Source organism: Dromiciops gliroides, chromosome 3 (genome assembly GCF_019393635.1).
Source record: "Dromiciops gliroides isolate mDroGli1 chromosome 3, mDroGli1.pri, whole genome shotgun sequence".
NCBI lineage: Eukaryota > Metazoa > Chordata > Mammalia > Microbiotheria > Microbiotheriidae > Dromiciops > Dromiciops gliroides.
In genome coordinates, this window is record NC_057863.1 from 417,695,809 (window position 1) to 417,944,839 (window position 249,031).

A 249,031-nucleotide genomic window follows, 5' to 3' on the forward strand; every position below is an offset into this window, starting at 1 on the left:
CTCAGACGTTTGACACTTACTAGCTGTGTGACCCTGGGCAAGTCATTTAACCCCAATTGCCTCACACACACACACACACACACACACACACACACACAAAATCAAATAAAAATCTATTTACTCCCAAATTGATTCTGTGGTGTTATTTTAAAGTTGTTTGGAGGGAAATTTGAAAGAACTTAGGAGAGCCCCTGCCTTTACTCTGCCATCTTGGTTCTACCTCCAATAAAACTCTATTTACATCCTCTTTCAGATTATGTCTCAGTGGAATCAAGTCCAACAACTGGAAATCAAGTTTTTGGAGCAAATAGATCAATTCTATGATGACACTTTTCCCATGGAAGTTCGACATCTCCTGGCCCAGTGGATTGAAGGCCAGGATTGGTAGGTTCAAGCATTTTTTTGTTGTTCTTGGAGATTAGCATATCAAGGCTTTATTTTCTATCTCTATGGGTTTCTGGTATGGTCTGCTCATGAACTCTGAAGATGTAGTTTGTTCCAAGTAAAGCATCTTTTAAAGCTTTTAAAAAATACTTATTCAGAATGTGGTATATTGTCTATTGACAGTTTATACAATGTGTACAGAAAATTAATAATAACAAGATTCTAAGTGCTTTAATTTTCAAGGCATAATTGAATAATTGCCTAAGGGGTTGCTAAAAAACTGGGGAAAAATTGGTTTTTTATTGTTGACTACAAATGTCATTTAAGAAAAAAATCACAAGCTTTCTAATAAAAGTACCTGATTTTCCTAAAGCTTGATGCCTTATTGGGGCCAGATAGGGGATTCTGAAGAGCAACTTACACACAACTATAGTTCTTGTTGTTGTTCAATTGTTCTCAGTAGTGTCCAACTCTCCACTATGCCATTTAGGGTTTTCTTAGCAAAGATTCTGGAGGGGTTTGCAATTTCCTTCTTCAACTCATTTTATAAATGAAGAAACTGAGGCAAACAGGGTTAAGTGATTTGCCCAGAGTCACACAGCTAGTTAGTGTCTGAGGCCAGATTTGAACTTGGGTCTTCCTGACTCCATGCCCAGTGCTCAATCCACTGAACACCCTAGCTGCCCCAACTATAGTTAGTTGCAAAATACAAATTCTTCATCTCATTTTTAAAGAGTAATTCTGAAAAGGCAAAAATAGACCTTTCTTCATCAAAAGAAAGAAAAGATGGATAGAGCACCAATCCTGGAGTCAGGAGGACCTAAGTTCAAATCCAATCTTAGACACTTGACATGTGTGACCCTGGGCAAGTCACTTAACCCCAATTGCCTCACCAAACCAAACCAAACAAAACTCTATTTATAAAATAAAGAAAAGAAAAAAAAAATCTTTGGAAAAAAATATCAATGGCCTGACATGGTTTTCCCCTCAAAATTACTTGAGATTCTTAATATTCATTCATTGATTGTTTTTTATTTGCTGGGGGAAAGAATTATTTAAGACTCTATGATTGTTATCCAACTTACTGCATTATTATGCTAATAGGGCTTATATCACTTTCTTGATGTCAGGTGCTGCAATAATTTATACAAGAGTCCCATCATCTGCTTCTTTTTTCCTTGTGGCACTGATGGTCTGTCGTAGGGTTAACATAAACAAGAGAGGACCAAATATAGTTAAACCTTTATTCCACCTGACATGAAATTTAAAATTCCAAGAAAGGCAAACAGCTAAGCAAATGAATTTTTCAAAAACAGTTGATGTTTCTTGTTGTGCCAAGTGGCCCATGCAAACTCAATCATGGCTAAATAATATCTAATAATAGCTATCATTTTAACAGGGAAGCTGCTTCAAACAATGAGAACATGGCAACAATTCTCCTACAAAACCTGCTAGTGCAACTGAATGAGCAGTTGGGTCGAGTTGCCCAAGAGAAGAATCTACTCCTGATACATAATTTAAAAAGAATCAGGAAACTACTTCAGGTAAGAGCATCTGCCCTACTTCTTCTGATGGGTATTTGGATTCAATGTTGTTGTGAGTTTAAACGTCAGAGATCTTTTTTTTGAATGGAATTTTACTGGGATCCCACATATATAACACACATATGGTTTTGCATTTGGCTTTTTAAAAAATATATATTTTATTGGCTTAATTTTTGTTTTAATGAACTTAATTGTTGGCATGTGGCTATAGCTAGCTAGATAGGACTAACCTGAGGCAGAACAAGACCTAGGATAAAATAAAGTTGATGTTTTATATATTTCCAGAGAGAGCTGATATGTGCCAGGGAAGGTAGAATATTGTTATTATACATTTATATGGCACTTGTATAACACTTGAAAATTTACAAAACTCTTTAGAAATATTATCTCCTCATTTGATGTTTGCAACCACCCTGGGAGGTAGGTGCTATTATCATCTTTACTTTACAGATGAAGAAACTGAGGCAGACAGAGGTTAAGTAACTTACCCAGGGTCTCACAGCTAGGAAGTATTTGAGGCCAGAGATCGACAAAGATTTTTACTCCCAATTCCTATCATTGTCAAGGAGAGGGGAGTCCCTAAACTTTGACTCTAATATCAAACCTAGAAAAGGCAGCTAGACAATCTTTGAAGGAAACTAAGGCTTCTATGAGGTATAGTTGAGAAGGGTGTTCCAGGCATGGGGGACAGCCTGGACAAAGCCACAGGGGAGAGAGATGGATGTCCTGTACGTGGAACAGAAAATAGACCAGTTTGGCTAAAATAGCGACAACAACTAGCATTTACATAGTGCCCACTGTGTGCCAGGCATTGTGTTAGCCCTTTACAAATATTATGTCATTTGATCCTCACAACAACCCTGGGGGGAGGTGCTATTATTATCGCCATTTTACAGTTGGAGAAACTGAGGTAAACAGAGGTTAAGTGACTTGGCCAAAGTGACACAGGAATGTAGACTGCATGAGGAAGAGTAATGTACAGTGAGCCTGGAAAGGTAAGCTAGAGTCAGATCATGAAAAGCTTTAAAACCCAGAGGAATATGGGCTCTATTCAAGAGTAAAGAAGGAACTACTAAAGTTTCTTGTCACTCAAGGGGGTAACATGGTCAGATCTGTACTTTAGGATCAATTGGATGGAGAGATAAAGTTACTAATGTGATAGATATTGAGTAGGTAGAATGAACATTTTCCAACTTTTGATTTGATATTTGAGAAAAGAGAGAGGAGGGTGACTCTGAGGTGGTGGGCCCAGGTGACTGGAGGGGTGATGGTACCCTCAAAAGAAAGAGGGAAGTTAGAAAGAGGGGATGGTTGGGGAGGAAAAGAGTTAGGTTTTGGACATGTTGAGATGATTCCTAAGCCCCTTCTAGTTCTAAATGATGTCATGGTCATACTTTCTTCTTCAACACATGATGTTCTGATGTGTCCAAGCTAATTTTCCTGGAACACTGCTACCAACATATTATGCCAATCAGTTAACAATAACTTTTTAAGTTCTTTTTTTTGTGAGGCAATTGGAGTTAAGTGACTTGCCCAGGGTCACACAGCCAGTAAGTGTTAAGTGTCTGAGGCCAGATTTGAACTCAGGTCCTCCTGACTCCAGGGCCAGTGCTCTATCCACTGTGCCACCTAGCTGTCCCTAACTTTTTAAGTTCTTAATAATAACAGCTAGGTGGTAAAGGAGATAGAGAACAGGGCCTCAAGTCAGGAAGGCCTTAGTTCAAATCCGGACTCAGACATTTATTATCTGTGTGACCCTGAGTAAGTCACTTAACCCTATTTACCTCAATTTTCTTATCCATAAAATGAGCCGGAGAAGGAAATGGCAAACCACTCTAGTATCTTTGTCAAGAAAACCTCCAAAAAAAAAAAAGTCACGAAGAGTCAGACATGGCTGACTCAGCAAAAATAAAATTAATAGCTGATGTTTACATGATACTTTATGCAAGTCATTTCATTTTATCTTCACAACAATGCTGAAAGATAAGTGCTATTATTATTCCTATTTTATAGATACATTAACAGAGTGACAGGAGAGAAGGGACTTGCCCATTTCATACAGCTAGAAAAGGTCTAAAGTAGGATTTGCACTGAGGGCTTTCTGATTCCCAAGCCTGTGCTCTACATACCTCCTAGCTTAGTATACACTGTGCTGGTGCTCAAGAATTTGGACTGGTTTCCTTTTAGCTCCCCAATCAACTCCCCTGCTTGGCATTTATCACCTTCTCTAATCTAATTTCAACCTTATTTCCCCCTACTTAACATTATTACTGCTCTATTCCGGTAGGTCTGGTCACTGTTCTCTAAACACTGTGCCATCCATCATTGCTATCTTTGACTCTCCTGTTGTCCCCAGTCTGAAATGTCCTACTTCCTTCTTCCTGCCTATACAACCTAAGCATCATTCAAAACTCAACTCAACTCTTGTGTTACCTCATCCATGAAATTTTTCCTGGCTCCAGTGACAAGAATGGGTTTCCAGAGCTGTCACAAATTATACCTCAAGTAAGTGGCATAAAAGACATCTTATCGGGGCAGCTAGATGGCTCAGTGGTTAAAGCACTGACCCTGGATTCAGGAGTACCTGAGTTCAAATCCGGCCTCAGACACTTGACACTTACTAGCTGTGTGACCCTGGGCAAGTCACTTAATCCCCATTGCCTGCAAAAAGAAAAAAAAAGACATCTTATGTTGATTGTGATGTTAGTGGGGCGGGGGACACTTCCTCTTGGTGAGAGACATGGACCCCAAGATACTAACTAAGAGGCTGACTATGAGAAACATTTCTCTTCTCTCTCCAGAGAAATTGGGCTATTTGGTAGATACCTATTTAAGTTAATTCTTCTAAACCATAATAACATAGCTAGCATTTACATAGCTTGTTAAACTTTACAAGGAAAAGGCAGTGGCAAACCATTCCAGTATCTTTGCCAAGAAAACCCCAAATGGGGTCATGAAGAGTCATACATGACTGAACGACCAAACAACAAAAAACTTGCAAAACATTTTAGATGTTATCTCATTTGCTTCCCATGACAACCTTGAGAAGTACTTATTATTATCCTCATTTTAGAGATAAGGAAACTGAGGTTGGAAGAAGTTAAATGACTTGTCCAGGATCACATAGTTATTAAGTGTCTGAGATAGGATTTGAACTCAGGTCTTTCTGGCTTCAAGTCCAACACTTAGCTAACCCAACACCTAGATGGCTAGGTCCTAAGCTAGTTGTTTCTTTACATTGAGCATCCAAGAAGCCCTCATTCTTGATAGGGTAGGACTGGAGGGGTAACCCTCAAAACAATCAGATCCACATTTTGTGAGAGGGGGCTTAAAGAGGGTTTGTGTCATCTTAGAGCTGGAAAGGCCCTTAGAGATGCCCAGTAAGGTTGCCTTAATTTTACAGATGAGGAAAGTAAGGCCCTAGAGAGAAGTGACTTTCTCAAGTTCACAGTTTCTCATTCAACTCAATGAAATTGAGTCTGAGTTAATCAAATGGAGCCTGACTTTCAAAAGCTGACATGACTAGTAGATTCAGAAGGGACTTTACAAGCCATCTTTTCCAACTCCCTTATTTTACACTGGAGAAAAAAGGCCCAGAGTTGGTGTCAAAAGAGGAGTTAGAACTGAGTCCTCCAGACTTTCACCCGGGGTTCTTTTAGTTTGTTAAAACTTGCTAACTGGGGGCAGCTAGGTGGCACAGTGGAAAAAGCACTGGCCCTGGATTCAGAAGGACCTGAGTTCAAATCTGGCCTCAGACACTTGACACTAGTTGTGTGACCCTGGGCAAATCACAACCCCAATTGCCCCACAAAAATAAAAATTTAAAAATAAAAAAAACACTTGCCAACTGTCTCCACCCCATTCTGGGAGAATGGGGTATGTTCTAAATCTGTTCTTGTGTAAAGTCCCTTGTCTCTTGACTTAGGAAAAGAGGCTAAACAGGAATAAGGGCCTGTGGTAAATCTTGACCTCCATGCTTATCTCTACCCTCTCTTCTCTGCCCTTTGGCGAAATTGACACAATTATCAAAGTACTACATTTTCATGGCTGGAACAATTCCAGGGACAAAGAAGACAGAAGCATTCTCACAAAGACAGGTCGCTGACCTAATGCTCAGGGGATGGATCCTATCCGTACTTTGCCCCACTGGACCATAAATACTGAGGTGGTAGGAAATTCGAGGCCTGAGGATTTCCCCTTACCTGCATTCCTCTGCAAGGACAACGGATTCCATTCTAGGGGTGACCCATTACACTTTCACCTAGGCCCTTATTTCTGCCCCCATTCTGACAAGGTGGAGAAGCCAGGGAAACAAAACAAAGAGAGACTGACACAATCACCTAGATTGGAAATGCAAAGCTTTCTGGTGGGTCAGAGGCACTTTCTCTATTCCCTTGCCTCCCCTCTCACCCCATTTCTTGCAGGCCTGTCTTAGGTGGATGAGGTAAAGGAAGGTGGGGTGGGGCGGGGTGGGGTGCTAGTTCCTTGCTGGTCCGTGGGTTTCCTCCTCTCCGCAGACAGGGAGAAGTTCTATAAAGTAGCCATTAGCAGACCACTTTCTCACTAAGGGGCCAGGCCTCCTGGGACCCAAAGTGGAGCCCCTCCCTACCTCAAGGCTGAGTCAGAGTTTGGGTCCATCCAGTGGATGCTGTCTGAGGCACCAACTCCCTGAAACAGCTCCACCTCCATCCCAGCATCAATCAGTCTCTGCCCCACCCAACAAAGCCACACCACACCACCAGGTTCTACCCTGCCTTCTCAGAGGAATACACTGTCTTGTCTGTGGTCCTTCAAATCTCCCACACTGGGGCAAATTTCTCACCCTGGGGCCAGGCCCTGTGCCCTAGTTATAATTTTGTTCTTCAGACAACTTTCTTTGAACTCCAATTTCATTTATGTCCAGTGCCACAAGGCTTAGCATTTAATTGTCTACTGGCTATTAATTGCTTCTCTAACTAGACCATAAATTTCTCAAGGGTAGGACTATAGATAGGGACACATTTCTTTTTCTTTTTTTTTTTTGTTTTGTTTTGTTTTTGCGGGGCAATGGGGGTTAAGTGATTTGCCCAGGGTCACACAGCTAGTAAGTGTCAAGTGTCTGAGACTGGATTTGAACTCAGGTACTCCTGAATCCAGGGCCAGTGCTTTATCCACTGCGCCACCTAGCTGCCCCCACATTTCTTTTTCTTGAGGGCTCTTTAGTTGGCAGGAGACTTGCATGTCCTCTGGTGCTTCTGAAGATTTTATATCATAAAAGACAATTTTAAAATTAGCACAGTACCTGGCACAAAGTTTGATAAATGTTTATTGCCTGACAAATTAATTTATATGAATAAATATGATTTTCCCATATCAATATATATATATATATATATATATATATTTTTTTTTTTAGTGAGGCAATTGGGGTTAAGTGACTTGCCCAGGGTCACACAGTAAGTGTTAAGTGTCTGAGGCCGGATTTGAACTCAGGTACTCCTGACTCCAGGGCCGGTGCTCTATCCACTGCGCCACCTAGCTGCCCCCATATCAAAATATTAATGAACTTTTACTTCTCTAATTTGTACTTTTTTAATCACCTGGGATTTTAAGCACAGTGTTAACTACTACCAGCAAAAAAAAAAGCCATATAATATGGTTTTCAGGGATTGAAAATAAACAAATCTAGGGTGTATTTATTTTGCTTCTTAAGAGGGTGATGCATTTTTCTCATTATTACTAAGTCACTGAGTAGTTCACCAAAAGTTGCATGGTTTAATGCCATATAGATTCACGTGTTCTTCTTTGAATGGATTCGGATGAGGTTCCATGTGTAGAATACATGTATTTTGAGGAGCCAACTATTAGACAATGAATTTTTTATAAAAGTGATGTTGCAAATATTAGTCTAACTACAATGACCTCAATTCTGACCTTTAACATAAAAAAATCTACCTTTAAAATAAAGAGGTTATGTCTTGTTAATATCAAAGCAGATGGTCAATTACTATTTTTTTTAATAAAAAGCTTATAATAGAAATGCTATTGATGATTTCAATGGGACTTTCATTGTTCAAGTTGACTGCTGACCACAGTTCCCATTTCAGTTTTTATACAGTGCTGTCCCAAATACCTTCATCTTGTACTCACTTTCTGTTTCCTATGCATACTTAGCCCTGGCTGTCCTTCAACATGAATACTGTAGGTCTAAACCACTGTGGCTGGCTTTTTTCCTCCCATGTAAAAAAAAATCTAATGACACCTATCTTAACTTCTAGAAGGAAGGGATTCAGAATTGATCCTCAGCAAAATTTTAAAGTAAGCAAAATTAGTTTTTGGCCTCCTCCCATTCCTTTCTTTTATATTTCCATATTAATCCTTTTGTAAAAGAAGACTCAAATAAAAGAAAAAAATGAAAGTAAAAAATAGCATGCTTTACTTAGTCTGTATTCAATTAATATCAGTTCTTTTTCTGAAGGTGGATAGTATGCTTTATCGTTAGTCCTATGGGATTGTCTTGGATCGTTGTATTGCTGAGAGTAGCTAAGTCATGCTCAGTTCTTCATTGAACCATATTGTTGTTACTGTGTATAACATTCTCCTGGTTCTGTTCACTTCCCTATACGTCACTTCATGTAATTCTTTCCAGGTTTTTCTGAAATCATCCTGCTTAACATTTTTTATAGCACAATAATATTCCATTATAATCATATATCACAGCTTGTTTAGACATTCCCCAAATGGACATCCCTTTGATTTCCAATTCCTAGCCAACACAAAAAGAGCTGCTATAGATCCTTTTTTTGTTTTTTTGTTTTTTGTTTTGTTTTTGTGGGGCAATGAGGGTTAAGTGACTTGCCCAGGGTCACATAGCTAGTAAGTGTCAAGTGTCTGAGGCTGGATTCGAACTCAGGTCCTCCTGAATCCAGGGCCAGTGCTTTATCCACTGTGCCACCTAGCTGCCCCAGCTATAGATACTTTTGTGCAAATAGGTCCTTTTCTCTTCTTTTGGATGTCTTGCTTCCATTCCTTTCTGAGTCCCTCTCTCCCTCTTGCTTCTCCCTCTATTCTTCCCAACCTACCCCTGCAATAATCAACCTTTCTCCAAGGGACTCAGTGGCCTCATGCTGCCATATAAGTGCCTCACTCTAGAACTTTACTAATATGAAAGATTCATCCTAGGCCGTGGATCCTCAAACTTCAGCTTTCTAAAGAATCATCTCTTTCTGTGAACTGATTTTTTTTTTTGGTGAGGCAATTGGGGTTAAGTGACTTGCCAAGGGTCACACAGCTAGTAAGTGTCAAGTGTCTGAGGTCAAATTTGAACTCGGGTCTTCCTGACTCCAGGGCTGGTTCTCTATCCAGTGCAATCACCTAACTGCCCCTTGAACTGATTTTATTAAGAGAGGTACTAATAGGTGCCTATCAGGGCCTCATACTTTTGGTAGATGGGGATGTTCTAGAAAGAATTATGGATAACTGAAATTCAAATGCCAGATGACTTTCAATTGTTTGGGAAGTCTAGTCCCGCTGGGAGGTATGAATTCTGATGTTATCAATATGACAAAACAACAAAGAGCTATTTTCCTCTTGAGATCTTTTATAACAAAGGACACACGATCTTATTTTCTGAAGTGGGAAACCAATCAGGTCTAGTTCCATAGTTTTTTGCAGATGGACTCTTGCAATAATAAAAAAAAAATGAGTGAAGAGTTTGTTTTGTAAGTACTCTGATAAATCTGTATAGAGGGCAGCTAGATGGTGCAGTGGATAGAGCACCGGCCCTGGATTCAGGAGGTCCTGAGTTCAAATACAGCCTCAGACACTTGACACTTACTAGCTGTGTGACCCTGGGCAAGTCACTTAACCCCAATTGCCTCACCAAAAAAAAAAATCTGTATAGAGATGGTTAAGAATTGAGATATGAAGTAATTCAGGGGTACTGACATTAAAAATGAAGTATCATCAAGTAATGAGAAGATTAACAAATCTTGTTGGTTCTATCATGTGTGATATTACCTTAAAGTGATTTCAGCATCAGAATCAATTCTGGATTGCCAAATGTAGCTTGCCAGGAATGCTTTTTTACTTAGGCATTTCTCAGATGACCCGAATATAGTAGAAACCAACTAACCAAAGAAACAAACAAAACAAAAAACATGAAGAACTATTTTCAGGAATAAAAAGGCAAATTCTTCATAAAAGTATTCTTCATATTTTATTTATATCTTATGGATCATGAAATAAATTTAGGATTAGAAGCAAAGATAGGCCTTTTATAATTTATAATGAATTATTCAGGCATTTTCTCTTCTGTAAATCTCCTCCACATCTAATCCCAGATACAAATCAAATTGTGAAGTTTGACGAACCTCAAGAGGCTGCCCCTCATGCGTGGGATATTCTCCCTCCTCTACTCTAACATCTGATTTCCCTGGTTTCTTTTCTTTTCTTTTTTTTTTAGTGAGGCAATTGGGGTTAAGTGACTTGCCCAGGGTCACACAGCTAGTAAGTATTAAGTGTCTGAGGCTGGATTTGAAATCAGGTACTCCTGACTCCAGGGCTGGTGCTCTATCTACTGCACCATCTAGATGCCCCCCCTGGTTTCTTTTTAAGTCCCAACTAAAGTCCTACCATCTACAGGCAACCCTCTTAATTCTAGTACCTTCCCTCTCTTGATTATTCCCTATTCATCCTGCATATAGCTTGATTTTTATATATTTGTTTGCATGCTGTCTTCTCTATTAGATTATAAACTCCTTGAGGGCAGGGACCATCTTATGCCTTTTTTGTATCTCCAACACTTAGCACAGTGCCTGATGCATAGTAAGTGCTGAATAAATTTTTATTGATTGATTGACTGATTGATTAGGAAGGTATTAATACATGAGAATTTGGAGTGAAAGTGACAAAACATAATATGGAATCATTTGTGGCAGAGTTCTCAGAACACTCATATTCTCTAGTGATTTTTTTAGGCTTCTGATATTAACAACAATAATATCAGGTACTTCCTTAGCACTTTGAGATTTACAATATATTGGAGGTAGAGATGATTTTTCATCTTGGGTGAAGTCATTTCTACAGATGATATTATCTTTATTGTACAGGTGAGGAGACTGAAGCTCAGGTTCTTTCTCATGCTCACATAACCAGTCAGAAGTCAGAAGTGGTGTTCAAGCCAAAATCTCCCCTGAATCCAAGTAGAGCAATTTTTTTTTACACCATACATGCTGTTTCTCATAGACCATTGTGAAGTCTTAAATCTGGTAAGCTATAAGTCCAACAGAATTAAAACACCTTGAGAGCAGGGACCTTTTTAAAAATAACCATTCTTTGTATCACCAATACTTAATACAATAGCTGTTCAATAAATACTAGTTGGATTGGTTTGGATAAACACTTACAGTCAGTCAACAAGCATTTATTAAGTGCTTACTATATGCTAGCCACTGAACTAATCACTGGGGATATGAATAAGGATTTTTAAAATGGTCCTTGGCCTTGAGGAGCCCATTTTAATGGGGAAGAAAATGTGAAAATAACTAAATACATACGAGATATATAAAAAGAGTAAATGAGAGACTTCTAAGTCATATGAGCAACAAGATGGTGGACTAGACCTTTTCTACAATCCCCATGACCTCTTAAACCTGCCCAAAACAGAAAGTAGGAGCCAAAGATAAAGCAACTTCAGCTGTTTCCCTGGTCTGGGACACCAAGAATCCAAAAGAAGGCTTAAAAAAACAAAACAAAACAAAAACAGGAATCAATGCTCACTGACCCTGAGCTCACTCAGCACCCCTTTCCTATCTCACACACTCCCTGCAAAGCTGCACTAACGGATGCAAGGACACAACACAGGCTTGCATCAAAACCTACCCCTCTATTGTTATCCCCTCTTTCAAGCCATAGAGACCCAAGCTCCAGGCTGTTTCCTCGGGCCTTAAAAGCCAGTTTGTTCATTACCCTTCAGGAATAAAAGCCTACCAGAAGTTGCAACCTGGAAGCACCGACACTGTGAAGCTCCAAACTGCTAGTGCTGGGGAAAGTGGGTTATGAACTGCTAGTGCTGGGTCAGAGAACTAGGAAACCAAAGGAGCGGGCCAGCTCACTATGCATGGAGTAGCTGTGCAGTACTCTACAAAGCCTGAGGGAAGAGCACAGCACCTAACTGGGGTCATTTCTGACTAACCAAAGACCTAGGCTGGCAAACTGTGAATTATTCAGTGTGGGAGGAAACTAGGATGCTTTGAGATGCAGTCTCCAAGGGAAATCACAATAATAGCGAAAAGAATCAGAAGTGAATGATAAGGAAAAGAAGGGAGAAAAAAGAGTGAAAGTACCGAAGACCTCAGGAAGAAGAAATGTCAAAGACCTAGAACATAAATAGATAAATCAACAGGAGAAACAGTAACAACAGAAGGAAACATGGCCTCCAGATTAAGTCAACAAGTTCAAGCATCTATGAATAAATGCTACAAAACAAGGAATTCAATCCTTGATGAGATAGAGCCTGTGGAATCTGAGGAGAGGGTGGGACCACAACCACAGCAAAAATAATGAGCAGAACAGAAAACTTCAATCAGCAAATAGCAAGCCTCACCAGAGGAAAAAAAGAGAGAATAGTAGATTGGGAATGCAAATAAACAGAAGTAAAAGACTATCTAGAAGAAGAGAAGTAGAAAATAAGAATATTAAAAGAAAATATGTTCACTATGCAAGAAAAACATACAGGAGGCATAGAGACAATCTAAGGATCATAAGTTTCCCAGAAGTACACGACAGGTCAAAAAACCTTAATACCATAATGAAGGAAATAATAGATGAGAACTGCCCAGAACTTCTGGACATAGAAAATGAAATTCCACTGGAAAGAGTTCACAGATTGCCTCCAGAAAGTAAATGGAATTTAAGTTCAGAGGGAAGGCATTAGTAAGTAGTAGGTGGGATTGAGAAAGGTCTCCTGCAGAAGGTGAGATTTGAACAGAGATGTCAAGAAAGCCAGAGAATTCAGAAGGTAGAGGTGAGGAGGGAAAACATTCCAGGCATGGGGACAGCCAGTGAAAATGCATAGAGTCAGGAGATGGAATGTTCCATGAAGGAGTAAAGTATAAGAAGATTGTAAAGGTAAGGAGCTAACTTGTGACAGGCTTTAAAAGCCAGAGGATTTTATATTTGATCCTAGAGATAATAGAGGGCCCTTGGAGTTTATTTATCAAGGTGACATGGCATTTTTTCAGCTGAGTAGATGATAGACTGAAGTGGAGAGAGACTTGACAAGGAAAAGTCACCCAAGTCCATTATAATGGGAGCAGCTAGGTGGTTCAGTGGGTAAAAGCACCAGCCCTGGATTCAGGAGGACCTGAGTTCAAATCCAGCTTCAGACACTTGACATTTACTAGCTGTGTGACCCTGGGCAGGTCACTTAACCCTCATTGCCCCTCCAAAACTACTACAACAACAAAAGTCCAGTACAATCAATAGTTAAAGTGTGAGATCATGAGGACCTGTACCAGCATGGGGGCTGTGAAAGAAGGGAACCTATTGTAAGGGTCTAAAATCCTAGCTATGATGTCTAAAATCTAATGAGTGGTTGCCTTAAATTAGAAGCTTTAGCAAGAGTTTAGACTTTTAAGTATTTGTTAAAGTGCAATCAGAAGTTGGTGAGGAGAAAGAGAGAGGTAAAAGGCAAACTTCCTCTAACTATCTAAATAGACCCCAGCATCCAACCCCCCTAAGCCGGGGTCAGGCACCCAAGAGGGCAACGCTTAAATGGCTTCTCCCAAAACCTCTTGTGAAATAGGAAAAAGGGCTGGCCACAAACACATAGCTCCAAGCTATATATGTAGGCTGGTAACCCTGATTGACAGGACTCATGAGCAAACATCACTTCCTGATGCCAAACTGACCTTTGAAACCCCAGAAAAGGTCACTTCCAGATGCTAAAATCACATGGTTTCTTCTCATGGCCAGAGCTCACAATCTCCCAGCAGGGGGTGTCATTCCAATTTTCACAATATATAAAAGTTGCAGTGAAGAAATAAGCCATAAGACTTGACTACAGATTGTATATGGGGGTGGGAGGGGTGAGTGTGAGTGAGGGGTTGAGGAAGACACTGAGATCTTGAGCCTGGGTGACTGGGAGGATGGTGATTACTGCAATAGTAAGAGGGGAATTCAGAAGAAAGGAGAATTTAGGGTGAAAGCTTAATGAGTTCTGTGTTGGATAGGTTCAGTTGGAGATGCCTATCCATCCAATTCAAGATATCCAAAAGGTAGTTGGTAATGCAAGACTGGAGCTCAAGTATTTTTGTGTGTGTGTGTGAGGCAATTGGGGTTAAGTGACTTGCCCAGGGTCACACAGGGAAAAATTTTTAAAAGGAAATTCAGAATTAATGATACGGAAGGGGAACACATGTGGTTGATGGCAAGATCATTGATATTTATCTGTAGCTGAATGGAAAATTGAATAGAATAATAAACTAGAAAATTAGGATACTTGAGGGAACCTCAATATGTATGTTGAAGTTTCCTCCTATGAGTACAAAAAATGGGGTAAGGAGTAGCCAGGCAATGATCTGACTGAGGAAAGAAGGCCAATATCCTGGTAGCTGATTTTTTTAAAAGCCACCAAGTTAATAATGAATATATTGCATTTACAGTGTGCTAAAGAACTTTACATTTGAATCTCACAATAACCCTGTGAAGTAAGTGCTATTATTAAAGCAAATATAAGAGGGGTACCTGTAGGTGGTAGGACTTTACTTGGGAAGTGCAAACTGAGGCACAGAGAGGTTAAGTGATTTACCCAGTTTCTGAGTCAGGATTTGAACTCAAGTCTTAGCGACTCCAAGTCCTATCCTCTATCAACTGCAGCACTTAGCTGCCTCAGTATCTGTATTAGTCGATAAAATTAAATGGCATTGGGGCAGCTAGGTGGCGCAGTGGATAGAGCACCGGCCCTGGATTCAGGAGTACCTGAGTTCAAATCCGACCTCAGACACTTAACACTTACTAGCTGTGTGACCCTGGGCAAGTCACTTAACCCCAACTGCCTCACTTAAAAAAAAATTAAATGGCATTTACCTCAAAGGAGGAAAGGTTGCTAAGCTATGGTGATATAGGGAGAATCTGGAAGTAGCAATAGAGAGTCGAATGTATTCCAGTTGCCCCAATGTGACTAGTCAGTTGGGGCATGAGTAAAAGAGCAGCTAGCACTGGAAAGTGTGGCCAGGTATGTAGTCTCAACAGGAAGGAGCCAGGTCTCAATGAGTGTCAGAAGATGGAAGGAGGAAGGAAGAGAAAAGAAGGAGAGAGGAAGAGGTTTACAATGAAAGCCAATTTGTTAATGATGGAGCAGGCATTCCAGAGAGCACTGTGGAAGAAATGGGTAGATCCGGAATGGGACTTTTGGGGGGGGGTTCATGGGGATGGAAATAAGGAAGACAGCAGGTGGGGATGGAAAATGGGGTTCATGTATAGGGGCAGAATAAAGATGTATTTCTTTAAGAGGTCAACAAGCTGTACAAATTATAAAAACACGAGCATTGGAATAGTTGCATAACTCCTGTGTTGAGTGCAAAGATTTATTTGTCAGCTTATAAGAAGTTCCATTCCATGGATGACATTGTTCTTGGTTGGTGAAAAAATGGTACCTCAGGACCCTCTGGCCTTTGTAGTGAAGCATAGCTCTGGCACTGCAAAATGAAGAGTTTGTTATAAGAAATGGGAATCAGTTTTATCATAATGTTCTGGCTCAGACTCAGAAGTCAGCAACTGCTTATCTGGAAAGTATTTTATGCATTTGCATCCATCATCATGGAAGACCTTATTTTTACTTTCTTTCTTTCTTTCTTTTTTTTTTTGTGGGGCAATAAGGGTTAAGTGACTTGCCCAGGGTCACACAGCTAGTGTCAAGTGTCTGAGACTGGATTTGAACTCAGGTTCTCCTGAATTCAGGGCCAATGCTTTAGCCACTGAGCCACCACCTAGCTGCCCCCAAGACCTTATTTTTAAATAAGTAATGAAAGGATTGACTTTTGTGGAAGAGACAAATGAGCTTCAGAAGACCTGAAGTTCTGATTTTTTGTTTTGTTTTGGAGAGATATGTATCCTGGGATGGAATAAATACTGGTTGAGTTGACATGGTAAGGGACATTGTAGTATAGAGGTTTGAGCTGGACACAAAATGAAGAAAACCTGTGTTCAAGCCCTGCCTCTGACACATTGGAGAAGCATCACTCAGGTTGAATTGTAGATAAACTTGAGCAAAGTCAACTGTTCCAAAGCCCATAATAAGGAACTGATTGATTGTAAGTACTGGAGACTCATATATTACTGACTGCTTAAGTACCATATTAATAATGTATTTGTAGGGGCAGCTAGGTGGCACAGTGGATAGAGTACTGGTCCTGGATTCAGGAGGACCTGAGTTCAAATCCAGCCTCAGACACTTAACACTTACTGGCTGTGTGACCCTGGGCAAGTCACTTAACCCCAATTGCCTCACCCAAATAATAATAAATAAATTTAAAAAAAAAATAATGTATTTGTAGTTAACACAGTGTATTGTAGGCAATAGGGACACAATAGCTTAGGAAAGTAGCATAAAGTATTGAATTCATATTTCTCTTCTCATACTTTTCTCATTATATTGAAATTATGTAGTTCTTCAAAAGGAAGGAAAAATGGATTCTTTAAACTTGATTAAGCCCTGGGAAAGCAAAAGAATAGTAAATTTAAAAGATGGTTTGTTAGCAAGTAGGAAAGAAAGCAGTTATTGGGAGTCACTAACTTGGCATGTGATGTTGAGTAAGTGATCTCGCCTCCATGAGACTTAATTTTCTTGTATATAAAATAAAAAGATTGGATTAAGTGATTTCTAAGGTCACTTACAATGCATCACAAAAATAAGGTGCTGGATTAATTTTGTTTCATTTTATTCCTAGACCTAACTTTGTTCACATATGCTTTAGATCTTCATAGTTTATTGCTTATGCAGCATTGTCATGAGTTCATAACTTAAATTTAGAGAAAAGCTTTAACTTTAAAGGCTTCAGTCATTTTTATTTTTTATTTATAATTGTACTTTAACATTCTTCTTTTTTTAATTTTAAAATTTTCTTTCTCCCTCTGGTACCTCTCCCACCCATTGAGAAAGCAAACAACATGATATAAATTATTCATGTGAAGTCAAGTAAAACATCTTTCCATATTAATCATGTTGCAAAAAAAGCAAGAAAAATGAAGTAAATGAAAAAAATATGTTTCAGTCTGCACTCAGAGTTCATCAGTTCTTCCTCTAGATGTAGATAGCATTTTTTCATTATAAGTTCTTTGGAATTGTCTTGGATCACTGTATTCATTAGAGTAGCTTTCTTTCCCAGTTTATTACAATATTGCTATTACTGTGTACAATGTTTTCCTGGTTCTGCTCACTTCACTTTGTATCACTTCCTGGATTTTTCTGAAATCATCCCTCTTATCATTTCTTATAGTACAACAATTCTATCATAATCCTATATAACAACTTGTTCAGCCATACCCATACTGAGAGGATGGGCATCCCCTCAATTTCCAATTCTTGTACCACAAAAAAGAGTTGCTATAAATATTCTTGTACATATAAGTCTTTTCCTTTTTCTTTGATTTCTTTAGAATATAGACCTGGTAGAGGTATTTCTGGGTCAAAAGGAATGTACTATAGAGCTTTGGACATAGTTCTAAATTGTTCTTTTGAATGGGTGCACCAGTTCATAACTCCATCTTCAGAGTATTTTTCCACATCCTCTCTAGCATTTGTCATTTTTCTTTCCTGTTATGTTAGCTAATCTGATAGCTATGAAGTGGTACCTCACAGTTGTTTTAGTTTGCATTTGTCTAATCAATAGTAATTTAGAGCATTTTTATATGACTACTGATAGCTTTGATTTCTACTGAAAACTGCTTGTTTATATCCTTTAACCATTTATCGATTGGGAAATGGCCCTTATTCTTATATATTTGGCTCAATTCCATATGTATTTGAGAAATGAGGCCTTTGTAAAAAAAATACTTACTGTAATTCCCCCCCCCCCCCCATTCCAGTTTCCTACATTCTTTCTTGTTTTCGCTGCACTGGTTTTGTTTGTACAAAACCTCTTTAATTTCATGTAATTAAATTATCCATTTTATTTTTTGTGATATTCTCTATCTCTTGTTTGGTCATAAACTCTTATCTACAGATCTGACAGTACATTTTCGGTGCTCCTCTAATTTGCTTCTGATATCCCCCTTTATGGCTAAATCATGTAGCAATTTTGACCTTATCTTGCTATATACAGTGAGAGATATTGGTCTCTGCCTAGTTTCCACCAAACCAATTTCTAATTTTCCCAGCAATTTTTGTCCAAATAGTGAGTTCTTGCCCCCAAATTTTGGATCTTTGAGTTTATTAAACAATAGATGACTATGGTCATTTACAACAGTGTACTGTGTACCTAATTGAATGGATCAGTGAAATCCATCACCCTATTCTTTAGCCAGCTCCAGATTGTTTTGATGATTACCATTTTGTAATAGAGTTCAAAATCTGGTAATGCCAGGCTGCCTTCCTTCATATATTTATTAATTCCCTTGGTATTCTTGACTTTGACCTTCCAGATGAATTTTGTTATTATTTTTTTAGCTCTATAAAATAATTATTTGGTAGTTTGGTATGGCACTGAATAAGTAAATTAATTTGGGTAGGATTGTCATTTTTATTACATTGACTTGACCTGCCCATGAGTAATTCCAATTGTGTACATCTGTATTTTTGTGAAAAATGTTTTGCAATTATATTCATATAGTTCCTGGTTTGTCCTGGAAGGTAGACTCCTGAATATTTTATGTTATCTACACTTATTTAAATGAAATTTCTCTTTCTAGATCTTCTTACAGGGTTTTGTTAGTAATATATAGAAATGCTGATGATTTATGTGGGTTTATTTTCTATCTTGCAACTTTGCTAAAGGTGTTAGTTGTTTTAACTAGTTTTTTTTTACATGATTTTCCAGGGTTCTCTAAGTATACCATCATTTTGTTTGCAAAATGTGATAATTTTGTTTCCTTGTTGCCTATTCTTATTCCTTCAGTTGCTTCTTTTTTTCTTATTGCTATAGATAGCATTTCTAGTACAATACTGAATAATGGTGGTGATAATGGACATCCTTTCTTTACTTTTGATCTTGTTGGGAAGGCTTCTAGTTTATCTCCATTACAGATATTGTGTGCTCTTGGTTTTAGATAAATATTATTCAACATTTTAAGAAAGGCTCTCTTTATTCCTATGCTTCTGGCAATTTTTAAAAATAGGAATGGGTCTTGTATTTTGTCAAAAACTTTTTATTCATCTACTGATATAATCATGATTTTTGTTGTTTTTGTTATTAATACCTTCAGTCATTTTTAAAAAGATAATATAGAATTGCTATCTTCTGGAATTCTACTTTGTGAATGACAAGTTGTAATCACTTTTAGGCATAGAACATAAAAGCAAAAGGGACCCTGAAAACTCTAGTATTATATCTTAAATCTACAACATAAGGGTTCCTGATTAATTTTAAATGCTTGAATTGGAAATAAATGGATACCCTACAGTTGCTGATGCCTATATAATGATTAGGTTCAAATTTCAGTTTAGAAATAAAAACAAGGTGACTGAAAAGTAATCCAGCAGTTTTTAAAATATCTCAACTTTTAAATATTTTTTCTAGGGAGCAATGCACTTAGTCACAGGATTTAGAGCCGGAAGTGACTATAGAGGTCATTTAGTACAACCTCCTCAATTTATAAATGAGGAAAATGAGGCCTGGACCCCAGCTTCTCTCATACAACATCCAATGCTCGTGGCACTGTACCATAGAGTTTCTTACCTTACCATCTCAAACTCTTCAGCATGTAGTCAAGCCCCTCCCTCCTCTGACCCTACCTTTCCTATACAACCTTTTCAACCTATCTTCCCCAATGCAAACCTTCTCTTAGCCAGAGAGAAGGTTAATCTCTTATTAATAATCTCCTCTAATTAATAATGTCCTCTAATGTACTTTAATGCCCTCTTTAATATCCTTTCAATGCGCTTTATTCAGCTAATTTGTATATCTTTTGTATCTGCTGTTCTCCCTCACTTATAACGCCTTTCTCTTCTTTCTACCTGTCCAATTCTACCCATCTGGTAAATGACCAACTCAAATCTCACCTTCACCACAAAGACTTCAAAAATGCCTCAGGGCCTCATCTCTATTTCCTTTCTTTGAACTCTTTTTAGCATTTATGAGAACTATACCATTTGGCCCATGATCATATAATGCTAAATCATAAATTTTTAGATTATAAAGTGATATTCCTAAAGTACAGGTCTGATCATATTATTCCCCTGTTCAATAAACTCCTGTGGCTTTCTGAGGCTTTTCTAGGCTCAAATACAAACTCCTCTGCTTGGCATTTAAAGCCCTTCACCGTTTGGCTCCGGCCTACCTTTCCAGTTTTATTACACATTATTCCCTTCATTCAATGCTATCCAAACTGACCTCCATGCCTATTTCTCACGCACAACATAACCTTTCTTGTATCTTTGCCTTTGACTCTTCCTTATGCCCGTGTGACAGCAACTTCAATAGTCTCACTGAAGGAGGTATCACACAAGTAATGCATTAACTCCTCACTTTGGTTTCTGAAAATCCCCCGCTGTCTTCATAATTAAGTCAAGTGTCACCTCTTACATAAGACCTTTCCTGATTTACTTACTACCCCCCAAGATATTAACACCTCCTCCTACTGAGTCTACAAAGAAAATTACCAAAATTAAGTAAGCTAGTAGGTTCTGAGCATCATGGCTCCTTACCTTTAACTCAGATAATTAAAATGTGTCTGTTTGGGGCAGCTAGGTGGCACAATGGATAGAGCACCGGCCCTGGATTCAGGAGTACCTGAATTCAAATCTGACCTCAGACACTTAACACTTACTAGCTGTGTGACCCTGGGCAAGTCACTTAACCCCAATTGCCTCACTAAAAAAAAAAATGTGTCTGTTTATCATTATAGGCTGTTTTATTAAATCTGATGGTCATATTATATTACATTTGACAGTCAGACATTACTGTTTGACATAATATGGCATACAAAAACTTGTGCTACATAATAAAAAAACATAAAAGGACTGTATCGGTGAATGTTTAACAACTAGCTTTCCAAAAACACATGACACACTTTTAAGATTAATCAGTATTATTAACATTTTCTCTATCACCTTCTTAAGTTAAGAAAACAATCCACAAAACACTAAACCAAGCCTTGATTTATAGTGTTTGCCAATTTCCAAGGTGCAAAGGCTTACACTGAAAATTTAAGAACCACTGAGTCAAGAACATCCCTGATATACATGTACATGCATGCACATGGATATATACAGATACATATATGCATACATACATGGCATTAAAAACCCCTTTCCTCAAGTTATTTTGGGGGGCGGGTGATAGTATCTTTTGTCTGTAACTTCCCCCTTCTCCCAAGCTAGAAGTCTTAGACTTCAATATGATATTTAAAGCTAAGGGGAGCTGTGCTATAATCCTGCATGCATACGACACATAATAAATTTTCGATTTATAAGTAATTGGAGCTTAATCATGCCTCAGAAGACCTTTAAACAAGATGTGTTTTTGAGTGTATGGGTGATGAGAGGTTGTAGCTTGGGTAGTGGTCTTTCGATAGTCATTAACAACCTCATCTTTAAAAAAAAAAAAGGAGAAAAAAAGGCAAACCCTCCATTCATTAGAACACGTGATTTATGGAGCTGAGTGTTAGCTCTGTGGTTAGTAACCACAAGTGAAGGTCAAATCAAGAAGATCAGGGAAAACTTAAAAGGAAGGGAGAAGCAAGAGTAAAAAGGATCTTTCTCTTAATACCTTAGCTTCTTTATCTAAAAACTTTGTTTTTTGATTGACTGAAAATAAGAGCTAAAGCAGAAATCTGTGATGATTTGAAGGTTGAAATGTTTTGCTTTTGGTCAAGCCTGCAACTCTCCAGCTGATATTGAACTCATCAGCTATCATAGAATATTTACTATATTAAGCTACAGTGCTGAACGTTTAATGAAGTTGAGAATTTTTAAATGTATTATTGCCTTCACAATTTTGCATTGTTTTTTAAAGGTAAGATAGGAGAGGGGAAGTTGGTCTGAGTAAGTCTGACTTATTAAGACAGTACATCTAACAATTAGCTTCTCACTCAAGCAACTTTCTCAGTTCACTCCTCTTCCTTCCCTTCTGCACACCACACACAAAAAAGAATTATGGGGCCTGACCTCAACATAAGACCTAAATATTATTTCATTTAGCTGCTCTATATTAACCCTCAGAGAGCACTGAGTTGAAGGCTCACTTGAATTCTAGTTTATTAGAAAGTACATGGGTGGCAACCACAGAAAAACCAATCTTTTACCATAAGTCCCCCTAAACCTCAAACAATTTTCTTTATGATGATAGATTTATACTTGTACCAATAATGTGTCACATCTCTACTTTTTGTTCTGTGTACAGTTTCTTCTCCTTATCACACTTAATTTTGATCAAGTAGTTCTTTATTTCCAGAAAGAATATCTATGATATAAGAACCATTTGAAAGCATTTCTCCCAGGAAAATCTCCTTATTTCTGTACCCAAAAAGTGATTATAATAAATTTCATTACTATGTTAATTTCTACCTGGGAAGCAAATTCCTCAAATTTTTAAAAAGTTTCTTTTATTTGTACTGAATCCAATCCATCTAAGTGGAGAGCTTCTATTCTCTGCCCCAGAACACAGTGAGCCCCCTTGATGGAAAATGCACCCAACATTCCTGTTGATTTGAAAGTTTAAGTTTGGGAAAATGTCATCCATTGTCCCATTGCCCCATTGCCCCATTGCCCCAGAGGATTACTAACTAGCTGCATTGGGCTTGTTACTCTACCTTCAAGAGTTTTCCAGGAAACAGTGATAATGACATCTTTCAGAAAATAAGGTCCTGCACTTTTTCAAGAAAAAGAGAAAACAATACAACTAGAAAGGTCCTTTTAGCTCTGTGGTCATGAGACCACATGGCAGCTCTCACCTGTGTCCTCCAGGTGGCTCCTGACTTTACTGACTAGAGCTCCTACCTCTGACTTCCGTTCCATGACACCCATTGACAAAACCTAAAAGGTCTTTTCACTTTCACTGCTGCAGCCATGGTAGGCATTGGCGCAACCGCTGAACCGGTACCATTTTAACCTGGTGGCCCGGGAGTTTGGCCCTTCTGATCTGGGTGACCCTGAACAAGTTCCTAATATCTCTGGGTTTGCTTTTTTTTTTTTTTTTTTTGCAGGGCAATGAGGGTTAAGTGACTTGCTCGGGGTCACACAGCTAGTTAAGTGTTAAGTGTCTGAGGATGGATTTGAACTCAGGTTGTCCTGAATCCAAGGCCAGTGCTTTATACACTGCACCACCCAGCTGCCCCTGGGTTTGCTTTTTTCATTGGGAAAATGAGGGAGTTTGCTTAGATGATAGTTATGGTTCCCTCATTCCTAATTTAGCACCACATTTTAATTAGACTGCTTTTCTTAACATCAGCACTTTAGATTGTCAGTTAGGTGAGGAATTGGGGGGGGGGTACTGAAGGAGTAGTCAAGCATAGAAAGCCCTGAAACAGAGAGCATAGGGGATTGGGGCAGGCAAAGGGCAAGACAGGGGGACCAGGAGATGGGAAAGGAGTAGGGAGGAGGGTGTCAAAGGCAGACTTCTTGGGACCAATCTTGACTCTATCACCATAGAAGGGTCTTTCTGGACTTCTACCATTCTCTTCTGAGAGGCATCCTGGTGTTAGTTTGAATTCCATTTCTAATTCCTATTAGTTGTGTGATCTTTAACTTCTCAGAGTATGAATCCTCATTTATAAATTGGCAATTATATTGGTAATACTTATGTCACATGGTTGCTATGAGGAAAGTGCTTGGCATACCTTCAAGTCCAATATAAATTGGAATTATTAGCATTATTACCACTAGTGAATCAGTTTAACTCTACATTTCAGTCTGTGATTTATAATAAACAAGAAATTCCAGGTTGGTTTGAAGTTTACTGAGTTGTTCTTTTTATCCCAGTGTCAAAAGAAAATGCAGAAAGCTCAAGTCTCCCAAACTTTCCCATGGGGAAGAAGTACAGATTAAAGTCTACCATTGCTTAAGATATAGTAGAACTAGTTTAGGAAAAGCACCAGGCTGCTACTTAGTTGTTGTTGTTCAGTTATTTCAGTTATATCTGACTCTTCTTGACCCATTTGGGGTTCTCTTGGCAAAGATACTAGAGAGTGGTTTGCCATTTCCTTCTCCAGCTCATTTTACAGGTAAGGGAACTGAGGCAAACAGGGTTAAGTGATTTGCCCAGGGTCACACAGCTAGTAAGTTTCTTAAGCCGGATTTGAACTCAGGAAGATAAGTCTTCCTGGTTCTAGGCCACCTTTCCACTATGCCACCTATCATATCATCTCTCTGTGCCTCATTTCTAAAATGAGGTACATCATCTTAGGTAGTTGACATCCCTTAGAACACTAATTTTGTCTTCTAATTACGCTTTAGTCACTGGACCATCAAATACACTATGTATACCAATGCCAAATTACAATCATCTTAATACAAAGCTCTGATTATGTCATCCCATTTCTCAAACACTTTTGAGAGAAATTATTATTATACTATTATATTAATAACCAATTATTAAATTGGGATTTACTATTTCCTCATTAGGGCCTAACTCTTGTTAAAGTCAGTCTCTAAAAGATTACTCCTGGCCCTCAAGGAATATGTTCTTCAATCTTGGATGGGACTCCACCTAACTAGGAGATCTAACTTCTCTTTGGCATATAAATGAAATCTGGTCTGGGCAAGTCCTTACAAGGTGAGGGGGGCGAGGGGAGGAAGGAGCCCCTGTTCTAGAACCCCTCCATTAGGTGACCCAGCTCATGAAGGAGAAAACCACCCAGAGAGGTCTGGTTGGAGATGGATTCCCCTGTCCAGATTGCTGGAGGCAGCTGAATCTCATGATCAAGTCATGTTCTCAGCAAAAGTAGCCAAAGACTTCTAGCCTACATCTTCATTAAATGTCCATTAAATGTCCACCAATCAGGGCTGATTGCCACTTGTCAGGATCATTCCCTTTCAGAAAGGTATTTAAAGCTCTTAGGATCTTCACTTGGGGTCTTTAGTTACCAAGAGAAACCACTGACTATCAATTTATTGATTGCCACCTAGACTAATAAATTGATTGTTAATTACCCATAAACTGTCTCTCAAGGTTTTTCATTTATAACACTTTTCTTTTTTGGTGAGGCAATTGGGGTTAAGTGACTTGCCCAGGGTCACACAGCTAGTAAGTGTCAAGTGTCTGAGGCTGGATTTGAACTCAGGTACTCCTGAATCCAGAACTGGTGCTCTATCCACTGTGCCACCTAGCTGCCCCCATTTATAACACTTTCAATAACTCCCCATTGCTTATAGAATAAAGTACAAACTTCTTAGCCTGGATGTCAAAGTCCACAATCTACATCCATCCTAATCTTCCACTTATCTCTCACTCCTTCCCCTCCCCCACCCCATGTACTTTATACTCCAGCCATTCCCCAAATAGGATATCTGTGTTTTCCTGCATCCTTGCCTGTTCTCACATTGTTCCCTATACTTGGCATAAGCTACTTCCTGTAGTCCTTGGATTTTGCCTATACACATATTCCTCATTCTTCAAAACCCAGACAAATGCCACCTTCTATATGAAGCTTCCTCTGTTGAAAAGCAATCTCTTCCTTATCTGGTCTCATAAGACTGTTTTACTCCTCTTATACTAATTTGGTTTTTTATATCTGCTCCTGGATTATATGTTATTTGAGGGAAAGGATTGTCTCATTTACCTTTTTATCTATCTCTATGCCTAGTATAACACATTATACATTGCAGGTGATTTGATAAATATTTATTGAATAAATGAGTGAATGACTGAGATCTATTAAGTATACCTGATAGCTTCATGTAATGTACAAAATTGATAATACTATGATATTGTGGATATAACCCTCTACAAGTAGTAAGGTTGGTTGTGGAAGGATGGGAAGGTTGACCAACACTAATGTGTAGCCTTCCTGGAATGGACCACCCTCTCAGCACTAACTTGTTACCACACTTGTTCTCACCAACTGAAGCTGAAAGGTAATTGAAGGTATGGCTACTGAAGAAAAGGTCAGGTCTAGGTAAAGCCTGAAGTGGGGGTCCAGCGAGTTAGGATATATTGGGAGTATATTTGGATATTTTCTTATTATGACCTTTTTCTATTAATCAATTAGCTGAGTCCTTCCCCAGATTACTATTTATTATTTAATAATCGGGAGAAAGCTCTCATCTCATAAGCAATTGCTCATCTCTCTATGTATATATCTAACATAGTGATAGATAGATAGATAGATAGATAGATAGATAGATAGATAGATAGATAGATAGATAGATAGATAGATAGATGGATAGATGATAGAAAGATAGATAGATGATAGATAGATAGATAGATAGATAGATAGATAGATAGATAGATAGATAGATAGATAGATAGATAGATGGGTCAATGATAGGTAGATAGATTTGAAAACTACTAACCTCCTAGGCTTGAGTAAACATCAGAGTTACTAGCTATACAATCTATTAACAAGACAAAAGTTAAAAATACAGGCATAAATAATTATTTACAGTACTTTAATTGGGAGGAAAATCACAGCCAGAGTCACCTCTCATCATCACCTCTACTCTTGATTTCTTTGCACTTTGAAAGCACAATCCTATTGTTCAGGTTCCACAGATATTGGCCAGTTTTTCCAGAATCCTCTTAATTATTCACAATATAGAGGTTTTTATTCAGCCCTTCAGGAAATGAGTTCTTTCTGCTCTCTCACAGTCTCTCTCCAACCATGAAAGTCTCTTCATAGATAACAACTAAAACTAAACCTTTTTACCAAATAATTAAAACTCCATTTCTTTAGAGATAGCAGTTAAAACTCATCTCCTCAGAGTCTCCTCAAAGATCACAGTTAAAATTCATTTTCTCTCCAGAATCCTTAGGAAACAGCAGTTAAATTTTCACTGTTCAAGACGCCAAAGATTGTTAAAGAGACAGTAATAGTTTGTATTGTCTCTATAGGAGAGGCTATTGAAACTGGATTTGCCAATGTCTTCAGCTGAGTTTTTTATTTTAAAAAATGTTGGCAAGAACAAGGATTATGATAGAGCTAAAAAAAAATCTCCTTCTAGAGAAGGAAAGCTCCATTTCCTTGATATGGCAGAGAGTGTTTTTTACCTTTCTTTGTATCCCAGTGGCACATAGTAGGCACTTAAATTGCTTGTTGACTTGATATTAATTGACTATCATTTGGAATTGTTGTTCATACAGATACGATATCACCCAATTGTATTATCATCCTGCCCTCATATCTTTGCTTTGTCTACAAAGACATCATGAGACTTTGTCAAATGTTTTCTGTCTTCTCTTCTTCAATTTAACATTGTCTTGCATAGAACCTATCATGTGCAATCATTTTCCTAAGTAGTAGGGATACAAGGATGAAAAATAACACAATGTCTCTCTTCAAGCAGTTTGCAATCTAATAGGGAGAATATAATATAAACACACCAAAAAAGTATAAGCTTTCATACCTCTTTAGAGAAGAGCAAAGGTAAGGTATAGGCATGGAGCTATTAAAAAAAAAATTCTAGGGATGAGAAATTGCTTTCAGCTGAGCATGCAGGGACAGAACAAAGAAAGCTTCAGGGAAGAGGTGGCACTAAAACAGGACCTTGAAGGAAGAGGATTTCAACAGGTAAAGAAATAAAGTACATTCCATGCATAAGAGACAGCTTGCATGAATTCATAGAGATGTTCAGGACCAGATCAGGGGAAATCTATTGATTCAATTTGATTGGAACATATAGTTCAAGAAAGAGATTAGATAGATAGAAGGCAAGGTAGAAGCAACTAAGAAATTTGTATTTCATTCTATCACCAATAAGGAACCACTGAAAGTTTTTGAACAAGGGAATGCCATAAATAGGTTACTTTGGCAGTTACATAAAGGATGAATTTCACAGAAAGAAAGAAGAAATTCCAGGTAGGAGCCTATAACAGTAGATTGAGTGAGAAGCAAATGAGTAAACAGAGAAGGCATGGATGAAATAAATTGTGGAGGATCAGCAGGACTTGGCAAATGACTGGACATGGGGGATGAGGAAATGGAAGAGTCAAAATGATTCTAATCTTCGTGATAGGAGGAAGTGGCGCCATCAATAGAAATAAGAACATTGGGAATAGATGCCTTTTTGAATGAGGGAAAGAATGAATTTAGTTTGAGACGTGTTTCATGAGGTGCTGGAAGGACTTTAGGGCAGAGATGCCTCAGATTGAGTTGGAAATGCAGCTCTGGAGTCACAGGGGAGAAATCAAGGCTGAATTTATAGATTTGATAGATGTTAGCATGGGAATAATAACTGAATCCAAGGGAATAGATGCAATCAAGTAGAACACAGTATATAAAAGGAAAGGAAGGGCCAAGGCCAGAAATGAAATTAGTAAGTTGTGATTTGTTCTAGGAACTATTTCAAGAGCCTCCTCTTTGGGAGCCCTGCCTCAAGCTTTTGTACCCCATCCTCCACACAGCTGCCAAATTCATATTCCTGAAGCATAAATCTGATCATCTCACTTCCCCTGCTCAGTAAACTCAACCAGATCCCTGTTACCTCTAGGATTCAATACAAGCTCCTCCATTTGGTTTTTAAAACTTTTCCCCCCATCCTGGCTCCAACCTATGTTTCCAGGATTATTTTACATTGCCATCATACTGTGAGATCCTTGAGAACAGGAACTTGTATTTTTCCTTTCTGGCTAAGCACTTAATAAATACTAACTCATTAATTCTCACATCAAGCCTTTCCTGTTTTCCCTCCCCCCAAAGCTAGTGATTCCCCCTACAAATTAAAAGTGTGTTTTCGGGGCAGCTAGGTGGTGCAGTGGATAGAGCACCGGCCCTGGATTCAGGAGTACCTGAGTTCAAATCTGACCTCAGACACTTGACACTTACTAGCTATGTGACCCTGGGCAAGTCACTTAACCCCAATTGCCCTCCAAAAAAAAAAAGTGTGGTTTTCATTTTGTTTGTTTTGCCTATGCTTATCTAGCTACATGATATCGTTCCCTATAGAATATAAACTTCTTGAGGGTTGGGACTATTTCATCTTTGTCATTATATTCCCAGGACCTAGCAGAGTGCCTGGCCTGTAATGTATACTTAAATGCTTGCTGATTGATTGGTAGTGATTCCAGGTGTATCCCAGGAATCCCTTCTTCCCATCCTTCTATGCTCACCAGCTACTGACTTGATAATCCATTTAAAAATTTCACCAAAGATCACTTTTTCTTTTTCTGAAAACTGAAAAAAAAGTTGGCCATCTCTAGTTTTCTAGAGATTCTCTCCACAAACCTTCAAACTTTACTGACAGCAATTGAACGAGCAATCTGAGATTCAGTATGCCAATTGGTGATTCACCCAGACCTAGAATTTATTTTAGGATTCCCTTATTAGGTACTTTCACTATCACCTGACTTATTTGTAGCTTTAAATTCTTAAATTTAGTTTTAAATTCTTAAGGGATGGGGGCAGCTAGATGGCTCAGTGGATAAAGCACTGGCCCTGGATTCAGGAGTGTGCCACCTAGCTGCCTTCCTCCCATTCCCTCTTAAGACATCTAACATCTGGAGGGGGATTGGACTGGACGACCTCTAAGGTAGCATTCAGTTCTAAATCTATTTTCTCATGATTTTGTAATCTCAGGACATCCTATCATTTTTTTGAACTCTTTGAAAACTATTTAGGGTATAAATCAGACTATGTATAGCATTCCCCCTTCCTGACAATTACAAACTGTAAGATAATATGGTCACTTTTCCTAAAACTTACTACTTTCTCTCCACCAATCATTTCTTCCTCATCTAAATTTAATCCAAAGTCATGTCCTCTTCATTGCTTCTACTTTTTGAAAGATGACATTGTTCAATAGGAACTTGTTGAGCAGATGTTCTATTTGAAGTAGAATGAGATATACTATTGGTTAGAAGTACCTTATCAGGGGCAGCTAGGTGGTGCAGTGGATAAAGTACCACCCCTGGATTCAGGAGGACCTGAGTTCAAATCTGACCTCAGACACTTGACACTTACTAGCTGTGTGACCCTTGGCAAGTCACTTAATCCTCATGGCCCTGCCAAAAAAAAAAAAGTACCTTATCAGTATAATGCCTTGCCTTTCTGTCAGTTTCACAAAAGAATGGGGGAAAAAAATCCATATTCTACAACTGGCTAGGCAATCTATAATATACTACTTTCTCTCTTTTAATTCTTAACCAAATACACTTTTCTGGGTCCCTTGCCTTAGGTTAGTAGAGTAGCATACAAGCATATATCTTGTTGACATATAATCCTACTTTGATGTCCATCCTATCATATCTGTTTATTTTGAACAAGATATACATTTCCTTGCTATATTCTTTTTTTTTTTTTAGTGAGGCAATTGGGGTTAAGTGACTTGCCCAGGGTCACACAGCTAGTAAGTGTTAAATGTCTGAGGCCGGATTTGAACTCAGGTACTCCTGACTCCAGGGCCGGTGCTCTATCCACTGCGCCACCTAGCTGCCCCTCCTTGCTATATTCTAAGCACAGTTCCTCCCACATCTCAGTGATGCTATCGAGATCATATTTCCCTCCTTGTGTTAAACTTTGGAGTTCACTTTGTCTCTTACCTATACTTTCTGCATTGATTTATAGAAGTTTTTGGTCATAAGTGTCATCCCTGCCTTACCAGTTCATTCTCCCTGGAATTAGAGGTTGCCTCCTCTCTTGCTACTCTTCTTTCTGTGTCATACCTAATATTCCCCATATTATCTGGTTTTGTAGTTTTAACTGGTCTTTTCCCTCCTACCCTCTTACTTTCTTTAAAACTCTTGAATGATCACATCTCAAATCAATTCAGTTCTACTTGGTCTTCATGGGATGGACTCCATTCTAGCCAGTAGCTCATCAATTTAGTACTTGAAATCATGGTTCAAAAAAATCAGATCTTGTATTTAGGCACTTCCCATCACTTTTTCCCCTCTTGGAAAGCTGCATATCCCATAGGAAGAAGAGATGAATGCTGCATGCCCTGAGGGATACAGCTCTCCAAGCCTTTGAAGACACTAGAAATGCTTTGCATGTTTCTTCTGGCAATCTCATCTTCACTTGAGTCAATACTGGTAGATTATCATGTTCATTCTTGTGTAATCTCTGGTGCTTTGTCAAACTGCAGATACACATTTCATGGGCAGCTAGGTGGTGCAGTGGATAGAGTGCCAGACTTATTTTCCTGAGTTCAAATCTGGCCTCAGACACTTCCTAGCTGTGCGACCCTGGGCAAGTCACATAATTGAGGCAAATAGTGTCCTCAGTTTCCTCATCTGTAAAATGAACTAGAAAAGAAAATGGCAAACCACTCCAGTATCTTTGCCAAGAAAACCCCAAATGGGGTCACAAAAAGTCAGACATGAATGAAATGACTGAATAACAGCAAAGATGAAAAATCACATACCTCTTAGAAACAGCAGCAGGTTTGTTTACACTTTTTTATGCCTCCTTATCATCATGGGGTTGATCTTGTCATACTGCTTCCTTAGAAAGTACAGATTATCTTTATATGGGAAGCATCTCATACCTATCTTGAAGCTCTGGTGATTCATAATTTGTTCTCTTTCCTTTTGTGTCAAATTTTGTCACCTCCTAACTTCCTCGATTGGGATTTTTTTCTTTCTCTTGCCTCCTTCAAAAGTTTTGTTGTTGCTGTTGTTGCTGATGATAACAGTGACAGTGATGGTGATGATGGCTTCTCTATTTCTTCTGTTTGGTCTAGGATTTTTTTATCCTGTTTACTAAAGCAGAGTCTAGAGCAGAGGTGCTTAACCTGGGATCTGCAAACTTGTTCTTTTAATATTTTTTTTTTTTTGCGGGGCAATGGGGGTTAAGTGAGTTGCCCAGGGTCACACAGCTAGTAAGTGTCAAGTGTCTGAGGCCAGATTTGAACTCAGGTACTCCTGAATCCAAGGCCGGTGCTTAATCCACTGTGCTATCTAGCTGCCCCCAATATTTTTATAATTATATTTAAAAATAATTGCTTTCCTTTGTGATTATGTGTTTTGTTTTATTTTATGCATTTAAAAGCATTACTCTAAAGAGGGGTCCATAGGTTTCAGCAGGCTGTCAAATAGATCTGTGATACAAAAAAAGGTTAAGAACAGTGAGTCCAAAGAGTTATTTCTCTAATCTTTTCAAGCCTCCTCAAGCCAAAAGATGATCTTCCACTTAACATACATACACTCAACAGGTGCCTACTGAAGGAATACAGCCCTAGTATAAACCCAAGGAAGTTACTGAAACAGTTGTGACTCTTGACTATCCCTTACCACCCCATATCCAATCTGTTGCCAAAACCTTTGCACATCTCTGGAATACATCCCCTTCTCTCCTCTAATACTGCCACCACTCTAGCGCAGATCCTCGTCGCCTCATGCCTGGACTATTATAATAGTCTGTCAGTGGGTCTGCCTGCTCAGGTCTCTCCCTTCTCCAATCCATCCACCATTTAACAACCAAAGTAATTTTCCTAAACTTCAGGTCACATCATATTCCCCCCTTCCCGCCCCAGCCAACCTACTCAATAAACTATGGTTGTTTCCTATTGTCTCCAGGATCAAATACAAAATGTTCTGCTTGTTGTATGAAGGGTTATCAAAGCCCTTTGTGACCTAGCTCACTCCTACCTTTCCAATCTTCTACCTTACTCCCCAACATTTACTCTTCAGTTCAATGACATTGGCCTCCTGGCTGTTTCACAAACAAGACACTCCACCTCTCAGCTCAGGGGTTTTTCTCTGGCTGTCCCTCATGTCTGGAAGGCTCTCTTAACTCTATTCTGACTACTGACCTCCCTGGTTTCCTTGAAGTTTGAATCAAAATTCCACCTTCCTCAACTCCTCTTAATTCTCATGCCTTCCCTCCATTAATTACTTTCTATTCATCCTAAATATAGCTTTCTTTTTAGATATTTTTTCTCTCCCATTAGACTGTAAATTCCTTAAGAGCAAGCACTGTCTTTTTCTTCTTTTTATATCCCTACTGCTTAGCACTTGGTAGGTGCTTAATAAATGTTTATTGATTGACTCTTGGGGATGCATTATGTTAGAGTGCTCATATGGAATCCCTTGTGGTTCCCCTTGGAAATGTATATCATTAGCTACCATACTTTTATCACAAGTTTATATTGTTAGCAACCTGTATATTTTCACAGGTTCCTATATACCACTTTAAATTTTTTTAAATTTTAATACACTTTTATTTTGTTAAATATTTCCCAATTATGTTTAACATTTTTTTAACATTCATTTTTTAAAAATTTTAAGTCTGAAATTCTCTTTTTACCTCCCACCCGTCTTCCACCCATTTAGAAAGCGAGCAACAGGATATCGATTAGACATGTGAAGTCATGCAAAATATATTTCCATATTAGCCTTGTTGCAAAAGAAAACACACACATACACACAAAGAAAAACAAAGAAAGTGAACAAAGTAAAAACAATCTGCACTCAGAGTTCATCCGTTCTCTCTCTGGAGGTGGGTAGTATTTTTTTTCTTTTTTTTCCTTTTTCTTTTCTTTTTTTTTTTTTGTGGGGCAATGAGGGTTAAGTGACTTGCACAGGGTCACACAGCTAGTAAGTGTCAAGTGTCTGAGGTCAGATTTGAACTCAGATCCTCCTGAATCCAGGGCCAGTGCTTTATCCACTGTGCCACCTTACTGCCCCGGTGGCTTGTATTTTTCACCATGGGTCCTTTGGTCTTGGATCATCTTGATCGGAGCAGCTGTTTTTCATGGTTAGCTATCATTATAACAATATGTCACTTTTAATCTGACTTTTTTTTATTATTGTTCCCAGTTTTTCTGGTGTGTCCTTATCTTCAAAGGATTGATTATGTCATACTGCTTCTTTCTTAGAATGTCCAGGCTCTTTTTCTTTTCTTTTTTCTTTTTTTTTTTTTTCAGTGAGGCAATTGGGGTTAAGTGACTTGCCCAGGGTCACACAGCTAGTAAGTGTTAAGTGTCTGAGGCCAGATTTGAACTCAGGTACTCCTGACTCCAGGGCTGGTGCTCTATCCACTGCCACCTAGTTGCCCCCAGGCTCTTTTTCTATGAGAAGAGTCTCATTTCTATTTTGATGCTCAGAGCTATTGAGAAGTCACAATTTATTCTCCTCAACTTTTTTCCTGTGTCATATTTTTCTACCTATTAACTCCTTGATCTTTATTATGATTCCTATTTTTCTTCTGATTTCCTCAGGCACAAGTGATTAGCAATTAGCATGAGAATGCTAATTTCTTAGCTAAGCAATCACCGGATATACTTTGTTGATTGCAGAAACTTACTAGAATATGAATCCCAACTTTTCTGTTTTAGAATTGGTTTGCTATGTATTCACTCTGCCACAATTCTCCTATTGTGGTTTAAGCCCTTCTTTCTATTGGTTATTTTTCTTTTTTTTTTTTTTTTTTTTTAGTGAGGCAATTGGGGTTAAGTGACTTGCCCAGGGTCACAAAGCTAGTAAGTGTTAAGTGTCTAAGGCCGGATTTGAACTCAGGTCCTCCTGACTCCAGGGCCGGTGCTCTATCCACTGAGCCACCCAGCTGCCCCTATTAGTTATTTTTCAATGGAATTGAAGAATATTCAGTCTCCAGTCCATGTAAAATACTCCTCCATGTAATGGAATATTACTTCTATATTCGAGTGATTAAATGATGGGGGTTTTTAATCCTTTACTCATAGCAGTTTGGGCTTTTACATGTGCCCTGTAGGCAAGCCAATAGAAACTTCATGGTACAGTTGAAAGAAGGCTGGATTTGGAATTGGGAGGCCTAATTTTGAATTCAAGTTTTGTCATCTACAAGCTCTATGACCTTGGGCAAGTCATTTAATTTCTCTGGGACTCAGTTTCCTCATTTCTAAAATGGGGTGGTTGAAGCAAATGACTTCTTAGGTCCCTTCTAGTTCTAAATCTATGATGCTATGACCTGTTACATACATACAGGTTATGAAAATAAAGGCATTAGAGCAGGATTTCTTTACCTTTTTTGGTGTCCTACATTACTTTGGCACTTTGAAACCTATGATTCACCAAAAGGTTTTTAGTTCTAAGAAGAATATTTTTCTTAGAAATATTTTAATTGCATAAAATAAAATGCATAGGATTGCAAAAGAAATGATAAGAGAAATAAAGTTATCAAAAATTATAAGAACAAGTTTATGCACTTGAGGTTAAGAACCCAGGGATTAGAGGTTTTTCTTCTGAGGAATCAACCAGTTAAGGAATGAAACAACTAGATTTGACCATATGTTATGTTCAGAGAATTTAAACCACTGAAATGATGCTTATCACAAGAGAATCATAGTGAAATTATTAAAAAATGTATATCAGCAAAGCCTCCAAGCAACTATTTAATAGTGAGTGAAGGAAGAATGATTAATGCCAAAGAAGCACCAAGTCCATCCTCAGTGTGGCATAAATAAGTATGGCTAGGAAATTGCCATCCCAAACAATCCTGTAGCTCTAAGAAATGGATTTGGTTTTTGGGAAAAGAAGTTTCCGGTTGTTAGGTCTGACAAGGTATGGTTGCCAACAATGATCAGCACTTCTTTTCTTTTCTTTTTTTTTTTTTTATTTTTGCAGGGCAATGGGGGTTAAGTGACTTGCCCAGGGTCACACAGCTAGTTAAGTGTCAAGTGTCTGAGGCTGGATTTGAACTCAGGTACTCCTGAATCCAAGGCCAGTGCTTTATCCACTGCGCCACCTAGCTGCCCCACTGACCAGCACTTCTGATGGTGGTTTGAGTCACTAATCAAAGGGCAGCAGATTTCCTGAGTGCTCAGAATGGAAAGAACTTTTTGTTCAAATTAATCTTTTCAGATTCACCATCACAGGGAATATTGTGATGGGGATTCATACTACAACTAAGAATTGGACCAGATAACCGTCAGGATGGTTAATGTTTAATAATTATCTCTCCAAGAAGACATGACATACTTTTAAGTAATCTTCATTATTAGCATTTTATTCATCACTTTTTTTTTAAGTTTAGACAATCAACAAAACAATACGTAAAGCTCTGGTTTGTTGAGTTGAGTTGAATTGAATTATATTTGTACAAGAGCAGCTATGTGGAAAGTAGCATCATGTGGCATGTTGTAGGCTACAGTGCTGGTTCCCATTAAGATTTACTTTGGATTTCTAATAAATGCTCTGATGAAAAATATGTGGGTTATGGAAACAAAAGTCATTCAACTGAGAATAAGTTGTTACTTCCTGTTAAACTTTATGGAGGAGGTGAGACCAGAACAATAAGAGAGAAACTGTTCTGAAACAATAAAATGTTTCCTTTTTTGTTTTACTGATAGATCGCCTTTCAGTTTTACAAATATCCTATTGTGTACATCTGTGAATACACTGTACATATACATGGATCGTAGATGGAGTACTTGTGTGGGCAATATGACACATAATAGAAGTAAAAGTATTTTCTAAACTGAAACTACGTATTAATACAGAGACACTACTGCATGTAAACAAATAGAGATATATAGATATAGATTAAGATATATAAATGATATAGTATCTAAGCAACTACTGAACAATGCGCTACATGTGTGTTTATGTATGTGTGTATATAAATTTTTTTGTAGAAAACACCAACAAAATCTCCATCTATTTTTGGGAAGAAATGACATAAGTATATCTTTGCCCTGTAGGCATTATTTATTTTCCGAAGGCATTAGGGCATAAATGTTTTGAATGGTATGTTCAGTTCTGTTAAAAAACATATAAGCAATTTAGAGAGGTAGAGTATTGACCCTTGAAGGTAAAGGATTTTCTTTATAGCTACTATGATATAGTTGGAGAAACTGAGGCAGAAAAGCCTCCTTAGCCATGAAAAGATTCTGTCTCAGACTTATTTAGAACAACAGTTTCCCAAGCACTGCACCTCAGCTTATATCATGGCTTTCAACAGAAGCTATACATTTAGCCCACAAAGAGAACAGTTGTCATCTTTGGGAGTGCTTCCTATCTAAACAGGTAGAAAGGAGAAGGAGAAGTGTTATCAACAATAGGGTGGCTAAAAATATTGTCTAGATAGGCGCCCTTTCACTCTATTTTAAAAGCTTTTTATGTGGCCAATACTCTTAGAGCCAATTGACCTTTTCCAAGTCAGGCCAATGGCCAGTCACTGATTGGAAAGGAAGAACGTGGGGAATTTGCTTTTTTAAGAAGAAAGAAAACTGCAAATCAGATAAACAGCACAGGGCATGCATTGTGTACTTGTATAATTCCTTTTCAAGATGTGAAGGGGAAAAAGTCAAATCTAAAAGTGGAGCTGATGGCACCTAATCACGTCTCCACATCTGGCTATGCTGTTATCAGCTTCATGTTTGTTTTTAAGCCAGTTTTCGATCTACATGACTGTAGTTCTAAAAATAAACATTTTAAGCATTCTATCAGTCTTGAATATAGTGGCTCAACTGCATTCTCTTCTCTCTAGGTTTTTTTTTCCTGGTTTTGTTTTTAAAGGCTCTGAAATTTATGTGCCATTAAATACTTTTAATAGATTTCATTACACTCAGCTGATCTGAATGCATTTTCTTTATTTTTGAAAATATTCTCTCAATATGCATCACTTTAGCAATTGTTTTCAATAAGATTCACCAGCCAGTTATTCCTTAGATAACTACTCATTTCTTGTAAATTACTTTAATTCTCTCTGCCACACTATTGACTTTTTCATGTCCTCAGTTTCTATAATCATAGTTTCAAATGATGGATTTTTTTGGCTAAAACTTTCTATTATTTAAACATACAAAAAGGAAAACTAATTTAAAAAATTGAAAAGAGATTCTAATAGATGGTAGCTATCAATGAATTAATTTGTTTTGAAATTAACCACAAACTCATTCTCAAACACAGCATCCTCAGAAATTCAGTAAAAGCCTAAATGGGAAAGTATAGGCTAGTAAAAGCCAAACACAAGGAGAAGAAGATCAGGCATCTATTTTCCCACAAAAGTTGGACTTTACCATCTGTAAATTCCATGAATTAATTCTGTTATCCAACCTTTGTTCGTGCTTATCAGATATTTAAAACAGAATTAATTCAGTATTAAGTGTGTACTAAAAGTTCTCTTTTAAAAGCCTGACCAATGGTGAAATTATTTTGAAAATTATTTTAGTGCTCAAAGTTGTCTTCTTCTTATGACAAAGACCATCTATAAACCTGCCTCCCTGAAGCCCATCATCATTTTACAAGGCTTCATTATTAATATAACTTTGTAAAATCTCAATTGATTTTGCCATACCAGCAACATACTCTCAAATGATGCACCAACAAATAAGATAAATACCTTGTCAAGAAAAGCAACAAATCTTTTTAAAGGCTAACAGATTCTGAATAAATACATCATGAAGCTCTAGACAACTACAGAAAAGAGTTTCATGATTGTCATCAATATAAACGCAGTTATCCATATGGTGTTAACATGGTTTTGTTTCTGTGTTCAGAAATCTTCTAGGCTTCCATATTGCCTAAAAAGCAATGTTCAAACTACTTTCCCCAGCATTTAATGCCCTCCACAGACAGGTGCCATTCTACCTTTCCAATTCTATTTTTTGGTTTTCTTTTCAAGTATTTTATTATGTTCCAGTTACATATAAGGATGGTTTTCAACATTTGTTTTCACAGGATTTTTAGTCCCAAATTTTTCTCCCACCCTCTCTTCCCTCCCTCTTCACCAAGATGGAAAGCAGTCCTGATATACATTGTATATGTACAATCACATTAAACATATTTCTACATTAGTCATCTTGTGAAAAAAGAATCAGAACACAAGGGGAAAACCTCAAAAAACAAAGAAAAAAACCAATCCAAAAGTAAAAACAGTATGGTTCAATCTGCATTCATAATTCACAGTTCTTTTTTCTGGATGTTGAGAACATTTTCTATCATGAGTTCTTTGAAACTCCAATTATGTTTCGTATTAATTTCTTTGATTCACTTTATACTCCAGCTGATTTGAACTATTCTCTTTTCCAGGACATACCCAGTACCTTTGCTACCTCTGTGACTTTGCTCATAGTGTTCCCTGTGCCTGGAATGTCCTTTCTCTTCCTAAATTAATGTTCTTTATGTTGTTGTTGTTCAGTCATTTTTTCAGTTGTATTTGACTCTGTGACTCCATTTGGATTTTCTTGACAAAGATACTGGAATGGTTTGCCCCTTTTTTTCTCCAGTTCATTTTATAGATAAAGAACTGAAGCAAACAGGGTTAAGTGACTTGCCCAGGGTCACACAGCTAGTAAGTGTCTGAGACTAGATTTGAATTCATGAAGAAGAGTCTTCCTGACTGCAGGCCTGGTTCTCTATCCACTGTCCTTTATAGGCCATCTTAAATACCAATTCTTTCCTTGTCAGTAACAACCTTCTAGGAATTCACATAGGACTTTGTGCTTCATCTTTGCAATGCATTTATGATATAGTGTTATACATTATAATTATCTGTATATGTATCTTATCTTAGACTAGACTACAAACTCTATGAGAACAGAGATCTTGTTAAGACATGATTATATAAGGCATTATCATAATGGTACATTGTTATAATTTTATATAAATACATGTAATATATGATTATATATTATATTACTATAGGACATGATTATAGTTAAGCTTTATATCTCTTCTAGTGCCTAGATACAACTGAAGTTGTTGAACTGAAGTGTTCAGACTAAGAAAGAGAGATACATTTTCAGCTCCTGCTTCCATTCTTCTTGAGTAATATCAAAATTCTGCCCATCATTAGCTTAGGCTAGTATACATAAGGGTCCTCCATGAAGGAGTTTCAAGGTCATTGTGGTGACCAGTAGAGCAGCAAGGTTTTGTTTGACAATGACAACATGAGCTATAGGTTACATGTGATATATATTACACACACACACACACACACACACACACACACCTATGTTTATATAAAGGTATATATAAATACGTGTTTTATGTAAACATAACATATAATATAAACATGTTTTATATGTGTACACATATACATATACATATATATATATATATTCACTTGGAAAGCCAGTCTTTTTATATGAAAGGGTCATGTGTAGTGTCATTCAGGATGAATAAAATGTCAGCACACTTTAACAGAGAGTGATGACAGATAGAAATGTGGAGTTATCCTCATTTGTGGTGAGCTCATTAAATACCATAACGAACTCAGACATTATACAGTCAGGCTTTGAGATCCTGGCTTAAATGACTTAGAAAAATTTAAAACAAAACAGCAGAAACATTTCACCTTTAGATGAGAATTATTTTTTTTAATTGTTATTTATCCTGTTTTTTAAAAATCAGAGCCAACAATCCTCACAGATTATGTTTATCCATCCATGGGCCAGTTTCTGTATATGGGCTCTAAAATAGCCAAGAGATTCAGCAAACATTTATTACATATCTATTATGTGCAAGGCACTAAGGATACATTGCAAAGAATTAAATGGTCCTTGACCTCAAGAAGCTTACATTCTATCTACTTTCTAAAATACATTTACTTCAGTATATGGCCTTTCTTTCTCCTAGACCCCCTTCCTTTTGTCCTCTCAGCCTGAAAGATGATGTTAAGAAGAAAAAAATTTAAAGAATTCTGAACCAATGATGGCAATATTAAAAAAACAGCTATATTTACCTACTCCCCTCCTTTTTGAAGTATTATGGCTGTAGGGGAGGTTGCAGGAAAAAAAAGTTTGAGAAACACTAGAGGAGAAGGAATTACTGGAGGAAGGAAGGACAACATAATTAAAGCTCTTACAGTTTTCCCTTCCTTTCCCTATTTGTTCCAGTAAGTATTATTTATATATCTATATTTTTGTTGACTTTCTGTGATGGAAAATTGAATGTATTTTCATGAAATGGATAAAAACTCCTTTGTATTTTCTTTTGGGAGCACTTATAGTCTTAGTAAATTGACATTAATATTTTTCACTGTGTGAGCACCCCTCTAGATAGTGTTTTACTTTTTTGATTAAGACAAAAAAAAATGGCTAATCTTTGATGATTTTCCATTGGAAACCAAGTTGTTTCTCTGGTGGAAAAAAGATATTTGTGATAGAAAAAAAACAGTTTTATTTTTCAGAAGTGGAAAATAAAAAGAAATTGAGCTGCCAAGGAACTTTTACTAAAATTTTAAGGAAATGTTCTTAAAGTATTAAAAATTTAGGGGGGTTTCCATTAGTGAATAATTATTGTTTTTATTGTGACCTTTTAGTCGATACTAACCTGTATTGCAGTCAACCACATAATTTTAATGTGACTTTTTCTCACAGTTTTCTTTGCTTGTTTTCTCCCTTCTACCCCATTGGTCTGCTCATATTGCTGATCAACATGTTTTCTTTTTCTTAAATAATTTTTTACAAACATTGATTATATCTCCTTTCCACTGCTCCCTTCCAATTGAAAAATTAAAAAGAAAACTAAAAATAAAAAAAATTAAAAAAGCAAATTCCCACATTGGCCACATTCGAAAATATATATCTCATGCATTTTCAATCAATCCCCTCTGGCAGAGGTCAGTAACAGGTGTCATCTTCAGCCTTTCAGACTGGTGGGTTATCATTCACTGACCAGGGTTCTAAAGTGTTTCAAAATTGTTTTTCTTTATAATGTTATCACTATACAGGTAGTTCTAGTTTTGATCATTTGACTCTGCCTCAGTTCTTAGAGGTTGTCTCAATTTCCTCTGAAATTGTCCATTTCATCATTTCTTATAGCACAATAATATTCCTTTAATTCATCTATCATAATTCGTTTAGCCATTCTCTAATAGAAGGGAACCTACATTTTCTTTTCTGAAGTAAAAGAAATGGCATCTATCTGGGGATGAAAGACACAACCCTATTTTCTTCCCTTTCATGATTTCCCTACTCCCACATCCACCCCATCACCTGAACTTGATTTCTTCATATCTTTGAGTTTTGAATCTGTTAGTTTGCCAGTCCTAAGGGTGAATGAATTCATCAGAAAGTTTCTGAACCTCCCTCTAAAAAAAGTCATCAACAATTAAGTGCAAAAATGTCAGTATATGTTTCCTAAGGTATTTACATTAATCCCCAAAGGGAGAGAGACTATACCTGTGATTTTATTGGTATACAGAAGTCCCAAGTCAGGAAATTCCTTCAACCAATGCAGGTTAACACTTTTGCTGCAATTTATAGTTAAAGAGTTCTCTAGAGTGCTAGAATTTAAGTAATTTGTTCACGTCATATAGCCATTACGTGTCAGACTCAGAACTTGAACCCAGGTCTTTTTGGTTCCAGGGCCAGTTCTCTATCCACTAGACAATATTGTCTCTCTTCATCTGCATCTGAAAAGTCAATTCAGTTCAATAGCATCTACCAGGTATATGGTAGGCAAAGAAGAGATAAGAAATAATCCCTGCCTACATGGAGCTCACATTCTAATCTATGGCATAAATATCAGTAACAAATACAAAATGATACATAATAGGTACATCAGATTTAGAGTTGAACTGGATGCAAAAGATCATACCAACATGTTAATTTAAAAAATATTGTTGGTATCTCTTTTTTATATCATCTTCATTTCCAAATATATTCCCTCACCTTCCTAAAGAAACATACCTTGAAGAAAGAAAGAAACTAAAAAAGAAAAAGAAAGAAAAGCAGTGTAAGGGCCAAATTTATTGTGGGAGAGTTAATTGGGTGGCTCCCCGTAATATCGGAGTTCAGAAAATAATAAGGAACCTCTAGGTCCAAAGTTTCCTCTCTTCCAAACTGCTTTTTTAAGTTATTTCTCCCAGGCTAATAAGAAAGGAGATTAACAGCCTCTTTTCCACCAACAAACCAGGTTTTATTAATGGAGATAAAATATACAACAAAGGTGAAGTAAATAAAACTAGGGACAAGGGAATAGGGAAAGAAAAAAATGAATAAGCTCCCTGGCTCTAGCAAAGATTGACTCAAGCCCCAAACATGCTTCCAGCCCCGCTAATTTGAAGAGCTGGCCTCATTTCTATTAACTCACCACCTGCAGTCTGTAGTTTCCATGGGAGTCAGTTGTGCAATCCCTCTCTAGTCTGCTCTCAGAAGCTCAACAACAGGAAAAAAACGCTCCTCTCAGCAAGGGTTCCCTTTTTCTACTTTTTCTCTCCCTCCCCCAAAAGGGAAGTCCTTCAAGTTACATGGCTGAGAGCGGTCCCCTAGTGATGTCAGTAGTACACTAACACATCACTCAGGGCAGGCCAGGTGTGGCTTATATTTAATTATCCCCAAGTAGGTACTTAGTCGGTTTCTCATTCTCACCCAATTCAAATAATATTAAATCAATCAGGTGGGGCCCCCCTGGGCATCTGCCAAATTCCATTATTTTATCACAGCAGTTTGACAAAACTAACACATCAACAGAGTCTGACATTAAAAACAACATGCTGAGGGGCAGCTAGGTGGCGTAGTGGATAGAGCGCTGGCCCTGGAGTCAGGAGGACGTGAGTTCAAATCCGGCCTCAGACACTTTACACTTACAGCGAGATCACTGTGCTAAAGGGTATGAATATTTTAGTCATTTTCTTAATATAATTTCAATTTTTTTCTAGAATGGCAAAATTGAGTCACAAATATGCCAGCATATTATTATTTCTGCCTTTCTATAGCTCCTCCAAAACTGACTATTCCCATCTTTGCCAATTGGTTGGTGAGATGAAATCTCAGAATTTTGATTTATATTTCTTCTATTAGTGATCTGGAGAAATATTACTATTATTGTCATTAGTTTATAATTCTATTGAAAGCAATTTATTCATATTCATCGATCACTTATCCATTGAGAAATGGTCTTGGGTTTTACATTTGTGCTAGTAAATTATATATTTTGGATAACAGACTCTTATTGGAAAGATTTCATGTAGAGCTTTTCCCCAATTAACAGCTTCCTTCCATATAACTGCATTAAATTTGTGAGGTGATGTTTTAAATTCCATATCATCAAAATTATCCATTTTATGTTTTGTGATCATACCTAATCCTTATTTGCCAACCCCCTAATTTTGGTGATGAAACTAAGGCCCGGAAAGGTTAAGTGGATTATGCATATCTTTGTTTGGGTGAAGCAATTGGGTTTAAGTGACTTGCCCAGGGTCACACAGCTAGTAAGTGTCAAGTGTCTGAGGCTGGATTTGAACTCAGGTCCTCCTAACTCCAGAGCCAGCACTCTATCCACTGTGCCACCTAGCTGCCTCAGATTATACATATTTTAAGTAGCAAAGCCAGGATTTCAAATGGAGGTGTGCTCTGACTTCAGATCTGGCATAATCTCTATTGTTCCACATTGCCTCCCATGCTGCCTTAGAGAGGTTCAAAACACTGTGAAATCTGAGGAGCTATGGAGTTATGCAGTGATGGTAGTTACTAACTGGGGGATCAATGAAGGGTTCATAGACTCTTTCCCGTGGTAGATTTGAAGTGAATGACTATTCAAAGAAGAATTTCAGTATCTCTTTTCTAGGCACTAGCTGCCAGGAATTCATTGAAATAGGTAGTAAGTGAAAACTATGGACCTTTTATGAGAAACTGATCAATAGTCACTAAAATGTCTGCTGATGCTCTAGATGAAAAATGGAATATTTATATAGTCCTGTGATGAAATAATGGGACCACAATTTAGATTTTAAACATCACAGTCCATATTAGTGGTGCAAATGAAAAACAAATTTCCCATGAAACAGGGTATCCTGATTCATGAACATGTCTACCTACTACTCTGTAAGGGCTATTCTTGTTATTGCCCTAGGAGAACTGGAGAAAGAAAAACATAAATCTGGTAGGGGCTGTATTGTAGATGCCTATCTGAGGGACCTTAATTGGGTTATTGTAAATTAAGATGAGAAAGATTTAACAGAACCGGCAAATACTTCTGTGTCTCCTCTCCTAGGCCCCCAAAGAGTCAGTAGAATCTGCAGACTTTTCAACTAGTCTATGGAAAAATGATGTCCTGAAGTATGCTGTGAGAAAGCCCATTAGAAAGGAGGGTCAGAAACCCAGGAAAAAGGCTCCTAAAATTCAGTAACTGGTAACTCCCCATGTTTTACAGCATAAGTATAGATGCATTACTTTGAAGAGGCAGTGGAAAATGCCACGCTTTTTTTTTTTTTGGAAATTTAATATTTCAGTGATTTATTGCAATCAAATTACTGCATTTTGATCATACATACTGCATGGAAGTACACAGATAACTGGTTCAAACAATTACTTCACTGGAAATTTTTGTGTGCAGGCAATGACTGCTAGTTGATTTGTGACTTTTACAGAGCAAACCAAATTTTCTGTGTACCTAAGTGCTCAGAGTTGCAAGCTTTGTTCTCTTCAGTTTTTCTTAAAATAAATTCCATGATCAGGAGCTAATATACATATTATTTCAGATTAAAACCATCATCGAGACCATTAAATTAGTTGCATAATTTGAACTACTCTTTAAAAAGAGAAAATATGTTATTTTAGGGACTCTCAGCTCTTTCTAAAGAAATAAGTCTGGCTAATGAAAAGATGCTGTATGTCTTCCTTAGCAAGACCATGTGTGATGGAATCTGTGTCTCAGCTGTGGCTGAAAATGCTGTCCCTGAAACAAGGTACAACCCCCCTCCCATTGTTATGCAGAGGCTTTTTTAGTCATCTGGTGTTTGATGAGGCGTCCACCCTGGATGAGCTGGGCTACTTCTTTCGTGGCGTGGCATGCAAAGAGAAGCCAGTTCCGAGGCTGTTCCTTGTAGGCGAATCTCATGAATGTCAAAGAATAACAACAAAGGGCAAATGTCATTCTTCCACTAATGATCTCTGGAGATTTCTTCATATCATTGATGGCTGCAATTGGGAGTCCCCAGTTGGCTACTGGTCCCCAAAAGTACGTACTCATCAAGTAGTCCCGGAAATCCTTGCTCCGGAGATAGTCGGCCGCTTTCCGCACCAGCGCCCCTGCCATGGCTGCTGCTGCCGCCGCTTGGGCTCAACCTCAATGACAACCCTGTCAAGCCGCCCCGGGCGGGCAGCAAGCTCCTCCAATGCCAAGCTTTTGACTAAGAGAAAGAAGGAGGGCAAACTAAAATGACAGGAACAAATCACTAAGCGATGCAGTGTGTCTTCCCTGGGATCTTCTATCTCTACAATTCAATCCAGTCAAAAATAAAATTTCTAAATGTATTAGAAATAAATCAATTTGGTCAATTTTTTTTTAAAAGGAAAGGTTCATGGGATAGGTGGCCTTTGAGTTGAGTTAAAGAGAGTAGGTGAGAGGCAGAATCATAGGTCAGGCTTGATGTAATAAAGGCCTAGATGTAATTCCTGCCTCTGACAACTACTAGGTCTGTGATCACTGACGAATCATTTAACCTCTAATTGTCCCAGACAATTCTCTAAGACTAAGTTATAGACTGGTAGTGATATGCTTTGGTGGAGGGAATCTCCACACTGGCAGTCCCCCCATTGATAAAATTACAGGAACCAGAATAAACAAATAAATTTGAAATATGTGCAGGATTTCAAGAAAGATGAGGAAACAAAGACATTCCAGGCACAAGGAATAACTTGAGCAAGGGTAGAGATGGGAAAGTATAGTGCATATGTACCAGATGGGCCAAAAGTCACAAATATTCAATAACTCCTTTATTTTTAAAATTTATAATACCATAGCATCATATACAGTAAACATAGGAAATGTATTTACATTATGTGTGAAAAATCAAATCTTATAAATGGTGAAAAATAAAGAAAAAATAATTTCAAAAAGTTATTAAAACATCAGACCCTTTCATGACTTTTGGCCCATCCTATATATGTATATATGTGAGTATGGTACATTTTTTGAATAATATTTATTTTTCCCAATTACATGTAAAGATAATTTTAACATTCATTTTTTTAAAATTTGAGTTCCAAATTACCACCCTGCCTTCTTTTCCTCCCCCTCCTTGAGATGGTATATGTGCAATCATGCCAAACATTTCCATATTGACCATGTTGTGAAAGAAAACAGAGATATGATGCATTTTTATGTATTTAATTTTGCCTTGTGTTTTCCTGATATTTCCTACTGTTTCTAAGAAGAAGTTGTGTCTTTTATTTTATCCCTAGTATTATGTGTGCTTAATGAACAATAATAATAGATTTATGAGGTCATGGAAATTACCCTTTTTATATGTGGGCATTCATCAAGAAAAATAATGTCTAAAGAAATTCTGGGACTTCCCCATGTAATAAATATTTCCTGAAAAAGTAGGGTTGTTGTTTCCCTTCCTGTGTCTATTCCTAAGAGCAGAGGAAAGGAGGAGGAGAGATAACAATCTAAGATAAAAAAATAGCAAATCAGTTATGATATGATTACCTCCTCTTGCCCTACATAAGCACTAGTCTGTCCTATGGAATGGCCCATTGGTAACTCAATTGTAAAAGCCATGAGAAAAAGCAAATACTTTTGATAGAAACTCCCAGATGGTAGGAATTTAAAAAAATAATATTACTCCTTAATAATATTGGTTTTATTGTAAGGACTCACTTCTGAGAGGGGCTAAACTAGACAGAGTGAGAAAAACACTTAGAGATCATCTAGTCTAACATAATTTTACACACGAGGAAATGAGGCCTAGAGAGATGCCCTAAGTTTGCCATAATTTGGTGAAGCACCAGGATTTATATTTTAGTTTTCTGATTCCTAGTATTTTTTTTTAGAGTCTCTCATCAAATTCCATTGCCAAACCATCCCCTGTCAGTTTTCCAGATGGAGTTTACCTAGAAATTTATGTTCAGGTGCTACCACGCTCCTCCCCCTATGGATAATTAAGAGTTGTGTGTAGTGGGGCACCTAGGTGGCACAGTGGATAGAGCACCAGCTCTGGATTCAGGAGGACCTGAGTTCAAATCTGAACTCAGACACTTACTAGCTGTGTGACCCTGGGCAAGTCATTTAACCCCAATTGCCTCACCAAAAAAAAAGGGGGGGGGAAGAGTTGCCTGTAGTATCCTTAGACAGTATCTCAAAGTACTTTACCAACATCCACAAACACCTCACAGAGGTGTAACTATGAGGGGCAACCTCATGCACATGGCAAAACATGAAAGTACAGAAGTCTTAAACACTATGGCTGTGGTCACAGGTCAAGTGAATAGCCAAATGAGAATCAGGATGGGAATCTCTGACCTCATTCCAGGATCTTTTCTGAGACATAAAGGAATTTTACTATCCTCAGAAATCTTAACTAAGACCATCCTCCCCCTTCTCTGGATGTCAGTCTCCAGGAGGGTTGTTAAGATTCATTTATTCCATCATAGCTTCAGAGCTGAAAAAATCCTAAAGATCTTCTTGTCTAACTCCCTTACTTTATAGATGAGGAAACTGAGGCCCAAGAGGTTAGGTGACTTGTCCAAAGTCTCTCAGGTATTAAAAAGTGGAGCTAAGATTTGAACCTAAGCTAAGGTTCTTTATGGGGCAGCTAAGTGATGCAGTGGGTAGAACACTGGTCCTGGAGTCAGGAGGACCTGAGTTCAAATCTCACTGCAGACACTTACAAGCTGTGTGACCCTGGGAAAGTCACTCAACTCTAATTACCTTAAAACATCCAGGGCGATCACCAGTCATCCCGACGTATATCTTTACACTGGACCCAAATGGCTCTGGAGGAGAGAGTGATGTTGGTGACCTTACATAGGCCTCCTTCATTTAAATCCAATTCACTGCAAGTCATGACATCGACCCAGTGTCCTGGCCCTCTTCAAGAAAAGAAGGACAAACAAGGCTTCTTCCACTGTACTTCATACTTCTTAATTTGATAGGAATTTTTAAGTGCCTACTATGTGCTAAGCACTGAAATACAAAACCAAAAACGAAATAGTTCCTGGCCTCAAGGAGCCATTCTAGTGGATACATTCTAGTGGATAAACAAAGCTTTACTCACTCAGTTTTTAAGATGGGATTTAACCAGAGCGATTAAGACCCATGTCGGAGAAACTGCCAGTAGGCCAGGGTAGCTGGATTATAGAGTGAGATGTCATAAAACTGTAAAGGTAGGGAGTGACCCAGTTTTTTAAAAGTTTGAATGCCCAATAGAAGGTTTTCTATTTGATCCTGAAGGTAATAGAGAAGCACTGAGGCTCATCGAAGAGGAGTGGGGTGGGCATGGTCAGACCTACATATAGAGAGACCAGTGAGTTGACTATTACCATAGTCAATGTGAGAGGTAATAAGAACCTGAACTAAGGTAACAGCAGCATGAATGGAGAGAAAGCAATGGATGGAAAGAAGTTGTGGAGACAGAACTGATAAGACCTGAAAACTGACTGGATATAAGGATAACCTTCAGGTTGTGAACCTGGGTGAACAGGAAGATAGTACTTCTCTGTTAAATAGTGCAGTGGACGGAGTGCCAGGCCTGGAGTCAAGAAGACTCATCTTCCTGAGTTCAAACCTGGCCTCAGACACTTATTAGCTGTGTAACCTTGGGCAAGTCACTTAACCCTACTTGCCTCAGTTTCCTTATCTGTAAAATGAGCTGGAGAAGGAAATGGCAAACCATCTTTGCCAAGAAAACCCCAAATGGGGTGATGAAGAGTTGGACAGGACTGAAAATGACTGAACAACAGTCACAAGTTCTCTGTTTCAAAAGAAATAAGGGAAATATAGGAGGAAAGATATTCCATTTTTGACATGTTAAGCTTGCAATGTTAATGGAAAGTCCATATGCAGAGATGTCTAGCAGGCAGCTGAGAGCAGAATTCAGGAGAGAATTTAAGGTATGATATCCAGATTTGGAAGTCACCTCTATAGAGAGGATAATTGAACCCAGGAGAGTTAAAGATATGACCAAGAAAAAAGAAAAGGACCCTGGACAGAGCCTTTGAGGACTCCTTTTAGTAGGTCAGAACTAGATGATAATGTAGAGGAAGTGACTCAAGTGATAGAATGGATGAAAAAACCAAGAGAGAAGAATGGTACATAAATCAAGAGAGGAAAGAGTATTCATGAGGAAGAGGTAATCAAATGTGTCAAACACTGCAGATCTGGCAATCAAGAGAGCAATGGTAACCTTGGAGAGAGACATTACAGTAGAGTTGTAGAAGCTAAACTAGATTACAAGGGGTTGAGGAGTGGGAGGTGGGAAAATGGAGGCAATAAATACACTTTCTAAGAGTTTGGCTGAGAAACGGAGAAGAAATAAAAAACAATAACTTGAATGAATAGCAGGGGCAAAGGAAGGTTTCTTAAAGAGAGAGTAGACCTGAGTATATTTATAGGTAGTAGGGAAAGAGCCAGTGGATCAGAATGTTGTTCATCCTTTGTTTTTCAAAGCGGAGCAACGATATTGTGGGGTCAGAATAGAGTGAAGATGATCGGTAGAGAAGAGTGATCAGTGAGACAAACTCCCTAAGGAATGGAAAGGGATAAAAGAAGAAAAAATGCCCAAGGGGAGGGATTGACCTTAGCAAAGAGAAGGGTCATCTTTTACTTAAAGACTGAGCAAAGGAAAAGAGAAAGGCAAAAGATGGAGGGGAGTTTTGATATGTAGAGAAGGGAAGAAGAAGGAACTCACAGCCTCTATTTTCTTATTAAAACAGGAAGTGGGGCAGCTAGGTGGCACAGTGGATAAAGCACTGGCCCTGGGTTCAGGATGACCTGAGTTCAAATCCAGCCTCAGACATTTGACAGTTACTAGTTTGTGTGACTCTGGGCAAGTCACTTAACCCTCATTGCTCTGCCCAAAAAGATAAAAATAAAATAAAAAGATCTAAGGGTTTCATTGGGCTGCAAGCTCTATTTGACTTGGGATTGTGACATAACAAACAAAAAGACTAAAATAAACCTTAGACCCCTTGAAGACAGGTAGAGTGACCAGAAAAAGCAAGATGATAATTCCACTGTGTTCTGCCCTAGATACAGAGAGAATTTGGTGTTTAGTTTGGGTCACCATATTTTTGGAAAGACAGGCTAGACTGCTTCCACAGGAGTGGAGCCTGAATAGAAAGGGACCTAGAAACTATACTATAAAATGATCAGTTGAAAAAATTGGGTTTTGTGTGTTTATTTGTGGGACAATCTGGGTTAAGTGACTTGCCCAGGGTCACACAGCTAGTAAGTGTCAAGTGTCTGTGGCCGGATTTGAACTCAGGTCCTTCTGAATCCAGGGCTGGTGCTTTATCCACTGCACCACCGCACTACCTTATTGATGTTTAACTTGGAGAAGAGAAGGCTTTCAGGGAACAGAGTAGATACCTTCAACTACTTGAAAAAGGATACCATGTGGGGCGGCTAGGTGGCGCAGTGGATAAAGCACCAGCCCTAGATTCAGGAGTACCTGAGTTCAAATCTGGCCTCAGACATTTGACACTTACTAGCTGTGTGGCCCTGGGCAAGCCACTTAACTCCCATTGCCCTGCCCAAAAAAAAAAAAAAAAAAAAAAAAAAAAAAAGGATACCATGTGAAAGAAGTGCAGAGAGACATGATTAGGCTTCAAGTCAGAAACTCTTAACAACCAGAGCTGCCCAGAAGTAGAAGAATTTTCCTTGGGAGGTAGTTGGTTCCCTTTTATTACCTTTCCAGATCTAAAAGTCAGTGTTTCTATGGAAATATTTCTAAAATTTCCTATACCTTTTATTTCCTTCTCAAAAAGAACATTCTCAGCATAGCATAACCTTTTCTTGATTTAGGATTACTAAGCCATCCCAAAATCTTATTAAGTAAGTCTTTAAGGAAACCAGGAATTCTAAGATGCAGAGGTAAGAAGGGAGTGGAATTCAGGCATGGGGGTCATCCTATACTGAGGCAGATGATGGAATGCTATATCCCTGAAACGGTAAGCAGGCCAGTTTGGCTGAAAAGCTGAGTGCTTGATGGAGAGTTATGTGAACTAAATCTGGAAAGTTAAACTTGTACAAATGTGGAGTGTCTGAAGTTACTAGCTGAGGACTCCATGTTTTAACCTATAGCCTAAAAGGGGCCACTGGATCTTTTTGAGGAGAGGAGTGACGCAGTTTGACTTGTGCTTTAGAAAGAAATATGTGAAATATGGATTTGAGAAAGGAGACACTGGAAGTGGAAGTCCAAATAAGAGGCTGGAGCAATAGTTTGGATGAAAGGTTATAAGGACTTATATAAGGGTCCTATCCATGTAAATGGAGAGGATGGAGATGGATATGGACTGTGTTATGGGGGTAGAAAGAATGCCACCCAGATTGGAAATCTAAGGAAGGATTGTCGTGTCCTCAACAAAAATAGATTTTGGGGAAATTATAATAAGTTCAATTTTGGATATGCTTTAAGAAACTTTAAGAAACCTGTGGGACATTTTGTTGTAGATTTTCCACAGGAAATTAGTGGTAATATATTGGATTTTAGGAGCTATATTAGGGCTAGGTATAAAGATATATGGGTCATTTGCATAGAGATGACATTTTAACACATGGGAACAGATGAGATCATCAGAGGGAGTATAGAAGAAGAGAGAGAACCTTAAGGGACACCCACAAGTACAAGTGAGGACATGGATGATGATCTAGCAAAGGAAAATGAAAAGATTCTGTCAGGCAAGTACAAGGAAAACTGGGAAAAAGCTGTCACACAAACTTATGGAGATGAGTTTATCTAGGAAAAGAAGAACGGGGGTTGGGGAGCCATTGAATTTAATAAATTAAGAGATCATTGATAATCTTGGCAAAAGCAGATCCAGTTGACTGGTGAGATAAGAAAGCAATATATTGGGGCAGCTAGATGGTGCAGTAGATAAAGCACTGGCCCTGGATTCAGGAGGATCTGAGTTCAAATGACTAGCTGTGTGACCCTGGGCAAGTCACTTAACCCTCATTGCCCTGCAGAAGAAGAAGAAGAAGAAGAAGAAGAAGAAGAAGAAGAAGAAGAAGAAGAAGAAGAAGAAGAAGAAGAAGAAGAAGAAAGCAATATATTATGCCCTCAGGGTCACTCTTTACCACTACATTAATGGTCCCATATGGCTATGGTGATTTTTTTAATTTTTGTATCTTCTTTTTATAATTTTGTAGTCTCCCTTGTGACTATCAACTGCTATCAGTGTATTTTCTAACTTAAAATTTCTTATGTGGCATTGGTCTGGAATCTAGGTAACCAAGCTACAAAAATTATATTTAATATTAGTGTAAATAAGCTCTGAATGAAGAGATTTCTTATGAGTAAGTTGCAGGAGCTTGAGTGCATAAATTTTGAGGCATCTATTTTAGCCACTTAGTGGCCTTTATTTTTCATGTCTTTGTTCTCAGTTATGTTTATAGTATGCTGTTTTACAATTCATTTCCTTTGGCCAAAGCAACAGACTTGTGACTTGATTAGTGAGAGGCCCTATAATAAATGGATCAAGAAGCAAATTTGTTTATTTGGGAGGAAAAAAAGTGTTATTTTACAGATGAGCCATCCAAGAGGAGGAAAGAATAAACTTTTCATCTGGCTTTAGATCAAATAATGTTTCAAAATTTGACAGGTTTTAAGCTGTTTGTTTGGTTTGGTTTGGTTTTGGTTTTTTGGTTTTGTTTTGGTTTTTGGTTTTTGGTTTTGTTTTTTGGGTTGTTTTTTTTTTTTTTTTTGGTGGGAGGAGGGAAGGAAACCTGTGTCATGGCTGCAGAAAGTTACCATGACTTTGAGTGACAATGCATAAAATGTGAAATAAAAACTACAGCTTTGGGGGGGGGGGAAGTGTTCTACAAATTGTGGAGATTTTAAAGATATCATTATGAGCTCTTCTCTAATAATGCTTTTTTTCTCATTGACCATATCTTTGAGTTATCCTATCGCAACAGTGGAAGTAATGTGCAGGATCAACCTGGTTGCCATGCTTGAAACTATTATTGAAGGGACTCCTGTGTTTAGCAATCCATAAAAGAACCTCCCCTGCCTCAAACTCCTCTAGTACATGAATATATAGAGAATGATAATCTGAGGGAGGGTATGCTTTGAAATTTTTGCTTGAGGGCTCAGAATTTAAATCTATACCACTGGCCAATGATGCTGAGGACCTAAGTTCTAGACTTTGGAAGTAATTATGAAGAATCTAAAAACCTGCCTTCCATTATTATAGCTTGTGCTTTGGACTCGTAATGGCATTTGACTAAAAGTCATAAAATTCTCACCTGACCTTGAGATCTGATTTTTTTTGCCAAAACATGTTATTATCTTTCCAATCTTATTATACATTAGTCCCCTCTATGTACTCCAGCCAACTGGCCTAGTTATCGTTGCTCACATATGACACTCCATCTCTTTGTGCCATTGGACTGGCTATTACCCTCTGCCTAGAATACTCCCCCTGCCTCCTCACTTGTACTTGAGAATCTCTTCTAGATCCAATACAAAAGTTGCTTTCTGCAGGAGGCCTTTCCTGAGTTCCTGAGTGGCTAGTATCTTCCCTGCAAAGGTGACCTACCATCTTCTCTGCATGTATCTTGTACTTACCTATAGAACCTAAGTTCTATTCCCCATTAGACCATAAGCTCCTTTAAAAGAAGGACAGTTTTTTTTTCTTTCTATCCCGAGTTTAGTACACCCCCCCAAAAAATGCTTAATAGGTACTTTTTGATTGAATATAGCGTCTGGGAGGCTAGGTTTTTGTTATTGACAACAATTACATATCCTTTTGCATCAAATATCAATGTATTATTTTATATCAAATTATTCTATCATCTTATACCAAAAGATTGCCCAATAAACAAAATATTGAACTTTTATTTTTATTATTTATTTTATTATATTATTTTTATTCTAATTATTTAGTTACTTTAGTTATTTTCAATGACTTTACTGATATATTTTGTTTTATTTTACCTACATTTCTATTGAATCTGTCTTCATCACAGAGACCCATCCTTCTATCAAATCAAATATACCAAAAAAAAAAAACTTCAGCAAAATTAGCCAGCACATCAAAGAAGTCTGACTTTAGATGCCTTGATACATACTTTTACCCAGCTCTACAAAGAAGGCAGACAAGGCACCTTTTCATATCTTTTTTGGGCGGGGGGTCAATTTTGGTCATTTCAATTTCATAGCATCCAGTTTTGTTGATTTTATTGTTGTCCTTTTAATTTACATTGTTGCTGTCATTGAGTGTGTTGTTTTCCTGTATTTTTAATCATGTTGTATCAGTTCATATAAGTTTTTTTAAGCTTCCTTGAATTCCTCATGTTCATTGTTCTTATAAATATTAATATTCCATTACACAGGGGGCAGCTAGGTGGTGCAGTGGATAAAGCACCGGCCCTGGATTCAGGAGTACCTGAGTTCAAATCCGGCCTCAGACACTTGACACTTACTAGCTGTGTGACCCTGGTCAAGTCGCTTAACCTTCATTGCCCTGCCAAATCTATCTGTGTGTGTGTGTGTGTGTGTGTGTGTGTGTGTATGTATGTATGTATATATATTCCATTACACCAATGTAAATAATTTATTTAGCTAATTTGGAATTGATGGGCATTTACTTTATTTCCAGTTCTTTGAGGCCACAAAAAGGACTGCAATAAATGTTCTAGTGTAAAGAGGACCTTTATTTTTCATCATTGACCTATTTGGGATATATGTCTAGCAAGACCCAGTGGGATCTTTGATTCTGAGTATATAGACATTTTAACTGCTTTCTTAGTATAATTTCAAATTGTTTTTCGGGATAGTTGACTATGCCCATATTTTGTCACCTTTGCCAAGTTCTTGAATGAAAAGTAAACTTCAGAGTTGGTTTGATTTTCATTTCTCTTATTAATAATTTGAAGCATCCTTTCATATAGTTGTTACTCATTTGAATTCTTCTTTTGAGAATTTGTTCATTTGGCCATACATTTATCTATTGGGGAATGATTTTTGGTCTTATATACAGGTTGTTTCTAAAGTCTTAGAATTAAGGCTTACTATTAAGACTTTTGGGTCATCTTTTATTTCTGTTAGTTGTCTATATATCTTAGATACCACAGCTTTGTCAGATGTCTTTACCAATCAATTGCTTTTCTTTTTTCACCTACTTGTACTAATTTTATTCATGAAAGAGCTTTTCAATAATATGTAATTAAAATGATCCATTTTACCTTTTGCGATCACCTCTAACCTTTGTTTGATTAAGAATTCATCCATTAGCCATAGTTGTAAAAAGCATATGATATCATTCTTTTCTCATTTTCTTATGGTTTGACCTTAAATATTCAGGTCACTTATGGGATCACATTTTTAAAATAACTTCTAGTAAACAGATTCTCTGAGGAAGCACCAGAATTCCATATAAGTACACCTTGGTAATTGCATAAGGTATTCCTCTACCCACAGTAAAAATCATAACTTTGAAAAGATTTTTCAAAAATTATTTGGTCCACCTAAATTCTATCTGGCCTATAAAGTTAGGATTTTGACCCTTTTCACTTTTTTATTCCAAGTAACCCCAATCCCTCTTAGCCACCTACCCTCATTCTACTGTACCCTCCCCCTTCCCCCAAGCATTTAGGATATAGAAAAAATATAATTCTCAATTACCTATCACAATATGAGGCATGAAAATTTTTAGTTATTTTAGTTGTTCTCACCTTTGTCCACCATAAAAAAACACTTCTTACTATAGACAACAAAATACTTCAATTCACCTGTGACCTCATCAGTATGGTTCTTTTTTTTCCCTGTGCAGATCACAACTCATTCGCACATTATCCTGTGCAGTTCTTGTCCATTGTCCATGCTTTGCTCAAAATTCTTCATAGAGAATCTCCCCAGTGTACTGGATGACTTCTTCTGGTTCTTTTTACTATGCTGTGGTGAATATGAGTATAATACTTAGGCCATTCTTCTGCCATCCTTCACCCTCACATCACCCAGGGCTCTCGGTGAGGAAGGAAGCATTGATAGGAACTCAGTACAGTCAGCATAACATCATTTGCAAACAGGAACATATAAGGAACTTTACCATCTATAGGGAATTCATGCATAAGATAGCCATGACACAGAAAAACACTTGACAAAAACAATAAAAATAACTAGACATATAGTACTTTAAGGTTTGTATTTTGCAAATATTAACTCATGTCTTCTAGTTTCTCTTAAAAAAATTTTGTGTTCAGGCAGCTAGGTGGCTCAGTGGATAAAGCACCGGCCCTGGATTCAGGAAGACCTGAGTTCAAATCCAGCCTCAGACACTTGATACTTACTAGCTGTGTGACCCTGGGCAAGTCACTTAACCCTCATTGCCCTGCAAAAAAATTATGTTAAAAATACTCTTTGTGATCTCTTCCATCTGGGATAAATCTTCCCTTCTTTGAAGCATTATGAAAAATAATGAAAAAGGTATGTGTACCTTTAAAATTGTATCAGTGTTGGCATGAGTTTCTTCTCTTTTTGGTCAGATCCAGCCATACTTTCTAATTTCATCTTCTTAAATGTTATTTCAACCTTTTACAACCCTGAGATAGTAGGAATCCAAGTATTGTTGTCCCACAGTATTATAATGATGAGAATAGATCATCCTAGAAATTCAATTGGGGGCAGCTAGGTGGCGCAGTGGCTAGAGCACCAGCCTTAAAGTCAGGAGTACCTGAGTTCAAATCCGGCCTCAGACACTTAACACTTACTAGCTGTGTGACCCTGGGCAAGTCATTTAACCCCAGTTGCCTCACTAAAATATATATATATATATATATATATATATATATATATATATATATATATATATATATATATATATATGTATGTATGTATGTATGTATGTATGTATGTATATTTGATTGGACAAGCCTGTATATTCAGCTTGTGCTATAGCCAAGAGACTGCAATAGGTGACAGGAAGACAGGCATGCACAGACAAAAATAAAACAGCACCTATCCTCAGGGAACTTTCATTCTACCCATGGACGGAGATAAGATAATATAAAAATATACAAAATAAATACAAAGTAACTTTAAGAAATGAGTATACGGGGCGGCTAGGTGGCGCAGTGGATAAAGCACCGGCCCTAGATTCAGGAGTACCTGAGTTCACATCCGGTCTCAGACACTTGACACTTCCTAGCTGTGTGACCCTGGGCAAGTCACTTAACCCCTATTGCCCCACCAAAAAAAAAAAAAAAAGAAAAGAAAAGAAATGAGTATACACTATCACCATATAAAAAGAAGAGTGAATGAGAAGGAATAGATAAAAAATCCTAAAGAGAATTTAGCCTAAGGTAGGGTGGTGTTAACATTTTTTGTGTGTCTTGGACCCTTTTGGCAGTGTGGTGACACCTATAGATCCCTTCTCAGAATAATGTTTTTAAATGTTATTTAAAATTATATTTTTATGTTAGTAAAATAATGTTTTTAAATAAAAACAAAATGCATAGGATTACAAAGGAACCAAATTATAGTGAAATAAAGATGCATTTTTTCCCATCCAAGTTCATACCTTCCCCCCCCCCCCCCCCCCCCCCCCCCCGCGAAGGGATCTGTAGATCCTAGATTAAAAATCTCATGTTTGGTGATAGCCCTCCTGGAAAGACATAGGATTCCCCTATTTCTATAAAAGGGCCCTAATTCCCAGGGCAGGTGCAGCCATCAATAGGTTAAGTATTTGTCTGGGTACCCAGTTTATGTCTAAGGAAAGGGCTATGGGAAAAACAACCTCCTAAAGGGTGCTAAGAGGAGCATGTAAAACAAGGAGAGTCCGTTCAAAGCAAAGCTTTCCTACAAGCAATGGGGAAGAGAGACAAGGAGAGAGGGGAAAAGGAGACCCAATCTACAACGCTGGCATACACACTAACAAAGAGTCTAACTCCGGCAAGGGCAGCACTGCACTGGGGAGACACATGCCCATTCAGCAGGAAGGTGTGCTCCTACTGGGGGAGGAGTATGCTCCAAAGTACCCTTCCAAGAGGGGAGTTCTTAGACTCTTATTTTGGGTGCCCTCCTCTGAGCTGGCTGATTTTCATAGGAGGTGGTACTGAAATGGATCTATGAAGACAGCTAGGGATTGATTTCTGTGTGGAGGATGTGAAGGAAGAGAGGACATCAGCCATGAGAGACAGCCTGGGCAAAGGTATGGAGAACAGAAATGGAATGTGGGGAACAAGGACTAACAAGTACGATATTTTAGCTAGATCATAAAGTAAGTACAGATTATGCTGCTCCTCAGAAGATGAAGTTCTCTGTGTGACACGTCATAGCCCAAGTGAACTTCATTGCATGTTCTATATTACTTAAACTTGTCACACTCCTTGTCTTTGACCTTGTAGGTATTCCAAATCTCATTAGGAAGGGCATGCTTGTGAGCATACTCCCACCCAAGAAGGTCATTCCTCAATTCACAGACCCATCATTACCACATTCAATCATCTGTTGCACAGATAAGGATGCAGATGGCCATAGTGCCTTCTTCTTGAAGTTTATTCAATCAACCAAGGGCCATAGTACTAACTGATGTGCTGGAACTAAGTAATGCTGATATAGAACCCAATAATTCAATCTTGGATAAACCCCAAAACATATATTATCCAGGAAAAAAGTTCCAATTTGATAATTGCAGGGAAATAAAAAAGCAGTCTGGCAGAAATTAGGATTAGACCAACATCTTGCACTATATTTGATAATAAATTTAAAATAGAGCACTCGCCCTGGATTCAGGAGGACCTGAGTTCAAATCCAGCCTCAGACACTTGACACTTACTAGCTGTGTGACCCTGGGCAAGTCACTTAACCTCGATTGCCTCACCAAAAAAAAATTAAAATAAATAAAGAACCTAAATATTAAATATTATGTCATTAAAATGTAGAAGAAAAGTATATTATATGTGTATCTTTCACAGCTGTTAGTAGAACAAAAGTGGCTAAAAGGGAGTAAATGATCAGACTGTATCTGGTTGCCCTGGATGAATCCAAGTCTCCTGACCCAGATGAACCATAACCTGGTGCTGAAAGAAATGTGATTCAGCAAATGTGATTGCTTAATCACTATCAGTGATATTTGAAAAATTGTGAACAGCAGAAGAGATACTCTGGAGGTTTTGTTGTTGTTGTTAAGTTCTGTCCAACTCTTTGTGACCCCATTTGGGGTTTTCCTGGCAAAGATACTGAAGTGGTTTGCCATTTCCTTCTCCAGCTCATTTTACAGATTGAGAAAACTGAGGTGAATAGGATTAAGTGACTTGCCCAAGTTCACACAGCTGGTAAGTATCTAAGGTCACATTTGAACTCAAGAAGATGAGTCTTCCTGACTCCAGGCACAGCATTCTATCCATTGTACCACCTAGTTGCCCCAGACTATGGAGACAGAAAAGGACAAATATTGTACCAATTTTCAAAAGAATAAATTCTACAGATGATAGAGCAATAAGCATGACTTCAAGTCCTTGCAAATATGTAGACAATATCATTAAAGAGAAGGTTAATAAACATATAAAAGGCTAGTGGTGATTTCACAGAGTCAGTTAAAGAATAGTTGTTAAAGGTTCAATATCCATTTTTTTTTTTGGCCTTTGTGTTATTTTACATTTTTATTAGCAATTTGGATAAAAGTATATCGGGCAAGTTTATCAAAATTTCAGGTTATATTAAGTGGAGAGCATTAGCCAAAACACTGGATAACAGAGGCAGGAATTTAAAAGAAAACCGCTGACAGGCTCAGAATTGGGCCAAATTAAATAAGATGAAACTCAAAAGGGAGAATTGGAAAGTCTTATGCTTGAGCTTAAAAAAAAATCAGTAGGGTCAGCTAGATGGTGCAGTGGTTAAAGCACCGGCCCTGGATTCAGGAGTACCTGAGTTCAAATCCGGCCTCAGACACTTGACACTTACTAGCTGTGTGACCCTGGGCAAGTCACTTAACCCCCATTGCCTGCAAAAAAAAAATTCAGTTTCACAAATACAAGATGGGACAGGCATGACTAGATAGAAGTTTATCTGAAAAATATCTTAAGGTCTTAGTGGATTGCAAGGTCTATGAAGCAACAACATGATATAGCAGCCATAAAACTAGTGTGCTCTTAGGCTGCACTGAAAGGCATTAACTTTATTCCCAGGAATAAGGAAGCGATAATATTTTTGTACTCTGCCTTGGTTAGCCCATATCTGGAGTCCTTAGTTTAGTTCTAGGCACCTAATTTTCGGAACAACATTGAAAAACTGAAGCATATTGAAAAGATAGCAACCAGGATAACAAAGGTTCTTACATTCATGCCCTGTGAAGATCAGCTAAGGGAACCACAAATGTTTAGCTTGAAGAAACTTGGGTCAGCAATAGATAAGATATCTATCTTCAGGTATATAAAAGACTGTCATGTGGAAGATTGATAATACAGAATAAGGAGCAATGTATGGAGTCACAAAGAGGAGGAAGGGAGGATCAGGGAAAGGAATAAGCCTTTATGTATTTTGGATCAGGCTCTGTGCCAAGCGTATTATCTCATTTGATCCTCACAACAACCCCACGAAGTAGGTGCTATTATTATCCCTATTTTACAAATGAGGAAAATGAGGCAAATAGAGCTCTAACTTGCTCAAGATCCCACAACAAGTAAACATTTTAATAATAATAATTACTAATGCCTAACATTTATATAGTGCCTTTTATGTGCCAGGCACTGTGCTTAGCTACAAATATTATCTCATTTGATCCTTACAATAATTCTGGGGAGATAAGTGCTATTATTTTCATCCCCATGTCAAGGAAACTGAATCAAACAGAAGTTAAGCAACTTGCCCAAGGTCACACAGCTAGTAAGAGTGTCTGAGGCTAGATTTGAACTCAGGTCTTCTAGACTCCTGGCCCAGCAATCTAACCTTTGGATCACCTGCTACCTCTAAGAAGGAGGAAAATTCAGTCTTAATATAAGGAAGATTTCCCTAAAATGTGAACTATCCAAAAGTGGCATGGCTGTCTTGGGAATTGGTAGGTTCTCTTTCATTGCAAGTCTTTAAACAACAGTAGAATGGCCAGTTATTTGGAGATTCAGGGATATTATAAAGGGAATTTTTTATGTATGGATTGGATTAGATGGCCACTGGAATCAGTTCTAATTCTAAAGTTCTGTGATCCTATGCTCTTCTCCTATTTATCCTTCTTGGTGTTAATGTTGACCTTTTTTCTAAATAGTCAATGATCTTACTACATATTGAAAACTGATTCTGAAATGACACCCATATCTGTAACTAGTCATTTCCTATCAAGGTTGAATCAATTTCCTTTTTTTTTTGTATCTTTTTTCAGTCCTTGTATCAGTCACTTTCTGAATCTCATCTTGAATAAAACATTGAAGATATATAGGAATTAAATCTCTTCTCTCACTTTTTAATCATGAACCATTCCCCCACCCCAGTATCTAAAGAGAACCAATATAAATGAATCTGAGGAAGATTTACCCCCAAACCAAATTGTGGAAGTGGGTAGAATTTATCTTCAGGACTCTCACTTTTGGTTTTTCATTAAACCTACTGCCACTAATATTAGGAGATTTGTCGGCTCTCATTTCTCAGGATGGCAATTCAACTTTTTTCTCTATACAGAACTTTGAGAGGGAGTCTCATGAGACAGGCTCCTGCTTGTTATGAAGAAAAGAGGAAATACTCTGCATCTGAAACAGTTGTATTTTCTCCTCTCAACAATCTAAACATCTTGTGTGTACCTGTCCTGTGCCTTACCATGTTTCATTTGATATTATCGCTATTCGTGAATATGTCACCTGCCCCTTCTTGACGGTAAGAACCGTCTTACCTCTCTCAAGAGCCCCTGCAGTGTATAGCACAGTGCCTTGAACCTAGTAGGTGCTCAATATGTGTTTATTTAACCCTACTTAAACACTTCCTGTCACAAGGAAGCCCCAATCTTGTAAAGATGACCCTTTCATTTATGTACGGCTCTAATTATTGGGAAATTTTTCTGATATAGATTGTCTTAGAAGCAGTTATTCAAAGACAACATAATGGCTTTTTGATGAACTTTCTAAATCCATTCCTGGTTTCTTTAATAAAATTTTGTGGAGTTCCCCTCTCCTCTCTCATGTAACTATAATGGTCTAAAAATATTTATTTAGCATCTATTATGTGCAAGGTACTAGGGAGACAAAGATGAAATATTGACATAACTCCTCTCAAAATTTACAGCTTATAAGGAAGGGTACAACCTGTGCACAGTGATAGGGCAAAAGAGACATTGATAATAAAGTGCTATAAAAATTGGATGAGACAGAACATTTTCATCTGAGCTAAGCCTTGAAGAAAGAGAAGGATTTTTATGAACTCATATGAAGAAAGGGCTTGTTCCAGACATGGGGGATGGCTTGAGCTAATGCATAGAGATGCAATGTGGCACATCAAGTTTGGGAAACAACTGTTTCATCAAGGTTGGGTAGATTGGATTGAAAGGAATAATATGAAATTAGATTGGATGGGTAAGTTAGAATTAGGCTCTGGAGGGCTTTAAATTCCTGGATAAAGACATTATGATTACATTTTTATGGTCTTGTTTTTGTTCTTTTTAATATAGCTCTTCAGATAGGCAATTTAAGGAGGTGTGAATTGAAGGGCATTGCAGGGTCAGTTTGCTATGTAGTACCTGAATTTCCTACCATTAGTTTCAAAGTTTGTGACTTCTAACACAAAGTTACCTGAAACAATAGGGGTAGGTTGAGAAGATATTATAAAAAACACTATTGTTATTGACCCTGTAATACTAAGTTGCCACTACCACCAAAACACTCTACTGTTCTCTGTGCCCAAGACTCTGAGTATCTAGAAGCATGTTCTGGCTCATAAGACTTTACCAGGGAATCATGGAACACAGGGTAATAGAGAACAAAACAAGGAAACTGTCCAATTGCCACTGCAATGGATCACTCAGAGCCATAGGATTCAAACAAACAGTCCAGTCTTTTACTAAAAATATAATTCAGTGCCCTCAGGTAAAAGCAATTCCCCAGGTAGGTTAAAATAGTTCAGGAAAAATGAGTGTATATGGGGGCAGCTAGGTGGTGCAGTAGATAGAGCACCGGCCCTGGATTCAGGAGGACCTGAGTTCAAATCCGGCCTCAGACACTTAACACTTACTAGCTGTGTGACCCTGGGCAAGTCACTTAACCCCAATTGCCCTGCAAAAAAAAAAATGAGTGTATATGAAATGAGTGCCATAAGAAATGAGGAAGCGGGTGGTTTCCACAAAACCAAGGAAGACTTGTATGAATTGATACAGAATGAAGTGATTTAATCAGAAGAATAATTTATACATCACAATAATAACATGGCAAAAACAAACAACTTTGAAAGACTTGACTCTTATTAATTCAATGGTCAGCCTTGATTCCAGAGGACTATTGATAAAGAATGCTGTCCACCTACTACTAAGAGAGGGGTGATTGACTAAATATGCAAAATATGACACAGTTTTAGACAGCCAGTGTGGGGATTGTTTTGCATGACTACATATATTTGTTCCAAGGTTTTGTTTTAGCTTTACTTTTCCCCAGTAGATGGTAGGAGAAGGTTTAACAGAGAAAAAAAGTTTGATAATTAAATAAAATTTAGTTTGAAAAAAAGAAAAAAATTAAAGCAGCATAGAAAAATTGAAACACATAAAAACCATAGCAAGGAGATTAAAAACAATCAGTAGGGGGCAGCTAGGTGGCACAGTGGATAAAGCACTGGCCCTGGATTCAGGAGGATCTGAGTTCAAATCCAGCCTCAGATACTTGACACTTACTAGCTGTGTGACCCTGGGCAAGTCACTTAACCCTCATTGCCCCACAAAAAACAAACAAACAATAAGTAAAGAGGTTCCTGGTATCTCAGGAGCTCTGGCACATAGTTATCTCATCTAATACACCTCTCTCTCTCTCTCTCTCTCTCTCTTTCTCTCTCTCTCTCTCTCTCTCTCTCTCTCTCTCTCTCTCTCCTCTTTTTTCAACCATCTTTTCCCATAATAATTTTCAAATAAATACTCTAAATCAATGTCCCCATTGATTGCATACAGTAAATGGAATTTGATCTGGGCCTTGAAGAACAGATAGATTCTCAAAAGGAAGAGGTTCAGGAGAGAAGGCATTCCAGGCATGGGAACCAATATGAGCAAAGTCATAGCAGCAGGAAAACTTGTCCCCAGAAATCCCTTAAAAATCTAAATATGTAACCCAAGAAGTGTGACATAGTTGATCACTGGCACCAAATAACACATTGGCATGGATTGTTTCACCATTAGCTAGCTTTCAGTTACTGAGGCCTTGAGAGGATGAGACAAGTAAATTTCGATGGAAACCAGAAGAAACAAAAACATCGCAGATATAGACTGCTACAATAATGGATCCTGCACAGTAATGGGCCCTATAAGGATAAAGGGATCAAAGTGGGTTGCCAATGTTAAACTTCATTCAACACACAATTTTCATGAGACCAGTATTGGTTAAAACAAATATACTTCTTTCTTTCTTTCTTTCTTTTCTTTTGTGGGGCAATGAGGGTTAAGTGACTTGCCCAGGGTCACACAGCTAATATCAAGTGTCTGAGGGCAGATCTGAACTCAGGTCCTTCTGAATCTAGGGCTGGTGCTTTATGCACTGTGCCACCTAGCTGTCCCCTAAAACAAATGTACTTTTTTTTTTTTGGTGAGGCAACTGGGGTTAAGTGACTTGCCCAGGGTCACACAGCTAGTGTCAAGTGTCTGAGGCTGGATTTGAACTCAGATCCTCCTGAATGCAGGGCCGGTGCTCTATCCACTGCACCATCTAGCTACCCCAACAAATATACTTTTAAAAATAAATTCATTTTGGTGCGACTTGCATTAGGGCCCATCCATGTAGCTAACAGCCAACAACCTAGAGAATTACCTCATGTATCTGTGGGACCACATTTTGAGATTCACAGTTTTTTAGTCCTAACACATTTTTTAATATCAGTGTTTACTTTAATGATCAGAGATATGGGACACTTTGGGGTCAAATATGGAAAACTTCTTATCTTACCTAAAAATCCTGAACTCATTGAAATCCTCTTCAGTTTCCATTTCTTTGTGTATATAGATAATTTTGATTTGGCATATTTAATGGAAAAAATGTTTGGGGATGCTTTGGGGACTGCCTGCATAAATGCCAAGAACCCTCAGACCACACCTTTATTCTGATATTGAGATAGGGGTTTTTTTCTTTTTTCCATCTCTACTGTATGGCCTCCTATTTACTGACAGGATGAAAAGGAGTTAAGGAGTTTTATTGTCAAATTGAACTTTAATAAAATGTATTAGAAATTATACCTTTTGAATAATACACAAGGAAAAAGAAATATAAAGAATAATGTAGCTCTTTAATGCATTCTTTTAGAATTTATTTTATAATTACAATTCAGTCTACTGATTCATTTTGTTTTCAGGATATAAACTACTTAAGAATTAGTTTTCCATGTGCTATCATCTGTGAACACTTACAATATTAGTACCATTCATCAGGGTATGCTAGACCAGCTCAAAATGACTTGCCAATTGTTAAATTTCCAGGGTGAGCATTTACATCTTGGAAATAGGCAAATGCTACAGGCCAGGACTTCATTTACTATTTTGTTGATTGTCTAGACTTAAGAAGGTGATGGAGAAAATGTTAATAATGCAAATTAAATTTAAAAGGGTGTGTTGCAGTGTTTTTTTTTTTCAGAGAGCCTTGTTAAACATCTAACAACATACTACTTCCATTAAAACCATACCATGACACATAAAATAATGTATATTTTCTTAAATTCATTTAATGATAATGCACCTGAAGTAATACTCCTGCAAAACAGAAACAAAAACTCTAACAACTAGGATCAGTGATAGCTCCCTGCTCTTGTTAAAAGAACATTAAGGGGCAGCTAGGTGGCGCAGTGGATAAAGCACCGGCCCTGGATTCAGGAGTACCTGAGTTCAAATCTGGCTTCAGACACTTGACACTTACCAGCTGTGTGACCCTGGGCAAGTCACTTAACCCCCATTGCCCCGCAAAAAAAAAAGAAAAGAAAAGAAAAAAGAAAAAAAAAACATTAAACATGGGGCAGTTAGGTGGCACAGTGGATAAAAGCACCAGCCCTGGATTCAGGAGGACCTGAGTTCAAATCCAGCCTTAAATATTTTACACTTACTAGCTGTGTGACCCTGGGCAAGGCACTTAACCCTCATTGCCCCTTCAAAAAAACACACAAAAAAAAACCCATTAAACAACGACTCAGTGAGCCTGGGTTTTATTCCTAGTTATACCACTAACTCATTAGGTGATAATCATGTCTCTCCCATGCATCTTCCTAACTCACAGTGTAAGCTATACTGACAGAAAAGGTGATCTCCAGAAATATAAGGTACCCTTCAAGGATAGTAATACTCTTTACTATTTTCCTAGGGGTTTTCATGAAGCATTTAATGGGAGTTAAGAGCCACCATCAGAGGCAAAGGTTCCATTGTGATAGCAATTATTTATCTTCCACTGAAAGTTCTAGAACATCAGATGGAAGACAGATCTAACAGCTATTTTCTTGGTTCTTCTAGGATAGCAATTCCCAGTCTTGATTTTGTGATAACCCCTGGGTATTGCTAATTATCTTCATGAGATGTCCCAAGTTTTCATTGATGTTGAAATGTCTTTCTCTAAAAGCTAAGGGCCTTCACTTTACAAAATCTGTGGATTTGGATACACACACATATATATATATGCATATATGCATATATAATCTTTATTTCAGCAAGACTTTTGACAAACTCATAGTATCCTTATGGAAAAAGAAGGATGTGCAAAATGAGCTGGAGCAGGAAATAGCAAACCACTCCAGTACCTTTGTCAAGAAAACCCCAAATGTAGTCATGGAGAGTCAGACATGACTGAACAACAACAAAAGTGTTGGATAGAGGGGATTCACAATTGATTAACAGAGTGTTTGTTAATGCATTAGAGTCAACAGAGCTGGAGGTTACTAATGACATGCCCTGTCCATCCTGTTTAGTACCTTCATCGATGATTTGAGTGAAAACATGGAAGACACGTTATCAGTGGTGCAGATGATATGAACCTGGGGGAAGAGATAGATAGATTCAGGGTTTAAAAATATCTTAGGCACAAAAAATGATGTCTACTACTATATAGAGACAGCCATTTACTTGAAAAGTTATGTTGCTTTTAGTCCAGTGGCTATTCAACTACGACTAACTTAGATAAGTTTGGAAGATAGGTCTGGATTCTAATAGAATGCAAACTCCTTAAGGGTAAGGAATACTTCATTTTTGTCTTTGTGTCTCCATTACCTAGCACAGAGTAGGTATTTAATAAATGTTGATCGATCGATCGATTGATTGACAAAAACCTGTATAAAAATGATGGATATACCCCTCTGGCCCTGAATGCCCTGAACTATATAAACGCTTTGTGGAACACTTTGTGCATTGTTCCTAAGTCAGTAAGTTTTTAGTGTTTAGCAATAAGACCCAGATTAAGACATCTGAGAGCTAATGGATAGGTGAGACTGATAAAATTTATTTTGTTATTTATTATGTAAAACTTACACTGAACATTAACATTACATAGAACACAACCCCTCCATCCCTTAGTACATAGGTGCACGAGTCGTTGTGTCCAAGAATGATTCACTACTTGGTAGCCAAAATCATGACAATGAGGCTCTCCAAACTTAGTTTGAGAGGGAATGTGGCATGGTGGGTAGAATTATAGCATCAGGAGGACATGAGATTATATCCTATCTCTGACACCAATGACCCATGTGCCCTAAATGCTAATGTCTGTAACAATTATCTCAAAGGGTTGTTGTGAGATTCAAATTTTAAGGCACTATATGATTGCCAGTTGTTATTATTGGTTACCTTGATCCTCATAAAATAAACAGAATCCATCGGTGATCTCATATTCATATCTTTTCCAGCTAATTTGGACCCACAAAAGCCTCAATCCATAGATACCAGTGGAGACACAAGGAACCTATGGTCACCTTTTATTAACAGATTTTTGGATTGAATCAATAGTAGCATGGTATCTGGGTCATAGAAACTAGAATATTGTGTTCTTCCTGCGGGCCTAATTTTAAGAGGAATTGCTGCCCAAGTGTGTCTTCCAAGTGTTAGCTCTACATCTCATTCCAGCTGTGAGTCTACAATTCCATAATCTTTTCTTCCTATTTTCAGGACATACTTGGAGCATAGACCTATAACCCTTAGAGATCAGTCCAATTCCGTCATTTTACACATGTGGAAAATGAGACCCAGAGATGTTAGGTAACACCACATGGGTAATGAGGCAGAGCTGAGATTCCAACTGTGGCCCCAAGTGCTTTGCTCTTTTTATGGTAACATTCTGTATCAATGATAACAATGTTAGAAACTAAACACATCCCATAATTAAAGGTAGGGTTGCCAGCATCCTGAAAAGGGTAATTCCATAAGAAATACATGTGGGAAAAAAAAAGAAATACATGTGAATGTCTCTCTATGAGGTAAATTAAGAAGGAATCATTATTTGGTCATATATGTTCAAATTGTGTTCCCATTATTTATGTATGTAGCAAATTATGTTCAAAATGAGTCTATGTAGTTTTATTTACATGTCTATTTAGTAGATGGCTAACTTCATGGGCTTTTCCTTTAAAAAAAAAATGCAAGCTTATGTTTTATCTGTTGTTCATTGCCCGGGCAGGTAAATCATACTCACGTAAAATAATAAAGCCCAGGACCAACATGGGCCTTCCTTGGCTCTCTCTCTCTGAATTATTTATTTGCCAACTAAATAATATACTTTCTTGGGGGGGGGGCAATGAGGGTTAAGTGATTTGCCCAGGGTCACACAGCTAGTAAGTGTCAAGTATCTGAGGCCGAATTTGAACTCAGGTCCTCCTGAATCCAGGGCTGGTGCCTTATCTATCAACCGCGCTACCTAGCTTCCCCAGTGATACACTTTCATAGCAAATAGTCATGTCCTGCAAAATAAAAATCTATGATATAGTAAAAAGAAAAGGGAAAAATTTGAAAGGGATTGCTTAGGAAATTAACACTATTTTCTGACAAGTTCCTTATTTGAAGTAAGGAGCAGGCTACAGGATGATAGCATGATAGAGAGTGCAATAATGTGGTTGAAAGTAAGAAAAATATTTGAAAAACATTTTACTAGCAACAACTTTCAGCATTTTTTGTGTATGAACTTTTCTTGAAGAAATGTTGGGAAAGTCCCTGCCCTCTATTATTTTAAAATCCCCACATGCAGTCATCCACTTGTCAGGAGTTTCTTTTCATATTCTGTACAAATACATTTCCTGGCTATGACTCAATCTCATTCTTGTTGACTTTATAAACATCATTCACCATTTCTGCAAAATTGTCTGGTCTTTAGTTTTTTCCTAATTTGACCATCAACTAGCATGAATGTTGTTACGTGTCAACATGAAGCATTTTATGTTAGTTAATCGTTTGCCCAGCATTCTTATGTCCCACAATATGTTACAAGTAGGAAATCCAGAAGACTACCTTGAAATCCTCTTTCTTTAAAGGTTCTTCTTAGATATCACCTCCTCCTTAAAGCCTTTCTTGATACCACCAACTGAAATTGTTTAGAATTTTTATTTTCCAAATTACATATAAAAACAAATTTTGACATCAATTTTTTTTAAATTTGTGTTCCAATTTCTCTTCCTCCCTCCCTTCCCACCCCCCATCCCAAGAACTCAAGCAATTCAATATAAGTTATACATGAGTAGTCATGGAAAACATCTCCACATTAGCTAGGTTGTTATTTTTATTTTTATTTTATTTTTTTGTGGGGCAATGAGGGTTAAGTGACTTGCCCAGGGCCACACAGCTAGTAAGTGTCAAGTGTCTGAGGCCAGATTTGAACTCAAGTCCTCCTGAATCCAGGGCTGGTGCTTTATCTACTGTGCCACCTAGCTGCCCCCACACATTAGCTAGGTTGTGAGAGAAAACAGATAAAAACAAAAGTTCAGATTAAGGAATTGTCACACAAAAAAAATGTGTTTCAATCTGTTTTCAGATACCATCAGTTCTTTCTCTGTAGATGGATTGCAGTACCTCCAACTGAAATTAATCTCTCCTTGCTCTTGTTTACTTACAGCACTTTAACTAGCTTACTCCCCTTTCACTTCTCACATTCTACCTCATATCATACTTATTTGTGCACATTCTGTATTCTTTCTAGTGGACTCTAAGCTAAAAGATGTCCCAGGATTTTTCTTGTTTCATATTTTTTATCTCTAGTGACTTGCATATATCGGGTATTTATTGCTTTTTGAATTGAATTCTGATAGAAAGGGCAAGTGAAAGCAGACATGATTCTAGAAACTATTTCTGTTTTCTGTTGGTTTTTGCAGTATGGTATGTTCCCATGGTGTGGTGGGGTGGACAACTAGAGGGTATAGTGCTCTTCCTGGACTCAGAAGGACCTGGCTGCAGACAAATCTGGCCTCAGACGCTTACTAACTGTGTGACCCAAGGCAAGTCAGTAAACCCTGTTTGCCTCAGTTCCTCATCTGTAAAATGAACTAGAGAAGCAAATTGCAAACCACTCTAGTATGTTTGCCAAGAAAACCTCAAATGGAGTTACAGAGATTCAGACACAACTGAAACAACTCATCATCAACAACAACATGTCCCCATTTAATGGAGGAAACCAATGTAAAGAATTTGCTGTTGATAGATAGGAAGCACGTACCTTTCTAAACATGAAAGAATTTATTCCAAGCCAAGAGCTTGGCCCAAGAAAGCTGTGATTACTGAACCCATAATTCTTCTGCCAGCTTGGGGTATCCCCAGCCTTTTAAAAAAGATGGCACAAGTTGTCAAGACTGATGCTTTTACCATTTCTATAAATCTTTCATTAGGAATTCAAGTGTAAGGGATGAAATAAAGAGAATTAAGAATAACCACTGACCTTGAGCTAACAGAAGTGTGTAAATAGAAGCAGACCAAGATGTGTAATTTTAGCTCAATGTCAAGGTTCATAAAGAGCCACTAATAGGTAGTATTTGAAATGGAGAAAAAGGATGTCAACCACAGTGCTTTCAACTGACTAAAGGGGTAAATATACATAGAGATATGGAGTTTGACCAAGAAAAAGTCACAGTAATCCAGCAAGAGTGATGGCTGTGGGGAGTAGCTAAGTGGCACAGTGAATAAAGCACTGGCCCTGGATTCAGGAGGACCTGAGTTCAAATCCAGCCTCAGACACTTGACACTTACTAGCTGTGTGACCCTGGGCAAGTCACTTAACCCCCATTGCTCTGAAAAAAAAAAGTGATGGTAATGGAGGGAGAAAATACACACACACACAAAACATACACATTATATCTGATGGATTTGTGGTAGAAGAAGGAGAAGCATAAGGAACAGTTGGATCTTAGAAAATAAACTAGCAAGTTGAAAATTTCCCAGGAGTGTGTCTAGGAGCAGGATTGGCTCTTGGAAAGATTGCAGAGTAGTGTAATGATTGGAATGATGCCACCTACTGGAGACTTGCTGTGGGAAAGCTCCACCATGAGGAAAATGCCTCAGAGACATTGTGGCTTTTCCTTGGCATCAGGAAATGACGTTTGCTCATGGGGGCTGTCTATCAAGGCTACCAGCCAATCAACTTGAGGAGCCTCCTATGGTCTGGGAGGAGACAGGAAGGAGGAAAGGGAGCCTGTGCAGAGAGCTCTTGGGGCTTTTTGGGTTCCTGACTGGATGGTGGTGGTGGCAGAGGACTTCACAGGAAATTTGAGGAAAGATAGGAATGCCAGGCTGTTGGAATTCTGTTCTCAATCTTTTTCTTTCTATTTTCCAATAAACCCTTAAAAATCTAAACTTGTTTTATCAGTGATTTTAGTCAGTTTCCCCCAAAACTGGGGGGACAGATTAGAATCCACATTTAGAATCTTAAATTACACTGTAGGTAACATTATTCTTTAAAATCCTACACCCACTATTTCTGTGCCCTTTCCCTATTATTCTGCAGTTGCCAGCTCATTCAATCATTAGATTCTAGAAGGAAACTCAGTTGAAAAATAACCAACAACTTAAGTGTGAATCATCTCTTTAGATCATGCCTCTCCCAGGACTATCTGCATGATGGTTTAAAAAAAGTCCAGCCTCAGACACTTGACACTTACTAGCTGTGTGATCCTGGGCAAGTCACTTAACCCCCATTGCCCCACCAAAAAAAACCCAAAACCAAAACAAAACAAAAAAGACTGCAGGGAAAGGAACCTAAAAGAACATATTTTTTAATTAATTTTATTGATATCGTTAGATTTTTTCTTTTTGTTCAGTTGTGTCTAACATTTTGTGACCCCCACCTGGGGGTTCCTGGAAAGATATTAAAGTGGTTTGCCATTTCCTTCTCCAGCTCATTTTTACAGATGAGGAACTGAAGCAAATTGGCTTAAGTGACTTGCCCAGGGTCACACAACCAGTAAGTGTCTGAGGCCAGATTTGAACTTATGAAGATGAGTCTTCTTGATTATAAGCTACTTGTTCTCTGCACTGCCTAGCTACCCCTTTACTTTTTACATCACCTAAATTTCTTCATTTAACCCCTTCCTCCAAGAAAGTTATTTCTTATTACAAAGAATTTAAAAATTAGGAAGGGATGGGGGAAATCACTAAAGCTGATTCACATATTTTAAAAAATTGACATACACATTTATACTTAGAGTATTCATCATCCCTCTCTCCCACCTCTACCTCTGCAAAAGAATGAGTAGAAATGTCTTCTAATATCTCTTCTTTGGGACCAAGACTATTCTTAGTAATTTTGGAATAAGAATGCAGTGGTAGTGGAGCAGCTAGGTGGCACAGTGAATAAAGCACCAGCCCTGGATTCAGGAGGACCTGAGTTCAAATCCCACCTCAGACACTTGACACTTACTAGCTGTGTGACCCTGGGCCAGTCACTGAACCTCAATTGCCTCACCAAAAACAAAAACAACAACAAAAAAAACAAACAATAATGCAATGGTGGAATTTCTGACATCTAATACCAGGTGTGAGTGAGGCCTTTCCCCTGAAATTACAATCATACCATTAGCTGACATCTATTATACAACCAGTCCTTGTTGAGAGAGAAGTGAGTAGGTGAGATATTGCTTGCTCCTTTACTGCCAGTAAAACTTAGAGTTGTATATGAAAGTGGAGGTCAAGGAAAAGACTGTTTAAAGGAAAGGCAAGGAGGAACTTGGTTTGTGGCAGAAATACATAAAAATAGGAATACATTAGAAAAAGTGAGAGAGGTAGCCTGTGTAAAAATATGACCTCAGTAATCTCTGACACATGGCGACTGTACAACCTACAAGCAAGTAGAAGACCTTCCTGGAAGCAGGAAGGCCTCAGTTCAAATTTGGCCTGAGATATTTGGCCTGGGCAAATCACTTAACTTCTCTGCCTTAGTTTCCTTATCTATAAGTGGGGAATAATAATATCTACCTCCCAGGGTTGTTGTGAGGAAAAAAAAGAAGTAATGTTCATAAAGTGCTTTGCAAAACTTATAGCACTGTATAAATGCTGTTGTCTAGTCATATCTGACTCTTTGTTACCTAGTGAACCATAGCATGCCAATACTCTCCATAAGGCTTTCTTGGAAAAGAGATTGGAGAGGTTTACAATTTCCTTCTCCAGTGAATTAAGGTAAACAGAGGTTAATTGACTTTTCCAGGGCCATATAGCTAGTAAGTGTCTGAGGTGGGATTTGAACTCATCCTCCTAACTCTCTATTCACTGACTCTATTCAACACTGTTCACTGAGCCACGTAGCTGCCTCCCTATAAATGCTAGTTACTACTACCACCATTACTACTACTACTACTACTACTACTACTACTACTACTACTACTACTACTACTACTACTACTACTACTACTACTACTACTACTACTACTACTACTATTACTGCTACTGCTACTGCTACTGCTGCTACCACTACCACCACCACCACCACTATAGCACCTCTTCACTTGCCCCCAAGAACTCTACAAGACTATAAATTGCCAAGCAGCTGTGGAGCTGCTTTGTTAAGAAAGGGTTACCTCACCAGGAGCTCCCCATAACAGAAATCACAGGTGCAAACTAGCCCTCTCTTTCAAAGAGATACAGATGTGCTCTAAAGCAATCCAGGCAAAGGTTCCTATTCTTATCTCACTTAGACAAGAAATTATAACAAAACAGTGTGAATTAGAATTGCTAGTTCCTACTCCTTTCCTCAGAAATTTGTTCTAATTTTTAGAAGCTTTTAATGCCCTTCTTATAGAACATTTTGCCCTTTAGGATTTCCAAGACCTAATTTCTATATATCTCAAAACAAAATAAACAGTGCCCATTATTTCTATAGCTGGATGGGAGCATTATATATTATATAACATGTAGCAGGGTTGACCTCAAAAATGGAAATTATTATAATTTTTAAAAATATTTTTATAGAAGTCATGTCCCAGACTCCCTCTCATCATAAAGGTTTCAGGGTGAATTGGGGGGATTTTTATTCTCTCTTGACTCATAGTCATCCCATTCAGGAAGCCAGGGGAGAAAAAATATGTATGTATGTATGTATGTATGTATATATGTGTGTGTGCATATGTGTGTACATACAGATGTATATAAATTATATATACACATGTGTATGTGTATACACACAGTACCCTCTAGTATAGCAAAATCAACTATCTGCTGGCAAGCATTCAAATGATATGTGTGAAACACTCTATAAACCATAAAGAGCTATATAAATGTTAGTTATTATTATTACAGAAAAATATTTTTAAACAGAAATCATTGAATGCACAACCTCACAGATATCTGTAAATTCCCAGCATTACTTACCATTCTGAGTATGGAAATTCCTCTGGTGGAGGCCTCCTACTCCACAATTCCTGTCTGGGGGTGGAGGATACTGTATAGAGGGACATTTTCAAAATTTCTTTGTTTCTTTCCCAACTTCTAGCCTTCTCATGGGAATTCTGCCTCTATAGTATTGTTAGCCAGTCCATAAGTTTCTGGTGAGACTAGATTTTATCTTTTTATATCATCTTTCTATCTCTCCTATGCAAGACTAAAGAAAAGTCATTTCCCTAACTCGTCCTCCCTTTTTCCCCAGGTGCCATTGTTCTCTCAACAATGTTGTCCTTCCCGCTCCTCATCCTACCCCTCACAGTTCTACTCCCCCCGCTCCACTTTTCTTCCTCCTATCTGCCTGTCCCCATCACATTCACCTTCCCCAGAGAGAGGCAAACAGAGACAGCCTCTCCCAAGAGAAGAGCCCACCTGGCTACAAAGTCCATGCATCCCCATATTGTGGTGCACACATTTTGTTTTTCTCCGTTTTTCAAACAGGGGAGAGAGGGAGGGCAGTATCATTTACCTCGAAGATGATACTTCATTGGCTTTGAGTAGATTGCAACCTCTCTGTTCTTAGATGTCTTGGGGAATTGTAATAGCTTAGGAATTTCATTCTCTGGCAAACTTCTTGTGATGGGCCCCTTTCAGACTTAGCTGGGCAGCTCTTTGGAAGGCATACAGACTGGGCTGGGTGCTTGTGCTCTGGACTACTTTCACTTCACACCCTGAGTGAGACATCAGAGCAGGGCTTGAGTTTTATTTGGTTTGGACCATGTGTGCAACTCCCTCTACTTACACAAATCAACAACTCATCTATAACTTATGGTCTGAGAGAGTTTTACAGAAGCACTGATCAGTTAATTGATTTACTGAGGGTCTCACAATTGGTGTGAGTCACAGTCAGGATTAGACCTGACCCTAATGACAGCAACCTACATGCTATTCTAGGTTTCCTCTCATATTTAATATAAATAATTTAATAATAATGGTACATTGAGATATGTAAAATAATAAAATATTGACGTGTGGGTTTTAAATATAATTAAAAGGACAACAGAATCTCAGATTTGGGAGAAGCTACTCTTCCAACCTGCACCTGAAATGATAAACTCATTAATAATCCTAAGTCTTTCTGAGTCTCTTTATGACATTCAAGTAGTTTAGACAGTTTCTCAAAGACTGCCTTCAAGATGGAAGATTCTAGATCTATAGGTGTCAGAATTTATGAGGATTTAACCCTAGGTCCTGTCCACTCTGTGTGGTATTGAATGGGCCCTACAGAAAACATTTATTCAGGTAAAATTAGTTTAAAGGATAAACTTAGAGCAGTCTTGAAAAGAAAAAAAAAATTCATAAAAGAGTATCATGGGACCTGAGAGGTGAGAGAGCAGTCCCACCTACTCTTTGCCTCGGTGCTAGTAAAGGTTAGGAGTTATTATTGCTGGGTCATTTCAGTTGTGTCTGACTCTTTGTGACCACATTTTGGGATTTTCTTGGCATAGGAAGAGTAAACTCATCCCTTCTATATACAAAAGGGTACTTACTCTATTGATGCTTAACCATTTATAAGTTCTCCAGAGCTATAATCTGGAGTAAGGTAGTAGACTGCCAGGTAATATGGTACAGTGGAAGGTCTGCTAGATTTGGGGTCAGAGTATATGTAGGTCCAAATCCCCGCTCTACAACCCGGTAAGTAGCACAGTAGATATGGAGCTGCATCCAGAGTCAGGAAGACCTGAGTTCAAATCTAGTCTCAGACCCTGGGCAAGTCATTTAACTTTTCCTCAGTTGTCAAATGAGGATGATAATAATAGCACAGGACTTCTCCAAGTCCTTAAAGAATCAATCAATAGGCATTAATGAAGTATTTATGTGCCAGGCACTTCAATAAGTACTACGGCGACAAAGACAAAAAAAAATTAGGTCCTGATGTCAAGATTATATTCTATCAGAGAAGAGAACATGATTTTGTATACAAGCATATTCATATAATAAAGTATGTATATGTACACACATATTACATATTTGTCTTTGTGTATTTACATGTGAATAAATAGAAAAATGAAAAATAAATATGTACAGGATAAATGCAAAATAAACACAAAGTAGTTAAATATTGTTAAATGAGGCTTCATGTAGAAAGAAGTGCTTCAGCTGAGTCTTGAAGGAAGTGAAGAATTCATTCTTTCACTGTGGAGGAGAGAACTGGGTGCTTTTCAGGCATAGGGGAACCCAGGGCAGAGGCACTGAGATAGGAGATAGAGTTTTGTGTTTGAGAAATGGAGGAAAAGCCAGTTTGGCTGGACCACAAAGTATGGGAGGGGGAATAATTTTCCAGTCATTTTTCAATAATGAGGTTGAAAAGATATATTTGGTCAAATGGTGCTGCTAATTTTGGATTAATTACCATTGATCCACTGGGTAAATTATTTCTATGCTTTATTTTTTTATCCTGGTCTTGTTCTTTTGGTCATTTCAGTGCCACTTTATATTGCCCCCAGAGGGGAGGGGAGAACATGATGAATGATTTGGATCTTGAGTGTGTACTATTCACTAGCAAAAATGTCCACAACATATCCATCTCCCTCAGACATTTTGTCATCTGCTCTGCCTCTTGTCCCCCTCTCTCCATCTAGAATAGCTCCTTCCTAAAGACAATGAGGCCCCCATTGGGAAGTTAATCTACTTAGTTTTGGAGCTCTACTCTGTCACTGAGCTGTCCTGTTTGGTGAATGAAAACTTCCCCCTCTATCCACTATAGGTGGCCAATCACAGATCATTTTTCACACCCTTTTTCTGAGTCATCTTTCCATGTGCCTGCCTCAGCAGGCCTTAGCCCTGGCTCCCAAGTTATGGTTCCATTCATAATTCCCATGGTTCCACAGACCCAAATTCTCTCCCCTGACTACCACTCCACCATATGCATTGTTTCCCTCAAATTAGAATATAAGCTCCTGGGGCAGCTAGGTGGTGCAGTAGATAGAGCACCGGCCCTGGAGTCAGGAGTACCTGAGTTCAAATCCAGCCTCAGACACTTAACACTTACTAGCTGTGTGACCCTGGGCAAGTCACTTAACCCCAATTGCCTCACTTAAAAAAAAAAAAAGAATATAAGCTCCTTGAGGTCAGGGACTATCTTGCTTTTATATTTGTGTCCCCAGAAATTTAGCACAGTGTCTGACACATAATAGGTGCCTAATAAATGTTTTTATTCATTCATAACAATGACATTATTAATAACAATTTATAACAATAACATTAATGATATTTTATTGCAATTTTATAATATATTAATGTTAATATAGATAATTTTAATATACTGGAGTATGATAGGAGCATGGCTAAGTCAAATAGGGAAACTAGGCAAGATCCAAAAGAAGTGCCTTAAAACACCTTGAAGCACAGATTTAGACAGTGAATAGATAGCAGCAAATAGGCTAGACGTGTTTGCCGTCATGAAGACTGGGGCAACTATTTGTTTTTTTTTTTTAATTAATTAATTAATTTATTTTTTAAATGTATGAGGTATTTTATTTTTTCCATTACATGTAAAGATAGTTCTCAACTTTTGTTTATACATGCTTTACAATCAACTATTTGTTTTTAATTCAACCTTATTTTATTTTCAGTTCTTACTTCTCTCTCTCCCTTCTCCCTTAAATTGAGTGGGGAATCTATTTTAAAGCCAAGACTTTAGGCTGACTTCAAATCCAGTAGATGGGGGAGAAACCAGGCAATGCAGTTAACACTTCAAAAAATTTTTGCTATGGTTTTGCAGTGATAAAAACAAAGGCAGGGTGGCAAAGAATTGGAAATTAACGGGATGCCCATCAACTGGGAAATGACTAAATAATTGTGGTATATGATTATGATGGAATACAACTGTGCTGTAAGAAATGATGAGCTGATCTATAGTCATATGAAAAAATGCTCTAAATCACTACTGATTAAAGAAATGCAAATTAAAACAACTCTGAGCTACTACCTCACTCCTATCAGATTGGTTAACATGACAGAAAAGGAAAATGAGAAATGTTAGAAGGCATGGGGGAAAAGTGTAACACTAATGCACTTTTGGTGAAGTGGCATGCTGATTCAACCATTCTTTAGAGCAATTTGGAACTATGCCAAAAGGTCTATAAAACCATGAATACCTATTGACAAAGCAATGTCACTACTAGTTCTATATCCCAAAGAGATAAAAAGGCAAAAAGGAAAAGGACCTAGACATGCAAAATATTTATAGCTGCTCTTTTGGTGGTATAAAAGAATTGGCAATTGAGAGGATGTCTATCAACTGGGGAATGGCTGAACAAGTTGTTGTATAAGATTGGGACAGAATACTATTGTGATATAAGAAATGACAACCAGAAAATGTGGATGTGAGATAAGAAATGACAAACAGCTTTCAGAAAAACCTGGAAAGACTTACATGAACTGATGCAAAGTGAAATGAGCAGAACCAGAAGAACATTGTATATATACAGTGCCAGCAATGTTATTTGAAGAATAACTGTGAACTACTATTATTCTGAGTATTATAAATACTAAAATCAACTACAAAGGACCTATGAAGATGCAATCTACCTCTAGAGAAAGAACTGATAAATAGAAGTATGCATAGTATAGTTTTACATATGTGTATGTGTATGTGTGTGAGAGAAATGGTGGCCTCTCTAGTACATGGTGGGAAAGAAGAGAGAAAGACAATTCAGAACTTAAAAAGTAACAAAGTAACAAAAAATTTTCAGTTAAAAAAAACAAACAAAAGCAGGGGACACATGCACAAATAGTAAACATCTTGGGTTTTACCTCTTCCCTATGGGCTTTCTTTATCACCCCAGCCCTTAATGATCGCTCCTTGGATTTCATGGAGTCTTATTGTTTATACCATTCCTTTGGTACTTGGTTTAGGCTAAGTAGTGTTGTTATTAATCCTTTAAACTTATAGCATGTTGGCTTCCCAACTTAATTGTAAGCCCCTCAAAGACAATGGATGTGGTCATATATTTCTTCTTGTTATTTTAATTCAGGGCCTAGCATATTGTTCATCTCCATGACCAATCATAGGTACAGATACTCAAAGGGTTACCAATCCTACATTGTGTCATTATAAATTCATCAATATGGCATAATAGATAGTATTCTAGACTTGGAATCAGATAGACCCGAGTTCAACTCCCACCTAAAAAATTCACTAGCTCTGTGAGCCTGAGTAAATCATTTAACCTTTTAAGCCCCAATTTCCTCATCTGTAAACCCTCACTGGTTTATCTATAGGGATCAAATTAAATAATATATGTAAAACGGTCAAAACAACAAGAGTGTTACATGTTTACTATGTGCCAAGCACTGTGCTAAGTTCCAGGAATACAAGCAAAAATGAAAACAGTCCCTGCTAATGTAGGAAGACAATAGGAGGTACCTATGTGGGGCAGCATGCTAGAAACAATCTGGAGAATTAGGGGTGGGGCCTGGAGAGCAACCAATTCATGGCTAGCCTGGGTGCTTTCCTTAAAATGTGTGTTCTGGGCAGCTAGGTGGCGCAGTGGATAGAGCACCAACCCTGGATTCAGGAGGACCTGAGTTCAAATCCAGCCTCAGACACTTAACACTTAACTAGCTGTGTGACCCTGGGCAAGTCACTTAACCCCAATTGCCTCAAAAAAAAAAAATGTGTGTTCTGAGGGGAAATAGACAATCAGAGGGCAGCTAAATGGCACAATGGATAGAATGTCAGGCCTGGAATAAGGAAGACTCATTCTCATGAGTTCAAATTCTGCCTCAGACCCTTATTAGCTGTGTGATCCTGGGCAAATCACTCAACCTGTTGGCCTTAGTTTCCTCATCTGAAAAATGAGCTGGAAAAGGAAATGGAAAACCACTCCAATATCTTTGCCAAGAAAACTCCAAATGGGATCATGAAGAGTTGAACATAACTTAAAAATGTCTGACCAACAACAGAACCTATCAAAGGAAGGGGCCACAGAGATGGAGTATGCTTCCAATTTGAGAAGTCTGGTGTAAAGTGCTCTTTTATGGGGAGGAGGGCTTTTATGGCATGGTAGAAAAGAATCCAGAGAATCAGGAGTGGAGCCTAAAAAGGAATGAAGTCCTTGTTGACTCGTTGTATAAGATTATGATGTAATACTATTGTGATGTAAAAAATAATATACAGAAAAAATGGATGTGTAATGGTGATGGTCATGGTGATAGTGAAGGTGAAGGTGAAGAGAAGGAGAAGGAGGAGGAGGAGGAGAAGAAGAAGTTTTGAGTTCCAAATTCTAGCCCTTTCTCATTCCTTCCCTTCCTACCCTCCCCCCTCCTTGAGACAGCAAGCAACCAGATATAGGTTATATATGTGCAATTATGTAAAACATTACCATATTAGTCATTTTATACAAGAAGACACAAGAAAGAAAGAAAGAAAGAAAGAAAGAAAGAAAGAAAGAAAGAAAGAAAGAAAGAAAGAAAGAAAGAAAGAAAGAAAGAAAGGAAGGAAGGAAGAAAGAAAGAAAGAAAGTACAAAACAGCATGCTTCAGTCTGTGCTCAATCAACATCAGTTCTTTCTCTGAAATCGTATAGTATGCTTCATCATTAGTCCTTTGGGATTGTCTTGGGTCATTGTATTGCTGAGAGTAGTTAAGTCATTCACAATTGCTCATAGAACAATATTGCTGTCTCTGTGCACAATGTTCTTCTGGTTCTGCTTACTTGACATCAGTTCATATGAGTCTTTCCAGGTTTTTCTGAAATCATCCTGCTCATCATTTCTTATAGCACAATAATATTCTATTACAATCATATACCACAGCTTGTTTAGTCATTCACCAATTGATGGGCATTCCTTCGATTTCCAATTCTTAGCCACCACAAAGAGTTGCTTCCAGGTCAAGGAGAAAATATTGCAAGCAGCCAAAAAGAAACAATTCAAGTACTGTGGAGCCACAGTCAGAATAGCACAAGATCTAGCATCTACATTAAAGGACTGGAAGGCATGGAATATAATATTCCAGAGGGTAAAGGAATTGGGATTACAACCAAAAATCACCTACCCAGCAAAACTGAATATAATCTTTCAGGGGCCGAAATATGGGACTTCAATGAAAAAGAGGACTTTCAGGTATTCATGATGAAAAGACCTGAACTGAATAGAAAATTTGACTTTCAAATACAAGACCCTAGAGAACCATAAAAAGATAAAGAGGAAAAAAAAATTAAGAGGGATGTTAAAAGGTTAAACTGCTTACATTCCTACATGCAAAGATGATATGTCTAACTCATAAGAAATTTCTCAGTATTAGGGCAGATGATAGAAATAAATTTAGACAGAGGGCACAATTTTTTTGTGAGGCAATTGGGGTTAAGTGACTTGCCCAGGGTCACACAGCTAGTAAGTGTCAAGTGTCTGATGCTGGATTTGAACTCAGGTCCTCCTGACTCCAGGTCCACTGCGCCACCTAGCTGCCCCTTTGTTTATCTTTTTTTTGTGGGGTGGTCAGGGTTGGGTCACATGCCTGGGGTCAAGCAGTGGGTGAGTGTCTTGTGACTGTGGCCAGATTTAGGTTTGGGTCCTCCTGGGTCCAGGGTGGGTGCTTTGTCCACTGTGTCACCGAGCTGCTCCTGTGTGGATTTTTTTTAAGTTATTTTTTTTAAATTTCTTTATTTTTAAGTGAGGCAATTGGGGTTAAGTGATTTGCCCAAGGTCACACAGCTAGTAAGTGTTAAATGTCTGAGGCTGAATTTGAACTCAGGTACTCCTGAATTCAGGACCGGTGCTCTATCCACTGCGCCACCTAGCTGCCCCTCCTGTGTGGATTTTTGCCATAGGCTGATCTCTTTTAAGTATTGATGTATTTATCACTGAGGAAGTCCTATAGTATTCTGCTGTTTGATAAAATTAGCACACCTGTACACTGGGGTATCTAGAAAACCTTATCATCAATAGAGAATCCTTCTTCTACTCAAATATTTATTGGTAGTGATGGTAATATTTAAATACAAGTGTAGCAATATAATATAAAAAACCAAATTCATATTAAGTGCATTCTTTCTAATTAATATTAGACAAAATTGTTAAAGCATGGGCAAGAATAAAATGTACTTTGAATCAGAAAACCTGGGTCCAAGTCCCAGCTAGCTCCACTACTTCCTATCTCTGTAGTCCTAGATATATCATTCCCCGTCTCTGAGAGCTGTTTCTTCATATGTACCATGAAGAGGTTGAATTAGAATACCTCTAATGGATTTCAGTTCTAAATTCCATGATCCCGATGTCACTTGCTATAAAGAAACAGTTGAATGAATTTATTGCTGACTTATCAGTAGAAAAGATTCTTTCTTATACATGTATTTTAATTTTTTGTTTTTTACTTTTTACATTATTTTTAATTAATTTATTTTTCTTCATTTTTTTCTTAGGGGAAATACCATGGAAATCCTATGCACATAGCAGTAGTTATTTCCAATTGTTTAAGAGAAGAAAGAAGAATATTGGCTACAGCCAACATGCCTGTACAGGTAATGTCATTGCCTTAAACTCAACTCTTTTAAAAAACTACTCAGCAATTCTCCTGAACAGACTGAAGTATGCTATTTTTTCACTTTCATTTTTTTTCTTTTAATCAAGTTTTCTTGTACAAAATGACAAATATGTTAATGTTTTACATAATCATACATATATAACCCATACCTGATTGCTTGCCATCTCAGGGAGGGGGGAAGAGAGGGAAGGAAGGAGTGGTAAAAATTGGAACCCCAAACTATAAATAAAAATGTTTATTACATTTTTTAAAAAAGAGCAGCCATTTTTGCTTTGTTCTTTGTGAGTTTAAGGTCCAATGTACTTTGAGGTTAGTGTATGTGTAAAAGGCAAATGTTTCTTTTATGATGACTATACTTACCATAGAAGAATGCTCGATAAATAAAATTTGCATTAAAAATTTAAAAAGGGGGGCAGCTAGGTGGTTCAGTGAATAGAGTACCAGCCCTGGATTCAGGAGGATGTGAGTTCAAATCCAGACTCAGACACTTGACACACTTAACCCTCATTGCCCCAGAAAAAAAAAATTAAAAAAACAACAACTATCCTCTCTTCTCCCTACCTTGCCATCGGACCTGCTTTCTTCTGTCAATGTTCATTCCTAGCCTAGACCTGGCCTTTCCTCACTCCGTAATAGACTCAAAGAATAATTGTTAGCAGGCAGCTAGGTGATGCAGTGGATAGAGCCCTGGGCCTGAAGTCCAAGTTCAAATCTGGCCTCAGACAATTATTAACTGTGTGATCCTGGGCAAGTCACTTAATGTTGTTTGCCTTAGTTTCCTCATCTGTAAAATGAGCTGGAGAAGGAAATAGCAAAGCATTCCAGTATCTTGGCCAAGAAAACCGCCAAATTGCGTCATGAAGAGTCAAAAATGACTGAAATGACTGAACAACAATACAGTGCCATTGTGGTAGGAGGTCTCTATTAGAGTATCCCCAAGAATCTGTGCTAGCTGACATTTTTATCAAAGACTTGGATGGAGGCATAGATTGCATGCTCATCAAATCTGTAAATAGAGTTTAAAGGTAAAAAAGGACAATATAACACATTAGATATGGATCCCAAAGGATCTTGACAGGCTAAAGCACAAAGCTAAATTTAATAAGACGAGATTTGATTGAGAAAGTCTAAATTCTTACACTTATTTCCCCCAAATCAGCTTCATGAGTATAAGATCAGGGAGGATTTGGTGTACAGTAGAGGTGTCAAACATGCAGCGCACAAGCCACATGAAATCCCTAACACTCCCAAGCACAGCCTGAATCAGATTAAAATGCAATTGGGAAATATTTAACAAAATAAATGCAATACAAACAAATAGAATATTAATGTGTGGTTTTCTCTGCCAGTATGAATTCTTGAGGATCCTTACATATGGTTTAATGACCGACCCCTGCTTCTATTTGAGTTTGACATCACTGGTATATAACAACTTACTCTGAAAAAGATCTGAGGATTTTAGCTCAATATGAATCAAAAGGGTGATAGGACAGCCCCAAAAGCTAAGACAATCTTGGCCTTTATTGAGAAGCATGGTTTCCAGGAAGTGTTGCTATTGTTTTGTCAATTAGTTGTGTCCAATCCTTTATGACCCCTTTTAGGTTTTTCTTTGCAAGAATACTAGAGTGGTTTGCCATTTCTTTCTCCAGCTCCTTTTAAAGATTAAGGAAATGAAGTCAAACAGGGTTAAGTACTTCCCCAGGGTCACATAGCTAGTCAGTGTCTGAGGCCAGATTTTAACCCAGGTGCTCTTGCCTATGTCATTACTGATTAATTAAATCATATGTCTGGGTCCCCCAAAAATGTCATTGAGCATTACAATTAATTATTACAATTAATAAATTTACTATTACAATTAATTATTACAATTAATAAATTTACTATTATAATTAATTATTGCAATTAATAAATGTTTACACAGTTCAAATCCATTTACAAGGACTAATTAACTCAATAAATATACCAAATATTTTAAAACCTTGGACAATTTGGGGTTTTAATGACTTTTGTGACAATGAAATTGTAACTATGAATAATTTAGTTTAGTTTAAGTTTAGGAAAAAATGTGTTCCTATAATATTCCTCTAGTAAAATTAAAATATATCTGAAATCTAGTTATATAGTACAGTAATAACTCATAGGCTGTTATAATTATCTAAATAATTCTGAATAAAGATTATTTCATTTTAATTATGATGATGTGGAAAGTGTGCCAGATTGAATCAAGAAGTTCTATATTCAAATATTTAATCTGTTGTTTATTACCTTTGGGATGTTAGGTCAATTATTTAACCTCTCTGGACCTCAGTTTTTTCTTCAAAGGGGTTGGACTAGATGGAAGGGAGAAGAGGAATAGGGAAAAGCATTTATTAAGTGCCTTCTTCATGGAAGACACTGTGTTAAACTCTTTATAAATATTATTTAAAACAAACAAAAAATTATTTAATTTTATCCTTGCAACAACTCTGTAAGGTAGGGGCTATTATAATCTTCATTTTACTGTTGAGAAAGCTAAGGTTAACAGAGGTCAAGTGACTTACCTAGGGTCATATAACTAGTAAATGCTTAAAGCTGTATTTGAACTCAGGTCTTTCTGACTCCTAAGGCAGCTAGGTGGCAAAATGGATAGAGTGCCTGACCTAAAGCTAGGAAGACTCCTCTTCCTGAGTTCAACTCCAGTCTCAGAAACTTATTAGCTGTGTGACTCTGGCCAAGTCACTTTTTTTTTTCATTCAACCATTTTATTTATACAGTTGTACCATGTTCTAACAAACATCTTTTCACATTTTGAAAAAGAATGGCATGCAAGAGTTTATTAAATGTTATTTCAAAAGCTAGGTAAATACTATCTAGAATATTTCCCTGATCTATCACTTTAGGAAACCTCTGAGAAAAGGAAAGTTGAATCTGTCATGACTTTGTCTTCCAGACACTACATTGACCTTCATCTGGGCAAGTCACTTAACCTTGTTTGCCTCAGTTTCCTCAATAACAAAATGAGCTGGAGAAGGAAATGGCAAACCACTCCAATATCTTTACCAAGAAAACCCCAAATGGGATATCCACTGCCCCATACTAGACACCGGAGGAACATACCATTCCCAGCTTTCAAGGATCTTGGTCTAGTAAGGGAGATGAGGTGTAGTCAACTAAACCATATGCAAAGCAGGCTGTGGTAAGCACCATAAATGTGGTACAAGAAAGGGATTTTAAGAATTCATGGAAAATAAAATAAGATTTGACATGCATATCCTGTGTTGGTAAACCTTTTCTCATTCCAACCTTAATAAATCTGTTATTCATCATATTCATTACCAGTATAGTAGATAAAATGCTGAACTTGGAGGAAGGGAGTCCTGAGTTCAAATCCTACCTCTCATTCTAGCTGTGGGATGCTGGGCAAATCACTTAACTTTTCTGAGCCTTAGTTTCCTTATTTGTAAAATGTCAATAAATGTATCGAAAATACCTATTTTTGCAGACTATTGTAAGGCTCAAAAAAAGATAATTTGTGTAAACAAATGTCAAAGAGCTATGGAAATATCAGTTGTAATTATTACCAAAGTCCTATACAAAATTTGTTGATACTATGTAATTATACTGTTCTTCCAGGGGCCCCTGGAAAAGTCCTTGCAGAGCTCTGTGGTTTCAGAAAGGCAAAGAAATGTAGAGCACAAAGTGGCTGCCATCAGAAACAGCGTACAAGTAAGTAAGACACCTTTCTTAGGTGGAAGATCTGAAATTCTCTATATATGGCCATATGTGTACTGCATGATAATTTTATGATAATTTTTGGCAAGATAAACCTCCCTCTACTATGTAAATATACTGAACAATACCAAATATATTTTCCAAGGTAAAAAAAAAAGGCACTGTCTTAAATTTCTTATTCAAAGTAGCATTTATTTGCTCCCTAAAGAAGTTATAATTTTCTGCAGTTGTAAGGCCATAATTAGAAGAGAGACCACCAATCAATCAATAAGCATTTATTAAGCACCTATTATGTGCCAGATACTGTGTTAAACACTGAGGATACAAAAAGAAGCAAAAGAAGTCCCTGCCTTCAAGTTTATAATCTAATGGTAAAGTTGCTTCTTCCCTGAAGTAGTTCTAAAATTGTTATTCTGATCTAAGTAGTGAGAGCATAAAGGCAGTGACTCACACAACTGCTCCCAAATTCCCCTCCAAAAAATGTTAAAATAATGCCTCAGAGTGAATTCTGGAGTGTCAGAACCAACAAAAGGACAGGGTGAAACAATTGTCCAGCCCAAAACAACTTACAAGGTTGGCAAGAAACTTCTGTTTCCGTGAGATATTAGTAGAGAGCAGTCCAGCACAGGCAATGCCCCAGCGAGCCAACAGTAGGCCTTAGCTACAACTGAATCATCAATAGAGCCTTCCAGAGCTTTCAGCCCACAGACCAGGAGTAGACAATAGGTCAGAAGATTACAGGGGGCCCTTTGCTAGTTCTAGGAGCAAGACCTGCAAACTCAGAAGACAATGAAATCAAAGCAGCTACATGAAAAGCCTCAAAAAAATAGGAATTAGTCTCAGGCCAAAAAGAGAATTCCTAGAAGAGCTCAAAAAGGATTTTAAAAATCAAATTGTGGAAGTAGAGGGGAAATTGGGGGGGGGGGGAGTGGGGAATGAAAGTGATACAATAAAATGATAAATAGAGACAATGGCTTGGTAAAAGAAGCACCAAAAAAATACTACGTAAAATAACACCTTAAAAATAGAATTGTGCAAATGGAAAAAGATGTACAAAAATTCACTGAAGGAAATAACTTAAAAACTAAAACTGGCCAAATGGAAAAGGAAGTACAAAAGCTCACTAAAGAAAATCATTCCTTAAAAATTAGAATTGGTCAAGTGGAAGCTAATGATTCTATGTAACATCAAGAATCAATAAAATAAAGTCAAACGAATGAAAAATGGAAGAAAATGTGAAATATCTCATCAGAAAAACAATTGGCTTGGAAAATAGATCAAGGAGAGATAATTTTAAAATTATAGTACTACCTGAGTGTCATAATTTTTAAAAAGAGCCTAGACATCATAGTTCAAGAAATTATCAAAGAAAATTGCCCTGATATCCTAGAACCAGAGGGTAAAAAAGATATTGTTAAAAGGAATAGAGAGCACAGGTATGAGTTGGCTATGATAGGATGACATAAAAAATTAAATTAAAGAATGAGTAAGAGGGATGAACTGGGAGAAGGTAGAATGGGGTAAATTATTTCACATAAAAGAGACATGATAAAGCTTTCATAGTGGAAGGGAAAAGGGGTGTGATAGACAATGCTTAAACCTTACTTTCATCAGAATTGACTTAAAAAGGGATCAATATATGCACTCAGTTGTGTATGGAAATCTATCTTACCCTATAGGGAAGTCAGAAGGGATGGGGAAAAGAGAAGGAGGGAAAGCTGATAGAAGGGAAGGCAGATTCAGGGAGGTGGTGGTCAGAAGCAAAACATTTTTAGGAGGGACAGAGTGAAAAGAGGGAGAGAGAGAGAGAGAGAGACAGAGAGACAGAGAGGCAGAGAGAGACAGAGAGACAGAGAGAGAAAGAGAGGATAAACAAGGGAGGAAATAGGACAAGGGGAAATACACAGTAATCATAATTGTGAATGTGAATGGGACGAACTCATCCATAAAATGGAAGTGGATAGCAGAGTAGATTACAAACCAGAATCCTACAATATGTTATTTACAAGAAACACCCTTGAAACAGAGAATAAAGGTTAGGTGCTGGAGCAGAATATATTATAATTCAGCTGAAGTTAAAAAAAAAAGTATGGGTAGCAATCATGATCTCAGACAAAACAAAAGCAAAAATATCTGATCAAAAGAGACGAGCAGGGAAACCATATTTTGTTCTAAACATATCTGCACCAAATGTTATAGCATCAAAATTCTTTTTTTGAAATTTTTTTTTTGGTGAGGTAATTGTAGTTAAGTGACTTGCCCAGGCTCACACAACTAGTAAGTGTTAAGTGTCTGAGGCCAGATTTGAACTCAGGTACTCCTGACTCCAGGGTCGGTGCTCTATCCACTGTGCCACCTAGCTGCCCCTATCATCAAAATTCTTAAAGGAAAAGTTAAATTAGTTATGGGAGGAAATTGATAGTAAAACTATACTAGTGAGGTACCTCAACTTTCCCCTCCTAGAACTAGATAAATCTAACAAAAAATAAGCAAGAAAGTTAAGGAGATGAATAGAATTTTAGAAAAATTAGATATGATAGATCTGTAGAGAAAATTAAATGGTAATAGAAAGGAATATACTTTTTTTTTCCCACAGTACATGTTACCTACACCAAAATAGATGATGTATTTTGTGATGATGTTTAAAATCTGATGTGTGTTCTCCTTTTTTCTGCCCCCAGAGTGGAGGGAAACTAGCTAGGGTTTACTTATAAGTTAGAAGCATTAACACCAGTTTTTGGCATTAAGTATTAAAGAGTAAAGAGAGAACACCTGGCTCAGAAAACCAAGAAAAAGCCTATCTCTCCTATAGGAGAGATAAGGGTTTAACCTGGCCTCCTTCTTCTCCCCAGTCCTCCACCACAAGGATGTTCTGGAATGAAATGAGAGAGGAAATAGCCCTTCCTCTTCCTTCCTGCCTCCCTCCCCCAGAAGAGGCCTTCTTTAAGCTGATTGGTCAGCATCGCCCAAATCCATTGGTTCACTGGACTTGAGGGTAGTCTTCTTGTTGAGTTCAAAATCCTTAGCTTCTGAAAACAATATCCTATTGAGGACTAGCCAGGTGTGGTTTCAATTTAATTAACTTTAAGTAGGTTAATCAGCAAAGTCATCACTCTCAATCAGTCTAACTTACTTCAATCAGTCTAGATTAATCTCCTCTGGTTGGGGCCTTTGGGCATTGACAAAAAGCCCATCATATCTTACTTTAGGGCATAAAAAACCTCACAAATACAGAAAAGCAGAAATATTATTCATTATTTTCAGATAGTAATGCAATAAAAATTCCATTCAATAAAGGACCATGGAAACATAGATTAAAAATGGAATTGGAAATTAAATAATCTCATCCTAAAGAATGAGTGGGTCAAAGAACAAATCATAGGTATAATCAATCATTTCATTAAGGAGAATGACAACAATGAGACAATATGCCAAAATTTATTGTGTGCAGCCAAAACAGTACTTGGGGAAATTTTATATGTCTAAAATTGCTATCTCATACAAACTGAGCTACTCAGTATGGTCCCACCCCTAGAGTTTCTTTGACAAGGCATCCCTGACTACTTCCCTTACCAACTTTTTTAGTAGGATAGGCTGGTTTCTCTTGGGACAATTATATCCATTTTTGGATTGTCATGTGCCACCACTGCACCTACCTCAAGTGAAAAATTTCCTAGTTCATTCATTCATTCCTAGTTATGGATCTATAAGCTTGTATATGAATTGTAAGAAATATTTAAGCCTATACTACACCCAATTCCATCCAGGATAAACTATGACCTATAGGCAAAATATTAAAGTAGGTGATAGTTCTAGATTTCCTTGATTCTCTACAAAAACAGTAAAAAAAAAAATGAGCCAGACATTCAGGCACCCTCAGGGTACAATGTTCTGACATATCATTATACAAAGCTAGTTTTGAAAGAACAAGTTCTACTTGGCCTGTCTCTACAGGTATTATAGAAGTGAAGAGAGAATTCTTCCATTACAGATAGAATGTTTAATCATATTTATCAGTCACAAGGATGGGACATGCCTCCTACACAAATTTAATCATTTTAGTAGCCTAAGAAGTTATATAAAATTGGTCCTTCTCTGATCTCCAACTAATTACACATCAATGCCAGAAACTTCTTCTAGTCCATGTCAGGTTTCTAAATGAAGCACTCTGCAAATTCCCAAGATTCTAAAGAAAGCTTTAATGAGGTTACATAATATCTCACCTTTGACTTTTCAATTATTTACCATACTATTAGAGGTTCCTTTTAATTACCATCCATGTCATTTTATGCATCTGCATGATATTTAGCTTTTAATTAGCTTTTTGTTTGGGTTCTATTAGGAAATACGCTCACATTGATGTCTCGAAACTTGTCTGTTCTATTTTAAATGTATTTTAAATTAAAGATTCTGGGAGGGAGGTGATAGTGAACAAAAGCATACACATTTCAAAAAGCAGTTTGGAGAGAGTTTAGGAATAGGTTTAAGATAATTTTTAGTAATTCAATGCCAAGGAGCTTTTATATAAGCATGAGCTCTAAGGGCCAGGGAAGAGAAGAGTCAGATGGAGGAAAAAATATCAGTCAGTAATTGTGGATATGCTTGTATGTGAATGGATGGAGTCATCTGGTCAGTTTTTCTCTTCTGGATCCATATGTAGTACAAAGAGAGAAAGAGAGAGGGAGAGGGGGAAGGAAGGAGAGAGAGAGAGAGAGAGAGAGAGAGAGAGAGAGAGAGAGAGAGAGAGAGAGAGAGAGAGACCCAAGAGGAATAGAGTGATTTCTGTCTTTTGAAAAAGGATAGAGAGGAGTTGATTAGTTAGAAAAACTCAGGAATGAAAATAAGGCAAAATAATGCCTTCATTCTAATAAATTGTAAGCAGATAATTAGAAACTAGAGGAAATCCATCTGTAACAGCTGAAAACCCAAAGTGTCAGAGCTGTACTTAAGTCCAAGAATGCTTTTGACTCTAAGAAAAAAAATCAAGGTAATTTATCTAGTTAGCTTTGATAATAAAATCCAGCATTTGATTTGTTGTTCAGCTCTCTCCAACTATTCATGACTGCATTTGGGGTTTTCTTGACAGCGATACTAGAGTGGCTTGTCATTTCCTTCTTCAGCTCATTTTACAGATGAGGTAATAGAGGCAAACAGGATTAAGTGGCTTGCCCAGGGCCACACAACTTATAAGTGTCTGAGGCCAGATTTGAACTCAGAAAGTTGAGTCTTCCTAACTTCAGGCCAGACAATCTATCTACTATACTATCTAGGTTCCTACAAGGTTAGGTTAGTCAATAATTAAAAACTTTTAAAGTTTAATGAAGGAAGGTACCGAATTATACTTAAGTATTTTAAATTTATCAATTTTCACACAATTAAGATAGGATAAAATGTATTTAAGAGATTGAAAGAAAAAATATGTGTTATGCAATTAATATCAAGCTAAATTAATACTTCAGTTTTTAGAGAATGGCATAATTTCTCAATCAATCAAAAAACATTTATTAAGGACTTACTGTATAGCACTAGGTACTGTGCTAAGACCTAAGGATACAAGAGACAAAAGATGGTCCTTGACTTCACAGATGACTTCAAACAACATATGTAAACAAGCTATATACCAGGTAAATAGGGAATAATTAAGAGAGGGAAGGCACTAGAAATAAGAGGTATTGAGAAAGGTTTCCTGTAGAAGATGAGATTTTTAGATTACTTAAGGGAATCCAGGGAAGTCAATAGGTAGAAATGAAGAGGAGAGAATTCTAGGTGTGGGATACAGCCAGAAAAAAAAAATATTGGGAGCTGAGAGATGCAGTATCTTGTTTGTAGGACAGCAAGGAGGCCACTAACACTGCACATATACTGAGCATAGCAGGGAGTAAGGCATTAAGAAGACTGGAAAGATAGGAAAGGGGCTGGCAGCTGGGGGCACAGTGGATAGAGTGCTGGGTCTGGAGTCAGGAAGACTCGTCTTCCCAAGTTCAAATCTGACCTTAGATACTTACTAGCTTTGTGACCCTGGGCAAGTCACATAACCCAGTTTGCCTCAGTTCCTCATCTGTTAAATGAGCTGGAGGAGGAGATGGCAAAATAGTCCAGTATCTTTGCCAAGAAAACCCCAAATGAGTCACAAAGAGTCCGACAGGACTGAACAGCAACAACAAAAGCAAAGTTATGATAGACTTTGAATGCCAAACAGAGGATTTTCTATTTGATCCTGGAGGCAGGTCTGACATGGTCAAATTTGAGCTTTAGGGAAATCTGTTTGGTAGCTGAATGGAAGATGAACTGGAGTGGGGAGAAATATGTGACAGGCAGAACCCCCAGCAGGCTATTGCAATAGTCTAGGCTGAGGTGATAAAGACCTGCACCAGTGTGATGGCAGTGTCGGGGGAGAGAATTGGGGCGGGGGTTGGTATTTGATAGATTTTGCAAAGGTGAAATCGATAGACTTTGTCAGCATATTGGATACGGGGTGTGAGAGAGAACAAGGCTTCAAGAACGAAACCTACATTACAGGACTGGGGGGATGGTGTTGTCCTCTGTAGTAATAGGAAAGGTCAGGGTGTAGGGGGAAAGATAGTGAGTTCTGTTTTAGACATGGTGAGTTTAAGATGTCTACTACACATCCAGTTTGACATGTCTGAAAGGAAGTTAGAGATGTGAGATTGGAAGTCAGCAGAGAGATTAGGGCAAGTTAAGTAGATCTGAGAATTGTCAGCATAAAGATGGGAATTAAATTAAATAATTTAAGATGTTATGTGCTAAGAGATTTTTGATTCAGTTTTTTTCATGGCTGGGCAAAACCCAGGAGTTTGGCCCATGTAACAGGACAAGTCAGAAATCACTCCACCTGGTGCTGCTCTTCACAATTTTGAATCCTAGGAGAAAATAGTTTCTAAAAGATCTCTAAAAGTATCTTTAAAAATCCAAACCTATAAAATGATGGCAAGAATTATAGGCATTACGATAACAAATCATCTGTGAAATTCTCAAAGTTATAAATATGTTCTATAGAGTGGAAAGGACAAAATGAGAATTGTATGAAATAAAATTGAAAAGGTTCTCTATCTTCAAGATTGTAAATTAAATGAAATCTCCTGTGTGTTGTGGTGGTGGGTACTCTACAGTCATTCAAAAGATACTTTCCCTGCCTTGCAGAAATTTACATTCAGAAAACATGACATAAGTGTTAGCAGACATACAGTAAAGTATAGAATTGTTAATAATTGCTTTCTTTTTTCAGTTTCTGAAAGTAAAATAGTTTCCCACTCACACACCAATTTACTAACTGAAAAGAAGATACCTACCCTCAGCCTTAGTCACTTCTGGTCTTGGACATCTCCCTAAAGAAATTCAGTTCAACAAGCATTTGTTATGTTCAACAAACATTTATTATTTATTATCTACAAGACACTTTACCAAGTACTAAGGAAACAATGAAAAACGATGAAGCACCTGGGGTTTCATGGGGCTTACATGCTTAGAGGGAGGAGAGTGCAAAAGTGCAAATAGGAAAATTACTATGTGGTTAAGTTAAGCCTTGAAAAGTAAGCAATTCTGTCCATGTGGGAAGGAAAATATAACCAAATTTTGAGTAATAGTGAGGGACAAGGCTCAAAGAGGAAAAAAAGTTGATTGGGAAGGGTTAAATCAATTAATTCAGCTTAAAAGGATGGAAAAGATCATATAAATTAAGGTGACATAAAATAACTTATGTACTGTAGCATTTTTTAAAAATTACCTTCCCATTTTACAGATGAGCAAAGTGAGGTTTAGACTAAATGAGTTGTCCACGGTCACACAACTTATAAGTGTAAGACGCAGGATTCAAACCCAGGTCTCTCCTGATTCCAAGTCCACATAATTACACTACCTCTTAATATAAACTGAAGCAAATTGGAATGAGAACTTAAACAAGTGAAAGTTGTAACTACAAAGTGAGAGAAAACCACTGGAGAAATTGAAGAAGGGGAAATGAATTCAGATTTATGGATTAAAATAATGACTCTGGAAATAGCATTTAGAACTAGATTAAGTAATACAAGTCTAGATATAGGAAGACCAGAAAAAGAAATGCTATGGACTGGAAGTGACTCAGGCAAGTGATTACTCTAAGAAAGGGTAGGACCATTCTGAGACAACCTATATTAGAAGACTACCATGACCATAGTCAATTGTCAAAAATCTCCAGTTTTGTTGGTATGACAACTTATAAATTACCTATCTAGCCCATCTAAAACTTAGTGTACAGTCTTAAGAGAGTTTCCCAAGGGTCAGAGTTGAAGTGAGTTGTCCATCATCACACAGCCAGTAAATTCATTAGATCAAGTACACCTTGATAGAAGATATATATATATATATATATGCCATAGAAAGTAAACTCCTTATATATATATATACATATATATATATATATACATATATATATATATATATGCCATAGAAAGTAAACTCCTTATAGTTAGTCAATCAATTAGCATTGATTATACACTTTCTGTGTGTCAGGCACTATGCTAAGCTTTGGGGCTACAAAGAAGGCAAAAGACAGATCCTGTCCTCAAAGAGCTTACAGTCTAGTGGAGGAGACATGGAAAAAAACATGTACAAAAGAGTCATAGACAGAGTAGATTGGAGACAAAAATCAACAGTGTGAAGGCACTAACATTAAGGGAGATGAGGAAAAAGCTTCTCGTAGACAGTGAGACTTGAGCTGGGACTTGTGTTTTTGAGTTTGAATCCCCAGCACCTAGCACAGAGCTTTTATATTTTTTTAAATAATAAACATTTTAATTCAAAGTTTTGCATTCCAAATTTTATCTCTCCTTCCCTCCCTCCCCTACCCCTCCCTGAGGTGGTAAACAATCAGATATAGGTTGTACATGTGCAATTATGTAAAACAATAGCATTAGTCATTTTGTATAAGAAAACTTGAATAAAAGAAAAAATGAAAGTAAAAAATAGCATGCTTCAGTCTGTGCTCAATCAATATCAGTTCTTTCTTTGGAGGTGGATAGTATACTTCATCATTAGTCCTTTGGGATTGTCTTGGATCATGGTATTGCTGAGAAGAGTTAAGTCTTTCACAGTTCTTCATCAAACAATATTGCTGTCTCTGTGCACAATATTCTCTTGATTCTGCTCACTTCACTATACATCAGTTCAGAAAAGTCTTTCTTGGCCTTTCTGAAATCTTCCTGCTTGACATTTCTTATAGCACAATAATATTCTGTCACTATCATATACCACAGCTTGTTTAGCCATTCCCCAATTGATGGGCATTCCTTTGATTTCCAATTCTTAACCACTACAAAAAGAGCTGCTATAAATATTTTTGTACAAATAGATCTTTTTCTCTTTTTTGGGAATGTCTTTGGGATGTAAATCTAGTAGTGGTATTGCTGGATCAAAGGGTATGCACAGTCTATAGCCATTTCAGCATAGTTTCAAATTGCTCTCCAGAATGGCTGAATCTTTTCACAACCCCACCAACAGTAGATTTTGCTTAATAAATTTTGTTTGAATTGAATGTAATCAAATTGCCTGAGAGGCACTTAAAATGCTGTTTCTTGAAACCACTCCACTACAATACTAGACTGAATATGGTTGCTGTGGTTTTTTTTTAAGATGACAGAACAAGATGTCAAGTATTTAGAAGATTTGCAAGATGAATTTGACTACAGGTATAAAACAATACAGACCATAGGTAAGTTTTTTTAATATTCTACAAAACAACACAGTGAATAGGTCCAGAGTTCCTTATATATTACCAGGATTACAGAAAGTCTACAATCTCATGTAATATTTTAGGATGTGGGAATCAGAGGCAAATGAAAACATTTGGAAGTGCTAAGATTCCAAAGAAATATTCATGATGGTGAAGTAATGCTTACAGAACGGAATCTTTAACCTCATCCATGCAACTACTCCCCCTACCAATGGAGAACACAATCCTCTTATACCTTAGTAAACAGTCTTTGTAAGTTGGTTATAGCCACACGCAAAAATCTTCAATATGTGTCCAACCAGTCCTCTGATACTAGAGATACTGTCTCTGGTTTGAGCCTATATGCAAAGCCTTTCCACTTAGTAGGAACTTCTAGAGCTTGTGATCAATTGACACACCCTTGAGGAATCTAAGTCACCCCATCCCATGAAGAGACATCATAATAGGACTTTAGTGGAAGCCCAAGGTCACACAGCTAGTAAGTGGTAGAGCCAAGATTGGCTCTTGGCTCTTTCAACAATAACTCTGTTCCTTCCCCTAAATTCGACCACTTGAGGGAGCTTGTGAGCAAATTTAGGCCCTGGGAATCTCTGGGTTTCTGTGGTAGCACTAGTATGCCAAGTGTATGTACTCTAGTTGAAGCCTTCCAGCTAGGCTAATGAGGTCTGAGTACAAGTCCTCAAATCTCATCTCCTGTAAAAGTTAGATTTTTGAATTGTCCACAAGAAACCCAAAGCCTCGTAGACTAACAGCAGCTATTCGTTACTGGACTATGCATTTTCCAAGCTCATAATTTCTTTTACAAATGGGAGAGAAAGAAGGTATAGAGATCCTTTTGCATATTTGGTACCAGATATTTTTGCAAAGCTTATGAAGATAGCATCCATCCACTCTGATGTGAACTTCTAGTCCCTAGCCCAGGTTTTTTGCTAAGCAAAACAACTCTCATCTCTGAAAAGAAGAAATTCCTACTCTCCTTTATCTATGACTGTGTATTATGAAATATGCAAGAAACAGCCTAGGTCTTATGTTGGCCAACAATTTTTCTCACATTAAATGGCTTAAGACTGGCAGCTAGGTGGCGCAGTGGATAAAGAATGGGCCCTGGATTCAGAAGGACCTGAGTTCAAATCCGGCCTCAGACACTTAACACTTACTAGCTGTGTGATCCTGGGCAAGTCATTTAACCCTCATTGCCCCACAAAAAAAAAAAAATGGCTTAAGACAAAAGAAAATGATTGGGAATAAAACAACAGCAAAGCTCCCAAACCCTGCCTGCCGCCCTATCAGTCTAGCAGAGTTAACTAGAAATAAAGAACGAGAGAGTAAACGATTCAGGCAGTAAATGGAGAAATGACCTTCCTTCTTACAGTTTGGACAGGGGGAGTGGAGGAAAGGTATCTCTCCTGCTTGTAATTGTTCTGTCCTCTTCCAAACCTGCTCAGATCTGATTTTCAGCAAATAAAGCATTTGTAGATAAGTGAAGAAACTATTTAGGTCATAAGCCTATAATAAGTATTCACTGCTTTTGACCTTTTTCTCTTGGACCAGAACCTTTATCAGGATCCACAAACAAGTATGACAAATTTATACAAACTGAACCGTGCTACAGGGAAACTTCACCATGGGAAGGGTTCTATTTTTTGTTTTGTTTTGTTTTTCTCTTTTTCTACTACAGACCAAGGTGATAAAAACAGTATTCTCGTGAAGCAGGAAGTTTTGACATTGCAAGACATGCTCAATACACTAGACTTCAAAAGAAAGGTTGGTAAAAAAGATTTTGCAGGAATTTGGTGGTTGTTTGCCTCCTAAACCTCAACCCAATTTAAAGGAATGGGTGACCTAGAGTCCATGTCCTAGGCATATCTGCTTATTTCTAGGGACAGCATTCACTGTTGACCATTAGTTTTGTAAGTTCGGGTTTGTTTTCAAGGCGAGTCTCCCAGAAGCTGGTGTATATTTTACTTATGGGCTAAATGTGCTCTAGTCATGTTTATTTTGAAGATTTTTACCAGTTTGTACTTTATGCATTTAAGACTTAAGTTCATATTTGTTTTAGTTGCTGTATTTTATTTTATGATATCTTTTGGGGAACTTAAATAAATATTTGGTGTTGCTTACCTTTACTTGATGAAATGTGTTTCAATACATACTCAGACAATGGGCATATCATTGAATAATTCCTCCACTACTGTTCAGTGGTTGCTGACTGAAATCATTTAACTTACTTTCAAGGTCCAGGAGGAAAGCTTTGAAACTTTCCTTGCAGGTAAGTAAACAGTCAATAAATAAACATTTTATGGGGCAGCTAGGTGGTGCAGTGGATAAAGTACTGGCCCTGGAGTCGGGAGGACCTGAGTTCAAATCTGACCTCAGACACTTACTTAACACTAGCTGTGTGACCCTGGGCAAGTCACTTAACCCCAATTACCTCACCCCCCAAAAAAAAATTTTATTAAGCACCTACTATGTACCAGACACCGTAATAGGTGTTGGGGATAAAAATGCAGAAGTGAGACCATCTTGGTTCTCAAGTTGCTTATAATGTAGGATGGGAAAAGTATTCCATTTCCTAAGAATAAAAACATTTGAATAATAATTGTTAACACTAGTATGGTGCTTTAAGTCTTGTACTTCATGTACATTATTTCATGTGATTCTTGCAACAACCCTGTGAGATAGGTAGTTTTATTATGGTCATTTTCCAGAGGGGACAGGTTTGACTGAGGCTGAGAGTTTTAGTAACTTACCAAAGATCTCATAGTGAGTGTCTTTTTGAGCCCAAATCTAGTAGTTTACCTACAATGTCACACAGCTCTTTTGAAATACCACTAAAATCAGGCATATAACCCAAGGAAGTCAAAGTCAGGAAGGTCCCAAACACACTGAAATATTTACAGCAGTGCTTTTTGTGGTAGCAAAGAATCGAAAACCAAGCAGATGCTCATTAGCTGAAGGATGACTGAACAAAACATGGTACATGTACATGATGGAATATTATTCCACTATAATAAGGAGCAAATATAAAGACTTCAGTGAAGCAGAGGAAGATATAGAAACTGACACAGAGTGAAGTCATCGTAAGGAAGAAAACAAATCAAGTCAACAGACATTTATGAATTCCCTACTATGTGTCAGGAGAATACAAAGAAAAACAAAAACACAGCCACCACCATAATGGAGCTGACAATGTAATGGGGGAAGAGAACGTGCAAGCAGCTATGCACAAACAAGATATATACAGGATAACTTATAACTAGTCACAGAGCGAAGGTACTAAAACTAAGGAGAATCAGAATGGTTTCTTGTAGAAGGTGCAATATAAACTGAAACTTGAAGAAAGCCAGGTGAGCTGGGGGTAGAAGTGGAAAAGGAGAACATTATAATCATGCCAGTGAAAATGAAAGGAGCTGGGAGATGGAGTATCTTTTAGGACTAAAAGCAATGAGGTCAGAGTCCCTGGAACATAGAGTACATGGTAGAGAGCAAGGCAATAAGAAGAATGGGAAGGTAGGAAAAGGTCAGATAATGAAGGGCTTTGAAAAGTAAACAGAGAGTTTTATATTTGATCCTGAAGGTGATAGGGAGCCACTGGAGTTTATTGAATAGGAGAGTGATATGATCAGATTTCCACTTTAGGAAGATCACTCTGATAGCTGAGTCTAGGATGGACTGGTGTGAGGAAAGACTTGAGGCAAGATGACTATACCCATAAGAGACATCCAGTTTGAGATGTCTAATAGGCATTTGAAAATAAAAGACTGGAGGAAAGAGGTTAGGAATGGATAGTAGATTTGAAAAACATCTGCATGGGAGCTGACAAGATCACAAAGCAAAATAGTATAGAGGGAGAAGAGAAGATGGCCAAGCACAGAACCTTGAAGTGCCCCCTGGATTAAGAACCTGCAAAGGAGGCAGAGACAGAATGGTCAGACAGGTAAAAGAACACTGAGAGATCAGTGTCACAAAAACCTAAAGAGAAGAATGTAATCAAAGAGTGATTGAAAGTGTTAAAGACTACATAGAAGTCAAGAAGGATGAAGATTGAGGTTAGGCCATTAAATCTGGCAATTAAAAAGCCATTGGTGGGGCAGCTAGATGGCGCAGTGGATGGAGCACCGGCCCTGGAGTCAGGAGTACCTGAGTTCGGGTCCGGCCTCAGACATTTAACACTTGCTGGCTGTGTGACCCTGGGCAGGTCACTTGGCCCCAATTGCCTCACTAAAAAAAAAAAAAAAAGCCATTGGTAACTTTGGAGAGAGTTGGTTCAATTGAATGATGAGGTCAGAAGCCAGAGTGCAGAGGGTTAAGAGAGTGAGAGGAATGGGATGGAAGGCATTTCTATTGCAGATCTTAGCCACATAAGGGAGGAGAGATATGATGACAGGGATGGACACATCAGATTAGGGGTTTCTTAAGATCTAAGGGCAGGACATGTGTGGGTTTGGAGGCAGCAAGGAAATAGCCAATAGACAAAGAAGAGATTAAAAATTAGTGAGTGAGTGGGAATGGTAAATGGAGAAGATGAGATGGAATGGGATCATTTGTGCATGTAAAAGAGTTTTCCTTGGAAAAGAGAAGGGATCCTTTTCATGTGAGTAAGGGGTGAAGGGGAACATCATGGCAAAAGGCATCTGAGTGATGTGAGATGAGGAGGAGAGGAGAACAGCTCTTCATGAATGATCTCAATTGTTTCAGCGAAATATGAAACAAGGTAATCAGCTGAGAGGGTGGGAGGAGGTAAGCCGTGGGAAAGTTGAGGAGGGATAAAAAAGTTTTAAAAATCTGTTCCAGTGAGTAGGCTAGTCATTCAATTAGAAAAGAGCAAGAAGATTGCCTTGCTGTAGTGAGAGCCCAGTTGAGATTGTATAACATAAATTTGTAGTGGACTTAACATAGTTTCATTATATTCTCCAGTTTTGTTTAATAGCATGTTAATAGGAGCAAAGACAGAAGATAATGGGAATAGTCCAAGGCTAATGCTTGACATGGCAAGATTGGCCTTGGGACAAGGAATTAAAGGATTCAAGAAAAATAGTCTACTGTTGAGTTGACCTGATTCACCAAGGAATCAACATGGGGAAGGGAAGAGAGTGTAGCCAGTGTTACAGGGGTCAAGGGACTCAAGATCATGGTGTGGACAAAGAACAAGGTGTTTCAAGGCAGAGAGAAGGATGGAATGACAACAGTGTAAGATCAGATAAAGGAATACCAATATTCATGAACAAGGAAGTGGAATAATTGTTGGTATTGGCAAGATAGAGGCTAGCTCATAGTAGGAACTTAATAAATGTTTATTGACTGGCTGACTATAGCTCTGTAGTTGAGGTGAGGTGGAGACATAAGTAATGGGAAATGATTAAGTTAAGAAACTAGAAGTTAGGATGTTTAAGGAAGTATATATATATGTATATGTTTGTGTGTATATATGTACACACACAAAAAAAACACACAAAACACACAGACACACACTGAGGATGTCTAATATGAGGGCGGGATTTGGGGAGAAGACAAATGGTGAACCAGTCACTGAACCCATTAAGGGAGGCAGGTGAGTATCCTAGAGGTTGATAGACAACACCCACCAAAATCACTACTGAGTGATAAAAATGGATTGAATGAACCTCAAAGGACGGTTTACTGAGTGCTAGTGGTAGAGGGAGTGGCTTGGATTGACAATGGGGATCAAGGAATATCCCAACTCTCCCACCATGCCCAGTGAATCAAGGGTATGAGTGAAAAGTGCTACCTGTGCTAGAAAGGATGTCCAGGGATACCATTTCATCAGGAAGGATCCAGGTTTCAGCTAGAGTAATAAGATGGAAAGAGTGAGAAAAGGGAAAGGATTAAGATGAAAACGAGTTTGTCCCCTATGGAATAGGCATTCAGAGGGCACAGTGGAAAGCATGAATAGCTTTAGAGAGAAACATGGGAACAAGGCTGGGGTGAGGGGAATGGAAATAAGGGCCAGCATCAGTAACCATAGTAGCATAAATAAAAGGGGGTGGAGGAACCTTGAACACTGTTTAATAAGAAGAACAGAAAATAGCTAAGAAAATATACTCCGCATCTCTCTTCTTCCACCCTTAAAAAGGTTGGAGTATGGGATATTGTATACACTGCCAGACATAGTCAAATCAAACTACTTTTCCCCTCTTTTTAAAAGAAATCTTTGTTAAAGATGGATCACTGTGGGGCAGCTAGGTGGTGCAGTGGATAAAGCACTGGTCCTGGATTCAGGAGAACCTGAGTTCAAATCCGGCCTCAGACACTTGACACTTACTAGCTGTGTGACCCTGGGCAAGTCACTTAACCCCCATTGCCCCGCAACAAAAACAAAAACAAAAAGATGGATCACTGGGTAGTAGAGAGGGGTGGGGTGGGATATATTTGAAGTCAAAGTATCACCAATTTAGAGCTGGACAGGACCTTAAAGATTATTGAGTTTAACCCTCCTCATTTTACATATGAAGAAACTAAGGTCCAGAAAAGTGAAGTGATTTGTCCAAGATTGCTCAGCTAGGAAGTGTCTGAATCAGGATTTGAATTCAGGTCTTTTAGATTCTCAGTTAGACCAGCATTGCTCCCACAATGATACTAGGTAGGCCTCACGGTCCCCTTTCCCACTAACTCCTCACATTTTTTCCTCCTTCTTGAAAAGGTGATATAAAAACAAAAAGTATTAATAAAAATAAGATTTTTAAAATATGACTAGTGCCATCAAAAATTCTTTTCATTCACTTTAGTACTAAATTTTAGTAAGTCTATCTCATGTTTTTTCATGCAGGAATTTACGAATGCAAAATTTTAATCACAAATTACTTTTTCCCTCAGACAGTTAATTGTAAGCCATTATCCAAATATCCCATTTTTAAAATGAAGACAATCTCAAGATAAAATAGTATATTTCTCTTCATCATACTTTTTTTAAGGGGGACGGAAGGTGGTTCCAGTGTGGAAATTCCTTTTCTCCACTGATATAAAATAAACAAGCTAGTCTGGAATTTAAAGTCTTGGAGAGATCTCTTGAGGACTAAGAGGTTAAGTGACTTGTTTGTCTATAATCATGGAGTTTGTATGTGTCAAAGAAAGGACTTGAATCCAAGCTTCCCAACTCTAGGACTGGACCCATTCACTGATGCAATCATTCATACATAACCGATCTATTATATAAATGTAAAACATGTCATCTGGTTCTGTTCAGCAATTATTCACTTGCAAAATCACAGACATTCAAAACTAGAAAAAAAATTCAAGATTGTGATTACATATGTCACCTAAGCCAATCTCTTTAAAGGCGAGGAAGTTCAAAGAGGTCGAAGGAATATTTGTCCTAATGGCACAACTTTTTAGTGGCAGAACCAGGAAAGAAAACCCAGGTGCCCAGACTCATGATCTACTGTTTTTAACACTACATGACCTTAGTCAAAGTGTCTTGAAAAGTTAATTTGTAATGATCCTAATTTCAATTGTCATATGTATGTGTATATATACATATGTCTGTGTGAATATATTTGTTTAATGTATATTATAATATAATTTAATATATTTCTAATGAACAAAATTAATATCAATTATAATTTGATTTCAATTAAATAATTGATACAACTAAGATAATAAATATAATGTTCTCTTTCTAACTTAATAATATTATATATTTATGCATACATATTTACTAATATATTTTAAAATATTATTTGCTCTATTTTTAATAGAATACAAGTGACTTTTGCAGGGACTATCTTTTTATTTGTCTTTGAATCCCTAGTGCCTTTCACATAGTGGGTACTTAAACATTTTTTGGATTGGATGAGATTATGTGTATCTAGGTGATTTTGTAAGATTTCTTATCATTTTTAACAGGGTCATAGAATATTGTTGGACGGTGAGATTATCATGATTATACATTTTCCCCACGGTAACATACAACTGTAAGCATAGTGCAAATTTGGTAGAGAGGAGAATGTAGTATTTAGAAGGAAGGAGGCTAACAGTAATCTTCCCAGCCATCTACTTCTCTCATCCAAAGTAGACTAGATAAGTTTTCACCAGTTAGATGACCAGTGACTCTGATTTCTTCTCTTGACAAGCTGCTCTTTCTTTCAGGAAGTCCTCAGCAAAATAACACAAATAATAAGTGAAATTGAGACCTTGATGAACAACATGCTGCTAGAAGAACTGCTTGATTGGAAGAGGCGTCAGCAAATTGCCTGCATTGGCGGTCCATTGCATAGTGGCCTTGATCAGCTTCAAAACTGGTAAGCCTCCTCTGCCTTTAGTTTCCAGTGAAAACCACAGGAAGTCGAAAGCTTCACAATGGCCCAGCCCATGAGAAACTGCAGGCTTACCCCAGAACTGTGAATTCATTCAGCCTGTTGATGGTCTGTTGGTAGCTAAGGAGCTTTATAATTGAAAACATAGATCAAGAGTTTTCCAAGTACTTTGTAAACCGTCAAGCACTGTACAAATCTAAGCTAGTTTCTGGACAAATCAAAGCATCACACATTGTTGATTACATCAAGGATTGATTAAATTTGGCAAATGAAATATTAATATTGAATATTTCAAAATAACCTTCGAAACCAGTAATAATCATTTCTCCAACACATATCTTCTTCCACCAGCAACTTCTTACACTGGGAACTTTCATGAGGAACAGATTTATTGATCTTATTCATGTGGTTATTTCCAGTTATGCCAAGGACAACTCATCCCCTTCTGTGCCTTCACTCTTGTCGCATGACTTGCCCACCTCCTTTACTAGTCATAAGTCTCTTTGACATCCATTATACTGTTTCTTTTGTGCAATTTTTCATTAGGGTGTCCCAAAAGTCTTAGTGCAGTTCAAGGTTTTACTTAAAGCTTACACTAAGCTTTACACTAAGACTTTTGGGACACTTTGTGTGTTGCATCACATTCACACCCACCATCTACCTCTTCGTTGCCCCCCCTTTCCCATAATTATCAAAAATTAATAGGCACTCTCTGCCCCACCCCTTAATTCCACCTAGTGACTTCCCTTGCTTCCTTTTAAGTCTCAACTAAAAACTCATCTTTTCCAGGAAGCCTTTCCCAACTCCCGTTAATTCTATTGCCTTCCTTATGTTAATTATTTCCTATTTATCTTGTATATAGCTTTGTATATAATTTGTTTATATGTTCTCTCCCTTGTTCTTTGAGGGCAGAGACTGTCTTGTGTCTCTTTTTGGATCCTTAGCACTTAGCCCAGTGGCTGGCATGTAGTAGGTTCTTAATAAATGTTTATTGACTGATTGATTGAAGTTTAAGTATAGAGCCTTAGACAGAAAAGCTAATCATTTTTACCAAAATATTCAGTAGGTGTTGCTTTTTTTTTTCCAGGGCAATGAGGGTTAAGTGACTTGCCCAGGGTCTCACAGCTAGTAAGTGTCAAGTGTCTGAGGTTGGATTTGAACTCAGGTCCTCTTGAATCTAGGGCCAAGTCTTTATCCACTGCACCACCAAGCTGCCCAGTGTTGCTTTTTTTTTTTTGCATGTAAACAAAGGACCCCAAACCTACAAATAGCTTCTGTGTGATATGAAATACTATGCACATGTGTGCACAACCACACAACACACACACACCCTGTTGCTCTTTCCATTAGATAGCATCAGTGATAGAGTTTTTTCCTAGAAGTATAAAATGTAAGTATCCAATTGAAAGAATTGTCAAAAGATGTAATAACGAAGAAATTAAAAGCTCAGTCTAACCTCCAAATTTCTTCCTAACGGCACAATCCAATAAGGTAGAAAACATGAGTGCCAACCCAGGCAACATTCTCTAAGAGCTCTGACCTGCCTGCCCTGTTTGACAGAGAGAAAGAATTGGGTTCATTTGAAAACATATTGATTTTCCTTCTACAGATTATTTTGCTTTTCTAACCTCTGGATGCTTCTGCTGTTAAAAAAAACAAAGTAAATAGCCAAAAAAAAACCCCAAACCCTAGAGAACCCAAAGACATTCTTGTGTTTGTCAAAAATCTATGCCCGGGGCAGCTAGGTGGCACAGTGGATAGAGCACCGGCCCTGGATTCAGGAGTACCTGAGTTCAAATCCGACCTCAGACACTTAACATTTACTAGCTATGTGACGCTGGGCAAGTCGCTTAGCCCCAGTTGCCTCACTAAAAAAAAAAAAAATCTATGCCCAATGCTAAGTGCATTTGACTTGTGACTTCTTGGAGTTCTATGGAAAATACAGCATTGTTTAGACAGAGAGGTCACAAGAGTTGAGGCCTGCTTCCAAGGCTCGGCAAGCCCCTTCTTCCTGGTTTTCTACATTCAAAGCTTCTAGGAAGGTTCTCTGGAATCAGAGGTCACTTTGGGGTCACTTCATCTCCTATCTTTCATGCCAACCTTCCAGCTTTGAGGTTTGTTTGGTTATTTTTTAGCCCCATCAAGATCAGACATACAGGTTAAAACCAAAACAAATTTGAGGAGAAAACTTTTCTAAATTCACCTTAATCCTCATGAATTCTAGTGAAAGTCATACTTAGGACCTTTAAAATTGTATTTTTCTCCTGAAGGAGTTTCAAAGGCAACTGCTGTTTGCTGGTTATACCACAAGTGGCAAAGATAAGATGGTTTTTATTTTATTACTAGCAATAGATACATGCAATATATCACATGAAAAAATTCATACATATATCACACTCTTTGGGTCATGGTTTATGTGGTAAAAATTATAATAAAATCACTGTGGATTTTTCCTGGTCATGAACTGAATATTAAATGCTCTAAGTATACATCTAAAGGCATTTTACACTCGATTTAATTAAACAAGAAGGGGGGCGGCTAGGTGGCGAAGTGGATAAAGCACTGGCCCTGGATTCAGGAGTACCTGAGTTCAAATCCGGCCTCAGACATTTGACACTTACTAGCTGTGTGACCCTGGGCAAGTCACTTAACCCCCATTGCCCTGCAAAAAACAACAACAACAACAACAACAAAGACAAATAAATAAATAAATAAACATTTAAACAAGAAGAAAAGGGACTTGATCTATTAGAATTGGTTTCAGATCTTGATGAGATTTAACAAATATACCTTTTCTTAGAAATGTAAGCCATGAAGTTGGGAAAACCTGACATATGTATGTACATATGTTTGTATGTGTGTGTGTATGTATATATACATATATACATATACATACATACATACATACATATATATACATATATATATATATAATCACCAGCATTTATAGAGCACTTTAAGGTCTGCAAAGCACTTTGTATATGTTAATTCATTTGTTCTTCACAACAAGTCTGTGAGGTAGGTACTATTATGCCCACTTAACAGATGCAGAAAACAAGGCAGACAGAGGTTAAGTAATTTGCCCAGGGTTATACAGCTAGTTAAGTGTCTGAAGCAAAATTTGAACTCAGGACTTCCTAACTCCAAATTGAATACTCTGTCCCCTGAACCACCTAACTCATGTTAATTTATACATATGAGTAGGTATGTGTATATATATATGTGTGTGTGTGTGTGCATGTGTGTACATACTTATATTATGATAAGGTAGATTTATATAAGAATTAGAGCAAAGTAAGCATTGGGAGGGTAAGATAAACCAATTGTTAAATGGAAAAAAAACAATTATTTCTATCTTCCTTTACTTTTCAATAGTTTTACCCTGTTGGCAGAAAGTCTTTTCCAAGTCAGAAGGCAGATGGAAAAGCTAGATGAGCAGTCCACCAAAGTGTCGTATGAAGGGGATCCTATTCCATTGCAAAGGTCTCATTTGCAAGAACAAGTCAACTTCTTGATCTACAACCTTTTCCGAAAGTACGTAAAGTTTCACACATCTTAAATGCCATTCAGGTTTCAAGTGTCGTGAGACTGAAAGCATGCTCTACCTGTGGTTTATTGTTCAGGATTTTAAAAGTGGGGGTGGAAAAGTAGGGAAACGAGGGACTTGTCAAGTAGCACAACGTACCAATGACTTGACAAGGTCAGTGAAGTAAATCTGCATCAGAAAAACTGTTTTCTATGCTGTGCCACTCCCTGGAACCTCTCACTGGTAACTCACTCAGTGTGACATCAAACAAGCCAAAGCATCCATCACTGACTCAGTTTTTACGTTTGAGAAAATGAAATTCTAGAGGTTTCTTTTTGACTGGATACTGCGAAAGTGAAGAGAGAAGATGTAGATGCATTGTGGTGTTGTAGAAAGGATTCTCCATTTGGAGTCAGAGGATCTGGGTTTGAATGCAGGTCCCACAATTTACCACCTGGATGACCCTCGCACCATACAACACACTAGGCCTCAGTTTTCACATCTGGAAAGTGAGAGGATTGTTATTGTGACCATTTTGTTTTGTTTTTTTTAAATATTTATTTGAAAAGAGGTCAGGGATTTTCTGATGCTTTTACTTTTGACTGTGTACCCTTGTCTAGTATTCAATTCATAATTAGGAGAATTAATTTAGAATATTCCCATCTTATGAGGTTTTATCATTAGAAACTTGATTCAGGGTATGTCTTCCTTCAGAAAAATTTAACCTAATCATCTGTGGCTCTCAGTTTGCCTATATACTCTGTATTTTCAAATAATATGGGTATTTTCTTTGCTATTAGCTCATTTGTGGTTGAACGACAGCCATGCATGCCAACCCACCCCCAGAGACCACTGGTACTTAAAACCCTCATACAATTCACTGTGAAACTAAGGTAAGTGAATATGTTATATCTCTGGAGACTGACGTATCATGTATGTGTGTGCATGGTTATGTAGGGGGCAAAATTTATTTGAAAGTTATCCCCCCAGTTATTAATACTCTCTCCCTGCCAAATGAATTTATATTACATTATATACAATTATTATTTACTGACTTGTGTCTATATTGTATTCTACCTCCACCATCCAATGGAATGAAGTGCCTTATCTTTGTATCTCTAGAGACAAGGCCTTTGTATGTACATTTAATAAATGGCAAAGTCAAGTGAATAGAATTTTAAAAGACAAGGAAATTTTTTGCTCATTATGGGTTTGTTAAAAAAAGTTAATATTATAAATAATAGAGCTGGAGAACCCAAACTGTTAGTATGCTTGCAATTAGTATGTGTTCTAGAGCAGTGCTTCTTAAACATTTTCCATTCACGACCTCTTTTCAACAGAGAAATTTTGATGCAACCCCATATATAGGTATAAAAAATAGGTATACATAATCTTTTAGTGTTACCAATTTTTTTTTATGAAACCCAGATTCAGTTATGCAAGCCCATATGGAGTCAAGACCCATAGTTTAAGAAGCTAAGTTCTAGAGTATGCAGCTGCATTTATATCCTTATAATAGGTTTAGAATTGAGAAAGAGAAATAATATCTAGTTTACTTTACTTCCTTCTAGATATTTCTCTCTGCTCAAAAATATATTCACTGCTTTTTCCTCCTGGTTTGTGTTTTCACATTCTTATTCCAGACATTTATTAGGCCAACAAGAATCTCTGTTGGGACATTATCCCTACACAGGGACAGAGAGGTTTATTGTATTAGAGAAATCAACCTGGCAGTGGGCAGTATATAGACTGTGATTTCATCAATGCAGAGAATTCCTGTTGTAGAAATTCCCTCTGCCAATGCAACGAGGTGGCACAATGGCTAAAGTGCTAAAAGCAAAATAAACTATGAGTTAAATAGCAGATAGGCCAACTAGATAGTGCAGTGGATAGAGTGCTGGGTCTGGAGCCAGGGAGACATCGGTTCAAATCCGGCCTCAGACACTTACTAGACATGTGAACTTGGGGAAGTCACTTAATCCTGTTGCCCTCAGTTCCTCATCTGAAAAATGATTTAGAGAAGGAAATGGCAATCCACTCCAGTATCTTTACCAAGAAAACCCCAAATAGATTCACAAAGAGTCAGACACTGCTGAACAACAAAAACCAAAGCAAATGGGCAACTTGCCTTTATCTTAGTCTTAGAGATTTGTCTGGGGACACCAGGAGGTTAATCGATTTGCCAACCGTCAAAAAGCTAGTGTGTATCAGAGGCAAGATTTGATCCCATGTCTTCTTCCATCTAGGACCTGCCTTCTATCCACTATACCAGATTCAATTATGTTTAGATTAATTTTCTTTTCTTTTTTGCGGGCAGGGGGGGGGGGTAGGGCAATGGGGGTTAAGTGACTTGCCCAGTGTCACACAGGTAATAAGTGTCGAGTGTCTGAGGTCGGGTTTGAACTCAGGTCCTCCTGAATCCAGGGCTGGCGCATTATCCACTGTGCCACCTAGCTGCCCTTAGTGTTGTTTTCAGATAGCAAAATGTACTCTTTATCTACAACTATCCCTTCCATATCACAACTTTCACCATCGCAGTTTCAATATATTGTGGGACAGCACAAGAAATTAAATGGGAATTTGTGGGGAGTTTTGTGGAAGCTACAGATAACACACAAAGGACACATGAAAGTCAGCAGATTACATAGAGCCTATGACCAAATACTTATAAGTATTTTATACTTATGCAAATTTTATAAGGTACTGTAAATACCCCATAAAAGTAAAAGAAAAAAATCAGACTTCTCTGGTATGGAGAGAGGGCCAAAAATTGAGACAGATTTTCCAGATCACGGGGGGCACTGTGCCCCTAACCCCTGTAATGTGGAAGAGATAACTGTATTTAATTTGTGCTTCCAAAGTATATCTTGTCCTATATTCCCCTAACAGAACATAAGCCCTTCAAAAGCAAGGGTTATTTCATTGTGGTCCATATTCCTAGCCCTTATCACAGTATCTGAGATATAAAAAGCACTTTATAAACGTTCATTGATGAATGAAGCAGGCAAGGAATGTCTAGCCCTACTCCGCTGTCAATTTCCCATTAGGAAATTTTAGATTATAAAAAAATCACTTGGGATTGAATAATTTCCTAATATAAGGCCTTTTATCCTAATATGCATGCACTTCTTGGTCTTCTGCTTTTATTGGGTAAGTTTAAAGTTTCTTGGGTGCTCTTAAATTAAATATGAGACATTTCTTGATTGATTTTGCGGGGGGCAGGGGAGTGATAAAACACAAATATTAACAAAAATAGTATTCTAGACCCTAGCTCCTTTTTTTTTTTTTTTGCAGGGCAATGAGGGTTAAATGACTTGCCCAGAGTCACACAGCTAGTAAGTGTCAAGTGTCTGAGACAGGATTTGAACTCAGGTCCTCCTGAATCCAGGGCCAGTGCTTTATCCACTGTATCACCTAGCTGCCCCTAGACCCTAGCTTCTTAAACTGTGGGTAGTGACCCCATATGGGGTCATATAATTAAATGTGGAGGTCATGAAAATTTGGTAACAGTAAAACGTTATGTATACCTATTTTATATACCTATAATACCCAAGGTTTATAAAAAATTCACAGGGGTAAATGGGTCTTGAGTGGAAAACATTTAAGAAGTCCTGCACTAGGACATGGCAGAGTAGACATCAGGTTAGTCCTGAAGTCAGGAAGACTTGTGTTCAAATCTTACATTTGACCTGCTTGCTAGTTGTGTTACTGTAGGCAAATCACTTAGCCTCATTTACTCCAGGCAATTCCCTCAGACCACATGACAGATGAATTGGTAGTATTCACATCAGTAAAGGAAATTTCCATACCAGGACTTCCCTACATTGATGAAATCACAAGTGTGGACCCCCCCAAAAAATTAGATTCACCCTATAAAGTGGACTAAAGGTGTTTTAAACCACATTTAAGAACATGATTATCAATGACCATCAATAGTACAATCTGCAGATGTGGAATAAGTTACAGGGACATGACCACTATAGATAAAAACTGGGCAATGATTCTAGTCAGTCCATCAAAAGCATTTGGACCACCTTACATTATTATTTTTTATGTTATAGTTATGAAAGAACATTTTTAGTTAGCTAGAACTTGGCTTTTTCTTTAAAAAATGGTTTTTGAACTTATACACCAAATAAGGTGAACATTTCCACATACAGAGCTGAAGAGTAAAAGAACATTGGCCACACAGCTGCGAATCTGCATCACGTACAACAAGCTTCTCCCTCCAAGTGTTTAACACATTCACCATGGAATTTTCAAAGCTGTCCCACTTGGCTGTGTTTCCCACTGACTTTCTTCTGTTCTCTTCTATGCATTTTTTTTAAAATGAGAAGTTCTATGTTGATTGTATGGTATTAGTTACTTCATTAGTACATGAAGTTGTTTGTGTTTCAGAAAGAATGTTTAAATTTTACACAACTGAAATTTACCAGGATTCCAAGCTCAGCAAGCATTTTCATATGCAAAGCCTCTGATCAAAGGATAAGACCTTGCTTAAATAAATGTTTCATTTGGGGGGGGGGAGAAGTGTAAATAGAAGAACAATTCGTTAATTTTTAAATTTTCTTCCTTAGTTTGATTTTTGTCACACATATAGAGAGACAGCATGGGAGTGAACATGAAAGAGCAATAGACTTAGTATATGAGAACCCAAGTTTCATGACCTAGGGAAAGTCACTTCAATTCTCTGGGCTTCAGTTGTCATCCTCTATATCAAGGCTAAAAATCAAACTTCAGTTAAGGTTGATTAATGTGGAACCATTTTTAGCATGTTCATTAATTAGCGTCATATTTACACAGCTAGAAAGAGATAAGATTATTTATTTCTTTAAAGTTGGGTCTTCTAAGTTTGTTAAAGTTGTTTTTTCTTGTTGCTAAGAAATAGCATGCTCAGATCTTACAAGTGCATGTTTATTGCACAATCTTACATTGTCTACCAGAAGCCCAGACAACATAACTGTTGTCATCAAGTTTTTCTCAGTAAAACTACAAAGACTTAATTTAATGCATTTGTTAATAGTTATTTCTTCTTCAAAGATATTTCCCAAGGTCTAAGCCAGAATAGTACACATAGAATTGAATTCCCAAAACAGCCAATGTTGATATTATTTCGTTCGTTTTGATGAAGTTGGCTATGCTAAAACAATATTGGTGAAAGATCTTTTCCAGATGTTAGCTGCATAGCATTAATACTAGCTACATGAATGGTGTTCAACTGGCAAAGTAAATGTGAAATTACTGTTTTTCAAAACACTTGTTGAACACTAACTGATGAATGCAGGTGACTCTGACATTAATCATACTATTACTTGTATATATCTTCTATAACTATAACTATTTTTTAGGTTTAAAAGGACATTGTATAATCTGATTTTTGGTAATTGTTTTGTTAACTCATTTCAGACTTCTGATTAAATTGCCTGAACTGAACTATCAGATAAAAGTTAAAGCAACTATTGATAAGTAAGTGAATTTTTTTTAAAGAAGAAATATTAATGTTGACATGCATAAGATATAAGAATGCACTAGTGAATATTATTTATATTATATTATAATATTGTATGTATATATTATTATTTATATATTTCTACAAGTGTAGAAATTGATGACTCAGTCTTAACAATTAAGCATTAATAAAATAACAATATTTAACTTTTAAATGTGAATATATTAGTGGAAATCTTGAAATGGCTTGAATAATTTAGAATAAATAATTTAAATAGAATGTAGACTACTTTTCTTTAAAGTATGTCAGGAAGAGTTGACTACATATAACGGATAGATGGTTTTAAAGAATTTTATTTGATTTTGCAGGAATGTTTCAACTGTAAGGTAAGAAATTTCCCTCTCAATTTTTATTAGATAGTTCCTGAATTATATTCTATCTGCTACCATGTAAATTGCTAAGATCTGTTTTCTTTTTTTTCTGTTTTTATTTGTGATATATAATTATATTATATATATATACATATATCAAACATAGATATAATATACACATATATATGACATATAATGTAAATTTTTTACATAATTACATTTAGATATACCTAGATATATCCTAATACATATAACTTAGTGTTTTAAATCTTTAAATAACTGTTTTATAAATAACATATGCATATCAATTTATATAAATAATGTATACGACAAATTTGTTTAAATATAATTATTATATAAATAAGACCTAAATAATTCATATGCATAACAGATATATTTATGTGTATGTACATAAATACATATATACCTCCTGAACCCTTCCCAGCACACCCCTCCCCCACCTTTTCAAAAAATTTCCATATTAAATATTTTTATTTAGATTTTTCTATTGCAATCTCTATCCCTCTTCCCTTCCCTTTCCTCCCCCCTCCTCGAGGTGGCAAACTATTTGATATGGGTTATAAATATATGATCATGCAAAACATCACCATATTTGTCACTTAATGAAAGAATGTGAAAAATAGCATGCTTCAATCTATTCCATCAATATCAGTTCTTTCTTTGGAGGTGGAGAGTATGTTTCTTCAATATTCTTTTGGGATTGTCTTGGATTAATGTATTATTGAGAATAGTCAAGTCATTCACAGTTCTTCATCGAACAATATTGTTGTTTCTGTGTACAGTGTTCTCTTGGTTCTACTCACTTCCTAATACATCATTTCATACATGTCTTTCCAGGCTTTTTTGAAGTCATCTAGTTTGTCATTTCTTACTACACAGTAATATTCCTTCACCATAATATACCGCAGTTTGTTTAACCATTCCCCAACAGATGGACATGCCTTTGATTTCCAATTTTTAGCTACCACAAAAAGAGCTGCTATAAATATTTCTGTACAAATAAGTCTTTTTCTCTTTTGGGGGATGTCTTTGGGTTATAAAGCAAGTAATGGTATTGCTGGATCAAAGGGTATGCACAGTTCTATAGCCCTTTGGGCATAATTCCAAATTGTTTCTTTTCACAACTCCACCAACAGTGGATTAGCATCCCAGTTTCCCCATAATCCCTCCAACAACCAATATTTTCCATTTATGTTATATTTGCCACTCTAATAGGTGTAAAGTGATACCTCAGAGTTGTTTTAATTTTCATTTCTCTGATCAGTAATGATCTAGAGCATTTTTATATGATTATTGATAATTTTTATTTCTTTATCTGAAAACCGTTCAAATCCTTTGACCATTTATCAATTGGGGAATGACTTGTATTTTTTAAATTTTGACATAGTTTTTTTATATATTTAAGAAATGAGACCTTTATCAGAGATATTTGTTTCAAAAATTCTTTCCCAGTTTTCTACTTGCCTTGTAATCTTGATTACATTAGTTCTGTTTTTGTAAAAGCTTTTTAATTTTTTGTAATCAAAATTATCTATTTTATATTTAATTTTATTCTTTATACCTTCTTTAGTCCTAAATTCTTCCTCTTCCATAAATCTGACAGACAATTCCATAGTCCTTTAATATTCTTATGGTATCATCCTTTATGTATAAATCATGTACCCATTTTGGCCTTATTTTAGTATATAGTGTGAGATGTTGGTCTATACCTAATTTCTTCCATACTGTTTTCCAGTTTTCCCAACAGTTTTTGTTCCAAAAGCTTGGATCTTTGGATTTATCATATACTAGATTACTATAGTCATTTACTATAGTATATTTTCTATCTATTCTATTCCACTGAACTACCTCTCTATTACTTAGCCAGTACCAGATTGTTTTGATAATTCCCGCTTTATAGTACAGTTTGAGATCTGGTACTGCTAGACTACCTTCTTTTGTATTTTTTTCATTGATTCCCATGATCCTTGAAATTTTGTTTTTCCAGATGAATTTTGTTATTTTTTTCTAGCTCTATAAAATATGTTTGATAGTCTGAATGGTATAGCACTAAATAAATTAATTAATTTAGGTAGAGTTGTCATTTTTATTATATTGACTCTGCCTACCCATGAACAATTAATATTTTTCAATTATTTAGATCTGTCTTTATTTTTGTGAAAAGTGTTTTGTAGTTCTCATCATATAATTGCTGTGTTTATCTTGGAAGGTAGACTCCTAAGTATTTTATATTGGCCATAGTTATTTTAAATGGAATTTCTCTTTCTATCTGTTGTTGCTGTACTTTATTAGTAATATATAGATCTGTTTTCTAGCAACCGTAGGTTCATCCTTTGTGGCACACATGTCAAAGCCATGAACATGGAAGAATCTTCCAATGGTAGTCTCTCAGTGGAATTTCGACACTTGGTAAGATTGATAGCTAGCACTAGACTTTATTTCCCTAAAATACAATGCACGGTGCTGTTTTTCATTGGTTGTTGAAAGAGATATGGGATATTCATGCTTTCACTGGAGAACAATGCTATTGTAAAGGCTATCAGAGTGCTAGGCACTTAGTAGGTACTCAGTACCTACTATGGTAAGAATGAGGAGGAGGAGCAGCAGAAAGAGAACAAGAATTTGCTGCTGCTGCTGCTGCTGCTGCTGCTGCTGCTGCTGATTATGACAATGATGGCAGAAAGAATCAGTCTATCCCTCAGAAGTCATAATATTTATTCAGCATTCTTGTTGTGATTGTTGTAACAGATGAAGGGTGCTATCCAATAAGAGCATATTTGGCTTTTAAACTCATCTTTATATTATCAATTTTAGAAACACAGAGGTTCTCCGGCATGATTGCTAAACACAAACCCATCTGGAATAGAAGCTAGAAGGCTCCTGGCCAAGTCTTCCTTCCTGCTTGTGAATCAAGAGCTCAGTTTCCTTCTCTTCTCTTAGGCTAGAGTTCTTTTCCTATTATTGGCCTTTGTTTAATTCCTAGATCATTTCCCAAAGACCTTGATGTTTTTCTGTAGAAGTATATGATTCACAACTCTAATTCATGATGTAACTATTCTACATGTGCTGAGCATAAACTGATATGATCTTTAGCTTTCAGATGTTTCAATCCTGAAAGATCAAAGCATTCTAGAGCTAGAAGGTATTCTGAGTCTATCTGGTTCAACCTCTCACTTTATAGATGAGGAACCAAGACCCAGAAGGGAATAGCCCAAGGTCACATTGATAATAAAGTATTAGAGATTAGATTTGAACCCAGGTCCACTAACTCCAGCAACAGTGCTTTGGTACCACCTTCCCTTCTTTCCCTCCACCCCCACCGGATTACACTACCTCCTTAACTAATGTATCAGTTACATACATCATGGCACTTTGCCCAATACAAGCTTTTGTTTGATTTGGAGTTTTGAGGAATGGTTTGAGTTGAGTTGTTTCTATGGAAATTAAACAGCTCATCCCACTTAGCAAAACACTTAGCAAGTATGGGCACTTGAAAAACATCCATAACTAGCATCAAATATTTCTCGAAAACTCACAGCTAATTATTGTGAGAGCTGGGACCAGAACCCAGAGATCTCCTAATTAGTGATCCACAGTTCTTTTCCTTTATAAGAAAAATGTCTCCCTCATCATTGACTCAGCTCTGCTGCTACTGTAGGTCAGCTAATCCTTCCTGCTTTGTTCCTCTGGTGGTTGACTGGGTGTATAGGGGGCTGCCAATCAATAAACCTAGCCAAGATTAGTGACAGTAGAGGCTACAGCTCCTTGGTGTCCAGTAAAGAAGAGAAGCAATTGCTACTCAGATACCAATTTCTACCTTGTGCTGCTGTCCTCGTGGAACTCATTCCAACAAAGGTTGCTTTTGGAATTTTTTCTGATCTGTTCTTCACAGTTTAAAAGCAAGATGAAAAGAAAATCTTGACATCAAGAAATGCCGATACATATGCATGGTTAACCCTGAAAGCAGAACAGGATCCTGGCAAACCTAGCCCTGCAAATTCTCTACAGCAGTGGTGTAAAGCTCAAATAGAAATGGCGCCCACTAAACCACACATAAGGATCCCTACAGGCTGCCTACTGACCTAGTTTTAAGATGTAGTCTTATCTGTCTTACTGCATTTTTATTTATTTTGTCAAATATTTTCCAATTACATCATTATCGGGTTTGAGCCACACTAGGGAATGTTGTGGGCCACACAAGACCCATAGACTGCATGTCTGACACCTCTGCTCTACAACACCATCCATCTGCTTGGGGAAGGATGGGATTCCGTACCTTGTAACTCAGGCAATGTGAGTTTCTTCCAGCCAGGGAAAGTCCATCAGTTGACTAACATTTCTCAGTGCCTACTATGTGCTAAGAAGATGCTAAATGTGTTCTAAAAGTTCTTGTGCCCATATCCTTTCTCCAAATTTAGACTTTAGAAAATGCAGTCTTAAAAATATCTTCATTTCACTCAATCATCTCAGTACAATTTTGGAAACCACAAACAAACCATTTGGTGACACAGGATATTGTACTAGGTTGTAGAATCTGGGCAGATCTGTAAGTTTATCCCGTGGTAAACGTGCAAGATACATTTAGATCAGTACTCTAGTGACAAAAATGATTACAAGAAAAAACCAGTGGTAGCGTATGTCATTAGCAGGTGTTCATCTTCTTTGTCTAAATACTATGTTTTCTTTTACAAGCAACCAAAGGAAATGAAGTCCAGCGCTGGAGGCAAAGGAAATGAGGTATGGCAGTGTTGTAAGACAGCTAATAAATAGACAGTTGTGAGAGGGGTAATAGAGAGGAAGTAACCCTATGGTAGCAGTGACAATGGCTAATAATGATAAAAACTAACTTTCCCACAAATAGAAGCTGTAGTGAAATAATGAAACCAATTTCATAGGCATCTTTCACACAGTGAGGCATTGCTTACATAGGAAAAAACAATGATTATCAGGAAGAATTCATCACAAGAACAGATCATATTGGGAAAGGAAAAGACTTATATGTTTTAGAATGTTTATAACAGCTCTCTTTGTGGTGGCAAAGAACTGGAAATTGCACAGATGCCCATCAGTTGGAAAGTGACTGAACTATATGATTGCGATGGAATACTACTATGCTATAAGAAATGATGGTCTTAGAAAAACATGGGGGGAGGCAGCTAGGTAGCACAGTGGATAAAGCACTGGCCCTAGATTCAGGAGGACCTGAGTTCAAATCCGGCCTCAGCCACTTGACACTTACTAGCTGTATGACCCTGGGCAAGTTACTTAACCCTCAATGGCCTGCAAGAAAAAAAAAAAGAAAAACATGGAAAAACTTGCACAAAATAATGAAGAGTGAAATGAGCAGAACCAAGAGAACATTGTATATAGTAATAGCAGCATTGTTATAAAAAATTACTTTGAGCAAATAAGTCATTTTGATTATTATAATTCCACAAATTAACTATAAAGGATATATGAAGACACTATCTGTATTCAGATATAGGACTGAGAAATATGTGTAGAGTAATTTTACATACATGCATACATATGTGTGTACCTATTTGTGTCTATTGGTGGCCATCTCTAGAGTGGGGGAGGAGAAAAAAGGAGAAAAAAGAAATTTACATGGTAACTTTGTTACATATTTTAAAGGGATAGCAAGTTTACATAGTAGATTTGCAGTTTCGTGTGCTATCATCTTTTTATTATACTATGTTACAGAATTGCTTGTTTTATTCCATAAATTAAGAATAAAATAAATAAAAATTACACATGAAAAATAACAGATGAACTCAATCAACATATACAATAACATGTGAAAAAATACTTTAAAAAGCATTCTGCAAACATAGAGTTACATATGTTGGCACATACGTATACTCTACTAGGATTTGTCATTGTTTGACAAGAGACAAGTACAACTAGATAATTAAGGTATTTAGACTATCTCATGCTCACTCTTTTCATTTTTGTCCAATTGGCTCATCACACCAAGTTGTGAGTCTCCTGATCAGCTGTTTAAGTCTCACAGGATACAGCCTGGACAGAGGAAAAGCCCGCACATGTTTCTTTCCATGGCACAGAGCGGACTGAAAGCTTCTGCCTCTGGGCTTTTTTCCTCATTGTGAACCAGTGTAGACCAGGATGGGTAGCTCTGTAGAGCTAGATGTTTTAAACTTGAACTTCAGGGAAAACTCATATGTTTATCTTCCTGAAATATGTAATCAGCCATACTATTGTTTTTATTATAATATAATCGATTGGGGCAGCTAAGTGGTGTAGTGTATAGAGCACCAGCCCTGGAGTCAGGAGGAGCTGAGTTCAAATCCGGCCTCAGACACTTAACACTTACTAGCTGTGTGACCCTGGGCAAGTCACTTAACCCCAATTGCCTCACTGAAAAAAAATAATAAATAATATAATCGATATAAGAATTGCACAATTCAGTAAGCATTTGTTGAGAAAGTCTTACTATGTGCCAGGCATTGTGTAGGGGCTAGGGACACACCGAGTTCTTGTCCTCAAGAAGCTTACATTCTTTTTTTTTCTTTTTCTTTTTTCTTTTCTTTCTTTTTTTTTTTTTTTTTTTGGTGAAGCAATTGGGGTTAAGTCACTTGCCCACGGTCACACAGCTAGTAAGTGTTAAGTGTCTGAGGACGGATTTGAACTCAGCTCCTCCTGAATCCAGGGCCAGTGTTCTATCCACTGCACCACCTAGCTTCCCCCAAGAAGCTTACATTCTAAAGAGGAATAACAACATGTAAACAAATAAATACTAAGTAAATACAAATAATTTTGAGAGTGAGACACAAGCAACTGGGAGGGTGGGGTAATCAGGAAAGATGACATGTAGGACATATCTGAGTTATCCTTTAAAGGAAGCTAGGGTTTTTATCAAACAGAGGTGAAGAAGGGCAATATTCCAGGAATGGAAGACAGTTTTTTTGCAAAAGCACAAAAGTAGGAGATAAAGTATTGTGTTCAAGGAACGTCAAATAGGCTGCTTTGGCTTGAATATAATGTATGTGAGAGAGAGTAATACACAATCGGTCTGGAAAGATGTACTGGAACCAGGTTATGAAAGACTTAGCCAAAGAGAAGAGTTTGTATTTTATCCCAGAGGTAACAGGGGCCCTCTGAAACTTCTTGAGCAGGGGAGTGATGTGGAGATTCAAATTGTCCAACCTACAATAAAAGAGACTGAAGCAGAGCTCTGAACCAATGGCACTTTTTAAAGGGTCCATGCTCCCCTCTAATGAAGTGGACTCCAGATCTTCCTCATGATCTGAGATGCCCTCTTCTAGGATCTGGTTTTTATAGGGTTTGTTATAAATATACAAAGGAGGGGCAGCTAGATGGCACAGTGGTTAAAAGCACCGGCCCTGGATTCAGGAGTACCTGAGTTCAAATCCAGCCTCAGACACTTGACAATTACTAGCTGTGTGACCCTGGGCAAGTCACTTAACCCCCATTGCCTGCAAAAAACAAATATAAAAAGGAGGCATTGTAAAATACAGAATCTCACTGGTTGATAGATTTTGCTTTTGGGGGCCAAAAATGATGCATCAACTAGAAATGATATATGGGGGCGGATCTCGGGTTGGGCAACGCATGGGGCATCCCCACTGACTACGTGGTCACAAGATGGTCACTTGCTCATGTTGGACAAAAGACAGTGGTCCAGAGATACAAAAATAGGTTGGAGGACTTTTCCATGTAATTGAATATTCTCTACCACACTGGACTTAGTCACCATGACAAGGAAAAACAAATGTGGAAGACCTCTCATTAGCTTCCTCTGATTAAGTAAGTGAACTTACAAGTTGCAACTCACAGCTCTGGGGCCTAATATATATAACTTACAATCACTACCCCTGTGGAATCATAGCAAACACAGTGACATCATCAAACCTGTGCTTCAGAATTATATAAACTTGGCAGGTATATGGAGGAGAGATTGGAAAGGGAAAAGACCAAATAGGAAACTATTACAGTAAACTATCTAAGAGATGGCTTGAATTAAGGTGTATTTACATATGTAAAAAGAAGAGGATTAATCCAAGGTATTGTAAAGGTAAAATTGAAAAGACTTGGCAATGATGATAGAGAATGAAGAATCATGATGACTCTGAGCTTGTTAAATGAAATTACTAAAAGGATGGTGGAGTTCTCAACCAAAATAGTGAATGTAGGGGAGGGGGATGGATTGGGATCAGATAGAAAGAAGGTATTTCTTGGATAACAGTGAATTAATAAAATTTTTACCATTAGGAAATTAACTGCACATCCTACTTTTGTCTAGTCTGTTTCATGTCAACAGTATTATTTAGTCATTTGAGAATTGAGAACTAGGTTCGAGTCTTAGTTTTGATACTAACTGAATATATGATTTTGGTCAAAACATTTAATTAGTTAATGGTGAAGTTTATCTATCTGGAATGTCAATACAGTCATATCTGATATTTCCTACCTTACAAGAGTCATATACATAATATAAATACATGGACTGGTGGGAAATACACTAAATTTGGCATGAGGACCTAGGTTTGATCTTGCATAAATCACTTAATATCCCCAAGCATCATGTTCCTTATCTGTAAAAAGATGAAGCGAGGATTTGAAAACCTTAAAGCACTATTTGGGCAGCTAGGTATTATAGTGCATAGTTCTGGGCTTCAGGTCAGGAAGATTATTCTAGCTTCAAACACTTATAAGCTAAGTCACTTATTCCTATTTGCCTCAATTCTTCATTTGTAAAATAAGCTGGAGAAAGAAATAACAAACCACTCATAACAATTAACTTATCTTTGCCAAGAAAACTCCAAATGGGCTCACAAGGAGTTAGACATCACTGAAATGACTGAACAACTATAAAAGCACTATATAAATGCCAACTATTATTATCCTTATTAATTATTACTTTGGCTCTCTATGTCTGTGATATGATGAATTAGAAAAATCTCTTAGGCACCTATTGTTTCTAGAGCCTAAAAATCAAAAATGCAGCCTGACCCTAAGGTAAAGACTGGTTTTGTGTGTGGCTATGACTTTATTGTCAAACCTATATGTGAAAGAATTTTAAATTCTTTGAAGGAAAAAAAATGTCATGGATAAAATGTACAAATCACTATTCACACAATAGCGGCCACCAGAGCTGGTCTAATACTTCTTAACTGTCTCCTCTAAGATTCTATAGCTACCTAGCCATCCCCACAAGACATTGCTTATCCAGTGCCAGGAATCCACTTCTTATTTCACTGCAGATGAATACATTTTTCTCAATCCTAGGTTCTTCTCAACATTTATTAAGCACCTACTATATTCAAGGTACTATTCTAAAGAACAGCAATACAGAAATTAACATTTATATAGCCCCTGACCTCAAGAAGCTTATATTCTAATTGCAACATCGGATCTGAACACAAATAAAGCATCACATATTTCAGAGGGTTATGGATGCCCTTGTCACTCCCCTGGTCAAGAAGCTTCAATCACTCCCCATTGCCCCTAATATAAATGCAACCTCCTCCACTTGCTATTTAAACCCCTTCACAATCTGGCATCAACTTGTCTTTCCAGGCTGAATCCACATTACTCCTCACTGTTCACTTTGGGCTGTACAGCCAAACTATGCCAATGTAGGGTTCCCTGCAGATAACACGCTAACTCTTGCTTCTGTGCTTTTGCAAAGTTTGTCCCCCATGCCAGTTATGCTACGTCTCACCTCAGTTCAAGTGATACATCTTCCAAAAGGCTTTTCTTGATCTCCCCAATTAGTAATGCTCTTCTCCAAATCAATATATTTATTTTATATATATTCTGATTTGTGAACATAGAACATCCTCCTGAAAAAAAAAGTAAGTTGTTTTTGGAGGGTAAGGACTGTCTCATTTTGTATTTGTATCCCTGGTGCCTAGCATGATGCTTGTCCATCATAGATGCTTGTTGATTGATTAATTGATTGACAAGGGTACCAGAGAATCAAAATGGAGTGAGAATGAGATTCAAGGAAGAGGAGATCAATTCTAATTATGCTAACTGGGAAGGTTCCGTAGAGGAAGTGAACCTGAGCTGGGACATGAAAGAAATCTTTGTCTTTTTTCAACAGGTAGAAATGTGGGAGGACTCTGTTCTAGGTATGATGGAAAGCATGTGTAAATAAATGGTAACTAAACAGGCTAGAAAGAGATTGGTAATTGACAAGTAGTCTGGTGTGGCTGAAGTGCAGTTTTCATTAAGAGTAATCTGAGGGGGGCGGCTAGGTGACGCAGTGGATAAAACACTGGCCCTTGATTCAGGAGTACCTGAGTTCAAATCCGGTCTCAGACACTTGACACTAGCTGTGTGACCCTGGGCAAGTCACTTAAACCCCATTGCCCTGAAAAAAAAGAGAGTAATCTGAGGGGCAGCTAGGTGGCACAGTGGATAAAGCACTGGCCCTGGAATCGGGAGGACCTGAGTTCAAATCCAGCCTCAGACACTTGACACTCACTAGCTGAGTGACCCTAGGTGAGTCACTTGACCCTCATTGCCCAGAAAGAAAGAAAGAAAGAAATTTGGAATAAGGAGAGGTTGAGACCAGATTGTGGGAGGTCTTGAATACCAGGATATAGAGCTTGAATTTTATTTAGGAAGCACTGGAGGGGGAGGGGAAGGGGAAGGTTAGTAGGGAAATGAGGTAGTAAAGATTTTTGAAAACATAAAGTCTTGATCAGACCTACACTTTAAGAAGGGTTTGGGTTTGGCTTTGGTTTTGCTTTTGGTTTTCTGGGTGGGGTTTTTTGTTTTGTTTTGTTCTTGCAGTTGTGTGAAGGGGAGAGAGAAGGCTGGGAAACATCAAAGAGAGTTTGAACTAGGGCAGTGGGTGTGGACAAGAGGGTATGAAGACAAAAGGCATCGCATATATAAAATCAGTAATATTTAATTGGATGGACTGGTGAGGAGGAAAAGAAAAGACTCAAAGAAAAAAGGACTCCTTATGCAAATATCAGCCTGAAATTATTTAATATAGGACAACCTTCTCATATCACTAGAAGGAAAAGTACCAAATAAAGAATTTACTGAGATCCATCAAAAGTCAAAATGATTCTCTTTCCCAGAGACCTATACAATCCTCTACGCAGGTGGTGTCAAACTCAAATGAAAATAGATTTCGGGGGGGGGGGGCACCTATTCAGCTGTGAGTTTGAAACCTCTGCCTAGACTCAGAGTGCTAAACTGGCAGAGAAACATACCTGAGGTTGCCAGATGGTCAACCTCCTTCCGATTGGACATGTTGCTCATCCTCATAATTCACCATAGTAGTGAAGGACTAAATCCAGGTGTTCTTCTTCTCTATGGCCCAATGGTTGTTCCTTTTCTCTCCAGAAGTCCTATTGGGAAACTCTAGTGACAATCCTTCTCAGCTCTCCCAGAGGCTGTTCCACCATTGCCTCTGGCATTGTCCTTTTTGGAACCATAAGGTTTGCTGGGAGGAAATTCCTTCTCATCTCTGTGGTTGGGAGGCTTTTTATAGAGGATCTTCCTATGAAGTGGATGCAAGGTCCTTCACTATCTTGGCTGCTCTCCTCTGGAAATTCTCCAGCTTATCTGTGATTACCAGAACAGAACCTATCGATCCAGATAAAGTTAAATGAGGGCAGAGGGACTATTACCTCATTGTTTCTAGAAGCCTTGCCTCTTTTTTTTTCAGGGCAATGAAGGTTAAGTGACTTGCCCAGGGTCACACAGCTAGTAAGTGTCAAATGTCTGAGATCGAATTTGAACTCAGGTCCTCCTGAATCCAGGGCCGGTGCTTTATCCACTGTGCCACCTAGCTGCCCCAGCCTTGCCTCTTTTAATGCAGCCCAGGATAGCATTCACTTTTTGGGCTGCCACTGATTACTCTAATTGAGATTGCAGTCCAGTAAAGCCCACAGATCTTTAACAGACAAACACTGTCCAAATTTACTTCTTTCTTTTTCTTTTTTTTTCAGGGCAGTTGGGGTTAAGTGACTTGCCCAGGGTCACACAGCTAGTAAGTGATAAGTGTCTGAAGCCTAATTTGAACTCAGGTCCTCCTGAATCCAGGGCCGGTGCTCTATCCACTGCGCCACCTAGCTGCCCCTACTTCCTTCTTTTTCTATTTGCAAAGCTGCTTTTTGCACTTGGGTTTAAGGTTTTATGTTTATCTCTATTGAATTTCATCTTACTAGATTCAGCCCATTGCTCTACCTTTTCAAGATCTTTTTTGATCCTGACTCAGTTAAGTGTATTAGCTATCCCCCCCCCACATACACACACACACACACACACACACACACAATTTTTTGGTTTCATCTTTCTACTTACACCACAATGACCCAAATGTAGTCCCTGATCATTGCTTGCTTGGACTATTGTGACAGTTCCCTAATTGGTTGTCCTACATCCAGGCTTTCCTCTCTTCAACGCATCTTCTATACGATTGCCAAATTGGTCTTTCTTAGCACATGTCTGACTACAGCACTCCCTTAATCAAGAAACTTTCAGTGGCTCCCTATTATCTCTTTTGTGGTTGTTCAGTTATTTTTCAGTCACACCCGACTTTTCATGACCCCATTTGGGGTTTTCTTGGCAGAGATACTAGAGTGCTTTGTCATTTTCTTCTGCAGTTCATTTTACAGATGAGAAAACTGAGGCAAACTGGGTCAAGTGGCTTGCCGAGGGTCACACAACTAGTCCGGATTTGAACTCACAAAGATGAATCTTCCAGACTCCAGGAATAGTGCTCTATCCACTGCATCAACTAGCTATCCCTATTGTCTCTAGGATAAAATTAAAAACCCTTCTGTTTGGCATTTAAAGCCCTCCACAATCTGGCTCTGGCCTGCATCTCTATGCTTATTACACATTATTCTCCTTTGTGCATTCTGTGTTTTGGCTAAATTGGCCTATTTGCTGTTCTCTACAAACAACATTCCATCTGCTGCCCTGCACCTATCCATTGCCCTTGGATCGATCTTAAATGTGAATTAATTCTTGTCTGTGGTTGTCCATGATTTGGTGCATCCCTGGGAAAATACTGATGGTAAAAAGATGGGTCTTAATTTCAAGAAGTGTTTTTAGTGACACAAATAAAAATAACCAAACAAAATATAGAGCACATCTCCAAATGAAATTCAAACCATTTACAGTTTTATTTTTAAATGCATAGTATGAAAAAAAATAATAATAATAATATTACATTTGCTCTGTGTCCCCTCTAGATTCTATCTGCATTTGTTATCTTTTTCACTTTGCAGCAAATAGTCTGATCCTTTCTATTTCTTGTTGCATTCCTCCTATTTGTCTTTCTTTACAGCACAATCATGCTCCATTACATTAATATGTCACACATTTATAGTTTTTTCCAACATTCATACTCATTAACATAAAGGTTGTTTCTTATTTTATGCTTTTTAGCAATAAAGCAACTATGATTTTTTTAATCGATAGGTCCTTTCTACTCCCCCTTTTAATAATATATTTAGAATATAGCTTCAGCAATTGTTTGCCTTGATCATACTTTCAATAGCAAACTCTTCTAGCCTAACCACAATGACTCTATTTTATCTTTGATATCTGTTCCCACGTCACCTCCAGGTTTTCTGAATCGGACCACCTCTAATTTTGTTTGAAGCTTTTCTTTGGACTCCCCCTGTTGATAGAAAGTTAATGTTGCCCCTAGAAGTGTTTGAAAAACGCAGTAGCCTAAAGGTTTCAATATTTTTAAAATGTTATCCTTGCATAACAAATAATTAACACTATGTTATTGCTGGGGCAGCTAGGTGGTACAGTGGATAAAGCACCGGCTCTGAATTCAGGAGGACCTGAGTTCAAGTCTGGCCTCAGATACTTGACACTTACTAGCTGTGTGACCCTGGGCAAGGTACTTAACCCTCATTTCCCCGCAAAAACAAAACAACAAAAAAAACCCCACTATATTATTGCAATTTCAAGAGCTACAAGAACAGTTGAGAAACCAAAAAATTAAGGGAGCAGTGTTTAGAACTGTGAAATGGAAATAAGGGGTGAGTGGGAAATGAGGAGTCAGCCAGGCAACAGAAACCCAGGGAAGAGTCAAAGACCCCAGAAGACTAGGACAAATAGTCAGAAGGTCAAGGACTCAGATATCATGGTCAATACAGGCTAAGGGAAGCAGAAGGCCCTCTCTGGACATTCAAGTTTCAAGGATACAAAATCACCTCATCTTTCATTCAAGCATTTATTCAGGGACATGTGACCAGTATAGATAGTTTTACCTAGAAGGTGTCCAAGATGAGGGACAGTTCTACCTCTCTGATATATCCTTTCTCTTTGATTTGCTGAGATACCAGGTGGGGAGGAGGTGTTGTTAGTTCCTCTTCTCTTGACTCTACCTTCTATTAAAGGGATCTGGCTTTGAAGAAATGACAAGGAGTTCCTTTTCAAAAATGACTAGGGAGCCTTAGACTACAGTGTTTTGCAAACCTTAAAGTACTACATAAATGTTGGCTATTGTTATCATTATTAACTTAGGGGTGACTCCAAAGTCATCGGATCACATTGTTCTTACCCAGAACTCCCTCTGGAAATTCTCAGAATAGAGCTCAAATTTATGTCTCCACAGAAGTTGACAAGAAATTCTCCAGATCCCATTTAAGCAACCAAGATAACAAGTATATGTCACGTATATAGGGCAGCTTTAATTCCATCCTGTAGAGAATAAATAAAGGGGAGCCCCAACTACAGGTTAGCACTATAAATCTAGAAGTCACTGGAAGAAAGAGAATTGTCTAGATTGTTTATGGGATTTAGTAAATCATTTGTATTGTACTCTTCTATGGGATAAAATAAAGGTTGTCCTATATTCAGTAGTGTCATCCTGAATGTTATTGTGGGGAGGAGCATAAAGGACTCATAATAACCAATAAAAAATCACTACAATTTTCCTCCCTCTCCAGTGGACAGTTAGGTGGTACAGAGAATGGAGCATGGACTGGGAAGATCTGAGTTCAAATCTAGCCTCAGATACTTAAAAGCCGTGGAAGCCCAAGCAAGTTACTTAACCTCTATTTGCCACATCTGTAAAAATAGGGGCAATAGTAGCACCTACCTCCCAGGGTCATTGTGAGGATCAAATGAAACAAACATTATAAAGGACTTAGCACTGTTCCTGGCACATAGCAAGCAGTATATAAATGATGCTGCCCATGGACTAGAAGACTGGATTGTAGGATGACACTGCCCAAGAAATCCCTCCTCCTCTATCCAGGAGACGTGGGCTCAGGAACTCTCAAAGTCCTCCAGAAAACTGGTGTTTAGGTGTTCTCATTACTCTGATCATGTGGTTTTATCTTCCATAGCTGCTGCCTCCTAGTTTGAGAAGTTACACTACATCCTCTCCAAGGGTAGATCCAGGACTTTGAGATCCAGGAAGTCTCCTGTCAGGCCACTTGGGCAAAAGAACATACAACCCTGGCTCCCCAAGGTAGCCAGAAGTTCACCCCCATTTGGCAAGGTTCACTACCTCTGGTCTTTTATCTCTGAGCTGTCCTTAGGAAAAGATAAAAGCCAAAAGGGTGGAAAGGGAAATATTTTTACTGAAGGATACCCTTTCATAGCTTTCATAGACAAGAGAGTGGCTCTGACCAAGGAGGGCTTATCAAATCAAATCATCCCTAATGCCCAGGAAACATAATTAATCCTCCATGGCGGCTGTCAAAGGGCATAGGGAGAAACAATCAAAATCCCAGAGGTTCACCAACACATAAGCATATCAGATTAACGAAGTAATTCTCCTCATCAACTCTGCTGCTGACATCTTCCCTGAGGAACTCATTTACACACATTTTGGAACTATGATGATATTCTGCTGCTTATCTGATTTGGTGATCTTATAGTAAGAATCCCTACACTAACTAGGAGATTCCTACATCAGGCTGGATCTCCTTCCAAGCTAAGATTCTGTAATCTTCAAAAGTATTTCTATGTACATGACTATTCCTCTGAACCTTGAGAAACATCCATACGAAGGTGGAGAGAAAAGTATGATGATGCAGCAAAGGACATTAAATGAGAGCAGGAGGCGAATCAGGAGAGAGTAGTAGCCTGAAAACCCAGAGAGGAAATAGCATCCAAGAGAAGAGGCCAGTTAAAAGTATCAAATGTAGCAGATAGGTTGGCAATTGCGTGGTAATTGATAATGTTGGAGACAGTAGTTTCAGTTGAATGATGAGATTGGAAGAACATTCCCATGCAGATCTTGTAGGGTTAAGAAAGTAGCCATGTGGATTGTTAGTTATTGATTAAGAGAAGTAAAGAGGTACTATGGAAAGACTCTGAGCTAACCTGAGTCAGAGATCCTGGTCTCTGTGTGACATTGGGGGACTCACTTAACTGCTGTGAGTCTCAGATCACTTACCTGAAAATGAGGGAGTTGTATTATATGACCCAGGAAGATAGGTGGCACAGTGGATAGAACATCAGGCCTGGAGTTCCTGAGTTCAAATCTGGCCTCAGACACTGTCTAGCTGTGTGACCCTGGGCAAGTCACTTAATCCTGTTTGCCTCAGTTTTCTCATCTGCAAAATGAGCTAGAGAAGGAAATGGCAAATCATTCCAATATCTTTGCCAAGAAAATCCTAAATGAAGTGACAAAATGTTGAACATGACTGAAATCACTGAAGAACATTATATGAGCTATATAAAGCCCTTTCTAGCTACAAATTTATGATCCTATGGTATCTTCCTGATCATATTTTTTTTTAAGTGAGGCAATTGGGGTTAAGTGACTTGCCCAGGGTCACACAGCTAGTAAGTGCCAAGTGTCTGCGGCCGGATCTGAACTCAGGCACTCCCGACTCCAGGGCCAGTGCTCTATCCACTGCGCCACCTAGCTGCCCCTGATCATCTTTTTTGAATAGTAATAATGTCAATGATTTTTCAGGATCTGCCTCTCTCTCAGATGTCATGAGAATCAATCCCTTGAACTCTCAAAATGCATGACAATCCATATATGATGTTCAGAAAGATATTGGTACCCTGGGACATGGACTTGTGGAACATCAAGCATTTGGGGATCATTTAAAGTACCCATTCCCCAAATGTGATCATAACCCAACCAGATCTCTTCCTATTCAATTGTCAGCTCAGACTCACCAGCCATATAATCAAATGAAATAAAATAAAATACAGTTGCAAATTAAAATGAATTCAATTTCACTTTGTTTTCTGGAACTCTACAACACTCTTCCACCTCAACCCAAGAAAACTGGGAACTGACATAAATCCAGGTTTGGAGATCAGTGCCCCAAATTCCCTAAGTGTTCTTTTCATGGATCCTTCATTTAGACAGAAATCTCTAGTGTCCTATCAGCTACACAGTCAGGCACCCAGAGATCATGATCTAGCTTTGAGTAAGGAGGCTTCTTCAATGAGGAACAAATCAAGGGAAAGGTCATCGTGCTGTGTGTGCCCCATAAAATCAACTTTCCCAGCCTTCAGAGGTGCTGAGTTGGCAGGGAGCCAGCTAGGGTGCAGTGACTGAAATGTGAAAACTGCTTCAGGAGGGGAACTTGAATTGTAACCCCCTGTGTTTGCTCTTTGTCAGCAGGCTTTTGCTGATAAATAACAGTTTTACCCACAAACCAGAGGTGTTAGGTAATCCTGTTTATGTGGTGGAAAGTTAGGAGGTTCAAAGATGCTATTAGTCGTGGTGGAGAAAGAGGGAGGGAGACAGTTCGGAACTTAAAATGTAACAAAAAGAAATTAAACTTAATTTTTAAAAAAATGATGCTGTTAGTGGTGCATGGATGACTCGACTTTCGTTTAGCAAAAGACCCAGATGTTTTTTTCATAGCCCAATGTCTTTAATATAGCTCCAGCTCTCACTTTCTAGCTAGCCTCAAGGTTTCCTGTGTAGTCAGGTTTCCCTATAGGTTGAAAATGGTGTTTTTTAAAAAGTAGATGGAATATGAGTTGTACTATATACAACTTTTTATAACATGATAATGTTGATAACACATTCTTTTGTTATGTCAAAGGTACTCTGATAGCAAGTATCTATAGACATCAAAAATTAATGTTTCTTATCCTCTGTATCATGAAGATATCAATCAGTTGTTTCAGTCATGTCCAATTCTTTGTGACTCTATTTGAGGTTTTCTTGACAATGATACTAGAGTGGTTTGCCATTTCCTTCTCCAGTTCATTTTACAGATGAGGAAACTGAGGCAAACAGGATTAAGTGATTTGCCATGGGTAACACAGCTAGCAAATGTCTGAGGCCATATTTGTACTTGGGAAGATGAGTCCTCCTGACCCCAGGCCTGGCACTCTATCCACTGCACCACCTAACTGTCCATTATAATGATACATCTTATTTAATGGGCACATCATCATTGTCATCATGAGATCATAGGAATTAGTCCCAGAGAGCTTGCAACTTACCCAAAATAATACAAGTAATAAAGGAGAAAATCCAGCACTAGAAGTCAGTAATTGGTTAGGAAATTCTTCCTTATATCAGAATCCCTTTTTGAGTGTAAATTCATTTTTAAAAAACCAAAAACCTTTTTCTCTACTTAATAGACTTGGAAAACATCCTGTAATCATTCTTTTCCTAGATTCAGTATTGTATACTTCCTTAGCTTTCTTTCTTCTGGACCAAATGATTCCCAGTTTCTTTCACTTTCATGATAATTTTATTTTATTTATTTTTTTTTTAGTGAGGCAATTGGGGTTAAGTGACTTGCCCAAGGTCACACAGCTAGCAAGTGTTAAGTGTCTGAGGCCGGATTTGAACTCAGGTACTCCTGACTTCAGGGCCGGTGCTTTATCCACTGCGCCACCTAGCCGCCCCGATAATTTTATTTTTAAAACACTTTTGACCTCTTTTTAACTCTTGGAAACTTGTCTAGCTAGGTCTGTCACTTTCTCCTGACAGACAATGAACTCAAACTGAACCAATGCTGTAAGATGGTGGAGTAGGCTGGAGAGAGGGGACCAAGTTCACCTCACAGTTTTCCCCTGCTAGACCTCTCTTCATTTATCATATTTATTGCTATAACAGATCCATTAAGATTCCAACAGCTCTTTCTGCTGTGCTTATACAAAACCTTGTCTTGTAAAGGAATGTGTACAATAACTAGATTATCAGCTGATTTGTCAACCAATGAAGACATTTCATTGTCTTCAGCTAGAGTCTCCTGTGAGCAAATAGGCCAGAAATTTTAAAAGCCTGAAATTATTGTTTTTAAGACTTTGGTATTAATATATCAACAATCATTCTTCTTAAGAAGTAGACCAAAAACAAACGAACAAAAAACACACCTTCCTAAATAAAGTCCTTTTTAAGTTTGTATATTTAGCTCAAGCTGTGTGTTTGTATGCTATCAGACTAAAACATAATATGTTTATAAACTTAAGTATGTTTCCCCCCGCCCCAGGGTCCTCATATGGTAACTGAAGAACTTCATTCTATAAGCTTTGAAACACAGATCTGCCTGTATGGTTTGACTATAGATCTGGAGGTGAGTATTTGCAAGAACTATTTGCCAACTAACACAGACAAAATCTGGGGACTTGGTGGGATTTTAGAGAATACCTGGCCCCACCTTTTCATTTTAAGAGGAAGAGGCGCAGAGAGGTGAAAGTCACACAGATCTTTGGAGAAAATTTTAGAAATCGTTTAGAAAGATGCAGCCCTTTCTAGATTTTTATGATCTTCCTCAAAATCAGTCTCCTATACGTTGTGTACCTAATCTCTTCCGCCAACCACCCTCTCTGCTTTTTAATCAATATCATATCATCTTGAACATTACTGTTTTGAGTAATCTGAGTAGTTTGAGATCTGAATATAGTTTGAGTACTGCTAGATCCCCTTCCTTCCCACTTTTTTCATTATTTCCATTGAAGTGTTCCATTTTTTATTCTGCCAGATGAATTTCATTATTATTTTTCTAATTCTATAAAGTAATTCATTGGTAAAGATATTGGTACAAATCCAGTCTGTGATACTTACTTGCTGTGTGACCTTGTGTGTAACCTCTATGGGCCCCAGACAAGTTGATAGGATTTAACTGTTAAACCAGAGAAGGGTTTTTAAATTGCATTGATTGAGGGAATTCCCAGCCTGTTCACAGATTATTAATTAATTCAAATCCTCTAAATAATCAATCTGTATTAAGTAAATACATGTTTTATATTATTACTGTGTAAACAGAGACTTGCATTCATATTCTTGACTTTACTATGATACCAACAGCCTGTTGTGAAGGTTGTCCTTTGAGATTTGTCTGGGCCATAAAATTCAGGCATGAGTAGAGAGATGACTATCCTTAACAAGGCTAGGTAGGAGTGGTAGAGGGCTACATTCTTCATTTTCTTAGGTAAGAATCCAGAGTGTTTTAAGAATTTTATAATGAACAAATTCATATGGCAGAGACATTCACAGTTTATTGTTCCAATATCTCCATAAGTATCTTCATTTAAATTCAATAAGGAAAACATTAAGAAAAGTTTTGAAATTTGAGTGAAAATGAGCAACTTAAGTTAGTCAAAGTCCTGTGCTATTTGGAGCATACGAAGGAAAATTCATCTTAGAAAATCCACCTTGCACCTGACAAGAATGTGCTATTATTTGTTTTCTATTTACCAATCTGCATCATACACACATTTATTACTAAGATTCTAAAATGTTACTGTGATATGTTATAATCATTTATTCACTGGCCCAACTTCCAGTAAAACAGAGAAATCACTTAATACAGCTATGAACAACTCACAAATATCATGCTTTCAAGTTATAATGAAGTTTCATATATTTGATCTCACTATAAAGCAAGCAATACAAGTATTGTTATCTCCATTTTACAAATGAGTCTACTGAGTTTCAGGAAGGTTGGAATTTGCCACAGTGACACAACTAATAAGAGGGGCAAGGAATGGCTATGCAGAAGTTTGTCTGAGAAAAGATCCAAGGGGTTTTATAGACTGCAAGGTCAAGATGAATCAGTGATGAAGAGAGCATTGGCTCTACCCTCAGGAAGACTTGAGTTCAAATCTAGCCTTACATAATTACTAGCTGTGTGACCCCAGGACAAGTCACTTAACCATTCCATGCCTCAGTTTCATCAAATCTAAAATGAAGATAATAACTTACTTCCTAGGGTTGTTGTGAGGATAAAATGAGATAATATTTGTAAAGTGCTTTACAAACTTTAAAGTGCCTTATAGACACTATTAGGTAGCTAAGAAAATGAATGCATTTGGGGCTTCCATACAACAGTCATTGTCTAGGAGTAGGGATTCAATAGTCCTGGGCTGTTCTGCTCTACTCAGCACACCTAAAGTCTTGTATTTGATACCTGGCACACTTTTACAAAGATATTGATAAGCTGGAGAACATCCAAGCAAGAGAACCAGACTAGGGAAATGTTTCTGAGATTATGCCATATGAAAATAGGGTAAATGTACTGGAGATGGTTAGCTTGGAAAAGAGAAAATTTTAGGAAGACGTTATAGCTGTCTTCAAACATTTAAAGAAGGGTCACATGGAAGAGGGATTCGATACTCTGCTTGGTCCCAAAATGTAAACCTCAGAATGAAAAGGCAAATTTAGACTTAATAAAAGGAAAAATTCCATGATAAGTAAAATTATCCAAAAGTGGCATGAACTGCCATGGCAGGGTACCCCCTCCCTCATTGTTCCAATATCTCCATAAGTGTCTTCATTTCAATTCAATAAGGAAAACATTAGGAAAAGTTTTGAAATATGAGTGAAAAGGAGTGAATTAAATTAGTCAAAATCTTGTGCTATTTGGAGCATATGAAGGAAAATTCATCTTAGAAAATGCACCTTAAAATGGCAAGAATCTGCTAGTATTTGTTTTCTATTTGCCAATCTGCATCATACACACATTTATTTACATACTAAAATTCTAAAATGTTAGTGTGATATGTTATAATCATTTATTCACTTCAAACAAATATTGAATTACCCCCTTGCTAAGTATGATCAAAAGGCATTTTTGTTCAGGTATAAGTTGGAATAGATGTTCTCTTTGGTCCCTTTGAACTCTGAGAGTCTGTAATTCTAGTAATAGCAAGACTGAAACAGTGGTCTCCAAATTCCTGGTGGAATGATCTTTCCCCTACATCCTATTGCCCATCCATTCACCAGCTGTATTTTCAGATCTACCTGAAGAGGCAGCCTGGGAAGCGGGAGTGAGCATTAAACTAAGAGTCCCATGATCTGGATTCTCATCTCCATTCTGCTAATTGCTAGCCTTGTGTCTTTGAGAAAATCACTTAACCTAACTTCAACTTCTTTACCAATAACAGTGTAGGAATGACCTACCTCACAAGATATGAAATAAGGCATAGAAGGGCTTCCAAAAGTAAAACGCTCAAAATAAATATAGGATACTTTTTTTTGTTTTATTTATTTGTTTGTTTTAATATGGGATACTTTTATGGGGAAATCACAAGTGAGCTTTTTAAAAAATAATATTGGCATCATGGTTATATCCTCTATGATTTTTTTTGTATTTTAAAAGTATAACTTATAATGATAGATAATATCTATATAACACTGTATGATTTACAAAGCATTTTACAAATATTATCTCAGTTTATCCACACAATCACTCTGGAAGATAGGTACTATTATTATCCCCATTTTATAGATGAAGAGACTGAAACTAAGGAGTGTTGAGTAACACTCAGCTAGTAAGTGCTCAGCTAGGGTCACACAGCTAGTAAGTGTCTGAAGCTGGAGTTGAACTGAAGGCTTCTTTATCCCAAGTCCAATACTTTATTGTGCTATTTCAACTCTTTCCAGTTTGGGCTTTTCTGAAACCATCAAGTCACCCTATGATTTCATCTCTGATGGATTTTTTTTCCCATTTTCTCCAACAGTAATAATTATTAGAATATGCACTTGCTGGGCTGAAATATACTATCAGCTTTTTCTACATCAATAAATGTTAGACACTAATATCTTTGCATGTCTTTTTTACAGACAAATTCATTACCTGTTGTGATGATTTCCAATGTTAGTCAATTACCTAATGCTTGGGCTTCTATAATTTGGTACAACTTATCAACCAATGACTCTCAGGTAGGAAGATGCTACATATTTGTATTCCCTTATTTCCCTGTAATTACAATGTATTTCTTGTTGTACAAACAGTCAGTCAACTAGTATTTAAGTAGCTACTATGTGTTATGCATTGTGTAAAGAGCCCAAAATACAAAGAAAGTGAGAGAGAAAAACAATCTCTGCTCTCAAGGAACTCACAATATAATTAGGAAGAGAGTATGTAAAAAATTATTTACAAACAAGAGATAGATAGATGATAGATGATAGATAGATGATAGATCGATAGATCAATAGATGATAGACATAGACAAACAGATCGATGGATCAATATACAGACATAGATCAATAGATGATAGACATAGATAGATGATAGGCAAATATGGATCGATGGATGGATGGGATGGATGGATAGAGAGATAGAGAAAGAGATAGAGAGAAAGAGAGATATAGATAGATAGATAGATAGATAGATAGATAGATAGATAGATAGATAGATAGATAGATAGATAGATAGATAGATAGATAGATATAGATAGATAGATAGTCATCTCAAAGAGAGCCACTAAGATTTAAAAGGATTAGGAAAGAGTTCTTGAGAAAGTGGTATTTTGCTGAGACTTGAAGGAATCCCAGGAATCCCTCAGGTGGAAGGAAGAGAGTTGCAGGCATAAGCAGCAGTCAGTGAGAAATCTCAGAGCCAGGAAATGGAGTATTGTATTCAAAGAACAACAAAAAGAACCATGTTACTGGATTGCAGAATATGTCCTAGGGAGGGCTGAGGCTGGGGCAGGGTATAAGGTGTAAGAAAGTGGAAAGGTAGGGGCAGCTAGGTGGCACAGTGGATAGAGCACCAGCCCTGGAGTCAGGAGGACCTGAGTTCAAATCCGGCCTCAGACACTTAACACTTACTAGCTGTGTGACCCTGGGCAAGTCACTTAACCCCAATTGCCTCACTGAAAAAAATTTTGAAAAAAAAGAAAGAAATTGGAAAGGTAGGAAGGTTATAGACAGTTTTGAATGGAAAACAGAGGATTTTCTATTTGACCATGGAGCTAATAGGGAATGCCTAGAGTTTATTGAGTAAAGGGATGACATGGTCAGAACTGCATTTTAGGAAGATCAATGTGGCAGCTAAGTGAAGGATGGACTGGAGTAGAGAAAGACTTGAGGCAAAAAGAACAATACTTGGGGGCAGCTAGGTGGCGCAGTGGATAAAGCACTGGCCCTGGATTCAGGAATACCTGAGTTCAAATCCAGCCTCAGACACTTGACACTTACTAGCTGTGTGACCCTGGGCAAGTCACTCAACCCCCATTGCCCTGCAAAACAAAAACAAAACAATAAATACTTATAGGCACAATAAAATTATACCTTAAAAAAAAGAACAATACTTAGGCCATTGCAATAGTCCAGGTGTTGATAAAGGCCTGCATTAGGATGGTTGCTATGTCAGAGGAGAAAAAGGGACGTATGGAAGAGATAGGTAGAAGGAAGAAATGACAAGATTTAACCAATTGGGTATGGGGTGGAAGTGACAATTGCCAAGGAAATCACCTAGAATTTGAGCCTGGATGACTGAGACAATAGTGGTATCCTTTATATTAGGGAGTTAGGGAAAAGGGAGGATTCGGAGGGGGAAATAATGATTTCTATATCGGAGGAGCTAAATTTAAGATCTCTATGGGACATCCAGTTCAAGATGTCTAAAAGGCAGCTGGAGATTGCTAAGAGCAGTTGAAAGTTACTAAAAGGCAAAACTGGAATTTGGAAGAGAAGTTAGAGCTGGACAAATAAATCTGAGTGTCATTTCATAGAGATGATAGTTGAAATCAATGGAGCTGGTGAGATCACCAAGTGAAATTGTATATAGAGAGAAGAGAACCTAGCACAGTCTTGGGGGAGCCTTCTTCTTCATGGATGAAAATCCAATGAAGGAGACAAAGAAGGAGTGGTCAGACAAAGAGAAAGAAAACTGGGAGAAAGCAATGTCATGAAAACCTAAAGGAAAGAGATTAATCAAGAAGAGGGTGATGGATGGGGTCAAAGGCTGCAGAGAGGTCAAGAAGGATGAACAACACATGCATATAGAAAGAAATTCCTCCAGTTAAGGCACTTCTAATGGGTATATATATATATATATATATATATATATATATATATATATATATATATATGAATAGGTCTATGTGTGTATGTATGTCTATGTGTATGTATATATATATATATATTTAATTGCACACATTTTCTGTAGTTACATTTTTATAAAGAATTACATATTTATAGCCTGATTTCTCAGGACTACCAACTAGTTCTAATAATTTGTAGTGAAAGGACTGTTTTTGTTGTTGTTGTTCAGTTATTTCAATTCTCTCCAACTCTGTGCCCCGTTTGGGGTTTTCTTAGCAAAGATACTACAGTGGTTTACCATTTCCTTCTGCAGCATTTTTTACAAATGAGGAACTGAGGCAAATAGACTTAAATGACTTGTGGAGGGTCACACATCTAATAAGTGTCTGAAGCCAGATTTGAACTCAGGAAAATGAGTCTTCCTCACTCCGGGTCTGACATTCTATCTATTACTGCACCGCCTAGCTGCTCCTGAAAGGACTGTACTTGCTACTTCTAAATAGTCCTTCCTAATCTGTCTTGTGCCTGAGGTACTATGTAATCCAATCATTTGGAGTCAGAGGACCTGGTCAGGGTTCACATGCCAACTCTTCCACTTCTTCCTTAGACAAGCCATTTGATTTCTCTGGATCTCTCGAGATGACCCCTCTGCTCCATTTTGCTCTATGCTTCTGCCACTAGCCTGGGAATGGCCTGCAGATAAGTTCCACATGACACAATTTCTTTGTACCTATGGGTTGTTCCCCCTCCCTAAGGTTCATCCCTAGACTCATTCCCCCTGTTCAGCCAGTCACAGGAAACCTGCTGAGTTTCATAAGCAGCTGTGAGGATCATTTACAGTTCTCGATTAGCCACTGAAGGCAGGGGGTCTCTAGGAGCACAGATCACACAGTACATAGATCATAGTACAGTTAACCTAGCTCTACATTGCCTGTGTTTTGTTGCCATCTGGTGGTTATGCGAGGATTTCTAAGAGATAAATTGGGCTCCAGTGAGAGCCTGAGAGCCCAGGACGAAGGGGAGTGCTGATCACTCCCTTAAAAGAGGGAGAGGTTGAGGAAGGGGTGATGAGTCAATCCCACGCATTTTCTCTGCCTCCTGACTCCTGTGGTATCAGATTTTTTTTTTTTGGCTAATTTTAAATAGCTTGTCTAGCTGAATTGAAATGAGAAATCTTCTGCAAAGGCAGGAATTCTTTTCCTCATCAACAGTTAATTTGGGGGTGGGGGGGTGACAGATGCCATTTGACCTATCCTTCCTTCCTAACTTTGTCTAGTCACTGAAGATAAATTTTGAAGAGAATTACTTGTATATTTTCCCGCTCTCTATCTGTATAGGAATTAGAGGTAGATTCATAGTTTAATAATAGTTGGAAACAGAAATGAATGAAAAAGCATTTATTAAATGCTTACATCAGACCAGATTTATGTTGGGCCCCAGGGATACAAATATTTTTAATTGTAATTTTTTATTTTAAACTTAAATACAAAATGAGAAGGGGGGGATATTGCCAGGTACAGGTACCCAGAAGAACATAAGAGAGGAGTCTATATAAAATGATAAATTTACATTTCAAGAAAACATACAATAAATACCATAGATTGTTTTTTGTATGTTTTCTTGAAATGTAAATTTATCATTTTATATAGAATCCTCTCCTATGTTCTTCTGGGTACCTGTACCTGGCAATATCCCCCCCTTCTCATTTTGTATTTAAGTTTAAAATAAAAAATTACAATTAAAAAATATTTGTATCCCTGGGGCCCAACATAAATCTGGTCTGATGTAAGCATTTAATAAATGCTTGTTTTCAAAGCTGCCCAGCTTTTCTTTGCTTCCTTATTGTTGTTTTTTTGCAGGGCAATGAGGGTTAAGTGACTTGCCCAGGGTCACACAGCTAGTAAGTGTGAAGTGTCTGAGGTCAGATTTAAACTCAGGTCCTCCTGAATGCAGGGCCAGTGCTTTATCCACTATGCCACCTAGCTGCCCCTTTACTTCCTTGTTGGTTTTTGTTCTTTGCTGTGTACTTTTTACTTTATTTTTGCCTCCCTCCTTCCTCTTCCTTCCCTTCCCTGCCCCCCAACCACTAAAGAAGGCTACAATTCTGCATGGATATATATACATATTCAAAGATATCTATAAACATATATATATGTATATATATATACACTCATACACATATACACTCATGTGAAACCGTACTATGTTTATTTCCACTTGTCATCTGTTTCTCTGAAAGTGGATAGCATCTTCCTTCATATGTCCAAGTCTTTCCATGTTTTTCTAAATCAATCAACTCATCATTTCCTACACCGAAGCAGTATTCCAACCCAAGAGCAGCTAGCATACTGGCACAGTGGATAGAGCACTGGCCCTGAAGTTGGGAGAACCTGAGAATCTCACCTCAGAAATTCACTAGCTGTGTGACCCTGGGCAAGTCACTTAACCTCAATTGCCTTAAAACATCTGGGGCCATCTCCAGACATCTTACCACTGGACCCAGATGGTTCTGGAGGAGAGAATGAGATTAGTGACCTTGTGCAGCCCTCCCTCACTTAAATCCAATTCACTGCAATCACATCCTATCTGAGAAACTGTCTATGAAAGTTTTTTCCTCAATTTTCTGCATTTCTTCTATTCTTGGCTATATAAGTTTAATTTATAAAAGGAAATTTTAATTTAAAATAATGAAAATTATTCTTTTTACACTTCTACAATGCTGTCACCTTATAAGAGAGTTTAAGGTCTGATACTGCTGAATCTACTTCCTTTACATCTTTTTTCTCCTGGTGTCTTTGAAGTTCCTGAACTTTTTTTTCTTCCAAATGAACTTTTTATTATTTTTTCTAACTCAGTAAAAAAAATTTTAAGTAATTTAATTGTTATGACATTGAATAAATAGATTAGTTTGGTTAAATTGTCATTATTACAATTATATTGGCTTTACCTACCCATGAACAATAAATGTTACTTCTATTATTTAGATCTATACAAATATGAAAATTAAAGAGTTTGCCTCAATAAGTTTTCATTCTAATGGAGGAATCAATCAGTTAATCAGTAAACATTTATTAAGTGCCTGCTACAGTGCCAGGGACCATGCTAAACTCTTGGGAATACAAAGAAAGGCAAAAGACAATGCATGCCCTCAAGGGGCTAACAATCTAATGAGGGAAGCCAAGACAAGGTAGAGAGGGTGGCTATTGTTGTTGTTTGTCCTTCCTTCTTGAAGAGGACCATGACAAGGGGAGGTGATTTCATGATGTGCAGTGAATTGGGTTTAAATGAGGGAGGGCTGTGCAAAGTCACCAGCCTCACTATCTTCAACAGAGCTATCTGAGTCAGGTAGAGTGGAGATTGCCCTGATGAAGTGGGAGACCTTGACCTTTTTAAGCTAAGGTCTTTCCCAGGTCTCAGTTTGTCTGAGACAACACCCACTCAGTGATTAAGGCTAGGTAAAAAGAGAGGTAAAGAATGGGCTCCTTTACCTAGTCAAAACAAATGAATGAATGAATGAATGAATGAATGAATGAATGAATGAATGAATGAATGAATGAATGAATGAATGAATGAATGAATGAAAAAGGAAAAGAAGGGGTGGCAAGGAAGGAAAGTACCCAGAAGGGAATGATGAACTCCTACAGCCAGGTGGGAAATTATAAGGCATCTGTCCTTAAATAGAGCTTCTGGGAAGAGCTCTCCAATATCTACCCTCCACCCTCTCCAATCAGAGGGAGAGAAGGGGGTATATACAGCAACATCATACATGAGGGAATGATGGTTAAGGAAGGGAATTTGGGTCTGAGAATCATAGGACTGCAAAGAAGAGCCAAATAGAGATGCATGAGTCAAGAAGAAAGAAAAGACTAAAGGAATATAGCCCATAGTTATAAACCTGGTACCCTAGATGTCATCATATCTTTTTCTTTTTTGCTAGTGAAGATGAGACAATAATAATAATAATAATAATAATAATAATAATAATAATAATAATACTCCATCAAAAACCATTTAGAGATTTTGTAACCAGAGGTGTGTCAATACCACATAATTCAAGCACAAAACAGGTCATTACAGTAGTTTGATTGAGATCACTGCTTTGCGGGACCAGTTACTTGCATAAATTAACAGTCAAAAGCCTTGTGATGATGCAAGCATTTAGGTGTTGAATAACAACTCTGGAGACAAAGCACTTTCCCGGAGGTAGGTGGGGTTTGTACCAAGACTTTGTAGATTAGGAAAAAGGCTGAACAAGTTGTGGTATATGATCGTGAGGGAATACTACAATGCTATGAGAAATTATTAGCTCTGTGGTCTTAGAAAAACAGGGAATAATGAAGAGTGAAGTGAGCAGAACCAAGAGAACATTGTATACAGTAACAGCAATATTGTTTTTAAGAATGACTTTGAGGAGCAGCTGGGTGGCACAGTGGATAGAGCACCAGCCCTGGAGTCAGAAGGGCCTGAGTTCAAATCCAACCTCAGACACTTGACACTTATTATACCAACAGAGGGAAAGTAAAATTGTATCCTCCATAACTACATTGCTATCAGGATGCCTGAAGGCATCTGAATCTGAGGTCATACTTTTTGATGGGTTTGGTAGGAACTGCTGTTATCATATGTGCCTCCCCTTTTACAGCTTAGAAACGGCAATATTTTTGGCCTGGTTAACAGTGATATAATTATAACTCTCTTCTAGAACTTGGTTTTCTTTAACAACCCTCCAACAGCTGCTTTGAGTCAGTTGTTAGAAGTGCTGAGCTGGCAATTTTCATCATATGTTGGACGGGGTCTCAACTCAGACCAACTCAGTATGCTGGCTGAGAAACTCACAGGTAAGTGTTTCTTGAGATGGAAGATCCTCATCTGTTTTTGATGATTGGTGGGTTAAAAATCCAGTCTATTCTAGGAGTCTCCTATTTGTGCTATTCCCAGTGAGGTCTAAAAGAAAGCAAGTAACATAGCCTACAGTAAGATGGCAGCTTTAGCTGTAGAAAATATTTGTAATTAAAAAAAAACACCCTACCAGGCAGTTAATTCAGTGTGTGTATGAAGAATACCTTTTGCTCAGAAGTTTTAAAGGTTAGTTGTGAGATTGGCAAAAAAGTGTTACTAGGGGGCAGCTAGGTGGTGCAATGGATAAAGCACTGGCCTTGGATTCAGGAATACCTGAGTTCAAATCTGGCCTCAGATGTTGGACTTAGTAGGTGTGTGACCCTGGGCAAGTCACTTAACCCTCACTGCCCTGCAAAAAAAAAAAAGTGTTACTAGTTTGTATAACTAGTCTGTTATATATAGCTCTGTAGAGAAAGGTAAGAACTTAAGGTAAGCCTCATATATACTGTTAGAGCTAAAACTAAATGGGGACTCCAAGAGCAGATGACATGAAGAAATAAAGCCAAACACAGGAATCCAAATCTATCTGGATTGACAGTATTGAAAGTAGCAAGATGGGGGCAGCTAGATGGCGCAGTGGATAGAGCACCGGCCCTGGAGTCAGGAGGACCTGAGTTCAAATCTGGCCTCAGACACTTAACACTGACTAGCTGTGTGACCCTGGGCAAGTCACTTAACTCCAATTGCCTCACTAAAAAAACAAAATGACAACAAAAAAAGAAAGTAGCAAGATGGAAAAGCCTTTTCAACAAAGAATAATTTTTCATTTTTCTTAACTTTTAACTTAAATTTGCTTTTAGTATTGTAGTGGAAAAGCTCTTTGTAATTCTGAACTGCTGTCAGTACTCTTGTTATTAGAATTCTTTACCCAGAATGCTGGGCTATCATGTCTCTACAAAAGAATGTGGATTTATTTAAAGGAAAAAAGAGTTTGTGGGAACTTATTTCTAAATCTACATTATACATCCATACATACACACACATATGTGTGTATACTTTTGCAATCATTATCCCACCAAAGAACCCCGAAATTAATGAAGTTCTGAAATAAAGGTCATATCAATCAATCAAATGTTTATTAAGTACCCAGCAGGTGCCAAGTACTATACAAGTACAAAGAATAAAACAATCCCTGATAGAAAGGCAGTGTAGCATAGTAGATGGGAAGTATTCTTGGAGTCAAGAAGGCCTAGATTCAAATTCCACATCTGACACATCCTATCTACATAAATATGAGCATTCCACTTAACCTGTTAAATATCTAAGACGAGCTTCAGATGGGTTGCTGAGCATGCCCTCCTACCCCTATGCTGTTGAGGGAGTTTCCAAACCAGGAATATCCCATCGTGATAAAATCACAGGCTCAGAATTTCAAACTTGACTCCTATCCATATGATTAGTAAAACATTAATACAAGTTTACATAAATGGAAACACAATTTACTTCTTGTCATGGCTTTGTTCAGAAAGCTTCCCCCTAATTTATTGGATTAAACTTTATTTTTTTAATCCTAATTTTCAGTGTTCCACCTTGTGCATAGCAATTTATTACTCTGGCATGTGAAAGATGAAATGACTCAGGAAATAAAGGTTCCAGCTTCCAAGCATATCAATTTGTTAAGCAATGTATGCCAACTGCCTAACAAATCGGGACTAGTAACCTTCCTCAGTTTTGGCACTGGACCCCAGATATAGGGGAGACATATTTTTATGCATTAAAAACAATTAGTCGGGAAAAACAAGAACAATTAGTCAGGGCAGCTAGGTGGTGCAGTGGATAGAGCACCAGCCCTGGAGTCAGGAGTTCAAATCCTACCTCAGACACTTAACTGTGTCTTAACTAGCTGTGTGACCCTGGGCAAGTCACTTAACCCCAATTGCCTCACTTAAAAAAAACCAATTAGTCAAATAAAGCCAATTAATTAAGAGAGAACAACCAGCATACAAAATTAGGTGATCTGATTTCATTGGAGGAAAGATCATGGACTTTCTGAGTTGGGAGGGGGAGAACAAACAGGTGCAATGACCTGAAATCAGAAAAGGAAATGTTTCACTCCCCTCATCTATCTGTATTCAATCAAAGGAGGATGGAAACAATCACCGATTGACCAGGATGGGGCTAGTTTTCAGATAAGATATAAGAGTTGCTTAAGATACATAATTGTAAGAAAACTCCTTATATCAATCTTCAGATCTGCCCAGGTTTCTGGTCAGCATCACCTAGGCCCTTGCTATGGGTCTCTAAGCAGCAGGTAGAGGTGGTCCAGCTTCCCAGCCATGCAAGGCTAGATTCAAACAATGCAAAAATTTGATCTCCCAATTCCTACAATTGAATAACAAGTTTTCTTACAAGATTGGACTAGACCCGTAATTTAATAGAAAAGGAAATGACCTAACTCTGGAATTGAGTCACAAGATGGAGTCAGAGTGGTTCATCCATTTCCCAATACCACTTACTGTTCTAATCCCTTCAATTCCCTTATTACTCATGTTTTCTGATATGAACTCTCCGCTACAGCTAAATTATTCTTGGCACTGTTCCCCAGAGAAACCATGGTCATACTCACCTCTGTGCCTTTCCTTAAACTATTTGCCCTACCTGGAGTGCCCTCCTCTCTGCCAATCCAAATCCTATCTATCCTTCAGGATCAAGTTCAAGAAACACCTACTCCATGAAACCTTCCTTGACTCATTAGAATGTAAGCTTCCTCAGGTCAGGGACTGTTTTTCAATTTTTTTCTTTTTTCTTTTTTTCCTTTTTTTTTTTTTTTTTTTGGTGGGGCAATGGAGGTTAAGTGACTTGCCCAGGGTCACACAGCTAGTAAGTGTCAAGTGTCTGAAGCTGAATTTGAACTCAGGCACTCCTGAATCCAGGGCCAGTGCTTTACCCACTGCTCCACCTAACTGCACCTGTTTTTCAATTTTTGTCTTTGTATTCCAGTGTTTAACAGTGTCTTAAATTTAATAGGTACTTAATACATGTTTGTTGATTGAATTACATTGACCACTTGTGACCCATGATGACCTTCTCTTTTTCTGAATTCTAAGGGCACTTAAAGTCTCTCCTACATAATTTAGTATAAGATTATCCTGTTTCATGTTCTCTTTTTCAAATGCATTATTTTTGTCTCCCCTCCCCCAACTAAATAGTGAGCTCCTTGAGGGCTGAAAATCTGTCATATTTCTTGGCATTTACCTAAAGGACAAATTAGGTTCATTACAGGCTATGTCTCTAGGTTTGTTGAAATGAAGTGAAAAACAGGTTTTGGCAGGGGGTGGGGGATCAGAAACATTTCATGAATAATAAAAATCGAATTATTTTCTCTTCTTTAATTTTAGTGCAACAAGCTAGCTACAATGATGGTCAGCTCTCTTGGGCCAAGTTCTGCAAGGTATGGTCAGTAGAAAGAGAAAAGTTACACTACTTCAGGATTGCACAGCAAAAGGGTGGGAGTGGAGGATGGGGACCTGAGTAGGAGAGGGAAGGGGAGAGAGGTTCAGTCAGAAGCTCCTGCTTCTAGGTATGACTCCATCAATTTACTAGTCCATATGGCTAGCTCTAGCAAATCAATTAGCCTAATTGAGCTTCAGATCCTTCACCTGTAAACTGGGAGAATTACATTTGAATTACCCGCCTCGGGGTGTTATAAGGAAAACATCATCATTGCAGCCCCATACCATGACATGAAGTTTGAATAATTTCCTAGATAACCATATATCAAAGAGAAACCCTACAAGTGTCTCTAACTTAACAGGAAATAAAATAGGAACTCTTTACTATTAAATAAAATGTGATGATTTATATTTTACTAATGCTATTTACCAACTGATCATTGTATCTCTTGTCTGTTTTTTAATGAAAATAGGAGCACTTGCCTGGCAAGGCATTTACCTTTTGGGTATGGCTTGAAGCAATCCTGGATTTAATAAAAAAGCACATTCTTCCTCTTTGGATTGATGGGTAAATCATGTGCTATAATCTCTCTGTGAATGTAATTTTTCTGCATGTTATGTTATTTGTTCTTTGACACATGTCTAATTCCATTGAAAAAGCATTCTCAAGGCTCTTAAATTATTTAAATCAAATCTTATTGATATTAATGTTTATCTATATGATTAAGAGAATTTCAGGTGTGAACTCTGTTGAATGTGCTCAAAACCCCATTGAACACTTTGGCCTCATGGATGCAACAGAAGATGTGCCTAGGTAGATGTCATGGTTTTTCATCAGATAAACCCATGAACTCTCCTTTCAGGTATGTAATGGGCTTTGTAAGCAAGGAGAAGGAGCGTGTCTTGCTGAAAGATAAGATGCCAGGAACATTTTTATTGAGATTCAGTGAGAGCAACCTTGGAGGTATTACCTTTACCTGGGTGGACCAGTCAGAAAATGGTATGTTGTGGGTTCCCTCTTCTAGTGTTACCTCCTAGAATATCACTAAAATAGCATCATCGTTAATAACTGGGGATTTAAGAGCAGTGATTGTATATATGTGTGCTTTTGTTGGGGAGGGCAGGTTGTTGTTTCTTTTAAATACCTACAGTGAGTTGGTATATCACCTACTAACTCTTCTGTATTTGGATGGGAAAACATGCCTAAGTGAAAACCCTCCATATGTGCACCATCTGTAAAATGTCTAGTCTACAGGATGTCTAGAGATACCCTATACCCAAAGATGCCCAGATAATATGGATAGAAAGAGCAATAATCAAGGGCAATGCATGCATACAGATAGTGTCTTCACTGACTATTCACCTGCCTTTTTTTTTTCTTCCAGGAGAAGTTAGATTCCATTCTGTAGAGCCCTACAATAAAGGCCGTTTAGCAGCTCTGCCATTTGCTGACATTCTTCGAGACTACAAAGTTATTATGTCTGAAAATGTCCCTGAAAACCCACTGAAGTATTTATATCCTGACATTCCCAAAGATAAAGCATTTGGTAAACACTACAGCTCTCAGCCAAATGAAGGTTAGCTTCTCTTTGTTACTTTTTCTTACAGAATTTGAATGATAATTCATGTCAATGGAAAGAAATAGAAATAGCTTTCATGTTTTGCTTTGATCTTTTTAAGACCGAAGTATGTACCTAAATATTGACTACTGAAAATAAGCGGAGGCAGCTAGGTGTTGCAGTGGATAGAGCACCAGCCCTGGAATCAGGAGGACCTGAGTTCAAATCTGGCCTCAGACACTTGACACTTACTAGCTGTGTGACCCTGGGCAAGTCACTTAATCCCAATTGCCTCACAAAAAAAAAGAAAGAAAGAAAAATAAAATAACCCAATGGCCTCTTCCATAGTCTCTTAGAGCTGGAAGGAACTTTTAAGATCATCTAGACCAGCCTCTTCATTTTATAGATAAGGAAGAAATGGATCCTTTGAATTGTACAAACATTTTTTACATGGCCCAAAGCAATGTGAACAACTACATTGTAAAGCTGAGTCAAAGTCAGCACCAGCAGCTTTTGTTATTAGGGAGTTGCCTACACAGACAGACTAGTGCAGGAATAGCAACTAGCAATGCTTGAACTACAGCCAAACTTGCCTAGAGGGTGTGAGAATGCTTTGCAACAATAGTTCTCAACCTTTTTGGTCTCAGAACTTCTTTAGAATATTGTTAAAAATTACCAAAGACTCCAAAGAGCTGTTGCTTATATGAAATATACACCTATATACACACTATATTTATATATTTATATATATTTATGATGTTAGATGTTAAAATGTTGTAGTATTATTATGAAAATAATTTTGATCGGGGGCAGCTAGATGGCGCAGTGGATAGAGCACGAACCCTGGAGTCAGGAGTACCTGAGTTCAAGTCTGGCCTCAGACACTTAACACTTACTAGCTGTGTGACCCTGGGCAAGTCACTTGGCCCCAATTGCCTCACTTAACAAAACAACAACGAAAATAATTTTGATCTCATGGACCTTGTGAAAGGGTCCTGGGTACACCTAGGGGTCCAGACCACACTTTGAGAATTGCTGATCTAAAAATGCCTGTGACTCATTTTCCTTCTGCGTAAACTTGGGTCTGTCTCACAGGAATTTTTAAGGTGACAAAGTAATGACTATAAAAGTTGTGAAAATATAAACAGAACTACTAGGGCATGCTTATATCTAAGGAAAAAATCCAGGGTTTTTGAGTCATGTTCTATTACGGTTGTTGTGATTCAAAATTACTCTGAGAGCCAAAGTGATGGACTATTAATTGACTGTTCAATTGATGTCTAATGCCTAGCACTACAAATTCACTGTTTTTTCCACTGTACTAATCTAGCCATATGACTTCTTTTAAATTGTGAAGTTCTAAAACTTTAAATTTGCTTCCATTTTTTTCTAACGCTTTCTAATTTTGTCCCCAGTTTCAAGACCCACTGAAAGAGGTGACAAGGGTTACGTTCCCTCTGTATTTATCCCTGTCTCAACAATGTGAGTCATCTTAATCATATGTGAAATATTTACCATTGAATTTGCTAAAAATAAATGTATTCCCTTAGAAGCACCTGAGGATGGAACTATAATAACTATAATTGAGGAGAAAACATTTTAAACACACTGTCTCCTTTCAATGCAATGCCTAAAGCTAAGACTTGGGGTAGAGGAGGTCAAGCCAAGGCTTCATCCCTACATAGTTTTTGTTGATTTTTAATTCTCAAAGAGGACCAAATCTACATCATTATTAGGGACACCAAGTTACCATGTTATATGTCATGTATTGACATTTAATTTCCATGCCCTAATGTAAGTCTAGAGACAGCTTGGTATGCTGGGTAGAGAGCCACCCTTGAGGCCAGGAAGACTTGGGTTCAAGCCTCTGAGATATACTTGTTATAAAGTAGTCACTTGAGCATTGGAAATGGGAGTTTCCTCACCTGGGAGTTCCCTATTCAAATGAATAAAAAACCTTACCCTAATGACAAGTGATGCATTGGGTATCTCAGTGCTAAACATAAATAGAACCTACCAGACAACCCTTCAGAATCAGGTTCATGACCCAGGAAATTACAGTAAACATTTAATTCCCAAATTTTCTCTTATTTTTTTCCCCCTCTAAGCCGAAGTGATTCTACTGAGCCACGCTCTCCATCAGACCTCCTTCCCATGTCTCCAAGTGTATATGCAGTGCTGAGAGAACACCTGAGCCCCACAGTCATTGAAACTGCTGTATGTTGTCAATTTCTCACTTCTGATCAATTCCATTTCAAATGCAGTAGAATGTGTAGAAGGAGGGGATTGAAGCTTAAACCTTTGAACAAATTCATATGCATGGTATGAGATATTCACCCGGGGTATGCTAGTGCCATCGCCTACCAGAGCCAATTGCTGGATTTTCAGTGTGAGCATTTACACTCTGGAAATGAACAAATGTTACAAATCAGGGCTTCATTTATTGTTTTGTTGATTAACTGTACATAAGAAAATGATGGGGGAAATGTGAATAAATGTAGATTAAAGTAAAAAGTGTTTTGTGCATACACTTTTTCAGGACAGGCAATTTTAAAATATTTACCAGCACACCGCTGGATGTGACTAATTCAAAATCAGTTTCAGTATCAAAAGCAGAAACCTCTATTTCATTTTATGTTGGTGATTTGAAGTCTTTATCTTGATGGCCACCAGAGGGCGATATGTTCATTTCTACCACTCCAGTTTAGTGCCTGGCCCATCCATCGGACAAAGCACTCAAGCAGTAAAAGTCAAGTATTTCTAAATCAAGATAGAGTCTCCATTAAAAAATCAACAGGAATTCTGGGGGTAGAGTTGGGGTTTTGTTTTGTTTTGTTTTGTTGCACTTGCATTTGTGATCTAGGTCCTTAGATTCAATACACAAAGGCCACAATGTGACAGATGAACAAACAGCAGCCAGGAGCCTGAATACCATTTCCTTAACTCCAAATTAACAAATTAATGGATCTACAGCATTTATGAAACACCTATTCTGTGCCACATGATAGAGATACAGATACAAAAAAAATGAAACAGTCCCTAACCTAATAGAACAAGTCTCCAACTGCTATTTTCTCCCGTCATCCTAGTTCTCCTAAGATCACCAAACCCTAACGTACCTCATCAGGACACATCTCTCTTAGACAAGATATTTCATAGCAGCTGAAGTTAGAAATTTACAATATTTGTTTCTTCAACATAGGTCACAGCCATAAAAATCTAAGAGAGACCTTGATTATGCCTGCTTTTATCTCTGTTCTCAAGCCTTACTATGGATGATAGATCCTTTTGGGGACCATTTCCTGGAAGGGAAAGTCCACACTGTTTGGGCCTCAGTTTACTCATATGCAAAATGAGGAAATTGGACTAAGGTCCATTTTCAGGGGTCCCTCTGAGCTCTAAATATATGATCGTATGATTCTTAAAAATCTTAATTGAGTGTTAATTTTTCTGCAAGCATAAGTTCCTCTTTTTTTAAAAAAAATCATTTTCATCATTAGTGTGTACAGAGAATGCAAAAAACAGATTTAATATGGGGGGAAAAAAAACCTCTTTTTACTTCCCAAATAAACATTTTAAATATTGTCCTGAAATTTCACAGGACTAAAACTTCATATAAGCAAAATGTTCTCCACCATGAAAATGCTCTCAGTAAATAGAGCACAGAACCTGTTATCAAGAATCCATCTCTGTTTAAGTTGGAGGAACCCAGGATTTGTCTCTGCTGAGACCTTGTGTCAATCCTGTTGAAGTCATTGTAGTTTTATCTGCTGAAATTTCCACCTATATTCTCTTATTCTTCCCTCTATGGATAAGGGTAACAACTGGTTAACATACTCTTTATGAGGGTGGCATGTACTCAAAATTACTATGACAACTTTGTTAAAGTTAAATGACCCCCCCTTGGGGGCAGCTAGATGGCGCAGTGGATAAAGCACCAACCCTGGATTCAGGAGGACCTGAGTTCAAATCCGACCTGAGACACTCAACATTTACTAGCTGTGTGACCTTGGGCAAATCACTTAACCCTCATTGCCCAGCAAAAAAAAAAAAAAAGTTAAATGACCCCCAATTCCTTTTGTTAATTAAGTTTCTAGAGAAAGTTAATGTTTAAAAGAAGGGCTTTATTTATTGGCTTCATGAAATGATTTGAAAATTATGATTCTTCTCTCTAATGACTTTCTCAAAATTAACAATTTTCATTTTCCTTTTCTAGATGAGCTCTCCATGTTCTGCTGACTGATGAAATATTCTTTGGTGCCTAAAAGAACTGGGAAATTTTTGAAAAGTACTATTTTCTAAAATGCATCTACATACATTTTTCAATAGGAACCAAATAGCAAGTTTACAGTTCCATAAATAAAGGTTTTCTGGAAGGCTGACACACAGAGCTCCTCTCACCAATATGGCCCCCAATTTGGGAGCAGCACACTTGAAATTTTGAAAAAAACAAACTTCAGCAAATGAGATGAGACAATTTTAAGAAACCAGGGTGTTAACACTGTAAGCTGTTCTCAGTGTTGTTCTGTATACTATCCACTTATTTCTGCTTCTTATTTCTTTCATCAACCAATCAGCAAGCATTTCTTGAGTGCCCACCAGTGCTAGGCACTGGGAAGAAAAGGGTGAAAGTGAGACAAACCTTGTCCTCAAAGAGCTTATATTACCTACTTTCTAGCACACCTGCTGGCCCAGGTGTGTCTATGTCTGTTTGGGCTATTCCCCATTCTCCACCCTATGGGAACTTTACATGTTAGGATTTTCTTTCTGGAAATTTATCTTTGTCATGGCTTCAGGACTTCAGATAAGGGACAGTTCTTCAATGGCCTATTCTCATGCTTGTACTAAATCAGGTTACAGTTTTTACTTGTTGTTAGAACAATTCCTACAACTACTATTTGTAGGATAGGATAAATACAGGTTATAGTTCAATCCCTGGTCTAGGATAAATTTTTATTTTGTTTAGTCTCAGATAGTCAATGTAGTTGTACTTTTAATCCCAGAGTAAAGAGCCATTTGCCAAAGGGGGCTTTCCAAGCTCCAGAAGTCCTCTACACAAGATCTAATGGATATTTTATTGAAAGGGACTTTTCTGCTCACCCCAGGAGCACACTTAATGAATCAACTTGGAATGTGGTGGGAGAGGCATTTTGCTCATGCTTTTTCCAACCCTGTCATGATCTTTGGTTCTAAAAAGGTCTCAATACAGGGGTAGTGATCAGCATCACTCATTCCATTTGTTTGTAAGGGCTTGAGAGAAAAAAAAAACCATGAAAATGAAGTTCACATTTTAAAGATTTATCATATTCTCACCTTTTACCCCCATCACAATTCAATACAGCTATTTCTTCATTTATTTTTTTACTTGTAGAATCCATGGAAAAATATATTAATCCATTTTTTGGTAATTATTCAGTCGGAATTCTATGTAGGTATTCTGGGGGATGAGGCATAATTTCTCTAGGAATTCATGGCATAAGCATCAGTGTACATATTTTTCTACTGTTTGTAATATATATCATTTCAAATATAAATAAAATATTTTTTGTTTTTAGAATATGCCATGAATGCTGTAGTCTTTTTAAAATTAAAAAAATCACTCTAATTGACTTGAAAATTGGTACTCTTCCTATTCAGGGTATCAAGTGCTTAAAAGAGAAGGTGAGCAGGTAGATCTACTCAGATGTCAAGATAACACAGGAGACCCCTCTTACCTATAGAATACTAGATTGAGCCAGCATTGCTCACAAGAGTCTGCATCTCCTCTTCATTCGACAGTTTAGTTCTGTGTAGATCCCAGTTAAGACTCTCAGTAACCCACGAGAGTGTCAGGACAAAGAACTGTAAGTGGAGGCTGCTTCACTGCACAATCTCCTAAATGTCTCTCTTACTGACTGTTGATAGTGATTCTATATCATAATTTTAGACCTGAAAAAGACCTTGGAGATCATCTGTTCAAAGCTTCTTTAACTGTGGTTTATGACCCCATAACTCAATGTGGGGGGGGTGAAAAATTTGGCAACAGTAAAAGATTATGTATACCAATTTTATAAAACTATATACTTGGGGTCGTGGAAAAATTTATCAGGAGAAAAGGGGTCTCAAGTGGAAAAAGTTCAAGAAGCCCTGAGCTAGTTCACCACCCCTTCCATTTTTCAGATGAAGAAACCGAGGCCCAGGTGTATTAAGTGACTGAAGTCACATAGGAATTAAGTGGTAGGGTGGAGATTCAAGCCAAATCCAGTACTCTTTCTACTCACTCTTCGATTAACTTGATGTTAGTATAAATTCCAGCAGCTAGGTGGCTCGGGATTGAGTGCTAGGCCTGGAGTGAGAAAGACCTGAGTTCAAATCCAGCCTCAGACACTTACTAGGTATGTGACCTTGAGCAAGTCACTTAGCCTCTGTTTGCCTTAATCCACTGGAAAAATAAATGGCAAAGCAATATCTTTGACAAGAAAACCCCAGGCATGGCATGCTATGATCCACAAGGTCACAAAAAGTCAGATGCAACTCATTATCCACTCCAGAACTAAGTATAAAACACAAACTCCAAAATGTCAGCTGTAAATCCATTATACAACCAGTATTTCTCTTTCCCTATTCTTTAGACCTCCATCTTACTTCTCCACCAAGTCACTCCTTAAGTTGTCATGTTAGAAAATTAAGGTAAACTGAGAGACAAGAGAATTATTGACATCACAGGGTTACGTCTTGGCTTGTGGGTGAATGAGATGTGAGTGAGGCAAAGTTGCACAGAATAGCCACACTCTCTCTTTTAGTCACTGAAGTCCAGTAGCAGGACAAAAGTCAACATGCCTGGCAACGTCCAGGATGGAGTGGATGGCTTTGACATCTTCAATGGCTGGCCAAACTCTAAGTGATCCACAGTATCTGCTTCAGCCCCCTTCACGGTCACTGGAACAAATTGTTCTTATCTGTCCAGTCCGCCAGCAGGGTGGTCAGGGAGACTGGCACATCTGGTATGAGGACTTGCTGAGACTTTTTCAAGGCTGTAGCATAAAAAGCAGCCACACCCCAGCAAATGGGTTAAACCTGACTGAGGATAATTGACAGACTTCAGGCCAACTGGTGAGTTTGAGGGATGTCTACCCCAAGAAAGCAATGAGATTGCTTCATTTGGACCTCCCCTTCTGAAACTCCTTCAAGACATAAGTTTTAAGTCACAAGACAAGGGTTCCCAGGCAATGGGAGAAGTCTTAAAGTGATGGGAGCTGCTACAATAGCTTACATTGATGAGACTCGGCCCAAGATAGCCCAAGTTTCTCTGGAAAGTGGGTGATGGGTGGGGTTACAAAGGTAGAAGTAATTACAAGATGAAAGCTTGACCTTTAGGTAAGTTTCTACAGGATGTGGGTGCTGGGTGAAGTTGACAAGGGGAAGGAACCTGGAAAGGGAATATCAAATCTAGCTTTACTAAATCTTAAAAATAGAATTGAAATCAATTTTCAGTTATACAAAGTCATTGCAATGCTGATTCAGTGACTGTGGAAAAAAAAAATAACAGACATTTAATTAAAAGTTAGTGCTCAGGGGCAGCTAGGTGGCACACTGGATAAAGTGCCGGCCCTGGATTCAGGAGGACCTGAGTTCAAACCCAGCCTCAGACATTTAACACTTACTAGCTGTGTGACCCTGGGCAAGTCACTTAACCCCAATTGCCTCACCAAAACAACAACAACAACAACAACAAAAAAAAAAAAAAGTTAGTGCTCTCCTCTGTTACTCCCATTACATCTAATATTTCTCTGGTCAAAATATATGAATAACCCACATAGTAATTTAGTAGGTTGATTTATTATTTTTTTAATGGAAACACAATCCAAATGAACTGCTCTCCTAAATTAATCAACAGCAGGGGTAAACATGGGAGTGTCTACTACATAAGTCCACCTCTGACACATACCTGCTGTATGATCTTGGGAAAGTTACTTAACTTTTCAGTGCTCTAGGTAACTCTTAAATCTAAGATTAGAAATTGCAGAGGAGGCGGATTGAGTGATTTTTATCTGAGGCGGTCTGGAACATAGCTTTCCTCTTACATTTGAAGTTTACTATAGATTATACTTTCACAGAAATAGCAATATGTTGTCAAAATAGTGATCAAACAGAGGTTATATTTATATCTTAAGAAATGTTCATTTGATCTGAAAATATTCTGGTTTTTCCAGAACCATAGACTCTAAGAATTGGTTAGTACCCCAGAAGCCATATTATTCTTCTGTTACTTGGGTAAGAATCCCCTCTATAATGTAAGACTTTAGCCTTTCAGTTTCTGCTTAAAAATATCCAGTGAAGGAAAGCTAACTACACTCTCCCCCCAAGGAAGCCCATTTCATTTTTGATAGATTCAATTATACACCTTTACATTAGACTGAAATCTTTCTACCTGCACCTTCTATTTGCTGTTCATAGTTCTGCTTCATGAAGTCAATCAGATTCAATCCAACCTTTCTTCCACCTTGTTACATGTGACACTGTCATATGCCCAATGTTGGTCATCAGATAGCCCCTTTCTAGGGCCAGAAGTCTGAAATAATCTGGACCATAAAACTAACTAATACCCTGAAGGCTCCAGTCTATTCCTGTTTTTTATATGCTATTCCCAAAAATTTTAATGCAGTTTTAAACTTTAATAACTATCAAGCAATTAGACTCTTGAGACACACTGTGTGTGTGTGATAGAAAGATAAAAATGTTTTAGTAAGAAACCTTTGAAGTAACATTTGAGGTTAAAACTGCTGATTGAATTGCCTTTTTATGGTAAGTACCTGAAACTTATGCAATATTTTCTTTTGCAGGGAATTTCCTTTCCTTAAAACCCTTTTCTAGCATAGCCAACTAAAGATGTTTTAATAGAAAATTAAATGTGAAACACAAAATTTTTTTAAAAATAACCTCTGCTTAGAAATTATACTAATCAGGCTGAATCAATTATTTTAAATTACCCCCTATGTCTGACCACAGACACCCAACAGCTATGTGACCCTGGACAAGTCACTTAACCCTGTTTGCCTTAGTTCCTCATGGAGAAGGAAATGGCAAACCACTCCGGTATCTTTGCCAAGAAAACCCCAAAAGGGCTCACAAAGAGTCAGACTTGACTGAAACAACTGAACAACATGTGGATAGGGTCCACATTCCCACCCCACAAAAGGTGCCATGGCAGAAACAAAAATCTGGGCAAAGAGAAATTCAGGTATCTAACTTTATCTGTTCTGCTCCCCTGCTCTCCACCAAACACTCCATCTCATTAAACTGACCATTTCTTTTAGCTCTTTCTTTTCCAGATAGAGTGCTAGTAGTTGGCCTTAGTTAGGTCTATCATTTAGACATACAGCTGACTAACCCCAAAGGATTTTATGAAGGTCTCATTGTCAATACTAGAAACAAACTTCCAATGTCCATAAACTACATGTAACAAATGAAAAGAGCTTGAAAGTCACCTTTCCTTACTTTCATTTCTGTTAAGGGCATAGTACCATTTGTCTCATTCTGATTCCCTTATAAGCACACCATCTTCCATGATGGTGCTGGTCTAGAAACTATTGCACTGTTTAAATTATGGGTATAATCAAATCTTGTTCAACATTTAGAGCCATTATAATGTGTAATTTAAAATTCTAAATGTGGATTCTAATCTGTTCCCCCAGTTTTGGGGGAAACTGACTAAAATCACTGATAAAACGAGTTTAGGTTTTTAAGGGTTTATTGAAAAATAGAAAGAGAAAGATTGAGAACAGAATTCCAACAGCCTGGCATTCCTATCTTTCCTCAAATTTCCTGTGAAGTCCTCTGCGGCCGCCACCACCATCAAGTCAGGAACCCAAAAGAGACCAAGCTTTCCACGCAGGCCCTCTTTCCTCCTTCCTGTCTCCTCCCAGAAAATAGGAGGCCCCTCAAGTTGATTGGCTGGTAGCCTTAATAGACAGCACCCATGAGCAAACATCACTTCCTGACACCAAGGAAAAGCCACATGGCCTTGCCCTCTGAGGCATTTTCCTCATGGTGGAGCTTTCCTATAGTAAGTCTCCAGTAGGTGGCATCATTCCAATCATTACAATAAGTAAATGAGTAATATACCAAGAGATCTGACCCATTGTGTCCAAAAGCAATAGAAGGGAAATCTGATATACAGTTAGCCCATTCCCCCTACAACCTTATAATAATTCCAAGGGTTTTATGAACCCCTCTATCGAGGAATCCTGGTATTCAAAACAAATTACAAAGTTGTTCTCTCCAACTTAAAAGTCTGGAGCTCTATACTGAACAACTGAGTCATCTCTACTGAATAGTGTAGTTTGGGGGACACAGAAGCTTAATTCTAAAGGTTTAGGAGAATGGACAAATGAAAACCGATCTGAAATTAAACCATATCTTAACTGTTGATGGAAAAATGTAATTTGATTTATAAAACCACTTATTTCTTCATTACTTTTCAAGTGCATGCCTTACTCATTTAAAAAAATCATGTTAAAACTTATTAGGCTTCCCTGGAGTCAGGAGGACCTGAGTTCAAATCCAGTTTCAGACACTTAACACTTACTAGCTGTGTGACCATGGGCAAGTCACTTAACCCCAATTGCTTCAACAAAAAACAAAAACAAAAACACCTTATTAGGCTTAACTTCCGGGGCAGAGGCTGAGGACCTCTAGGGCAGAGCCAAGATGTCAGAGGAAAGGCAATGAGTTCTCGACCTCATGACATGATCGCTCCAAAAAAACATCCAAATAATGCCATAGGACAATTCCTGGAGCAGCAAAATCCACAGAAGAATGTGCTGAAATCATTTTCCAACCAAGGACAGCTTGGAAAGTCAGAAGGAGGGAGCTGCTGTGCTGAGAGAGGAGTGTAACCCAACCCCACAGTCATGCTGACACAGATCCAGTCACAGGCAGGCCTTGCCAGAGAAAGAGATCCCCTAGAGCCTCTGAATCATCTGCAGTGCCAGTGTAGTCTGGAACTAAGCTCACAATCTGGTGAGAGGGCTGACCCCTTGGCAGGGGGGGGAGATTACAGGTGTCTCTGCTGGTGCTGAGGCAGAACTTGGATTTTTCACAGTGGCCCAGGCAGGGGAGGGGCACAGGCTCCTTGGAGCTGACAACCACAGCACACAAAGCTGGTTGATTAGCAAATTGGTCTGGAGTCATCTACAGACCAGGGAACAGGCCAGGTGAGTGAAGAACCTGTTCCTCCTTAAATCATAACACCTGGGCCCTTCTGAAGCTTGGGATAGTGCAGCCTAGAAACAGTGCCCCACTTTAAGGAGCTAAAAGTCAAGTAAAAGAAAGGCAAGATGAGCAGACAGAGAAAGCTGAGGATCATAGAAAGTTTCTTTAGTGAAAAGGAAGATCAAGATGCACTCTCAGAGGAAGATGTCAACATCAGGGACCCTATATCTAAAGCTTCCAAGAAAAATATGAATTGGTCTCAGGCCATAGAGGCACTCGAAAAGGACTTTGAAGATAAAGTTAGAGAGATAGAGGAAAAAATGGAAAGAGAAATGAGGGTAATACGGGAAAGACATGAGAAAAAAGTCAACAGCTTGAAAAGTCAAATTGGCCAAATGGAAAAGTCAAATTGGCCAAAAACAAAAGCTCTCTGATGAAAATAATTGCCTAAGAATTAGAACTGAATAAATGGAAGAGTGATATGAGAAACCAAGACACGATAAAGAAAATCCAAATGAATAAAAAAATAGAAGGCAATGTGAAATATCTTCTTGGAAAAACTGCTGACCTGGAAAATAGGTCCAGGAGAGATAATTTGAAAATTATTGGTCTACCTAAAAACCATGATCAAGGAAAGCTTAGATATCATCTTCCAAGAAATTGTGGGGGAAAATTTGCCTGATATTCTAGAAGCAGGAGGTTAAAATAGAAATTGAAAGAATCCACTGATCACCTCCTGAAAGAGATCCCAAAAGCAAAACACCTAGGAATATTATAGCCAAATTCCAGAGCTCCCAGGTCAAGGAGAAAATATTTCAAGCTGCTAAAAAGAAAGAATTCAAGTACTGTGGAGCCCCAGTCAGGATAGCACAAGATCTAGTAGCTTCTACATTAAAGGACTGGAGGGCATGGAATATGATATTCCAGAGGGCAAAGGAATTGGGATTACAACCAAGAATCGCGTATCCCACAAAACTGATTATAATCTTTCAGAGGAAAAAATGGGGCTTCAATGAAAAAGAGGATTTTCAGGTATTCATGATGAAAAGACCTGATCTGAATGGCAAATTTGACTTTCAAATAAAAGACTCTAGAGAACCATAAAAAATTGGAGTTGGGGGACATACTTGGGGTCATGAAGTGGGTGACTGTCTTGTGTCTGAGGTCAGGTTTTGGCTGGGATCACCCTGAATCCAGGGTGGATGCTTTGTCCACTGTGTCATCTAGCTGCCCCATGAGGACATCTTTAGGGTAAAATTGAGGGGTGAGGGGAATGCACTGGGGGAGGGGGAAGGGCAGAGGTAGCATGGGGTGAAATCCCACATCAAAGAAACAGGAAAGGGTTTATGGAGTGGGGGGAAGAGATGGGGGAGAAGCAGAATAGTAAATTAATTTTACACTTATTAGAATAGGCTCAAAACCTTAATCTCATCAGAGTTGCCTCAATGAAGGATTAACACACACACACACACACACACACACACACACACACAACTGGGTGGAGTAATCTATTTAATCTGGGCAGTAAATGAGCCTAACACTCATCAGAATTGGCTCAAAGACCTCAGTTTCATCAGAATTGGCTCAAGGAGGGAATAATATACACACCCAATTGGGTGGAGTAATCTATCTAACCCTGCAAGAAAATAGGAGGGGAAGGGGATGAAGAGAGAGAAGCAAAAGAAGGGAGGGCAGATTGGGGAAGGGGACAGACAGAAGCAAATCCCTTATGAAGAGGGATAGGGTGAAAGAAGATGGATAATAGAATAAATATCATGGAGAAGGGAATAGGATGGAGGGAAACAGTTAACAATAATAATCATGAAAAAGAGAAAAGAGGGGGAAATTGTACCAAAAATATTTATAGCAACTCTTTGTGGTGGCTAAGAATTGGAAATCAAGGGAATGTTCATCAGTTGAGGAATGACTGAAGAAGCTGTGGTGGTATATGATTGTAGTGAAATGGTATTGTGCTATAGGAAATGACAAACGGGAAGATCCTACAAAAACCTGGAAAGACTCATATGAACTCATGTAGAGTGAAGTGAACAGAACTGGGAGGACATTGGGCATAGTGACAGCAATATTGTTCAATGAGCAATTGTGAATGACTTAACTACTCTCAGCAATACAATGATCCAAGACAATCCCAAGGCACTAATGATGAAGCATACTATCCAGCCCCATAGAAAGAACTGATAAAAAGAGCACTTATGGATTGTACATATATAACCTATATCAGATTGGTTGCTGTCTTGTGGAGGGGGGAGGAAAGGGAGGGAGGGAGAAAATTTTGGAACTCTAAATCTTATGAAAATGAATGTTGAAAACTACCCTTACATGTAACTGGAAAAATCAAATAAATGTTTGTTGCACTGAATTTTTTTAAATTAAAAAAATTTTTTTAAACTTATTAGGCTTTTTCTATTAAACCTTGGTAAACATTTACTGATTGTTTTCGTTTCTGTTGTGGGTTACCACAACTCTAGTGAATAAAGGCCAAAGAAAATCCCAGTAACTTTACAGAAAACATAAAAGTAGACTTCAGTGTTTTCTTTTCTTCAGTATTAATGTTATTATTCATCTCAGTTCTGTCACATACCAACTGTGTGACCTTCAAAGTGAGTCTACCTTTCTGGGAGGAGCCTCAGGTCAGTAGTAGTAGTAGTACTGTACCAGAACTCTGAATAAGTTCAAGTTGGTCCCAATTAATTCTGACATTCCATATGTAGCAGCCCTCTGAGACTACTTTCCAATTCTTACTTGAATCGGGGGCTTGGGTTTCCACATGGCTGTTGGCTGCTACTCCATTCATAGTTCTAGGGGGTAACCCTAAGCAGTTGGGGTTTCTAATACTATCAATCACAAACCCCCATGCAGTATATGCCCCTAATATTATTTAACCAGTTAATATGCCCCCTAATACTAATTAACATCAAATAGCTTTTATAAAGGGACATTTACCAAGAACATATGCCAAATATTGAACTTCAACAAACTTGGAGGCATAGGCTCCCCCCTCTGTACATCCCCTCTTTCCCTGGAGAAAGTGGACTCATTACCAAGTTCACCACTGGGTGTAGTGTATCCAAGAGATGGGTTACTCCCTTACATCAAGCAAGCTGATGGTCATGATTGGTTCCTCACCAGACTTGGTTGCTGTAGCTACCAGCAGCCTCTGCTATGGACTCCAATTGCTGGACCTCTTCTGACGTTACAAAGGTCACAAGGTCATAACCTGCTTTGTTGAGATGTTCCCATCTCAAGAAAAACACTCATCTAAGATCAAGAAGGAATAGACACAAGAGACAACAGAAGCAGAGGTGCCATGCATTCACAGACACATGTAGGAAAGGTGGGGAAGAAGTTTCTACTCCCAACAACTCACAGGAATTATTGCCTCACTTGCTGCCAAGGAAGAGAGTAAAATTTCATGTGCATGCATCTTTTGTATTCACACTCAGTTCTGCCTCAGTAACTACTTAGTAGAAAGAAAACAGGAAGACTTGAGATCAAATCCTGCCTCAGATACTTGCTCTGTGATCCTAGGCAAGTTGCTTAATCTTTCTGTGCCTCAGTTTCCTCATCTATAAAATGGGAATAATATTAACACCCATCTCATAAGGGTTGTTTGTGAGGATCAAATGAGTTAACACATAAAGTGCTTTACAAACTGTAAAATGCTATAAAAATGCCAGCTAGTCATCATCACCCAGTGGTACAACAGGGAATGGTCAAAAGATCCTTGTTCTGAAGTGGAGAAGAACCTCAGAAAAATGTTATGGAAACCACATTTATGTGAATTGAATCATATTTTTCTATCCTCTTACATTATACTTCTTGAGCCAAACTTTTCAGGTTGTAGTTCTGAAGACCTCAGCATTGTTATCCTACTTTACCACTTTTATTTCAAGTAGTTAACTTTCCCCACAGTTCCAAGAAATTGAGCTATAACAGTATTCTGACACATACATCACACAGATTGGTTATTCTGGAAGCTTCCAATCCCTTCAGACATTCTTGAGTTTGACTGTGTTGTTACATAAATGGCCTTCACCAGGCTGTTAATGAAGGAAGGATCACAAATAAGTATTACTTTACAAATGTCTAACAAAAACTAAAGAGATTTTGTCCCTCAGTTCCATATAGGGGTGGATGAATGATCCAGATATTTCCAGATACTTATTTCTAAGATTCCAGTGTTCTTTCCTGTTGCCAATGAACATCTACTCTTTTGTCCCCAAACAAATGACCATGGAATTGTTGTTAAGATGGTAAGGAACTTCTCAGCGCAGCTAGACTCAGAGCTTAATTCTAATAAAATGTCATTTACACTGGTAAGGGCAATAACCATGACCAACGTTTTGGAAAAACCAGTGGGATAAAAGTTGCATGCAGGAAAGAGGAAAGAGAAGAAGCAGGGCAGAAGAACAAAAGTTTCTTCTTCTGTAAAATTGGGATAATAATAGCACCTCTCTCCACAGGATGAATTACTAAGAGAAAACTTTCAAGGGCTTTGCAGACCTTAAAGACTTAAGGAGGCTAACATAGTTAGCCTACATGGTGCAGGTAGGTGGTGCAGTGAATAATGATAGTAAAAAGAGCTAACATTTATATAGCAAATACTATGTGCCAGGTGGGCAACTAGGTGGACTAGTGGATAGAGTAGTGGACCTGGAGTCAGGGGAGATATGAGTTCAAATCCAGCTTCAGAATGTACTAGCTGAGTGTCCCTGGGCATGTCGATTAACCTTATTTGCCTCATTTTCCTCATCTGTAAAATGAGCTGGAGAAGGAAATGGTAAACCACTCCTGTACCTTTGCCAAGAATACCCCATATGGGGGGTGGCTAGGTGGCGCAGTGGATAAAGCACTGACCCGGGATTCAGGAGTACCTGAGTTCAAATCCGGCCTCAGACACTTGACACTTACCAGTTGGGCAAGTCACTTAACCCCCATTGCCCCGCAAAAAAAAAAAAAAAAAGAATACCCCATATGGGGTTGGGAAGAGTTGGACAGGACTGAACAACAACAAAAAACAACATGGGTCAGGAACTGTGGTAAATGCTTTTACAATTATCCTCCCAACAACCCTGGGAGGTAGGTGCTATTATTATCATATAGAAGGCAAAACCGAAACAAAAAGAGGTCAAGTGACTTGCCCAGGATCACGCACTCCTGTCTAAGGTAAGATCTGAACTCGGGTCTCCGAGCCTGGATCATACTCCAAAGCCGGCGCTCCATCCATCGGGCCACCTAGCTGCCTAAGAAACTCCACGAGCAGCCGGTTAAACCTATTGCCTCTGGGAGTTCAACCCCAGGATCAAATACTCAGTAGTTACGGGATCTTGGGCACCCTCAGTGTCCTAATCTGTAAAATGGGAATAATCTAAACTACCTCTAAGTATTGCGGTGAGACTCAAAGGAGACGACGTGTACAGTCTTCGCCAACGTTAAGTCACAGCGTAAATGCTAACGGCGGCAATTAATGAATTAAGGAGAAATGTCCCAGAGCACGGAAAGCGTCCCTGTTCGCCACCCACGACCCAGCCTCTGCTTCCCCCCGCTGCTGACCCTCTCCATCCCAAACCCTGCCACCCAGCGGCCCCAACTCTCGGCAGCGGTCAGCCGCCCACCCACACGGCGTGACCCGGACCACGGGCCAAGCCGTTCCACCGAGTCCAGCTGGATGGAGGGGGGGGGGAATCTCTCCCCGAGCCGCTCATGCGCACTGCTGCCGCCATAGGACTAACTTTCGCTTTCCGCTCAATCCACAGCCTTCTCGCTCCCCCGGTCTTTTCTCCGAAACCACGTGGTTGTGGCTGTTCCGAGAACCGCGTACCCTCCTGCCAAGGTCAGGGTCACTGCTGCACGGAGAGGAGCCGGGGAAACTGTAGCTTTTAGATTAGTTAATCTTCATGCAAATTCTGCATATGATGGTTGGCATAGAATTTGTTTTCTTCCGCACAATGTAGCTGATCCTATTAAAGTGAAACATAGTAAGAGGAAGAGAATTGTATCGCGCATATCCTCAACGCGTGTACGAACAGGCCCATCAGATCTGCTAAAGATGGGAAACCAGAACAGGGCGTTTTTGACCAACAGTATTAGATTCTGGGGTAATGAATAGATCAAGTGGAGGACGTGGACCCAAGAAACCCATCAGTTCAAAGCCTGTCCCCTGCTAGCTGGGTACGCTGGGCAAGTTACTATAACATCCCTTGCCTCAGTTTCCCCAACTGCAAAATAGGGGTAATAATAGCACCTACCTCCCAGGGTTATTGTGAGGATCAAATGAGATAATAACTGTAAATTGCTTAGTAAACAATGCAAATGTTAACTGTTTTCATTATTTCAGCTCTAGGAGTCAAACAGGTGTCAGAGCTAACAAGATAAAAGGGCTGGATTTGCAATCAGGATATATGAATTAGAATCCCACTACTGCGACAATTGTTGTAAGGCAATTCCCTTCACCTAACAGGGAATGGGTTTTCCCAGCTGAAAAATGGGATGATGCTACAGAGGAATTGATTGTGAGACAGGTACTACAGGTAAACTACAGAATCTAAAAGTTGAAAAGAACCTCATAGGAAATTTAACTCAACCTAACAGTGCTTTATGTGTGAGTTATGATTGAAGTCCTCCTGTGCAAAAACAGGATAGAACAGATGTGACCACATAGTAGTTGGTGCGACAAAGATCAAGCATGCATCAACATCGTGATCTTACTACCAAAAAAAGGAATTTTGATCTTATACTACATTAATGGATATATAGTATCCAAAATAAGAACCATGAAAGTTCCTCTGTACCCTGCCCTGGTTCAGAACATATTTTGAATTTTTTGTTCTATTCTGGATACCCGATTTTGAGAAGGACCATGATAAGTTGGAGTGAATCCAAGGGTTGGCTACTAGGAAGATTAGAAGACGTAAAATGATGTCATGAGGGATGGGTGAAAGAACTGGAGATGTTAAACCAGGAAAAGAGAATGCTTAGGGCAGCTAGGTGGTGCAGTAAATAAAGCACCGGCCCTGGAGTCAGGAGGACCTGAGTTAAAATCTGGGCTCAGACACTTGACACTTACTAGCTGTGTGACCTTAGGCAAGTCACTTAACCCTCATTGCCCTCCCCCCCAAAAAAGAGAATGCTTAGGGAAGTATGCTAGTAATCTTCAAATATTTAAAGATCAGTCATATATGAGGGGGATGAGACTTTTTCCACTGAGTTCCAGAAGGCAGGTCTAGAACTCATGGGTAGAAGTCACAGTGAGCCAGATTTCTGTTAAATAAAAGGAAGAAATTCCTAGTCATTAAATTTGTACAGCACGGAATGGGCCACTTTCCAAAGTTTGTAAGTTGGAGAAGAAAATGTTTCATTGTTTCCTAGGCACACTTTTTTTTCACCAAAAATGGTAGCCATCTTGTTGTTGTTGATGATGATGGCTAACATTTATCTGGCACTTTAAGGTCTGCAAATCACTTTGTTTCGAGCCTCACAACAACTCTGTAAGGTAAATGAGATTATTATCTTCATTTTCAGATGGAGAAATGAAGGCAAGAAGAATTTAAGTGACTTGTGCAGAGTCATATAGCCGTAAGTGACTGGTACAGGCTTCCAAGATCTACTCCATCTCACTACCTCTTGATCTTGTTCATCAGACCAAATGACTTTTGGCTATTTCAAAAGCTAAAATCCCTCGAAGGACAAAGACTTTCCATCTGCAAGGATATTTCTTTAAATGAGCAAACAATCGACAAAGAGGACTTTCAAAAATATTTTGAGCAATTCCAGCGTGATTGAAATAAGAGTATAACCTCCAAAGAGACTATTTTGAGAAGATAATACTTACTTGGATGCAGCAGTTTTGTTACCAAATATTTAGATCGATCTGTAATCTTAATGACTTAGGAGTTCTCTCCAGCAAAGCAGATCACAAGCTGTCCCTGCCTGCCCATTCTATGTGACTCTAGTCCATACGTTTTTAAAAGTTTTCTATGGAGGGTCCACTCAATGTTCTAACAGCCTTTTTTGTTTTCTCCTGACATTTCTGTGGAACATTCTGGTTTTCCATCATCCCTTGTTCTTGCCATGTGACCAACTCATCTCTTCCTTTCATACAATTTCATCTTTTAATTCTGTTCTTCAGACTCTCTTATTTATATTATATATAATTGTATACAAATGTATAATCATAAATAATAATAAAGTAATGATATAAATAACAAATATATTATAATAAAGTATAAGTAATCACACAATTACATATAATCTCTCCATTGCCTTCTCATTTTTAATTTCTCAGAATCACTGTAGTTCTATGATTCACTCTCATATACCAATACCTATGGGTTGTTAATATTAAAAAGATAGATCTTTGCTTTTATGACAAACTTAGGATGAGAAAAGATGCTTTGCAATTTCCTGAAAATAATTAGACCCACTCTCCTATTCAAAACTGAGCCCAATGCTTTTTTTAATCTCCACTATTTGTCCCAGATAAATACTGTTAGACAAGCTGTATAGGGTAGGGTATCCATTCAAATATATGTTTAAATCTGTGCCATAATCATTTTTCACCTTTTAAAATAGTCATATTACTTCATAGTCTTATTCACATAAGATATGGTCCCTGTCCAGTAGAGTATAATGTGTTGGAGTAAATAAAATACATTTTTAAAGGCAATGCAAGTTAGTATATTTGGCTCCTGTAATTTCCTCACTACAGTTCAGACTCAGGGACGAGGAGGAAGAAAAATATACCCTTAGTACCTAAGAGCAGTGCTCAAATGTGTGTGGTAAAGGAGTAAGAGCTATTACTATTTTGCAATCTGCAAAAGACAAGAGGAGATTTGAGCTAGATCTCAAAGGATATATAGTGGAGCATTGAGTGATTCTGGCCCTTGATGGTTGCCAGAGCAAACAATTCCCACTCGGACAATCAGCCTGAAGAGTGCCCTCAAACCAACTTTCTAATTCTGTGAAAATAATACATTAGGACTAATCCTGTCATTTCATTGGTATAGAGAACTTCCAAGTGAAGAAACCTCTTCAATTTATGGTCGGAGTCCCCTAGAGCAGGGAGAGGTAAAGTGACTTGCCTCAGGTCACACAGTTTTTAAGCATCAGAGGTAGGATTTATACCCGGGTCTTCCTGGCTCCAGGGCTAACTCTTTACCCACCACACCTCTCTCTCTCTCTCTCTCTCTCTCTCTCTCTCTCTCTCTCTCTCTCTCTCTCTCTCTCTCTCTCTCTCTCTCTCTCTCTCTCTGTTTGTTTTTTCAGGGCAATGAAGGTTAAGTGACTTGTCCAAGGTCACACAGCTAGGAAATGTCAAGTGTTTTAGGTCGCATTTGAACTCAGGTCCTCCAGAAGCCAGGGCTGGTGCTTTATCCACTGTGCCTGCCACCTAGCTGCCCCCCACACTGTCTCTTAGCAACATAAAAGTAGTATAAGAAATAATTCAGCCACATTCAGTAGCCTGGGAGGGAGAATTATAGAACCTCAGAGATGGAACCATGGTCGTAGTCCACAGGATATGGTTCCTGTGCTCTTTCTAGTCTACTAGAAAGGCTTCAGTGTGACTCCTTTCTTTAAAAAAAAACCATTTTATTTTTCCTCAATTACATGTAAAAATAATTTTAACCTTTTTTTTTCAAATTTTGAATTCCAAATTCTCTCCCTTCCTCCACCCCCTCCCTCCTTCCCCCCAATGAAAAGGCAAGCAATTTGATCCAGGTCATACATGTGTAGTCATGCAAAACACATTTCTGTGTAACTCATGCTGTGAAAGAAAACACAGGCAACCCCCCCACCCCCACAAAACAAAATTTTTTTTAAAGTAAAGAAAAAGTATCTTGAACCTGCATTAAGGCTCGACCAGTTTTTTTTTCCTCTGGAGATGGACAACATCTTTTATCCTAAGTCCTTCAGAACTGTCTTGGATCATTGTATTGCTGAATGTGACTCCTTTCTACACAGCACTTAGGTACTAGGATTATTCCCCTTGTTAGCGAGTAATGTTAATATTGTTTGTCCTTCATTCTCCAAGAGGACCTTGACATTGGGAGGTGATGTCATGACTTTTATCGAATAGGATTTAAATGAGGGAAGACTATGCAAAGTCACCGACCTTGCTCTCTGCTCCAGAGTCAACTGGGTCCAGTGGCAAGATATATATCAGGACAACTGGAGATGGCCCTGGATGTTTAAGGGAATTGGGGTTAGGTGAATTGGCCAGGTCACACAGCTAGTGAGTGTCTGAGGTGAGATTTGAACTCAGGTCCTCCCAACTTCAGGGTCAATGCTCTATCCACTGCACCACCTAACTGCCCCCAGAAAATATTAATATATGCAGAGGGATGAAAGGAGACAGAATAGTTCTCATGGAAAGGATAGAGAGAAAGGAAAGCCTTAGGGAAAGGAGAGGTAAGGTAGACTTGGGAAATTTTCTACAGAATTGGGTCTGAGTGGAGAGAAGAGAGAGAATGCAGCAAATGGGCTGCAATTTGTTGTTCTAACAGCTTCCCAGAACTAAACCTCTTCTCCTCCGTTGCTTTACCAGTACCTGTCATACTCTCAATTTCTAGCCCTAGGGCAAAACCCCACTGGCCCTACTAGCTACGGTTTTGAGGGAATATAGTATTTCTATGGAAGGGGAAGGAAAGAGAGAATATTTTATTGTAAGGGAATGGTCTGAGTAAAGTGTGGATGTAGAAATGTGCAAAATGGATTCAGGAGAACATGAGACCAGTTGGCTAGGTCAGGGAGTTTCTACAGGGAAATGGATAGTTTATTCATTCACCCATTTACTCAATAATTTAATCATTTAACAAATATTGTTGAATGTCTAGGCAAAGCACTTCGTACTAGCTGCTGGGGGAAGTACAAAGAGTAAAAAATAGTCCTTACCCTAATGGAGCTTAACATCACAAAACCACAACAAGCTGGTACAACCCATATTTGAACAAGAATCTCAACAAACGGTTATCTAGCTTTCTTCACTCAAGAGTAAAGCAAGTCCAGTAACTCCTAGGCCAGCTCATGCCACTTTTGGGTGGCTCCAAAATTTTTAGGAATATTTTCCTTACATTAAGCCTACATCTGCCTTAACTAAATGTCTACCTTTTATTCCTAGTTCTGCTCTGTGGAGCCAAACAGAACAAGCCCTGTTAGTCTTCCAAAAGACTTTTCAAATGCATAAAGTCAGTGATCATTTCCCATCTTCTCCCCACCATGGCTAAATAGACCCATTTCAACTGATCCTTATATGGCATGAGCTTGAGGAATTTCACCATCCTAGTTGCTCTCCTCTAGGCATTCTCCAAATTTTCAATGCCCTTCCTTAAATATGATTCCCAGAATTAGATAGATGTGGTCTGAGTCAGGCAAAGCATAGCCAGACACTATTCAGTAAGATTATATCATCTGTCTTGGCCACCACATTAGACTGTTGACTCATCTTGATACTCTGTACTACCCTGACCCCCCAGATCTTTTTCAGAGGAACTGCCATGTAGACCTCATTTTAAAGATGAGGAAATAGGTACAGAGAATGTGATGTGAATTGCCTAAGGTCACAAAAGGAATTGTTAAACAGCAGAACTCAGATATGAACCTGAATACCCTGACCCCAGATCCTTTGCTCTCTATACTACACTACTGCTTCCAATCAATAAGGTAGCATAGTGGGTAGAATGCTGGGTCCCGAGTCAGGAAGCTCTGAGTTTAAATTTAATTCCAGCCACTTACTAGATGTGTGACTTGGGGCAAGTCATTTAACCTCTCTCTTCTTCAGTTTCTTCATGTGTAAAATGGGTCTACTAATAGCACTTACCTCACAGGATTGCACCTAGCAGGCAACTAATAAATGCTTGTTCTTTTCTCTCCCTCCCCCCTCTCCATGGCACTGTTAATCATAAATGCAGGCACAATGCAAAGGTGGTCATTGCTAGATCATTTATGTTCATATTTATAAAATTTAATGCCACTATCAAATACTCAAGCTCCAGTCAATAGCCTACAAAATTGTGCATGGCATGGTGGTCCCAACTACCAATGCAAGAACATTGATCTAATGTCACTACCACTTCTGTGTCCACTGAAGGTCCACTATCCCCACCCCTATCACTGCAGTCCCTTTGAATTTTGTTTAAGCCCATAGTTATGGACTTATAGTCAGGAAGATGTAGATTCACATCCTGCCTTAGACATCCTGTAGCTCTCTGACTTGGCATGTCTCTGAGCCTCAGTTTTCTTCCATGGATGTTACAAGGATAAAATAAGATAAGTTAAAGAAAATATAAGGGGCAGCTAGGTGGCTCAGTGGATAGAGCACCGGCCCTGAAGTCAGGAGTACCTGAGTTCAAATCCGGCCTCAGACACTTAACACACACTTACCAGCTGTGTGACCCTGGGCAAGTCACTTAACCCCAATTGCCTCACTAAAAAAAAAAAGAAGAAGAAGAAAATATCATACTGTGTAATAAACAATGTACAGAAAACATTCTTGTACTCTGTTAAAAGTGCTTTATAAATGTAAGCTATTATTACTGAGGATTATGGCCCTTGCTCCCCACATTATCTTACATGCAACGCTTTGGAAAGGAAAGGGAAGTTTTGTTTCTTCTGGCACTACAGTTGTGAAAGATGCTGGACTTTGGAGGTTGTCACTAGAGACAGCTGAGATTTCAACAAATATTTGTCAAGCCCCTAATACCGTGTAAGAGGTGTTACGCTATTTTCCGGGGGTGTATTTTCTTTTATATCCAGATCCTGCTGGCATGACTTAGCTTACCTACTAACACAGATGATTTGGGTATATCATTTTGCTGCCCGCCACTGAAACACAACTTCTCTGGTTTCGTTTTCAACTGCAAACGAAACCTGTAACATTTGTCCCAGATTGCACCACACATTTCCTTTAAGGTTAGCAAAAGAAGACTCGAAAGATGGATGGCACGTAAGAGACGATGCCCCACTCAAAGGCAGGGACTTAAAAGGAAACAGGAATTGACTGCCTAGCATAAACTTGCGGAGGGGAGTTGGGCCCAAGGAGGGAACAGCCTCATCTGATTGGCCTAACGAGAATGAACTTGTTCCGTGATTGGTCAGAGCGTGGAAAGTGAAACTCAGCTGGGTTCTTCGCTCATTGCTTTTTCTCTGCTTCTTTTTTTCTCTGCAGACCGAACCCAGGAAAGAGTTGAACCTGCCTAGCAAACGATCCCTGACAGCCCCCAGGAGAGGGTTCTAGTATCAGCCCTGATCAGGGGAGTGACAGCTGACGTCCAGCCTGCTCTGTGCCTCCCCCGCCTCTCCGCTCCGCAGAAGGTGGGTACTTGGGAGATGCTCGGTTCTGGAGCCGGTGGGACAGACATGTGTGTGTGTCTTTTCTATGCTTGGGGAAGCCGGGATCAATCAGTGTTTGCGGGACACTCTTTAAAACAGTCTTCTGGGTAGTCAGGACACTTGGGAAGGAGGGATTCTCTCAGCTCCATCCTGATGCAGACAGAAGCAATATCCTTGCACGATATTTCAGGTAGAGGCAAGTTACTCTCCTCCAACTCAGTGTAACGTCCTCCTCTATAAAATGAGGAGATCAGACTAGATGGTGTCAAAGGTCCTTTCCAGCATTAAAGTTTTATGATGTCTAGGTAATTAGCTGCTACCCAGCTATCTAGGGCTAACAACACAAAATATCTGAGGAGGGAGGAGGGAAAAACACTAGCAAGTGGGGAGAGTCTCTTAGGAAAGGCAACAATTGAGTTGCTCCTTAATGAAAGATAGTGCAGTGGAAAGAATGACAGACTTAGGGTTGAAGGAGCTTGATTTTAACCCCCATTAATGTGAACTCTATCACCTTCTGCAGTATATTTGAGGCAGGGGTTCTTAACCTCTTTTGTGTCATGGACCTCTTTTTTATGCATATGCACCCCTTCTCAGAATAATTTTAAATGCACGAGTAAAATACATATATGTAAATACAAATAAATAAAATACAAATGAAATCAATTACATTGAAAGAGTTATTAGCATGTTAAAAAAAACACCAAATTGAGAGCAAGGAATCGTTTATCTGTCAGATTTATAGGCAGAGGAAGAATTTAAGACCAAAGAAGATATAGAGAGTAAAACAAAATGTAAAATAAATCATTTTTATTATATAAAATTTAAAAGTTTTTGCACAAACAAAACTAATGTAACCAAGATTCCAAAGAGAAGAAGAAAACTGGGAAAGAATTTTTGAAACAAATATGTCTGATAAAGGCCTCATTTCTTAATTATATAGAGAACTGAGGCAAATTTATAAAAATACACATCATTTCTGAATTGACAAATGATTAAAGGATATGAACAGGCAGTTTGCAGACAAAGAAATCATGAAAAAATGCTTTACTTCACTATTGATTAGAGCAATGCAAATTAAAACAGCTCTGAGGTATCACCTCACACATATCAGAGGAACAAATATAACAAAAACGGAAAATATTGGATGTTGGAGGGGATGTAGAAAAGATAGGGCACTAATCTACTGTTGGAGTTGTGAAAAGATCCAACCATTCTGGAGAGCAATTTGGAACTATGCCGAAATGGCTATAAACTGTGCATACCGTTTGATCCAGCAATACCACTTCTAGGTTTATATCTCAAAGGCATCCCCAAAAAGAGAAAAAGACCTATTTGTACAAAAATATTTATAGCAGCTCTTTTTGTGGTGGCTACGAATTGGAAATCAAAGGAATGCCCATCGATTGGGGAATGGCTAAACAAGCTATGGTATATGATGGTGATGGAATATTATCGTGCTATAAGAAACGACAAGCTGGATGACTTCAGAAAGGCCTGGAAAGACATGTATGAAATGATGTATAGTGAAGTGAGCGGAACCAAGAGAACATTGTGCACAGAGACAGCAATATTGTTTAATGAAGAATTGTGAATGATTTAACTATTCTCAATAATACAATGATCCAAGACGATCCCAAAGGACTATTGATGAAACATACTATCCACCTCCAAAGAAAGAACTGATATTGATGGAACACAGACTGAAGCATGCTATTTCCACCTTTCTTTCATTTTTTCTTTTATTCAAATTTTCTTATACAAAATGATTAATATGGTAATGTTTTAGATAGTCGTGCATGTATAACCTATATCTGATTGCTTACCACCTCGGGCGGGGGGAGGGAGGGAGAGGGAAGGAGGAATAAAAATTGGAACTCAAAACTATAAATAAAAATGTTTATTACTTTTTTTCCAAATAAATAAATGAAAGGGGGCAGCTAGGTGGCGCAGTGGATAGAGCACCAGCCCTGGAGTCAGGAGTACCTGAGTTCAAATCCGTCCTCAGACACTTGACACTTACTAGCTGTGTGACCCTGGGCAAGTCACTTAACCCCAATTGCCTCACTTAAAAAAAAAAAGAGGGGGGGACCCCAAATTGATGGACATGGGGTTAAGCATCCCTAAATTTTAAGCTATATGGGGATGTAGCGCATAATGTATGATCTTATTGTCCCATTTAAAACAAATAGAGTCATAGAATTTTAGAGCTAGAAGGGACATTAGAGATTATTTCATCCAAGTTTTTTTTTCATTTTGTAGTTGAAGGAACTGAATAGACTCATTATTTCTTTCCCCTTTTTTAATCATAAAAGTATTCTATAATTTTCCAGTTACATGTAGAGATAGTTTTCAACATTTGTTTTTATAAGATTTCTATAGGTTATATATGTACAAGCACATTAAACATATTTCTGCATTAGTCATGTTACAAAAGAAGAATTAGAACAAAAGGGGAAAACCTCAAATAAGAAAAACAACAACAACAAAAAAGTAGAAACAGTATTGTTCAATCTGCATCCAAATTCCACAGTTCTTTTTTCTGAATGTGGAGAGCATTTTCCATCATGAGTCCTTTGGAATTATTGTGGAACATTGTATTGCTGAGAAGAGTTAAGTCTATCAAAGCTGAATATCACACAATGTTGTTGATACTATGTACAATGTTCTCCTGGTTCTGCTCATTTCAATCAGCATCAATTCATTGTAAGTCTTTCCAGGTTTTTCTGAAATCTGCCTGTTTATCATTTCTTACAGTACAATAGTATTCCATTACAATCATATACCACAACTTGTTAGCCATTCCCCAATTGATGGGCATCCCCTCAATTTCCAATTCTTTGACACCACAAAAAGAACAGCTCTAAATATTTTGTACGTCTGGGTCCTTTTCCCTTTTTTATTATCTCTTTGGGATATAGACCTAATAGTGGTACTGCTGGGTCAAAGGGTATGTATGCACAGTTTTATAGCCCTTTGGGCGTAGTTCTAAATTGCTCTCCAGAACGGTTGGATCATAGACTCATTAATTCTATCAGCAATCTTATCCAGTTTCCTAAATTTGAAATTTTAGTTTCATCTTCCCTTTTGGTCACTTTTTTTCTGTTTTTGGTGAGGCAATTGGGGTTAAGTGACTTGCCCGGGGTCACACAGCTAGGAAGTGTTAAGTGTCTGAGGACGGATTTGAACTCAGGTTCTCCTGAATCCAGGCCCAGTGCTCTATCCATTGTACCATCTAGCTGCCCCTTGGTCACTTCTTATATCAATTAAGCTACTATATTCCCTTAATTCTATCTCTGCATTTATCTCTCACATTCAATCCACTGTGCTACCATATTAATTGTCCTCAACATAGATGGAGTTATAACTCTTCTTTCCAGAAATCTTCATTTGTTCCCTCTCTTTTAGCTCTAAAGTTCATATTCCTTAACCAGATATTCAAAGCCTTTCATAATTTGATGCCCCCTATATTTCAGGTCTTTCCCCATATTATATCCTGACATGTACTCTTTTCCCCTGATAGACTAGATTGTTCCCCAAGCAGTCCTCATACCTTTCCAATCACAGAATTTCCTCTTTGTGCAATATCTTCCCTCCCCCCATTCAACTTTTCTTAATCCTCTTTTTAAAGCCTAACTCAGATGCTACCTCCTTTGGGACACTGGTTTCTGTGTTCCTAAGTCATTAATGATCTTACTTATCATGTATTGTAAATAACACTTTATTTGTGCCTTTTAAAAAACCTTGGGTACTATACTTGTTTTGGAGTTGTATTGGTAGCACAAACACCATTGGGATTGTAAGCTCCATGAAGACAGGGGGCATTTCTTATCTAAACTTTGTATCTCCCCAAGCATCTATCATAGTGGTCTATAAGAAGTAAACACTTTTTAAAAAAACCCTTTCAGTTGAATATTAGATCATCTCTCAAGATTTACCCTAATGTATCTGGGTAGCAAATTATGCTTCAGTTAATTTGTAGCATATGATGTGCTGCAATTGAGCAGTTCCTATGGGAATTTGCTAGAAAAATTATTTTGCCTTCAGCATTTCTTGTGTATTTGTGTGTGTATTTACAATAATAGATTGTTTTCATTAGAAAGAACCTTGAATATTTTCATGTTTTAATTAAAGAAACTAAAGCCCATGGGAATGAAGTGATTTTCCCCAAATCAAAAATCAAACAGGGACAAAAAATGAGACTAGAAACCAGGCTTAATGACTCTCATTTCAGTCTTTTTACTTCTAATTTTTACCATACCAAGTGTTACTGTGATGATGGCAGAGTAGAAGACACAAAGGCTAAGAATTACATAATTTTTAGATTGTCTATAGATAAACAATTCATTATAGGTGCTTTCAATGTAATATCCTTTTCTAGGATAAGTAAGAACTAAGTGAATTTCAGTAAGTGAACATACTACTAGAGCAACTAATTAATCATATCGATTTTAATCTTTCTACAAATGAAGCCAGAAGACAACATTGGGTCTCTCTCTCTCTCTCTCTCTCTCTTTCTCTCTCTCTCTCTCTCTCTCTCTCTCTCTCTCTCTCTCTCTCTCTCTCTCTCTCTCTCTCTCTCTCTCTCTCTCTTTAAACATTGGGTCTCAATGGAAGATTTATCCACAGAGTATCCTTGGAGAACAAATGATGGAGTTGGTTTTTATCATGCATCGAAAGGCAACAAGTAACATCATTTCATGAGATTCTTGGATAGCTGTTTGGTTGGGGGTTTTATTTGTTTGTTTGTTTTGTAGTGTTTATGAATAGCATGATAAGCATGAAAATAATCAAAGCTTATGATCCATCATCTGTTACCAAGGATGAGGAAGTAAAGAAATTCTCTGAAGAACTTAATAAGACCCCTTCCCCTCCAATTAAATTAACATATACTTTAAAACTCAGTTATTTCAATGTATATGTTGAGGGTGATAGAGAAAATATGGTGGAAAACATAGTTTAGGAGTCAGAAATCAAAGAAATCAGAAGCTAGGAGACAATACTGAAACCTCCGTCTTATATATACTGAATGCTACATGGGAGCAAAGAAGAAAGTCAGTAGGCAATGAACATGGTGAACACCAAGTAACATCATTAAAAAATGAATTTGGGGGCAGCTAGGTGGCGCAGTGGATAGAGCACCAGCCCTGGATTCAGGAGGACCTGAGTTCAAATTCGGCCTTAGACACTTAATACTAGCTGTGTGACCCTGGGCAAGTCACTCATTGCCCCAGAAAGAAAGGAAGGAAGGAAGGAAGGAAGGAAGGAAGGAAGGAAGGAAGGAAGAAAGAAAGAAAGAAAGAAAGAAAGAAAGAAAGAAAGAAAGAAAGAAAGAAAGAAAGAAAGAAAGAAAGAAAGAAAGGAAGGTAATCAATGTAAATCCATAGCATAGAAAGTGCCTCTGTTAGCCAACACTTGATTTTGCCAAAATGAAAACATATGTCGAAAAAGGGCACCTACAGTTTAAAGAATACATTATTTACAAGAGCTTACTAGAGAAAAGTATGGTAGTAGATTATGAATGGTAGCATTGCATAAAACATTGAGAAGCCATGAAGGGAAGAACAAGTTTAAAGAAAGTTTGATGAAAGACCCAACTAAGCAGAATCATCATAAAGGAATTAAAATATTAAGCTGGAAGGTTGGAAAACATAGCTGAAAAATGGAAAAGTTCCATAAACTTTTTATAGAAAATTCCTTCTATTATCATGGCATAGCTACTACATTTGGATTGTAAAGTCATAGTTCCTAATGTGCTACCCAAGGAAGGAGACATGACCCTGAAAAAAAAATGAGGATGGGAAGAGTAGCTCAACTTGACCTAGTAAACAGAAAGAATATACTGAAAATAAAGGCAGTGAGTGAGTGGTTCTCAAGGAAAGTGAAAAAAGGGAGGATAACAAAGGCTTAGGAAAAAAATTCTGACCTTATTACCCCTCCAAAAGGCAACCAAGAGAACATTAATAACTACTAATACATATTCCTCCTTTCTTACGTCTATACCATTTTTATGAAGATAGAGTATGTGTGCAATGAGAGCATCTTCAGGGGTGTAATAATTGAATGAGCAGGCTTCAAAAATGGCATTTTAGAGCAGTCATACAATTGACTAAAAGGTATAACATTCTACTAAATATATTATTTGTTGACTATTAAAATTATTTTATTTTGGAGAACAAGATGTTACTTTAAAGGCTTTCCTCCAATAAGTTGTCTTCCACAAGACTTCAGAATCATACAAAATTCCTTGAAAGATGTAATAAAAGAGATAACTTTGTTCAATAGTTCTGATATGCTCAGTGTGGAATCCACATCAAAGAAGGATTCTCTATAGATAGTGAGATTCTCCAGATGATTTTGTTTACGGATGACAATTAACTGATTGCATCAAGCCCTGTAATATTGCAGATCCTACTAAATGAGATCCAAATTAATTTAAAAATTTTCATCCTAACTATCCACAGAGGAAAAACCAAGTGGATTAAGAACAAAATTTTAGAAGGACCAATATCTAGCATTGAAAACCTAAGAGTAAGCACAATTGCAATTCCTCACTTTGCTAGTCTCAGCAGCTATTTGTTGCTGATGTGCTAAAATCCCCAAAGGATAGAGATGACAGCCAATTTGGTGGTAGATGGGAAAACACATTTACTTTCCTTTTCCTATAATTAGGAAAGGAAAATAATTTTAAAGGCAAGCACTTATCTTTCCTTTAGCAGAATAGGTTCTATGAGATCAGTCTGCAGTGTTTTGACAAGATTCTATAGATGCTAAAACCTCTGCTGTTGAGCTCTTAGTTTTTGAAATTTATTATTAATGCATTTTGTTCTTATATCTCAATCACTTTCCAGTAGTCCATCTACCATTTCATTCCCCATAACAGGAAAAAAAAGTTTTGATATAGTGACTATGACAGTATATAACATTGCACATTTATAGTCTATCACTTCTACTTTGAGGAAAGTAGGGGGTTTGGTGTTAGTCATCTGAAACCAGTATTGATCACTGTATTTGATCTGATTTTTGTTGTCTTTGAAGTTTGTTTTTATTTGCATTATTGCTGTCATTGTGTATATTGTTCTTCTGACTCTGCTTTAAAAAAAATCTATCAGTTCATAGCAGTCTTCCTGTGTTTCCCTAAATTCCTCATAGTTACCTTGAGCTATTGTTCTTAATATCCAGCTTTCTTTCTTTGTCTGTGTAATATTATGACCTTAAATTCATGGTACATTTCTTTTATACTATAGGATGTCTCAGTGGTATGAACTACAACAACTTGACTCCAAATTCCTAGAGCAAGTGCATCAACTCTATGATGACAGTTTTCCTATGGAAATTAGACAGTATCTGGCACCTTGGTTGGAAAAGCAAGACTGGTAAGGAAACCCCTTGGACATAGGAAGAAATTCTGTCTGCAAGTTGTGGGTGTGACATTTATCTATTTAGTTAAAATTATGTTGACAAAACAATACTAATGTGTTCATAAAAGTGTTTTAAGGAATACAAAATTCTTACCTCATAACAACATTCTGAGGAAAATAGTTCATGATTATCAACAAAATTTTACAGATGAGGAGATCAAGGTTCACAGGTGAAATGATTTGCCGATGGTTAAATGGAACTGGGAGGAGAACCCTAACTTTGAATCTAGTGTTCTTTGTATCACAATACACTGATCTCTTAAATGGATCATTCATTAGTTGGTTCATTCATTCCTTCAAGGGATATTGGTTGACCACCTCAAATGTACAATGCACTGTGAGGGACCCAGTGAAAAATGGTTCAATCACAGGTCTCAGAGCTCTTACAGAGATAAAAGGCAGTCATACAAATAATCATCATAGAAGATAGGATGTGAAAAATATAATAGGAAAGGTACAAAGTACTTTGGTAATTCATAGGGGGGAAGAGATTACTTCCAGTTGAACAATCAAGGAGATGGCCCCAGATATTGCATCTTGAAGGATGGGCAGGAATTGCATAGATTATATAGCTAGAGAGAGAAGGAACAAGGGCATTGAGGTAAAAAATCAAACTCTACTGCTACAAATACCTTGCATCTTATAATGCTTTATCCTAAGTGCAATCAACTTGGATAAAGGCATAGATGGCATACCTATCAAATTTTCAGGTGACATAAAGCAGAGAGGGATAGCTAACACAGTGGCTGACAGAGTTAGTATTCCAAAAAGATCATGGCAGGCTAGAGTATTGGGCTAAATCTAATAAGATAAAATTCAGTAGAAATAAATGTAAATTCATGCACTTGGGTTCAAGAAATCAATTTTACAAGTATAAGATGGTGGAGACATAGCTGGATAGCAGTTTATCTGAAAAAGGAGGACTTTGTTGGACTGTGAACTCAACACTGATCAACAGTGTGACATGGCATCCAAAAAGGTACTCTTGGGCTTAATAATCTTAGGCTTCATTAAAAGAAATGTAAATAGATGAGAGTGCCCAGTACTCTTCCACAGTCAGACCACATCTGGAGCAATGTGTTCAGTTACAGGTACTATAGTTTAGGAATAATATTAATTGGAGAGTATCCAGAGATGGGCAATGAAGTTGTCTAAGGGCCTTGAGTCCTTGTCATATGATAATTAGTTGAAAGCACTCAAGGTGTTTAGCCTGGAAAAGAGCCTTGGGGACATTTGATGGCTGAGTTGAATAATTGTCACATGAAAGAAGAACCTTCCTATTTGGTTCCAGTAGCGGAACTAAGATCAATTGGTGAAAGTTGCAAGAAGCTAATTTAGACTTGATGCGAGGGAAAATGTCCTAACATTTATAGCTTTTCAGAAGGAAAAGGGTCTGCCTTAAGAGAGGATGGTTCCCCTTCATTGGAAATATTCAGGAAAAGGCTGAATGACTACTTTCCAAGTATTTTATAATAGAAATTCCTATTGGATATGGTTTGAATGAGATGACTATCCCATTTAACTCTAAATTATGTGATGCTATGGTCTGTGAAGGATGAATATTTGTGATCATAGCAAATGGCACCTGGATGCAAAAAAGGTTTAAATGCTTTAGATATTAAACTCTTTTAAAATAACTTTCCAAATGTCATTATTTTATGTATCTTCCCAAATCCACTAAATCAAGACAGAAAACAATGAAGGAATATATCTTCAAGTCAAAATGCAAGTTAAAGAGTTAGCAAATTAAAAGAAAATCAAAACTATATTGTAACAAAACATGTTTTATATAATCAGTTTCTTGAATTAACTTTCTTTTGTTTAAGAAAGTGGCATTTTAAAAAACATTCCTGTCTTCTTCTAGAACTCTCCATTTTAACAAAGTACAATTTAGCAAAACAAACTGATGCGTTGATCATTCCTGACAACATATGCCTCACTCTGCCATTGTCTGTATATGTGTTCTGCCTCCCTTCTACAGAAAGGAAGGAAATATATTTCATCATCAATCCTATAGAATCAAGCTTCATTATTGCATTGATGAATTCTCTTGTCTTTAATTTAAAGTTGTTATTCTTTGCATTATTGTGGTTACTGGGTATATCATTTTCTTGATTCTGCTCACTTGGTTCTCTATCAGGTTAAATAAATCTTCTAAAGTATCTCTGATTGAATTAGCTTTTAGAGTGTCTTGATATAAACTTCTCTTCTATCTTGTGAAATATGGAAAAGGTGGTGAAATTAGAAGTTATATTCCTTTTAGAAAAATAATCATGACAGACAGCATCATAGAGAGCTGGCCTCCAAGACAGGAAGACCTGAGTTTAAGTCCTCTCTGACATATTCTGACTGTAAACCTTGGGCAAATCAGTTAACCTCTCACTGCCCTGAGCAACTCTCTGACTATAAGTTGGAGAGAATGTGCCAACTGGAATTATTAGAGAGAATCTCACCCAGGAGTTCCCTATATCAGTGAAATCATAGATTCAGTTCCCCATCCCTTTCCATATAGGATCATAGATTTAGATCAAGTCCAGCCCTCTCATTTTACAGATGAAACTGAGTTCAAAAGAGGTTAAGTGGGGACAGCTAGGTGGCGCAGTGGATAGAGCACCAGCCCTGGATTCAGAAGGACCTGAGTTCAAATCCGACCTCAGACACTTAACAATTACTAGCTGTGTGACCCTAGGCAAGTCATTTAACCCCAATTGCCTCACACACAAAAAAAAAGAGGTTAAGTGATTGGATCAAGACCCAGGGAATAAGTGGCAGAGGTGGAATTTGAGGTCCTCTGACTCCAAATCCAGCATCCTTTCCAGTGTACCATGCAGGTGGACTTTCATATTTGCCATTTTAATATTAGCAAGAATTAATAATTGTCTTTTTTTGACTCTCCCAGGGAGCATGCTGCCATTGATGTCTCCTTTGCCACAGTATGTTTTCATGAACTTCTCTCTCAGCTGGATGATCAATATAGCCGCTTCTCTCTAGAGAACAATTTTTTGCTGCAACACAATATAAGGAAAAGCAAACGTAATCTTCAGGTATGTTTTAGTCTTTGATGGAAATGTTGCCATGTTGCTACCTGGAAGTTCACAAAGATTATGTGATATTAATTTACCTATTGCTCTCATTTTGAATAAACTAATTACATAGAATTTTAAAATTTACAGAATGAGTAAAATGAAGCAATCCCTTCATTTCATAAAAACTTTAGCTTCACATGTAATATAAACCATGAATTTTATATCAGCACCTCTTAGTGAACCACAGTATAATGCAATGAAAATAATGCTGGATTTGGAGTCAAGGAACTTCTGGGTTCAAATCTTAGTTCAAACTCCTGTGACTTTAGGCAAGTTACTTCATCTATCTTGGCCTCAGTTTCCTGATTTGGAAAACTTAGGGGTGGGGTTAGGTGATCTCTAAGACCTTTTCAAGTTCTAAATCAATGATAATCTTATGAAATACTATACAAATTTAGACAAATGAATTAGAAAAACTAGATTTCAGGAACTGAAGATATGGGGTTATAGAAACAGATTTTTTACATATGTGAGGTATAAAGATCTATATTTAGTCCTACCCCCTTATTTTTTAGATGAGTATCACGAAGATGGAGTGACTTATCCAAGGTCATGCAATAACTGGTGGCCAAGTCAGGATTCCTAGCCTAGTCACTAGCTCTTAGTCCAGTGCTTTTCTCATTAGCTTGTGAGCTCCTTAAGGGCAGGGCCTGCCTTCTACCTCTTTTTGTATTCCCATTGTATAGCACAGTGCCAGGCATCTAATAGGCACTTAATGAATATTTATTGACTGACTAATTATATCTCAAATCACAAAGGAAATTCTTATAGTTTAGGAGGGAGTAAAGGATGTGATGGCAATAGGAAGATTCTAGAGTGATATAAGATACCGAAAAATTCTACAGGAGCACTCCAACACCTAGGATGCCCTAGACTTGACCATCATAGGACCATGGGATTTAGAATCAAAAGCGACCTTAGAGATTCTCTCTTCTAATCTCCTTACTTTATGGATGAAGAAATTGAATCCTAGAGAAGTTAAATAACTTATTCAAAATCAAACAATTCGTAAATGACAAAGCTGGAATTTGAACCCATTTCTAATGAGCCTGTTTACTAATGGGTAGAAGTCAGAGTCAAATTTAAACTTGATATAATGAAAAAATTCCTTCCAGTTAAAGCTTTTTCTGACTAGAACAGGCTACCCTAGGAGATGATGGGATCTATGTCATTGGAGATCTTCAAAAAAAGGCTGAATGGGGGGCAGCTAGATGGCACAGTGGTAAAGCACCGGCCCTGGATTCAGGAGTACCTGAGTTCAAATCTGGCCTCAGACACTTGACACTTACTAGCTGTGTGACCCTGGGCAAGTCACTTAACCCTCATTGCCCTGCAAAAAACAAAAGAACAAAACAAAACAAAAAAAGTCTGAATGATCACTTGTAGGATGTTTTATAGTAGGGATTTTGTGATGAGTGGGAAGGGCAGGGGTTGGACTTGTTGGATGCTAAGGTTCCTTTCAACTCGGAAATTCTGTTATGTCAGTATCCTTTCTACTATACTGTGTTCCCTGCCATTTTAATTATCAGACAAAAATGTTTAGTTCAGTCTTTTGGGAAGTTCATTTTCTTTTCCCTATATGACTTTTGTTCCAATTTTATAATGAAAATCAGTGTGGGAAAATAGGATTTGTTTAAATAAGCTTGCTTTGTTGCTAATTATGTTGGACTTATCCAGTTTTCTAAAAGACAAAAAAGCAACAGATACCTGAATCCTGATATATATAGATATATATATATGTATGTGTGTGTATACTATATATATATATGTATGTGTGTGTATACTATATATATATATATATATAGTATACACATACACACATATATGGAAGGGAGGGAGGGAGAAAGAGAGAGAGAGAGAGAGAGAGAGAGAGAGAGAGAGAGAGAAAGAGAGATGAGCTCCAGAGAGAATAGAAATTCCAAAATGAAGGGAAATATATATTGTCAAAGAGATCAACTAGTGCGTGGAAGTACTATAAATATTTTCCATCATTTTAATAGTTTGGGGGATACCATTTATAGCCAAGAAGAGCAGTATTTTTCATGCTATGCAAATGGTATAATGCTGACACAAAATTGAGGGACGGTAGAATAATAGATCAAGAAATTATAAATGATTTATGAAAATATTTTTAGTCAAGGAGAATATGTTACTTGTTCTAATAAGAAAAGGTAAAGAAATGTTCTGATATAATTAATTGAGAAGAAACTGATAGAAATTACAAACTTTTTAAGAGCTAATACAAGTGATGATAAATGAATGCAAGTGCACCTCAGGAATAAGAAATGTTTTCCCAATTCCAGTGATAATTGATTTCAATTTTTAATTTTGTTTTTCATGCCATGCACCTAGGATAATTTTCAGGAAGATCCAATACAGATGTCTATGATCATCTCTAATTGTCTGAAAGAAGAGAGGAAAATCCTGGGAGCTGCCCAGCTATTTGAACAGGTACTTTTTGCCCTACTAGAACATGTGTGAAGAATTAAGTTTTTTAAAAAATGGTCTGTCTGTAGTGACTGTAAAAATTGTAGGCCGACTATATCTACAAGATTTCTTTGGTCCAAATGCCTAATTACTTGTCTAATGAATAAATTAGCTTGTTCTGGAACTGTTCTTGATGAAGCCATGCTGGCCCTTGGGACACACTCCTTTTTTTTCGTAGATGTACATTTCTAGAATTTAGCCAAAAATTGGAGTTGAGCTTTCTGGCCTATAATATGAAGGCTCCATTCTCTTTTTTGAAGATCAGGACAACTCTTATCCATCTCTAATCCTGAAATGCCTTTCCCTTTCTCCATGATCTTTTAGAGATAATTGTCAGTGGCTCAGTAGTCACATCTATTAGGTTAGTACCCTAAGATAGAGTTCATTTAGGCCTGGTGACTTGCATTCACCAATTACAGTGAATTGGAGTCTTATTCTCTCCCTCTTGATCTTAAGTTTCATTTCCTAATTAACTAATTTTTTGTTTGTTTTTGTTTTTTAATTTGTTTTGTTTTGGTTTTTTGTGGGGCAATGAGGGTTAAGTGACTTGCCCAGAGTCACACAGCTAGTTTCAAGTGTCTGAGACTGGATTTGAACTCTAGTCCTCCTAAATCCAGGGTGGGTGCTTTATCCACTGTGCCACCTAGCTGCCCCGCTAATTAACCAAATTTGTTCAGTCTTTTACATTCCAAAAATCATTTTCCTGTCACGGAAGTCAGAAGCAAAATAAAAACTGAGCACCTCTGCCTTCTCTGTATCACTAATTATTATTGTCCCAGCAGTCCTAGCCTTTCTTTACACCTCCTCTTTCTCAATATAGCCAAAAATCTTAACTTTTGTTATTCTTAGCTTTCCTCACTAGCCTCATCTCATTCTGTACTTTTGTGCCCCTGATTATGTTCCTACACGGCTGTGCCACACATTGGTATTCATTCTCTCTCACCTGCCATTGCTTCCATCTTCTGTACATGCCTTTTTAAAATTTGAGTTGATTGGTGAGCTCCCTGTGCAGTCACATAAGTCTCTTTAGCTCATTCTCTTTTTCCTCCTCATTTGGATTATTCATATTTGTACTTTAAGAATTATTATTATTAAGAGTTGCTCATCCCTCCTGGGCCAACGTCCTTGTAAAATTTTAGACCACTGGATACTTCCTATGCTTTCTTTGAGCCCCAAAATATCAAGTACATGTCAGACTCTTCCAGGCTTTCTCCTCCTCTTCCTCCTCTTCTTCCTCCTCCTCCTCCTCCTCCTCCTCCTCCTTCTTCTTCTTCTTCTTCTTCTTCTTCCTCCTCCTCCTTCTCCTCTTCCTCCTCCTCCTCTTCCTCCTCCTCCTTCTCTTCCATCCTCCTCCTCCACCATCCTCCTCCTCCTTCTTCTCCTCTTCCTCTTCTTCCTCTTCCTCCTTCTCCTCCTTCTCCTTCTGTATCATAGACTCTAAGAAGAAGTGGTCACTTCCCTCAAAAGTTCTCAACATTTTCACCTCAGCAACTACTTCCTCCTTACTGGTAAGAATTAAAACCAGAATAGGATGTTCCCTTGGTATTTTTTCCTGTCTTTGAAGGTTATAATTAGACTGGTCAGTAAATGATTGGCTGCTATGCTTCTTCTAGAGAGAACTCCAACAGATGTTCTATTCTTTGAACCCCCATCACTATATAATTCCTGCATACAAACATTTCTCAAATTTCTCATTTATTTTCTCTTTCCTGTTTCTGTCTGTATGCTCTGATAACAACGTTGCTTCTACTGCCTTCATTGATCTTTACCCAAATGTTCTCTACCATGTTCTCTTCCTTTGGTTCCCCTGTTTCCCCATATTTTCCTCCACCACTAAGTCTATCCTCTAAGGAAATTAAAAAATGAGAAAAAGGATCCATATGTACAAAATTATTTATAGCAGCTTTTTTTTTCTTATAGCAAAGAACTAGAAACTGAGGGGAGGTACTCAAAAATAGGACACAGCTAAACAAACTGTGGTTTATGGGTGTAATGAAATATTATTGAGCCATAAGAAATGATGAAAGGGGGATAGCTAGGTGGCGCAGTGGATAGAGCACCAGCCCTGGAGTCAGGAGGACCTGAGTTCAAATCTGACCTCAGACACTTGACACTTACTAGCTGTGTGACCCTGGGCAAGTCACTTAACCCCAATTGCCTCAAAAAACAAAAACAAGAAAAATAAAATAAAATGAAGAAGAAATGATGAAAGGGACAATTTAAGAGAAACATGGGAAGACTATATGAACTGATGCAGAGTGGAGTGAGCAGAAACAGGAGAACAATTTATGTACTATCAACAACATTATAAAGAAAAAAGCTGGGGCAGCTAGGTGGCGCAGTGGATAGAGCACCAATCCTGGAGTCAGGAGTACCTGAGTTCAAATCCGGCCTCAGACGATTGATACTTACTAGCTGTGTGACCGTGGGCAAGTCACTTAACCCCAACTGCCTCACCAAAAAAAAAAAAGAAAGAGAGAGAGAGAGAGAGAAAAGTTTTGATAGACTTTTGATAGAACTCTGATCAGTACAATGAAAAGTAATCATCAAAAGCATTTAGTAAATTCTACTTGTATAGCTTAGTGCACTACACCAGATAGGTAACTGGGGAAGGACAGCCAAGGATATCTGAATTTGAACAATAACCTGCTCTACCACATGCTTGACAAGTGGTCAGCTGATATCAACTTAGAGACCACTAGTAAGTGATTCCTCTTATTTCCCTATGCAACACATTCGACTTTTGGATAGCTCTAACTTAGCAAGATTTTTCTTATATCAAGTCAGACAGAGTCTGACTTTGTCACTCATAGAAATGCTTTCTGTGGGGCAGCTAGGTGGCGCAGTGGATAAAGTACCGACCCTGGATTCAGGAGAACCTGAGTTCAAATGCAGACTCAGATACTTGACACTTACTAGCTGTGTGACCCTGGACAAGTCACTTAACCCTCATTGCCCCCACAAAAACCAAAAACCTAAAACAAACAAACAAACAAAATAAATGCTTTCTGGAATCAAACAATACATCTAATTTGTCTTCCATAAAACATTCCTTCAAATAATTGAAGATGGCTATTCTATTCCCACTTAAAGTTTGTTTTCTTCTCCAGGCCTTTCACCCCCTTGGCTTTCCTCCTTTGGAAGGCAACCCTGCTAACTAGGTGCCCACAGGCTGAAAAAAATGGCAGCATCAATGCATATAGGATAATATATACAAATGGATGCTACCATTATTAAGTCCTGTACTCTCAGAAAAGTCAGTGGGTAGCCTCAGACATCTCTGAATTTATATTTATTAACTAATTTGTGATGGGATCAATGAATGAAAGCCCTGTGTATACATGAATACATCCCAGTATGCAGAACTTAATAAAGTAAAAATTCATGGTTGTGTGTATATGTACATGTTTTACTTTGTCTAGGATTCAGAATGAAGCTTGGTCTAGAGTCACGTCTGCTTTTCATTCTGATTCCTATAAGAGATATGCTAAAGGCTCTTTTTTGTGGATATCATACTTACGGGAAGATCTGCATATGATTGGAGTGTAGATGTGATTTGTGACACATGTGTCTGACCTAAATATGGGGTGTAAATAGCAGAAAACATTTGGAAAAATTCTGTTGACTGTGCCTTTTTTATGACAGGCTCATATGGGGAATATTCAGAATGCTGTTGTTCCAGGCAAACAAAAGGAAATTGATCTGAAAGTCAAAAATGTGAAGGAGAGAGTTATGGTGAGTATAGAGTGAATATGTATCTGCTCTCTATTGACAGTTGTCTTCCTTTATTTTTTTGGTGAGGGAAGAGGGTGGGTTCAGAGCTATGACTTCACTGATTGGAGGAATGCCCTCTACAAAGCATTTTGGCAAGTACTACAAAATTTATAGTCTCATGGAGTTGCCTAAGTGATCTATCTGCCTGGGACTGGGCCAATATGTTGCAGAGGTAGAATTAGAACCTGGGTCTCCCTTATGCGGAGGATGGTTTTCTTTTCACTATGCTATTCACTATGTAGAAGGAAAAGAGGTTTTAATTGTTTTTTATTCAAACCCAGGAGCTTTCAGTTGATACTTTGCAATAGTGTTTTTTGTTTAGATGAACAAAGAATATCACCTTGAGACCTTAATAAGACTGTGACCTCTTTAACTCTTTAAACCAGCTCACAGGACTATAGTAGGGAAAGCACTTTACAAACCTTTTTGTCATTGTTGTTCGATGAAGGCAGAGGTTAAGTGACTTGCCCAGGATCATATAGCTAGTAAGTGTCTGAGACTGGATTTGAACTCAATTATTCCTGACTCCGAGCCCAGCCCTATATCCACTGGGCTACCCAGATGCTTCCTTATAAACCTCATTGCATCATAAAGGTGAATTCTCTTTTGAGATAAAATTGGTTTTCCTGTAGTCCCCTCACCCTCTGTAAATGTGCTTAAAACTACCACCAGAATCACTGATTTGCCTCTATGATATAGGCCACTTATTTGTGACTGCCCAACAAAAAGTCAAAATTTGCCCCCATCTTGCAGGCCCCCATATGGTAAGCTTTGGCTTTGCAAAGTCAAAACTTACCACATGGTCCTTGGACAGCCCAGGTGATTCAGCTAGTAGTTATCCATTGCCTACATGGACAGGGTGAGGGTGAGAAATTCTGGCACAGATCAAGATCACAGTCTCTTCATAGGCTCAGACCCATACAGTAAAGGCTTTTCTTTCTTGTTTCAGAGTATGACTCATGTCTTCTTCCAAATTTTGGTGGGTGACTTTAGTCCCTAGATACCCAAGGAATGATATGGCAACTGACATGGCCCATCTGTCCAGAAACCAACAATAACCATTTGGGCAGTGTAGTGCTGTGCAAAAAGCCCCAGATTTGGAGTCAGGGACCCAAAGTCAAATACAAGTCACTTACTGTGTGGCACTGGGCAAATCGATGAACCTCTCTGGGCTGTCAGTTTCCTCACCTGAAAGAGGAGAATGTTGGAATAGATGAGCTTTCTAAATCTATAGTACCAGGAGCCTCTGAAATGTGACTGGAAGTGGGGTGCATAGGTTGTGTTTTGTAAGGCATGAAGAAGTCATTTGTTGGTTTGGTTTTCCTGCTATGCCCATGGAATCAAACCTCATTACACAAGCAGTCTTTTCTAACCAGTTTCTGGAAATAAATGGAAAAGAACTATAAAGTCCATGGAACTAGAGAATTAGAGACCCAAACTGCTGTCTTTATTGTGGTATTAAATTGGGGTTTGGGGGATTTTTTCTTAAAAATTAATGTTAACGCAAGTATGTTCATAGATTAGGAGCTATTTACTATCTCTTCATATTATTTTTCATGCTCAATGCACCTTAAAGAAAATGAGAATTATTTCATTAGAAAAGCATATTACAGGGGGTGGCTAGGTGGCGCAGTGGATAAAGCACCGGCCCTGGATTCAGGAGTACCTGAGTTCAAATCCAGCCTCAGACACTTGACACTTACCAGCTGTGTGACCCTGGGCAAGTCACTTAACCCCCATTGCCCCACACACACACACAAAAAAAAAGAAAAGCATATTACTGTAAAAAGAACAGCTAGATGACACGTTTTCTGGCTGCTTCATTGGATACCAGAGGAATGATATTGTCAACTGTCATTAAATAAATACTATATCCTAATTTGCAGGACATAGAACAAGAGATAAAGGTGCTGGAAGATTTACAAGATGAATATGACTTTAAATGCAAAACCCTTAGTAACAGAGGTAAGAGTTCATAATTCAGAATGATTTGCTCATTTGTTCAATTAAAAGTTGTCCTAGTCACACAGACACAATCAAGCTTAGAGACATGAGTGCTTTTTTAAAAAAATGTGCTCATGATTTCATTATTTAGAGTTCATCTTTTCACTGTATTCTTTCTTCCTGGAGACTAAAACACTTTACAAATATAATACCACTCCCTGCACATACTTTAATAAACATTTTTCCTTGTGTTTTTGGTGTTCCTTCACTGTGTTGCTTTTAAAAAAAAAAGATAGCAACTGAAAAAACCTGATATGAATGGTTTTTGTTGAATGACATGTCAGATACTTCTACACCCTTGGGAACTCATTATGCATGAGAGAATAGAACCAGCATATTTGATTTGGGGTAAAACAACAGTCTGCAAACAGTAATTGCTTAGATTCACTAAATCCCGGAATCTTAGAGTTTGAAGAAATCTCAGTCCCATGAACAAGAATCTTTTCTGCTGCATCTCCAAGTGCATCTTCAAGACTGTGTAAAAACCTTTAATGAGGGGTGACTCACTTCCTCCCAAGGTAACCCATTTAATTCTTGAATAGCCCTAATTTTGAAGGCATTTTACTCTCTTCCAGACTTGAATGTGCTTCTTGACCATTTTCACTCTCTGTTCCTAGTCCTGCTCTCTGGAGTCAAACAGAATAATTCTAATCCTTCTTCCTTATCCCAGCCCTTCGGTGTTGATACACCATTAATTTCACTTATTGTTATACAGACTTGATCTTTGCAATTGTTCTTTTGAATGTAATCATTGTTCTATTTGTTGGTTGTCGGAGTGATACCCAATATATCATTTAAAATGTTAATGGAGTCCTGATTTATTTAGTTTATCAGAAGAGAACGCCTTCAATTCAGGGTTTCAAAGGAATTATACTGAAAATAAATATATTTGACCGTGGAAGCAGAAAGTCCCATTTTTACACTTTGGAAAATTTTCCTGTTCAACTTTTAAAAGGAAGACTAATATTTGGAAGACTTGGAGAGCAATTTAGGCTTCTCATTCACTTTTGTCGAACTCCTACTAATCTGCATGCTTATAATTATCTGTGTGATTTAAATCCATAGAGCATGAACATGCTAATGTGGCACCAAATGAACATAAGCAGGAAAAGATGTTAATCCAAAAGATGTACTTAATGCTGGATCAAAAGAGAAAGGTAATTGTTCCTGTGTTTAAGGCAACCTCTTGTTTTAAAATCACTGAATGTGGGGCAGCTAGATGGCGCAGTGGTTAAAGCACCGGCCCTGAATTCAGGAGTACCTGAGTTCAAATCCGGCCTCAGACACTTGACACTTACTTAGCTGTGTGACCCTGGGCAAGTCACTTAACCCCAATTGCCTCACTTAAAAAAAAAAAAAACAAAAAACAAAAAACTAAAATCACTGAATGTGAATGATCAACATATTAAGGCTAAAATTCAGGGAAAATTATTTTTGTAGGCAGTTAGCTTAGATATCTTCTTGAGGCAAGAGGAATGTCTGACTAGCTTGGGAAATTAGACCAGATGAATAGCACTTTAAAATGTTTTGTTTTTATTTTTTTTAATTATTAAGAATTTTTTTCACCCTCCGGCCTCCCCTGTGAATTTAAAAGGAAAGAAGAAAGGAAGGAGAGTTGGAGGGAAGAAGGGAGGCAAGAAAGGAGGGAATCAGGGAGAGAGTTTGGGAGGGAGGGAAGGAAAGAGAGCGGGAGACAGATAAAGAAGAAGATGGAGAGAAAGGAAGAAAGAGGGAGGAGAAAAAAGAATGAAAAAGAGAGAGAAGGAAGGAAAGAAGAAAAAAGAAAGAAAGAAGGAAAGAAAAAATGGATGGGAAGGAGGAAGAAAGAAAAGAAAAAGGAAAGGAAAATTTTTTCACACTAGTCACATACAAAAATGCATTATTCTGCATATATTTCTGTCATAACTTGGGCAGTGTTCCCTTTTATTAGTCCTCTAGAATCATGGTTTATCACTCGGGTGATCAGAGCTTTGAGTCTCTCAAAATTGTTCATGTTTATAATGTTGATGTTATAGGATGGATTGCTCCTCTGGCTCTGCTCATTTCACTCTGCATCAGTTCACACAAACCTTCCCATGTCACTTTGAAACCATCTTTTTATTACTCATTTCTTATAGCCCAATGGGATTACATTATATTCACATACCACAATTTATTCAAACGTAAAGTTTTATAAGTATGAATTATTAATAAAAGCCACTATAATTGACAAAGAAAAAATTAATTGATTCTACTTTCTTTCTATGTCTCTTGATCTTTAGGAAGTTGTGCAGAAAATAATAGACCTCTTAAATGTGACAGAACTTATCCAGAATGTTTTGCTTAATGAGGAACTGGTGGAATGGAAGCAAAGACAGCAAAGTGCATGCATTGGAGGGCCTCCTAATGCTTGCTTAGATCAGCTACAGAACTGGTAAGGTGTAGAACCTAACTTCTCTTGGCAAAAGTGGGCCACTTATTCAACAGGCATAATAAGCATGCAGAGTTCTCATCCCACATCTGAACCATCTTGATGGACTCTATTAAACTTTCAGTTCAGGGTTTTCCACCCATATGATTCTTCATGTTTTGAAAATATTCACATTTAAAATCATCGTATCTTTGCATTAGCAACTCAGTGAATTTTCATCAGCAGTTTCCATATTTATCATGCTTGCATTTTTTTCATGTTATAAGTCTAGGGTATATTGCACCCCATATTGGAGCATTTGGCAGGACACACCAAAAGGTTGTGCTAAAATAACAATGGGAAGGGCACACTAAGAAAATACATTTTCCTTCATTCTAGCCACCAAAAGTCAATCACTCACATTTCTGTATTAAAACAAACACACTTTTCTAAAACTTTGAGATATTATCCTCCTCATAAAGTTTAGTATCACAATGGTATCCTGATTTGGGGGGGGGGCAGGGCAAACGAGGGTTAAGTGACTTGCCTAGGGTCACACAGCTAGTTAAGTGTTAAGTGTCTGAGGCTGGATTTGAACTCAGGTCCTCCTGACTCCAAGGCCAGTACTTTATCCATTGCACCACCTATGCTGATTTTCAAAAAAGGGAAGAGAACAGAGTCTGTAAATAATAGGCTAGTGAATTTAACTTCTAATCTGAGCAAAATTCTAGAAGGTGAAAGTAGCATGACAAGGGCATGAAGCCCTTCGATATGTGATGAAATCTGTTTCTAGATTTGTTTTTGTTTTTGAATGAAATAGTAGTAGTTTCTAATGAAACAATTCATGTTTTCTGGAAAATTTAGGTTTTCCTTGATTTAGTGGTCAATGCCACGTGTACTGAAGCATTTCCAATACCTAGGGTTTTGGTATTTCTAATTTGTTCCAGTTTATTTTACAATTTCATGACACCGGATCACAAAGGAGTGCTGCCAGCTAGGCTGTTCTCTGTGTCAACCTAATCATCATGACAGTTTTGAGTCGGATTGTTTCTTGTACTCATAGGAACAGTTTCATCATCACACTGGCCAGGGTGCTAACCCAATCGTGGTATTGCCAAAGCCCAGTCAATCAGCATTTCAGGTTGGCCTGTCACAGCTGTTATAGTGGCTTTGGGACACAGTGTTACTGATATATATCACTCATACTGGCATGCTCGAATCTGTTTATTTTTTCCCAATTACATGTAAAGACAATTTTGACATCCATTTCAAAAATAATTTTTGAAAAAAAAATAATTGTTGAGTTCCAAATTCCCTCCCTTCCTCTTTCCTTGAGAAGACAAGCACTCTGATATAGATTATGCAAGTTCAGTTACACAACATTTCCATATTGGCCATGTTGCAAAAAAAAAAAAACAGACCAAAAAAAAAAAATAACCAACCCTAAGAAAAATAAAGTAAAAAAAAAAAGTATGTTCAAATCTGTATTCTGACTCCAGTTCTTTCTCTGGAGATGAATATCATTTTTCATCATGAATCCTTTGGAATTTTGTCTCATCATTATATTACTGAGAATAACGAAGTCATTCACAGTTGATCAACATCTCCTGGTTCTACTCTGTTCAGTTTGTACCAAGTTCATATAGATCTTCCCAGGTCTTTCCATGCTTTTAATTTGATGCTGTTCCCCTCCTTATAACATAGATGATAGGTTATACTTTAGGAGGCATTATTATTGTTATTTTTCTTGTTATCATCATTATCATTATTTAAAGTATCCTGGGGCAGCTAGGTGGCACAGTGGTTAAAGCACTGGCTCTGGATTCAGGAGGACCTGAGTTCAAACCCGGCCTCAGACACTTGACACTTACTAGCTGTGTGACCCTGGGAAAGTCACTTAACCCCAATTGCCTCACAAAAACAAAGAAAAAAAAAAGAAAGTATCCTTATTAGTTCTCTTTATCAGTGAGATCATATCTCCAATTCCATGCCATTATCATCATATCTACTTTTTTAAAAACCTACCATCATTTCCTGTTTTCTACTGTGTCAGGGCTATTTTTTTTTTCAGGGCAATGGGGGTTAAGTGACTTGCCCAGGGTCATACAGCTAGTAAGTGTCAAATGTCTGAGGATGGATTTGAACTCAGGTCTTCCTGAATCCAGGCCCAGTACTTTATCCACTGCACCACCTAGCTGCCCCCAGGGCTAAATTCTTTTGCTTGGCTTTCAAGACCTTTCGCAAGTTTGCCCCATCATCTCTATCCTATTATTTTCCTGTTGCTTCCTAGAACATATTCTAGTCAAGCTGCTATTTGCACTATCTTCTACACACACTGCATTAGATTCCACTTTCAAACTTTTGTGTGCATTGTTTTCCTTGCCAGTAATGTTCTCCTTGGCAGCTAGGTGACTCAGTGGATAGATTAGTGGGCCTCAAGACAGGAAAACCTGAGTTCAAATTTGACCTCAGACACTTACTAACTGTGTGACCCTGAGCAAGTCACTTAACCTCTGCCTTAATCTGCTGGAGAAGGAAATGGCGAACCACTCCAGTATCTTTGCCAATAAGACCCCATGGTCACCATTGGCATGTTATGGTCCACAGGGTCATGAAGAGTCAGATGTGATTAAATGACTGAATAATAACAAATCTTCTTCGTCCTTTTTGTCTCTCCTAATTTTAACCTCTTTTCCGGGCTCTCCAAGTAGTACAGTGGATAGAATGCTTGACTTGGAGTCGGAAAGATCTGAATTCAAATTCTGCTGCAGACTCTAATTAGTTGTGTGGTCCTGGGCAAATCATTTCACCTCCATCAACCTTAGTTTCTTCATAAAATGGGGATAATGATAACATCTACTTCACAATAGTGTTATGAGGATCAAATGAGATGACTTACGTAAAGCGCTTTGCAAACGTTCCCCAGCAATTCCAGCCTGCAGTGGGCTTTTTCTGCACTTAAATTCTTTGTGGAAAAAAAAAATAGCATTTAGTTAGCTGCTGCTTTGTGAGATATTGCTGCCAGTCACTTGGCATTTGTTATTCCCATTGTCCAGGCTCATAGCCATGGTGAGCCTAGCAAAGTGAGGAGAAGGTGAGCCCATTGTGCCATTGTCCAGAGAAAACTTTCACATATGGTGGCATCGTGGGAAGCTGCTGCCATTTGGTCTCTGTATACTGTGGCTCCCTTCTTAGCATTCTTCCTATCTACTCCATGCTGACCCTGGATTATCCTATTGGACCAAGGCTATCAACTCCTTCTTAATGCTTGCTTAGGATCTATTTGGATTTATTTGCTCTATGAAGTCTGACTTACTTCATCATGACACTTTATTTACCAGCTTATTCTTCTTCCAAGGAGTAGACATTCCTCGGGAACTGTTAATTGCCCTTAATCACCAACTGGATTTCCAACTGGATTTTAAGTTTGGGACAATTTTAAAGAATCTAGAGAAAAATTATATAATCTCTGATACTACAGATCTTGGAGCCAGAAGGGACCTCAAGGGATTTTCTAGTCTAGCCCCCATTCTCATTATTCTTATTATTTTCACAGTTCCTGGCATACAAGAAACACTTAATAAATGCTCTATCCATCATTTAATCAGTAAGGCATCTAAGAGGATGGATCAGGAAGAGCTGAGTTTCGATTCTGCCTCAGACACTTAGTAGCTCTGTAGCACCGGGTAATTAACTTAAATTCTGTCTACGTCAGTTTCCTCATCTATAAAATAAGGGTAGTTGTAGCACCTACCTCTCAGTATTGTTGTGAAGATCAGATGAGCTACCTTTGGAACATATTTTGTAAACCTTCAGTTGATACAGTAACTGATGCTCAGAAAAGTTAAGTGATTTTTCCCAAGATCATTCAAGGGCTGAAGATTTGGAACTAGAAGGGATCTTAGAGTCATTTAGAGTATATCCCTCTCATTTTACACATGAGGAAACTGAGGCCCAGAGAACTGAAGTGACTTAGAATCTTAGGGACATAGAGTTAGATATAGAAAGAACTTCAGAGGCCATCTAGTTCCAACCTTGAGAAAACAGAGGCAGATGAAGTGACATGTCCCAGGTCATACACTGGCTATATTAGTAGAGCTTGGTTTTTAACTCTGATTTCTTGACTCCCAACCAAGCACTCTGCATTGCTTCTTTTTTTTTTTTAATTATTTTTTTATTTTTGGTGAGGCAATTGGGGTTGAGTGACTTGCCCAGGGTCACACAGCTAGTAAGTGTTAAGTGTCTGAGGCTGGCTTTGAACTCAGGTCCTTCTGATTCCAGGGCCAGTGCTCTATCCACTGCGCCACCTAGCTGCCCCCATCTGCATTGCTTCTTACAGCTGGTGAGTGCTGGATAGAGTAAAAGGAGCTAGAGTCAAGATCTCCTTTCTCATGTTTCAATGCTGAGGGAAGGGACCATGTTGTACAATTTTCTTTTTTTGTTTTTGTTTTTTAGTGAGGCAATTGGGGTTAAGTGACTTGCTCAGGGTCACACAGCTAGTAAGTGTTAAGTGTCTGGGGCCGGATTTGAACTCAGGTCCTCCTGACTCCAGAGCTGGTGCTCTATCCACTGTGCCACCTAGCTGCCCCGTACAATTTTCTTAATTCCCCATAATACCTAGAATAGTGTAGCTGCTCAATAATTACATTGTTGATTTCATGGATTTATAGAAATTTGTATTTAGTCTTGATCATTTTGCTATGTAAACTGTCATTCTGAAATCCATGGTATGTCTCCTTTCAGGTTCACCATTGTTGCTGAAAGTCTCCAGCAAGCTCGCCAGCAGCTTAAAAAACTTGAGGAATTGGAACAGAAATACACCTACGATCTGGACCCTATCCCCAAAAACAAAGACATTTTACGCGACCGAACTTTGAATCTCTTCAAGCAGCTAATTCAGTGGTAACTATGCACTTGGACGGCAATATTTGCCAACATTTTCTGCCATTGTTATTCTAATAAAAATTATTGTAATTTAGGAGCAATTGGTAGTTGAGAGTATTAGTTCAACCCAAGAAAAAAAGAGCAGTTGATGGCGGCCATCATTTTTCCTGGGCTAACCTGACATAATTGAAATGTTTTCTTAGTATGCTATGGCTGGAGTTAATATATGAGCATTTCACCTGTTGGAAATTAGACCAACATGTTTCAATGACTGAATTCCAATCGGAGCTGTAATCTTTTAAGAAAGCTTGTAGTGAGACAAGAATTGTATCTTTGGAAAATGTCTCCTTTCATCATTCTTCTGTTTTGCTTGCTTAGGTAAGGTTTTTGCTTTTCTTGCATTTTAAACTTGTAAAAGTAAGTCCCTGGGGCAGCTAGGTGGTGCAGTGGATAGAGCACCAGCCCTGGAGTCAAGAGTACCTGAGTTCAAATCGGGACTGAGACACTTAACACTTACTAGCTGTGTGACCCTGGGCAAGTCACTTAACCCTCATTGCCTCACTAAAAAAAATGTTTAAAAGCAAGTCCCTGAAAGTGACTCAAACTGGAGGAGCCATTTTTAGCCTTTAGTCTTTTCATAGTTTTTCCTGATAGAAAAAAATCATGTATTTTTTGCATCAAGCAGATGTAAGTGATCATTTGTCTTCATTTTACTTGGCCATTGCAGTTCATTTGTGGTAGAAAGACAGCCGTGTATGCCAACTCATCCACAGAGGCCGTTAGTCCTGAAGACTGGAGTGCAGTTCACTGTGAAATTGAGGTAATCATGACCCTAACTCCACCATCTTCTTACTTCTTACTTGGCTGTTCTGACTTTCTGTTTTCAAAGCTATCGCATGTCATGCTTTGGGGGAAAGAAATAACGCAGTTCTCATTCTCTTCCTATTCATTGTTTTCTCTAGACTGTCAGCTCTCCTAAACCGTATGTTAGAGTCCCTTAGACCCTGCCACTGTATCATGATATAGAGGGGCACTCTTGGTATAGTGTCTCTTGAGAATGAACCGTTCTAATCAAATAGAAAGGCTGATATGGGTGACTTTTAAGAAGGGCTCTACTCTGCCTTCTTAGAGGTCATCTAGTCCAATCTCTTCATGTGACAGATGAGATCTAGACAGATTGTCTCTTGCCCAAGATCACACAGATAATTAATGACAGAGCTGAGCTGAGCTGAGGACATGGAGGAGGCCACCATAAAGAATTCTTAGTGGCAGAATTTTGTCACCTTGTGGGAAGATCGGACTTTAACCCTTTTTTTTTTTCCTCACAGCTGTTGAGCCTTTTAATCCTAGAGAGGTACAACATTTGCTGACTCCTAGCCCAGTAATTTTTGTATTAGACCATACTATTTCCAAAGTGCTCTCTTAGATGTGTTTGGTCTTTTAAAATTTTTTAAATTTATTTTATTATAAAATTTAAAAATAGGGGCAGCTAGGCGGCACAGCAGATAGAGCATCGGCCCTGGAGTCAGGAGTACCTGAGTTCAAATCCAGCCTCAGACACTTAACACTTACTAGCTGTGTGACCCTGGGCAAGTCACTTAACCCCAATCGCCTCACTAAAAAAAATAAATAAATAAATAAAACATTTCCATAACATAGTAGAATAGGGGGGAAAAGATGGTTTTATATGAAAGCGCACATCTATTATGTATAACTTGCTATTCCTTTTTAATATATAATAAAGTTATCATGTAACTTTCTTTTCTCCCCTTTCTCCCCCCCCATGAGATGGCTACCTTTACACACACACACACACACACACACACACACACACATACATATATGTGTGTGTGTGTGTATGTGTGTACATGTATATGTATATGTATATGTGCATATATATATATATATCTCTTTCCATGTGTACTTCTATTTATCAGTTCTTTCTCTAGATGCACATAGCATCTTCTTTCATATGTCCTTTGTAGTTAATTTGGATATTTATAATAGTCAAAATGACTTAGTCACTCAAAATTATTCTTAAAACAATATTGCAGGTGGCAACTAGGTGGCATAGTGGATAAAGCACCAGCCCTGGATTCAGGAGTACCTGAGTTCAAATCCGACCTTAGACACTTGACACTTACTAGCTGTGTGACCCTGGGCAAGTCACTTAACCCCCATTGCCCTGCCAAAAAAAACAACCAGTATTGCAGTGGGCAGCTAGGTGGCGCAGTGGATAAAGCACCAACCCTGGATTCAGGAGGACCTAAGTTCAAATATGACCTCAGACACTTGACACTTGCTAGCTGTGTGACCCTGGGCAAGTCACTTAACCCTCATTGCCCTACAAACAAAAACAAAAACAAAACAATATTGCAGTTACTGTATACAACATTCTTTTGGTTCTGTTCATTTCATTCTTCATTATTTCATGCATCTATCCATGTTTTTCTAAGATTATCGAACTCATCATTTCTTGTATCACTGTAGTATTCCATCACAATCATTTACCACAATTTGTCTGTCATTCCTTAATTGATCTATTTGGTCTTAAAATTCATTCCACAAAGCTAAATTTTTATTTATAGCTTTGAGTTCCAAATTATATCCCTCCCTCCCTCCCCTCCCCACTCCCTGGAATTAGATATGGCTTATACATGTGCAATTATGTAAAATATTACCATATTAGTCATTCTGTACAAGAAAACTTGAAAAAAATTAAAAGGAAAGAAAATGAAATAAACATGCTTCAGTCTGTGTTCACTCAATATCAGTTCTTTCTTTGGAGGTGCATAGTATGCTTCATCATTGGTCTTTTGGGATCATTGTATTACTGAGAAGAGTTAAGTCATTCACAGTTCATCAAACAATATTGCTGTCTCTGTGCACAATGTTCTGTTGTTTATCAAAGCTAAATTTCTTTTTTTTGTTTTTTTTTTTTTGTTGGGTTGGGTTTGGTTGGGGGGGGGCGGGGAGTTGTGCAAGGCAATGAGGGTTAAGTGACTTGCCCAGGGTCACACAGCTAGTAAATGTCAAGTATCTGAGGCCGGATTTGAACTCAGGTCCTCCTGAATCCAGGGCTGGTGTTCTATCCAGGGCTGGTGTTCTATCCACTGTACCACCTAGCTGCCCTCTAAAGCTAAATGTCTAATGATTCTTGTGCTGTCATTTTTAATGAGGATGGTTCATCAATACTTATTTTAATAAGAGGTGTTGGTTGGCTTATCTAGTCACTCATTTTATTAAGCACCTACTAGGTACAAGATTCTGTGTAAAAACCCAGAAATACAAAAATGAGAAATAATACTTGCTTTTGAGGAGCTTATATTCTTATTTTTCCATATCCAATACACTTTTATTAAGCACATAAGTATACCTATATGTACTTAGCACTGTGCTAAGAGTCGGGGACACAAATAAGAAAAAGAGAGTCCTTTCCCTCAAGGAGCTTATAGTCTAAAGAAGGAAGACTACACACAAAAGGAAACTGAAAAGCTAGGGGAAGGGGCATGGCAAGGGGAAGAAGGTTCCTGGCACGGGAGACTTCTTGAGTCAAGCTAGAAGGGAAGTGAGGATGGCTGGGGCCCCTCATGATATGGTGGGCCAAGCTGAGAGACAGGGATATTCTGTGTACATACAAGGGGATGTACTTGTATCATACAAGTATGAGAGACAGTGGAGGTCAAATAAGAGAGACAAATAGGTGTTCTTTGTTAATCAACAAACATTCATTAAACACTTACTAGGAAAAAAATAAAATAATAAAATAAAATGTGGGGCAGCTAGGTGGCGCAGTGGATAGAGCACCGGCCCTGGATTCAGGAGGACCTGAGTTCAAATCCGGCCTCAGACACTTAACACTTACTAGCTGTGTGACCCTGGGCAAGTCACTTAACCCCAATTGCCTCACAAAAAAAAAATAGTAATAATAATAATAATAAAATAAAACACTTACTAGGTACCATGCACTTTGCTAAGTGCTAAGGAATCAGCAGAAACAAAACAGTCCCTGTCCTCAAGAAGCTTACATTTTAAAGAGGGAGATAGAATATACAGAAAAACATATAAATCATATCCTACAACATAAATACAGTCTAAATGAAAGCTGAACTTAGAGGGGATGGCACTGGCATCTGGGGCAAACCGAAGAGGCCTCTTGGTGTAGGTGGCCCTTAATCTGGAAACTGGGAATTCTAAGAGTCAGAGATTGGGAGGGAAAGTATATTAGGCATTGGAACAACTAGTACCAAGGCATGACATTGGGAGAAACTAATTTTCCTTGTATTTTTTTCCCTTTTCTTTCCAGGTTGCTGGTGAGATTGCAGGAACTGAATTATAATTTGAAAGTGAAAGTCTTATTTGATAAGTAAGTCATCTTTCAAAATGTCCTTGATACAACTTAAAATGAAATATAATAAGGAATCTACTAATCACAACAGTATATACAAGAATTTTCAGGATTTCTTTCCTTAAACACACTTAAAATGAAAATGCATGATTTTGGACTTGTACATTGTAAGCCAGCAAATGGATATTTCTGGTGAGCACATCCTTCACACTAGTAGGATGTGAGGCGCATAATTCAGGCAGAGTTAAATGTTTAGGTATTTCATTAGATATTTGAATTGGCTTCTAGGCTCATTAATGTAAATATAACTTTGCCTTTTATAACGATTGGAATGATGTCACATGCTGGAGACTTACTGTAGAAAAGCTCCACCATGAGGAGAAGGTCTCTAAGGGCAAGTCATGTGGTCAAGGTCCTTAGCGTCAGGAAGTGACTTTGCTCGTGGGTGCTGTCTATCAAGGCTACCAGCCAATCAGCTTGAGGAGCCTCCCATTTCTGGGAGGGGGACACAAAGTAGGAAGCAGACGCTGGCGGAGGGGTTCTCTCTCTTTTGGGTTCCTGACCTCACCATGGTGGGTCAGATGATAAGGTCTCTTAGAAATAGTTAGATTTTTACCTTTCTGATCCTAATGCTCTCTAATAAATACTTAAACGCTTAAATACTCTTGCTAAAGCTTATGATTTATTGGCGACCACTCATTAGATCTTGGATAGTATAGCTAGAATTTTAGCCCCTTACACTTTGTAACCTCACAATAAACTAAAAAATATTGAACATTGCACAGAAGAAATATAGTAGAACTCCCAAAGCAAGGTAGATATCCTTAGTCCCTCCTGTGAACCGGCTTAATTCCTAACCATCCCCAGAGGGTGGGATCTTTTGTCCTCTTTAGACAAAAAGAAACAGAGTCAGCTTCAATTCTTGGGGCCATGGATAAACTTACCCTTAAGACCACATCAGTTCAAGGTGATGTTGTTGGTCCTGGACCTGAAACTATAAAAATCAGCCTTAGAATTTTTCTATAGTAGTTGACTTTGGATTAAGCGTAACCTAGGTGGCACAGTGGATAAAGCACCAGCCCTGGATTCAGGAGTACCTGAGTTCAAATCCGGCCTCATGCTTGACACTTACCAGCTGTGTGACCTTGGGCAAGTCACTTAACCCCCATTGCCCCGAGCTAAAAAAAAAAAAAAAAAGTAACCTAAGGGCAGCTAGGTGGCTCAGTGGATAAAGCACTAGCCTTGGATTCAGGAGGACCTGAGTTCAAATCCAGCCTCAGACACTTGACACTTAACTAGCTGTGTGACCCTGGGCAAGTCACTTAACCCTCATTGCCCCACCAAAAAAAAGAGTAACCTAGAGGTGAAGTGGTCCACCTCTACTTAGATAGAGCAGGACCATAACACTCTATAACCACTCTCAGGGAGAATAGACAAATTATTTTTTCCCAGAGTGTAGTCACGTTTTTGCCAACTGAAAGAGTCCTAGTTTAGGAAATTATAAGTGAACGTGGGATAAGAATCATAATCTTGTTCTCTTTGCCCCTGAATATCTTCCCAATTCCTATAGCACTACTGTCTTCTTGAAAATGTACTCCATACCTTTGTCTTTCTTCATTCTCTCACCCCTATGTCATCTGTCTTTTCTCCAACTCACTTCCTGAACTAGTCTTTGAGACTCTTTTTCTGCTTTCATCATGACATTTAGTGTTTGTTATTTCTCTAAATAAACTCTACACTCCCATTACTATACACATATTCTTTCCACATGGCCACCTTCCTCATTATGATTTCAATTTATTGAGGGTCGGCATAAGAAATTATTGTAAATGGGAAGCTGGGGGAGTTTTGCCAAAGCTGCAGCATTTTCGCTTAACATTTACCTACATATAGCCTATGACCAAATACTTTTCCCCCCTAGTTTAAGGTTTTACTATGATACACCACAGAGGAAACACATTCAGAGAAATATAGTAATAAATTAAAGTGGAAATTGAAAACATAAATATTTTTCTGAATCAATTCTTATTCTGCAAGTTAACTAAAGGAAACCTAGATTTATTATTCATAGCTCTCTCTTCCTTCCTAATTGACCTCCTTCTGTTAGGTCTTGACCTTAAAGTTAACTCAGTTCTAACTCTCCAGTTGGTCGATTTGATTGGCAGGGCTATTTGGTATATTAGCAATCCAGAGAATTATGGTGACATTAAAAAAGACATCAATAAAACTTATTTAAAAACTTATAAGTAAATGGAAAATAAAATTCTAAATTAAATTTTTTTTAATTAAAAAACAACTTATAAGTAAAAAGAGAAATCCTTTTAAAAACTATGTACTGGGGGCAGCTAGGTGGCACAGTGGATAAAGCACCGGCCCTGGATTCAGGAGGACCTGAGTTCAAATTTGACCTCACACACTTGACACTAGCTGTGTGACCCTGGACAAGTTGCTTAACCCTCATTGTCCCGCCAAAAAAAAAAAAATTTAAAACCCCACAAAAATAAAACAAAACAAACAAAAACTATGTACTGGAGAATTCTGAATAATATGATGATTTGAAAGATGTCTGCGAACCCCAACTCTGCCCCAAATACCTCAGTAACAATTTAAAGGGTGTCACATGATCAAGGAGATGAAAGGAAATACCAGAAATCTCCTCTATCCAGTCCAAGAATCATAAGCTGGCCAGGAGCCTGTGGATGCTCAGGGAGGGATCATGCCATAGAAGGAGGAAGTAAACCTGAGATCCCCACTCTCACCTTTTTATTCTTCAATTTTTCAATTTGTTTATTTTTGTACTTAAACCCAAAATAAAATGGTTATTCCCATATTCATAGTGGAACTGAGAAAGAGGATCAAACATAAAACATCAAATCTCTATCACATACAGCTTACTTTTCTTTTCTAAATGTAAAATAAGTTCAGTATGACCAAATACTTAACCCAAATTTTGCAATAAGGTATTGTAAACACCCCATAAAAGAAAAAGAAAAAACTCAGACTTCTTCTTTGGTATGAAGGAAGGACCAAAAAATTTTACACGAATTTTCCAGATTTTTGAGGGTACCACACCCCTAACTCCTACAATGTGGAAGGAATGACCATATTCTTACTTAGCATTTTTACTTGGAGATGTCAGATGGCTTTCCTCCCTAACAATGCCTACTCACAAAATACCAAACTTTTAGTTGAAAGAGAAGGATCTAAGAAAAAGAAAGAAAGAAGAGTTTATTTGTCAGAAAGCTAATTTTGGACCTTGACAAGGGACAATTACAAAGAAAAAAAAAATTGAGTTCTTTGGCCAGAAAACCTGGAGGCCATCAGAGATGAAGACGTAATTGTTAATGGTGAAATACAGCCTGAAAGTTTAACCTGTAAACTTGAAACTTGGGGTTGAAAATGGACAAAATTAGTTGATTTTTCAATTATTGTTTTATGAAAAGATTGAAGCCTTTGAAGAATAAAATTGGAAAAATCCTAATAAGTTTATATTGGATTATTCTTCCAGTTACAGAGGAGATATGTGTAAAATTCCTTTTGGGGGCAGCTAGGTGGTACAGTGGATAGAGCACCGGCCCTGAATTCAGGAGGACCTAAGTTTAAATCTGGCCTCAGACACTTAATACTTACTAGTTTGTGACCCTGAGCAAATCACTTAACCCTCATTGCCCTGTCCAAAAAAACAAAAAAACAAAAACCCTCTCCTCAAATCTATTTTAGCTTTGTGCCCCCTGGAACCCTCATTGCCCTGGGGTGGGGGGGCGGGGAATTCTTTTGGGTCTATCTCTCTTTGACATGTGTACACAAATGTCTTTTGGCTGAGTCATTTTGTGAAGCTCGTTGTTTGAGGTATCTATCTGATTTTCTTTTACAGAGATGTGAATGAGAAGAATACAGTGAAGGGGTAGGTAAAACACTTTTTGTCAAATTTCACTGTTTCACTATTTGTCATTCTAAGTCTCATAAATCTTTCTAACTTCTGTGTAGGTTTAGGAAATTCAACATTTTGGGGACACACACAAAAGTTATGAACATGGAGGAATCTACTAATGGAAGCTTAGCAGCAGAATTTCGGCATCTGGTAGGGAAATTACTTTAAAATTCTTTTACATATTTTTTCCTTTGTTTTATCTTAAAGCAATATGAATAACACTTTGTGAGGGGGAAAAACAGATCAGGACAATTCCAGAATTTTCTTTCTGATAACCTCTTTAAAAATGAGCTAAGGGGGGCAGCTAGATGGCGCAGTGGATAGAGCAGTGGCCTTGGAGTCAGGAGTACCTGAGTTCAAGTCCGGCCTCAGACACTTAATACTTACTAGCTGTGTGACCCTGGGCAAGTCACTTAACCCCAACTGCCTCACTAAAAACAAACAAACAAAAAATAAATAAATAAAAAAATGAGCTAAATGGTACAGTAGATAGAGTGCCAAGCCTGGGTCAGGAAGACTCATCTTCCTGAGTTCAAATCTGGCCTCAGATATTTACTAGCTGTGTAACCCGAGAGCGGGTCACTTAATGCTGTTTGCCTCAGTTTTCTCTTCTATAAAATGAACTAGAGAAGAAAATGGCTAACTACTCCAGTATCTTTCCCAAGAAAACACCAAGAGTTGGACACAACTGAACAACAACAACAGACCTCTCAATACTGTCTCCACCTTCGTAATCATAATTAAGAATAGCTAACATTTGTTTAGTTTTCTAAGTTTTGTGAAGTGTGTATTCTCTCTACATACACATACATATGCATTATACATACACATATGCATTATACATACACATATACATTATACATACACATATACATTATACATACACATATGCATTATACATACACATATACATTATACACACACATATACATTATACATACACATATGCATTATACATACACATATACATTATACATACACATATGCATTATACATACACATATACATTATACATACACATATACATTATACATACACATATGCATTATACATACACATATGCATTATACATACACATATACATTATACATACACATATGCATTATACATACACATATGCATTATACATACACATATACATTATACATACACATATGCATTATACATACACATGTGCATTATACATATACATACACATACATATGCATTATACATACACATATGCGTTATACATACACATATACGTTATACATACACATATGCATTATACATACACATATACATTATACATACACATATACATTATACATACACATACATATGCATTATACATACACATACACATTATACATATACATATACATTATACATACACATATACATTATACATACACATACACATTATACATATACATATACATATACATACACATATACATTATACATATACATACACATACATATGCATTATACATACACATATACATTATACATACACATACACATTATACATACACATATACATTATACATATACATACACATACATATGCATTATACATACACATATACATTATACATATACATACACATACATATGCATTATACATACACATACATATGCATTATACATACACATACATATGCATTATACATACACATATACATTATACATATACATACACATACATATGCATTATACATACACATATACATTATACATATACATTATACATACACATACACATTATACATTATACATACACGTATGCATTATACATACACGTATACATTATACATACATGTATACATTATACATACACGTATGCATTATACATACACGTATACATTATACATACACGTATACATTATACATACACGTATACATTATACATACACGTATGCATTATACATACACATATACATTATACATACACATATGCATTATACATACACATATGCATTATACATACACATATGCATTATACATACACATATACATTATACATACACATATACATTATACATATACATACACATACATATACATATACATCGACATTATGAGATAGGTGTTATTTTTAGGCCCATTTTATAGATGGAGAACCTGAGGTGGGGAGATTTTAAGTGACTTCTCCAAGGCTATGTAGGTTATAAGTGTTAGCGATAAGCTTCAAGGCCAGATATCCCTGATTCCAAGTTCAGTGCTCTATCCAGTATCCCAGACTGCCTCCTGCTGTCCTACCATCTAAGGTATTATAATTTTCTTCTTCCTTAGTTAATGGATACAAGAGCAGGGCTTTACCCCTTAATTCTCCCTTTACCTACCACATCACATACTCAGTCAGATATTAGGAAGGGGTAAAAATTACTTTTAGTAAATCAGGAAGAAAGTGCAATGTTCAAAGTATCTTCAAGTAAAGAGCTTACCCTTCATGTTGTGATTTTCTCATCACCTACTCACTCCATGGCCCCTTGTAGTTTGGCTCCTGCCTCCAGCAGAAACTGTTGTCTGAAATTCACTCAGAACCTCCTAATGGGCCATGTTGGGTGTTTCTCATCCTCTTTGATTTGTGCCACATTTGATACTATTGGTCTTGCCATCCTTCTTTAAATATGCCCCTCATCCTCTGTGATACCTAATTATATTAGCTCTTCTCATGCTTTGACCTGTCTCCCTCACTTTCCCTCTTTCTTCCACATTCTATTTGGAAATTCTTCCAGGGGCTATGCTAGGTACAAGGAGGATACCAAGACAAAGAGGAAGAGGAAACGTACATAGAAAATGAAATACAAAATGTACATAAAGTTTACATACTTTCCTGCTTTTGTTAATGGTAGTATCATCTAGGCTTGAGAGCTTCAAGTCATTTTTGTCTCATTCACCTTCCAAATCAAATATTGTCCATTTTTCCTTTAAATGTATATAATAGGGGCAGCTAGGTGGCGCAGTGGATAGAACACCGGTCCTGGATTCTGGAGGACATGAGTTCAAACCCGGCCTCAGACTAGCTTTGTGACCCTGGGCAAGTCACTTAACCCCAATTGCCCCACCAAAAAAAAAAAGTATATAATATTTCCCCTTTCTTTTCCATTTTTACTACTGCCATACAAATTTAGGCCATTATCTAGAATATTTAAACAACCCCTTTACTGTTCTCCCTACATTTTCTCTTGCCTCTTCAGTTTATCCTATGTGCAAGGAGAGATGAACCTCCTAAGGCATATCTCTGTTCGTGTCACTTCCCACTTAACGCTTAGTGGAATTGCTTAAAAAACATGTATTGGCTTATCCTTTACCTAAAGATTAAAAGTCCAAATTTCTCAACCCTGCATTCAGCTCCCTGTACAACATGGTTCCAACCTACCTTCCAGAACTTATTGCCCCCTACTTCCCTACATGCACCTAATGTTCAAATCAGATTAGGTTATATACTTGGCCCTTTTCTCTATTCTGGGCCTTGGCTTATGCTCTTTCCTTTGCATGAAATTCTTCCTCTGAGTTTTATCAAATTACACCCATCCTTTTGTTGCATTCATTTTCTTATCAATTTGACAACTAAAACCAATAAGACAGAACAAATCAAGAGACGGGCATTATGACACTCAAGAGTATCACATTCCCACCAGCAGTTAATGGGAATTGCATCATTCACAATTCAGCAAGGAACAGTCATACATTATATGAAACAAAGAAAAAAGATAGCTATTAATTAAAATACAGTTGGGCATACAAAGAAAAAATAGTATGCTTGTTCAAGGAAAATGTATATCATTTGCTATAGAAAATAGATAAGGGAGTTATTTTCTTAGAATAGCTTGTTTCGGGGCAGCTAGGTGGCGCAGTGGATAAAGCACCAACCCTGGATTCAGGAGGACCTGAGTTCAAATCCGGCCTCAGACATTTGACATTTACTAGCTGTGTGACCCTGGGCAAGTCACTTAACCCTCATTGCCTCACCAAAAAAACCCCAAACAAACAAGAATAGCTTGTTTTACTATATCAAAGAAAACTGCCCTTGAGATGAGACGAGGCAAGAGGACATTGCAAGAACTCTGGAATCCTCTAAGACTATCAGTACAGAGAAGGTACTGATATGCATGGGGGGGGGCAACTAAAACGGTTTGTTTCTTTGTAGTTAAATATTGGTGAAACAACAAGTCTACCAGACAACACACAACTTGGTGTTAGGTGATCTCATTACAAATCTTATCCATTGGTTTTTTATTAATAAGATAAAAAACAGGGGCAGCTAAGTGACGCAGTATATAAAGCACCGGCCCTGGAATCAGGAGAACCTGAGTTCCAATCTGGTCTCAGACACTTGACACTAGCTGTGTGACCCTGGGCAAGTCACTTAACCCTCATTGTCCAGCAAAAAAAATAAACAAAACAAACCCCAAACAAAAACAAACAAAAAAATAATAAGATAAAAAAAACACCCAAAACTTTAGGATCCCAAATTGGAAGGGGTCATGGAAATCATTTAATTCAATCCCCTCATTTTGTAGCTGAAAATAAATGAGGACAAGGAGGACCTGTGACAGGCTGGCCTAGGGATAGGGCATATTTGGGAGGTCTAGCTTCTTCCCAGGGTGTCACGATCCTGGGGTAGCAGATCGGTTCTAGTACAATCCCAGAGGTTAGGTACATTATGAGGGTAATGCAGATTTGGACTGAAACTCATGGGCCTATCTTAGGGTGGAACTAATCTATGGGAAGAAGGGGGACAAGAAGCCCTTTGGATCAGGAATGATATGGTATGGAATTTCTACAGCTGGGCCAGAACAGATTTGCTCAGAAACAGAAAAGACAGAAACTCTTTACCCTGGTAACTATCCCATGGTATTTGGCATGATGTTACTCTGTTAGATAGGTATAGTAATCCATCATTCATTCTTCAACTATCATTTATTAAATACCTTTCTTGTGCAATGGACTGTGCTAGATGTTGGGGATATTTAAAGATAAATGGGGCATGGTCCCTAGCCTTGAAGATCTTTAAATTCAGTAAAAGGAGTTTATAATTGCTTAGATTAAAATGTAAGTTATTTTATGTCTATTGCACGATTAAATCAAGATGACAGCATTTATTCCTCTTGTAAGTTTCTTCTGTATAATTGTCCCTGTTTCCACTTTTGTTTATACTTCATATAAATAATGAAAGTTAGCATGACATATTCTATGAGGATTTTTTGTTTCTTTGTTTTACAGCAACTGAAAGAACAGAAAAACACAGGCACCAGAACTAATGAGGTGAGAGAAATTTCTCTTTTTTCTATCATGTCCATCAACCTCACTCTTCTTCATCACATATTTCCAATCACTTGCCAAGTCTTAATGTTCTGCCTTCATATCTCTCACATCAGACCCCTTCCCTGCAAACTACACCCTTGGTTCAAGGCCTTCCTCATCTTTGGCTAGATTATTCCAACAGTTTCCTAATTGGTCTCCTTCCTCAAGTATTTCCACATTTAATCCATCCTTTACATTGATGTCAAAATAATTTTCCTTAAGCACAGATCTGACCACATCAGTCTCCTACTTAATAAACTATAGGGGATTCCTATTGCTTCCAGGATAAAATATATAAAGGCATAGTTCACACCACTGGAGATAGTATCCACATCAAGTGTAACAAGAAGTAACATCAGTGTGACTTGGGCTCATAGCTGAAGAGTTAGTGTTCTATGTATTTGGACATAGTTATTGGTATACCACAGAGGACTGTGAATTCAACTGACATGACCTTATTATATGGGACGTGGGTCTCTCCATTTCCCTTTGGTTTTCCATCTGTAAATTGAGAACAATAACAAGAGGTCAGTTTATATAAAGAAGTACTTCTCTTAGTGAAAGTAGGATTACCTCCATCTTCCATCTGAGGAAATTAAAGTCTGGAGAGGTGGAGTAATTTACTCAAGATCACCCAGCTAGCAAGTATCCGAGCTGAGACTTGAACCCTGGTCTGCTGAGTCTAGTGTTCTTTGTACTTCACCATGCTGTCTGCTTATCTTAGGGATTTTGTGAAGATTAAGGAAATAAAAGATGTATCATGCAAACAGAAATGAAACACATACAAAGATTTGTGTACATTCAATTGGTATAGAAAGGGCTTAATTCTTCTCTTTGCATCAAGAAATTACAATCAATCAATAAGCATTTATTAAGCAACACCTTTATGTCAGGAACTGTACCTAGTCTGTGGGCACTCAAAATAAATGAAACAATCCCTACTCAGAAAGAGATTATATTCGAGGCAGCTAGGTGGCACAGTGAATAAAGCACTAGCCCTGGATTCAGGAGGACCTGAGTTCAAATCCAGCCTCAGACACTTGACACTTACTAGCTGTGTGACCCTGGGCAACTCACTTAACCTTCATTGCCCCGCAAAGAAAAAAGAAAGAAAGAAAGAAAGAGCTTATATTCTAAGGGGGAAGAAAATAAATATGTATATGCATGTATACAGATAATATACAAGGAGAATAAATACAACTAAATACAAAGTGGTTTCAAAGGGAAGGCATTAGCATTGCAATATCACTTCCTCTATGTGGAGGGAATATAGACCCTCCTAATACTCCACTTCCTGATTCACCCTCTGGCCATATATAAGAAGACAATTGGTATTTGAACTTCATGTAGATCCTGAAGACCATGTCATGTGTTTGAAAGAGAACTGATCTAGGAGTCAGGAGACCTGAGATCTCTAGGCATTGATGGCGAGTAGCTATGTGGCCTTGCCCTTTCTCCTAGTCTTACTTTCCTCATTTATAAAATAATAATTGCCCTAGCTATTGCAAAGGTAGTTGTAAAAGCTCAGTGATGAGATGAAAAATTTTGGATGAAGTTATTTTTCATGGTTTGGTTTTTCTTATGTTGAAACTGGTTCTGGTTAAGCCTCAGTCCCACCTCTAAAAATGTTAGTTGGCTTATAAAAAACCTAGGGTGGATGAACTAATTCCTTTGAGACTTTTAAATAACATTGTGCATGTCTGGTTTTTTTAGGGCCCTCTCATTGTTACTGAAGAGCTTCATTCCCTAAGCTTTGAGACCCAGTTGTGTCAGCCTGGCTTGGTAATTGATTTAGAGGTAAGTCTTAGATTTCAAAGAATCACAGAATTTGAGCATTGGAAAGGACCTACCTCAGTGGCCCCTCTTCTTGCCCATTCATGAAGGAATCCCTCCCAGGACAGACTCTGCATGAAGATCATCAAGTACTTGCCCAAAGTAGAAGTAATTGTCAGCCATGTTGTTGTTGTTTTTCCCCCATGTATCTTTATCTCCAAGTTTTTCCTTTAAGGATGTTCCTCCGGCTACCATGCCCTACTAAGGTATTTGCTTGCTTTTTGGTTGTGGCTGTGCTGCCACGAATTACTATTTATGAATCCAGCTCTTCAGGTAACCGGGAGTTAAATTTACCTTTGAATTATTGAAGTTATATTTTCCCAATGTTTTTCATTTCTTATATCGTGTCCTGGCATGTGTTGGAGATTTTTCTTTAAATAAAAAAAATTCCTCAGTGTTGAGTTAAACAACAAACTCAAGTGAGTATCTTAAAAATAGTCTTCCTTTTAACAGTTGTTCTGTTGTGCTCTGGAGAGTTCAACCTCCACATCATTGTAAGAGCCTGTGGATAAACTAGGTTTACTGCCTCTAAGCAACTAGGGGGTAACGAATTCCCATGGGACAGAGGGATGGAAAGCAGCTGCTCAACTTGCTATCCTTTCCCCTAGAATGTTGGAGTTACAACTGTCTTACTAGGCCCCACCAGCCAGACCTTCACCTGTCTCCCAACTTTGTCCATTCCTCTCCCAGTGTTGTACTGCTTGCTCCCCAAACCCCATTTATCTTTCCACTTTGTACAACCTCTTATCGATTCTTTGTCTTCTCAACTCAGTTGTGTGACTATACCTTGGTCAACCAATATTGTGAGACCTACTTGCACAGCCATTGTCTGTTTTTCTCTTGTGTACACAAACAATAAAAATTTTCTTGACCAAACTGGGGGAGTCGGGGAGGTGGGACGGGGTGGAGAAGTTACAAAACAAAATATATGTATATCTATAAATGTCTATTTCTTCTGAATACATTAGATAAGTAATTTTTGTGACTGGATGAGGGTGAAATGTTTCTAATTTAGATTGCCTCAAAGTCTTTTTCTTCTTTTAGACAACATCCCTGCCTGTTGTTGTGATTTCCAACGTTAGCCAGCTTCCCAGTGGATGGGCATCCATTCTATGGTACAACATGCTAACAACAGAACCCAAGGTACTAAGGATATCTAGTTGTTAAGAAAAAAAAGTTAACCAAAGGGCCCTATTCCTCTAGCTTGGAAATCTTCAAATCACGTTAAATGGCCAAATAAAACTTCAGTGAAAAGCATAGAACTCATGTGGACCAATGTGTAAAAATTATGAGGAACTTTGAAAAACTGAAACAAATGTGAGAAAAGAGATCTGTACTTTTCTTTCTTTGCTTATGAACCCAGATTCAATTCCATTTGATTCAATTGAGTTTTTATTAAAAGCCTTCTATGTGGGGGCAGCTAGGTGGCGCAATGGATAAAGCACTGGCCTTGGATTCAGGAGGACCTGAGTTCAAATCCAGCCTCAGACACTTGACACATATAACAGCTGTGTGACCTTGGGCAAGTCACTTAACCCTCAATGTCCCACCAAAATTAAAAACAAAAAAAACAAACAAAAAAAAACTTCTATGTGCCATGGACCATCCTAGGCCCCGAGGATTTACAAATGGAAACAAATTATAATTTGCTTCATGAAACTTTTGTGGCCTTTGTCTTTGCTTACAAATTATGAATCAACTAAACCAACTTTGGTTTTTCGAGAAGTTTGACCAAAGTTAAGCCTACTTTTTCTTTCTATTGGATCCAGAGATTCCCTTTCTGTTTCCACTTGGCTCATTAAATTTGTTCTTTTATTCTGGGGCTGCTGGATGACACGGTACAAAAGGATTTGAAAAGTTAGGCCTGTAAATAGGCATGAGTTTCAGCACCCAGTCCTTCTTTGATGCCTCTGCAGTTGTTCTCAAGGATTTTTGTATTATGTTTTCTCTCTAGAATTTATCCTTCTTTCTGAACCCACCGTGTGCAAAATGGTCTCAACTTTCAGAGGTGTTGAGTTGGCAGTTTTCCTCTGTCACAAAAAGGGGACTTAATTTAGAACAGCTGAACATGTTGTGCGAGAAACTCCTAGGTATGAACATATGGACTTTTTTTCCATCTATAAAAGATTCTTGGTACTTAAAAAAAGAAATTCTCTGTTTCCTCTTTCCCTTCCTGAGAAGTTAATATCCTATTAGATATTTAAATTGTGATTCACAAAACACAGTGTGTCCTAAAGGAAAACGACTTGCAATCAGAAGACATCATACGATCCTAGGCTAGTGAGGTCACCTCTCTGGGCCTCAGTTTGCTAATGTGTAAAATAGAGATAAATTATATTTGTACCACCTATGCCCAAAGTTGTTAGAAACTAAACCAAGGAGAAACTAAAGCAGAGTGTGCATGTGTGTCATTATTACCATTACTATAGGCATCCCTCTCTTTATGAGAGATCTGTTTTAAAAGTGATCAGAATTTTCTTTTGATTTTGCACACATCACAATTTCAAATACGGTAATTACTGGAAAATGTTTAACTCCAAATTAAATATATCCCTTACTACCAAAATGTTCTTGATTCTTAAGATAGTGTATAGAGTGCTGACTTGGATTCAGGAAGATCTGGGTACAAATCCTGCCTCACTACCTGGGTGACCTTGGGCAAGTAACTTAAACTCTATGGGCCTCTGTTTCCTCATTAGTAAAATGAGAGGTTAGATTCAATGACCCCCTCTAATGATACAATCCTATGACAAGTATGGCAGAATTTTGCAGTTTGTCACACACTACAGGAAAACCCAATATTCATGAAAGCACAGAGGTTTAGATTCTCACCTACCCTATGACTTTAACCCAAAGATATTTCATAGTATGACACCTGAGGTGAGAACTAGCCCCTTTAACCCCAGTCTTTTACATGAAATAGATACATGTCCCCCATGGTTTTGATGGGCACTCCTAGCTGATCATCATGGAAGATGTGGACCTTGGTATGGACGTTGGAATTCCATATAATAAGATGGTTCCCACATCTGTAGCCCATCAAACATCAAGGGAGCCTAAGATATGGGTAGAGAGTCTTTGGGCCACAGCCTTTCAAGGGTTCACTAGTCCACCAACACTGAGTACATCAGAGTTCCATTTTAGATACCTCCTAAATCTAAAGCTATTGCAGAAAATGGCTCTTATTTATGTGCAGAGGATCATGGATCCAGGGCTTGAAAGAACCTCAGAAGGGGGCAGCTAGGTGGCACGGTGGATAAAGCACCGGCTATGGATTCAGGAGAACCTGAGTTCAAATCCAGCCTCAGACACTTGACATTTCTGTGTGATCCTGGGCAAGTCACTTAACCTTCATTGCCCTGCAAAAAGAAAGAACCTAAGAGGAAATTAAAGTTAATCTGCCCCACTCCTTTACAGTCATGGAAAAATTTCACTGCTTACTTTGTGTAAAATTGTATAAACCAAGTGAATTTCATCTATAAACAGCACTTCGTTAAGATAAACCATTCTTCCAAGATCTTTGCTTTATGTAGACTTCATACAGTTCTTTGGAGTTATTCTGCTAACGGTCAAGAAACTTTTGTTTTCTTTTTTTCTTATTCGGGGAAGAGCTGTGATATCCATTTGTCTGTGCTGGAATGAGTGGTATGAAGGCAAAAGAATGGTCTTCGTAACCACTTGAAGTCTGTTCTATGTCTGTCCTTTGGTTTCTGTAACTAATGTTCTTTCACGTGCTTGGCTTTTACACGAGGATAGTCATTCCCTACAATGTAATGCCTTTGGTAATTTTTCTGGGGGCATTAGGTAGGGGGAGAGGATGGGAAACCTAGCATCTGAGATTAGTATGGAAAGCATCTTTTTACCTTGGGAATAGATGTGCTCTCGGTTTTGTAAAGGACTTGGAAAATAATTTATAATAAAAAGCATTCAGAGAAAAGTGGAAAAATAATCATGGGGAAGAAGGGAAAATGTATGGCAGTTTCTTAACTGATAGAAATGTAACTTGAGAAAAAAGAAAAAACATTTGTAAAGTCCTAGGATTTCAAGGGACTTTGAGATGTCATATAATACAAATGGCTGCATCTCAACCATTTGGAAAAAAAAAACAATCACCCCTTTTTGTAAAGATCTCCAGGAAAGGTGATTGTGAAATCTCTCTAGCAAGAAAATCCAATATTTCTCACTCTACAGATTAGAATTTTTCCCAGGAAGTTGCCAAGAGACCCATTTAATAGTCAGTGATGGAAGTGTGGGTCTTTTTGCAAATAACTTCAAATTTTTTACAGACTTGCTTTAGTATAGAGTATACCCAGTGTGCCCTTGTAATAAAGATTTAAAAAGAAAAAACCTAAGGCATAAAAAAATCAACCAATATAACTACATTCTGAAAGTATTTGACACCCACATGCCCCCTACCTGTGGCATTCCCTTCTATTTAGATCTAAAATTTAGGTCTAAATCCCTAAAAATATAGAAACAAAACATTCCCCCTGAGACTTAAAGAAAGGAGTCATGGCATCACAGGGCCTGTGTTGGACAGGTTTTCTTTTTCTTTTTCTTTTTTTAATTTTATCTTATTTTTGAGGCAATTGGGGTTAAGTGACTTGCCCAGGGTCACACAGCTAGTTAAGTGTTAAGTGTCTGAGGCTGAATTTGAACTCAGGTCCTCCTGACTCCAGGGCTGGTGCTCTATCCACTGCACCACCTAGCTGCCCCTTATTGTTGGACAGGTTTTAAAGCAGAGATGTAGGAGCAATTGCAGAAGAAGACAGTATCAGAAGAATTGAGCTAAAGGGTTTTTTTCCTTAAAACACTTTAAAAAAATCATTTCCTCTTTTCTCCATTGTCTATTTCTCTTATAAAAATCAGCCAAGTACAGGTATTATCCAAGAATATTTGTTATTTATATCCTCTTAGCATTGGGGGTGTGGGAGGTGGAGGATACATCATCACCTGGTTCATCTTTCTATTTGCCTTTTGACTCAAATCAAATGTGTAGATCCTTCAAAGAAAAATTTTCTCCATATATTTTCTTTCCATTCCTTTTTTTGAGAATGTGTACAAAAGCTTTTAGTCTAACTAAAATTTCGTAGTGCTATTTGTATCCTTCTGAGGACATTGATTTTGTTTGTTTGTTTGCTTAGGCCCCAATTCCTCTAGCTCTGATGGTCTTATTCCTTGGACAAGATTCTGCAAGGTGGGTTCTTCATCTGTTTTGAGTTGGTTAGAAAGATCAAGGTCCTACAGCTGAGCTTCTGTTCTCATTCTTTCTTTTGATCATCCACCTCCTATCCTGGTAACCCCTTTGGAATTTTTCTTCCACTCAAGGAATCCTTAGGGAGAAAAAAAAAATTAAGTTTCTATGGTGCAACCCACAAATTTGGTAGTCTAATGTGAATCCTGAAAGGAGGCTTCCAGCTGAGTGATAATATCCTCTTACTTCCCTAAGCTCTCTTTACTTCTCTTGGGGTTCTCCCGAGAATATTTTATTCAGTTATGTGTGAAGAGCCCTATTCTGTTCTCTGGCCAGAAGTGTGCCATCAGTGGGTGACCTCTCCTGAGTCTAATTGGGAAAAACTAGAAAGTTATGCTACAATGATTTTGTAGAGGAGGGCAGTTTATTTTCTCTTTACAAAAATGACTTTAGTCTCCCCTTTTTTCCTCAAAGAGAAGGAAGCAGTTAGCTTATACACTGGGGGGAGGGGTCTCTACCTGGATAGCCTTTCTCTGATTTGGTAAGGAGGTAGAAGCAGTAGGAAAAAAAATAAGAAACTTGGTGTCTGAATATTGTTAAGAATGGAAGATTTGCAGATCCTGTTGATTTGGTCTTCAGACCTGGATGGACAAGATCTTCCTCTGAGAGATAACTGGTTTTATGTATAAGAATTCTCTAGTTTTGTCAGCTTATGCAGGGCAAGTTAGATTCAGATTTGGGTTTAAGAATCCACCGTGAGAGGTAGTATAGTGTCAAGAACATATATAGTCATATGTAGTTTAATTCTGAACCTGGTAACTCACTAGCTTTGTAACTTTCCTGAGTCATAGCTAATTCATCTGTACAATGGGAATAAGAATATTTAGTCTACTTACCTCATAGAAAAGTGAGGAAAGTGGTTTTTAAAATTTTAAGTGTTATACAAATGTATTGTCATAATAACTGTTTTGAATTTTTAAAAGTTTTCTAATGTATGTATTTATCATTTCAGGAAAATATAAATGATAAAAATTTTCCTTTCTGGCTATGGATTGAGGGCATCCTTGAACTTATTAAAAAGCATCTAATTTGTCTCTGGAATGATGGGTAAGGTTGATAGATGGTTGTTTTCTATGACGTATTTTGGATAGATGACCTTCTGCTGCATATGTAGGGCATGACTAAGCTATAGGTGCCATGTTTAATTATTTACTAGACTGTTATCAACTTTGCCTTGTCACTCCTCTTCTTTTTTTAATTTAATTTAATTTTTTTCTTTTTGCGGGGCAATGGGGGTTAAGTGACTTGCCCAGGGTCACACAGCTAGTGTCAAGTGTCTGAGGCAGGATTTAAACTCAGGTACTCCTGAATCCAGGGCCAATGCTTTCTCAACTAAGTGATTTTTTAAAAAGCATAGATCTGACCATTTTTTCCCCTTACTCAATAAACTCCAGTTGCTTCCCATCACCTGCAAGATAAAATACAAAATCCTCTGCTTGGCATTCAGAGCTCTTCCTAACCTTGCCTATCTTTCCAGTCTTCTTCCACATGACATCTACTTTTCAATCCAGTGACACTGGCCTCCTAGCTGCTCCACAAATAAAACACTACATTTCTTGGATCCTGGCATTTTTCCTGTCTGTCCCTCATGCTTGGAAAGTTTTCCTTCCTCATCTTTGATTTCTGACTTCCCTGACTTCTCCCAAGTCCCAACTAAAATCCCACCTTCTTAAAAAAAAAAATAGAAAAATAAAATCTCACCTCCTCTGGGGAGCCTTCCCCAAGACCTCTTAATTCCAATACCTTCCCTCTTCTAATTACTCCCTCTCTATCCTCTATGTAGCTTGTTGTCTCCCTGCCCCACCCCTCCCACACACCCCCACCCCCCACCCCCCCCCCCCACCACCCCCACCACCACCACCACCACCACCACCCTCAGTTAGATTGTAAGCTCCCTGAGAGCAGGGACGCACTTTTACCTCTTTGTATCCCCAGGGCTTAGCATAATGCCTGGCACCTGGTTGGCACTTAATAAATGTTTGATGACTGATTGATTTGAAGAGGAAATGAAATAAAGCTGGAAGGCAGATAGAAGCCAGATTGTGTAGGGTTTAAATGCCTAGAGGAAGAGTCTTTTTTTACCTTAGAGGCAGTGGGAACCAATGCAGGTGTGGGAAGTGACTAAAATATGGTCTTTTGCCACCTCTTCACAGATGTAGCTTTGCATAGATTTGACAACTAAGAAAAAAATGGCAGATGATGTTCATAATGAATAAGGAACAACAAAACACTTCCAACATATCCGGGATTGTTTCTAGTTAGCTTTCTAAATTTACACTAAATTTCATAGGTGAATATTTAGTGGAAAATGTTTGGCCCCAAATTAAAGATATCATGTTCTGTCAAAATGTTCTTGGCTCTAGACAAGTTGGGCAAAAGCTTGCAGCTTCATAGACACTGTGGGGAAAGCCACTTACTCAGAAAAGCAAAGGGGTTAGGTTCCCACCACCTCTATCACTTCATCCCAAGGATATTCCATAGGATGGCACCAGAAGGGGAAGTAAACTCATGTAAATAAAGGCTTCTACCTCTAAAGAAGCTACTAGCACAGGAAAGTATATTTGCTGATCTGGGCGTCCTGTCATAAAACATACTTATGAAATGCAGACAATCTGCTACTTTTAAAAGTATGCTAAAATGGGGCTGCTAGGTGTCGCAGTGGATAAAGCATTGGCCCTGGATTCAGGAGTACCTGAGTTCAAATCCGGCCTTAGACACTTGATACTTACTAGCTGTGTGACCCTGGGCAAGTCACTTAACCCCCATTGCCTCGCAAAAAAAAACACAAAAATATGCTAAAATAATAAAAAACCTAACAGAAATTTAATTCAGTAGGTAGTGGGAGGCAGCTAATTAATACAGTGAATAGAGCACTGGCCCTGAAGCTAAGAAGACCCTAGTTCAAATCTGGCCTTAGACTTTTTTTTTTTAGGGTGAGGCAATTGGGGTTAAGTGACTTGTCCAGGGTCACACAGCTAGTAAGTGTTAAGTGTCTGAGGCCTGATTTTAAACTCAAGTCCTCCTGACTCCAGGGCCAGTGCTCTATCCACTGCGCTACCTAGCTGCCTCTGGCTTTAGACTTTAAGAAGCTGTGTGACTATGGGCAAGTTACTTTATTTTTGTCTACCTCAGTCTTTTCATCTGTAAAGTGGGAATAATAATAGCACATACCTCTCAGGGTTGTTGGGAGGATCAAGTGACACAATATTTATAAAATACTTTATAAAACTTAAAGCTTTCTAGAAATGTTCAATGTTATCATTTTATTGTTATTATTAGTTCAATAAGTATTGGTCAAGTCCTAACTATATATGCAGCACTGTATCAAGAACAATAATTCTGAATTTATTCTTCCCTTACTTCTGACATGAGTATAGTTTGAGACTTATAATATGCCCATACTCATTATACTAATATAATTTTAATGTTTTAGTGTTTATTTATTTGACCAGACCTATGATTTCCTTGGTACGGGAAGGTCTGGGTGAGGAACTCCCTCCACCAGTGCTGATCATCATATTCTCTACATTTTAGAGTTAGGCAGCTGTGTGGTACACTGGATTAAGTAGGGAAGCTCTGAGTTCAAATCCTGCTCCATACACTTATTAACTATGTGACTCTTACTAAGTCACTTAATCTTAAACCTCAGCTTCCTTATCAAGGAAGTGGAGATGGTAATAGCACCTATCTCCCCAGAATTGTTAAGAGGGTCAGATGAGATTGCAGTCAGGGGTACCTTAGCTGTTATTATTGTCTTAAAGAGACTCCTGGGGCAGAGGTGTCAACACTCCCCAGTGCTGCCCTAAGTAGATTAAAATGTAACTGGGTATCCGGCCTCAGACACTTAACACTTACTAACTGTGTGACCCTGGGCAAGTCACTTAACCCCAATTGCCTCACTAAAAAAAAAAATGTAACTGGGAAATATTTAACAAAATAAATAAAAATATAAGTAAACATAGATAACATTACTTAAAAAAATAAGTCAATATATGGTCCCTACAAATCCTTGTGTATGAATTAATGGCCCTCTTTTCTATTTGAAGACGGCTAGGTGGTGCAGTGGATAGGGTGCTGGGCCTGAAGTCAGGAGGACTCCTCTTCTTGAGTTCAAATCTAGCCTCAGACATTTACTAGCTGTGTGGTGGAGGCACTTAACCCTGTTTGTCTCAGTTTCCTCATCTGTAAAATGAGCTGGAGAAGGAAATAGCAAACCACTCCAGTATCCTAGCCAGGAATACCCCAAATGGAGTCATGAAGCATCAGACTCAATTGAATTACTATTAGAACAATACTGTGGGGGCAGCTAGGTGGTGCAGTGGAAAAAGCATCGGCCCTGGATTCAAGAGGACCTCAGTTTAAATCCAGCCTCAGACACTTGACACGTACTAGCTTTGTGACCCTGGGCAAGTCACTTAACCCTCATTGCCCCGCACAAAAAAAGAAAGAAAGAAAGAAAGAAAGAAAGAAAGAAAGAAAGAAAGAAAGAAAGAAAGAAAGAAAGAAAGAAAGAAAGAAAGAAGGAAGGAAGGAAGGAAGGAAGGAAGGAAGGAAGGAAGGAAGGAAGGAAGGAAGGAAGGAAGGAAGGAAGAAAGAAAGAAAATCAACACTGTGTTCTATTTGGATACCACTGTCCTGGGTCACTAAAGGGTTAAGTGCCTTGCCAGAGTCACCTTAACCATTATCCATCAGAAACAGAAGAATTCAAGTCTTTCTGATCTCCAACTCAATTCTATTCACTAGGTCATGCTACTTCCTTCTGGAATTTCTATATTAGTCTTAATAATGCAATAGTCTCTGTGGTGTCATTAGTTTCTACATTTTCTTAACCCCTGTTTAGAGGATCATTTTTTTTCTTTGTGTATGATCACATAAAAGTAAAACTCATCTATTAAACCAAAAGATGATGTCTTATAAATTCTCTTTTCACACACAGGTGTATAATGGGTTTTATAAGTAAGGAGCAAGAACGGGCATTACTAAAAGATCAACAGCCTGGGACATTTCTGCTGAGATTCAGTGAAAGTAGCCGGGAAGGAGCAATCACTTTTACTTGGGTAGAAAGATCACAGAACGGTAGGTGCTGTGTCCTGAAGACAAAGTACATGAACATGGCCTTACATGTACAGTTAGGTTATGGAAAATGGGAAACTGTCATTAGAAAAATCGCTTGTTCAAGTGTAATTAAGTGTAATACCAAAGTGTATACTAAAATAAAACAGGAGATCCTAAACATACCTAAATCTGTCTCCTGATAAGTTTTAAAATAACATCATCCAAACAGTTATGTAAATTCCTCTTTGAAGTGATATTGAAATCAGTTACTGAAATTGATAGACATAAGGACTATTAAAAGAGTCAAATGTTTATTTCCTGGTTTTATCATAATATGTAACAGGTTGAACATCAACCTTTATGAAAGGAGAAATTTTTCTGTAGGTAAAAAAATAAAATCCCAGGCTAGTAGACTATAAGTGAATAGACACTGGGATGGGATGAAAGCACCAAAAAACCTTAGTTTTGAGTTTTTAAATTTTTAAACATTCAGATATAATTTGAGTTTTGTAAATCAAAAGGTTGTCAGAGGTACAGGTGAGGAAAACAAAAAAAACCCAAACAGGGTCATGAATAGTAAAACACAACAGAAATAACTGAACAACAGATTAGGATATGAACCATTATTTGCTAATAATATATTAATTAAAAGAGAGGAAGCCTGGGAGTGGGCAGCCTTGTGGGTGAGCAGAATAGTCAGTCACAGGGTAAAATTTAAGGGGTTCCAAGAAACTTTCCCTTTAAACCCCACAAATATTAACTGTACCACACTCTCAAATTTTACCATTAGAGATTCATTCCTTTTATTCTTAAAGTTTTTTGGTTATCAGTTTTCATGTTAAGAAGTTAATACTCTGGGCAGCTAGGTGGCGCAGTGGATAAAGCACTGGCCCTGGATTCAGGAGTACCTGAGTTCAAATCTGGTCTCAGACACTTGACACTTACTAGCTGTGTGACCCTGGGCAAGTCACTTAACCCCCATTGCCCCCCCCCCCAAAAAAAAAGAAGAAGAAGAAGAAGAAGTTAATATTCCTGTGAGCAGAGATCACTTTAACAGGTCTCATGAGATATACCCATATCTAATCTCTCTGTGGTTTGGTTTTAGTGTTTTTAAAATTATGAAATCCAGAAATGAATTTCTAGAGTTATTTTTCAGCTCCAGAAAGGCATTATTTCAAAACAATTATTTGGAATTTAATTTTAGGAAACATTATAATGCAGTCTAGATGTAAGAATGAATACTAAATTTCTGATTGCAAGATGCATGTCAGAAAGGTCCTGTTTTGGGGGCAACTAGGTGGCACAGTGGAAAAAACACTGGCCTTGGATTCAGGAGGACCTGAGTTCAAATCCTGCCTTAGGCACTTAACACTTACTAGCTGTGTGACCCTGGGCAAGTCACTTAACTCTCATTGCCCCACCAAAAAAAAGAAAGAAAGAAAGAAAGAAAAGAAAGGTCCTGTTTTTAAACAGGTAAAGGCTAGTGGGAAAGATACTAAATTGTACACAGATAGTTGTTCAGTACTGTCTGACTTTTTGTGACCCCATTTTTAGGGTTTTTCTTGGCAAAGATACTGGAGTAGTTTGCCATTTCCTTCTCCAGCTCATTTTACAGATGAGGAAACTGAGACAAACAGGATTAAGTGTCTGAGGCTGGATTTGAACTCAGGTCTTCCTGCCTCCAGGCCTAGTGTTCTACCCATTGAGCAATCTAGCTACCCCAAATTATACATAGGCGTGTATTTAAAAAGCATGCATTTTTATATAACCATTAAATTTGAAACATGTTAGTATTAGGTTATTTCATTACAAATTTAAATTTTAATTTGTTAATTTTAGATTTAAATTTAAATTTAGATATAGAAAGGAACTTGGAGGTTATCCCATCCAACCTCCTCGCTTAAAAGAGAAAATGTAGACCCAGAGATTAAACGACTTGCACCAGGACATAAAGGATTTGAACGGAGACACCAAAGCCAGGACTTTCTCTATTAGACCATGTTGCTTCCCCAGAAGTTCAGGGTTTTTTTGAAGGACTTTTTTTTTATTTAAAAAACTAACATGAGTGAAGAAAACATTTAAATACCTCCCAGAGCTGTGATTGAAGCCTGGCAATTGTTAAGGGGTAAAATTCTAGCTAAACTGTCTAAAATATCTAATGAGTGGTCGCCAATAAATTATAAGCTTCAGCAAGAGTTAGACTTTTAAGCATTTATTAAGGAGAATAAGAATTTGGTAAAGAGAGAAAGGCCTAGATTTCTATCTATTAAAGGGAGAGCACATTTTTAGCTCCCTTCTCCGCCAGCGTCCCCAGGAAAGAGCCCCAGAGTCAGCGCCAGTCTCTTCCTTCCTCCTCCCACTAGTCCGCGTCACTTCCTGACTCCTGGTCTTGCCCTCAAAGACCTTCCCTTCATGGGCAGAACTCTTCTACAGTAAGTATCCAGCAGGTGGCGTTATTCCAATCGTTACACAATTCAGACTGTAAAAATAAGACCAAGGCACCAGCCTAATGTCAGCACACCATTCATTCATTGTGGGTCTGGCTTCTTGCTGCTGCACATATACAATAACAGTAATAGCAACAACTGACCCCCTTTGTCTAATCTCACCAAACTCCCCTTCCTCAAATATGGCATCTCCAGTTGAGGAACAATGATCAAATCAACTTTAAGATTTTTTTTTTTCCTGAAAGGGATATATCAGTGTACTTTCTTTTGAACCCATTCAGCATAATAAGCAACTTTCCAAAAATACTGTTCCCTGGCCATGCTCTGTACAGTCTCCCTCACTTTGGAATGTAAGCTTCTGGTGGGAAGGGCCTGTCTTTCATTTTTCATATCTGTCCTTAGCACTTAGCAGAATGCTTGTCACATAGTAAGGACTTAGCAAATTCCTGTTCATCCATTTCTCTTGAATAAAGGTCTTGAATGTAGACTTCTGAATTTGACCCTAAGTACTATGACAACTGATGTCCTAGGGAGAGACCATTGTACTAATTCTTTCCTTCCCTTTGAAAGAGCACAACTTATTGGATATTAATGAAATAGCATGTCTTATTTTTGGTAACTAACGCCTATGTTGTACAGATTTTTATCAGACTCATTTTGATCCATAAACTCTGTGATATTCTGCTCTGCTGTTTTTAGTAATTCTCTGAAACAAGTCTGGATTAATAATTTAAAAAATAAACCAGACCTAGTTAAATAGCCATTAATCTGAAAAAGATCTGAGGGTTTTGGTAGACTGCTAGTATAATATGAGTTGACAGGGTGATACAGCAATGAGAAAAAAAAAAGTAATGTGACTGGGATGGTAAAGGGTCATATGAGGATCGATTGAAGGAACTGGGAATGGTTAACCAAGAGCTGGTGGGGGTGGGGGGAGAAGGGGGAAGTATTATTTGAAAGGCAGCTAGGTGGCTCGGTGGATAGAGTGCTAGGCCTAGAGTTAGAAAGAGTTATCTTCCTGAGTTCAGATATGACCTCAGACACTTACTAGCTGTGTGAACCTGAGCAAGTCACTTAACTCTGCTTGCCCCAGTTTCCTCATCTATAAAATGAGCTGGAGAGGGAAATGGCAAACTACTACAGTATCTTTGCCAAGAAAACCCTAAATGGGGTCATGAAAAGTATGAAAGAACTGAACAATATTCATGTTGGTGTGAGATTAGGTTATGAAGCAAATTTAGGAGTGATTTCAGGACAAATTTCCTATCAATTAGAGACATCCAAAAGTGGCCCAAGCTGCCTCTGAAAGTAGCAGTTTCCTTTTCACTGTGACACCTTTGTTGGGTATGTTTTAGAGCAACCGTGTCACCTTCTTTGTTGCATTGCCTGCAGTCCAGTGCCCAAATCTGATTAAAATATAGTTGGGAAATGTTTAATAACATAAATCAAAATACAATACAACATAAATAATGTTAATTTGTGGTTTTCTAATTCAGTATGCAGTCCACAAGGATCTATTTGGATCTATTGGAGTTTGAAATGACTGTTTTAGAGGGGATTCTTGTTTAGTTATGCATTGGGTTGGATGGCCCAAGGAATTTTTTTAGATACTGTGACTCATCTCTCCCTTCCTTCCTTTCTTTTATTTTTTTTTTAAAGAACCTGTGTTTCATGCCGTTGAACCCTACACAAAAAAAGAACTCTCTGCTGTTACTTTTCCTGATATCCTTCGGAATTATAAAGTCATGGCTGCTGAGAATATCCCTGAAAATCCTCTGAAGTATCTCTACCCAAATATAGATAAAGACCATGCTTTTGGCAAATACTACTCTAGGCCAAAAGAAGGTGAGTGGACAAAATCAGCACGGAGCCTCTGGTAGTCCCTGTACTGAAGAATGTGTCTTCTACCATTCCATAAATCTGTGTGTCTCCAGGATTTTCATTCCCTTTAGAGATATATGTGTCAGCCCCCACATATCACAAGTTGGGTATGTGACAGGGGGCTGTGCAGGTAAACATGACAACCCTCATGTAGAAAAGCTGCCCTAAGGGTCAGACTGAGAGAGTTTCGCAGTTACCTGGGCTTTGCACCCCTCTAGAAATCAGTATCCTTGGGGGCAGCTAGGTGGTGCAGTGGATAAAGCACTGGCCCTGGATTCAGGAGGACCTGAGTTCAAATCCAACCCCTGACACTTACTAGTTGTGTGACCTTGGGAAAGTCACTTAACCCTCATTGCCCCTGCAAAAACAAACAAACCAAACCCCCAAAAAACCAGAAATCCGTATCCTCTGTGGATTGTCAACTCGACATCAGTACAGTACTAGCCCATCTCCTTTCTACTTTTAACCCATCAAAATTGACTTCTCTTGCTACAAAAGTTTGTCTTTAAAAGGTTAAAGGGTGCTGAGTTTGGGCCAGGCCCATACAATGCCTATGCTTTGTAAGTAATGCCAAACTCCTTTTGCTAAATTTTTTTTCCTGAGCCTGCCTGATTTATTAAGGTGAAGCCCCAACAAAGATTTTTTCCTTTCAACATGTGTACCTATTGAAATGCAGATAGCTTGAGTGACGATTAGTTTAAATGCCAGCTGACAGACCCCTGGAAATAGAGCAACCAGAGACCATTAAAATCTGAAGGACCAGTTAAACCAATCTGGACATGACCATTAGTCTTATTTAGAACTTCCCCAGCAAATGGTCATCTAGCCTTTGCTTGGAATTCTCTGGTCCTGCTCCAGAAAGGAAAGATAATAAAAGGGGGGAAAAGCTTTAGTTAGAAATGTAATCTTTTCCAACTGGTAAATTCTGTCAAAACCCAAGATGGAAATACTCTAGAGAAATATGTGCACTGGTTTGGTTTGTTGTTGTTGTTTTGTTGGGGTAATGAGGGTTAAGTGACTTGCCCAAGGTCATACAGCTAGTAAGTGTCAAGTGTCTGAGTCTGGATTTGAACTGGTTTGGTTTTAATAATAAAATGCAACATTGAAAAGCTAGGAAAGGGATAAGAGTTTTGAAAAGTAAAATTACATTTTCATCTCTATAAACGTTGAAATCCTCACCCACGTCCCAAATGAGGACATTTATTTGTAGCTCCTGGCTTTTACATTGTAGGTTTGGCAGTGGATTGATTGACTATAGCAAGTTTTCCAAAGATTATAAAGGCAAGTTGCAGTTTGAAATGGGAGCTGATGCAGATAAGGAGAAAGAGAAATGGCCCCACTGTCCATTTCTACTCATTTGCCTTTTTAAACTCTGTAATGATAGCAAATAGTAACAAATAACATTTGTTTAGCACTTTAAGGTTTGCAAAGCACTTTACAAATATTATTTAGTCCTCACAACTCTGAAAGGTGGGAAAACAGGCTGGCAACTTACTCAAGGTCACAGAGGTAATGAGTGCCTAAGGCTAAATTTGAACTCAGATCTTCCTGACTCCAGGCCCAGCCGTCTATCCCTTAGGCAATCTAGCTGCCCTGATAATTCTGAAAAGGGAATTATTATTATTATTTTTTTTTTTTTTTTGGCCAGGACCTAGGACTTCACTGAGGTAGGAAACTCAAGTTGAGGAAACTTTATAGCCGGAGAGAGTTGACTAGAGTAACAGTGTTGTGGGAAAGGGAGGCTGGCCTACAGCACCCCAACTACACCTGAACCAGATTAAAATGTAAACAGGAAATGTTTAACAAAAATAAATAAAAATACAATAAAACACAATGTTAATATGTAATCTTCTAAGTCAATTCGTAGCTGACAGGGATTCTTATGTATGGTTTAATGGCTCTTTTTTCTATTTGAGTTTGACACCACAGCTGTAGGCCACTCCTCCCCTTCCCATTTCACAGATGTGAATTAATTCACATAGGTGTGAAAATTAATTCCACCTGAGGCCCCACAGTTGAAATGATTTGCTCAAGATCCCACAGATAGTGACAGTGCCAGGATTAGGCCCCTAGTCTCTTGAATCTCAGTCAGTCCAATGTTCTTTCCAATTGTGACAATTTAAAAAGTTCTGAGAGACCATGTTTCTGGGTAAATTAAAATCAGATTTATTGAGTCCATCTAAAAAGCAGTCAACAACAAGAGGCTCATTGTCCACCAAAGAGACTGAAACTGTGGAACCTTCAATATTTATAAAGGCTTTTGAAAAAGGGATGTACGTGAGGGTAAAAATCAACTCTGATTAGTCAACAAGTAAAAAAAGAGAATGAAGATTATAATGGCAGGCAGGCTATATTAAAACAAGGGTCTTTGGGGTACTGACTGGACTGGGATCCCAGTCAAAGAGACTTATCAATTTCCTTATCACCTATCTGACAAAAGGGAGGGTCCACATTTTCCCAGAGTTGTCTGAGCAAATACAATGAGCATGAATTAACCCATTCACATAAACTTAGAATTTATTTTACTGACTTTGATTAGATCTCAGCCATCCTGACTGGGTATATTTTCTAGAAAGATTTCCCACATTGATTGATTTCTGGATGAGGAAGTAGAAAAGGGGAAAACTTTGATCCTAATGCAATAATTAGTTATTAATACTAGAGAGAAATCATCATTTCTTAAACAACATACCACACTGCTTACTCATACAATTTGCAGTTCAGAAAAGTCATTTCTCTTGCAGCATGTTTATAGGAGGGTTAATTTCCCATTGGTAACATTTCAGAGTAGGCAAACTGGGGTTTTTTGTTTGTTTGTTTTGGGGTTTTTTGCAAGGCAACGGGGGTTAAGTGACTTGTCCAGGGTCACACAGCTAGTAAGTGTCAAGTGTCTGAGGTCACATTTGAACTCAGGTCCTCCTGAATCCAGGGCCAGTGCTTTATCCACTGTGACACCTAGCTGCCCCCAGACTGTTTTAAAATGAAGTTTTCCCTACTTTCTGCACATTGCAGTTGTCTCCTTGTAAATGATGGAAACAATTCAAGGTGGAGGTAATCTACCTTTCTTGGGCCCTCCAACTCCTTGCAAGAGTTGAGCTCTTCCCAGTATCACTGTGGCTGAAATCCTGAATGTTCCCTCTGTGATTCAAGTTGACAAAAGCAACGGGGGTGGGAGAGATTCTTAACTTTTTGTGAGCCTTCTCTGATAGTCAAGGAAATGTTTGGGTTTGTTTGTTTTTAACCCTAGGTCAAGTACACACTGACTAACCAGATGTGCGTTTGGTTTGTTTGCTTTCCAGCCCCAGAGCCAATGGAAGTTGATGGCTCCAAAGGAACTGGATACATCAAGACTGAACTAATTTCTGTATCTGAAGTGTAAGTGAATGTGGAAGAGCATCCTTTTTAGAACCTCAGTCTATTCCCATTCCTGGGGGCATGGGTGGACCTCAGAAATACTTGTAATTTGTTACTCTACCATCAATCTGTAGGATGGGCAAGATGGCATGAGAAGACGCTAATTAGGAGTTCTGTGAACCCAACCGTGGTGTAACCTCTAAGCCAGTTCTGTTTTTTTTTTTTTTAATCAAAGCTGTGTTAAAGCTTTCCAAGCGCCAGAAGCATTGATGTTTTGAAACAAGTGCAAATAAAACGAGCAATAATTTATCAGAGTGGGAAAGTAGTTCTTTTCAATCTAGAGCAGGCCAAAGCTGCAAGTGAAATACATTTTTTTCCTCTTGCTTTTATTCTTTGTCTCATTTTGTAAACAGTAAAATACAAAAACCAAACCAAAGCTAAACCCAAAACTTTTGGAAATGTCATTGTCAGTTATTTGCCCTCCTGCATTGTCTTGGGGTGAATGAATGGATCTAGCCACCATGTAAAAAAAACCCTCCGAGCAGCTCACAGTGGGATGAGGGAGTCCCCAGACATGGTGCTTCTCTGGGTAGGCATTGCACTTCCAGGGCAACACAAGTAAGTGCATGTGGCCATGGTTAGACTTCATGAGGACCATTGGGTGCCTGGTGGGCTGATGGATGGCTCACTCCCAGGTATAGGGGCTGGAACGGGTGGGGAACCAATACTCCCAGAGGGTAGACCTTTTCAAAAATATTTGACAAGTCTGTTTATTTCCTAGAGATGACCCATATGGTAGAACAGGGGTTCTTAACCTTTTTGGTATCATGGACCCTTTTTGGCGGTCGGGTGCAGCCTATGGATGCCTTCTCTGAAGAATGCTTTTAAATGCGACAAATAAATAACATAGGATTAAAAAGGAAACCAGTTATACCGAGATATAGTTATCAAAATATTTTACCAAAATAAAAAAATCAAGTTCATGGAGCCCAGGTTAAGAACCCCTATTGAGAGTGATGAGGTAAGGGGTGAAATGTCAGTTCTCCTCTTGGATTTAAGTGTGGTTACATTTTCCCCTTTCATTTCTCTCCTACTTTAGTCACCCCTCCAGACTTCAGAGTACGGAGAACCTTCTGCCTATGTCTCCTGAGGAGTTTGATGAGTTTTCTCTGATAGTGGGCCCTCTAGAACTCAACAATGCGGTAGGTACAGCTACCAAAAAGAATGTCCTCAGGGGCCTGGAACCCGTTGGATTTCCAAGGCAGAGAGTTGAAGTTAAATGAGCACATGCTGCTTTTCAGAGACACTGAACGGAGTTGTTTTTTAGGCCATCCAAGGACGAGCTACAGGCAGTTATGTTTTAAAAGGCTACATTTTTGTCCAGGAATTTTGGACGTTTTAAGAGATGCTTTCACAAAAGAGCCATACTTTGGATATTTCAACCATCCACCACAGTCCTTTTCCATATGCCCCACAGGGGTTTCAGATAATGAAGTTCTAAAAACTCCTGGAGGAAAACGTGACCACTGATTGAACTCTTTTAGAGGGGTACCTGGTTATTTTTTTTGTTTGCTGTCATAATCTGTTACTCTTGCATGGGCACTGCTATGCAGATTTCAGTCTTTCCTGTGCCAGTCTGTGCTTCCAGTAATGCCACCTCTGGCCACCTGCTTGGCATTCTGGGGCTCAGTTGGGAGGGTTGTTGAGGGCAGTAAGGGGGATATGGAGGTTGATCATTGGACATCACCCAAAAGGATCAGTTGGCCTTTGGAGAAATCTTTCCTGGATATACATCAGGTGGCAGTGCTGAGCCAGCTTTCAGGTCAGAGCCCTTCCTCTCAAGGTTTTATGGAATTTTTTGCTGATAGTTTGGTTTTAAGCTAATTCATATATGATTCATACATAATTCAAATATCTGTCCTAGAATCATATGTTGTGAATTTTGATAGGCTAGACAAGCCCTGTTAAAATGTAACGGTGTAAAGCTAGACAATGACCTCTCCGTGTCTCACTTGTACTCATGTTTGCCTCACTCTATATTTCAGTGTATGTGTGAGTAAGTGGATGGGGACACATTGTGGGTAAAGTGTTTTGTGTCAGTTTAAATTTTCAGGGTTCCTATTTTCCTAATTAGGGACAGCTGGGTGGCACAGTAGATAGAGTGCTGGGCCTGGAGTCAGGAAGACTCATGTTAGTGAGTCCAAATCTAACCTCAGACACTAGTTGTGTGACCTTAGGCAAGTCACTTACCCCTGCTTGCTTCAGTTTCCTCATCTGTAAAATGAGCTGGAGAAGGAAATAGGAAACCACTCTAGTATCTTTGCCAAGAAAACCCTCTTCCTGCTCTGGAGGGTATTATGAGGCTAAAACAAATCAATTGCAAACCACATTAGTACTAGTATCAGGGACTAATTAAGAGCCATACACATACATGTCCATCAGATTTTAGGCATGTAGAATAAGTTTATAAACAAATCAAAACAGAAACTGCAGGAGTAAGAGAAAGAACTGCAGATGTTGAGTGGATGCTTTTATTATCAGACAGAAATTGGTAAGGAATCATAATAAAAGGGATTGACTTCCCACTCACCCCCCACATGGGACAGATCACTGCTTTGCTCATTCCTATCCCTAAATAGGGGTATGAAGTGAAAAATAAAAAAGTATACAAGGTGAGAGGCCATTTTCTTTGCCCTTTAAGCTAAAGGGATGCTCTGGGGTCACCCAGGTTCCAAGGATGGTGGTCTCCATTGGGGCTGACCCAGAGATGGCTGAATCTCACACTGTAGGCAAGACAGAAATTCAGAGAACGGAGCCAAAACTTTCTGTCTAGAGTCTGGGCAGTTCTCACATATTTTGGTCTCAGGCCCCCTTTATTCTCTTAAAAATTCATCAGAACCCCTTCCTCCTGCTAGAACATAAGATGTCTTAGTATTATCATGAAAATAGTTTTGACCTTATAGACCTACTGAAAGGATTCTTCAGTCCACACTTGGAGAACCTGGGCTTTAAGACAAGGATTGAACTGGACACCCTGGACTGCATCAAAACCAATCCTAGGATCCTTTGTATGAAAATAATCCAAGGCCAGGACTGACCTTTAGGGAATGCTTAGGTCTGGAATCCAGATCTGTACCCTGGGGGAATTAACCTTGTCAGGTTTTGAATGGAAGATAATACCCTTTGGGATAACAGATTACTAAATTAGGATTGTCATATAGATAGGCAACTAGACAGGATAATGACAGCAGTATTTACACAATACTTTTAAGGGTTGCAATAACTTCCTTACAATTGGAATCGCCTTGAGGGCAAGAACTGGTTGGGTGTTTGTTTGGGGTTTTTTGTCTAGCACATAGTAGACAATAAATGCATGCTAATTGAATTAAATTGAACAGCCCTAGAAGGTTGAGAGTTCACACAGTGTTATCTCTATTTGATGGTGAGGAAGCATGGAAGTCATAGGGCCAGGAAGATTCAAATTGTGCCTTTGGCAACAATTGGCTGTGGTCTTATCATTTAACTTCTGAGTGATGCTAGGCAGTTCTCTAAGACTAAATTGCAAAGAAGGCATGCCGTCCGCATTGGTAGAGAACGTTCTGCACTATGAGCTTCATATACCAATAAAACCCTAGGTCCAGTTGTGGTGGTTGTTTAAAATGGATGAAGAAATGAGGCTCTGAGAATAAAGTGCTGTGTCCACGATCACATAACTAGTAAGAGTGTAAGAAGAGATCTAAACTTAGCCTCTTGGTTCCAGGTCCAGCACACCATCCACTAGGGAAAACTGTAAGAAGAAGGAAGTGGCATGGTTGGAGCCTCAAAAAGGGGAGGGGAAAAGGGCTCTCTCCCCTCTTACACACCCTAGTTTACTAATTACCCCTCTCGGATTTAGCAGGAAAATTCACCCTTTTCCTTTCTCCCTAGAATTGAATAATTCAGCATTTCTTCACCCTGGGTTTTGCATTGGGCAGAAGATTTGCACAATGGGGGGAAAAAAGGCTTAATACTGTCTGGATAAATTCAAAGAACTAAGCCTGGGAGCTGCGGGGTGAAAATCCATCAGCTTATGGGTTTATGGGAAATAAAAGGGCAGGGTTTATTGTGACAGTGAGGATAGCCCTGAGATGCACGCAGAATGGTTTCTCTGGTCCCTATTTGAAGTGACAGGTAGCTGCTTATTGCTTCCTCTCCTCTAGAGGGTGGGCAAGTTAGGCTAAATGTGTAAACCTGCCTTTAGATTCGTGTAACAAAATTTATGACATTTTCTCTCTTTTCAGATGCGTGCAGCCCTTTAATATTTGAATTTCGTTCATCTCTTCCGAATCAGACTTATCTGCCCATCACTGGCTCATTTCTGACTCTCTGCTCCTCCACAGCCTAGGTTATATAGAGAAAAGAATGTCATATTAACGAGTTTGCTTCCGTGAATTTTTTCTTATCTCAAAAACACCTATTTTACTCTGAAGGTTTGCATCGGCCTCAATGAAGGTAAAGCACACGGGTCAGACATGGAGCAAGGGTAGGAGTCTTTTTAAGGGAACCTAACTCAGTGCTGTGCACATAGTGGGTGGACTTGGTTGAAATTATAGGTCAAAATATTTATAGAGGGAATTTTGGGTGTGGGAATGATTATTTTCTACATCAAAAAAATATTTTATTTTAATGGCTAAAAGACAATTTCTATGTTGTCAGTATAGTAGGACTGTCCCCCTCCTTTTTTCCCCACCCCCCCAGACAATGTTACATTTATGAAACAAATCTTTGAAAGTGGAAATGACCATAGTTATACAGTATTTGGCAATTAATTTTATAGCACTTTGGAAAGACAAACTTCTCATCAAATGTAGGCATCTCCCACAGCAGAAGCTACACTTTGCATGTCTTTCTCCCAAGCCCCAACTTCCCACTAAAATAGTGTGCCATATATTGTATAAGGTTTGCCAGACTGGCCGTTTAAAAATAATACAGTAAATGACCATTATTGGCGCAGTTGGCTGTGTGTTTGGGTTAAAGTTAAAGAAAAGTTGCTGGCTAATGTCCACAAAGGCCAAGTACGTGTAGTAAATTCATAAATTTCTGTGTTTATACACACACACACACACACACACACACACACACACACACACATCCTTACAAAGAACTTTTAAAAACATTTATCTTCATTAGGGTTGTCAGAAACGAACATGTTTTTGCACTTCCTATCAGGTAGGTAAGGCTCAACAAATATTTTAATACATCAGCACTTGGAGACAGGGCCAAAGGTGTGTTTTACATAAATAATTAACTTTAACTAAAATGTAGATATAAGCAAATTAATAAAACGGATAGGCAGTAGCTGGGGTTTGATGTCTTAGCCATAGGATGTAGATTTAACTTTTTATGTGGGAAGACAGATTAGGGAGCCAAAAGTGGGAATAATATACAGATATTGGCTAATGTTGAAATTCATAATCTTGTCTGTAATAGAGGAAAATGTTTGCTTTTCTGTGTACCACACCAGGGGTACAAAAAGTCATGTTAATTTTATATTTTAAATGAAAATGTTAGATTAGCTCGGTGTTTTCATTGTCTTCTGCCTATACTAGCACTGAAATGAAAAGCTATGGTTTGGAGGAGGTAGGAAGAGAAGCAAGAGATTTTTAACTTTGTGAAAATGACCTCAAAGAAAATGCATCTACTTGACCTAACTGTATCTCATTGTTTCTACCATCATTACAACTGTATTTTTCATGGTCATCAATATTTCTTTAAATCAATTTAAAAACAACAAATGAATGATAAAGTATTTGTATTGCCTTAGGAAACTTGCTGCTTTGCTTGGTGCTGTCCTCAGTTAAATCATTGCCGTTGTTCTAACTCAGATGTCTCTGTCGTGTCTTAAACTTTGCAAAATGCTTTCCTTACAACCAAACACCCTCACGGCTATGGCTCTAATCCCTACACACATTGTCCAAAATAAGATGTCACAGATCAAAAAGTGGTTTGGGGTGATTCTTACCAACACGGGAGAGGGAAGGATAAGCATAATTTTAAGAGATTTTATTCCTATTCATCTGCATCTATTTTTGCTATTTATTGTAGCTCTGTTATTATGATAGAAGGAAACTCCTCAAAGAGCAAAACAGTACCAATGACAACAATCCATTTTTTAAAAATGACTTGAGGGGGCAGCTAGGTGGTGCAGTGGATAAAGCACCAGCTCTGGATTCAGGAGTTTCTGAGTTCAAATCCGGACTCTGACTCTTGACACTTACTAGCTGTGTGACTCTGGGCAAGTCACTTAACCCCCATTGCCCCGAAAAAAAAAAAAAAAGACTTGAGACCACTATAAGGACTAACCTAGAAATACCATAGTTAGTGGAACATTGGTAGTTCGTAATGGTAATTACTATTAAAAAAAAAAAAGACAGGAATGTGTATGGATGCCATTGGTTTTCCTTTATTTATACTTACTCCTGATTAAATGAAAGACATGGCATTGTGTGTGGGTAGAGAGCTGGTCTTGAATCAAGGTCAACCACAGGCCCTGCCTCTGCCTCACACAGGCTGTTGGACCCTGGACAAGTCACAGTTGAACCCTAAACAAGGCAGCTCTCTGAGATGCAGGGCAGGTGTCAACTTATGGTACTGGTGGGAGTTTCCTCACCTGGAAGAATTCCCTATACCAGTTGCTATTCCATATTTAAATCTGAAAATCTAACAATACCTATAGTTGGGATGAATAACATCATTTTCAAAAGCCCTGTTAACTTACCTTGTAAATCAAGACTGCTATGGCAGGTAAGAGTGTCAGTAATAACAGCCCACATGGAGATATTGCTGGTTTATAGAGTATTTTCCTCACCACAACCCTATAAAGTTGGGAAGCAATTCATCAACCAGCAAGCATATTAAACATCTTTTAGGCGCTAGATACTTTGCTAGTGTGTCTTCATTTTACAAAGGAAGAAAACTAAGATCCATAGAAATTAAAGGGTCTCATGGCCACACAGCAAGGAACTCAGAATAGACATCAAACCTATAGACCAAAAGTTCTTTAGCTGTGGATAGATCCAGGGTGTTAGTGAAACCCGAATACACAATTTTGGGCTGATTTTGTAACCATATGTATTTAAAAGCATTATTCTGAGAAGGGGTCCTTAGACTTTGTCAGACTGCTCAAGAGAACTATGACACACAAAAAAGTTAAAAACCCTTCTAGATCCTCAGAGGTGTCATATAACCATTACCAGATCTCTGGAGTCCTTGATGCTTACATATGCCTCCAAATCTATAGATTATTTTTATCCTTTCTTTGCAAGTAATTAAGATACTGTGGCATATTTTTTAAAAGTAGATATAAAATTAAAATCTGTCTTCTCCAAGGCAGTCATCTCAAATTCACATTTTATAATTCTATTTCACAGAAAAAAATCACAGATTTCCCCTCCCTGCCACCAATGATTAGAAAGAGGAGGGAGAGGGAATAAGCATTTATATAGCACCTACTATGTGCCAGACATCATGTGCTAATTAAGTGCTTTTTACAAATAATGATAATAGCTGCCATGTAGCTATCATTTACTATGTGCCAGGCTTTATGCTAAGCACTTGACAAATATCATCTCATTTGTCCTCATAACAACCTTAGCTAGGTGCTATGATTATCCCCAATTCAGGCAAAAAAACCCAATTAAGTTACTTGCCCAGGGTCACACAGCTTGCAAGTATTTGAGGTCTGATTTGAACTTGGGTCTTCCTGATTCTAGGCCTAGCCCTCTATTTGCTTCTTTATGTCACCTACCTGCCTATAGAGCAATGCTTTTCTTAGAAATAAGGTGGAGTTGACAGGGAAAGAGCTAAACTTTAAGAGTTCGGTAAAAAAAAAAAATCAGCAGTAAAATATAATCGTGGAATGTGGAGGTTGACAAGGTAGAAAGGGACAGAATCACTTATATTGAAATAGAGAAGCCAAATCAAATTCTAGTTAAAGAAAATATAAATGTATTACCTTTGACCCTGACAGCACCGGTGAGAGGAATCAGAAGGATAACCATAAAAACTGTTATCATCACAAATCTTGTTATTCTTTTGGCTGTGAGTGTAGATTGTCCCCTGGTAACCTCTTCCAGAGGAAGGATTTCTATATCTTTCCTTTCCAAAGACCAGCCTAGCTAACTATGGAGAGGCTCATCACCAGCTGGATCTTTGGCCATGGGCAAACACACAAAATGGCCCTCTGGTCTGAGCAGTCCTTTTTCACTTCCTTAGGGATGGTGAATTACATGGTTTTTAGACCATCCATATGCATTAACTCAACTGTTGGTATTCCAAATGTGAAAGCAAGTGATGTGGCGTTAGGTAAACCGAATTAAATCAAGCTTGGCTTTCTTGGTATAAATGAAACTAGAAAACAAAAGAAAATGGCAGCCAAATGAAAGGAGGGTTCCCCGCTTCTCCGTGGAGAGGGAAATGAAGGAGCTAACAAGAGAGTTGTCTTCATCTTTCCTCCACAGTCAATGAGAAGCCTCATTTTACAGGCTAACTATTCTAATATTGCAATATTCATGATAAGCATTTGCAGAAAAAAAAAAAAAACCTTGAAAATTAACTGGAGCTTAAGCAGCAGCATCTGGGGAAGGGAACAAAGAGGCAGAGTCTACAGAGAACCTGACAAGACCCTCTGAATTTAAGTAGCCTCTACTTTGCTACTTGGTGACTGCCATGCAAAGGTGGGACTTAAGTGAGATTAACAATAAATATGCTGGAAAATGTCCAGAAGCAGTGAATGAAAGAGGCCTAAGGCTTATAAACAGCATGGAAGTCTCATGCCAATATGTCATTAATACTTTCTTTGAGAAGAACTTATTAGCTTGTAGACATAAGTGCCAAATATCATCTCTCTCTCTCAAAAAAAGAAACTGATCATATTGAATAATAATAATAATAATAGCTAACATTTATATAGAACCTATTGTATGCCAGGCACTGTGCTAAACACTATATTATTATCTCACTTGATCTTCATAGCAACTCTGGTAGACCCAATTTTACTGATGAGTAAACTGAGGCAAACAGAAGTTAAGTGACCTGCCCAGGGTCACATAGCTAGTTCGTAAACTCAGGTCTTCCATATTCCAGGCCTGGCACTCTATCCACTGTATCACCTACCTGTTCCATATTAGAAATGACTTATTATTGATTTAGGAGTCATTCCTTAATCAGGTATCTTTCCAGTCAGACTTGTAAAAGCAAAGATAAAAATTAATATGGAACTGGATAAAAATGGGAATGACTAAAACAACCTCAATCTCAGCTGTTTAAAAAAAACCTGGGAAATACATCAATCAATAAAGCATTTACTAAAGTGTCTGCTCTATGCCAGATAGGTGTTAGGAATTACAGAGACAAAAAATGAGCAGCTTGCATTCTATTAGATGTAAATGGATAGAAGAAAGGACATTGACACAGGTTATAGCAGTGTCCTACAGGAATGTAGTCAATGTATATCAATTAAAACAACTAGAAGACCAGAAGAACCTGCAAGTTTCCTCAGCCTCCAAGTGGGGGAATGTGGCAGCCAAGACTGTTTTCAAACAGAAAAGTCATTTATAAAATCTTTGAGAGAAGTGTGCTTTTGGTTCTGAACAATTTTTCCTCATAAAACAGCTAGAAGCTGTGTGTGGGGAAAGTTTTAAACGTTGGCAAGCATAATTTGTTGCTATTTAGTGGTATCTGACACTTCATGACCCCATTTGGAGTTTCCTTGGCAAAGATGCTGGAGTGGTTTTACATTTCCTTCTCCAACGCATTTTATAGAGGAGAAAACTGAGGCAAGCAGGGTTAAGTGACTTGCCCAAGGTCACTCAACTAATCCCAAGGTTGGGTTTGAACTCAGGAAGACTCATCTTCCTGACTCCAGGCCCAATGTTCTATCAACTCTACCACCTAGCTGCCCTCAGCAACATGATTAGATGTTACTTCTTAGATGATCTTTTGATGACTGCATGAAGCCCTGGACATTATGGAGCCTCCTGGATGAGATCCATAATCATCTGTAGCCTGCAATGTGTTAAAAATAAGTTATTATGCAAGAGGTTATGAAGCTTATGATGCTATCAGGAAATGTCTGACCAGAGGGCAAAAGAAGAGGGGCTAGTCACCCAAATGAGAGCAAGAGACAACCAATGGACAGCCTGTCCATGGACTCTCCTGACAGCCACATAATATTTACAGAACTAGAGGAATGTCTATAGCTCATTGAGTGGCCAATTTATGGGAGAATATGGATGAAAGTTACCCAGAATTGGCAGGCAGGAGTGAATTATGATTTAATTGCTTGAAGGAATACCCACATTGGTTATCTCCCAGATCTATTTGAACATTCATATAAATCCTTCAGGATGTATACCTGCAGAAAGCCTGAGTTTAGTATTTTTATAATGGAATCCCAGTACTGCTCATATCACATATATACCAAGATCATCCTTCGTAGTATTTCACTAACTCAGATCTAGAAGAATTTAATTAATTTATTAATTACTAATAATGGATCTCAGAGACTTTGTTGTTTAGCCCCCTCATTTTATTGACCAGGAAGTGACTTACCCAAACTCACACAGTAAATGACAGAGCAGGACACCCCGTTGCCTTTACCTTATAAGTTGTATACAGTGCATGAGGTTACATTTTTTTTTTACTCTAGACATAATCTAATTATGTTAGTTGGCCATTCTAAGAAGCCACCCGTGAGGTCATTAAAAAAGTTTTTAAAAAGTAAATATTCCGGGGCAGCTAGGTGGCACAGTGGATAAAGCACTGGCCTTGGATTCAGGAGGACCTGAGTTCAAATCCAGCCTCAGACACCTGACACCTAACTAGCTGTGTGACCCTGGGCAAGTCACTTAACCCTCATTGCCTGCAAAAACAAAAACAAAACAAAACAAAAGTAAATAATACTAGTAAGGGGTAAGTTTTCATATTTGATAGATCTACTGGGATACAGCCTGATTCTTTTCTTGTCAAGGATCACCACCATATCAAACCCTAAGGAGATAATCCAAAAGCCAGCCTGAAATGTATAAATAACCATCCTTCTCTTCGCACTGGACCACCTGGGAGTAGGAACAGAGAACAGACTGCAGGTCAGGTGCTGAGTCATAAAGCCTCCTGCAGGCTGCAGGGAGGGTGGCATGCCAGTGATTTAACTCTGATAGGGCTGCCTTGGAAATAGCATGTATTTCCGGCCACTGCGTTCCTGAAGTTTTCTCTTCATCAGACAAGTGAGGATATGTCTCATGCATACTAATCACAGCTGCTTTCCCAGGAAGCTGTCAGCATCTGGTTTATGAGTAGGGAAACTTTTTTTTTTTTTTGCTCTTAAGTATGATAGAAGATTTAATGAATCTCACCGAAATTCATAGAATAGCATATAAAAGTATTTTACATGTTCAGCACTGTACAGAAAAGGCCTGGACGAGCACACATTCTAACTGGAAGATGATTGTTTATGTTCAGCCTTCAAAGATGTGTTTGAAAACACTTCAGTGATAGAGACCACTCAAAATGCTCCACTGCCAACCTGTCCCATCTCCTGACAGTCCTGAGAGGTAAAGCTTTCCTTATCAGTCAGTAAGCATTTTTTTAAAAGCTTACTATATGCTAGAGAATGTGTTATGCCCTGAAAAAACCCACAAAACCACAGTTCTATGTCTATGCACCACAACCACTTTGGCTCCCATTCCCAATCCCTCCCAGTCAGCAAGTTCCACGCTTGCCCTGGCACTCATTCTTGCACAGGCATGCGCGCGCGCGCACGCACACACACACACACACACACACACACACTCTTTCTCTGTGCCTGCTCTCAGGAAAAGTGAGTAACCCATTTGATCTGTGGCAATGTTTGCTTTCTGGCCAATTTCTCCCTGACACCTAGGACCCTTCTTCTTCTAACAATAGTTGGCAGGTGGTCAGGGGAATGTAAACCAGTCTTAATATTGAAATGTGCTGACTCCCTAAATCCAATGAAGTGAAAAGAATTCTTCGATAAATGTCTAGCTTAATTTTGGGAATGGCTATCATTCCCACGTGATAAACAGTACCTGGTATTCATAATCATGCCTTACAGTATACAAAACATTGTGTCTGTGTGTGTATACACATATATACGTATATATATATGTGTGTGTGTGTGTGTACATATACATATATGTATGTATCTTATTTGATAGAATTAACTGGGGAAACAACTATTATCCTCATTTTGCAGATGAGCAAGCTGATACCCAGAGAGGTCATTACTTGCCCAAAGTAGGTTCCAAAGTCAGGCCTTTTGACTCCCAATCCAGTGGTATAAGGAAGGTGTTCCAATAAGGTCACTGAAAGTCTGAGCTGGCGGATTGTGACGAGAGCCACCTCTCCACTCCCCTCTCCACATGCATTTCTAGCAAGCATGAGGGCATGGCCGATTTACCTCCTCCTCCCTACAACCTGCCCTGGCCTCCTTTCATTAACTTGAGCTGATGATTTCAAAGAATTTAATTTATGTCTCATAAAAGGCTGGAATCTGTACTATGGAAGAACACAAGGCAAAACACGGTTTTCTTGAGAAGAAAAAAAACCCACACATTTTTTGGTATACCTGTTTATTATACTGAAAAAAGCAACACTATTTGATTTCATGTAAAATAAATATTTCCCAGTTTCTGAACACTTACAACTTAAGTCATTTTAAGGTTAGATTCCATTATGGGAAAACTGCTAGAAGCAAATACATTCATCACAGCACATTCCCCACAAAGAATCTAAACCAAACATCGAGCCGCTCAGTCCCAGTCACTGATGGTCGTATCAAATAGTCATCAATAGTCCAGCTCTGAAGCTAAAGGGTTATAGTGGAGTACAACACATGTTTCACACGAGGATGATCTAAGTCACACTAGGACTAGCGCATTGGGGGTACAAAGAATTAAACTAGCATGACCATGTCTAACTGTCATAAAACAAAACACACGATACTAAAAATAATAATTAAAAAAAAGGTCTTTGGAGTCTAGAGATGGCGGCAATTTATTAGGAAAAATCAAACATTGAAACCAATGTCCACATCAGTGCCAGCCAGTGATGATCAGCCAAACCAATAACCTTGCAGATATTTATAAATAAGAGCATGAAGGAATCAGTGCAGTGTTCTCAATGGACACGAAACCTTCTAAACATTGGAGAAAATACTAAGACTAACTCTTGTTCTCAAACACCAGTTAGAAGCATGGTTTCCTGGAGGAGAGCCTGAGTTTCAGGGGTGATCTTTGTTTCCTGTAGTTAAATTGCTGTCATTTTCAATTTGAGCCACAGAATTTGAACATTGGAAAGTGCTCAGCTGCCTAACCCATATGTGAAAAGTTTCACTTAATCTTAACCATGCTGCTATTTCAGAAAAGTAGGTTCATGGTTATTTTAATATGTAAACCAGTGAATTTCTCCCTATCCCCAAAAGACATTAAACTATACACAAATTTCATAAAATGAGCAGACAAGACTTTCTCCTGGCTAACAAGGGGCTATCTCCTGTACAGAACTGTGCAAATAATACCTCTGAATGTGGCCATTCACTGGCCTAAGGGTAGGGAAAGCATTAGGACTGGTTCTAAGAGGCTTGTGTGTTAGGAAGAAAGACTTCACCAACCTAATTATGGGAGCAGCAGCAGTGAGGTCCACTGGTTACCCAACTGACTGGAAGGGTGACAGTTCAATCAGGCTGCTTTAGATTGGAAGTCAAAAATGGGAGCACCTGAAGGGTGGCGGCAGCAACATGGGTTATAGAAAGCTTAAACGCTGCGATGGGCTAAGATAAGGGGGGAAAGCCCAGAAAAAATGCTACATTACTGTTTTTACCGACTGCTGTTCATATAGCTGAGGATTTCACTCACTAGATTAAAACTCAACTTCAAAGGTCACATTCCATGAAGTGGCCTATTCTTTGTACTTAATATCAAAGTTCTTCATTTCACTTCTCCCTGATCTAACCCTAAGGTATTCGATTCAGAAGCTAGGAAGAACGTCCATGGGTAGTTCCTAGCCAAACTTTATCTTCTCATCTTAGGATGACCTTTTTATTTATCTTCCAAACATGAAGATGCATGGATATCAGCCTGAAAATGAAATGAGGTGGGGTGTTTTTTGTTTTTTCTTTCATTAGAAAATGCTAGTACCACGAGAAATCTCACAATGGCAAATGAGAAGAAAATTAGAATGTTTGCTAGTGGTACCCCAAACTGAACAAATATCTCGATTCATATTTGTGGTGACAAGTTAAATGATAAATACGTCACTTTACAGCGAATTTCAAACCATCAAAATGACTTTGGTAGCTTTAGGAACTTAATTTAGGTGAAAAGCAGAAAAATATGCCCTTCGAGCATCATCATTGCATCAATCTGTTTTGTTGTC

General features: G+C 38.1%; 3 protein-coding genes and 1 pseudogene across 3 annotated transcripts; 3 read left to right on the plus strand and 1 right to left on the minus strand.

Annotated features, from left to right (window-relative positions):
- The first annotated feature begins 256 nt into the window (after positions 1–256).
- On the plus strand, positions 257–156,084 carry STAT4 (signal transducer and activator of transcription 4). The gene is made up of 23 exons (XM_043994671.1): positions 257–384; positions 1,784–1,928; positions 84,377–84,475; positions 88,111–88,203; positions 97,837–97,915; positions 99,615–99,700; positions 106,043–106,194; positions 109,585–109,743; positions 110,536–110,628; positions 115,142–115,201; positions 115,553–115,570; positions 117,892–117,985; positions 120,269–120,313; positions 134,986–135,069; positions 138,561–138,659; positions 145,471–145,606; positions 149,006–149,058; positions 149,533–149,627; positions 149,923–150,059; positions 150,445–150,636; positions 152,034–152,100; positions 152,727–152,835; positions 154,835–156,084. The coding sequence occupies exons 1-23, from the start codon at positions 257–259 to the stop codon at positions 154,859–154,861; spliced, it is 2,250 nt and encodes a 749-aa protein (XP_043850606.1). The 3' UTR covers positions 154,862–156,084.
- LOC122746141 lies at positions 2,609–46,327 on the plus strand (annotated as a pseudogene).
- Positions 45,791–46,152, minus strand: LOC122748741 (mitochondrial pyruvate carrier 1-like). The gene has a single exon (XM_043994670.1). The coding sequence runs from the start codon at positions 46,121–46,123 to the stop codon at positions 45,794–45,796; it is 330 nt and encodes a 109-aa protein (XP_043850605.1). The 5' UTR covers positions 46,124–46,152; the 3' UTR covers positions 45,791–45,793.
- Positions 156,085–174,935: 18,851 nt separating the features above from the next.
- STAT1 (signal transducer and activator of transcription 1) lies at positions 174,936–240,961 on the plus strand. The gene is made up of 24 exons (XM_043994796.1): positions 174,936–175,140; positions 182,403–182,531; positions 185,476–185,620; positions 188,015–188,113; positions 191,795–191,884; positions 193,810–193,888; positions 194,993–195,084; positions 196,189–196,340; positions 201,060–201,218; positions 201,928–202,020; positions 205,507–205,566; positions 209,423–209,452; positions 209,536–209,629; positions 214,694–214,735; positions 216,488–216,571; positions 217,652–217,750; positions 218,562–218,697; positions 221,752–221,804; positions 222,814–222,908; positions 226,798–226,937; positions 231,023–231,208; positions 234,544–234,619; positions 235,698–235,800; positions 238,879–240,961. Exons 2-24 carry the CDS (start codon positions 182,404–182,406, stop codon positions 238,894–238,896), a joined length of 2,253 nt encoding a protein of 750 aa, XP_043850731.1. The 5' UTR covers positions 174,936–175,140; position 182,403; the 3' UTR covers positions 238,897–240,961.
- The last annotated feature ends 8,070 nt before the right edge of the window (positions 240,962–249,031 follow it).

Excerpts from the sequence above, each read along its gene's own strand:
- LOC122748741 (XM_043994670.1), bottom strand. The coding sequence starts at position 46,123 with ATGGCAGGGGCGCTGGTGCGGAAAGCGGCCGACTATCTCCGGAGCAAG.
- STAT4 (XM_043994671.1), top strand. The coding sequence starts at position 257 with ATGTCTCAGTGGAATCAAGTCCAACAACTGGAAATCAAGTTTTTGGAG. Across the intron at positions 88,204-97,836 it reads CCATCAGAAACAGCGTACAA|ATGACAGAACAAGATGTCAA; the intron begins GTAAGTAAGACA and ends TTTTTTTTTAAG. Across the intron at positions 106,195-109,584 it reads CTTGATCAGCTTCAAAACTG|TTTTACCCTGTTGGCAGAAA; the intron begins GTAAGCCTCCTC and ends ACTTTTCAATAG.
- STAT1 (XM_043994796.1), top strand. The coding sequence starts at position 182,404 with ATGTCTCAGTGGTATGAACTACAACAACTTGACTCCAAATTCCTAGAG. Across the intron at positions 193,889-194,992 it reads CAAAACCCTTAGTAACAGAG|AGCATGAACATGCTAATGTG; the intron begins GTAAGAGTTCAT and ends TTAAATCCATAG. Across the intron at positions 195,085-196,188 it reads TGCTGGATCAAAAGAGAAAG|GAAGTTGTGCAGAAAATAAT; the intron begins GTAATTGTTCCT and ends CTTGATCTTTAG.